This window comes from Dryobates pubescens, chromosome 1 (genome assembly GCF_014839835.1).
Source record: "Dryobates pubescens isolate bDryPub1 chromosome 1, bDryPub1.pri, whole genome shotgun sequence".
Classification (NCBI taxonomy): Eukaryota; Metazoa; Chordata; class Aves; order Piciformes; family Picidae; genus Dryobates; species Dryobates pubescens.
The window spans coordinates 52670550-52958907 of NC_071612.1; the positions used below are offsets into that span (position 1 = coordinate 52670550).

At 38.4% G+C, this 288358-nt stretch overlaps 3 protein-coding genes and 2 long non-coding RNA genes across 6 annotated transcripts in view; 1 reads left to right on the forward strand and 4 right to left on the reverse strand.

Moving 5' to 3' along the window:
* The first annotated feature begins 18260 nt into the window (after positions 1-18260).
* PALLD (palladin, cytoskeletal associated protein) lies at positions 18261-203302 on the forward strand. Its single transcript, XM_054165940.1, is given in 20 exon segments — positions 18261-19294; positions 78905-79083; positions 80692-80758; positions 81362-81467; positions 82356-82430; positions 84465-84606; positions 84920-84943; positions 93584-93703; positions 94532-94865; positions 172302-172997; positions 181960-182095; positions 184205-184306; positions 186384-186605; positions 191336-191485; positions 195497-195591; positions 198917-199049; positions 199985-200192; positions 200882-201047; positions 201386-201519; positions 202500-203302. Coding segments are annotated over 20 exon segments (4296 nt in total). The 3' UTR covers positions 202673-203302.
* On the reverse strand, positions 184168-185091 carry LOC128897622 (uncharacterized). Its single transcript, XR_008462496.1, has 2 exons — positions 184669-185091; positions 184168-184317 (listed from the first exon to the last, which is right to left on the reverse strand). It is a non-coding gene; the product is annotated as an uncharacterized LOC128897622 (long non-coding RNA).
* Positions 194666-202506, reverse strand: LOC128897621 (uncharacterized). The gene is made up of 5 exons (XR_008462495.1): positions 202372-202506; positions 198895-199042; positions 197358-197446; positions 196302-196415; positions 194666-194780 (listed from the first exon to the last, which is right to left on the reverse strand). It is a non-coding gene; the product is annotated as an uncharacterized LOC128897621 (long non-coding RNA).
* Positions 203303-213664: 10362 nt separating the features above from the next.
* Positions 213665-220170, reverse strand: CBR4 (carbonyl reductase 4). Its single transcript, XM_009907722.2, has 6 exons — positions 219925-220170; positions 217417-217558; positions 216823-216943; positions 216216-216352; positions 215490-215624; positions 213665-214078 (listed from the first exon to the last, which is right to left on the reverse strand). Exons 2-6 carry the CDS (start codon positions 217556-217558, stop codon positions 213900-213902), a joined length of 714 nt encoding a protein of 237 aa, XP_009906024.2. The 5' UTR covers positions 219925-220170; the 3' UTR covers positions 213665-213899.
* An 18610-nt stretch (positions 220171-238780) lies between these two features.
* SH3RF1 (SH3 domain containing ring finger 1) overlaps positions 238781-288358 on the reverse strand; it is an 82389-nt gene continuing 32811 nt past the window's right edge. For both annotated transcript variants that reach the window (XM_054165979.1, XM_054165984.1), the window contains exons 3-12: positions 270317-270592; positions 268810-268905; positions 263251-263553; positions 262449-262559; positions 254499-254653; positions 251342-251512; positions 250916-251175; positions 246895-247244; positions 244464-244798; positions 238781-239203 (exon numbers count right to left, since the gene is read on the reverse strand). In XM_054165979.1, the coding sequence (XP_054021954.1) occupies positions 239035-239203; positions 244464-244798; positions 246895-247244; positions 250916-251175; positions 251342-251512; positions 254499-254653; positions 262449-262559; positions 263251-263553; positions 268810-268905; positions 270317-270592 (2226 nt within the window). In that variant the 3' untranslated portion in view covers positions 238781-239034. The remainder of the gene's footprint in view (positions 239204-244463; positions 244799-246894; positions 247245-250915; positions 251176-251341; positions 251513-254498; positions 254654-262448; positions 262560-263250; positions 263554-268809; positions 268906-270316; positions 270593-288358) is intronic.

Below are 288358 nucleotides of genomic sequence, written 5' to 3' on the forward strand. Positions count from 1 at the left end.
TCAGGTCCTTTGAGCTAAAGAACAAGCAGCTTGGCGTAACACTACCCACTCTCTACCAAATCAACTCAGTTCATTTGAATTAGTTTTCTCTAGTTTCCATTCCAGTAATAGCTGCATACAGTGTTTATTTTTTCAGTGTTTGCTGTTGCAAAGTTCATACTATGCCACTGGGTGGGGTGAAGGGAGGGCAGCCCTCATTCCGCTGTCCCTCATCCCCCCGAGTGGGGCCAGTCAGATTAAACCAATACAGTGTGCTACATTACGGTGGTGTACTTAACTTTACAGCTGAATGAAATGTAAGCAATTTATATGCATACTGCTAACCACCTTTTGCGTACCTGCATACATACTTTTTGTCAAGGCAGTCGTAAAACTGAAACTTTTCTCATTTTCCTTATCTAAATGGAAAAAGCTGTATCAAAGGCCTGACAACACCATTTTGAGATGAATCACATTTTTTGCATCCTGAAGCTGTTGCTTCCCTAGAATACGGCCACTACTTCCTCAGTCTCCTAAGAAAGCGTTAGACTCTCCATGACTCTCGTTCCAAGCTCTCAAAGAAAGCAAGACTTTAGCTGTACATACTCACGTATGGACTGCTATACTGCCTTTCAAAACCAAACTACTTTTGTTATATCAGTGCTTTTCTGCAATGCACACAGCAACATCTGTGGTGTGGGCAGAGAACTAGGTATCTCCGGTGCCTCTTCACCCTGGAGGGTGCTCCTTTGCTGCCTGCAAAGTCCCAGATATTCCTCCTGCAAGCTGTCCAGCCACCTCGTTCATTGTAAACAAACTGCAACCCTAATGCAAACCCCAATCACAGCCCCAACACTATGCCTAAACCCGCTACCTGCACCCCAAGAACTAAACCCAACCTTAATCCTAACCCAAATTCCAGCCTCGGCCCAAACTCTGCCCTAACCACAACTTTTAACAAAGCTCCGCTCCACCAGTACCTGCCGCTTGTGCCCGATCCGCTGCCCGATCCACCGCCCGGCCCTCCTCTGCCGCCACCGCGCTTTAAAGGGTGGGGCGGTGGTCGGCGGACCCTGGATAGGGCGCCGTCTCCAGAGCCACACGCTTTCGGTTTCCATTCCCGGTGCGACTCTGCTGCCAGGTTTCAGGTTCGTTTCCGAGGTGCCTGCGTCACTACAAAACAGCCCTGTGGAGAAGGACGTGGAAGTCCTGGTGGATAACAGGTGATCCAAGAGTCAACAATATGCCCTTGTGGTCAAGAAGGCCAATGGTATCCTGGGGTGTATTAAGAGGAGCATGTCCAGCAGGTCGAGGGAGATTCTCCTCCCCTCTACTCTGCCCTGGTGAGACCTCACCTGGAATATTGCATCCAGTTCTGGGCTCCCCAGTTCAAGAGGGACAGAAATCTGCTGGAGAAAGTCCAACAGAGGGTACCAGGATGACTGAGGGACTGGAGCACGTGCCCTCTGAGAGGAGAGGCTGAGAGACCTGGGGCTGTTTAGTCTGGAGAAGACAGGGGGAATTTGATAAATGTTTATAAATATCTGAGGTCTGAGTGTCAAGAGGGAGGGGACAGGCTCTTCTCAGTTGCACTCTGTGATAGGACAAGGGGTAATGGATACGAACTACAGCACAGGAGGTTCCACCTCAACATGAGGAGAAGCTTCTTCACTGTGAGGGTCACAGACTGTTGGAACAGGCTGCCCAGGGAGGTTGTGAAGTCATCTTCTCTGGATACTTTCAAGACCCATCTAGGTGTGTTCCTGTGCAACCTGTGCTAGATTCTATGGCCCTGCTCTAGCAGGGGTGTTGGACTCGATGACCTTCAGAGGTCACTTCCAACCCCAAACATCCTGTGATCCTGTGACCACTATTTCCTTGCTTCTCTGAAATTGTGCTTTTTACATGTGGCAGCTTCAGCTAACTGCCCAAGAGCCATTCAGCCGTAATTGCTTAAGATCAGTGTGCAGGTTGCACACAGGGTGCAGAAAACACCACTTTCTATTTCTGTTCCTTTCATCACACAGTCTCTTTTTCTACCAGCCCACTTTCTTACAGTAGGGAATTTCACATAAAAATATCACACAACCTTTTCACGTTTCCAGCAAATCCTTCAGCAGAAAGAGTGCTGGACCCCTAGCACTTATTTTAAAATAGCAAAACCTCAATTCAGAAGGGAACATGGGTGCCCAAGTACTGTTGAAACAACATTTAGGAAACCAAAGTTTGTGTATTACATTGTCTTGGTGAGAAGTGACAGCATTGCTCTGCTGCAGGATGCAGCACAGAAAACTGCTGGGGTTACATATGTAAATAGTCTCCACATGAATCTGGGTAGGCCTTCAACAGCCTTCCCAGTGGACAGCTGACATATAACACTTGCCATGTAAGCAGATCAGAGGTCTTCTCCACACCCTTCATTTTGTTTAACACCTGTACAAGAACAGCAGAAACTCAGGAGAATGGTATCGATTATAGTCAGCTAACCAAGATAAGCCCCTGCTCCCTTCTCTAAGTACACTTTGGTACGTAACAAGTTGCAAAATAGTTGGAACCTTTTGTTTCCTCAAATTAAATGGAACACAATATTTAGCCTAATGCTTTGACAGATGTTTAATACAACTTTTCCTTAGGACCTGAAGAGGAGCTTTTAGTTTCAGTTCTTTATCTACCTGGCAATGCATTTTAGAGCTGCTATTCATTTGACTAAAAGGAAGATTGGACATTTTACTTGAGGAAACTGGTTTCACCTCCATGAAAACATAAGAAAGAGCTAAAGCAGCACTCTGGCAGAAGCAGGGGTGCTGAGCAGGGTGGTGGGGAGTGTGAAACAACTAGTGCTAACAGGAAGATCAGTTGCCCCTATGGAGGACCCTATGCTGGAGCAGGTGGTATGCCCTGAAAGATCCACAGGCCCATGGAAAGCCCACACTGGAGCAGGTGTATCCTGAAAGACTATAGCTCATGGACAGGACTCACACTGGACAAGGGTTAAAGTATCAAAAAAGCTGTTATGTCCTGAGCAGCCCCTACAACCCTCACTCCCTATGCTGCACTGGAGATGGGGAGGGACAGAGGAGTCAAGAATGAAAATGTGAGGTTGATCTGAGGAAGTGGAAGATGAGGGAAAGGTGTTCTTTAATTTTTTTTATTATTTGTTTGTTAGTTTGTTTTTCACTAACAAAATCTACTTCACTTGGCAATAAATTACATTACTTTTCACCAAGTCAAGTCTAGTTTGCCTGTGATGGTAACTGATAAGTAGTGTCCCTAGCTTTGTGTTGACCCACAAGCTTTTCCATCCTCTTTTCTCCTCCCTCCTCTTGAAGGAGGGGAATGAGAGTAGCTGGGTGACAATATGGTAGTTGGTCAAGGTCAACCTACCACAATCTTTTAAATATCTCTATATCATGAGGCAGAGGGAAGGGGTACGGGTAGATCTTTGAGGTGAGGATCCAAGAAAGCCATTCTTTCAAGCATGAATCAGAGTGCCTAAAATCATCAAGCAGTTGTCAGTAACCATCTACTATAGAATAACAGCTGCAGAAGTTTTAACTTGAGGGAACATTTAAACTGTAACTGCTCAGCAATAGTAATTGGAGTCTGAGAAATTATCTAGTCCTGGCAGAGGGAAAACCAGGTTAACCAGAGACACATTAAAAAATATAAACAGGGATACCAAAGGTGAAACAACTCTCTATGAGACAGAAAAATTCTGTTGTTGATAGAGGAAGAAATGCTACAGTATTGATTCATAACAATATGGCTGGTGCTGGCACAAGCATGTATAAGGAATCTGTTCATGCCACATCTTTGCAGGTTCCCTGTAGAACCACTTAAGGCAGTAGGACTCTGTCCAGTGATTGTCTATTAAATCACTTTATACTGAAGCATGGGTGTGCATTTAATTCATTTCAACACTTCCTTGAAGTTGTCAGGAGCATAAAGTATTGTCAGGAGCATAAGTGCATAAATGCAAATTTTGCGTATTGTGCCCTCAACTGGTTTTAGAATCTGTCCTTAAATTCAATACACATGGTACAAGACTGACACATATCTGAATGGGAGAAATTTTTGACCCAGAGATTAAAATAAATAGATTAACATTTTAATTTATTTGTTAATCTTATTCTACCAATGCACTGTACAGAAAGTAAAGATTATGGCATATTTTCCCTTGAACTTTCTAAACAGTAAAATTCCAGTCATGCTCATCTCTTTCATTTCTTAAGACAAATCACCATATCCAGTATCCAGAATTTCAGCTCCATTTCCTAATCTTCAGATAGATTTTTATACATTTCTGTTCAGCTTATAGGAATAAGGAACAAACCTTTATCAGACTTGAGGGATCTGCATCGACTCATAATGTATACTAGTTTACATGGTACACTGCAAGGTCATGAAGTAGTGGAATTTTACTGGAGGCTTTGGTATTGTTCATGATCAGGTAAAACAAACTAAAGGACATCACCTCATCACAAGCAGCCCAGGCCTGAAAATAAAGAAGTATAAAAGGAACTAGCCAAAATTCATCACTAGTTTCTGTTTGTACTTATTTAGTGCAGTAGCAAAACCCTCTGGGAGATCTTTATTATCTACGGGAAAACAAAATTTACGCTAATGTTTCCAAGCAGGTAGAAGAAAACATGAAATGCTATAATAAAGTTGTGAGAAAGGAGGATATGATTCGTATTAAATATCCTGTGGAGAGAGTAGCTGGTGGGATGAACAGCCACATGTTTGCTTAAAATAAATTAAAACCAGAAGTGTTATGTCACCTGTACCATAATAAGCATGCATTCTGCTTAGAGGGAGACATCCACCTCCATCCGGATGACCAACAGGAGGAGGAGGAGATGACCGTGGGCCCATATGGCACAGCCGCTGGAGACACCACACCTATTCTAAGAACTATTTTACATGTCCACACTTTTTCTAAGAACTGTTTTGAATATTCATATCCCTCCAGCATAAAAGTTTGGCTGTAACTGTTTGGGGTATGTGAGCTGGTAGAGCACAAACTGTCCCCACATCCAGCACTGTTTGCCTTTTATCTTACAACACAAAATTCTCATAAAACTTTAAAATTTATTCTGGAGTGGATGGCTCATTTATAACAAAATCAAACACCAATACACCACGGTATTTGATGAGTGCAGCTTCTGAGGAGCAGGAGGAACAGGGCCAAGATGGCAGTGAAGGGCAGGACAGGTGGCTACAGCACAGGGCAAGTAGCAACTGCATGGAGGGGTGGAGTCTCACCATGCTGGAGACGGGCAAACAAGTTGGGCGGGACTGTGATAGCAAAGCCACAAACTAATAGCCTAGACATTATCAAGCAAAGTAATGAAACAAGGTCAGCCCAGGAACCCCATGCAGTAATTCAGGAACAGCACTAAGACAAAACAATGACAAATAATTCTGACGGAAAAATGTTGTCAAGGAGCTCCTTAGCAGAAATAGACAATTTTGATTAAATTTGATTTTTTTAGTTTTACCCTAAAAAGACTCTCAGAGGAATTAACAATTGCAATTACTACTTCTTTGCTAATATATGAAACTAAATTTTTCAATTAATCTTTAATTTTTTTTTTTCATTGCATCTGTCTTGTTTGCTTATTGGCTTATTTTAAAGCAGTTAAACTCTACAGGATTCAGTTCCTTAAAAATGTGTGGAAAATATGAACATGCAAATCGGCTTACAGAATACCCACTCTAACTTACTGTAGAAATAATAGCTTGGGTTAGTACTCTCCTGCAGTCTTCACACTCACTGTGCAGCCAGACAAGTACCAGAACCAGTGTGAGATGGCTGGGTGATGCAGCTGGGACAGGACAGAGAAAAGAGTGGGGAGAGGGGAAGAAGCAAAACTAGGGTGGCCTTTTTTTCCCCAGAAAATCATGAGAATGGCTTGGCTCAGGGACTCCAATGGTACTCTGCAGAAATCTCCATATGTGCAAAGATACTTACTCTCACCTTTGTATCAATGGTAACTATAGGGAATAAGGATGCAGACAATTATACCATTCAATTCTAAATACAGGACTAAGTGCCTAAACTTAGATGCTTGATTTTTTTAAGTGTAAGTGTATTTTAAACAAGACAAATATTTAAATTGAATATGTTTTAGTTTCCTCTAGTTACCCATTCTAACACTGTATGTGTTATTTAATGTCTTGGTAGTTTTGGTTTTTCCTGTTTTTGGAATCTCAGCAAACTGGAGATTTCTTCTTTCCGATCAGCATGTTGCTAGTATCTATTTACTTTCTGTAACAATCTCACAATACACAGTATATCTTTTCTAGCTATACAAACTTGGCAAATTCTTCCAAACAGCAACCAGAACTAGTGAAGAATCTACTGGTAAAATGTATGTTCTTATGTTACATATTTGTAATTTCCATTTGTCTAACAGCCATTGGGTGGCAGACAATGAACAGTATTGAAAAGACGTGCTATAGGCCTAAGAGGTTTCCTCATAATGGCAGTTTGTGCCTGACCATCCAGAGATTAGGTAGATCATTGGCTTCTTATAAGATACGCAGTTAGCAGCATGGTAGTGTCCAAGAAGCCACTGAACAACTTTATGGGTAGAGCACACAGAGTCAATACCTCATATTTTTTAATATAATCCCAGTACAGATTTGTATTACTTGATACCTACTTTTATTTTTTCTTTTTCTTTGTTTTTTAAATCATGATAGAGAAATTCTGAAAAAGTTCATTCTGGAACAAATCTTACCTGGAAACTAGAAATATGACAGAAAGTAAGCAAACCTCACATGATACTGTAGCTGACTATATGCTTATTCACTTTTTAATACACAGAATTGTTTCACTTTGTGCTTTTCTGTGTGCCTGCATGTATATACATGTATGTGTAGTTATTTGTTCACTTGTGTGTTTGGGTGCTAAAGTTCATGAATGTCAGTACAAGAGGAAGGAAATTACTTGGAGAAAAGCTCCAGATCCTGAACTCCATATGAGAAAAAGGCCAAATAACTTATATCTTTAATTTCTGGGCTGGAATGCTACATCTTCCCAGCTGGTGCTTCAATAAAACAGTACAGTAAGTGTTCAGTCAGTGTATACATGCATTCCTCAGTGAGACAACTGTGATACTAATGAGAGCATGTTTGTTCTACGTTGTGAGGCCGCGCCCAACAGCATTAATTTTTGCATGTCCTTATTTCTTTAGAAAGTTCACAATCAGAAGTAGAACTTTTAAATACTGATATACCCCCAAGTTTGAATAATGACATTTTCAAAAACAATTAAAATAGTATAGCATACCTGAAAGTTGAGAGCATCATGGCAAAACTCCCATCTGAAAACACCACTCACTGCTAAGCCATCTGGAAGTTTCCGAATGTTGCCCACACTTGTCTAACAAGAGCCTGGGTTTTGAGAAAATGCAGTATTTCAGAGATAAGTAAACAAAAGTAAATTATTAAGAAACAAACAAAGATCTAGGCTCATCACAAAACTAGTAGTTTACACCTCATAGAGTCATGCTATGAGGGTGACTGAGCACTGGCACGGGTTGCCCAAGGAGGTTGTGGGAGTCTCCTTCCTTGGAGATGCTCTAGGTGACCCTGCTTTAGCAGGGTGGTTGGACCACATTATCTGCAGAGGTCCCTTCCAACCTGTGATTGTGTGAATACTGAACTACCCGTGTTATACTACTGTAACTACAGCAGCATGTATCTATCCTAAATTCAATTAAAAATACAATTTATACAGACTAAGGATGTGGTATAATAGAAAAGCAACTCAGTATGCTAAGAATATCAGAAAACAATGACTACAGAAGGATTATACTGAATGTAAGAGAGCTTTCAAAGGGTAAGATTAGCCCCATTGTAAAGGTCATTTTTTACTGGTTTTACTGTCAATTTTTTGCTGAGTTTGGTCTTGTCTTTATTTATTATATCCTGAAAATTAAGGATTTAAACTCCAGCTGCTAGATCATCCACCTGCACATCAGCTTCATTTGAAAAAGTCCAATGTAACTACACTACTTCACATGCATCTGTGATAGGGAAGTCTATTATGTACTCGAAACAGGTGACACAGGCTATTATAAACAGCAAATCTCTGAACTTTGCAGTTCTTGATTTTCCAATGTAAGTCTTTATTGGGAGTTTCACCGCTGTTATCATTGTTGCTTTAACTTAGTAATTTGAGAAAACCAGTATCAAATATAAACCACCAAATAGATACAGAAAAAAATAATAATCTTAATTAATTTATAGACATAACCCATGGACAATACAGACTTTGGTTCTCAAATCCAAAATACCTAAGTAATTTGTCAATCCGTTGGTAAACTTTTGTCTCCAGTAAATCATGTTATCTGTCCAGCAGATAATAGTTTCCTCTCTTTGTTTCAACAGCTATTAGATTTTTCACACTTCTGCCTGAGGGAGGAAAAGGAAAAAGTCAGCTCTAATGATTGAGGATGTCAGGAGGGAGGGGACAGACTTTTCTCACTTGCTCCCTGTGATAGGACAAGGAGCAATAGATGTAAGCAGCAGCACAGGAGGTTCCACCTCAACACAAGGGGGAACTTCTTTACTGTAAGGGTCACAGACTAGTGAAACAGGCTCCCCAGAGGGGTTGTGGAGTCCCCTTCTCTGGAGACATTCAAGGCCCATCTGGATGTATTCCTCTGTGACCTTAGCTAGATTGTATGGTCCTGCTCTGGCAGGAGGGTTGGACTGGATGATCTCTTTGGGTCCCTTCCAACCCCTGACATCCTGCGATCCTGTGATTGTCACATCCAATACTTTTGTTTTTAAGAATCTTTCCCTTAGTTGTAGAAAGGTTCATAAATCAGGAACTGGTGATTCTCACAGATATCACAATGTGTAGAGAAATCACCTTACATGATGGGTATATTTGGAAATGGAAATGCATGCATGTTCAGTCTGGAAATGTGTGGTATGCATTTTCTCCTGGTTTCTCATATTATTCCAGACTTCCAGCCCTGTAAACGTCAGAGGCACATGCTGATGCGGACTAGTCACTGATGTCAACGCACCTCTAATTATTGTCACCACTGTATTGCTAGTTGTTAGTCTCCCAGTTATTCTATATTAACTGATGAAATACCAGCCTTTGTTTGTTAGGTAATCCAGCTTCAAATCAAAACAAAAAGAATAGTGTAACAATAAGAAGCTGATATCTGTAAGAATGAAAACTATTATACTGAAAAGGGTCAAACCAAAGGCTACTACAAGCTGTTAATAATTTCCCTTCATTCCTGGAGAATTTATCAGTGAGGTCATCAGTTCCAAACTGAATCGGTTGTGGGTCTGTCCACCCACAAAACTGAGCTCCTGGCTAATACTTCTTATGAAGGTATCAGGCAGAAGAGAGTCCATTATACCCACTGGGTGCATACCTCACTTATGAACATTTTTACGTCCATATGTTCATCATGTGAAGAACATATGTTCGTCATCACTGCTATAAATTTAGTGAAAACAGAAATTAACTACAATACACAAGCCTGACATTATTATAAAAATACTCTCAAAACCACAATATAGGTCTGTTGTGCATCCTAATAGTTTTAACACAGTCTTTCCTCTTCTGGGACATAATCTGCAACTTTCTTATCTGCAAACTCCTTCTAACATAATTCAGGTGATGCCAAAGTGATAAATTATTGTAATGCTTAGAAAACTCCTCATATACAGAATACAGCTCTCTCACAGAGTAATTTCTTTGAAGTGATCTGAACTGCTCTTCTCTGGTCTTCATACAGTTAATTCCTGCCATCCCCTACAAAGAAACCACAAAAATATATTCACTTACCTTTATCTAGGCGTTGTTCTATCCACAGATGAAAAGAGATATTCAAACCAGACATGGCTGCAATACATTTCACAGAATTACTTTGACATGTTTCCAGGAAATCTTTTAACTTATTTATTCCAGACCTAAAATTCTGTTTAATTTGGTTGTCAGTGCAAAGGCTTTTCCAGTGTTTCCAGTCCTTTGATTTTCCTCTTCATCCTTCATTTTTTCTTGGTTTTCTTCAATGATTTGTAAATGTGAGGTACACCTCACTTTTGAAGAAAAATATGTGGGTTTAGTTTTAAGCTATTAAACATTTGCTTAGAATACACCCAAATGGTGAACACAGGTTATATTATTTTTAACTGACATTTTTCCATGCTTTGACCTCTTTTTATTTCACACTAGAAAGAAAGGAATGAATATGTTATACTTTTACATAGTAGAGTTTATCATAAATCAAAAAAGTAAGCTGTTTTATCTCTACATGATATGCACCATGTCTGGAATATTTCAGCCACCACCATTTTCAGCACCTGTCAATCAGAAAAAAAGCAAAAGGCCTGAAGTCTCTCCAACTCTATGGAAACTCTTTCCCAAAATACCCCCAAGCTAAGTGTCTCCCTAATAGAAGCTAGTGACTGACAAATCTCTCAGCAGTTCATTCTAAATAGCCAGCTGTATTTTAGCTGTTTTTTAAATTTAGCCTTACCGAGGTTAATTGCGGAAGTAATCAGCTGTTCAGTGTTCCTCCTTCGGCGTTCATTCCTCTTTCCAGAAGTATGGATGTCACATTCTTGCACATTTGTCTTTGTTTAGCACTATGACTTCTGGTAGAGATACACAGCTGTCTACCCTTATCTTGTACCAGTCAAGTTTTTAGGTGGCAGGCTGAGCATTGCTACAAACCCCAGGAAGACATTTGACATAATCAAAAGACAGCCTGCAATGTCTATTTTTAAAAAAAGCAATGTAAAGCTGTGTTATGATAAAAGAAAAAAAAAAATCCCAGTTTGTTGAAAAACACGTATTTCTTTTTCAAAGTAAATTCCCTTGTGAAGAAAGAAGCTTTAATCTGGTACTGAACTTCAGTGTTGTTTGTGCCTGCTCAGATCAAAAGCATTTCACGGGTTAAGAAGGAATCGGAGTACTTGACTGGCTGTGAATATAAACGTGTAAAATATGCTCTATAGTCTTGCAGTTAAAACTAATGGAAATTGTCTTCCTAAATCTAATAAAGCTGCATTGGCAAAGGTTTAGTACATACAATATAAAAATGTCATGTGATGCTATAAAGCCTTTTTCTCACTGCCCATCTATGAGAGTTGTATGCTATGCATAAGTTCAAACTGTTTTTGTTTTTAAAAAGCCCAGATTTGTTTGAAATGTTTTTCACAGAAGCGTACAAGTAACAGTGAATGTGAGTGGGGCTGAAGCACATACTTAAGCAGAGTTTCATACTACACAGGGCACAGAGGGATGGATAATTTTCAGATATGGCATAGGGAGTGATAGCAAGTGTAATTAAATTTACAAAATAAAAGAAATGGTAAAGCCACATGCATATGACTAATATTTGCAGAATACAAATTCAACTTAAAAAAGAGTAACAGTTGAAGCAGTTAATTTAAATGAAGCTAAGGAAAATTACAGTTAAGACCCTGAATGTAGATTCCTTAAAGTTAAAATTTTTAGAATGAGATTTGTGTTAATTCTGCTTTGCACAGTCTGGACACTTAAATTAACTAACACTTGTTTTACTTTTCCTCTTTCAAACAGTGTATGAGGTATCATTCTGCTTAAGTTAAAATGTGACTTTTGTGACACAGATTTCCCACTAGTGTTTCAGTTGTAATTTATTTCACTTTTTTCTTTAGAAAATTATGTAGGACTGCACTGAGCTAATACATTAAAAAGGGTGCTAAAATTTCTTAAATGTATCATATAATGTGGAATCTTTATGTGTTAGACTATCCAATCTCAATTACGTTGCCATGTGCTACACTGCCAAATTTTATCCTTCCTTTCTCTACCTTTGTGAGATTTTATCAGTCCTTCCTTCTGTAACATTCACTCCTTTCCCACATGTTTCTTAAGTCAACTAAAATGGATTTCTTGATTTTTTTGTGCATCATCTGCATTTTAGGGCTGCTCAAATTCTTAATTTTTAAGTTCTTAATTGCATACATTCCCAAATGCTAAAACCTGGAATGTGCTCTCTAGTTGAACCACAGCAGGCTGGCAATTCCAGTTTGTTTACAGCTTCTTGTCCTTTAATACTGTTGTACAATATATCATAAATACTTCTATGGAATTAGGCAGTGAAAAGGCCTTCTCTGGACCTTCTGCACAGATACTAGCCTAGCCTATATGGATTTTTAAGGGCTTTTATTGCAAAAGTATCTGTTCCTCTAAATCACATTGTGCACATTCTTTGTTCTGAGAAAGAATTTCAATGAGAAATGTTAACAGTGCTGTGCCTAATGTACATGCTGGCATCTGGCTGAAAAGTTTGATTCTACATTCCACAGCAACAGATCCTGATAAACAAGCTCCTACATTGCGCCTCCATCATGCTTCAAAACCCTCCTGGTCACCACAGCCAGGTGAGGTGGCGGGCCCCAGGAGTTGCTCCCTACTTTCTCCCAGCCACACCTTCCTCCTCATCTGGAGAAGTGGCCAGACTCCCTTTCCCGCCTAAAGCAGCCTGGGACATTTTCACCACTTGCCGTGCAGCTCCTCAGATGTTGGTATAAGCCCACCTCAATTCTCCCTCAGCACCCACATCCTTCCCACCTTTTTGCTTCAATGCCTTACCTTGGGCCTCCAAGTACATACATGGGCCTGTGAGTAGAGTAGCTTAAAAAGGCAAAAGAGATGTTCAGAAACAATTGTGTGTCACAGTGCCATGAAAATTGAGGGAGTTTGATAAATGCCAGGGCCTGACAAAAAACATAGAAGATGCCAGTCTCACAGGCTCAAGCTGTTGGCTGACAGTACTGCCAGGCCCAGGCCATTGCCCACTCACAGGTAACTTGGGCTGTGCTATTTTTACCCCAAACACTGTTTGTTGGCAATGATCAACTAGCTTTGCTCCATGTTTTTTCACCTTTGTTCTAAATCCTGTGAGGGTGCAATGTTCTTCACAGCCCCAGATGTAAATGCATTTTAATCACAGTGCAAATTCCTGATAAAATTCCTTTGAGATTTTGAGGGATGTTGAAGACACTCACCAGTGAAATTGCAGTTTCTGCTGAGTTCAGATTTTACCTGCCTGGTTAGTGATGGATTTAAAAAAAAAAAAGCATCTTGAGGAAGAATAGCATTACAAGTGCTCTTGTAGCCTCGAGATAAAAGAACTTCAATTACAAGTTTCTCAGTCTGAGATAGGTTGCTTCAGCAAGACCTTAGATTCCATAGGTCTTGGACTGAGAAGGCCTCATTTCTTCTCCAGTTTAAGAAAGAGTATTCGTTCTTTGCAAGTTGATTATGTGCCTTCCTTTGCATTTTATTGTTTCCTTTCCTACTCCCAGCCATGGTAATTCTGGAAAGTTGTGATATTTTAAAGTTTGTTGATCAAGTATCCTGTAAAAGAAAGGTGTGAGTTATTACTGTTTTAACAGTTTAATATGAACAAATGAAGATGTTTTAGCTCTTCCATTGCACTTCTACAGTTTCCTCCTGGGAAAATGCTCAGAGAAACTCCTACAGAAACATTGCTGTTATTTCTGGATTTATTTTTTTTTCCACTGAGACAAAACTCTCATAAGTGTTCTCAATGAGATGAAAATATTTCCATAGTAAAGACAGTAAGGGAGAGCTGAGTGTGCTATTCATTGCACTCTATAAGGCTATAGAAACCAGAAATGTGTTTTGAGTGTTTCAGTGTTCATTCATGTGCCAGAGTTGTGAGGACTTTTTGAAAAATACAGAGTCTCCAGGGACTGTGCATGTCATTTCTGAGGGAGATACTTCTTTTCCTGTTATAGGGTTACTTCATTTCAGGTGTTCAAGAGGGGATTGGACGTAGCACTTGAAGCTATGGTTTAGTTAGTCATGAGGTGTTGGGTGAGAGGTTGGACTTGATGATCTCTGAGGTCTTTTCCAACCTTATTGATTCTACAATTCCATGAAAACTCAGTAGGTGATTTTTACAGTGTAGTATATTGTTAGAGATTAATAATTAGCTATTATTACAAAAAGAGGTAGCATTTCTGCTGATAACTTAAAGCATTAAGTCTTTTACAATTTAAATGGTGCTATGATTCTGTTTTTTCTTTTCCTGGAAGAATTTAAGGTACACAAAGAAGCTACTTCTAGTAGAAAAAGTCATCTATTTCATTTACTGTCAAATAAATAATTAATGTTGTTTAAAAGTTAAAAATATGTTAAGACAAAATGCTGTAGAAATAAATTACTTTTAAAGAATTAACTTTCACACGCCATGTTTTCTATGACCTGTGGAGGTATGCTATTTAATATCAAACAAAAATAACATCCTAAAATTCCAGACTAATATTTTTAAACAGCCTAAAATACTGATTTAAATACAACAAAACCCACTCATTTAAATGATTAAGTTCTCTGAATTTCTGAGTAGTAAGTGCACAGAATCTCATGCCATTTCCAGACCCAACGTTGCTTCTGCTGGAATTCCAGATAGCAGCAGTCTGCTGAAACATGAGTTCAGTTACCAAATATAGATGAGTGGGGTAAGAATTACATAGTCACAGAGAACAGATGTAACACACAGGTCACAGTCTTCTCGATGCTTACTGAGGACCAAGCAATCTTTAGTGAATAACTGGAACAACATTAAGCCTACTCAGATAAAGAAGGAAAAAAAACAACTTTGCCCGCTAATAATTATACTCGAGACTCTTCATACTGGCCTGTTTGTTGTAAGGTCTGTTATATATTTTCTGGTAAATTTAATTACTGTATTTTGGGGAGTAGTTTTTCAGGATAACAAAATTCAGAGGAAAAATACTTGCCTTTTTTTGTTTGTTTGTTTTAAAAATTCTTGCTAGATACTTTTCATCCATGTGTCCAGGACGCTTATACTTTTCTTGAAATTATTTATTTGATTTTCTATGGTTTTCCATATTTCACTATCCAAATACCTTAATTTGATTAAATATTTAAATCTTTCCTGAGACTATTATAATCCAGTGCACTTACAATTTTACTATTTACCATTTTATTCCTTAAAGCATCTATATTATTTTCTGAATAAATATTTAAATTATGTGATATAAAATGTGTGTTTAATTGTTAGCAATGTTAAAATATATAGAAAATAGGACCCGATAAATAGTTCATCATAATAATTCTGGAAGTATAGCTGAACACTGACGTGTGCAACATCGTATTGTTCATTTGATGTGTGTCTTTAAATAATATAGTATATGGCTTTTCAGGTTACCTAATGAGTAATGATGATGGAAACTGTTATAAATACATTGTAGTCTAACTTGGAGAAGCTAGAAATAGCATTTGAAACTACTGCTTATGATATTATATGCTACTTGATAGGGTTAGTGATACTTCACCTCCAGTTCACTGTGGTTACAAGTTGCTCTAAAAGAATAGTGGTTTTATGTATTATAGTGTGGCTGGGGAAAAAAAAAAGTCTTCATACTGGAAGCTTCCATTCAGCTGTCTAAGCTGGACGTATATATCCATTTTTAGACACCAGACCTTTCTTACCAAGAAAGCTTATCAACTTTAGGAATTGCCAGTAACTATCAGATATTCAAATTCATCAGATTTATCTAAATACCCAGATACAGACTGATTTACCTAAATGTAGAAAGTGTGCTTTGTAAATTAGGACATATGAAGCCATTATATTTTTCTAATTACAGAACTAATACTTAATTCATAATACATTTGTTTTAGTCAGTCTGTCAGTAAACAAAATTGTCCTTTGACCCATAACTCATCGAAAAACCAGAGCAACTTGGTGTTGAAAGTCAGTTTATCTGAGTATGTATTTGTATCACTTTAAGATGTTAGTAAGATAGCAGAAAGTACAATGCAGATTTAAATAAAGATCTCATTTGAAGCATAGGTATTTATGAGCTATCTAAATAGTAAACTGGGACCCTTGGTCATTAGAATACAAAGTTTTTAAAAATAACTAAGATTAAGAAGACAGACACTCTCCAGGTTTAATCCTTATTTCACTGACATTCATCCAGTTTATGCCATAACAGCTGAGCCTCTAGACCATCTGCTTGCTTGGCTTCTCAGATTCATTCTTTAAAGCTGTTGTATGGTAGTTAGTTATACTGTATATACTTTTTTAGATTTTATTGACAAGAAATGGGCATGGTTGCTGAATTTGTTGCCCTGTAAACACAGATAAAAGGAAAGAAGCATAGAGAAGTGTGTTACTCTATGCTATAAAACACATCTTTCCAATCCTAAAATGCTTTTGTTTCTTTATACTTCTCTTTTATGTGTTGAGTTGTAATCTGCTGGCAAGACAAGCAGGAATATCAAGAGATGCATATGCCAAGCCAAGAATTCCAATAATTTATCAGTCAGTTAATGACTACATGCTGGATAAGCTCTGGTGAAGTAACCAAAGTTAATTGGAGCTAGCGCGAGCTGATGTAAAATACATACAAGTGCACCTCATAAATGTCAAGCCACCTATCTATCAGTTGAGAAATACTTCGGAGCACGAAGAGTAAATACTGTATTTCTTAAAATTTTGTGCTTAATTAATCTCATAGAAATCATCACCAGAAAGAGGGAATTTTCTAGGGTAACTAAAAGCACTGATATTCATAAAATCATAGTATCACCTGGGTTGGAAGGGAACTGTAAGGATCATCTAGTCCAACCTCCCTGCAGTGAGCAGGGCCATCCTCTAGTAGATCAGGTCACCCAGAGCCCTGCTGAGTCTCACCTTGAATATCTCCAGGGATGGAGCCTCAACCACCTCTCTGGGCAACCTGTTCCAGTGCTCAGCCACCCTCATGGTAGAGAACTTGTCCCTAACATCCAGTCTAAATCTACTCTTCTCTAATTTCAGATCATTGCCCTTCATCCTATCACTGCAGACCCTCATAAACAGTCCGTCTCCAGCCTTCTTGCAGGCCCCCTTCAGGTGCTGGAAGGTGGCCATTATGTCTCCCTGGAGCCTTTTCTTCTCCAGGCTGAACAACCCCAGCTCCTCAGCCTGTCCTTGTAGCAGAGGTGCTCCATCCCCCTGATTATTTTCATGGCCCTCCTCTGGACCCACTCCACATATGTCCATGTCCTTCCTGTATTGAGGGCTCCAGAGCTGGACTCAGTACTCTAGGTGAGGTCATTCCAGAGCAGAGCAGAGTGGCAGAATCACCTCTCTCAATCTGCTGACCACGCATCTTTTGTTGCAGCCCACGATGGCATTTGCCTTCTGGGCTGCAAATGCAGACTATCTGCTCATGTCCAGCTTCTCATCCACCAGGACCCCTAAGTCCTTTTCCTCAGGGCTGCTTTCTATGACCTTGTCCCCCAGCCTGTATTGATAGTGAGGGTTGTTCCGATCCAGTGATTCAATTTATTTAAATGCTTTGCTGAATCAGCAATTACTTTTAAGAATAGATCACCCACAATCTAGAGACCAGATTTCAATAAGGAGAGTGTCAGGCAGATCCTCTTCCTTGTGAAAAGAGTGGTTTCCCTGTTGTCTTGTTTCTTGCTGGCTTTACAGAGGCAGAGAAAGCTCATTCTCATTCTAAAATCTTGCAGGAAAAGTGGAGATGTAAAGAAGCTTCTGTGCATTGTGAAACTGGTACAGAATATATGTTATACACGTGGTATAGGATGATACATAGGTTTTAAATCTGCTTCTTCAGTCTGCTACTTTTAGCATGTGGCAGTTGAAATTTCACTTATGTTGAGGAGTCTGCTACTAAATTGTATTGAAATGTAGCAATTAAAAACATTAACACAAGAAGTAAAATTATGTTAAACACATCAAAATTAAACAGGAAAGATAACTTGCAATTTCTAATACAAATATCCTTGTGCAGATTCTCATAACAGTTTCAGCCAGAACAAAGTTTTCCTCTCAGAACTGGACAATTTAGTGTCTGGAAGGCACTGATTTAGTAAAAACAGAAGTGTTAATATATTCCCCAAATCATCATATGCCTAAAACCGAGGGGCGGAGGGGAAGAAACAAAGTGAAATAGCATAGATGTGAAATAACAAATCACTTAGACTGCTTAGACTGGTCCAGTGGAATTGAGCTTGTGGTATGCAATGACAGACGAAGGATGTCTTCATAGTTATGAAGGAAGAGGCATAAGAAAAATTGCTCCTAAGTGCTCTTATTTCCACCTAGGTAATTTTCAGTCCTTGCCTATTCTAATAGAAGCTAAGGTTTACAATAACTATTTAATGCACAGTTTTGTGTCTAATAGTTCCCACAGAGTTTCTTTAACTGAAAAGTTTTTTTCATGTGTCTTCCAGTATGCAAGACAGAAGCTGTGGCTAGGCATTGCCTTTTTCTTTGATGCTGAAGGAGGCTTACTGTGCAGAGAGAGGCACCAATAACGGATATCCTGAAAATATGTCAGAAGCTTCATTCTGCCATGACTTCTTCTGTGATTCCCTATCAGACATGCAGAATGGGGAATTTTCAAATGAACTATCTGCTTTTCTTACCCAGGAAGAGATACGTAAGAGCCTTGACATAGCTCAGGAAGCCATTGCCAGTTCCATGAAGGAGGATCAGAATGCAGTGCCGGACAGTACTCATTATTTCAACACCTCTCTTTCTAACATTTCAGAAAATCCTTTCAGCAGCACCAAACTGGATGAGCAAGATGCTTTACAGAGGCCTCAAGCAAGCAGTCTAACTTCATCTGCTGCAAGTCATATTCTCCTAAGGAATCAGAAAGAGCAATTCACCTCACCTCAAGCAGCAGGTAGTTTGACCTCATTTTCCAAGAGGCAATCAAACACCTCACCTTTACTAACCACTAGTCCCAGCTTCATTAGAAGCCTGAAACATTCAGAGAAAGATGGTCCAAATGTACCTAAGACAAACCCAAAGTCTGAATTGGCATTCCAGGGAGAAGTTCCTTTCAGAAACAAGCTGTGTGACAAAGCTGCCACATTCATAGAGGAATTGTCATCTATATTTAGGCAGGCAGCAAAGGCAAGAGGCCAAAGTCCTGATGGGGACACTTCTTCTCCAGACAGTGGGTATCTGTCTCCTAAAAAGAGGCAACCAGATGTAAACACCTCTGTGAACCACGAGTTTAACAAGCCACATCAAGAGACTGAGCCTGAGGGAAAATTATTTGGAGCTCATCTGAATGGAGAACACTATCCTGATAGGGAAAGTAGTAAAACTGTCCTTTGCCACCCCTTCATTAAAAAGGAAGATAATCAATCATCACCACCTCAATTCACTCAGAAGCTCCGGAGCCAGGAAGTTGCTGAAGGAAACAGGGTATTACTGGAGTGCAGAGTTGTTGGCAACCCAGTGCCTGATGTCAGGTAAGTGCATACCTCTTAACTAAAACACCAGATATCATCATCTTCTGATTGGGTAGATACAAAATGACAAATGTCACAGTGTGTTAAGGGCCCTACCACGACACATTGAACCTGCTAAGAGGTAATCATATAAGAGCAGGGGAGCACAAGGTGTTAGTAAGTACATGGAGTAACACATTCTGACCTCTTTTGTTCTCTATAGTGTTTCATTGTTTTGTGCTGGAGAAATGGAATTCTACAGGATTGAAGAGCCACATGGCAAAATTAGAAACAGAATTGGCTCTAACAACATTCTGTGTGACTGTTACCTCATCAATCTAGGTGAAAGAATTCACAGCTTTCCCCTAAAGAGCATGTATCAGGCAGTTAATACAGTTTTTCTGTCAACTAATTAGAATGTCTCCATGCCCCATACCTATGGGGATTGGGGTCTATAGTATGAGATAACCTAAAATTTTCTAAATCCAGCCAAATATCATTTTGTGTAAGACATTTCTGGAAAGCATTAAAATTTCAAACTTCTTTTGATACTTTATAATAAATTTTATATGCATTTTCTTTTCTTTTCCTTTTTTTTTTGTAATGACAGAACATAAAAGTAACTGCTGTGTATGTTTGTTTGGTTTAGGTGGTTTATTTTTATTAAGAATAAGTCTTATTGCTTTCCACTGTCTCCCTTTCCTTCTGAATCTAATAGAAGTTAAGGTCAATCAGCACTGTGCACGCAGCATTTCCCACTTCTCAGGTCTGAATCTTAATACAAATTTGATTGCTTAACACACACAGAGAGGTAGATAATACCTCTAGTTTGTATAGTTCCTCACAACCTATTTTGGTTTAAAGTTAAATTACCATATTTGGTATTCTCAGAGGAAAACACTGTCCAAAAAGTCCTGTTTGAACAGAACAGAATTTGTAGTTTCCCATTCAGAACTTCCTGTAAGGTTATTTAGTTACATCTGAAGACTCCATATATTTTTTAAAGTTCTTAACATTTACTTAAAGCAATGTAGCAATCACTTTCCTGTAACATTTGGTGTGTTTTAAATTTCTTCATAACTTTTACTGTGAAGTCAACAAGATTTTAAAAGTACACTTCGGAAAAGGCATGTGCTTACATACGCTTTCATTTCAATGTGACAAGTTACTTTGGAGAAAATATCTCCATTCTTACTTGTGACTGTTGAAGACAATGGTACTGCTTTTACTGTTATCTGAGTCTTCAGCGAAAATGTATCCCAGGAAAAGCTGAATATTGACACAGTGAGACGTTTATAGGGACATCAAGTGTGTTCAGTTGTTCTTATATACAAAATAGAAAAGGTTGTGCAGCAACACATTGAGTATATTGGTTATTTACTCGAGCTTACACTGTCCTACAAACTGATCTTCTAAACCAAGACAAGCTGTGGATCTAAGTATGCTAAAGAAAGGAACTATATCACGTGCCTTACCAACAGGTCAGGAAACTTACCCAAAAAATATAATTGCAATACCTAAATTGTAATGCCCATCTAGCAATATGACAGCTGTGTTATGGCATTAACACTTCCTTGGTATTCTGTTGTTGTTTTTTTATAATTGTGGGGGGATGGGGGGGGGGGGTGGCGGGGTGCAGGGAAAGGACAGGAATACAGTTATGGTTGCAAAAGCCTTCCATTTGTTTGTTTTCCTTTACTAGAAGAAAACACTGTTTCTATTGTCTTGAATGTTTTTGCTAGCATCACTCTGTTATGCTTTAATGCATATTTCAGTCCCACTGAGTAATAAAATGTATTTTGTGGGGTGAAAATTACTTTAGAATAGGCAGCACATAGGCATGGAAGATCAGTAAATCAGAATTGCTAAACATCCATTACATAGATCCTAGGGTCAACAGGCATTTACTTTCATAATACAGCCAAAAAAAAAGCCACTCACTGGTACCATCTGACCTACATCCTCTGAATTTCCTACTGTTGGCACAAGTACATTTCTCTTCAGAATCCATTAGAAGTCATCGATTTCATCTATGAAATACCACAAAGGCAGTCTAGGTGAGTTTGACAGCAGCATGAGCAAAAATGCACTGCTGCAATGCTTCGTTTTCTTATTGGTCTGATTTTACATGGCAGAACATCAGTCGTTACTTCAGTGATATGACTCCAGAACTGTACCTAAATACCAAGTGAACTAGGAAGTTGTGTGCAGGCTGTGGAGCTTTCTTTGTTCAGGTTCCTTTATATCATTGTTGTATTCATTTCAGACGTTACTAATTTTTACAACAAATCTAGAAAAAAAGTTGTATGATCTTTAAATTTCAACATAAACTCTGTTTTTCTGAATCTTAACTCTTGCAGAATCACTGCTGACATGATATTAGAAGATTTTAAAATCAAGAATGATTTTCAGTAATCTCATCAGTATTTGTTAATTTGTAATTTGTTATTCATTGCCCTTTTTGAAACCCATAATTGTGTTGTGCTAATAGTCTGCAGATACAACCATTGCTGAATTGCAGCAAATATGCTTCATGTAAAATTCTTAGTCTCTTGAAAAGCTCTCTGACACTCAATTTAATACACTTTCATGATCCACTCTTGAATTGGTTTTATTTAATAGTTATTACTTACTCTCCATCTGGTGTAAGAGCACACAAATTTGTGAATACTTAAAGAAAATATATGGCTAGCAAAAAATTACTTTTCTAAAGTTCACACCAAAAATACTTTTATTCTTTAGTCTGCATTGTGGATCTTCAAGTGAGGAAATACATGGCAGCTATACCTGAAAAACTTCATGCTTTAGAAGGCAGCGCATTTCGGCACTTTTCTGTAATGACGGTGCCTTGGCTGAAGAGGGCACTCGAATATTGGACGGGCAGGGGATAGCAGGCTGGATTTCTTCCGAGGGACCGCCGCACCAGGGGGAGGTATAGAGTCCTTTAGCTGTTGGTTGCTCTTGCCATAGAATAAAAACCGAAACTCATTCAGTGGTTAAGTGACTGGCTAACCGTGTAGGGACAGGACAAATACGTGATGTTTGGATGAGTATTGGAAGCCCTATCTCTGAATCTTGGGGAAAAGAGGAGGTACTGTTCATTATAGAAGATAGCAAGCATGCGGAAAAATTTGTAGTGGATTCTAGATTGTAAGTGCCAAGAACTTCTAAACAGCTACATAATATCATCTATGTGCATCACTTCCTCTCTTTCTGGAGCTGAAAGGGAGATTTATGGTATATTCTGAATATCCAGTAAATAGTTAATATGTTGCTGTGCAAAAAGCAAACCTATTTAAAACTACTGACATATTTCAGACTAAGTGAAGAATGCTTGATGCATGTGCAACTTTCAGGAACATTTCTGTACATTTGAGTCTTGTATTTTGGTCATAAAAGGCACCTACTTTTCTAAAGCACTGTACTTTAACAACTGTTTATTAGACAGAATTTGTGATTTGTTGTGCCTTTGAAAAAATCTTTAGAGCGTAATCACATGAATTGGAAACATTTAAACACCTACTTTTTTTTAAAGAAAATGGCTAGAGGGAAAAAGGTACAAAAGCTATTAAATATTTTGTGAAAAGTGCTGGATAGGTAGAAGGTAGAAATAGATATTAATATTATTGTCAAAAGAAGGGCTACAGAACAAGCTGAACAGTTCCCTGGTCTGTGAGGCCTAAGACGCCACTTTGCTCATGCAGAATTGCTTAACAGTGGATGGAGATAGGGACATGAGTCATGATTACCATGCAGTTATTATTTTTTATTACACATAGCAATAAAATCTGCAGAATCCAGGCTTCAGTTGTTCATATTTCTCACAGAAAAGCCAGTTTCAGTAACCTAGACACTGTAAATAATATTTTTGCAACTTTGTGTGGTAAGTATGATAAAAATTAGAGAGCAATGGGGTTTTGGTGGTGCTTTTTCCTTTTCTCAGCTGGAAAGTGAAAAAACCAGAAGGTATAGTTCTCAAAGTGATGATGAAATAACAATACTTCAACGGTGACAAGAAAAGCACTTACAAAACTGGGTTTTTTCCCAGCACCCAAGAAGTTGTCCAGCAGAGCACAGCAGCATCAATCATTAGTGACCATTAGCTCATCCAAGTGATCCATAGCAGAGCAAAAGGCCTTAAAAAAACCCACTTTGGTATTTCTCACCTTTTAGCATATTATTGTTATGCTATGCATCGCATTTTACTCTAGATCTAATAATCTTTATAACTGGCTTTCTTCCTTTTCATAGCTTTTTAGGAACTACACTTTCCAAAGTCCTCAATGTATCCAAGGTCCAGATAGAATCCTGCCTTAACCTGTTACCCTTCTTATAAGGCTAAAGATAACCAGGTTGCAGAATCTCACTATAAGCACATGAACTATCAAATATAGCATAAGGACAAGGTATATATTTGAAGGTTATATGACTAGGAAAGCTCATTAAATTTTAAGTTCCGTGGCTGTTGATAGCTGTATCACACAGAGAGTAGAAACAAAGTCTGAGTGACAAAACTTGTCCAAAGTAGCTACAAAGTCCTACAAGAGTAATGTAAGTACACTTTGACAGAACTTGTAAATAGGATCTTTTGGGTTGAATCCCAAAAGAAAACAATCCATTAAATTTCAAGAACTACTATTACCTAACTTGCTAGTTCTACTAGCAGAAAATTAGATACATAGCAATAAAGGTTTTGTCATTGTCAGAACAATTTTAACATTGCTGAAATATCCGAATGCCAACTTAAGACCTAGAAAAGCACTGGATAATTTGAGAAGTTCTAGGATATGTGTCTTCTGAAGAATGTCTAAAGCATATAAAATATAAGTCAGAGAAGAAATTTGTTCTATTACTCTGAAAGCCATTGTATGAGTCAGAAGCTGTCCTTCAAAGTCCATCAGCAATGCAATACTTAAAATAGTGTTAGCATTGAGCTAGCTAAATTAAATCCCTGCTGGCAGTGACCTCAGCATTTGCCTCACTATCTGAATATTTAGTTACTTCTGAGGTCTGCCCTGATGTGTATGCTATGCTCAAAGTATTTACACATATTCAAGCAGATTCTGTAGCATGCCGGACCTTGAAATATTTTATGCAAAGTATATTTTCTCTTTCTTCAAGAGAAAATTGACAAGACAATAAGGAAAAAATACTAAAAAATAAAGTACTTTCCGTATAGTACATGGCAAGAACAGGGCTTCTTTGCTTTAGGGAATCTCTATTTGCTCTCATTATAAACATTTTCTTCTCATAAGTGTTATCTAAATTTCACTGTAAAACATATCCAGAATCCCCACTTGCAAATACAACTTGCATGTAGTCTGGAATAGTCCATAGAAAATACAGAAATAAATGCAAAGTACAGCACTTAAATTTATAATAAAACCCAGATACCTGATTTTACAACTTCACAAAAGTTATTCTACTTTACAGCCTTTAGAAGCTTTGAAGTCTAGAAATGTGCAATATACTATGTCTCCACCATAGTCTTCTTAATAGGCACAGCTGCAAAGAACATTGGACATCAGATTAAGTAATGTTTAACACAAATCTACACAGCAGGGTGGAAATCCAGGTTTATAGGACAATAGTGTCTGAACTGCCTTGACAGAGTTGGTAGATTTTTAAGTCTTGAGAATGTAAAGGGTGTCACAGATGTAGTTTCTGTGTCTTAACTGGGCTTGATTTCAGGCAGGAAAGAAAACATTTAGTTCAGTGGTAACATTTGGGTTTGTTTCTGAAAGTCTTTCATGTTCATTTTGTAGTTGCAGTGAGTCATCAGTGCCTTGGTGGAAGATATAAGCATTTTATTAGTTCTATAGTGGCAAGGCTTTAATGCTAATTTCTTTTCTTTTCTTTTCTCTTTTCTTTTCTTTTCTTTTCTTTTCTTTCCTTTTCTTCTCTTCTCTTCTCTTTCCTTCTCTTTTATTTTCTTTGAGCCTTGTAATAGTCATCTTCAGAACTGTTGCTTTTCCATTTGTAAAAGCTCAACAATTCAGGTCTGCCTTTAGAACCAGGTGGTTCAGGTCCTGCTTTTCAAATATTTTCATATGCTTCAATATAGACTGACATTATTCAAGATGGAAACTTCAGTGAAGCTATTTTATGGTGAACCTGTTTAAAATATTTGTTAATCCCATTCTTATTTACTATCTCAGCAAAGATGCTAAAAAACTAAAGTTGCTTCTGAACAAAGAAATGCTTAATATGCCTTAACAGACTATACTAGACTAAGCATTATGGTAACTACAGTGACTTGCAGAAATACTTTGTAAAAGATTTAAAGGATTAGTATGTGCAGATTAGTATGTGGCAGAAGAGGGTTCATACGAATTGAAAACCATTAACAACCACATCTTTTATTCTTATATGGCAAAATTCAAATCTTTTATTCAGGATTAATGCAATTCTCTCATGATTCATTTTGAAGCATGGTTTGTATGCTTCACAATGAAGCTTACTAGTCTTTGAGAGTGAAGAGAAATAGGCAACAACTCAGTTGTGGCAACTGAAGTACTGCTTTGTTCCAGAGCAAGTATTAACTATAAGATGGGAGAGTGTTTGAATTATTGTGATTTTTACTATTGAAAATTGTCATTTAAACTTGTCAAAATTCACTACTAATACTGTAGCTATGGCAAAGTACCTCTCCTATGTATTTATTTTTTAACATACCTGTATCTTCACATGTTTCTCTAGGTGATCTAGCAGCCTTACATATTTATCAGAGGCCTGCTTCCTTCAGGGGTGTATAATAGTTTTTATTCAGGTTTTGACAGTTTTAGGAGGAAGTGATATTTTCCATTTTAACTGCAATAAATCCATGTACAAAGTATTTTAATGACCTTTAAGCATAGCTGTCCTATCATGGATCTCTTTTTTCCTTTGGTCAGTTGCTCTACTGGATTTTCTGTGTATTGTGTGCATTTGTAGTGATTTTACTTTAGCTTATTATCAAATGCATTATTTTGCAGTAAGAATTTATCTAAAAATCTTCTGTAACTTACACAACAGATTCTCTTCCATTAATTTGTGGTGTTGTAATAATTGATTATTAATGTTTAAACAGTGGGGCATGGGATAGTGGTTCTCTTTTATTATGCAAGCTTTTGTAAACAAGAAGTGTTTTCAGAATATTTTGTATCTATTTCCTAAGAGACATGAGTTGATAAATTGCTTCCAAATATAAATATTTTCCTTACAGTCTCCCCATAGTCAGACTGGTTTTCTTTATGAAGTTATTTTGCCCAACCAACATGCTTTTGTACAAGAATCTACAACAGTCTTCTACTCATCATTTCAAAGTAGAATCCTGCTCATCTGTCTTCATACTAGTCTTCTGCAAAGAGAGTACTTGCAAGAATCTTCCTTCATTCTTAACGTCTAAGGAATTCCTTGGTTCAAAAGTGTCATCTCTGTAGATTTGTATGTTTTTCTGTATATGGAGCAGTGAGGATAATCTGAAAGTATAAACAGTATGTGTAACATTGCTACATGTAAACAGAAAACTGTTGCTAGGCATTTTAATCTGGTAGTACATTCATTTCAGAAATCTGCTCAGCTGTAATTTGAGGTCATTTAGTATTTTATTTGCATTCAACTTAAGACATAATATCTATAGATATGAAAATTACACATCAACATCCTCAATATTTTTTGGTCACAAGAATACTTGTCTTTATTTCTCCATATGTCAGTAATTTCTACTTTACTTTTGTCTTTTTTCCCCTCTCATTTAGAAGTCAAAATACTAGCTATTTGTAGTCTTGACCTTGTTATTATTTTAGCCCTTTTTCCCTTCTCATATATTTCCCTTTATATTCTTGATTTACTGGACCATGCTATGCCATTATTAAATTTTTGATTGCTTTCACTACTTTGAGATAAGGCCTGTTCATCTCCAGGCATCTCTGGAGTTTCAGTTTCACTCAGAACAGATCTCAAATGTAATGTTGAAAGTCACCTCAGTGATTTGTGAATCTGCTTAGTTCACAGAATCACCAAATCACCAAGGTTGGAAGATACCTCAAAGATCATCAAGTCCAACCTGTCACCACAGACCTCATGACTAAACCATGGCACCAAGTGCCACGTCCAATCCCCTCTTGAAACCTTCCACGGATGGTGACTCTACCACCTCCCTGGGCAGCCCATTCCAATGGTGAACAACTCTCTCAGTGAAGAGCTTTCTCTTCACCTCCAGCCTAAACTTCCCCTAGTGCAGCTTGAGACTGTGTCCTCTTGTTCTGCTGCTGGTTGCCTGGGAGAAGAGACCAACCCCTTCTTGGCTACAACCTCCCTTCAGGTAGTTGTAGACAGCAGTAAGGTCTCCCCTGAGCCTCCTCTTCTCCAGACTAAACAATCCCAGCTCCCTCAGCCTCTCCTAGTAGGATTTTTGCTTGAGGCCTCTCACCAGCCTCGTTGCCTTTCTGTGGACACGTTCAAGTGTCTCGATGTCCGTCTTAAACTGAGGGGCCCAGAACTGGACACAGTACTCAATGAGTGGCCTAAGCAGTACTGAGTACAGGGGCACAATGACTTCCCTGCTTCTGCTGGCCGCATTATTCTTGATGCAGGCCAGGATACCATAGGCTTTCTTGGCCACCTGGGCACACTGGTGGCTCATGTTCAGCCAGCTGTCAGTCAGCACCCCCAGGTCCCTTTCTGTTTGGCAGCTCTCCAGCCACTCTGACCCCAGCCTGTAGCTCTGCATGGGGTTATTGTGGCCAAAGTGCAGCACCAGGCACTTGGATTTGTTGAATGTCATCTTTTTCGACTCTGCCCATCTGTCCAGTCTGTCGAGGTCCCTCTGCAGAGCCCTTCTATCCTCTAACTGATCAACATCTGCTCCCAACGTGGTGTCATCTGCAAATTTGCTGATGACTGACTCAATACCCTCATCCAGATCATCAATGAAGATATTAAAGAGGATGGGGCCCAGCACTGGTCTCTGGGGGACACCACTAGTGACTGTCCACCAGCTGGTTGTGGCACCATTCACCACCACTCTCTGCGCTCGGCCGTCCAGACACAGAGTGTTGCTGCCTAAGCCACAAGCTTGGCTTGTCTTAGAACACTGCTCTGGACTAGTGGGCTTTATTGAGGAAGCAAGGGTGTCTACCCTTGCAGCAGCTGCCTGTACTAACTTGTGGACTACATGTTTTAGGCATGTAACTTGCAACTTTCAAATATTTGCTTTTCTGTTCCCCATTCATACTATGGCAATGAAAGTCCACACTGTCAGTTTTTTCTCCATCTAGTGGAAGGCCTATTTATATCATGTACCTGTGGCAGTTTAAGCTGGGTATCTCATGCTGCTGCCACACAAGCTACACCTCCGATGTCCTGAGTGCTCAGCCCACTGGGTGGGCACAGGAAGCTGTGTATTTCATACCCATAATGTCCTGCACCCTATAAATCTACCTGCAAAGTCTCTCACTTCCTCTTTCTTCCCTCTCCACTCCCAGGAGAGATGCTCCCTATCGGGTAATGGTGGGGGAGTATCTCAAGGCTTCTTAGGCCTGGCCTAATGCCAGGAGGAGAGGGGGGAGGGGCGATCTCAGATCTGGCCAGTCTTGAGACCAGCCTAGCAGTGGTGGGGTTTTTTGGGTATACCCTCAGATGGGGAAAGGGGAAGTGTTGGGAGGCTTTGGGGTATGCTGTAGGGGGACTCTGTATGCTTTGGGTTTCTTTTGTCACTATGCTTGTAGTTTCTGTAAAACACTAATTGCTTTTCCATTTAAACTTTCCATCACTTCTGCAATCCATTTGTGTGTCATTCTTCTGCCCCTCTCAGGGGGCAAGAGAGGATCTGCCTGGCCTCAAACCGGGACAGTACCCTACTTCAAAAAATAATATCTGAGTATATCTGAGAAATGCAAGTAGTGCATCAGTTTTCTTAACTCATGAGGAATATGCCTTTTACCTTAGAATTATAGAGATGTTGGAAAGAGGATTTTTTAATAATTTGTCATCCCGCTATGTAAGAATAGCATTTAATGACTCACATAATACTTGATAAACAAATGTTCTGTGTAGATGGGATTTTCTTTTGTGTTTCTTTATTGCTTAAAAACATAGAGTGGAATATTTGAAAGGAGCATTTGGAGAGGAGGCTCTTTCCTAGTGAAACAATCTTTACAAAGTCTGGATTGTCTTAATTTAGGAAGGCCTTGTAAAATAAACAGGTTGCTAATTCAAGCATAACTGAGAAGTCCAGTGATGTTACAAAATGAATATTCAAAGATCTAGTATCAAGAATGTGTGGGGTGGAGCGGCTGGGGAGCACCTAGTGTTTGCTTGGGGGTTTTTTTTTAAATCCCCAAGGAGGAGCTATAGATCCTGGTCACTGGAGTTATTCATATGTTTCTCTCATTGTATATCTCTGTAGAATGCTTTTGACTACATGATGTAAGCATTTCCTCCTCTTTGTTACACAGGCCATGTGCATCACCAGGCTCACTTTCTTCAGAATTCTAGGTTTACACTATTTCAGGAGCACTGAAATAACTTTTGTAATTTTTGGTTTAGAAAATGGCATACTTTATTTTATCTTTTCCATCCTGAACTATGAAGAATAAAGCCTGTTAGGTGCATGAAGGTGTTACATGAGGCAAATCTAAAACCAAAAGGATAATTGTTGAAACCAGTACTGCTCTTTCCTTTTGACTTAGGAAGAGAATTCTAGCTCAGTTACTTTGTTTTTCTCTATCAGTGGAAACAAATGTGTCTGTTTTGGTGTATTACTGAAAGTTAAAAGAATCACAGTTCACTTCTTTATTCTTTTGTTCTGCTTTATCTGCCCCTCAGTAAGGGAATGCAGATCTAAAGTTCCTTGCTAATACTCTGTAAATAAAGAACATATTAACTAGTATTTATAAAATTACTCAAAGATTAGGTGAAAATACTATCAAAGTACATTTTAAACTGATCCTATGCTTGGTGGCTAGTGCAAAAACCTTAAAAGTAAATTAATAAAAATTACAAGTTAGAATAAGAATGGTGCTTCTACCTGCATACTGAAAAGGAAATATGGAAAGAATATTTGCCTTTTATTTACATAGGAATTGAATGGGACTTGGATGGACTCTGAAATAGCAAGGCACCACATGTCTTCAGAAACATCTCACACTACATTAGTTCTGTCTGTGTTAAGATTTTTAGTTTTAAAACTAAGTTTAATTGAAGTAGGTTTAAAATACAGAAGGTTTTTTTAAAGTGCTGCCACAGCAGGGCCAGACGCTGCTTTTACTTCACATTTCTGCATTTGTTTATATCCATGTTATATAATGTAAATGGGCCTGTTTAGTATTGTGCAAAGCATTAGCAGCAAGAAGAGTGACAGTGAGGAAATAGATTAGCAATCTGCTTGTCATGGACTGATTGAAAGTACCAATCTGTGAGAATTTAAGCTAAATACAGAGGCTAAGTAGAACAGAGGTGGGAATGAACTCAGATGTTTTATGAGCAGACTATTTTGTTTGTACTGAAATATGAAGAGAAATGGAGTGGTGAGGCTTTTTGTAGAGAGAAGTGTTTGGAGTTGGTAGTTCTGGCATCACTACTTATCAATGTTCAAAAGGTATGCAGTGCTATTCCAAATCCCATTTAAAATATTATGTTTAATATTCTTTGACATGTTTGCTCATTTGCCTAAAGGCAATACCATATCTTGGATTGTTTAGTTTTCTTAAAGGTAATTACAGCAGTTTAATAGCATTACTTAAACAGGACATACCTCTGTAAGATACAATATGTTGCTTTATAAATATAAACTAAGTAAATACAATTACCACTTTGAAACTTGATGCTTTAAAAATTCTTTCCTAATAAAAAACTTTGACATGTCTGAAATATGCTCTGAAAGTGCATTCTTGACAGTGTGAAAGCTAACTTTAGAGATCTGGATGATGAATTGAACAAATAGAACTCTTTGCAAATATTCATAGCTGATGACTGAAAATGTTAGACTTTAATTCATGCAATTAGAGTTGACAGGACTGTGAGGGAGATGGAGAAGGCAATAGACTAGAAGTTTATAAAATACCAAACATAGAAGAAGCATTATTGAACAGCAGCGAAAGTTACGCTTTCTTTAGTAAGCCATGGGCTTGCACTTTAAGCTCATGCAAAGGTAAAGAAAGGAATAAAAGAAACTGTCTTGCCCATCTATTGCCCATCATGTGTGAAAATAAGAGTATTTCCTTCCCTAAGCCCAGAGACTTAAAGTGAGTGGAAAAGTTAAGGAATGCTTTGATTTTGTACATTGTACAGTTGTGCTTGCATTATGAGGTGAGTGGTGCAAGAAAAACAGTAAAGACTTCTGATTTCTGTGAACCCTCTGAAAATCTTCCTTTCAGTGACTCCCATCACTGCAGTGATCCAGCAGTTTGGCTGATAGAAATAAATAAATTGACATCCTCAGTTGCTTTTCAGTGCATGTGGGAAAGATTCTCAAGGGATATAATGATGTTCCTGCTTTAGGCAGAGCTTTACAAAACCTCAGAAGATGCATTATATGCTGAACAGCTATTTTGCTTTTATCCAAGGCATTATATTGTTTTCTCACCATGTTCACAAAACATTTTATGTTGTCACAAGTTCTCGCATTCTATACACTTTAGGAAAGAAGTTTAGATTTACTTCTGTAGGCTGAACATGAGCCTGCATGCCAAGGGCAGCCAAGGCAGCCAAGGGGGCCAGTGGCATCCTGGCCTGCATCAGGAACAGTGCAGCCAGCAGGAGCAGGGAGGTCATTGTGCCCCTGTACACTGCACTGGTTAGGCTGCACCTTGAGTACTGTGTCCAGTTCTGGGCCCCTCAGTTTAGGAAGGAGGTTGACTTGCTGGAACAAGTCCAGAGAAGAGCAACGAAGTTGGTGAGGGGTTTGGAACACAAGCCCTATGAGGAGAGGCTGAGGGAGCTGGGGTTGTTTAGCCTGGAGAAGAGGAGACTCGGGGGTGACCTTATTACTCTCTACAACTACCTGAAGGGAGGTTGTAGACAGACGGATGCTGGTCTCTTCTTCCAGGCAGCCAGTACCAGAACAAGAGGACACAGTCTCAGGCTGCGCCAGGGGAGGTTTAGGTTGGATGTTAGGAAAAAGTTCTGTACAGAAACAGTGATTGCACATTGGAATGGGCTGCCTGGGGAGGTGGTGGAGTCGCCATCATTGGAGGTTTTCAGGAGAAGACTTGATGAGGTGCTTGGTGCCATGGTTTAGTTGTTTAGGTGGGTTGGATTGGTTGATGGGTTGGACGTGATGATCTTGAAGGTCTCTTCCAACCTGGTTTATTCTATGTATTCTATGTATTCTATATGTATTTTAAGAGACCTATCCTTTTTTCCCACCTTTGGATATCAAAAAATAATCTACAGTTACATAATGAGGAGATAACATTTCTCTTAAGATAGCAAGACAAACAAGATTTGGAAGTTTAGCTTTGCACAGAATAAACCTTCAGTGAGCTGTTGTCCCTCCAGTTACTTGTGTTCTTTAAATTTGTCTTCTAGAAAATTTGCAATGAATGTAAGAAATTGACTTAACTGCTTTGTGCTCCTGTCAGTTGCCTGTCTGAGGCAAACTAACAAAAGGAGAATTGATAAGTAGGAATAGTGAACAGCTGCAAACAACTAAAAAGACTTGCTTAAGTATTGAAAACTTTAATCAATATCCATATAACGTATTTCTGTAAATCATGAACAGAGCAAAAATTTAAACATATACCCAGATAATCTTGGTAGAGAAGAGATGCTATTTTATGCAATAAATCAGGAGGAATGATTCAACTGAATAATTTCATCTGTATATACAAAGATACCTTGAAGTTGCAGAGGCGGAAAATGCCTGTGTATAAGTACTACATACCAAAGTGCTCATTATAGGCCAGGCACCAAGAGCCTTATTTTCCTTAAGGAATAGTGTCTATAGATGAGTACACAACTCAAGATTAAGAGTAGCGTGAAATCAAATAGGTCAGACTTCCTATGGAAAAGTTAATAACTTAAAATGCTTGGGGGTTGTAGGTAATTAGCAGGTGGAATCACTCCTAAAACTGTTGGGTGTTTTTTCAGCTACCTGCAGGTCAAAGCAAGTAGAGGACTAAAATTTTTGTGCAACAAGTCTGTTATGAAGACAAGTTTCTTTTAGGCTAACACTAGCATGCTGCTTCAAATCAAAGATTCATTGTTCCAACTTACTGTATACTTGCAGTGCACACATGCATTAATGTAATAAAAATAGTTAGAACTTTGCTCTTATGCAGTGACTTTCATCTGAACATTTTAGTACTCTATAAACAATTTGTATATGTGAACAGCTTTTGTTTACCCCTCCTTATATGATAAAGTTATGCTTTTCAGGTAGCCAATGGGAAAGACTAGACAACTGACTGGTATCCATAGCTAACTATGAATGTGATTAATATCACAGAAAATGTGGCTACTAAGATAACACATGGACCAACAGTGCTTATGGGAATACCACTTAAGTATTTGCTTCCTGAATAGCTGACGGAGGTATTTATGAGTTAACATGAACTAAGGACCTCCCACTCCTGTAGACAAGTTTTGACAATTTCAAGTTGCTAACAAGCTTCATAGAAGGCAGTTTACCATTTGGCCACAATATAGCATCTTCAGCATTCTGGTCTTCCACTATCTTTTTTTTTGTTGTTGTTAATTCTATGACATACTTGTAAAATGAACAAAATATTAATACACTAACAATTAGAGGTCAGGTATAGAATCAGATGCTGTCAGAACCTGTCATATTTGGTTCATGCTTTCAATACAGGTGATTCTGAAGGGGACTGTTTGTCTCTTCAGTCAAGTGTGTTCCTGTGTGCTATGACAACTTTACTTTTAAGAGACAGTATAAAAAAGAAAAAAAAAGCCCACACTGTAAAAACCTAAGAGTTGAAACACATTTCTTCATGCAGGAAAACAAGCTATATTCAAATAAACTTTTCCAAGGGCATTGGGTAGAGTACAATACTCACACAATTTCCCCCTGGGAATAAGATAGCAAAGTGGAACTCAGTTAAACAGGAAAAAAAAAATCAAAAAAACCCACAAAACCACCACTCTGTTGATTAGTTTAACAGGTACCTTCACTTTACCAAAATGGGGCTACTTATAATACAATGGCATTCTCTCAAATATCTGCAAAATCAATACAGAAAATTCTTGCTCCTTTTGTATGTAGGCATGTATTCCCGTTCCTTGTCAGGTTAGAGAACACCGCCAAAGTAACTATTGTCTTATCAGTCGGGTAAATGTTTTCAATGTCCAAGACAAGAAATCATCATGTGATGTACAGAAGTGAGATGAGGGGTTTTATTTGTTGGGGTTTTCTTAAGGAAGAATTGCAGTAACTCATTGCTACAGCCAGATATTCTATGTCTGTAGTGGACTGTGTAGGTTGTGGATTGGCACAGAGATATTCTTTGTAATATCATACTTAAGCCCAAGATCAAGCAAGAATGCAGATCTCATAATATCCATAGTTAATGCTTGAGTGTGAACTGACGTAGTTTCCACCTTTTTCCCTCAACAAAATGCAAGGTCTATAAACAAATATAATGTTTAAGTGAATTGACATGCTTCTCTCAAGCTAAAGTATAGTTCTGGATAAAAGGTGTAACACAATACACATAGTTTGAGTTATGTACATTTATAAATTTGAAGTTTGAGGAGCAAATTTTGGTTATTGTCCAGTAGAGGCTGATTCTAAAGTGTGCTGGCTCAGAATTTGTATTCCGCTTAGTTGAATGTGAAGCTCATCAAAACTTTTTCTTATTTTCTCCCTTCTTCCTGGACATGTGTTTCTCTGATAGTTATGAGTGTAAATACTTGCTGAACCAATTCACTGAGAAAATAACGTGAATGGAATTATGTAGGTAATTATATTAACAAAAGTAATGTAAGTTATAAAAGTGTTTTTCCATTTTCACTATTCTTAATATATACAATCACCTCCTTCTGTTAAATACCTATTGGCAAAATTCATTCTTAGTTCCAGTTAGATACCTTCACTCAGATTTTTCTACCTTTTAAACTGCAAAGACTTACATTAAGATAACCGGCATAGCTATTTATTGGGTAGCCTGTTTACAAACAGTGTAAGCCAAATTCTTTTAAAATCTGCAGTGACTAGTCAATATATGCATCAAGCAGTTAAACAGAACTTACTGAGGATATTAGTGTTTTTTCAAAAGGATAAAAAAATCCTTCAGGAAAGTTCTTATGCAGAATTGAAGATATTAAGAAAAAATGGGGAAATACAACCCTTTTTTTCTTTTCTTTTTTCTTTTTAGGGGGATGCCTTAATTCTGAGTGACTAATCCACAGAACATTTAATTTTCACAGCTGCTGCATGGAGAGTCCTCACAAAGTGAATTCCATTGTAATCAATGAATGGGATTTATACTTTTACACTTCAACAGTTTTTCATAATTAAATATGAATTTTAGTATCTCCTAAACTATGATTATACTTAATCAGCTAACCTTCACATCAGTGAAGCAAATTTGGGAAGAAAAACCTCAGAGGGGAAAATAATTATTTCCTCTGTTTCCATAAGAATGCCTGAGAATCACTGCTGCTAAAAGGAATTCTTCTGCAGATGTTAATTTAGGGAAAGCTTGAATCATAGTTAAGAAGCATCATAACATAATCCAAACCACAGTGCAGAACTAAATTTATTTTATGTGTCTTTCCCATACACTGCAGGGACTATTTGTATGTTACAGTTTTTATTATGAATTAATGACAATATCAATTGAATCTAAAGACTTCAATGAAAACAGAGATGAGCAACTATGGCTTGCTTGAGATGTTGCTAGAGTGAGTCTCTTGTCTAGTGAAGAATAAAGGAAAACTCCTGTAGCCTTAAGGAGGCAAATGTCCCTGTATATTTTCTGACTTTTTTCCAAAACAGTACTCCCACTCATGAGGACTTCTAAGTTTCATTAGGGAGGGTTAGGACAGAAGAAGAGTTGATTCTAAATGAGCTTCCTCAAGCTTGCCATATGGCCAGAAGGAATCTGTAAAAGACCATTTCCCACAAAACCCAGGAGAGAGAATTTTAGGGGACTTCACCTGTAAAGGAAGTAAGTGGAGATGGTGATTTGCATTTAACTGGGGAATTGTTACAGATGCCAGACACTGCAGTTCTGGAACATGCTACCAACTGCAAATTCAGAGGCTGTGATTCAGAGTTTCAGCCTGGAATATTTTAAAATTAAAAAAAAAAAAATAATCAAAACCAGCAAAACCTAAAACACAGCCTAAATGGGATTAACTCAATCTCTTGTTGGGCATTAAAAACACCACTGCTGCTGTAATCCATGTAAATGGCAACTTGAAAATTGGATGCATGTGACTTTACATAGTGTGATATTACAAGCAAAGTCACTCCAGTACCCAGGTCTGGCATAAGTGCCATGGCAAATTTCTATATACTGATGCAGAAAGTGGCTTTCAATTAAGACCTTCCTTAATTTAATAGTTATAGCAGGCCCACTATATTATGTTCCTTCATGTCTTTCATCCTCAGAAGGACTATTCTTCAGATGTATGACATGAGGATAGAAATTGCATTGAGGAAGATCACAGAATCATAGAATGGTAGGGGTTGGAAGAGATATCTGAAGATCATTTAGTCCAACATCCCTGATAAAGCAGGATCACCTAGAGCAGGTCACACAGAAACTAGTCCAGGTTGGTTTTGAAAGTCTCCAGAGTAGTCTCCACAACCTCTCTGGGCAGCCTGTTCCAGTGCTCCATCACACACACAGTAAAGTTTTTCCTCATGTTGAGGTGGAACTTCCTGTGTTTCAGTTTGAGGCAATTGCCCATCATCCTACCACAGGGCACCACTGAAAATAGACTCCCCCTTTCTTCTTGACACCAACCCTTCAGATACATTAATAAGACTTCCTCTCAGTCTCAGGCCTCTCAGTCTTTCTTATAAAGACAGATGTTCTTGTCCCTTAATTATCTTCTTGTCCTTCATTGAACTCTCTCTAGTATTTCCCTGTCCCTCTCGACCTGGGGAGCCTATAACTGTACACAATACTCCAGATTTCATCTCACCAGAGCAGAGCAGAGGGTGAAGAGAGCCTCCCCATATCTGCTGGCTACAGTCCTCTTAATTCATCCAGAATACAGGGGCATATTGCTGTCCCATGAGTAACTTGCACCAGCACTCCCAGGTGCTGAAGAGTTCATCTCCACAGAGCAGTTCTCCAGCAGGTCAACCCCTAATCTGTACTGGTGCATGGTCTTATTCCTTCCAAATGCAGGACTCTACCCTTATCATTGTTGAACTTCATTAGGTTCCCCTTTGCCTAGCTCTCCAGTCTATTCAGTATTAAAATTTCCCTACCTGGATGATGTTGGCTAGGTAACCTCTAACTGCCTTCTGCCTATGTGAAAGATGGCTCTACTACATCAAACTTCAGCCCTAGCACTAGTGCAGGTTTTTGTAGGCAGCCTCTATTATAGGTGTGGATATTTTGCTTAAAGTGATATATTTTAAGTCTGCTACATTACAGAAAATCTAGATAGTTCAAACTGCTACAAAAATGTGGTGTGTATCTCTATGGGCACGTTGGTCCCAAGGCTGATTCTGATTTGCCACACTGTTATTTATTCATAGTAACACAACTGTTCACTTTTCTCTTGTTCTAGCTTGCTCAAAGATTAACTTGCTTACCTATAACTTAAATACTGCTTTCTAAATAGGGAACAGTAAAGTATTAACATGTTGTCCCAACAAACGATTCTAGACTAACTGTATGTAATGCTTTCTTCAGTAGCTTGGAAATTTCCTACTTAAGTCCAGTTCTCTTTGTTGTACAACTGTGTTAATACATCTCAAGCTAGAAGACTAATTTCAAAAGTTTGACAGATTAATGTACTTTTCCACTTATTTCTCAAGTATTGAAACACGGATGACATAAAAGAGCTCAGTCTTCTGTCTTATCTAACCAGGTTACAGAATTAAAGAAATATGTAGCATACCAGGCCTCATGAGATCCTTTGGTGGCTCACTCTCTTCATACAGCACAAAGATGTCTCAAGATGCACACAAAACAAGTTATCAGTCATGAGTGTCAGCATAAGGGGCATAGTTGAATGGGTAGAGCTTGGTGCAGTCTATAAATATAATTGTTGTTATTTCCTCTGCTCTTGAGGTAGTTTTTTCAGTTTTCACTGGATTTGAGTTATACTGTGATGTTGTAGTTCCACTGCACACCAAATATAACCACTTTTTATCTGTGTTAAATAATTTCATTAAGTCATTCAGTTGAAGAAAATGACTGACACAAGTCTGTACTTAGCTGTGAGAATTATAACCAGAACAGGATGTCCCATTCCAAAGCTAACATTAGAGTCCAGAACTCATGACTTCTTTATTCTGCTCCTTTTTAGCAAATACTTATGTACCTGCTGACATCTCTTCCATACATAAAAACAGATATTGATTCTGAAGAGATGATTGTCTACCATGGTTTCACAGCACACTGTATCTCATGCAAACCATTCTATTGTCTACATGATGATCAAAAGCCCAATTTCTTCCAGGCAGACAAATTACGCATGCACTATGTATCTTCAGGAAGACCAGCAAGTCTTGTAGAGGTTCTTTTACCTTGCTTTGATGATAGAACTCTAGGGGTTTTTTTGTTCTTTTCCACAGAAATCAGGAGAGGAATTTCCAGTGAGAAAAATAAATGCTAAATGATTGTTGCAAGTTTTTAAAATATTCAGATCGGGTTTCTTAATTTTTATGTGATTATTTCTATAAATAGCTCTTATGATATGTCTGGTTTGGGCTGAGGAGAATAAACCTATCCTTTCACCTAATATTTGAATCCTTTTCCCTTTTCTAATTTTATACCTCATGAAACCTTAGAGCCTGAGAACCCTTTGAGGGTAGTCATCATAGATCTAACAGAGTATTTTTTATTTTTATCACAGTGTGAAGGCAAAATGAAGAAATGCTGAGATTCAGTGATGTTTTTCTTCAGAGTAGCTATTTAAAAATAGCAATGGAAAAAATCTTGATCTGTGTTACACTATTGGCTAGAAAGGAAGTATTTTGATTACATTGTAATAGTATGAAATATAGCTTAGATAATGAAAGGCAAAAGGATATGGCCTCTTACTATATAATCTCTTTGGCCATCAGCCAGAGCAGGAAATTTTCTCTGGGAGAGTGAAGGTATAGAGTAACTTGAAAAGCAATATATTTTCAGAGACATTATCTTCATTTCACACTGCTTTCTGGAATTAGATTGTCACCTTAGAGAGCAGACTTCTTGTTTGAAAAGCAGTCTGCAGTCTAACTCTTTCTGTGTATTTATTTGAAATAATCTTAACTGGACAGGGGGGAAACTACAGAATACTGTTGTTTGGGGAAGGACCTTTATTGCTGGTGAGCAATAGTGTACTGTGATATAGACTAGAGAAGAGTATACACTGTTCACGGCTCTATAGTACAAATGTGTCACCACAAAGGCAAACACCAAAATAACGTATTTGCAGTATTTCACTTAGCAGAACTGACTCTTGGCACAGTCAATGTCTTTAATAAATCCTGAGAAACACAGTCACAGATGCTGTAATTATCTTCTAGTTCTTCTGTTTGCTGTACCAAGTGGGTTTGCTAATTTCGTTAAAGTTTTTGTAGAGACCATTGTATGCATCTATGCAGCACCAGGGTCACAGCAGGGAGTGAAGGGAAAGCTCTAGATCATTGGAAGGATTTCAGATTCATCCAACCTTGAAAGGATTCTGGTTCCTTACAGACCTTTAAAAGAATTCTTATTTATTGCACAGAAAAAGATATACTGCTGAAATGAGAGCAGTGAAATATCGTTTTGCTCAAACGATTGCAAATTGTTGACCACCATTCTATTTATGGGGACAACGCTATCACAATGTTTTATTGTGTACTAAATAACTTCTCTTTCAGAAAGTACACTTTGGTTTATAATGTTTCTGATCTGTAAGTACCTGTACTATATTCACTTATAAACTGTGATAGTGATACTTCTTGTCTAAGTGAATGATTCAACAATTGCAATATTCATGTAACTTAAAAAGGCACCAATAAGATCTGGTGGGGTGGAGGTAATTAAAGCTCAGATTCACAACCACTGTATTCTATCAAAGCAATATGATCCCATCGAGTAGTATGATTGCTGGAACAGAAGGTATCATTGGAAAGAATATGAGATTTCTTTTTGCCAGTCCCATGCAGAAATTCTACCGTGGACAGCATAGGAGAATCGCTATCAGTCATGTTAGTACTGTGTGCATTTTGATTCATGATGCCAGATATGGTAATGACATCATGTCATAAATAATTTCTTTGGGGGCATCCACACCTCCCTTAATTGTTTCTATCCTTTGAAGACCTGCTGACTATAGCTGTATTATCCTTTAACTTCAAAAGTCTGTACCAATTAAAAGGTTCTGGGAAGGATTTTGTGACAGCTGAGGGTGTGGGATTTTTATATTTTTTTTAATATATATATAATTTTAAGAGTAGAATGATCAGAAAATTAGGTGTTTAGCTTGCCAGAATTGTAAGAAAATGCTACTCAGTAATATATATATATATATATTATATTATCCTGCCAGTTCTTTAGGGCATATTTTGGAATGTGATATAGGACAACCTTTGTGCTAGAGATGTGTCTTTTGCCACTCCTATGAAAATCCACCCAGAAGTGGCCAAGTTGTAACCTGTAGTTCTTCCTCAGTTTATATGTGGTTCCATGGTTGAGGAATGTTGCCCTAAAGCAAAGATTATGTTTGCACTGGCTATGGTAATCCATGAAACACAGTCCAAGCAGCCTAAAGCCTTTATGGGCAGGCAAATGTCTACACTCTCCAATAAGCTAAAGAGGCAGAGGCAGCATGAAGAGAAGCTTTGGGCAGGAGTGTAGGGTGCACTTAGGGTTGGCAGTGATCGGCAAGAGGGGCCACTCCTGGGAGATGTGAACACACTGGGAGCTTATTGGATTAAAGCCCTTGAAAACCAGGACAGGAGGGAAGTATACAGTTCTGGAATATGGAGACTGGAACTCCAATCCAGTAGAGGCTAGATGAAGGAGGTGGAATACAAAGAAATCTAAGTGAGAGGTCAGGATAAGACTGGGCCCTTGGTAAGAAATCTGAATAACATAGATCAGGGCTGTCTAGACAAAAAAAACCCAAACCTACACATATAAAAAGAGTGGGACCAGGATGGGTGAGGACAACAGTGTTCAACTGTGTTCCTGGATATTTGGTAAGTCAGAAGCTCTCATGTTGGCCTAAAAGATTCTGATGAAATTCTGGTACCTTTCTGTGATGATGTGTGATAGAATTTACCTTGTAAGTTTGTGCTAAGAACATAAAAATACTTTCAATTGAAAAGAATTACTAAAGTTATAAAGTCAAGGACTCAAAATGTAGAAAACACAGTTGCACTTAAACACTACACTACAGTACATAATGATGTAAACATAATTCCCTTTCCCATGTTATTCATGAGATGAGGATTATAATCAAGAAAGAATTTTTGCAGGATTCTTATCTTATTTTTGCTGAAGCTGGAAAAAATCATACTGAATGAATGCTGAAAATTAAGCCTGTTACCTAAGGTATTCAATTCAGCATTTCTAGCTGCAAGTGAAAGTAATAGAAATATTGCTTTATATATGACCAGCATTGTATATACTCTGAAAAAAATATAAATAAATACTTCAAATAGTATTTGCAAGTCCATTTGAAAAGCAATGATAACATCTTTCATTTCACAGTGATAATTCTGAAAAGTATTTGCTTGTGAAAGGCCATAAACTATTAATAGTTGTCTTTAAAATAATTACGCATTTTGTAGTAAAGAAGTACAAATGTTGTAGGGTGAAGACAAGGTTATGGAAGAGATGGAACAGGAATGGACATGGATATATCAAGTTGAGGACAAACACAGGGAGAAATGGTCTCTTTCAGAATCTCAGATCTTTACACTTGCCCTTACCAAATGTTAGTGAAACAAACAGTCCCATCCTTTCTTCTCCTAAACATCTCTTCTTCAGTGATTTCTCTTAAAAGTAGATGCTTGTTATCTGGCATTTCCTAACATCTGAGTGCTTAACTTCTTAGCAATGGTTTTTATTGCACTGTGATTTTTTTATGTAATGTCTTTTCTTTCCAAATATAGTAGTGAGAGTTCAGCATCCCTCCATTGCTGTTCATGAGATGCATAAAGTCAGTTTTTCAGATATGCAGCTACTCCAGCTAACATTCAAAACCAATATGTCATGAATTTATGTAGTTATTTGAGAATTATTAATTTGTGCACTTAAATGATTAATATACTCAATAAATTCTTTGTAGCCTTTGAAAAAATGATGAATTATTCCAGATCTGCCAAAAAGCAGGACTAGCAAAGATGATATGCAGATAAAATGTTCTATTAAATGAGTAGTTGCAAGGCCTGAGTTAGACATTCTTCAAGCATGTAAAAACGATACATTTTACCTGTGAGCATTTTATCAGCACATTTTATTCAAACAATAAACAATAACTATTCTTATCAACCAGAGCCAGGTTCAACCTTGTTAATGGGATGAATTGGCAATGACTTCTGGCTACATAGCAACCAGTAAATATTGTTCCAGTGGTCTGGAGTGGCCAATGAGAAGCAGGACCCATTGAGGCAGCTTTACTCACACCAATAGCACTATACTATAATTCCTCATCCTGACAACCCCCTCCCCATCTCACTGACGTGAACATTTTTAGAGTATTATCTCATCTGCAAACTGTAAATATTTGGCATTTTTATGATGGGAAAGTATTACAAAATGCTGAGGCTTGCTTCATAAAGAATTTAGGCAGGAAACATTTTTAATTTTCTGTTGTTAATGACATACACATATTTGCAAAAAAAAAAATACTGTTAATTACACTAACGTAATCATCATTTCAGGAAGAATTAATGCAGGCAGTATTTAGTGTTTTATTGAAAGTCCTCACTGTCTTCTGGGCCTCTTAGTGGAACTGTATTCAGCTGCCTTTTTATTGTTCATAAACAAGAGACAAACAAATCCTCTTTATAAGCTTTTAACATCTGCCACCTAATAACTCATCTTTTAAGTCTTCACTTTGTTGCTAAAGTGTCTTTACTTCTCTCTGGATGGAAGAATAAATTGGGACATACTGTATAGCCTGGTTTTCCTTCTACATTTTCTTAATGTAGAATGTACTTCTTAATAGAAAATATACTTAAAGCATCCAAAGACTTGAACTGTAATAATACAAATCAGGAATGTTAAATGTGTCTGGGATGTTTTATAGGTGTCTTTATTGCTTAAAGGTGGGATTTTATGTAAATACAATTTCTACTATGGAGACTCCCTTCTTCATTTCAGTTTATATCCAGCATAATACATTTTGAGTAAATGTTGTAGTATTACACTAGTGAATATAATAAAGAAGAATATCTTATAATTTTTGCTTATATATATAGGAATCTAGGTTTTAACTGGTCATTTATCCTGAATATTACATGAGAATACTTGTACAGCAATGCAAAGAAAAAAACCAGATGGTTTTGAGGCCCTTAATAGGGAAAATGCTATATTTTCATTTAAATTTGTGTTTAGGAATAATTTACCTTATGTTTTAAAGCTAGTGTTTCTGACTTGCAGAGATAGGTGAGATGGCAATATAGGTGTCAATAGTAGTAATAAATGTCAAGAAAATTCTTCCTACACCTAAGCTCAAATGTTAAGTAGAGTTATTTTGCAGTTAAAGAGCTAATTAAAGTTTACATTTTTTAGCATTCAGTAACTTTCAGCATTCATCTGACTTTAAACTCATGATACCAAAGATTCTGATTTTCATACATAAATTAAAACAAGTAGGGCATTCTTTTCAAAAGTTGGATACTGCAGACCACTTTGAAACAATATTGTGGAGGTATATTTTATCAGATCTGCTATCTTGAAGTTAGAACAGTTGCTTAAATGTGCAGTGTTCATACGGATGTTTTTGTTTATACAATTTGTTGATATAAAAAATTCTTGCTGCACTGTATATAGAGAATGTTCTTGTTCTGATTCCTGATGAGTGCACAGATTTCATAATGATTTCAGTAGATCCTTTAATCTGCCAACTTCAACTGAAGACAGGAAAGGTCAGTGATAGAATGGTTTCAGCACACAATCTGTAAGGATGAGCTGCAAAGTATAATTTTTAATTGAAAAAGGTCTAAAAGTCTAAAACTGTAATGCCAATGCTGTCCTTCTGACAAAGACTATTAAACAGCTTTTTCAGTATAACTTAAATGTTTGTAAGTGTGGGAATATATGCACTGATTTTCTTGCCACATGGATACTTCCCTGAAGTTTCATCTTTGCATTGCAATTTTCCTTCTGTTTGTTCTAATCCTGAATTTAAAGTGAAGCCCTTTTGTTTCAGGGCTTGCCAACGTTACTGCATGCTCCCCATGTAGAAAAAGTTACATAGATTGAAGCATTTTTGGATTTTGGAGAATACAAGTGTGCCATAAAATTTAGTGTTTTAAGTTCTAACATGCATGCTTAGTGTTTATGACAATTTGATCATTAGACATCATTTCTGTTTCATAAGTTTCCCCGTAATTATCTTAGCCATGTGGAGACAAATGACTGAGATAAGTGTTTAAAGACAAGGAAAACTAGAATATATAGAATATTAGTTGGTAAGCTTCCTTGCAGGAGAAGCAAAAGCACAAAGCACCGTTGTCTCATTCTTTCCTGGAGTGCCCATATGAGGATAATTGGGCTGCAGGTTATTTGTACCATCATTGCACAAACACAGTCCCTGTAAGAGGGATCTTTGAAACTGCTCAAGTTTAAGTGACAAACTAGGGTTAATCTATGTAGCACAAAGATATCGAGTGCTTCCTCTCATGCTAAGTGTGTGTCATCTTGCAGTGGTAACTCACCGCTTCACTATGGCTACAAAAAAATGACATAATTGTATATTGCATTTATACATGTTTGATCTTGAGCTTTCCATAGAACACTTTAGAAATTCAACCCCTGAACATCGTGGCTTCCTTTGGATCCAAACTGAATTGTATCATTTTAATTAACATTTGTAGTCTCTGATTTCCACATCTTGATGACAGATTAGCATACCAGCACAGTGATAAAATGAGATTAAAAGGTAGACAAAGTTCTGGTTTTATTAAGTCTGGATGTTACTGAAGAATAAAAGAATTTGATCATAAAATGCTCAAGGACCTTAATTAAGGACCTTAATAACAAACTTTCAGGCTATGTCTTTTAAGTTATTGTTTAGCTCTGCATTTAGACGTACTAGGAACTTAAACTGTTGACTTGTTATGAACCATTGTAGCTTTATAGCTATGGAAGAATACAGTGCCACTAAAACAAAACAAACAAAAAAGAAGGTTTTTTTAGTGAAAACATTCTTGTTTGCTATTTTTTGTGCTCCAAAGGCATAAACAGAGCCTGAAGGACAGCATCGTTAAAATAAATGGGCAGTTATCTATCGTAAATTAACATCTGCCCTAGGCTAACAACTTCAGGTGTACAAAAGGGAAATTTCATAGTGGGTTGTTCGGTCTCTGGCGTAATGCTATTTGTATTACATGCAATAACATCTCAGATTAAATGTTTATAATCGTACAAACTTATTCATCCAAACTAATTGCAGTGAATAAACTCTGCATAGCTGAAGTAAATATGTCTCTTGGAATTGTGGGCATTTTGATGATTTTAGTATGCACCACACTGCGATATTTGAAAAAACAGGTGAAGCAGTGTTTGAGCTTGAAAGACAATTGGCAGATAGCTGGTTATGAATATCTACTCTAAGGAAAAGTAGTAGCATGTACTAGTGACCTCCAATGATCTTATTCCTAGAAGGGCCTACAGTCACTGGGAAGAGCTGAAATACAGTCTTTGTGCTTTTGTTAGGGAGAAGCAACCTAACATCATTGTTTAATAATGTGATCTAGGTATTTCTTGCCTCAAAATCAACAACAAAGCAAACATGGGGAGAAGTACAATTTATAATCTGAAATACAGTGGAATGATAGCTATTACGTGGAATAGCCATTGAATGCTGTGAAAATTTTCAATACTTTGAATTAATTTTTATTTGCAACTAGAATTAGGAACCTTTTTTTTTTTTGTTCTGTTGAAGGGAGAGCAACAGAAATTCTACTGTCCACTTTATAGGGTGAAGTCCATGACTCATGAGGGGCCTTAAGATCTCACCTGGAATGAGACCACTGAGCCTTCTCTGTGTGTATGAATAAGTGAGAATTATCTATTACCTAGTTAGCGTTTTCAAAGTATTCATATGCACTACATAAATGCATCCCTCTTTTTTCCAAAGTGAATTGGAAGTCTCACTGCCTAAGGTGGTCATGAGGGGCTGTTTAAACTCCTGCCTCCACAGAGCCATCGAGGAGGAAAGGCCAGGTTAGATTCTGTGGGAGTGCAGGGAGTAAAGGGTATAGAAAGTAAGCAGGTAGCAGCCATGAGTTACTTACTTTGCCAATCTGTAAACCGGATGCTCCACTTTTATGGATGTATGTGTAGTTTTGTCTGGAGAATACTTTTACAGTATGGTGAATTGTTTGTCAGGTTGAATGGCTGCTATATTCCTGGTCTTGACCTGATAACATAGGGTGAAAGTTTTTTAAAGCATATATGACTCTCTTCCTGGTGATGGATAAACCTAGAGAAAACAGAAGTACTTAATAGCCACCATTCCTTTTTTCCATCTGTGCAAGTTATCCTGGCCAAACCATTAAACACACATCTTTGTGTTTGTAAATAGGTGGGTGTGAGAGTGTGTGTTAAAATCAAGAGTGTATGAAATCTACATAGGAATGATAGAGTAAGTAAAATCAAATTACCTAAAGAAACCATAAACTTTTTTCATCATTTTACACCAATTTCTTAGACACCTTAAAATTATGAGGGAAGCAGTCAACTTTTAAGCATGCACAGCTGAGAAAAACATACTGACATTTAATCTCAAGAACAAATAGACAAAAATAAAAGATACTGAGTTGATGAAATTCTTTCTGCAGGCATGATCGTGCAGTAAATATGTAAATAAATAAATTATACCATTCCACATTGCACACCTAAAGCACTGCAGCCAGGGAGAGTAAACACTATTCAGTTTGTAGAATGATCCTTTTTCCAAACTGTTCAGGTTTTTTAAAAATACAGTTAATGTCAAAAATCCCAACTGAGCAAATCTTGTGATCATACAACAGGATACATGACCTTGTCTCTCACCCAGCTTTTTCATTATGGCTACATACACGATAATTCCTTGAAACATCTCACAGGCTACAGCAAGTCACTGCAGGAGTAAACTAACTTGCATATTCTATGAATTAGTGAAGAATGCCTTACACTGATAACATAGAATAGGAAAGAAAATAAATAGATGAGAATGTAAACTAAACCTCTGCTGGGCAAACTGTAGAAAAAGCTACACTGATGTAGCTGACCAGTCCAGGACAGGCAAAGTGCATTTGAAATACTGGTTTGTATTTGATTTGACTGCTTTCTTGATTGTCACTTCTGACAGTTCTCATGTGAGTATTTAAAGGTATAGCTAAATCCTTCACATTTTCTTTTGCATAGGAATGTTTGAAGTTTAATGACTTAAGGTGGCATTTTGCTCTAGAGAATTTAAGGATTCTTTTCCTTCCATCCTCGAGTGAGCCAGGAAATTACGTGTTTTGAATATTTGCAGTTAAACATTGAAAAAACTTACAGGTCAAAACTTATCAAGCAGATACATATTTGTGAATAACTTTTGTTGTCAAACTCTCCACTTAGTCTGCTGAAAGAAGAAAATAAACCTTTTAACAACTGTTGTTATTGAAGTTAAATATAGGGTGCTCATTGCATCTTCATGCACAATTTACTTTGTTCTCAAGATAAACAAGAGCATCTATCCAAAGTGACACGAGCAGAAACTAAATGCAATTTGATTATACTGTAAGAACTGCTTAATAACTGTGGAGTGAGTTACTGTGAATATCCTGGCCTGGCTTAACTGCTGAGATTACAATTTTGTAACTATTACTTAGCCTCTTGTTACCTAGAACTGCCACATGCACACATTGTTCAAGCAAAATGAGCGTGGTTCCTTTGTGGGAGCAGTAAACAGAGTTGCCATTTTCTTGGAGAAATAGATTACAGCTGGAGAAGGTTCCATTAGTTCTTCATCATCTGTCTATTTCCCAAGGGTTTAGATTTATTGTGGGTTTTTTCTTCCTTGCAGGTATCTTTTGTACTTGAAGGTGATGACTTAGAATCTCATTTTACATTAGGGACAAATCAGCTTGCAGTAGAGTTAGCATTTATGGCATAAGAACAGCAAACAACTCATACAACATTCTGATTTAATGCCATTCTGATTTTTCATCCGTGTGTTTCTTAGCAGTGACACCTTTGCTTGTTTGCATCTTAACATTACCAAGCCACAACTGCTACTGATTCCTGAACATGAGAGCACCCATTTGAAGGAGTACTTCAAGGATGATAAATGAAACTGCCAATGTTTAGTCCACATGTGAAAATGACAATTATATAATATATTAATTAATATATGTACATTCTAGCACCTTACATTAGAAAATATAGTAATTATTTATTGTCACATTTCATGTGGTTATCCTTCTATCTCATGTGCTGGCTGCTAGTTTCCTCTATGGTGATGAGTGGAAAAAAACAGTCCAGTCTCTAGAATTATCACTGCTCATATTATGAGAAATACACATAGACATCTTAGGAAGAAAAGCTACAAGCAGCTATGCTGAGTTTCATTCAATCTTTAGGTTTTTATTCAGGATTAAGTTGTGTGGACAAAAATTAAAAAAAAAAAAAGAAAATGGGAAATGTCAGACAAGATTCTTTTGATCAGTTGTAAGAAGTCTTGTCTTATATGCTTATAAAAAAATATCTTCAGCAGAAAGGGTCTCAGCCCTTTGTCATTCACTTGTGCTCCTTATAGACTTCATGTTGTGTTCTCTATGATATATCCATAGACATACTAATACTTATAACTAGCCTCTTATTCACTTGACTTTCAGTGCCAGGCTGAAGGACCTGAGGCCCAGCACTTTCATATTGTACTGTTCTTGTTCAGCAGCAGGACTGACTCTACCTCAGACACGCCTGTACTGCACTCTAGTGAATGGTCTTAATATTTCCCCCACCCTACTCTGAAGTCCTTCTAAAATTCTGATGACTTTTGGATGCCTTCAGTCTTTTCTTTCTCTCCTTCATTTTTGATACAAAATGACAAATAGTAAAGCTAAAAGTAATATTCTGTGTTTTGTTTCCCTCTTTGAGAGTCATCTTATATTGAAAGGAGGGTTTAGTGACTTTATGTTAATAAGAGGAACTTCATACTGCTTGTTTTCAGTTGTGTGCTGATGCTTTCTTTAAATCAGCCATTCAGAATTACGCACTGGAAGAAGTGTTCTATATTTACTTGCTTAGCTTTAATCTGATGTTTTCCTGTACTTAAGTGCTTAGAAGGATATGATATTTGGGTACCTTATCTTTGCATTTCTTCAACTAGGTGTCATGGTTTAGAACCAGCCAGCAGCTGAGCCACACGCAGTTGTTCATGTAAGCTCTAAGCAGGTAGTTACTATGCAAGCCCTCCTTCAGACAATTTATAAAGATACACAGGCAATGTCTGCAAAATGCTGCCCTTGAAACAAGAAGCTGTTGATGGAACCATGGTAGCACAGAGAGACTTAGCTTATGTGTACTTTTAGCTGTTTAACAAAGTTGGTGAATGGCCTATAGAAAACGGAGCACTATTAGCTAAAAAGCTTCAATTTCTTTGTGTGGCTAGAGCATAAAATATCTTTTTGCCTCCATCAAATCAAGGGCCCTGGTGTTTGGATGGTATAAATATATAATAAGCAAGTAAATGTAAATTTATTCTATATGCATGAGTTGCTGGAACAAGTAGTTATAATAAATAATATTAGTAATATTAAAGGAAAGGGAAAAAATATATTTTGCATCAGTTTACCAGATGCTTAAAATACAGCATCATTCATTGTAAGCAAGGAGTTGGCATTTTCAGTGGATTCAAAGTGGAGTCTGGGAATAAACTTTTGCAAACACATATGCTTTGTCTGTGTTCTGAGAATTCTGAGTGGCATGAGGCAATGGGATGTTACTTCTGGCACTGTGTGATCTTGATGATCTGCTGAGTCCCTGGCATACTGATCTGTGTAGCAAAGATCTGTGAAGACATCAAGGACTTGGCATCACTGAATGTAGCACAACAAGCCTTGATTTGCCAACAGGTATTGCTGCATGAGTTCATTTACTGAATGCAGAAACAAAAGCCAACTTTTCAGTGAGTGAGAGGGGAAAGAGAGCTTCTTGCCAGCTGCATTAGTCATTAGTTCTCTAAACTTAGCTTAACCCTTTTGTGCACAGTGAAGCTGTGAGGGAGCAAGGAGTGTTCAAATGCTTTGTGGATGTTTTCTGCATTTGTTCATCAGCTGCTACAGAGCAGCTGGACATGCTGTAGGACCGAAACTTTAAGAATGTGTTTAGAGATCTGCTTGGACAGTTTGCCCTGCATTTTGTGAGGTTGTTGTTGGAGGTATGCTGGAGAACAGCAGGATGTCTGCTTAAGACATTTGGGATAGTGTATGCGTGGAGTATCCATTTTTCACCAGAAATCTTGTTTGCCATGCAATTAACTCAGAGGTTGCATTGCAGAATAATGTGAAATGTGGTAAGATTCTACCATGAAGTACTCATGCAGAGTCTCTGCTTTTATTTTTGTATACTAGTTACGGGTGCTCATACTGTTTTTGTGTACAGATTTGGTGCAACTACCATGTTAAATAATATTGGGCTGAAGGAAGACAAAATGTTTCATCTCCAAAGACAATCTGAAGTGGTACTAAGTATGTAGGATAGACAGTTAAAGAACAGACTGCAGCCTCCAGGAGAATGCCTCCATTCTTCCTGCACAGGCCTGATTTTAAAGCACCATACTCTCTCTTATGAAGAGGGCATGAGGGGATGAGTTGGTGCAAGATGTATGCTTCAGGCAAAGCCCACTAGAGGAAAGGCATCTCAGCTTCTCCCATCTAATAATTATTGCTTAGCCCTTGCTGTGTATATGTCTGTAACAAGTGGCCTTCTACAGAGAAGACTATTCTCATTTAAAAGCTCCCCTGATGTATTGCTTATCTTAATTGCCCAGTTGTATGCACATTACAATTTCACCTAACCTTTTCTAGTTATTCCAAAACTTCCTTCTGTATAAAACTTCACAAATTCAGCTTTGTAATAGAGATACTTTACATGGAATGGAAAGAGAAATGTTTATATCTTTAAAATTTAAAGCCTTCATCAGAGGTGTGGCACTGTTCCTGTTTCACTCATTTTGTTGTTTGTTCTTTCATCTTGCCATTACTAAAAACAAACACAAAACTCAAGTAATAAGCCTCAGATTAAAGAGCATGGGATTTCAAAGGATTGGTATCAAAAGACATCCATGGGTATGCTAGCTTACCACAAGAAAATCACTGGAAGTGTGTCAGCATCAGAGGGTTAGGCAGCTGGTTTGCTGTAGATGCCATGATCCTGGAGAATCCAAACTGTTCATGAAAGCTCGCCTTCTGTATGTAGCTCCACAGCATTTGAAAAGGATTGTCCACGAGGTCCTGCTTGCCCTTCAGGTGAATATTTTTGGCTCTTTCTGGAATAAAACATGCTGAATTGGAGTCTGATTTCAAATAGAATGTATCATAAGCAGAGATTTCAAAGCTAACTACTTGAAGGTTCCATTAAAATAAGAAAGCAAGCTTAATAATAAGGCTACTGAGCTTAAGGCTTCTTTGTTGGTGCAAATTGTTATGCAAAAATATTATTGTTTTTGACCAGCTGCTTGTTCAGTCAGCTTGTAAATACCATAGCAGAAGTATCAATGTCAGCACAGCATGTAATTTTTGGTAGCTAGGGGGCATAGACAGGATTGCAGGATGCATATTTGGGAGCTGACACTGATGCTCTTAGGAGGAGGAGAAGGTGATTTGTGTAACACAACTTAGTAACACATTAAGGTGGAAGAAACATAAATTGTGCATATCTGTGAGAAATCATCCATGAAAAATAACTTGAGTTTTATTGCTTGTAAAATTAAAAAGTTGTATGTACTAAGTTGATTGGAAGCGGTAAGAAATCACTCCTTGAATTGGCCCAAGCTGGTAATGCTTGGAGAACATGTATAAAATAATTCTCTGTGATGCTGCAAGCAAAATGAGCCTGAGAATTATATCCAGAATTTTGGATAATTTAGCTTTGCAAAGGAGCATAAACTTCATATGTGGGAGGTCAGGGAAAAAAAAAATCTCCATCCATTAGAGCCTCAGAGATGGAGGTAATATTTTATATGCATAAATGTGGTTACAATTACTGCTAACTGTATGCTGATGTTCCTTGGAAATGGCAAAATGCACTTGAAGAATGGCCACTTCAGATGCATGTGTCTTAAACTGCAAATTAGTGATTGAGATAGTGGATTGGAAACCAGGTATAATTTTTAAATTACAAAAATTATCTTCTGTAAACACAGCTGGTTTGGAAGTTATACATATGAAGTAGTTAGGTTTCCTAACACTCTCAGCTAAGGCTGGGAAGACCAGTAATTAAAGGGGAAAAGTTGGAGCATGAGTACAAATACATACATACTGATTGACAGATGCCTAAATATGAGCCAGCAGTGTGCCCAGGTGGCCAAGAGGGCAAATGACATCCTGGCCTGCACTAGGAATAGTGTGGCCAGCAGGAGCAGGGAGGTCATTGTGCCCCTGTACTCTGCATTGGTTAGGCCACACCTTGAGTACTGTGTCCAGTTCTGGGCCCCTCAGTTTAAGAAGGACATCGAGACACCTGAACATGTCCAGAGAAGGGCAACAAGGCTGGTGAGAGGCCTTGAGCACAAGCCCTATGAGGAGAGGCTGAGGGAGCTGGGATTGTTTAGCCTGGAGAAGAGAAGGCTCAGGGGTGACCTCATTGCCCTCTACAACTACCTGAAAGGTGGTTGTAGCCAGGAAGGGGTTGGTCTCTTCTCCCAGGCAACCAGCACCAGAACAAGGGGACACAGTCTCAAGCTGTGCCAGGGGAGGTTTAGACTCAAAGTGAGGAGAAAGTTTTTCACTGAGCGAGTTGTTCGTCACTGGAATGGGCTGCCCAAGGAGGTGGTGGAGTCACCGTCCCTGGAGGTGTTCGAGAGGAGATTGGATGTGGCACTTGGTGCCATGGTCTAGTCATGAGGTCTGTGGAGACAGGTTGGACTCGATGATCCTTGAGGTCTCTTCCAACCTTAGTTATACTGTGATACTGTGATACATTGTACACTGTACTTTGGGTTTTGTGTTTGTTTTTTTTTAAACCAACAAACAACAAACAAGAAAAACCAAACAAAAAACAAACACACACAAACACACACACACATCAACCCACAAACATAAGAATACTGAATATTACTGCTGAAATTATTTGTCACCTGTTTTAACAAAGAACATAAAATTTAATAAATAACCTGATTTTTCAAAATGGCTGAATATCCTAAAGAGTTCTACAATTCTATTTTGATGAAGCAGAACCTGCTGGATACTTGGTAACATAAAAAACATGAGGGTCTACAGAAAAAGGTTAATTTTAAAATCCCAACAAAGACAGCAAAAAAATAATTTTTGAGTACAGCTTTGGTTAGTGTTGGCTAAAAACACTACCAAATCCATGTATCAGCATTCAAATATACCCCGCTTTCGTCAAGGTTTCAGCAATGCATTAGAAGCAGAATAGCATTGTGTGTTAAGCATTACTTTTTCTGGGGGGTTATTTTATTTTATTTTATTTTATTTTATTTTATTTTATAATCTATCTATGAGCTCATTTCCTGAAATGATTTTTCCTCCATACTTGGGAACAGAAATATGTGGTTTACCTCAAGTTACTCTTGAAGAATTACTGCTACACAGTTAATCCTCCTGAATAGCATTTTTAAGATTTTTTCAAATCATGAAAGGGGATTTATCCCAGAAGTAGGTGAAGCAGGCAGCCTGGTAAAACTCAGACTTCACTCCACAGCTATCCAAACAGCCAGTGCAAACTATTCTATATAAAAAGCACTGATTGATGTTCAAGGGAGGCCTGTTCCAGGCGATGCATGAGCTAGGACCGCCTCATAGTCCAGTTAGCAGTCTCTGCTAGGTGATCTATTGGGAAGTTTTCCCCCACTTGACCTAATCCTGTGTTTGTGCCAAAGTCATTTTTTCTGGAAATCATTCTTAGAGACATAGTTTACTTTACAAAATTTTCTCTGTTGACTCTAAAGTGGAAGAATGCCTAGAGAATATATAAATTAATAAGATCTAATTTTTTAAAAAATCAAGAATTATAAATACTTTTGATAGTTTATTTAACTATACATGTAATTTCATTTTGTGCTGGTAACAATACTTTCTCTATGGCAAATGTTAATTCCTAAGTTATTTCTAGTCTATCCAAATGTAATATCTTTTTTCTGTCTCATTGATAAAGAAAATCTAATATCACTCAAAATTTAATGTCACAAAAGTTTGAGAAGAAAAGATTGTGACCACATTTGTGACTCGTTTATAACAAAAAACACCAATAGTGATAGAAAGACAAGATCTCTTTTTAAATAAATGGACATATATATTATGTCATCATGGAAGGACATAATTTTTTGGCATATTTATATATCTAACATAAAGCATTTGTTCTGGCAACATACATTTTCTGTTAGTAGTAAATCAAAGAATCATAGGTGTAATTTTTAAAGCAAAGTCTCAGTGTCATACAAAGGTTTGTTTGTTCAAATTAGCTGCTTTATGAGAATTTATAAATACTGGCTACTGTCAGCTCCTCTGAGTGTTTGTACTGCTTAGTAAATATATCTAAAAAAAATGCAGCCTTTTTCACTTGGCTTAAGCTAATCAGTGTGCTTCGTTAAAAGGGGGCTGGTCCCATTTTAAAGCTTTGTGGTTGTTGGTTCTCAACCTGCTGTTTGCTGAGTAGAAGGATTTACTGTACGGTAAGAAGGGAGATTGGCTATAGTTTTGCACGATTTTCTTGCAAACATGCAACCTTTTTTGTAGTAACTCTTGTATAATCTTAGGATGTACCCGTTGCTTTGCTGTTAGTTAAAAACTTGATCATACTTCCAAGAACTGAACTTTTAGGACATGGGAAAACCTAGCAGCTTTCCTTCCTGCCTTAGCAACACATTAATTCTATCTTTGGCAAAATACTTGTTTCAATCGTAAAATATTCTTTTCTTTAAATAGAATGTGGAGATAGCTGGATTGCTTCATTTTATAATCCTTTCACTGATAGAGGCTGAGAAATATGTTCTTAAAAGCTCAATTAGAATGGGATAAGGTGATGACTGTGCTTTTTAAAAGCACTCTGATTTTGAAAGCAAACAAAAAGCTCCACCTTCAGAATATCTATATGAGATATGTGGTGAGTGGAAGGGTTTGGACCCCACAGATCTCTTGTTGTATTACTATGTTCTATTATTAAGCTTCAGATAGTTATTAGATCATAACATAGGGACTTTGGTGTTGTTCATTTGAAAAAAAAATATGCAAACTAAGCTAAAAACTAACATCAACAGTAGTCCTTTGCAGACTATTTTCTTCACAGCATAGAATTGCAAATAATTTTTTTGTTAAAGTGTACTGTGCAGGATTTAGTGATTATTTTGTTATTTTATGTAAACCACCTTCTCTAAGATAAAACCAGAAGAAAACTCTTTATGGTCTTCTTCTACTACTCTTTTGCTTACTGTTTCTTAACTAAAATGGATTTGGTGGTCAGGTGGTAGCAGCATTATGTGCTGGTATCCTGGACATCAATTTGCATGAAGAAGAATGGTACAGGTAATTCTGAAAGCTCCTTATTAAGAGATATTAGCAGGTGCTTTGCTATTTCAGAACATTAGATCCGTATGAGTACTGGAGTCTGGTCAGCTGTCCTGAAGTTTTGCTTTCATTGCTTGGGAAGAAAGGCTGCCAAACACCTGTGACTCCAGTTTCTTTAGCAATCTTACTGCGGAATTTTTATGCTATGTTCAAGCTATATTTGTTTCTGGTATTCCTCATAGATTTCCTGTTATAAATATTATCAGATAACAGCATGAAATAAAATCAAGAAATTATAAAAATAAATTAAAGGGGGGCAGGGGGCTGGGGGGGGGGGGTGGGGGGAGTGTAATTTTCTTTAAGAGTTGGCAAAGCAGACTGATTTGTGAAAACTTACTTGTTTGCAAAGTTATTTGTGGAAATCTTCAATTCTAACTGAGTATACATGCACTATCCAGAAAGAAGTACTTGAGTTTTTACTTTATGGTGCAATGTAATGAAGATTCATATACTACCTGTTTCTACACTCTAGGTACAGAGAAACAGTTTGGAGAAGCCATGAGATTCTCAGACTCGTTGGCAATTAAGAAGAATATTGCCATGACCTATAGAGTCAAGCAGAATATCCCTGCTGTATGAATCATATGGATAGTGCATGAATTGAACAAGTGGCTGAGCTGAGTTTTAGAAACGTTTGGTTGCCCTCATATCCACCCTACCATTATCCTCCTCCATGCATCTTTTAAGGTGCTTTTACATTTAATCACTCAGCATTTTGAATGGAATTTATTTCAGGGAGATTATTATATACTTATCGCGAGATTAAAATGTATTCCGTAAACAAACAAAAGACGCTGATGGTTCTTTAACTCAGTGAACAAATACTTCAGCCATTTGACTTGTTTGGGCTTGGGATGCCTGCATGTATCCCCTGTAAAAGTAAACAAATTTTCATTGAGATAAGATGTAGTAACTGATTTGGAAAGTGATAGTTATTTAAATTATTGTTGGGCTTTTCAGTCTTTGGAGAATTCATGTTGGCATTAAAATGAAAGACGTATACTCTGCAAGATTCCTGCATTCTTCTAGTGCTCTGGAATATCATTCATGTGGTTTGACTGACTGTTTTAAGAGCAGATGCTCTGGATTTTTATTTGTGTATTTCTATCAGTTTATGCTTTTATGAAGCTATAAAATATTTGGAAACCAAACTTATCTGAACACATGGTCAGTATGATACTATGATACTAATCTTGAGGGCATTCTGCTTGTAGGCACCATTTATTTTAATAGATATTGGATTTGAAAAACTTGTCATTGCATTGAAACTTCAGTTTAAGTGTGATATTAATTCTGACCTTAGGTTCTGGAGGTGATTGATTAATATCTGAATACATCACTTTCAAGATGTCTAAATGCTCTTTAGGTCCTTCTGAGAACGAACTTTTGATATTACATAAATTCAGCATATGCAAAATACTTTACACATTATGTTTGCAGAGAAAAAGCTTCCATCTAAACCTACGCTATTGTCTGTAGGGGCAGTGGAGAGGGCAAAAGAAATCAGAAAAGAGCATGATTTGGGTCAGTAGTCACAGAAACCATCAACAGCTAGTTAGATAGAAAAAGCAAAAACTTTTAAATGTTTTCCTAATCAAAGATAAAGGCAGTATTGCTTGTCATTTGAACACGTGGACACTAAAAGGAAAATATTTGAATTAGGAAAATACAAACTGCCTGACATCACTGTTTTACCTTTTTTCACCCATCTTATTTCTTTTATTAGATTTTAGTCCTTGGCTTGCATCTTGCAAGCGCTTCTTACGTCCAAACACAGTATAACCTTTACTGCTGAGTGCCAAATTTACACATGCCACGTTGAAACACATTTGTGTGCAGAGAGTAAAAAACACTGAAGTTGTTATACATAGCTTGTGTCTATTAAATGCTCAAAAGAAGAAAGTATTTTGTTTTCTTTTTGATACATAGCTGCTATTGTATTGTACCAGTTTTCCTGGGGAAAAAAAAAAAAGAAAAAAAAAAAGAAATACAATGGCTATGTGCAAACAGTCCAGGAGGGTCTACCTCTGAATGAGGCTCTACCATACAGTAATATTAGAAAATCTTGCTCTTTGGAAGCTACTACCAGTAGTCATCTCTGACATTACTTAGAACCTTTTAATCACCCTTACAGAGTCTTTTTAATGTATTTTTTTTTCTGCTTCTGATTTCTGATACGTTTATGTACGACTTCAGAAATTACTGTAGTCATCTGGCCTGAGGAGCAACCATTTTATGACAGCTATATCTTACCAGGATTACTCCCACAAAGTGCCTAATTTTTATGTGTAATGAGAATGAACTTTCAGTGAAAGAAGATGTAATACATACCTTTTCCTTCTTTACTTAACAAGAAATGAAACAGTTGGAAAACAGTTATGACAAATATTTGTCAGAATATGAAACTTGCAGCTGAAATGTTTGTAGGCAGAAAACAAGTCATTACTTGGAGCAGATCAGCTGCAAATTATCAAAGGTAAAGCTGTCTTAAGTTTCCTAGATGCAATAAGGTTACATTACATCTGAGTACATCAGTATTAGTGTAGTAATCATTTATGCAACTGAGAAGACCCTGAAAAACTCAATCTTTTAGTTACCTCATTATACAAATAATTCCAGGTATTTTTTTGTGCCATGTCTTTGTCATCTGTGTATACAGAGAATCTAAAATCTCTGTTAGTAATGATTAATTTGATGGATAAATGTCATGGAATACCAGCTACTACTCAAACTTTGTTTATCACATCCTACCTGAGTTTTTGTTTGTCTAGGTTTAAAATTCTCCAGAAAGCAGCATCATGGTTTTGGGTCTGGTTATGACAGCAGAGGAGAGCAGGTGATTGCTCCCCATTGCTTTTTTGTTAGCTTGTTTCTGTTGTGTTTAAGTGGGAATTTAATACTTTTGCTGAATTTGTGTTCTTTCAAGCCTGTCCTTTTCCATAACAGCAACTCAAATTCAAATGTCTGGTCTATGACTGGGTTATGGATGAACTCTTTTGTCTGGAGACTCAATTGCAAATGAAACTGTATGTGGCCTTATTGTTGTCCACTTGAATCGTATGTTTTTCAAGTCAGTACTGTAATTAGCCAATTCAGAAAACTCAATGCAGCTTATGTTCAAGATGGGATGAGGTGTGGACTAAAAGCCCTCAGGTAATCTTAGCTGTTCTTGATCTTTCTTGCATGTGAAATTTGTTAGGTTGAATTTGGACTGGCAAACCACAAGACAGCAAAAGAAGCCAAGCTCTGTAATGCTACCGGGGAGTAAAGTACCAACAGAAAACTACATTACTGTTGGGCTCGATGAACTTCCTGATACAGAACTTGAATTTACTGCAACTTTTATGGCCTTACAATATATTGAAATTCAGTCTCTAGTGAATATGCAGGAAGTCAAACTTAAATCATCATAACTTCCTTTTACTCCAGATGGTTTCTATAGGTTTCTGAGATTTACCTTCAATGCAGGGTATGTTTGTAGTTTTAAATTTTATCATAACAATTCTTTTTGCTACTACCTTTGAAAAAACACTGAAATTTCTCCTCATGTGAATGTAGGGAAGTGTATAATATCAGTTCTATAAAACCTAAATTCCTATGCAAAGCTCCCTTAACCTTACGAAAGGACAAAATAAGTGTAGGTCCAGAATAAGTATCAAGTATGGACATGAAAAATCACTAGGTCTGATCTACACTGACTCCCATACAGAGGAACAAAATCTTGTGTAAACAAATCGCTAGTTTATGCTATCATTGCACACTGGCACACTGGAACCTAATTTCTTTTTTTCTCCCTTCTTTCCCCTTTTTATTTCCATTGGGAGAACTGGTATTTCATTGTGGAAATTTACTAGTTCTGCTTTTCTTAAAAATGCAGTACCAGGTCAGATACCTCAAAATCTTGATCTATTATGTATGAGATGAAATGAAATTCAGCATTGTTTTGACTTTTCCTTATACTGTCAGATTTTAATTAAACCTTCTAAAAACTTACAGGACTCTCTGCAAAGTATTATTCTCTGCAAAGTATTGTTCTTTGCAGAGAGTAGCATGATAACAATATAAATTGTGTTGTGTTAGCATGTAATATTTTGAGAGCACTTGTTTGAGTTTGAAGCCTTACTGGATGCAATAAAGATTTTCCAGAAATATTAACTAATTACAGAGTCTGCTTCTGGGTGCATAGGCAATTTTAGTGGTCCTCAAATTTATTTTACAAAGTCCAGATTAAATGCAAGTAATAAAAACAAACAAAAATTCAGGCTATCACTAATGATTTGTTATTTTTCCTTAAATTTGTTGGTTACTTATTAAAGCCCACAATTATTGAGCTTTTACCAAAAGAGTGACAATACTTATAGCTTTCTGAGCTTTCTGATTATCCAGGGATAATCATGTGTTGTCTTGTAGGTGTTGATTTTTCTCTTGAATAGAGAGAACTGCCCTGAAAAAGTAGGACAAATTAAAACTATGCTGAGATTTTCGTATCCCTATATCTGTATTATACTGTAAACTTGCAACATTTGCTATTTTGAAAATCAACATTAAGATCTATCTAGAAATACCTAGGACTGGAATTTAGGAACTTCTGGATAGGCAAATATGATGGTATTTTTTTCTGCCATGTAGTAAACTTCAATGGTAATTTCTGTTTCTTCTCTCCAGTTTGCAAAGCATTGGGCATAGTGTGACATGCACTTTGGCTTCAGTATTACCAAGTAGATTGCTACTAAATCATGCATTTTGTGACGTGTTCTCGTAAGTGTAGAGCTCCTTAGCTAAGTTTAATAGCTTATTCAGATGAGCTGTAAGTCACATTGGAATTTTTTTCTCTACCTACTCTTGAGATCAGAAGCTTATAGCCCCTCTCAGTACAAGCGATAAGAGGAGAGAATGAGGGAGAATGGATCACTACATTACTTCCTTAGTGTTATTTTTGGATATGACTAGCATTCCTCCCCATTACACACACCCTCTCTTTTCCCCAGCCCCCAGCCCTTCCATGCATTACAAGCTCATACAAACACTCTCACGTACTCTGAAGCAAAAGCAAGAGCAACAGCTGGACTGAAGCCAGAGGACTTAAACTCTGCTTCCTCATTGCCAGCAGGCTTTGTTCTTTGGAATCAGTCAGAACTAGGGAGATCGTCTCATTGCCGATCGTGAGTGGCTGGAATCTGGCAGCTCGGCTGTGTCTGTCTATTCATTTTTTCTATGCCCTTCTGCAAACTAGGCTGAATTTAGAGCAGCAAAGCTAAGAGACGGGGATAGTCAAGAAATAAAGGATCCACAGACCATCAGCTATCAGCTTCTCTGGGGGGTGGGGGTCGATCTGTTCCACAACGGTAAGTGCCAGTATTAAATATATGTAAAGATGCAAGAAACAAAAGGTGCTTTAGCTGTTTTACTACAATAGCGGGGAGGGGTGGAGGGGGGAAGCATGTGAGTGAATCATACAATGTGTGCTCAGTTATAGTGGTCTCGGAACAGTACCTAGCAGTAAAATGTTCCTTGTTTCTCCCTTTCCAAAAAGCAGTGTAAGAATGTGTATGTTTTAGCAAAATTCCTAAGTACCTGTACAATTCCAGAAAGCTTTCCAAATTCCAAGCTTCATCAATGGGCTTTCTGCATTATTTCTTTTCAGTTTTGAAATATGTACAGAGTAACTTTAGCAGAGTAACTCTTTCAAGTGCAAGAACTGAACCTGGGAAGTAAAGCTCTTCCATCACAGGGAATACAAGCAGAACTAAAGTTCAGAAGGATAGAGAAGGTAAAAGGGATGAGATGCTTCCTAAGATTTAGATTACAGGAACCCAAAATAAAATTATTCTTTTTTAAATGATTGGCATTCATTCAGAGCACACACACACTCCCAGTAAACAAAATTATTCTTGCTATATGAAACATTAGCAGTTCTGCCTTTAAGTTTACTAGCAGAATGGATTGTATTATTACAAGGACTTTTGTTTTTCATCCCCCTGTCTTCTTATGTAATTTTTTATAATGATCAGCACTATGGCAGGTTAATCCAAATATCATGCTTTCAGAAATACTATCTAGCTGTCAAAGGAAATACACTGTAGGGACACATTTATTTAAAAACTACTTATAAGCACTGTTATCAGCATGCTGTTGTGTCTTGCTACATGAAGTGATAAATATGAAACTCTTGAAATCCAAAAATTCAACTGTGTAATAAATTTGGTCAAGAGGAAAGGAACAGGTGATTGAATGTACTTCAAGAAAACCCCAAAAGATACTTGGATAATAGACCCCAAATAGGAAAGCTTTTCTTTCTCTTAACTCTGTCTCATCAGCTACTGGAATTAGTTCTTTCACTTATTTTGTCCTGGCAAGGTGAGTGGTCCCTTCCCCATACCCTCTTATTAACTCCTGGTTATCAGGCATTTGTGAAGATGAATCTAGTCACATGAAAAGTGTCGACTGTTTGGTTGAGGTCTGTAAGTTTGGTTTTTCTAATTTAGTAACTCATAACCAAAGCTATCCCATTATTTAACCCTTCAGTTGGAATAATACTCTGCTTGGTGTGGTAATTGATAAAAACAATCATCTAAATTTCTGTTAGCATGGAATGACTGCAAAACAGAGCTCATCAGGATAGTATGCAAGACATTATTACACATGGGATGTTTACTACATGTTTTGTTTGTCATGTACTAAGGCACTTCTTTCTCTAGCAGTTACTAGCTCTATTTGTGGCAAGTTATTCACTGAACTGGAATCACATAGTAGAACTAGCAAAGATTCTTTTTCAGCTCTAAAAATGGAATAGTGTTTCCCTGAGTTGGACCCCCCCTGCTGATGGCACCATGTCAGGTTGCCTCAGCAGCTGCTTTCAGTTTCATAATTTACACGGGTGCTATGATGACATTTTTTTCTCATTGATGTGGTGAAAAAAATCTGACATCTTTATGCTGTTTTTCCTGTTCTGATACGTTAAAGCATATTTTCTTCTGACTGAGACTTGGCAATGAGTGTTGAATTCAGAGATGGGCCTGTACCAAAACTCTAGAATTCCGTCATCCATGGAGTACTACAAGGTTAACTGGATCTAAACAGCTTGGCTCTTGGCTGTTTTAAATGCATATCACTTTAGCCACATGTTTAAATTGGTTTTGAGGTGATTAAAACTGAAACAAAACTTCCAGGCTGTAGATAGACTTTTAAAGAGGAAGGGGCACTTGAGAATCTTGCAGTAAGTTAAGGAAACCTTGCTCATTTGCTGGTTAAACTTGACTTTTAGGAACCCCCAAGGAATTACATTCCCTTTCTTCTGTAACAACTTTATATGTAAGCAATATTTTGGAGCTTCTTTTGAGATGTCCTGAGAAATCTGAGGTGCTTTCCGTCTGTTGTTCCTACTTGCTTGAGTAGAGCAGTGGTGAAGTTTGGCAGCACTCATCCAGGTAATGCAAAGGGGGTTTTTTTGATCCTAAGTGACTTGCCTTTAAGTTTTTAACAATGTGCCATACACATACTCAGCTGTGTAAAAAATGTTGGTACCCCACAGTAAGAAATACTGTAATACAGTGTAAGGTGATTCAGAGATTGTTACTGAAATCATGATTATTCTGGGTTTTTTTAAATTGATTGCCTTTTGTGAGTCTGCCTGGATTAATGGAGTCAGTGGCTCTCTGTGAATGCAATTGCACATACATCTGCCAGCTGCTTGCGGTATCTCTGTTTCAGCAAGGAAAGCTGTTCATTGGCTGCATTGGGTCACTGTGGTTTGTGGCACACAGTACTGATTTATTAGGCAGTAGTTGTATTTTTTCCCTTTTTTCCCTTGAATGATTGAACTGTGATGTCACTTTTTTGTCTTGGCTTTAACCTTTTCAAGATTTTTTTTTTTTCACTGCAGACTATTCTCTTAACACTAGAGAAGTGGGAAATGTCCCAGTGTTCATTGCAGAGAAACTCTGTCTACCCCAGCACATTCCAGGGCCACAGAATCATTTGTGGTGAGAGTGATTCAGATCTGGTTAAGATGATTTAAAAGAGAGGTTATGGGCATACTGCAGTTGCGCATTTAAGAAAATACAGGGAGTTTTTTACTGCCTGATTGAGACCACATGGCTCCAGCATAGACTTTTTTTAAATGGAAATTGTTGGCTGGATGTACTCAAAAGATTTTTTATTATTATTTTCTTAATTGCTTAGTGGCTGAGAGTTGAGATCGTAGCACTTAATGGCAAGGTAAGGATAAAAACAAACAGTTTTTAATGTTCCTTTGAACAAAAGAAAACAATTAGAATGAAAAATTAGGTTTTTTGTGTAGAGTACAAACATGCCTTTCTTAGAGAGCAAATAGATCTCAGGAATTCTTTTAGACATTGCAGGATAATTTGTGACCTGATTTGAAAGGGAGTAAGAAGGACAGAGATAAAGGAAGATCTTCTTGTCACAAATCAGGGTAAATATGTTCCATTCTAAATACATTATGGAAAGTATCAAAAGAAATAAAAGGAAGGGCAATGACCTTTTAGATTGTACACAATTTAATTGCTTGTCCTCAGAGTTATCATTCTGGGCTGGTCTTAAAGGAGTGAAAAGTTTATATTGTTTATATTATAAAGTTTATATTATTTATATTATAAAGTTTATATTCTTTATATTATAAAGTTTATGTTGTTTATATTACTAAGCTGTTATAATTATCTAGAACAAAGTATATCCCTAATCTGAAGGACAAGATTTTAACTATATTGTGGGTGGTTTGTATTTTTGTATTCTTTTTATGCATGTTGTTTATTATTTTTATGCATGTTGTTAATCAAACTTTGTTCATTCTTCAGTACCCTCATAGTCTTTCTTCTCAATTATATTCCTTCTCCTGAAAACTCATGCATAGCACTTGATATATGGCTTTCATCCAAATTTCCTTCAGATGTACTTTATGGTGAGTGTTTTTCATGCAGACACCTTCTAAATAGGAAAACAAGTCCATGGAGTTTCAAATTTAGAAACTGGATCAAAAGTTATAGCATTGAAAACCACTGTTTATTCTTGCCTCCAGTTGGAAGATGAAGTTCCAATGAACAACTGCTGCAGTAGTTCTGAATGCACAGTAGTTAATCTAGAAATCATACATAGCTACTATTATTCTACAATGGCAAATCAAGTAAAGAAAGATGTTAAGATTTTTGCTATCTTTAAGTACTGGAGTAGTAAAGTTAGCTGGCTGAAACTAGGAAAAGTAGAAGAATAATAAGTTCAATAACTGTGTATGTCCTTTTGAACTAGTTTTTGCTTATCATTACTTTTTTCTCCAATTTCTAGGACACATACAAACTTTGTTATAAAGTTAGAAAAATGATAAAATAAATAATAAAAAAAAAACTTTAATCAGAGTCCACAAATCACTGTTAATTTCTGCCTCATACACTATAATGGAAATTTATAACAGTTATTTGCAGGTTTTTGTAACTTTGGAGTGCACAATGCAGAGAGGAAAGTTGTTAGTACTTCTGAATAACTGCTGTGAAAATTAATCAGATGAGAAAATGCATACTACAGCACCCTGACAATCCTGCCTTTGATATGTTAATGTGTTGCATCAATGTTCATTTTACCATGTTAATATATATGCAACATACAAAACTGTCCTGAGTTGGTTTGATACCCGATAATCTTAGCTGTAGTGTGGCAATCAGTACAGTTTTACTACTTATAAAAAAGAAAAAGGAAAGAAAGAAAAAGAAAAGAAAAAAAAAAGGAAACAAAGCTTTTATGGTGCCAGATTTAAAAGGCACATCTTGTGCCAGAAATCCTTCATGAATTCCAGAGACAGTGCATTACATATCAAGTGGAGCAGAGTTGGTAAGATTCTGCTGCATAGCATACGTGGGAGTATCTCTGTGTCTTCATATAAAGACCAGAATATTCTGTTCTTTGAGACATCTTTGGTACACCTTTGATAGACCTACTGGGGGTATACAGGTATTAATTTGTAACCAGATTGATATTTGTCATTCTTCCCAAATTTAATGACTACTTACATGGCTTTTCTGACTCTAATGCTGATGCAATCTGCATTACACTGCTCATATGAAAATAGATCCCCTCTTCCCATTCTGTCTGGAAAAGGGATAGAAACATAAGGTTCAAGGAATTCCAGGATTTATATGGGCCACAGCAAGCCTATATAAATTCTAGTAATTGAAAGGAGGAGTATCTCTTAAAGCAGTCTTGAGCTTTGACTCTCAACCTGATGGATGCGTATGAATCCTTGATGTTCCAGTAACACCTGCTTTTGGTAATGTTTAGTATTTCAGTTTTCATACTGGTAGTGAAAAATACACATGGCATGTTTTGAGGCATGGCTGGCTAGGCCAGGTAGGACGAACCTTTGGAAGTGATGATTGTTTGCAGCAAGCAGGCACTGGCCATAGCTGTACAGATAATGACCAAAGCACATACCAAGTGTATTTGTGTGCTTGTGGATCGTACCATATTGATGGCTGGCAACCATGGACATAAGCTTGTCTGATAAGGCTGAAAATGAAGTCTCTAGTTGGAGCTGTGCTACATCTTGCTGCTAGTGAGATCTTTTAAAGATGCTTTTTCTGATAGCTGAGCAGATAGCAACAGTTAATCATTATTTATTAGACAAAGATGATGCCTAGTCCTCAGGCCTGACTGAGGTGAGGAATGTAGTCCTCTGCTAAAGAGAGTCCTTGTGAGTTTTGAAATGGACTGTAATGCAGCAGTTAAACCTGCCAACAGGTATCTATTTCAATAACCCAAGTAAGTGTCAGATTTTGCTTATGCTATGTAATTTCTGTAAAGGGATGCTGTGTATAACGGTGCTGAGGAAATTATTGCAGAAGTTTTGATGTCTTAGGACAACTTAGGCTCCAAAGAAAGGCAGCTTTCCTTTCTCACCTTTTGCTTCCATTTATCTGCTGTTTCAACTAGAATCTTCCACAGATTATCTGACCTAAGATACCACAGGTGCTATCTGTGAGTCCATAATCTTGAATCTTAAATTAGCTCTTTTAATGGGTAGCTTTTTGCAAATTAGCTGCATTATTGCTAGAACTTGATTGTTTGACTCCTATTGGCTTCTGGGATGTTAAGCAAATGTGAAAAATAAATTTAAAAAATCAAAATAAATAAAGCTAAAATAAAAGATAGAGATATAAATATTTAAATTAAGATTGAAAAGGAATTCAATCAGAATTTACTCTGGAATCAGAATTTCTGCTTTGGCTCACTGTTTCAGGCACTTACAAAGAAAATCATTAAAACCACAAAATTGTCAAGACCCCAAAACAGCAAAATAGCCTCCATTTACAAAATTCTGATTTTATTTATGAGCACAGAAATGTTAGATAATTGTCAATGGGAAAAAAACCAAGCAAACAAAACCCCAAGAACCAGGGTATAAGTGTTTTTTGTTTTGTTTTGTCTTGTCTTTTCTTGTCTTGTCTTGTCTTGTCGTGTTTTGTTTTGTTTTAAAACATGTGGGGTTTTTTTTTCAGGGATTTTGTTTTGTCAAGTACCTCATACAAACACACTCCCAGTAGTCCTTAGGGCACTTGCATGAGGACTTAGATTTGGAAATTAAAATTATGATCACTAATAGAAATGGTTACACAGACCTTTAAGCCATATGCCACCACCTTTGGCCAATCTCATCTAACTTTACAATTGCACATTTTGCTCTCTGTAAATACATGAGACAGACTCAATTGTGGCAGTGTTGTCTGAATACACATCATCCTAATCTTGAACTCATCCCAGCCATTTAAGACCACCTGCTACTGTTGCAAACCACAGAAAGTGCAGCGCTGAGGTGCTTGTTCTGTACATCCTGTGACACTCTGCAGAATTATGCCAATCTCCACACGCTGAGCCTCACTGAATAAAATTTGACTGCTGTCATACTTAATGCAAGGCACTGACAAAACTGCTGACAGCTTTCTTCCTTTGTCCTCAGCCACTCAGCTGCTTACCTGATCTGCAAGTGTTTTATTTTATGGTCAGCAAAGTTATATTTACCGATGCTAGCCTTGAGGTAACTAGGAAGTAGGGAAAAGGGATGTGAAAGCAGGAACAGAAAGCAGGAACAGCATCTGTATAAGAATAAAACAGATTTGTATTGGATGTATAGAGTGTTTTGGGTTTTTTATTTGATCTAATCTGGTTTAGCTAATGCTGTAGATGCAAGTAAAAGGGTTTATCTATTCCACTACAATCATGTAGATAGCTATCTTATATTGGGATCATTAAACTGTAACTATAAAAAGCACAGTGATTGCAATATGTCACAAGTGATTTAACAATGTTCTACCTTTTATTACTCCAGCAAGATGTCTGCCACTTCTAACATTCCACTGTTGCCACTTCTGTGTATTCAGTATACATTAGGCTACACACCCTGGATGGAGGTTTCTTTTCACTTATTGTTACTTAGCAAGTCATTAAGGTTTCACAATTGAAAGACCTGGGGGTTTTCTGCTAAATAGAGTGATTGGTCAAAAGTACTTCTCAGATTCTTCTCCTATTTTAAGTATTATGGTTCTAAGAAGTATTACTGCTTCATCTGACATGGACTTGCCACTAACTCACCACATTCGTATTAAATATAATCTACTTCATGTATAGAATTTAAGCTATGCAAATGCAATTTTATCCTTATAACTTTCCATTTTTTTCTTTACTCTTAACACTTCACAGTGGAATATTATACCTGGCAGTTCTGTAAAGGCTCCTCTCCCCATGCAGGAAAGCAATGACAGCATTCTAGTTCAAAATCCATTCCTGGCCAGAAGAGTATACAGTTATAATGGACAGCTCAGAGAGGCATTTCTGTTACAGACAATATGCATCCTATTTCATCTAGGCAAGCAACTGTGTTAATCCTAGAAGCCTCAACAGTTCTTTGGGTCTGAAAAATGTTCAACAGTTTACATGTGATTATTAAATACTGATTTATTTATTTATTTTTTTAACCTGCTTGTAGCTATCTTCACAGCTTTTCTTCACTTCCAAGATCATGTTACTTTCCTATCAAGTATCAGAAGTGGTATCTTGATGTAAGCCTAGGTCTGCTAAGTCAAGGAATGGTATCTGCAATTTAAGTGAACATAGTTAGAGTTATTTACTGTGCACACTGGAGTCCTGAGTGCATAACTGCCCTCCATGTTAGTAGAAGGTGGCCACATAAAATCCTTCTGCCTCAACAGGCAAACAGATACCTAAAAATGAAACTCCAGTACTACATTACCATGCAGTGCTGTATAATAACTTACATCTGTCTGTTCATTCCAGTCTGCTAGCTTTTTTAAAGACTGAATAATAATTTTATGGCTAACAGTACATCTGGTGATGCAAGGTCAGAATCTGGTCCTATTTTAGAGAGATGGTGAATGCATGGAAAGTGATCTTTCAGTTAAGGCAGTGGAAGCCAAGTTCTGATTTGGCTCTTACCTTTCTTGGGCGACAGTGGACAAAGTGCTTAACCTCTGTTTCTTGATAATAAAATATATCTCATTATCTCTTGTTGAATTACTGTTTCAGTGCTCAAAGTCCTATTCAGTGAGGTTTTCTTTAGAGAAACATTTTTATTCATCTATCTAAGACACAAGAACATTCATTGTGTAAGTGTTGACATTCAGTGTGGATGAGTGGAAACTGTTGTTCTGAACCATTAGATTCTGTCTAGACTGATATTACCAGGTAGTCCAATGCTTACACTTGGTAAGATAGAGTCCATGTGATAGACATCAAAGAAAGTAATGGTGAATGTTCTTACTCAGAATGCATATGAGGATATACCTAACAGAATGAGGAAAAGGGATGAGGGGAGGGAATGGTGGAATAAAATGAAATAGATGTAGTTTGTTGCTCTCGTTGGCTCTTCCAGCATGCTCTGAGGCTGAGAACAGACTATGCGAAACCAGGAATGTTATCTCTAATACTGCATGTGCTTCTTCCAAAGCACTAAACTGTAACTCACAGCAGCATATAAGACTCTTAGTACAGAGCTGCTTGCATACTTTTTAAAACTTAGGAGATATCTTTCTACAACTTTGTTTAAGCAAATATTTGGGGATGCCCCATTGAAATTAAAATAGGCAGTTTCCTGGATTGTCTTTGGAATTCATTTTCCTATGTATGTATTTCTATGTGTGGCAAAGGATTACTTTAGTCATGGTGAAAAATACAGAGCAGTGTCTCTGCTTTGGAAATCTACTATTCTGATTTTTTGGGGAAGAGATTACAATCTTTGCATGAAATGAAACAGCAAATAAATCAATTTCTGCTGGCACTACTACAGACACAAGCAGAAAGGGTCTGCTTGACTTACTGACAAATGAATTAGTGGAACAATCTGAAATGCAGATAATGTCTACCACACTTTGACTTCAGGGTAAGATGTTCCAGGCCCAAAAGGGAAGTTGTACAAAACCAGTCAATTTAATTACCTGTCAGAAAGAAATAAGTTATTGCTCACTGTCTGGCATTTCATGCCCTAAAACTAAAGGGGCTCCTAAGTAGTAAGTCATGAAATGCAAAAAGTGCATGTTTTAGATGCTGGTTTTCTTTTCTTTCTGTGCTGAATCCAATATAAAGTGTTTCGCGATTCTGTGACAATCCTCTGAGAGTGAAAACCATAAGTATGGAAAATGAAGGGTTCTATGTGGTAATCATTTAAACCTGAATTACATTAAGAAATTAATGAAAGCAAATGCAATAATATTGGGGAAAGAACTGGAGTCAGCTATTGACAAGCTTTTTATGACTGCAGTTCCTTATTCACATCTATAAATTCTTCTGTCTTTGTACTTTGACAAACCTGCTTCCAGGTTTATTGGCACTGGAGGCACACTATTGCTTACATTGCAGTGGAGATTGAAATGTGTGAGATAGTTCAAAAGAAGAAAAATCTTCCAGTGAAACACGAAACCTGAGAAGACAAAATGAGGAAGTTGCATGGCATGTTAAGGAATGAAATGAATGTACATCAGGTGTATGTACTCTCTCTGTTTTAATTAGAACTTGTACTTGGCTTCATTGTTTCTCTCACTACTTATAGCACTTTGTGATTTTAGCATAAAACCTGAAATAAAAGTACATGTATCACAAAATGACAGCAGGATCATTCTATTTCTGTATCTGCTGTCCTGCTTGTTGGCTTTTATCTTGCTTTTGCTAACCCATTATATAAAATTGCATCTGTAGATATGTCAGAGGCCAGAGGACTTTTCTTTTTCGTGTATTTTCAATAATTTTGCCAATTGCAGGCCAGTTTATGATCCATTAGTATTCACAGTTTTTTTCTCTGTGACTGAGAGGTCACTGAGAGGTCTCTGAGAGGTTACAACTGGTTTTACTGTGGTATTTATGAAACAAACAACCATTTTCTACACCTAAGTGGTATGATCTGAGGACTAAGAACAAGTGTGACTTTGCAGCAACTCAATTATTTTGCTATATCTCACATTTAATGATGAGAATAAGCATATATATATAATGTATATAAAAATATATATAAATAAATTTTGGGTTATTTCAGCTTGCTATTTCCAGTCTGATCCCTCCTTTTCTTTCCCCTGATATATGCAATCTTTTATAGCTAAATTTTGGATTCTTATATCTGAGGAAAATCATTACAGGTGAAGCTTATCCTCCTGAAGTTGAAGGTATTTTATTGAGCATCAGTATGGGCTTTGTTCTGAAGGAAATTTGTTTCAATTTCAACATGTAATGAGAGCTTGAGAAAATTATCAATCACAGCCATCCAAGTTGTTGGGTGATTGCCTTAATTACTGAAATACATAACTGTAGTTTTAGTGGAGCAGAGTCCTTTTGACTCTTCAGTTGTGCCAAGCAGTGTCTGCCCTGGCTTTTGAGGAGATCAGTTCTTTTCCCTTTGATTATTCCAACCTATTCTTCCTCAATCTGACTACCTTGTCTGTGAGGCAGCACCAGCATTATTGCTTAGGTACCTGCAAAGAAACTCTAGCCAACTTTGCACAGACTGCACTTAATCTCAAAAGCTGCTTGAGGAGATATATCTCAGATATATTGTCGAGTTGTAAGTGGTGGTGGTACCCATACATGTGCTAAGAACTCAAGGTTAGTCAAATAGAAGGCTATGTAAAATCTCATAGACTTCCAAGATGTCAGGTACAGAATAAAATAATGCACCAGAGAATAGAATAGAATAGAATAGAATAGAATAGAACAGAATAGACCAGGTTGGAAGAGACCTTCAAGATCATCGCATCCAACCTATCAACCAATCCAACCCACCTAATCAACTAAGCCATGGCACCAAGCACCCCATCAAGTCTCCTACTGAACACCATTTATGGCAAAAGGTGGTTTGTAGTTTGCACGAGATAAATCGCACAGCATTTTTCTTTCTTGATCTGAAATTTAGAATGAAATTAGTGATCCATCCATTAGATGGATCTACTTTAGGTGATCTTGCTCTGGCAGGGGAGTTGGACTTGATGATTTTCAGAGGTCCCTTCCCTACCATTCTGTGTTTCTGTGATTCTGTGATCCACACATTTGTCAGTTAAATTTCTGCTTCTGAAAGTGACACATTGATTGCATAGGCTTGTGCCCAAGCAGGTAAAAGAAAGTTCTGTGTAAGGTTTCTGAAACTGTGAAATCAATGGGTTACACCTGATCAATGATGATTTTGTCTTCTGAAAATATGTAGTTAGAATCAAAAGTAATAATTATGGTGCTTTGTGTTTTGGTGATGGACAAAGGTAAAGAAAAAAGATAATATTTCGGGGCAAAAGACAAAGATAAATCAAAATGGGATATGAGATATGATTTAAACCTTGGCATTCAGAAATGGAAAATAAGTTGTTCAGCAGTCTGTTATTTCATTTGTGGAGGACTGCCAAATAAGCTATGTTTTTGTAGAAGAAATTACTGTATAAACATGATATATTTGTTCATTCTAGTTAGAGAGGAAAGCATACCAATTTTTACTTTAATACTGACTGGTTTTTGGCCAGTTAAAGAAATTATCTCAAATCTGTTCTTACTGAATACATACAGCTCCACAGATGCCTTTGTTCAGAATGATTAAACAGGATTACCTGAAATGTGACATGTCATTTGTGAAATATCATTTGTCCCAAAACCAAAGTGCTGTCAACAGTAAGAGTGACTTATCCGGTTTCTTCGCCATATGTCATGAATGTACCTGTAAGGCTTTGAAGATAGTTCAACAAGGAAGTTGCTAGATGCCAAGTTATTCCTGCATGAAGTGAGTAGCCAGTATTGAGCATCACCTTCTGCACAGCCTGTTATGACAGAGATGTTCATGAATCATAAACAAATAGCTATGGATTACATATCCAAATAAGTCATACAGCAAGTACCCCTTTTCTGTATGACAAACTCTTTCTAGTTTGTGTAAAGAAAAAATCAGCATTAAACTTCTTGATTATAGGCATGGAACTCTGTTACGAATCACCTATAACAAATTATGAAATTTTATGTAAGGCATCAAAATACTGCATTGCAAGTTGCATAAAAACTAAGCGCTGTGCAAACAAGCATCTGAATAATCTGATTACTCCTGTGTACTTTAAATCTTGTATGGCAGAATTGATTTCTTTTAAAAATCAAGTTAAATTCTTTAAGTAATGATATTTTACAGCGTGGAAGCAGCTAGACTGCTTAACTTGAATGGAGAAAAAAAAGAAATTAAGTTATACACACTATTCTGATAGAAATGCTGACTCTGCCAGAGCAGGAATGCCAGAGTATTTAATTTAAACTTTTTGTGCTGAACATACTTAACACAACTAAGGATAAAATTACTTTTTAATTTACAACTTATCTCTCTGCACTTTTTGTAGTGGTCAGAGTTCCCTATTATAATTCTTCCCCAAGGCTATATCTTAAAGTTTCACTTCAGCTGCCATTTTAAATTAACTTTTAAGAGTGTGCAGAAAGGAAAACCTCTCTATTCCTCAGTGACTCTCAAAAAACACAAGTTCCAGCAGGATTATGCATTAGAGAGAACCTTGTACTGTTTTTCTTAAGGCCCCGGTGCTCACTCAGTCAGTGTACTGTTCAACTCTGTTTATGTTTTGTTCACAGTCATTAAAATCCCAGATGCACGTGTTCATATATAGTTCCATGCATGTAAAGCTGAGAAAGCGTAAAGAAGAGTGAAATAGAAAGCCGTACTGTATTAATTGCTACTTGATGTCAATGTGCATACACTGCTGCTCACCTGGTATCTGACTGCCCTTTTTTGTTTGTTTGTTCTTCTAGTTTTGCCATCACACAATAATATAGCCAGTGGAACAGCAAAGTAGGCTTTGAAGCATGAAAAGCTAGTATCTTAGTCATTGTTCCTCTGCTACCAAAATACTTCTGGTTTGCTTCCTTGGAGTATTGCCTTTCCAGTCTAGTGATTGTGTTTCAGTGTCTACATTAAATACCTAAAGTTTTAGCGTACTATAAATACAACATAGGTGAAAACTAAGCATAGTTAGGGAAAAGGAGAGGCAAAGAGTGGTATATTGGAAGTGCAGAGAGGAAGATAAATGGAAGAAAAAGAATGAAGAAAGCACAAAAGAACAGAGACATTCAGTGTTATTTGAAATTTGGCAAGATACTTACAAAATTAATTCCTGTTACATAAAATGAATATGCCTTTATTTGACCCTTTTTGGCAGCCTTCATGTGACATCTTACAGTAGTTTCTGTTCTCATTCAAGGGGACAGTTATTTAAAAGTTTCTGGAATGCTAGTACGGTCTGCAGGAGCACACCTAGGATACAAGCTTGACTTATCCTGTGAACTGATAATATATATACGTATATGCAAAACATTTATTCTTCTGGTTGTTTCTGTCTGCACACTTTATACAATATTGAGAACCTACAATAAAGGGATAGGGAAATTAGTAGATAATTTTTGTACTTGTCATCCAGAATCTGTGAAATAGATCATAGAATCAGAGAACGGTCAGGGTTGGAAGGAACCTCTGGAGATTAAGCCCAATCCCCCTGCCGAAGCAGGAGTCTTTTTATAGATGTCTTTTTATATCAGTGTTCCCTATACGGGGAAATCTCTTTTTCTGCAAAGCAGCTGCAATGCATTTTTTCCATTGTGTTGTTCTCAGTGTCTTTTGATTTTGGTTTGGTTTGGGTATTTTGCCTCTCCAGAAGCTTTATTGCCTTCTCATAGATATATAGTAATTCTTTTATCCCCAAGGGAATCAGTAGGCTGGAATAGATTGAACACGAGCTAATGGTTGCCCTAGTAAGCAAAAAGCTTACTTTGTGGATCTTTTTCTGTCTAGCAATGAGTCTTCCTGGTTTCTTTGGCTCAATATCTCTTTGATAGTGATTTGTTGCTTGCTTTGGTGATCCTTCTGCAGAAAGAGAGAATGCTTCAAAGGACTGTCTTTGAATATTTTTCAGTCCTTAGGAACAGAAAATCCTCTTACCATGACTATTTCAAGTATAATGGCATGAAGGCATTTTGTGCTCTATAATATCCCATATCATATAAAAGATGGAAAACTAAAATCCATTTTGTATTTGGGCAAAAGTTACTTCATTTATTTTTATTAGCTGCCCCTTGTTTGCCATTCACAAACTCTTTTGAACTGAACTGGCACCCAGTAAGTTATTGCAGAATAAATATTCCAACTATTTTTGCATTCACTTAATTTTGCTGTAACCTCCAAAAGAAATTCACATTAATAAATCCTCTCCTTATATCAACATGTAGATGGGAGGAGAGAGGGAGGGAAATCACAATTAGAAAAGGAAAGAGACTATAGCTAAGTCTGTTCCACTGTTCCTGATTTCAAGTAACTCTGCTCTTAATTATTGTGAATAGTTCTGTCAGCATTACACAGTGCAGTCCCAAACCAAGCCTGTTTCCTATTCATCAAACATCATCTTAATGATGGCTGAGGTAATTTCATATTGAACTGCTTACTTAACATGTTTTCTTCTGTGGTAGACAGAGTCTGATGTAGCAAGTCAGGACTCATTTTCAGTGATACGTCACTGATGTGGTGCAATGAGTCTCAGTCCAAACCAGTACTGAGGAATAGCTCCCACTATTTGAGACTATGTCTATGCATGAATCAAGGGGCGTTGTAGAACCTGTGGTCCTAAGAAAACAGTTTGCTTGTTAAACATCCTCTCACACAAAAAAATAAGTAAATTTTGGGTTTTCTGTCTTATGTTCATATGCTTATCACAGTTTCTTAAACATTTTCTGAGCATGGAATTCGGTAGATAGTAGAAAGCTATACAATTTGCATGAAACTAAAATGGGACATATCTGAGAAAATAATTAGGCTTAGAGGAAAGGTTTTCTTTTGCAGGATGTTTCTGGAAAGGAAAGAAAAATAGAACTAATGGTTAAGTAGAGTGTCATATTACAGACTTTTGTCTGTGATTGTCTAGAAATTGAATTAACCTCTCTCTTGTGCATATCACTTAAAATGTAACATATGAAAGACTGCACAGAGGTTAGGGCTCTGAAGGTCTAATAAGCAGAAATAGTAGCAGAGGTCCTCACACAGGGAGAAGGGAGGACTTGTGACAAGAGGGGAAAGGAGGGGAAGAGGGGGAAGAGAAATGTTAATTTTGGCAGTCAAGCTGACAGAATAGATTTATCTCCAAGCCCAGTAGTTTTAAAAGTAGGCCAAAGGGGTCTACTGAGTAAACGAATGGAAGTTTGTTAGTTCATTCCAAAAATGATACTTTCTGTGTGCTCTCTCTGGGCACAACAGAAGACAGAGCAGAGACTTGTTAAGTTTTTAATTATAGAAGAAAATTACATATGGTTTTAATGCTACTATCAACATTTTTTTCCCTTCAGGAATAAAAGATCTATTGTTCAAATGGACTGCCCACAGATCTGGATTTTATTAAGGGGTATTGTCTTATTCAGAGGGCTTGCCCACAGTTCTCGGTGTTATTAAGGGGAATTGTCTTATGTGTAAATCTGTTAGGTGACTTAAGTCTGCATTCTGAAATAAGCATGAAATCTCAAGTATTACAGCCCTCATTGATTGTTATTGTGTGGGTATCTATCATCCTGTAGTGTTGCAGAGTTTTCCTAAATAGGTAGAGAGGTTCTGTAACTCTTTGGAGAGTTACTTTGTTTTGGAGAGCAGGGGAAAGTCAACTGATGGAGGGAGGGGGTGATGTTTTATTCTGAAGCATTACTGAAATGTAACTGTAAAAATTCTCTCATAAACATAGAATTATAGAACGGTTTAGGCTGGAAGGAATCTTAAAGATCATCTAGTTTAAAGGCCCCCACACACACACTATGGGCAGGGATGCTTTCCACTAGATAAGGTTGCTGAAAGCCCCATCCATCCTGGACTTGAGCACTTCAAGGGATGGGGCATCCACAGCTTCTCTGGGGAACTTGTTCAATTGTCCCACCACCCTCACAGTGAATAATTTCTTCCTTGTATCTAATCTAAATCTACTGTCTTTGTTTGAAACCATTAATCCTCGTCTTACTACTAAACTCTCTGGTAGAGTTCCTCTTCTTCTTTTTTTTCAGGCCCCCTTTAAAGTCCTGGAAGGCTGCTAAAACATCTTCCTGGAGCCTTCTTTTATCAAGATCAAGCAACCCCAGCTCTCTTAGCCTACCCTCATATGAGAGGTGCTCCAGCCCACTCATCATTTTCATGGCCCGCCTCTGTGCTTGCTCTAACAGCTCCATGTTCCTTCTATGCTGGAGGCCTCAAATTAAAGGAAAAATATTTTTTTTTTTTAAAAAAAAAGTGGCAATTTTAAGTCTTTAAACATCATTTTTGAAAATACTGTAATCTTTAAATTTTAATTGACTTTCAAATTCCCATGGTTACATTTATTTATGTATTTTAAATGAAAAATGTATGGGGGAAAGAAAATGACTGATCACTTTTGAAGCTTGCTGTCAAGAATTACTCAGTTTGTCTTTATCCTCAGAACAACAAGGTTTGAATTTTAAGGTGGCACAGGAAGAAGGAAAGGAGGGCAGAGAGAACATGCAAAAATGTAGATTAGGATTATGGGGTAAAAGGAAGGGAAGGAAGAGTGATTAAGATCAGACAGCATTTATATGGCTGCAGTTTAGAAATAGTTGGCCAAATTGTTTTTCAGGATATAGTGCAAATTTGAGAACAGAAGGCTGTTCCTTTAGTGACTCACCAATTTACCATGCCTTGCAAAAATGCGTAGCAGCCCCTTTATAAAAACAGTCATCCACTTCTTGCACACAATGGACTGTCAGAGATATGGATAAATCAGGGAAATACAAAAAGTATTCATTCTCCCAAAACACAGCAGAGAATAGTTGTAGATGTGTACAATTTTCTTAGCATTCAGAAATGTCTCCTTAGCTTTCAAACAAAGTCTATTCCAGCAAATGATTTCTTTGTGAATGCCTTTAAACACTTCAAAGCACCATGCGCTCATTTCAGTAGCAATTTAGATTTTTGCAGCAGGGTGTAATGCCTTCTTGTGTGAGATGAGCTTGAACAAATCTTTCATGTTCTTTTATTTGTCTTTCCAAATACGTGTGGGCTGCAGATGGTTCTGTGAAGGAAAAGAACTCCAGGATACCCCTGACATTCAGATCCATTCTGGAAGTGAAGGACTTCATTCACTAATTATAGCAGAAGCCTTTGAAGACGACACTGGACGCTATACTTGTCTGGCTACAAATTCCATTGGCTCAGATAGTACGTCAGCTGAAATATTCATTGAAGGTAGGAGGGGAAATAACAAGGTACTTGACACATACGGGAAAAGATAACTAAGATGAAGTTTACTTTTGGTTCTGTATGTTAAGACTACATTTGTCTTGATGGTATTTTTATGATGCTCCTCTGCTTCCCTTTAATGTGACACATTCTGAACATCACAGGAACATCCCAGAATGGGTACAAATAGGACAAAGAATAGAAAAGGAGGAACAAGCAGAGCTTTTGACATATGGTTAGCTTTTAAGTAGTACCTTCTGCAAATCAAAGTACCAATAATTACTTTCATGATAGCAGTAATCCTTGTCTTAGTTCTCAATTTCTTTCCACTGCAATTAAATGTGATTGCCTCAAATGTGTCTTCTTCAGTCATGGGTAAATGTATTACAACTCTTCAAATTTAGCACACCAACTTTAAGTCAGGTTAAAAGTTAGTCATACTGGTTTTGTCCAGAATCTGGTGTTCATTTTGATATTTACTGTTAAATAATTTAATATTTTCATGTTTTTCTTATCTGTCTTTTAATTCATATGTCTTTCAAACATTTTTATAATAAATGTTTTTTAGCAGTTTTGTCACTCATTAAGTGGTTCATTTGAAACACAAAAAATTCATATAAAAAATTCTGATAACTCTGAATTCAGTAGCTTTTGGTTAACAAAACAATAAGCTTTTCGCTATAAACTAGCTAAATCATGTCAGAGGTGACTTTATAGTTTTGGTTTTTTTATTGAGTTTTATGTTATCAGAACTTTTAATAGCAAAATCGCCAAGATTTTTGTGAATCTTGGGGATTCTAGTAAGAATTTTCTTCACAAAAGTTAGCATGACTTCAGAAATAATCAGTCTACACTGTAATATGTGTATTGATTATGAATTGCTTATGATTTGTAATTGCAAATACAGCTATCAATATATATACTCAAATCCTTTGAGGAATAGTAACTACTGCATAAATGTCTAGAATAAACATTGTGTAAAGTACCATTTGTTAAGAAAAATTAGGACACCAAGAATAAATGATTTTACACTTGTTTGAGTTCAGGATATTGCCAAACACAAACATTTCATCAAGACTTCCACTGTCAAGAAGTGCCAGTACATAAATGTTATGTATAGGTTAATACAAATAATCTGAACTGTGGAGATCATGGGTAGCAAGTTTAGTGTGAAAACATCTTCCTATATTGAGTTGCTCGTACTCAAGTTCAAAGATTTGCTGTTTGTGTATAAACCACAAATGTTTGTCAGACTCTAAGTTTTAACATTCAAGTAAATACAATTATATATTTCCAGCAGAGAATTAGTAGTGAGCTTTTCCCCACCCCACCCCCCTCTTTTTTTGGCCTTTTTTGCTTCAATATGAAGGAAGACATCTAAAAGCTTAAGGAAAAGAGTTTGCAATTGAATTGCCATGTTTTCTGTAATGGTCTGAAGTACATGATTACACTCTTTCATCAGACAAGACAATAGGCAGCAGTTTATTACAGAGTGTTCACAACTCTTGAAGTGAATGGCAAAGGTGGCACAACTTGGTTGGGGGGGAGTTTAATGTCAGTATTAAATAAATCAGTAAAAGGGTATGAGATTATCAAAAATATTTTCTTTTCCAGGTGCCAGTTCCACAGATTCAGAGACTGAAAGTTTAAGTTTCAAATCAAAATCTGGAGCTATGCCACAGTAAGTATGCAAAGTCAAACCAATGCTGTGTAAATGTTCTTAATAAGGGGCACTGGAAAATCTTCAATGGTTTTAGGTATGAATAAGCACCTGGAGCATATTCATGCATGTTTTCTCATTTCTCCTGCTGTCATGTGATATAAATGTGTAGTAATATAATTCTAGTTTGTATTAATATGCTTGTTCTGTCAAAGAAGTCTTACCCTGCCAACTCTTTTTGGCATCATCTTTTCACATTCAGAAGTAGTTTTAGGTTAACCAAGACTTCATTTGTAATCACACAGACTTGTGCCTCCAAAAAAGCATGCAGAGGCCTACAATTAAAGAAATAAAATACACTTAGTTTGTATCTTAAGTCAAGACTTTTTTTAGGGGATGTTGTGGTAGTTTTAGGCTATGCCTTCAAAATTTTTCAAAGATGTGAAAGAGTAAATTAGCCAAAGATTATGTTCTACCCAAGTTTCCTCCAAAGTTGATTTCTTTCAGCTTGATAATGACATATTTAAAGTTACAGAAAATACATAATGTCTTATCAGTTACAGATTAGCAGTTACTGATTTCAGATCTTATCAACTGCTTGCTATTTTTCTGGTTTTTTTTCAGGGCCCAAAAGAAAACCACATCTGTTTCCTTAACAATAGGATCTTCAACCCCAAAATCTGGAGTCACTACAGCTGTAATTCAACCTATCTCTGTGCCCAGTCAGCAGGTATTCTTATGTATTAATTTTTGAATTAGTAAAAACATTATTTAAAAAAATTCAGAATATGCAAGTCTTGAAAAAGTCTGTCATTTTGAGGTATTATATTCCTGAAGCATAAAATTATGATACATTAAGAATTATTTTTTTCCAAATATTAAGTATATATCTAGTGAATAGGATATAAAAGCAGTAGATTCTTAGACAGTGTATACCAGTGCAGTACCTATGTGAGATCTGGTGATATTGAAAATTACTGAGTATATCACTTAAGAGTGACTTGGCCCAATTCCAGAAGAATATAATACAAGCTGATGCCTACAATGTTTTTTTAGGAAAAGGTTTAGATTTTATTATGAAATTAATTAATTATTTTAGAGAAAATTAAATTTTACTGTTCATTAGTTTATGCTGTTTTAAAACCACTGTGGGTGATTTAGACTTTGCACATAGATCCTCAATTGTAAATTAAAATCTTTGTTAAACTGTTCATGGTAAATTCCTTTCCTTTCCTTTGGCTCACTCTCATAAGACTTTAGATAACTGCATTTATTCATTACTACATAAATTAAGGGATGTAATAACAGGGGAGGCAAAAATGCTTCAGTGCAAATGACTTACTTGAATGACGTTAATAGGAGTCAAGCCCTCAAAATACTTCAAGGAAAAGACTGGATACAACATTCACATGAGAAGTACAGAAACTCTAGAGCTTGCATTTTTATCTCACAAACATTACAGACGTCAAACAATGATGTCACTCAAAAAGCTTGCTAGAAGAGGCATAAAATAATCGGTCTGTACATTTGAGAGCTCCACTATTGCATAGATGTATTTGGGCCGTATTATTGAAACCAATATTCTTTCTATTTATGGCATTGTTGCATTGCTTTGCAGGTTCAAAGCCCTACTTCATACCTGCACCGTGTCGATGGACCTAAGCCTGCATATTCTGCACCCATTTTCACAAAGGTATAGTGTATACATCATGATTTTTATATTATACTTCTACTGTCCAGTAGGAAATATCAAAATTCTATACCTTAATGCAGGAATGTTAAACTTCTACAGTTTTTATAATCCTTGTCAGTATTAGGGACTTCCTAAGAAAATACTTCTTCATTGCAACAAAGAAGTTCTTATGCCGTTTACCCTATTAAAATCACCAGTGGAATCGTGTGAGTATCCTGCATGTGTCTTATGTTGTCCTTCATTGAGAAATCTTTGTAAAGCAAAGCAAGGCATGTGAAACTTACACACCATAATCACCACAAAGCCTCATTCACGATAATTTGTCTACTGACAAGAACAAATAACACTTTGCTTTGCTTTAGAAAAAAATCCATGCTTTGACTTTGCTTTAGAAAAAAATCCATGTAGCTGTGTTAGTTGAAAAAGCAGTTCAGATCTTCTTCATTGGAATATCTTGTAAAATGTAAGGCATGGATTTGATAGAAGTTAAACTTTGATTCAGTTATTCTAAAGTAGTTTTTAAGCTAGTGTCTATTTTCACACTCATCCCAAATGAAAGTTTAGAACTGGGAATTAGGTAACAGCAAAAAGAACAGTATATTTCCCAAATCTCTAAACCACAACTTTAACAGAAAATAGGATTTTTGTTTTGCCTTCAAAACAGAATTTCTACACAAGTGACTATTATTTAGTCACCATTAGCTGAAGTCAAAATGAAGAAGGTATTTCTGGTTATTGCTTTAGAAAAACAGTTGACTCAGATGATATGGAACAGCAAGTAGTTTTGCTGAGAGATTCATAAGACTAAGCCCTGTTGTTCACAACTGTCTAGCCTGGCCCCATCATATTCCTTTCTCACATCAGAAAAGCTCTGATTCTGTCTCTCATATTACAGGTATCATAGGAGAGTGAATAGTTGAGGTGTAGTAGTTGAGGGGTAGACAGTGGGGTTTCTGCAAGGTAGGGAGACAGTCATCTTCCCAGTAAGAGTGGGAAACAGGAGAAATCCAGTCATTATTCAGAAATGACCAAAGCAATCAAAACTGCTCTAATCCTTCCCAGTCTTCATATCTTTTGTCCCTGAAATCCAATATTAACTGGCTTAAGCTATCTGGCATTTACCAAACTAGAACAACATTAATTACTGAAGAAATAAACCACATACGAACAACAACAAATACACTTACTCAGATTCCTGGCACAAATTTCTTTCTATACAAACTTCAGGGAACAACCTAAAATTTTTTAGGTTTCCATGTGACAGAATTCTTATGGTTTTGATTAACTAGAGAGCTATTAATAGTAACAAGGGGTAATTTTGATCTTAGACCTGGCTTCAAGTGCCTAAAATTTTATTAATAAACTAAAAAGTGAATGAGACAGCTAGTACAGTTAAAAAGACTCTTTGATTTATAATCTTAAGATGGATAACAAAGGCAAAAAGAGTGGCTGTCTTCTGTCCATTCTGTTATGTAAAGTACTGTGATCATCCTCTTTCACCCCTTATTCATCAAAAGTTTAGACTCTTCCTGAATTTTTCAGATGTCTATACAAATTTATTACAGCAGTAACACTGTCTCAGAAGTTATCCATGCACAATCTGATATAGCCTAATCATATTTGTGCCATCTAATTTTGCCTGATTGGTTTTGAATGGCAACTCCACATGCTAGAGGTTGACCAGAAAACAGCACAGGACCAAATCAATCAACATGTAGCTACCTATAGAATTTTACACTGTGAGGAAGGACAGGAAAATGAAAGGTCAGACTGCACCCATCTGTTTGGGATGGTCTGAAGAATTACGTACTTTTACACCTTTTCCATTTTCAGTCATATTTAAATTGCATTTGAAAATAACCTATTCAATCATTTTTAACTGTGTAGCTGATATAACAGCTCACAGAAAATGTCTATTGAAAAAAAATGTTACGACACAATAAAATAAAGTTAAAATACAAAAGGAAGAAAATGTTGGGTTTTTTTCAAGAACATAAAATGCTTCTTTTTAATTTACATTGTGATTGTTTTTAGGATCTACAAAACTCCATGGCATCTGAGGGACAAGTTGTGGTACTGGAATGCAGGGTCAGAGGATCCCCTCCTATTCATGTTAAGTGGTTTCGACAGGGTGTTGAAATACAAGATTCTCCAGACTTCAGAATTCTCCAGAAAAGTAAGGCAATAATCTGAAGTGGCTACTTTTGATACAAGACAGGGAAAGATCATTAAATTAGTCTGTCAGTATAGAGTTTTTGATGGAGTCCTCTCTTCCTCACATTTCAGTGTTTAGAATAGCTAGAAGTAATGACTGAAGTACTACCAACAGAAAATTTAATCTTTGTTATTTTGCAGTGTGTCTGCACAGAGTCTGTGCTTGTCTACAGTATTTCGGTATAATATGTTAATTTGATATACTGCTGTTTATTACTGTCATCTCTAATACCATCTTTCTTGTTTATTTCTCCTCCTTATGATGTGATATGCAGAGCCACGGTCTGCAACTGAACCTGGTAAGAATCGTATGTAAAAATAATCTCGTGATTCACTGGCTCTTTGAGTTTGTACTGACTCCATAAATAGAAATGTGTTTCTGCTGAGCGCTGGTAATATGAAACCCCCTTAAAGACAATGTTACTTTATTACACCTTTCGTACTCTACACTGTCCTTTACATCAATTGCTTTATTAGTTAAACAGTAAATTCCATTTAGACCAGCAAGGAGAGTCTCACAGATTAAACTCTCAAGAAAACTTCATTCACAGAAGAGAAGTAATTTGCTTGTTACTGAGGAAAAAACAAATCCCACAAAATTCCATTACCCAAACTGTACTCGTAAGAGTTTCATAACACCCAACCACTAAATGCTAGTTTTGCCAGTCTAACTTGGCAGTTGTGAAGTATCTTGAAAGAAAAAGCTGATCTTAAAAAACAAGGGCACATTGAATTTTTCTAGCCTATTTATAAAATAAAAGTCCTGGATTTCGGAAAGCAAAAACCGCTCTTCCAACTACAGGTTTTCTTGGTTTGTTTCGTCTTCCCATTGTACATGATTATATTCTGGGGTAGTTTTGTGCATAGTAAGTGGATGCAAACATTTGTTCTTTAATTAGAGGACACAGTCTCAGGCTGCGCCAGGGCAGGTTTAGGTTGGATGTTAGGAAAAAGTTCGAGAGAGAGAGAGTGATTGCCCATTGGAATGGGCTGCCTGGGGAGGTGGTGGAGTCGCTGTCATTGGAGGTTTTCAGGAGAAGACTTGATGGGGTGCTTGGTGCCATGGGTTAGTTGTTTAGGTGGGTTGGATTGGTTGATGGGTTGGACGCGATGATCTTGAAGGTCTCTTCCAACCTGGTTTATTCTATGTATATGTATTCTATGTATTCTATGTTTCTAAGTCAAACATATAGTAGAGAAGACAGTGATACTGCCTGAGCCTTGCTTTAAGAGAGTGCTTGTGTTTGAATACACCTGAATTTGGAGGCAGTTTTAATTATGGAGTAGAACAATGAAACAGAAAAAATTTCTCTCCAAGGCCTGGGTATCCTCAAAGAGTGCTTCTGAAATAAGGACCTTAGCAGTTGTAGCAGGGGGGTGCATTTTAAACTTGTAGTGGTCAAATTGGTAGTCTTTGTCTGCAGGAAGAAAAGACTTGGCAGCTGAGTGATGTTTATAAAGTAACAGTGTGGCTATGAGGATACAGACTAGGAAAAAGTAGTCAAGGATTAATCCTAAGAGAAATGCAGCTTTCTCTGACTTCGCATGGAATGGAGAAAGGGAAAAGCTTCATCTTGGCAGGTTTTGTTGTTGTTGTTGGTTGTTTTTTGTTGTGGATTTTTTGGTCAGTTATTCACTAATTTTCTTACTGCTTCACAAAATTACTAGATACCTATTTTACTTCATTATCATAATACATATACATATTGCACACACACCTGCATGCTCTGACAGTTTATGTTATTAATTGTAGTGTACAGCATCATCACATCTAGTAACAGCTAATACGTAATACATGTGACTGAATTATTTGCTTTATGGAGGCTTGAAATGTGAGCCACATGAAAGAAAGGCGAGCACAGGGAAATCAAATTAACCTCTAATGAGAAGCTAAAACACGTCCAAGTGCTCCTTATTAGCACTTGGACGTAAACTTGGATTGCAGTAAACTACTTGGGCAGTTTATAATCACAATCCGAACTTTAGGGTTTAAAAATTGTAACTTTCAATTCAAAACTGTTTGAAGATAGTTCTAATATCCTTATAAACCCTTTGGAACATTCTTGGAACATTCCCCTGTAATATATATTACAAAATAAGTCTTTTGATTTAGCTGGTTTCTTGATATCTTTAAAAAAGAAATCAGAATGGATCCTCACATTGTTGGTGCATTTCACAGTTTTCACAGGTACAGCAAAGGTATTTAAGATCAAGTTATCTCATACCACTCTCAAGGTAGTGGGCACGGCAAGAGTATGAAGGCATCTCAAAATGCTATTGGAGTATCTGCATTGTTGCAGTTTAATAGGCATAATGGTAGTGAATGCCTGACATCAATCTCCTTTTTTTTATTTTGGAGTCTTTTTTTCTGTGCTTGTAATTTCATCCTAATATATATAAGCATGTCCCTGCTACCCAGAACTATGACAGAGTTGTGCTTTGGTGTTTTGTTCTCCCTGGATTCATTGAGATAAATACTTTCCCTATAAGATTTGAGCATGTATTATTTCCCACTAAGCCCTATTAAATAATGTGCAGTGTCTTATTCTCCAGTAGAATTAATGACAGTATGCTTATTGGCTCATTTCTGTAGGAACTAACTCTGTGTATGGAAAGGGAGTGTAAGTAAGTTTGGGTAAAATGTAATTATTTCCTTTTGGCATAAATGATAAGCAGCAGGGGGTTTATTAATAGTAATATTGGTAACAAGTAACTCTGTTTTTTTGGATGTAATGAAGGCTGTTGTTTTTTTCTACAAGAAGAAGCCAGGTGCATACCAGAAATGTAATAATTACAGCATGGGTATGTTATGTAATTCATACACTAAAAAGCCAGACAAAACAATGCCTGCAGAGGAAATTGTTCATAGGCAAGCATGCAACTGCTATTCAGTGTTGATGCTGAATATCTGTGCAAGATGGCAGGGAAACCAACATGCCTGTGCTGCATGAGTATTCAGAATTTTGAAAGATGGTGATGATTTCTAAAATTTTTTTCAAGTCTGTAACTGCCATGGAATTTTGCATAAATTACAACAAATTTAGTCTGATTTTAATTGCTGGCTGCCAAAGTCCAAATGTCAATAAACACTTTATAGTGCTCAAAAACATTTGTTATCCCTTGCTAGGTCATTACTCACACAGATGAAATATTAAGATGCAGGGAGCCAGGGCTTGGGGGGATTGGGTCACTACTTTTTGGGGGTACATTCTATCTACCCTAATGTGTTTTGCACTCCTTTTACTGTCTAGACAGAAATCAGTTTGCATCACAAATCTCTCCAGACTGCTTTGTGAATTAATAGGTAGTCAGATTACTTAAAGCCAACATCACAGTTTGTCAAATTACCTGCTCTGTATTTCTTTCTTGGACGTTTTGGCTATATATACTCATTGAATCTTTCAAAGAACAGGCTGCCTGAGGATGAAAAATCCCATGGAGTCATTTGCCAGCTGTTGATATTTTGACCATTACTCAGCTGTCTGGAGGCAGCCACAAACTGTATTGAATTACATTAAACCAATTGTCTAATGGCATGGAAGAAGAAAACTATATGAAGTAATTTTTCTTAAATTGCCAGGAAATTGCCACATGTACATGCTTTTTTTCCTGAGCACAATACTGTGTATGCTCACCAAAACCATCTCAAAAGATAGTCATCACTTGTCTTGGATTGTGTTTTCTTGTTCCGTTTGCCTGCAGTGTTCCAGTTGCAACTCCGTAAGTAATTCCCTTGGAAAACTACCCCTTGTTTTGACATAATGTTTGAAACTGGAAATACAGGGTAAATGTTACAGAAATCCTTACTGCCTCCTCACCAAAAAAAAACCCAAAACCAAACCACCAAACAGCTTTCTGACAGCTGATGAAGTTCAAAACACAGAAACTTCAGCATGCATGTTGAATCCTTGCATTTTTCAGTGAAAACAAGAATTCTGACTGAGAGTCTGACTCCTTCTCACTGCTGAGCAGCAAAGAAGGACTTGAAGAGAGCAATTTCCAATGAGCCAAATGAAGATTAAAAAAATGAAAATACGCTAAAATTATTCTTCTCTCAAGGTGATCTGATCAACATATGCTCCATTACTTGTCAATTACATTTTTCAGTTGTACTCTGCCTCCCAGGGTACCTACAGAATTCTTGTCCTGTTGGTCACCCCATGTTGTTGCTGGGTGCCATTAAAAAACATGGAGTGAAAGACCTCCAGGAGGTCCAGAAGGGCTCAGGGATGGACTGGAAATGGCAAATTGTTTATTCTATCCCATAATTCTGCTATCTCTTTATAAGCAAACTGTACTGTTAACTCACTTTCTTTTCTCTCTCCTCTCTCCTCCTGGGTTCTTATCAGACATGGGGGATATTTTGGGTCTCACTGCGGCCTTCGGAGGCCTGGGTTATTTTTGTGTGCAATTGTGGCCTAATGTAGGGGACATATGTCAGGGGCGAAAAGTACTAAGGCCTATGTCTTGAGGCATGGATGATCGGGGAAATTTTTCTTGGGATATAGAAGATAGTGTGTATTTCTGTATTATGTATTATGGATTGAAGTATTCTGTATTCTGTATTTACTTTTAGATTCAATGCTGTGTTTTTCTCCAATTCTGTGAGAGAGGTTTATTTTGTCCTCCTTAGGGGAGTGAAATAAGATTCTCACTCTTTAAACCAAGATACCCCATCTTAAGTCTGACTGCTACATGTGGTCTTGTTGATACTTCCAAATTCAAAGTAAACTTCTGATCTTTTATTTATTATGTGATTTTTACTCTTTTATTTTATATTGGTGATGTTCCTCTTCAGTTGTACACATTAAAGCTTATTGGAGTTCATTAATCGTCACAGTTAACATTCCAGATTTTGTTGATTTGAGCTTCAATGTATACACTTGACTCAACATCAGACTAGCCATCTTAGGCATCTGCAGCTTCATAGCTGCCTTACTGTAAGCTTTAGCACAAACTTTTCCTTGACCTCTTCTCAAAACTGAGCACTGCTTTAGGGACCAGAGCCCATGTTGCCATAGCAGTATTCCTGTTTATTATGCCTGAACTGGTTAGATAGCAGCTGTCCCAGGCATTGATTACATATAATACAACCTAGGTTCTGTACCCTAAAACTGCATTGTACAGACCACAACCACATTTGCTGTTCTTTAGTTTTCTTCTCAGTATTTTGCAAGTGTTGTTTGAGATACCTTCAAGCACAGTCAGTTCTGTATATCTTAAAAACTTGTCAATTCATTTCTTGAATGGCATAAAGCCTATTTAAATGAGACAGAACTGCTGCCTGACTGGCTAAGGGTATACACAATAGTGATCATCAGAAACAAGTAAATTGACTACCTTTCTTTTTACTCTTGTTATTGCAGGTTAAGGCATCTATTGGTCTACAATAGTATAACTTATTATGCTCCTCTGCATATTCAGTTGTTCTCTATTTTCACGCTTTTTCCTTTCTCTTTATATAAAAGATGCACAGATACCTAAATGAGGCCTATTGCTTTGTTATTAAACTGTAGTTAAACTTCTGATGGTGAGGAGAACAAGAGGGAGAATGAGAGACAACTTGTCTTGGCAGGGTTGTGTTTGATTGGATTTTTACCAGGAAACCACCACTGTGAGTGCTTGCTGTCTGTGGAGCCAAAAAGTTGGAACTTTAAACCTGCATATACAGGAATAGCTCTCTTCATTGCTTTATAATGAATAACTAGTAATAACAGACCTTACTTATTTCCCAGGACTGTTTGTGCATTACAGTGGAGGAAAATAATGGTCATGTTTGGAGATGAAGGTGCAGATACAAGAACTACTCTGTCTTTAATGTAATACATTGAAACACTCTGAAGTAAACACATTGACAATGATTAAATTTGTCAAAATGCAACAGTTTTCTATCTTACCAGAGATTATACTTCCTAATGGACTCAGGAACAATAAAGGGGAAATATTACTTTGTCAAATGTAATCTTTCTCTCTAAATAACTGACAAAATGGTCAAGTACTTGCATGCCTAAGCATTTTACATGTTTCAGTGAACAGAATGCTTTTGTATTTATTTAGTCAAGTGTTAAATATGTTTTAAGGCCCTGAGAACAGCATTTCAGAGCTGCTTTCTGGAACACATTTTTGTGATGAAATTATTTGCCGGCTGATGATTGCTGAGAAGTAGAACAGACATTATTTATTTCAAATCATCAGATTCTACTAAGCACAGTAACAAAAAGAAATAATTAAGTCAGGATATAAAGCCTGATAAATACTCATACTCGGCACACTATGTATCTGCAGGCCTCTAAAGAATGTTTCTTTTGTCAAAATATCTTATTTCTATGCTTTCCACAGGAGTAAGACTTTTAGCAAGGAGGTAGATGTCAGTGATTCTTGGTTGGGGGGGCACAAAATTAACAATGACAATGCACTGCTTGCATGTGCTTTTTTCCCAAGCTGCCTTTTGATTAGCTCTTGAGAATTTTAATGTTTTCCTTTTAGGCAGTATGCTCATGATTGATCACAGACATATTTTAGTGCATTCATCTGGCTGAGAAGGCTATTTTGAACTCTGATTGTTTTCATCACTAATTTACTTTTTCTTTCAGTGACAAGGATTACTGCAATTTAACATGTATAATTTTCAAGTGTACCACTTCAGTGAACAAACCACATCATGATAAAATCCATGAGAATTCTTTTATCACTGAAAAGCGAAGATCGGCCCTTCTCATGTGATCATTTTAAATACTTTAAAAATGGAAAGAACATTCATTATTCATTAGTTAGATCTGCTGTTTGAAAAGTAGGAATTCTCCTGGTTGTTATACTTTGGAGTACCTTTGCCCTCATTCAAACAGCAGTTCTTGGCATGCTGGGAGTGATTTTCTTCTGCAGTTCTAAAATCTCCAGCTTTCAGAGTTCTGCTGTTAAATGAACAGGAAACTATTGTGCTGTATGTATCATATTTCATCCCCAGAGTCAGTTCAATCCAGGAGTATGCACGTGTGGTTAACAATATAGCTTCAACTGCTTACGACACACCAAGACTCTAAAAAACCCCAATCTCAGTAGTTCAAAACCTAGCTTGTGTTACCCATTACTTTCCTGATAAGACCTTTCATGAGTCATTAATCTTCATCTGGGTCAGATAAGATCCAATGTGCTACAGTATTACTAGACATGCCTCTTGCAGCTACACAGAATGACTGGTTTGTGTTGCCAAGAGAAAAAAAAAAATCATGTTCTGCTGTCTGAAACACAACTCTGTGCCAAATATTTAGTTAGTCATTCATTTTTAGCCCATTTCCAGTACAGGAAATTTTTTGATACATTGTCAATTAAAACTGGATAAATTGCATAACTTTTCTTGTCTGCTGTCTAGAGACAGTAGTCTGCCATTCCACAGTGAAAATTAAGAAAGAAAACAGAGAAGTCTTAGAAAATGTTTTCCTTCTTTAAACTAAAAGAAGTGAATCTCTTCTACTGAATAATTTTCATGTGAAAATGAAGTTTTAAATATTTTTTCCTCAATTTTCAGATTGTTTTTATTAGCTATATTCCATTGATTTTGTGATAATATGTGGGATTCCAAATAAATGTCCAAAATGTAAAATTGTTTGGTTTATAATGAAACTCAATTCTATAAAACTCCCCCACTTTCATTTTGAGAGTAGAAAATGAGTACAAGCAAAAGAAACTCCTAACTTACAATGTGATATTATTCAAATCTAAAATTTTCTAGGGATGTTGAGTAAATACTAGGATTATTTAGCTAAAGTATACTGTCAACTTTTAAAAATGTTAGAATACCACTAAAAGTAGAGATAAAATAAAGTGACTTTTTCTGAAGATTCTGGGAAAAAATAGGTTGTAGACAGGCGGATGTTGGTCTCTTCTCCCAGGCAGCCAGTACCAGAATAAGAGGACACAGTCTCAGGCTGCGCCAGGAGAGGTTTAGGTTGGATGTTAGGAAGAAGTTCTATACAGAGAGAGTGATTGCCCATTGGAATGGGCTGCCTGGGGAGGTGGTGGAGTCACCATCATTGGAGGTGTTCAGGAGGAGACTTGATGGGGTGCTTGGTGCCATGGTGTTGTTGTTTAGGTGGGTTGGATTGGTTGATGGGTTGGACGCGATGATCTTGAAGGTCTCTTCCAACCTGGTTACTTCTATTATATTCTATGCCTAAATAATTTAATATATCCATTATAAATTGATTTAGTTTATTTAGAAAACATTACTGTAAGACCTGACCTGAAAAGTGAATGGTCCAGTCATACAAATTTTCTGACTGAGGCCCTGTTGTAATCAAAGCATGTATCGTAGCATATTGAAGTAAAATGAACAGATTTCAAACAGCCACAGAATATATCTGTATCACAGCACTTGTCAGAGTTGCTGGGAATGATCTTTTGTCCTGTTTTCAATTTATCCATTCTCACTGTTGTTCAGACAGACATTATCTTCCCAAACTCTGCATAAGGGAAATATTTACGGATGCAGAGTTTTTCATTCTGATCAGTTTGAACAAAAAAAAAAAAAAATTCAGAGTGATGACAAAATATTTTCTGATTTTACTGGGAATAGGATTTCATCTGAACTATTGGAAAGGAGGAATGATGTGACATTCATTTAGCTTGCAATTTTTAATTGTGATGTCTCATCGAGTTGTACGAATTAGTACTTTCCTGTGTGCATAAAATGACTGCACAGACTTGAGACTGCAAAATTACTGTTCAAGAGTGGTCTCTTCTGAAAAATTAACTTGATGGATTTATTCATTTTAGATACAAAGTTATTTTCATTAATACCATTTATTATGGAAGCTTTTCTGTAATTCTCACAAGATTTCTTTTCATGAGCACATTCTACCATTCTTCTAACATAAAGTGCAAAAATATTACATGGCACTTAAATAGTTTATAATGCAACCTATTTTTCTGTTTATTTCCAGAAGAGATATGCACTCTTGTAATTGCAGAAACTTTTCCTGAAGATTCAGGACTTTTCACATGCACAGCAACAAATGAACATGGCTCAGTAACAAGCAGTGCCCAACTAATTGTCTGTTCAGGTATGTGACAAAGGGAAAGAGGGATTCTTTTATCGTTGTTCTTAGATACTTTACATGTAAAGTTATCAGTCTGCTTCCTTGTAAAAATGGGCTGCTGTCAGACAGGGGTTTTGTCAGCTTCAGAGCATTCATATAAAGCAAACTGAATATTTTTATTGGCTTGTTTCCTAGTTTAATATTTTTGTTTGTGTAAAATGCATGTGTAAAGTGTCTGCCACAAGCCTGGCAGATTTGTAAACATTAGGGTTCTGAGACTAGATGGCAGCAGAGGCAAAATGAAAGTAGATGAAATTAATGCTCCCACAGGTAGCATATGCCATTTGTAAAAAAAAAAAAAAAAGAAAAAAGAAAAAAAGACCTGCCACAACTGCCACATGCTATGTTCAGTTTTGTAATATATTTGCATGCATACTGTTGCAGAATGCACTAGCATAGCTGCCATTGCAAACATGCCATACATCCTTCAGCACTTTTAAATGAGTTGTTCTCAAATGATGTTGAGACTTCAGGAAGAGGAAATACTGTTTCAGGTGTTGTTTGCCAATCTCAGTTAGTGGCTGGATCCCTGAAAAAGATTTGGAGGGAACCATAAGGTTCATTATTCCATAAGGTCCATTATGGTGGTTGCATGGGGCAGAGTCAGAAAATGAATAGTCAAAGAGGTATCTAATTCACCATAAATTATCAGCAAGAGGTCTAGAAAAATATCTGCACAGACCCAAAGAGATCTCACCTTTAATGAACTGAAAATACAGCATGTATGTACCATGTACTTTGTCAATGGTTTATTGGAGAGATATTCTTTTTGATTTCTTTTATCCAACTCAGAAAGCTTTGGTCAGGAATCACTGACAAGAGAATCGAACAGTGATGATTTCCATCATTTCCCACCACTTCCTCCAGCTGAACATAGCTCTTTGGAGCATCCTCCTAAGAAACACACAGAGACCCACCAAGCAAACAGCACTGAGCTGAAATCTGATGTGGCAGCCCTTCAACTGCAGCTCAATTCAGCTGAGGAAAAAACAAATGGCATCCACCTCATTCATGGAGTTAATGGAATGATTAACAGCAAGCCAAATAGTGATAAATCCGTCCCACCTTCAGCTGTTGTGCTTTCACCCACAAAGGAGCCACCACCTGTGCTTGCCAAACCAAAGCTGTGAGTATTTTTTTGTTTGCTGTTGGGTTTTTTTCCTACAAACTTAATATTGGTTGAAAGCACATTTTTGCCTAGAGCAGTTTAGAGTTAGACAAATAATAGACAATGAATGGTTCCTCCCACTGTGTTTCAGTAATAGCCACTATATCATAGTCTTCCAGCAGCATGGTAGCTTCCAATTCCTCCTGTTTGTTGCCCATGCTGTGTTCATTTGCGTAGAAGCACTTCATCAGGACTGTCAGACATGTCCCCTTTCAATAGAAACACCCCTTAATTCCCTTAATGTCTTTCCTTGATGTTTCCCTGTTGGCTGTTATTACCCTAGTCACTGTACCTGAATTTCAGAGTGGCCTGAGATTCCTTCTTAGTGTTCCTGTTTTGACACTGATTACCCATCTTTATTCTGAATGTTCTTGGGTTTATGTGGTCAACAGATATTCAGATGTATAGTGTATGTATATTTCTTCCATTATGGTTATATATAGCATGTAACTCATTCTGCTGTCAGAGAGATTACAGTGGCTCTGGCTCTTGCCTAACTAAAAATCTTAAAATTAAAAGGTCAAGGAGAGGAGAAATATGTGGAAGAAAATTACCTTATATTAGTGATGATACTTTACTTGTGCAAGAGTGATGCTGTTAACTTATAGCTTGATTTTAGCATTGTGCAAACTCTTTTCCACCTCCTTTGTGAATATTTGTAGTGTAACAAAGGAACTAAAATGCTATTTTATTTGGTTTACAGCAGTAATGAGAACAAATTATTAACGATAAAAATGTGTTTAAGGAAGTATGAAATATGGTCTTCAAGTTTATCAAGGTCATTTGCTTAATTACATATTTTCACAGGATAATTTGCAAAATATAGAAATGCTGGGGTTTAGCAACCATGTCCTGATTGCACAAAAACACCTGCTTGAGGCAGCAAGCCAGGGCTGCCATTCTGCACTCACCACTTTTTACCTTCTGTTGCGCTTTGTCATTCTAAGCAGTCTCTGACAACTGTAGAAGAGAGGAAGGAGTGAAAGTAGAAGACAGTGGTAGAATAACAGTACATATGATGGTGATTGCATGTATGGAAGGGAGGTTGCTGAGAATGTCAACTTATAGATGATATGTAATGTGTAGTAAGCCAGGTGATCTTGTACTCAGCTCATCTGTTGCAAGACCCTTTTGTGAAGAAAAGGACCTATCTGCTCCAGCAGAGGTATAAAAAGTCCTTTTCACTCCATGCTTTCCTTCCCAGAAGTGGCTGCCCTAGATAAATGAAAGAATGCTGAGTAATAGACTTCCCACTGCATAATGATCACTGCTACCTGGGCAAAATTTGTTCTGTTTTCAAATGTAGAGTCAACGTATAAACAGAGGTTAACATTGTATGCAATGATGTGAGTGGGATGCTATTACGTGAATCCTTCTGTTTGCTGATGTCCAAATTGATGACCTTGGAATCCCTAGTGCAATTGTTCTTAAGTCCTGTATTGTACTTGGTGTACAATATAAACCTAGTGCTTGGCCAAAGCCAGCATAAGTCATAAGTGGAAATCTTGCCTTCCCTTCAGACAAGTGTTTTGCTCCCAAGTATAGTGATAGCGTAAAAAAGGGAAGGAGGAGGAAAAGGAAAGTCTGGCTGCACAGACTTGAAATCAGCTTTCAGCACTTGGGAAATTGCATCCTAAGTCAAAGCTAAAAAAAAATTTACATAAAATTGGTTGAGTGGTAAAGTAGCTATCTTAACCATGAGAGTGATCCCTCTTGAAAAGAACTTATCTGTGAAGTTACATCTGTCTATAGAGTACTAGTATTTATACTGGATCTTAGGAACAAGTTCTTCAGTACAAGGGTGGCGGGACTCTGAAATGGGCTGCCCAGGGAGGTTGTGGATGCCTCCTCCCTGGGGGTGTTCAAGGCCATGTGGGATGAGGCCTTGAGCAGTCAAGTCTAGTTGAGAGATGTCCCTGCCCATGGTAGGGAGATTGGAGTAAGGGAAGGTCCCTTCCAAAGTAAGCCATTCTATGACTGTAATGAAGCAGCATATATTAACAATGACATAACAGCAAGTGTGTTTATTATAACTTTTGTTTTAATTGTTTAAACACCTAAACTGCTAATATATTTGTAGAAATCTTGAGCCTTCTGAATATCATCAGTGAGTTATATTATTGATGAAGTCTGAATTTAAATTGCCTAAAGGGCTTTTCTTTTCAAGTTTATTATAACTCAGGAACTACTTAGAGAGTTCACAGATACACCTATTGAAAGTAGATTATTCAGCTGACACTGAAAGTAATCTCAAAGCATTCAGGAATGATGGACTGGTTTTGGTTTGGTGGGGGGTTTTTTAATTGTTGTTGTTATTGTTGTTGTTTTTAGTTCAACAAGGAGAGACTGAGCACATTCTTGAAGTATGACATACATCTGCACCTTGGCAATGCAGCTGTAGTCAACACCTATAAATAATGATTTACCACAATTCACTCCAATGCAAGAGTTGGCGTGCTCCTGAGAGTTACTGTGGTTGTTTTCAGGCTTGACAAGTGCTTTTAAAGTCCTACAAAACGCTTCATATGCGGTTACAGACACTTAAGTAATCCTTAAGCCATAGTATTAGTTGTTGCCTCATTCTGATGCTATGAATATTTAAAACAAGAGTTTAATGTGATAATACACAGAATTTTCTGGGAAAAGTATATATAGAACTAACCAGGAAAGCTGTCAATATCAGGTATTTTGCTAATATGGATTTTAGAAGACAATAAAGGTACAAAATTAGAAGACAATACTTCATCATGACTTGTTGCTACATGGGTTTTTGTACACAAGAGAGAAAGAGCTGTTGAACTGAGACCAAAAAACTCCACATTTTTGCAATTCTGATCTCTGCTGCTGTAACCTGTTTGAGGTACTGGTGCATGCTGGACTTTTCCAGGGAACACTGGTGTGATGAACAGATGAGCTTTCAGAAATGCCCCATCTGATATTTTCAGATACTTTGCATCTCTCAATATTAGACAAATAAATGTTAGCATCTGGTTTAGTATGTAGCCCATGTGTGGAACTGATGCCTTAAAACCATCATAATTTTCAGTCTGAACGTCTGCAAAAAATGCAGAACACTGTTCTGGAACTGCACATAACATGAATCAAAGTTCTTAATTTGAAACCATGGACAAGTGGCTTAGGACTACTATTATTGTTTCACATATCTGTTAAAGCAGTAACAGAAAAGGTAGTGTTCCTATGGTTGCTGGGTGTACCTACCTGAGTGATGTTAGCTGGCTTTGTGACGAGCCGTAAGTTCATGGGTCATAAACTTGGTGCCAGAATTTCCTGACCAGAGAGCTTCAGATGGGTACTGTTTTATCCTCTTTGTGCTGGAGTGTTCTTCCTGACTTTCATACTCATCAGGAAAAGCATTAACTCAGTAAGAGCAGTTCTCTTCCATGCTTTTCACTTGCAGATGGAGAAAGCAACTATAGGTACTGGTAGCCTTCTTTCTGTAGTTAATTCATTAATATAAGCAATATAAAGCAGACAGTTGGAAGTGATATGTTTGCCACTTTAAATTAGCATGGAAGTATTCTGCATGGGCATGCATCACACACAGTGAGGATGAACAGACAGAATTCCTAAATTCCATCTCACCTGTTTCTCTTTGATGATATTTCTTTGCAGGTATTCATTTTGTAAAAAGAATGCCCATTGAAAATTAAAAGGAGTAAGATACAATATCTTGCAGTTTATGAATTCATTTGTAATCTGTATTTCCTTCACCTGTCCATAGCTATATTGTTTCTTCTTTTTTTCTGAGATTTTGGATTTTTTAAATGCTTTCAAAAGTCTTAGGTTTGGGTTTTTTAATAGTTAATCATAAACATACTAAAAATATATCAAGCAGTGTATAGATAACATCAGTAAGGAACAGATAAGATTATCATTAAAATAATTTCTTAGAGATAAGCAGTTAATCTGCTTGCTGTGCATCAAAGGCAATGCTGTGAGAGTTGATAGAACTTTCTTAACTAACAACACTTGTGTTCATACTAGTTGTGAAAGGTGTATTATTTCTTGAATGGAATTGTTTGTCACTTCAGTGTCCACTCCTTAGCACCTGAGTTCTCTTTCACAATTCCTTCCAGTTTGCAAGCAATGCCTCAGATTTTTTTGCAAAGATTCTAGTTCAGTCGTTTCTAAAATGTCACTTATGCTTTTTATTCTTATGCTATTCATTTCACTACTTTTCACTCATCACTGAAATTATTCTTAACATGATCTTCCTGCTAGTGATTCGCTTCATTAAACAATTAACTTAATACTTGGAGTCATGCACACGCTATGATGTTGGTAATGTCTGTCCTGCCAGGGACTGGATTTTAATGATACTGCAAGAAATTATTACTTCCATAACAATTGTGTTAGATATATATACACAAGTAGCAAATCACTGTTTCAACTATATTAGGAAGAGATGGATAGAAAAAGGACATGTGAGAATTACCAACAACCCAATGATTAATGCCTTAGAATATATAGAAATCAAATGTAGGTACTTAGTATCCCTGACACCTAAGGCTGCTGAAGCCCAGAGAACACCCTTGTGTGGGGCACTATGAAGGCTTCATATTTTTTCTTATGCAGAGCAACAACATGTTGGAAATGGTGAGAACACATGATGTAGGAAACATTTTTCTACTCAGTGCTACTAACGTACATGAGTGTTATTTGCTTTAGCATCGTAATTTAGAAGAGGCTGACCACAGAAATGTTCAAACTGAAAGTTAAATGGATTTATGTAAGTTTTTGTTTGAAGTCATTGCATCTTCTGATAAAAACTTGGATAGAAAACCATTCTTGCTGAGTTTGAATGACATATGGAGCAGATTTCTGCTGCCATTATTTATATGAAACAAAAAGTAACAGAGCCTTTCCCAACTATGGGAAAGATATCCCCCACCTTTTAAATGTGATTCAGCAATAAGTTATGTCCTAGTAGGTTTTCCATATTTCTTCAAAAGTTGTTAAAAAATAAAAGCAGGTATTACTAATTACTAATTAATTAGAACTGTCAATTAGAAATATGTGCAGTATATATTCAAGATTTATTTTCTACAGCAAAAATGAGGGAATTGAAAGCTTTGTTATTACAGAAATGCAAAGGTAAAAAAGGAAAACATTGAAAAAAAAGGTATACAAAAATTATTTAAATAAAAGAGCAATAATTTTAAATTCCATGGAGTCTGAAAATGCACATTACAAATATGTACTCTTGTAAAGAACAAGACACTAGTTAGCATCCCCTGTAGTACTTTCTGATAGAAAAAAGACAAAGTAATGTAAAACTGAGGTTTCCATATTCCATAAGGCTAAAACAAATTCAATGGTATAAAGATTCTTACATTCTACTTGGAAATTAACAAGACAATCTTCATCTATATAAGAAACAGTTGTGTTATCTAAGAATTAGTGATCACAGTAAACATGTAACTGGATTCGTGAACAAAGTTCCATATAGATTCACTCTTCAGTTTCACTACTGTGCTCTTTCAAGGTTAATAAGGACCTTTAGATTCTTATCTTGTTCATAAAGTCTACCCACAATAAAACTTTGATCTGCATGTGCTTTCTGCTGTAGTAGAAATAATGAGTGCTAGCAATTTGCTAACAGGTTGATCCAAGTACCTGCCCACAGAGTTATTTTAGTACAAGTTCTTAGCATTTTCTTCACCTGTTTTCACAATTAGTATAGGAATGGTTCATCTGTAGTGCTCTTGTTTCTGTTGTGCTTCAGGCCCACATTTTTTAACAGGGTTAGAGATAAATCAAGGAAAACTTTTGTGAGGAATTTCATTTCAGTGGCTAGTAATGAACAGGCAGTTGTCTTAGGAGTAGGGTTTATAATTTGCTAATAACAAATAATAGGTACAAATAAAGAAGGCTTTATGAGAGAATATACTAAAGGATTTGTCTCCATTTTATCAGGCTCTTTTCTTGCACAAAACTTGCAAATCCTAGGAAAGAATAAAAGGTGTTATAATGCCTCATGGCACAGCTGCAAACTGAATGCACTTAATTTAGTTTGAACCACATTTTTAGTTGACTTACATGGTGATCTGAGATAGTGGAAAACTCTGAGGTTGCTGGGAGTTGAAGGAGGAAATAGGAAGTGTTATGAAATATGGGTAGAAAGTCACTTTTATTTGTCATGCTCTTATCTCACTGTTTTAAGGAATGATAGGAATGTTGTTTAGGTTTTGCCAAAAAATATATGGATCAGTGAAACAATGTTTCTAAGCATTTTGTGGTATACTGGATTGATGTTTGCAGATTGGAGAGACGAAAAATTATAGATGATAGGATATTGCAGCAGCAGAGGCAGCTACCTGTTAAAAATGTATGCAAGGAGATCCAATCACTTTCATCATTCCTCATTTGTACACCCTAAGTCACATGTAAATGTGTCAATAATTTCTTTCCTATTTCTCAAAATAGTCACAAATAACTTGAATGTTGAGATATTCGGTCTTCTCTTAAAGGCAGCGGGCTCAGGCAGTTGAATGTGACTTTTTTTCAGTTCCCAAGGTGACTTTAATAAAAACCTAAGAACAGATAGTAACTTGAAATTGTAAATAAAAATGATTAATCAAGTTACTGTGCATATTCTGCTCTCAGTGACTTTATTTGCCTATTTCAGACCAAGGAATAGCATGTGGCAAAATCAGTGGCAGTTACTGCTGAGAAATTTCCTTTTTACTGATGCCTGTGTTAACATGGTGTTAAAGCGTAATCAAAAATGAACTTTAAACCTTTTAAAATCTGCAGCAATAGAAGTCTGAATCTCTTTGTAACAATAGATATCAGCCAAACAATAGGTTAAAGGTAGATGAGAAATTAATTTTTTACATTTTTTTCTGTCTTCTTTTGGCACTGATGTTTTCTGACCTTTAGTAGGTGGAGACAACTGTACATCCTGCTTACATAAAAGCTAATCAGTATTTTATCAGAAAAAGTCAAACATCCTTGAATCAGTTATAAAATGTGTAGCACTTATGCTCTGAGCATTGTATGCACACAGGCCTTCTCTGATTTTTCACGTTATTCACACTGAAAGTAGTCCAGGTTATAGGATAAGTGGGGAAATGGATGAAAACAGTTCAACCACTTATTTAAGTCAGGGCATGCTAAGATTTTAGTTAAACACATGCTGTAAGCTTGAAAAAACCTTTAGTGCCTCCAAGAGTGCTCTCCTTTTCTGCTTGTTTCCCCTGTTTCTTCATAGCTGTTGCCTCTCTTGTTCCTTTATTTCCAGCTGTTCTTCTCCAAGGTGCCAAGGGTAGGCCTTTTTCTAAAAACCAGATAGAAACTAGAAGCTCAGCCGAAGTGCTAAGAACCTTCTTCATTTTCTGGAAGCGCATCAGATATGCCCAGGGAGGTGGTGGAGTCACTGTCTATGGAAGTGTTCAAGAAATGTGTGGACATGGCACTTTGGGACATGTTTTCACGGTCATAGTGGTCTTGGGTTGACAGTTGGATTCAATGATCTTAGAAGTCTTCTCCAACCAAAACAATTCAATGATTTTATATGGAATCACATGGACAGTGCTACAGAATAAAGATAGCAAAGGCTGGGGAAGTGTGAGGCAGATTGTGCATTTGGGTGGTTTGTTTTTTTTCTCTAACAAAGGGGAGCAGATCAGTATGCCAACAGTTTATGAAGCACCTTTGAACCATAAAATGCAGGAGGAAATGTACCATCCATCTGCAAACAGCTTGTGGTGGTAGTCTTATGAAAATTGTGAACTGAAAGCATTCAGATGAAACATTTTGTCTTTTGAAAGGTTTGTGTCATTTCTTGTTTATTTCCTTCTTTCTGAAATAACTGAATGGATTTAATACAGCAAAACAAATCCAGTTGTTCAGTTCTTCTAATAGGCCACATTTTCCAAGAGGTTGTTAATGTGGTTTTCTTTAGAAAAGTTTAAGGATTCTCTTACTATCACAAGGCAAAGTTCTCAAATCAACTGATTAAATGTTTCCCTATATGCTAATCCTTGCAGACTAATCATCATATGTACTTACTCCATATTACATAGCTGTGAAAATGGCATGCAGCCACTCACTCCTGGTTATGTAATCTCCACGTGATTTTGAAAATGTAAAAATTACATATTTTTTGCTGGGTAGAATGTAGAAGGGAGGTGAGAAAGGATATAGTTTTTGGGTTGCATTTCCTTTGTTTTCCTGTTTTCAGGCAAATCCTTTTTTCGGGACTGCTCACTTTGGCTGTAGCAGGTAGACACTGAAGCTTCAAAACTGAGATAGGTGGTGGTCATCATTTTGAGGAAAAGAGGATCACTACATTTTTAAGTACCAGCAAGAGTATGCCTGTTGTAGTTTGAGCTGGGTGCCCCCCTGGTGCATTCACTTCCTGTGTCCAGAAGTCCAGCCCAGAGGGATGGACACAGGAAATTGTGTATTTCCTACCATAATTCTTTGCACCACTATAAGATCCAGTGCGGAGTCTGGCACTGCCTCTTTCCTTCCCTCTCCGAGACTTGGTAACTGGGGGAGAGATCTCCCGGCCATGGGCCTGATTGGGCCCAAGGCCACAGGGGGATGGGCAGTCTCAGGCCTGGCCAGCTGAGACTAGCCCAGCAGAGGGAGGGGGAAGAAGGAGCCCTGGGGGTTTTGGATGCACCCTCAGGTGGGGATGGGATCTTTCTTTGTCACTGCGCTTTGGGTTTTCTGTAACATTCACTGCTTTCTATTTAAACTTTCATCACTTTTGCAATCCGTTTGCCTGAGTCGTTATTTCTGCCTGTGGTGGGGAGGGGACCTGCCCCAACCCATTACAATGCCTGTCATCATTGTCTTCTAAGTGGCTTCCTACAGAAGAGTCCCTTCTGGTTCAGGCTAAGAGCTTTGAACTAATAAGACAGCAGATTGCACTAGCTCCTTCTTTGGCAGTCAGGTCTGTCAAAAAACAAACAAAAAAAATCCCAACCAACATACAATGCATTGTAATACAAAACGAGGAGGTGGAAATCCTTACTCAACAAAGAGATGTCATGTAAGTTGATTAATATTAGAAAACACAATTTTCCTTTTTAAATATTTGCTTGTACATGTTTATACAGTACTTTTTATCATGTTCCTTGAGTATAAAATTGATCAAGAAATTGAATTTAAAGATGAACCAATGTTCAAGACCAAGAGTCTGAAAGAGGTATTGGCAAAGCTAGTTGTGCCAATACTCATTTTGTTTGGAAAATACATTCAGTAGAATCAGAGTAGCAAAATATGCAGGAATAAAGTTCCTGCTGACAGCATGAGCTTTGAACACCCTTGTAGTCCATGATAGGCATAAACATAACTACTTGAATGGTAACTGGAGTAAACAGCAGGTATTCTGTTTGAATGGCATTTGGAAGCTACATGACTTTGGCTTCAAATCTGCAACCATCTGAGGCCTGAGTAGTTCTTTAATTAAAAAAATACAAGAAAGGAGGTAATTTGAGTATGCATTTAACAAGAATAATTTCCAAATAGCTAATTTACTTCATAATTGTTTGCATATGCAAACAGACAAAACAAAAACAACATAACTAAATGAACTACAAATTCAAGTGCTAGGTACTTTTAGACTCCCAGTACCTGCTGTTAGAGTGTCCTGTTGATTAATAAACTTGTTGCTGGAACCTAACTTACCTTATCACAGAAACACCTAACCACCTGCAATTAGAACTGCCATTGGTGATACCACGCCTTATAGAATGCTCTGCAGAAGTAGGAACTCTTGCATGGGTAAGGAGAATTGTTGGACAGGGTGCTACAGCTTATGAAGTTTAATCATAAACTCGCGTAGTTACAGACCTACTTGGTTTTATTACTCTTCTGTTCCCTCCTGGCATATCACAGGGTTTTTTCGTTGAAGTGATATAACCATCTCATGGTTTCAATTCTTCCAACTGTGATTACATTACCAAACTTTCTTTGTATGTAATTTCAAGTTTTCTTTTTAACCTCAGCTTTTTCTTCCACTATCTTTTGCATTTACTTGGATTAACTGCATTTATTTTCTGACCCATGTTAAGAAATGTTTTCCGGTGACAAAAATAGGAGATTGGAGCTCAGTGGCATTCATTTCTGTCTGGTTTATTGTGTGTGCTATAAAACTTTGAACAAATAATTTCCATGTGCTAATTTTTTTTGTTGTCTGAAAAATCAGTAGATATGCCAGGGTTTAAAGATACTAATATATCAGTTAATTAAAACTACATTCCCACTTTATGTACTCAAGCAGATGTCCAAAGTAAATAGATTGAAGACCTAAGAACCAGTGAAGTTCTGCAGCTCCTCTTCTGTCAACCTTATTAGTGCTGTCAAATAGAGAAGAGTAGATTTATATTGGACAATAGGAAGAAGTTCTTAACTATGAGGATGGTGGAACACTGGAATAGGTTGCTCAGGGAGGTGGTGGAAGCCCCATTCCTGGAGATATTCAAGGTCAGGCTTAATGGGACACTGAGCAATCCAGCCAGCATGAATTTAGGAAGGGCAGGTCCTGCCTGACCAACCTGATCTCCTTCTATGGTCAGATGACCCACCTGGTGGATGTGGGAAGGTTGTGGATGTAGTCTACCTGGACTTCAGCAAGGCTTTTGATACCATCCCCCATAGCAAACTCCTGTCCAAGCTGTCAGCTCATGGCTTGGACAGCAGAACTCTGTGCTGGGTTAGGAACTGGCTGGAGGGCTGAGCCCAGGGCGTGGTGGTGAATGGTGCCACATCCAGCTGGCAGCCAGTCACTAGTGGTGTCCCCCAGGGATCAGTGCTGGGCCCCATCCTGTTCAATGTCTTTATTGATGATCTGGATGAGGGGATTGAGTCTATCATCAGTAAGTTTGCAGACGACACCAAGCTGGGGGCAGGAGTTGGTCTGTTAGAGGGTAGAAGGGCTCTGCAGAGGGACCTTGACAGGCTGGACAGATGGGCAGAGTCCAACGGCATGAGATTTAACACATCCAAGTGCCGGGTTCTGCACATTGGCCACAGCAATCCCATGCAGAGCTACAGGCTGGGGTCAGAGTGGCTCGAGAGCAGCCAGGCAGAGAGGGACCTGGGGGTACTGATTGACAGCTGGCTGAACATGAGCCAGCAGTGTGCCCAGGCAGCCAAGAAGGCCAATGGCATCCTGGTCTGTATCAGGAATACTGTGGCCAGCAGGAGCAGGGAGGTCATTCTGCCCCTGTACTCAGCACTGATTAAGCCACACCTTGAGTCCTGTGTCCAGTTCTGGACCCCTCAGTTTAGGAAAGATGTTGAGTTGCTGGAATGTGTCCAGAGAAGGGCAACCAAGCTGGTGAGGGTTTTGGAGCACAAGCCCTATGAGGAGAGGCTGAGGGAGCTGCGGTTGCTTAGCCTGGAGAAGAGAAGGCTCAGGGGAGACAGCTTATTGCTGTCTACAAGTACCTGAGGGGAGGTTGTAGCCAGGTCGGGGTTGGTCTCTTCTCCTGGGCAACCAGCACCAGAACAAGAGGACACAGTTTCAAGCTGCACCAGGGGAGGTTTAGGCTGGATGTTAGGAAGAAGTTCCTCACAGAAAGAGTGATTGTCCATTGGAATGGGCTGCCCAGGGAGGTGGTGGAGTCGCCATCACTGGAGGTGTTTAGGAAGAAACTGGATGAGGCACTTGGTGCTATAGTTTAGTTGATTAGATAGTGTTGGATGATAGGTTGGACTCGATAATCTCTAAGGTCTTTTCCAACCTGGTTACTTCTATTCTATTCTATTCTATTCTAGTTGGGGATGTCCCTCCTTACTGCAAGGGAGTTGGACTAGATGACCTCTAGAGGTCTCTTCCAACCCAGTGCATGTTGTGACTCTGATTCTAAACAGAAGTATAAAAATGTTAGAATGTTCAAGTGACCTGTGCAGTGTTTCAAGCTTCTCACTGATTGCAGAAGGGTATTTTCTCATTATGTAATTTTATATGTATTCTGTGTGCTAAAGACTGGCCTGGAATCTGGAAGAAAATTATCTTTTATAATCTCATATATGAGCAGCATGCATGCTGAATGTTAAGGGATAGTGATCTTGTGGTAATCTATCTGAGTTGGTCTCATGCACTTTCATAAAGTACCTTACCAGTGAATGAATTGTGCAAGTCCTTTGTTATTTTTTCCCCTTCCCTATCTGCACTTGTTTCCTTTTTGTATTTCCACCTGTAGCTGATTTCTTAAATGAAGGATTTAGTTGGGGTTTATTTGTCTTGGCAACTACAGTCCAATGATTGTGGGTTTATGTTGTGAGTTGTTTTGGTTTGTTTTTTAATTTGGAAAAGAGTGAGAGGAGCAAACTTTGCTAAGCTTAAAACATCTGGGGTTCTAATGAGGATCTGCATTCAGAGTACTTGAATGCAACCCCCTTCTAGTTAAGCATTAATAATACAAATTGGGTAAGGAAGTCTGCAGAATCTTCTCCGATATTCAAGAGCAACGATAGCTATGTGAGTGATGATCTAGCCAAAGAATGCAACTCTGAGGTTCAGTAGCAGTGTTTCTCCCTGGTAGCTGAATAAATTAGAGCATCAACAGCATATATGCAGTTCCAAAAGGCAAAGTGGAATGTCATGGACTGCCGCTGTTGTAGTTCAGGGAAAGCTTAACAAATGTCAGGTAACACTTTGAGAGAGTTACTGAAATACTGACACAGAGAAAGCTCAACAAGTGGCAGCACTAGTTTGTTTCTGGTTTTACCTGTGGGATGGAGGTATTTTTGTGTTTCACCTTTCTGAATTCAGTAGTAACAATTTCTTTTGTGGTACTTTTCAGAAACATATTCTTTAATCAAGTATTGCGTATTCAAAACCAAAATACTGAAATGATTGGAAAAGTCTGGGTTTCTTTTCTGACAACTAATTGCTCCAAACATGTGTGTTAATTACATCCTTAAAATTCAGTACATTTTCCTAACTGCTTACAGGATATAATTGTCATTGGAGATTACATGGAAGTGAGAAATCCTCTGAAGTGGACTCAATTTATCTTCTTTTATTATTATTAGTTTCTGTGGTATTGCAAATACTTAGGGAAATAGTTGTCATACTGGCTTAGACATTCTTGGGTTGATGAAATTGCTTAGAATTTTGAGTTGGATACACTTCAACTTCAGTTTACTTTTATAATCCTCACTGGGAATTAAACTCTTCGTCCCTAGAGTGAAATAGGATAAAGAGTGTTTTCTGTCAGAAACAGAAATTTACAACTACCCTTTTGGCCTTCTTACTAATCGAGTTTACTAAACTTTCAACACAGTCTAAAAAGAACATTAGTGACATTTGCAGACTGTTATCTAGTAAATGCTTGTCTGAGTGGAACTGCCCACTCACTCCCTGAAGTCAAAACTGTGTGCCTTCAACTACCACTAAAACACATAAACAGAGTGCTGGTTATCAGCAAAACCTTTTAAATGTGTAGTATAAAATACTCAATAAGTATAAATATCATATCAGCCTCCACAGCCATTGGGATCATGTAATAAGCTTCATGTAATAAGGGCAACAAGGCTAGTGAGAGACCTTGAGCACAAGCCCTATGAGGAGAGGCTGAGGGAGCTGGGATTGTTTAGCCTGGAGAAGAGAAGGATCAGGGGTGACCTCATTGCCCTCTACAACTACCTGAAAGGTGGTTGTAGCCAGGAAGGGGTTGGTCTCTTCTCCCAGGCAACCAGCACCAGAACAAGGGGACACAGTCTCAAGCTGCACCAGGGGAGGTTTAGACTCGAAGTGAGGAGAAAGTTCTTCACTGAGCGAGTCGTTCGTCATTGGAATGGGCTGCCCAGGGAGGTGGTGGAGTCACCGTCCCTGGAGGTGTTCAAGAGGAGATTGGACGTGGCACTTGGTGCCATGGTGTAGTCGTGAGGTCTACCGAGACAGGTTGGACTCGATGATCCTTGAGGTCTCTTCCAACCTTAGTTATACTGTGATACTGTGATCTTGGTTTTATTAGTCAACCACAAGATTTTGACAGTGTGCCACAGCAGAGGACTATGTTCTGCATGCAAAACACTTGCCTCAAAACAAAATATTCACAAGGGAAATTAAAAAAAAACCTTACAGATTTCCAGAACTGCAGAGGTTCATCCTGACTCTTGCTATAGTATAGGTAAATAATAACTTCTTTTGTTTTTTCTTTTTTAATCCCAGTGCATATGTTTGTGTGGATGAGAGACTTAAGAACTGCTAACTTAAAAGACAGCAGAGATGTTAAAATCAATTAGCTAGGACTCTGGAGTTCTGACACTCATATGTGTACTTTTTGCTCTGTTTAATTTAGTTTTCCTTCATGAATATTTGTCCCTGATATTAGAAACACAGAAGACATGGGAACTTGACTTTTTCTGTCATTAATTCACAAGATTTCATAATTGACTGTTGTTGTAGTAATGTGTTTTATTGGAGAAAGCTACGGCCATGATATTTTTAATTTTATACATCACAAACTGCTAAATACACTTCTGACAATATTACCAGGATTAGGAAAATCTGAGGTAAAAAGCCCTTCTTTTCTTGGTAAGTCTATAAGCTGATATAACAGCTTATTAGAGATACTGGTAAATTATCAGTTAATTAAGGTGTCCCACAGTATTATCATGTCTAAGGTAAATGTTTAAATTCTAATGATTCCATGTTTCATTAAGGAAAAAATTGTAAAGCGATAGATATTCCAGACTCTTGCAGGGCTATCTACCATGTTGCATATTCAAGTTTCCATGTTGTTTGCTATCAGCAGAATCTGGCAGCAGATTCCATGTTTTCTAAGAATCCTCTTACAATGGGGCTATTGACATGTCATTTAAGGTTCTCTGCCATAAGCTGTGGAGAATAGACAGTTGTTAAGAAATTTGGGACCATTGTAAATGAGGTTTATCCTTAAAGCAACCTAATTTCTAATATATTGGCATACAAATGGTTCTACACCAGAATGAGTTCATGAGAAAAACTCATCTGTGGATTTCAGAAGAGCATTTCAGTTTAACCTGAGCAGGGGATAGAAGTTACTCAACACAGGGTAATTTCCTGTGCTGACTGGTTAAAAAAAAGTATTTTAAATAAACTTACCCATTCTCTATTAGTATTAAAAAGACAATATTGAAGAAGGTTCCAAATTGCTTTGCCATGTACTGTGGTACTGCCAGAAAGTGCATTAATACTAGCAAGTTAGTTACACAAAAGTATGAAAGGCAGAATTAAACCATCTTCATTTGAGGTATCTAGATGCTTTTCATAAATTTGCTGAACTGGAATTCAGAAGAATTGAAATTTTGGAATTAAGAAATCCTTTTGAAAATGAGAACAGGAACTTAAAACACCTACATGTCAGTATTTTCTTTACTTGGTTACTGCCTTTAAAATCTCCCATAAATGTTTTGGGACATGAAGTATAGTCCACCAAAATTAGCCAAAGGACAAAGAAAAGGTGGTTTGGTCGGTTTGGGGTTTGGTTTTGTTTTAATGTTTTAAAACATTAAGCTAAATATATGAGTGGATGCTCTTCCCAGGCTTTGATGTAGCCAGCTTTTTATATGAGGTTTGTTCTGCCAGTTCTGAGCAGGAAAGAGTATGCACGTCAAATCCTTTTCCAAACAAGCCTCTCTGATTTCTGCCAGAGCACCAGCCTTACTAAAGCAAGGCAGAGTTAACCCTTGCTTAAGAAGAAAAAAAAATAGCACTATATAACTTCAAATAAAGATATTGTAGCTCACTGGAACAATGCTTCTAACAGTAGAAACACATTAAGGCAATTAAACGATGCCATTGCTTCCAAAATGAGATAGGGCTATTTTGGAACAAACTTAAAAGTTACTCAAAAAGAAAAAAAAAAGTTGTCAATTTCATGAAACATCATCTAAATTTTCTGAATAAAACATTGAAAAAGTCAGTTAACAATGACATTTCATAGCTGACAAAACCTCAAACTTCTTGGTAAAATATGAGGTAGGCAAATGTGTTTCTTTGTATTCTTTTACTGCTACCATACACTTAATACTGGTATAAGTAATGGAATAAGCAGTAAAACTGCTTATTTAGCTCTCCATAATAAATTTTAATATAGTATGCTATATGTCCTATTTTTGCAGCAAACACAATTCAAAACAAAATAACACCTTTGAAAAATAAAATCTGATCCTCCTAAAAAGGCATGTACATACTGAGAACCATGGGTGAATCACACAGAATCACAGAATGCTAGGGGCTGGAAGGGACCTCAAAAGGTCATCTAGTAGAGTAGGTCACTCAGGAACACATCCAGGCAGGTTTTGAGTGTCTCCAGAGAAGGATACTCCATAACCTCTCTGAGCAGCCTGTTCCAGTGCTCTCTCACTCTCACAGTGAAAAAGTTTTTCCTTATGTTTACATGGAACCTCCTATTCTCCAGCTTGCACCCATCGCCCCTTGACCTATCATTAGACATCACTGAGAAAAGCCTGGCTCCATCCTCCTGACACTTGTCCTTTACTTATTTATAAACATTAATGAGGTCACCCCTCTGTCTCCTTCTGGCTAAAGAGACCCAGCTCCCTCAGTCTTTCCCCATAAGGGAGATTTTCCACTTCCTTAATCATCTTTTTGGCCACATCTAAATCCCAGTTTATACTCAAACAATGAAAAAGCAAGCTCTGGACTGCCAGACTAGTTCAGGCAGTATTCAGAATGAGACAGATAGAATCAATGCTTGTGACAAAAATATTCTGCAAAGCTTTACAGACAGAAGTTAAAAAAACCTAATAGTTAAGTGCTAGTAAGATCTTAGTCTCTTATGAAACCAACAACTGGAGTTTTGAACAATATAAACGTAACTTGCTAAAGGAAGTATTAAGGATGGGACATGGCTGTTTGTATTCAAATTGTTGTGTACCACTTGTACATTCCATGGAATGTTTCAGAAAAACATTAGGGAACTACATCAACTTTTTGCCAATGGAAAACGCAGTACAGCGGTATTTAAGGACAAATCAACATTCTGAGTCCATATTTCAGACAGTAAATTTATCAGCTTTTTATGCTGGCTGTTGGTTGCTGACCTTGCTAAAAGTACGTAGGAAATTTGTTGAGTTTTCTATACCCATTTGTTCTTGCTTGTATGCAAATATACTTTTAAGCATTGTAACAGGTTTGAATTATTGCCTATATACCCCCTCATATACTATGTGAAGCAGGATCTACTTTTAGATATGGTCATAAGCTGTCAGAAACCAGCTGGTTTATAGCCCAAGAATTTTACTTTTAAAATTTGTTTTAGAAAGGAGATTATTCACCTAAACTTCAGGAAAAGTGAGTGAGAGAGAAATATTCTCTAGGCTTTGATGTCCAAGCGCTGTATTTACAACTACCTTATCAATTTACAGTCTTCCAGAAGCAAACCTGACTAATTCTCTCTCTCTCCACTAGGGTACACACAGTGTCAATTTGGCTATGCAGTCGATGGATCAGGAGACCTATTAAGCTAAAGCTCAGCCAGAATTTTTCCATTAAGACACCAAAAATGGCTATATATGTTTTCCTCTACTGCTATGCAGGAAAACAGATTGAGAGACACTTAGTTGCCAGATTAACTGCATCAGTTAGTTCCATCCTGTATGTAGGAAGAAACTCAAACATCATTCAGAAGTCTGACACTTCTTTTGACACTTTACACGAGGTTTTTGCAGCTCACTTCATCTGACCAATTAAACTTTGTCATTTGTTTATCTTTAGCATGTCTTGAGTGTAAGTCTCACTTATAAGGCTGGTTTCACACGGTCATTTAGAGGTCAGTCTGCAGTCTTCACACAATCTGTTAGAAGTCAGTTTGTAGTCATCTAATCTAAGCTTGCTGAACTGGAGTCAACTTTTTCTAAAAAAATAAACATCATTTATGACAAAATAAGGCTGCGAAAGCAGCACAGAAATTCTAAGACTGTGGTAGTTCATTTGCAGTTTCTGCAGTGAATCTACATTATGTTGAGGGCTCTGGTGGTGCACAGCTGCAAGATCACTCTTATGTGATAATATTGTTAAATAAAAAAATCTGTAACTCTAGATGAAAATTATGTTTGATACACTCTGGTTTTACTGAACTGCCAAAAGATATTTTAGGTAAAGAAAAGCTGTCTGGTTTCTTCAGCTTGGTCAGTTTGAGATACCCTGCCAAAGCAAGGCAGCTTACTGCAAATCACTGCAAATAGGCTCTGGAAAGGAAAGAAAACAGTAGTTGTTTCTTGACCAATTAATTATACACTTGCAGTTACTATTTTTAGTGGGCGGTTGTAATAACCCAATGACCCACAAATACCCCATGGAAAGCTTAGAATTGCGTTCTGTTTCAAGAATGTTTTTACTGCAAACTGTACCGCTTTGTTCTTTCATATAATTGTTAATGCTAAGAACAATTTCGGAGCCAGATATCCTTATCATAGAAAGGAGGTGCTTTTAAATTGGTTGTAGTAACCCCCCTTTTTTTAGACAATTGAGAGCCTGAGAGGTTTCCACCCTTCTGTAGCTTATATTGCTTTTTTTTTCCCACAGGCTTTTTGTGAATTCGCAGTAGTAGATAATATTTGTGATACACACTTCAGGAGACCTTGTGCTTTGGCCTACTTTCAACACATAAGTACTGAAAGATGTGAGAGGATTAGTTTAGGCTGTGGTTTCATGTATGCACTCTCAAAAAATGTAAGTCAAAGCTGCTGTCACCCTGTTCTGGTCTCCCCTTGGACAGCCTAGCTCCATGGCACTTCTCTTGGAGCAGATGAAGAATCAGCTCAGGATGCCATGCCAGATGAATGGCAGTAAATGCAATAGATGCCTGTATAAGTGCTTGTGTTGGCACTAGCTGGGGAACAATAGGCAATATGATATGAAGCTATGGCTTCAGAACTCCTGCTCTCTTGGTGATTGTGACCTCCTGCTCAATAACTCTACTACGAGAAAGGTTTTGTTGCTCTTCATGTTTTGGTTTGGGTGTTTGGGGGTTTTTGGTTGGTTGGTTTTGTTTTTTTCTTCACAACAGCACAGTATAAACAGGTTTTAATTTAACAGAAAGGACTTTTGGCACAGGATCTTTATCCATGAGTGTATTTGCTTCTTCTATTGTTTTTTTTTCTCATTATGTATTTACAGTCCCTTGAGGTCTGGTAACTAAAAATACAAAGCTGCTATAATGAGTATCCTAGAAAAATCAGACTCCAAGGAAACACCTGCAATTGATTTATCCTTCTAGTGAGTTTCACCCATGCTTCAGAAAAATATGAGGGAATGTTCAGCCATTTGGAAAGGAGAGATGTACAAACTTCCATAGGGACTGAGTTGTGTAACAGCACTGCTCCTTCCCATTTATATTGTGGTCCTGTGTTGTTCCATTTCCTGTCCATCCCCAGGTCCTGTCCCACTCCCCTCCATTCTTATCCTTCCAAACACAGCAACCTCTCTCCAAATTCCTTCAATTTTCCACTGTTAACTCAAAGCCAGAGAAACACCCTCACTACAAAAATTGGCAAATGCAGGCCTTGTTCAGGATTAGTTCCTTTCCTTCTGTTGTACAGTGATAATGCTATTGGGAATCTTGCCTTGTGTACTTTAAGTACCAAAATTTCTCTAATGCAGCTGTGAATTTTGCTTCACAAGTCAACTAGTAAGTGATCTGCAAAAGAAGAAGAAATAAATTGTGTCTCTGAGGTGATAAATAAATACTTATATTTGTTTTATGCCACCTGAGAGTCTAATTCCACAATTGTATTAGCAGAAAAGAGGTGGAAAACTGTAGCAATAGTGACTAAAGGGATGAAGGAGTGACTGAATAGGAGGGAGGGAAAACAAATTCATAAAGTTACTGATCAAAAAATGTTTCTGTTCAACTTAAAGTTTCCATTCTGTGTTCCCAGCTGCATGTCCAAATCTCTCACGTTGTGCCAAGACCAATTAAGTGTGTCTGACACACAAAACCTCTTTACAATGTAATGAAAATGTTATCAACAATGAACATGATGCATAATAATATTTCATGTAGAATTATGATGATTTTAGGGCCATAGAAATACTTCACAAAATTTGTCACTGTTTTCAATTAAGGCAAATCAATCTTTTATAAGGCATAAGACTGCAAGGCAAAAATGACACCTAACAGTACAAACTGAGGTAAAATAGTGCAAGTAGTTAAAAAATGGCAAAGGTTACTTTCTCCAGAAGCTGATCATTTGTATTTTACAAACAGATACAGATTATTTTTTTCCTACAACTTGTGTTTGAAGTTCAGTATTTTCACAGAATTAGAGAAAAGTAAACTAAATCAGATAAAAATAAGAATGCAGTCATCCCAGCTCTTGATCAAAAGCCTGGTACCTGTGCAAAAATTACTGGACTTTTTGGTTTGGGTCATTTTATTTTGGTTAGGGGGGGGTGGGGGGGTGGTGTTTGTTTGCTTTTGTTAGTTGTCAAAAATCCACCACTAAGAGATTTTCTGATTTTAATGTCAGAAACCAGTATGCAATAACCTGAGCTTTTGAGGCTAGTGTCTGAAAATGGATCCCTGTCTACTTTTTTTTTGTGGTCATAGCTCTGGTTTGGGAAATAAAGTACCAATTAAAACAAATAAATTATATCTACAACTGCATGTAGTGTTTATATTTGCACTTAGTCTAAACATAAACATCCATAAAAGTGGTTGTGGGGTATCTATATATATCTATATCTGTATATTTGTGGGTGGCTGCAGCATGGACCCCTGTGCATGGATACAAATTGTATACTGCAGCTGGGTTTTCTCATTTTAAAGATCTGAGCATAAAATTGTTTGTTTACACAAAGTGAAAAAGGACAACTCTAAATATGCTTCCACAATGGCTTTCTCTTACTGAAGTGGCAATGTGGAAAAGGCTTTTCCTGGGCAGATGAAAAACACTGGGTGCTCCAAACAGAACAATTGAGTATTTCAAAATGAATTATACTAACTTGCTGAACCAGACTCTTCTCCCTGTGGGTATGTGTCTGTTTGCATATATTTATCAGTCTGCTTGGAAACAAAATGAGGAACAGTCATGCATTGCCTTTTAAAGAAGAGTCTGAATGGACTTTTTTTTTTTAATTGTCTTAGGAAAAAAAAGCATCCTAGGGAAGATTACAGCCTCTTGCTGTAAACTAGAATGAGGCTCTAAAGTCTCTCTTTCCCATGATTTTCACACAACATCAGCTCTTACTTCATCTTTCCTTTAGATAATTCTAAGTTCTGGTTTAACAGTGAAGCATGCTATAATTCCCTCTCTCCTAGTTTAACCTCCCTAAGGGAGGTAATTCAGGAAGCCCATACTTGTAATTTCTTGATTGTCAGACTGTTTTACTTTTATTCTTATTCATGACCACCCATGAAGAACTTTAAGCTTCATCTTATTGCTATGATTTTAACAAGTTCAGTTGCTTTCAGAATTAAAACATTCTTAAAATAATGGATCACTCACTACATGTAATATTTTAATATCTGAGTTTCACAAAAAAAAATTACTGGTTTGTTAAAGTTATGACCTCCTGGCATCAACATTAGGTTACGTCTATTTTTAACAGTGGTGCTTTGCAGAGTGCAGGTCCATCTAGCAAGCACCACACAGAGCAATTACAACTATTGACATACTGGAATTCTTTTCCTCTGTGAAAAGCTCTTTGTCCAGCAAATTTTGTTCCAGCAACTGACATAAAGCAAAAGCTAACCAGTCACAGTGAAAGAGGCACCTTGCAAAGACGTATGAGATATTCACACTACTTAATGTCCACAAAGGGAACTATATTAAGAGGCCAGTTGTGCATCATCTCCTATGTGGTTTTTAAGAGGAAGAGCTCTTAGAAGGGTTGTTAAAGATTATTGGTCTGCAGAACTCAGAAGCTTCATCAAACCACATTATGATTTTAGCTAATCAGAAGAATCAGGATGCACTATCCACTCTTCTCAAATTTTATTTCCACATCGCAGAAGCCTGACTTCCATGGGATTTCATGTTGGGTTTTATTTTGTTTTGCTTTTATGTCCTTCCAAAGTCAATGATATTGGTAATTTGCTGATTTCTAAGCTAGGTTGCTTATAGCTCCCACTCTTAGAACTCTGAACTGAAACCCTAAATAGCTTAGCATATCTTACATCTCTCCTTCAAATAGCAATCATGTCAAAAGCCAAAAATATTGCTAAAAATAATTAAATTGTTGTCCACATTTTCCATAAAGTGAAAATGTCATACTGTTCTTTCAAGAGAATATTCATGATCTAGGAATAGACCCTCTTCATTTGAACCTCCTTTTCTTTTTGTGAAATGTGTGTTAGGCAACTAGAATATCAGTTCCACTGGTTTTGCTTGTTTGTGCTTCCTTTCTAATTAATCTGACATAACCCACATGTTCACAGGATCACAGGATGTTGGGGGTTGGAAAGGACCTCTGGAGATCTTCAGGTCCAGCTCCTTCCAGAGCAGAACCATATAATCTAGTTCAGGTCACACAGGAATGCATCCAGATGGGGCTTGGAAGTCTCCAGAGAAGGAGACTCCACAACCTCTCTGGGGGAGCCTGTTCCAGTGCTCTGTCACTCTTACAGTAAAGATCTTCCTCATGTTGAGGTGGAACTTCCTGTGCTATAGTTTACTCCCTTACCCCTTGTCCTATCACAGAGCACAAGTGAGAAGAGGCTGTCCCATCATCAATGCCATTGATAAAGATATTGAACAGGACTGGACACAGCAGTGATCCCTGGGGGACTCCACTATGTACAGGTCTCCAGCTGCACTTGGCAACACTGATCACCACTCTTTGCACTCTGTTGTGTAACCAGTTCCTCACCCATCTCACTGACTGTTCTTCTATTCCACACTTCCCGAGCTTACTCACAAGGATGTTATGGGAGACCAGCTTCAAAATGAAGCTGGTGCTCATCTAGATTTATTGTGAGTGTCTGTTTGTATTTTTCAAAGCATAAAGGTTTAAAGCAAGGCTGCTTGCTTTCTGTGGCTATTAAAATATATTGGCAGAACTTTGCAAGTCTTGGGAAGAATCTGACCAATCTGTACCAACTTCTTTTCAGTGAAAGCACTTCCACCCACTGTCTAGATTATAAAAGCTGGTCAAAAATTTTAGTAAGGAACAATGCCAAACTACTAATTGCCAAAATTGGGTAACTGGGGAATAACACAGCTTTTAAAGCCTTCACAGTTAGTTTGCAAAGTGTTACTAAAACAAATCTGAGAATTTATTTTACACAGAAATTGTAGATTTTTATTACAAGTGGCAGTTGTAACTATAACATTCCATTCGTCTCTGTGCTTTGGCCATTCATTTACAGGGCCACAGCAATCTCACCACCACAATCTGTGTAGCATTTGATTTATTTTCATATACTTCCCTTGTGTTACATCACATCAATCTGTGTTCTGGACCAAGTATGAAGCAATATCCCTGAAATTCATTTGTGGTCAGAATTACTCTCATGAACTGGCCCAGCATCATAGTTTAGTCTTAGTATATCCTGAAGGGTTCTTCGCCAAGTACTTGGTAACGCTTGGGAAAGATCTTGAAAGCCTTTCAAGATAACTTCCCTTCCCCTCCTCCCTTGCAGTGAGACACAACCCATGTCAAGGAGGTTTAGCCAGACAGACTGCCTCACAGATCTCTTGGTCCTGTGACTCGAAGGTGAGATAATTGTGATTTAAATTTAAGGCTGTTGCACACAAAGGAGCTTAGTTGCATGGTTGAGTGGCATTTTTTGAGTTGAGATGAGCACTTTCAAACACAACTGTATTTTTTAATTCATTACTGTGTTCAGTAAGGGTGGATTATAGACACAAGAGGCTCAATAGTGACAGTTTCCAGATGGAGCCTCCTGTTGCCTTATGCAGCTGACATTTCCAGACATCACAACAGGACTGCAGGACAGAGCTGCTGGTGGTAGGCAGGTGGAATGGCAAGTATGTATGTTGGGATGTTTCTCTGCCAGTATTAGCGATGCACTCCCAAAGTGAAGGTCATTGCCAGTGAGTAAAGTTTCTTCAAGTAAGTGGAGCAGTGCAAATTACCACTCCCTTCAGCACCAGAAATGCAGAAACCAAGCTCTTATCTACTTCTGATCCCTGGACTGTTAGTGAGGGGATCAAAGAGGCAATGAGACTTTAGTGCTGCTCTCATTCCTAAATTCCACCAATGTCTTGTAGAGACAAAACCCAAAAAAGTAATTATTTGATAGTCTCATAGCCCTTTTAATGGTATTGATACAGAGAAGAATTTGAAAATTAGTGCTTATTGTTGTTGAGGGATGGCAGTTATCCATATCAATTCATGTGAGAAACAGTTTGTAGAAAATAGTATTCCTTAAATTCATATCTGTCTTCAAATGCTATTCATATGTCTCACAAACATTATATATGAGCCATTGTAATCTTGATGTGCTCTGTTTTCACAAGTTCCAAATTCTCACCAACAGCAACATTCATGTAAGTATCTGAAAAAGGTTATTGACCTCTCTGATTTCGATTTATGAATTCAATATGTGATTAGTAAATTCTAGTAAACCATTCTACACCTTTAATAAAAGACTTCTAAATGATACTCTTTGTGCAGGGTATTTTAGAAAATGAGTTGTTGAAATATAAACTTATATGAGATCTTCCTGACTGTCCTGTGCAGTGATACAGAATGAAGCTTTCTTGTAAGAATGGCTCACTAGCAATACTTCCTGGTAACATTTATTGTGTTGACTCTGACATGACTCCCTATGGAATGAAAATGTTGACATGGATTATGGTGGGTTGAAATTCCCACCCCACCACCACCAACAGTAATGAATGTCTCAAAAGGTTTCCAGGAATTCTTTAAAACTTTGCACAGTACAAGAAATTGTACCTGAAAATTTAACCAAAATACATTTTAGAAGAAAAGCAATGAGGAAAGAAGTAGCTTAGGATTTCTTTTTGTTTGGGGCAGTTGTTGTCTGCCTGATGCATGGATGTTATGCACATGTTACATTATTATGCGAAGAATTTCTTGATAGGTAACTTTATTTGCTTGATCAGAAATATTATGTCAGACTTTCAGAGTAGCATAATCTATTTTCTGTAGTATGGTTTTGTCTAACTTCACTTCTTAAACTTGTTTGTTTTGTAAAGCAATTTCATGCTTTGAGAATATTTTTCCTCAAGTTGCACCATCACTACAGGTCAGCAGAATTCTTTCTTTGCATTTCCAGATGCTCTGTAATGAAATCCATCTGTATTTTATCTATATTTGTATTGATTTTTTCAGCTCTGCTAGCTTATGTCTGTCCTTTGCCTTACTAACCCTGAAGTCAACCAAAGTGGTGGGCATACAGCCAATTTCAGATGGCATTTTGTTAGTCTACTCCCTTTTAAAGTAGTTTAGGAAATGTAGGTCAAATATTTCTGTTATTTGACAAGCCTGTTTAACATTTCCAATTTCACCCCCTTTACTCTTCAAGATGTTTCAGTTCTAGAGAAAGGGAGCTGAAATGTAGCTCCCCTTTAGTTACCTCATTGTGGTTTGTTTTTTTCCAAAATGTCTCATTTTGTTTGTCCAGATACAGATGTATTTATTTTTCCTAAACCTGGGTTTATATATTTTTTTTAAATTTGTACTACTGGGCATTTGTCTTTTAAGACATAGTTATATAACTCTGGCACACAGACTAAACTCATAATTACTTTAAAGGGAATTAGGGTGTGCAAGAAATGCAAGATCAGCTGTTTGGAAAATGGTCCAGTGGAGCTGCTGCTTCCCTGCACCCCCACACACCCCCACAATGAATATTGATCTTAAACCATTTCCATGGCTTTTGGAAACTTGTTTCACTTCTCAGATAACATGTGTTCCATCAACACTTTTTTGCCTGAAGCCAGTTGGTTCCTTAAGGCTTTGTTGAAGTGTAGGTTGCTTTTTTAATATTGTTTGCTTGGGTTTGTGTTTTGGGGGGTTTGTTTGGGGTTTTGGTTTGGTTTGTGGATTGTTGTTGTGGTGGTGGTGGTGTTGTGTTGTGTTGTTTTTTTGGGGGGGTTGGGGGAGTATTTGTGTTTTGGTTTGCTTTGCTTTGCATTGCTTTGTTTTCTTTTGCCAGTTCTCTCTCTGAAATGATTCAGCTTTGATTTTGTGGCTATTGTGATATTGGGTTTTGGTAGCTTTTAGTCTCTCATATCAGTGACTAGAATCCAGCTCTTTATTTCCAAAGTCCAGACCTGTATTTATATACTGGTTTATTGCAGACTATATGGGATGCTGTCCAGGCAATAGGATAAGAAAGTACCTTCAGTGATCAGACTTATCAGGCTTTTTTTTTTTTTTTTTGAGAATCACATCCCAGATCATGTATCAAACCATACTATCAATAATACCAATTTTGTGGCAGTATTATCTAAGCATGTTTTTTTTTCATAGTTTACTGTGACATTAGAAAACCAACACTGTATTACTTTTTACATATAGGTGAGATTGTTTCCTCACTTCTCTTTGTGCTGTGTGCTCTGGAACATGAACTTCAGTAAAGGAAGGTATCCAGTATTTCTTAGAAGAACAAGCCAGGAAATAGGGATGGAAATAAATCAGTCCAATGGACACAGTTTTTGAAGGTGTCATTACCTAGTTGATTGTATCCAAAGAATTGTATCTTCTTCTCTAGGGTGAGCTGAGGGTGACAAAAGACAGAAGATTTCAGGAAAAGAAAGTAAATTAGGATAATAGTGAGGCACTGACTTGTGTGTGTACCAGTGCGGTAACAGGAGGTTTCATGTGGCAAATAGTCCAGAGGCTGGTAATCATGCTTTTTTTTTTCATTGAAAAAATAAGACTCATTGTGCTGTGGTTTGTTTTCTGTTTCTGGAGTTGTTTAATCAGGTCTCTTACATGTTTACAAGTATCATACTCTTTTAGTGTGACATAAATCACATTTTACTTTGAAGCAGCACATGCATATTGGGACAAACTTTTAAATTAGTCACAGGTGGCACCTGTTGTAATCTGAGTAGCAGAAATTTCCTTTGCTAGTTCTACTACCTCTCTACATGTTAAAGGCCTCAGGAGCTCCTCCCTTGGGGATATGCCTTATGGGATCCTGAGAGAAGACATTGGTACAGCTAGTCAAGTGGCCATGGTAGAGACATCTCCTGGTAGAAATCTGTCAATGTTTGAGTATAGCTTATTTTAAATTGATTACAGTTGTCTCATTATTTTTTGAGATACTGACTTGTTCAATTGACATCATTTTACCAGTCAAAATAAATTTTTCACATTCTTTGTATGACTGATATAATTTTTATCTTTAGTACTTTCCTGGGTAACCTTTCCCTTCTGATTTAGTAATACTGATGTATTCACCTTCTCTTCATACATAGATTAGATTCCAAATGTGGCATTGTTGCTCCTTGAAATCTAGGAGCTAGCTGGGCCAAACCTGAATATCAGTTGTGTCTTGCTGGAGAGTGGTGAACAATTCCTGGGACTCAAATATGAGCTTTTTCATATTCTTCACAACCAGGAGCACTTCCATGCAGCTCCTGGCTAGGTGCAGATTGATGAAGTGAAACCTGCTGCCACCGTAATTTTTCTTCTTTGAATATTCTGGCATATCCATCTTTTTGAATGGGTTTTGGAAAGTTGACATAGCAACCACACATCAGCTGGGAGCTCTTCTTCTATGGGTCTAGAAGAGAGAAGAGCACAGGGGGGCTGTCATGAATAGATTAAGCCATCCTTCAAAGTATTATCCCATCTACATATTAACTACCTGAAGGGTGGTTGTAGCCAGGAAGGGGTTGGTCTCTTCTCCCAGGCAACCAGCACCAGAACAAGGGGACACAGTCTCAAGCTGTGCCAGGGGAGGTTTAGACTCGAAGTGAGGAGAAAGTCCTTCACTGAGCGAGCTGTTCGTCATTGGAATGGGCTGCCCAGGGAGGTGGTGGAGTCACCGTCCCTGGAGGTGTTCAAGAGGAGATTGGACATGGCACTTGGTGCCATGGTCTAGTCATGAGGTCTTGGGTAACAGGTTGGACTTGATGATCTTTGAGGTCTTTTCAAACCTTGTTGATTGAATGATTCTATGATTCTATTCTATGAATATGGCTAAGCATTTTTCCAAGAACATCCTCTTTTCCTCCCAGTGTTACTTATGTGAATTCTGCAGAGGGTAATTATTTCACAACCATTGGATGACTCAGCAAAGGATTTTAGTTGTTTTATTTTTAAAGTACAAAACATTTGTAAAATATTTCTGCAATTAACTAGTTTAATTTTTTTTATAATAGGAATTGCAGCTACATACAGCTTTTTATATAATAAGTCAATAAACATTCAGTGAGAGATACTTAAGTTTGTTACTTGGATCAAGTTGTCATAATGAGAGTTTGGTTGAGAAACTTCTGTACAAGAAAGATCAATTCAGTCTAGAGCCAGTGTTATTTTCCTGGGCTCAGATAATCCCAGATACTGGTCTTGACAGCAGATTTATCATGTTATAAAGTAGTTTCAGTTAGCACTGATTTCAATAATTTAAACAACTTATTTTCCAAAGGTATTCTAGCATAAACAGCCTATAGCAAAATTTTGTAAACATCATACAGTCTCTAAATACTAAACCATTTAAACTAATACAGTGGAACCTCTTAGAGAGAATTAAATACCGCTCCTTTCCTCATATGAAGCTGAAGAAAGGATAGGTTTTACAAAATGGCAGAGTGTAAAGCTGTATAAGGGACACAGTAGTTCTTTCAGAACAGCCTCTCCATAAACTGAACAGATCCTGCAGCAAAATAAACAGTGTTCCATTATACAAGAGACCTACAGGGAGTTCTCATTATGCCAAACACAGAAAAAGATTTACTTTGGGTTTGGCAAAGAAGTAATCTAAGAATATGTTTGGCAACGAGTATATAGGGGAACTGTCATATTCTAGCACCGCTCCACCATTCTTATTGAATTCCTAGTGTTTTGGGGTGTTTTTTTCCCAAAAAAGATTCTGCAAGTTCTGTAAGTTCAAGATAACAGTAATGAAATGTTGTAAGTCAGCATATGTGGTAGTAATTGTAAGGGCTGTGTTTTAACAAAAACTGTTCTGTTTCGCCAAATATGAACCAGACGTGTTATATAGCATTGTAGCAAAAGCCTTGCTGCAGCTATATCATTCTTTTAGTTTAATCAAAACAGTAGAATTCTGAGGGAAAATACATAATCACCAGTCTTTCCTTATTGGCACCCGCCCATTGCTGGGAAAAAGAAGGCCCAATTTGTTCTGAAAAGTCCAGGCTTGGTCAGTGAGTATCAGTTTCTTGAAAGGAACTGCTTGTCTGCAATGCAGTCCTGTTCCATCTGGGAATATACTGTTGTGGTATGGAAAAATCCTCCTTTGCTGTGGGTTTAGGAACTTTTCTGTTTGTTTTAGTGATTGTTTGCTGGTTTTGTTGTGGGTTTTGGTTTGGTTTTGTTTGGGGGTTTTGATCCTGCTATGTATAATAAATGATGCTGAACCACTTTTAAAATAAGTCCTATGGATAAATTCAGTTGTGGACTAGGAAAAAAGTTTTCAAGAAATTCCAGTAAGTTTTCTTCAAGAAATTCCAATTATCCTTCCTAATCAAAATAGACAACCTCCACTGATGGTAGAATTAGTGCATAAGCAAATGATCAGTCACAACAGAGCTGGCGATACCATGAATTAAAATGCATGCCCAAGTAGCACTGTCTGTTGCTGTTACACTTACTCTCACAGATTGCTGCCTAGGCACTGGGCTGCAGTCCTGCTCCTTTGGCTCATCCTCTCAAAGGAATTTTTACCTTTAAAAGTTTTGGTTGAAGCACAGCACCCCTGACCATGAAGCACTCCTCAAGCGAAACATCACATAAGAGTTTTTATCATGCTTCTGGAATACAAATCTGTGTTGTTTGGCTTTGCCAAATAAAGACCTTCTCATGACCTAAGAAGAACTGTAAAAGGGAAAGTAGCAAAGGTTGTTGGCACCTATGTGCCATTAGTTAGCAGATGTTATGTCTCCTCTGTCCACATTCTTTTAGTCCATTACAATTTTAAAGCTTACTTACAAATTCAAGTAGGATCTTAAACATCATCAACCAAATGAAAGCAAAATGTCATTCATGAGAATGCGTATGAGACAACAACAAAATCAAAATGATCACTTTTATAAAGCATGGTCTTTTTAAACTGCATACTTACAAAGTTGTACCTAATGAAAACCTACCTGTACTGACAAATAGATTTGCAAAGTGTTGAAGCAAGTTTATATATATACATCTCCATTGACATTTCAGACTATTTTATCACTGGCCACTTCATGATACCTTTTGAATTTTAGTTTTAAAGAGACTTTCAGTTTCCTTTTTATTTAATTTTCATTTGTAATGATTCAAAATCTTTTAGAGAAGAAAAGGAACTGGAGAACACCAGAATCTTCTGGATATCTGTGGACTGGTATTTCTGTCCTACAAAGGAAAGGTGGACATTTTAATGTGTACTTTAGCTGAGTTTAAAGTGAAAACCACTATATTTTTAATAGAATTGCATAGATAGAGGGGTAAAGTTGTAACCAAAACTGAAGATAAAACAGCAGACATTTTGTTTTAATGTAATAATAGATGCAAAGTAAGTTGGAGTTAGAGGCCATCTTAAGGACACATCAAAACATGCAGTCTTATATTCAGAATAATACCACCATATAAACTGGGGTTTTTTTAAAACATACTTTCTTCCTTGAAATGAACTTTTATGACATCATACTCATTTTGCAGTTTATTTTCATCTCAGTTGAGTAATTGATGCATGCAAAACTCAATGCTCCCCCAAAAATACTATTAAGAAGCCCAGAAGAGATGTGTGGTACAAACTTCCTTAAAGAATTTCTGTGGAAGTCAAGCATGTAAGACTGGATGAAAATTGACATTAAAACTAATTTGAACAAGTTTGTTCACCATTTCTACCCATACCTATAAAAAAATTCCCATGAAAATAAGTTTATAAGGTCAAGTACAAGAATTTAGTTTTATAGTCTCCTGTGATTCCCTCCAACCTCTTTCACGTTCATACTTGCCCTTGCTCATCATCTTGAGCAAACACTGGTAATGCAGGCAAGACAAATTCTGAGCTTTCAGTTCTCATACCTACTATCTGTGATTCAGAACAGGATTTCTAGGAAAGCCCTGCTAAGCCAGTAATAGTCCACAGATCTAGTGCAGACCATCCTACATGTATGATCCATGGATTTCTGACCTACTGGAAAAAATCTGGCTGGAAATTCTGATGTCATACTGTGTAAAGCTGATGTTTTGGTAGGAAAGGGGTTTGTTTATTTATTTTTAAATCTAGAAGTTCATGATCTAGCCAAATATGGGCATAGTTCAGTGAAGAGGGAGGAAAAAAAAAAAAAAAAGTCTTATTTCTAGTACTGTTAAGATTCTCTGCCAAATCAACTAATTCTCTACAGAAGCACTCACATGCTAGAACATCCTTAAGATGTACATACACATTCCCCTTTTATTAATTTTAACCACAAAACTTCAATTTCAAAGTATCTGAAAATTATTTGTATAAAACCTAAAAAGAAAACAACAAAAACATTGTGATCAGATGTTTGGCTTGGATTTTTTCAGTGCAAATCTGTAAGCAGCTGATTGCAGGTTCTTCTAGTAATAATCTATGGACTTGTTTAAGAAAACATGGTGCTATGCTTTGAAGAACATATTATTACTTACCTATAAACAGAACACTTTCTACTGTAGTCATGGAAAATGCCCTGGTGGGATTCACACCAACACCGTTGGCATGGGTAATGGTTGTGCTGGTTCAGTGTCTCTTATGTTGCCATACAGAGAGAGAACTTGCTGATGCAAGAAGTTTTGGTCTGTAAACAAATTACCATATAATGGTGAAGAAAAGTATCTTAAAAAGCATTTTGATACACTGTACAATATTGGAGTAGTTCATGTTCCACTAAGTAAAGAAAAGCAACACTCAACAGCTTTTCTGTGCATTTTAGAATAATTGCATTCCTTTTTCTAAGCCAAAACACAGCCACCACCATTACATAAATGTAAATCTTTCTTGAGAAGTCTAGTTCTCTTCCTTCATTTCCTGTAGCTTATTAGCTGCAGCTTATTTCAGACTGTTTTCTCATAAGCTCCCAGAAAATGTAAACAAAGCATAAAAATCTCATCCACAGATCTTCACACAAAGTAATTCTGAACTCCCACTAGGAGTACATTGCCCATAAGATCAGTCATTGCAAATTACTGTTGAAGTTTCTTTTTTCTTTTGCGTCTTTTTTTTCTTTAAATATGTTGTAATGTCTAGAAAGAAGAAATCTGGTTTCTGCAAGACAAAGTTATGTCTGTAGCATGTTGTGCTTTGACAATCCCAGACTTCACAATGTGGATCTTTTTGCTGTACATAATAGTGGGGTTTTATTGCCCAAAAGTTCTGTTCTTCTCCTGAGCATCCCAATAAACTGAATTCCTACAAAGGAAATAGGTCACAGAATCAGAATTGTTTAGGCTGGAAAAGACCCTTTACACATCCAGTCCAACCCTCAACTCAACATTGCCAAGGCCTCTGTCAAACCATGCCCCTCAGCACCACATCCATGTGGCCTCTGACTACCTCCAGGGATGGGGACTCTACCACTGCCCTGGGCAGCCTGTTCCAGGGGCCTGCCAAACCCTTCAGGGAAGAAACTTCCTCACATCCAACCTAAACCTTCCCTAGCACAACCTGAGTCCATCTCCTCTTGTGCTATAGCTTATCTGTTGGGAGAATGATCCCCCAACCTCCAGTACAATCTGCCAAGAGAGCTAACACAAAAATTACTTCATGTTGTTGAGTTAATTTTATTACAGTGCTGTGATATCTGATCTACGGATCTTCTGTTTTGCCCAACAAACTCAGATGAACTGAACTATGGAATAATGCTGCCAAGCTTTCTGTTACAGTCAGCTTCAATTTGTCATTTCTTCATTTTATTCTGCCATTTCTCACTGTAGTCTATGCTTATTTACTGTTTGCCACTTGCAGTTATAACTAGTTATCATTTAGTGGTATCATGCAGACTATATTTCTCTCTAAAACCAAACTGGAAAGCAGTCCTCTACTTTTAACTGACAGTGATTTCTGTTGCCATCCTGTGTATTATCTCCATTTTTATGATAACATGTTGGCAAAAGTTTTCCAGATCTAAATGCAATACAATGGCTTATGTCAGCTATGCATATGAAGAATAGTACTTGTGATTTCCATGAATTTCTGGCCAACCCTCATGTGTAAGCATAGCATTGTCCTTGGCTGCTCCTGTAAATACAAGCCAAATGCATGACGTTTTACTGCTCATAACTGCATTGTATTTCAGAATAGCTTTCATCCAGGTTTCCCCCAGGATGTTTTAGTACTTCTGCACTGAAAGTTCTGGCAATAGTATTTTGATATGAAAGCACATGGTTTTCATTCATATATATATCTATATATATCTATATATATAGATAGATAGATAGATAGATAGATATATTTAATAGAATAGAATAGAACAAACCAGGTTGGAAGAGACCTTCAAGATCATCGTGTCCAACCTATCATCCAACACCACCTAATCAACTAAACCATGGATGTTGCTCACATGGGTTTGTAATCAGAAAAGCAGGAATTGAGATTAAATAAGAATTCAATTTAAAAAATATATTTATGTGTAGTAATTAAATATTCTTGACCAAAGTCTTGATATTAAGCAAATGGGTTTCATTTAAATTAAAAATAAAAGGGGGACACACATTTATTTTAAAGTCCCACTTATACTGACAAAAATCTATGATAATTGGACAAAATATGGTTTTTTTACATATAATAGTTACAGCATTGTGAAAACCCTTTTCACACAGTTTTATATTTATGTATTTAATGCTATGCTGTAAGTTTCAGGCATGTAATGCATGATGCAGAGGACTTCTTTGCATTAGCTGTTGTTTTTTATCATGGCGGAAATGCCAAGGTAGAAATGTCTTTTCTTTATCTTTCTTGTGATTCCATGAAAGCATATTTTAATAAGCAGCTAAACTGGGGAATAAGCATTCTCTGCCTGTGTTTGGGTGGCTGCCAGTGGGTACCTACATACTGGGATGTGTTCATTCCCTATCTTCCCCTGAAAATTCTGAGAGAAATTTGCAGCAAGTAGTACTATCTTGGTTTCAATGTGAGCATGTGTTTCATTCAAGAATTTAGAAAAAGAAAAATGTATTAACCATACAGATTGTGTATTGGACAAAACTATTTAGGATGATACTTTGAAAAGTTATATTTTAGTAAATTAACTAAATGTAGCAAACATTAACAGACAATTTTCAGGGAGTTTCAGATGACTTGACTCATGAGCATGACATTTGAGAAAGTAGTAGATCATATAAAAATAATAGTGTGATCTAAAGAAATTAATAAGATCACTAACATTTGGATGAAAAAAATATAAATTTTGCAAATATAAGTAGCACGTCACAAATCTGCTCAAACTCCGTGAAAGAATCTATATGAATCATGTGGATGAGTGAAGTCTGGTTGACAGAGTCTGCTTTATTTCCAAGGGTTTTCAACACTGTTTTGAAAGCCTTCTGAAGAAACTAAGTAGTCAAGGGATGAAGGCTTGACAAAATGTATCATCTTGCCCAAATTAAATCTTTAAAGGAATATAACCTTTATAGAATTATAGAATGGTTTAGATTGGAAGGGACCTCTAAAGGTCATTTAGTCTAATGCTCCCTGCAGTAAGCAGAGGCATGCTCAACTAGATCAGGTTGCCCAGAGCCTTGTTGAGCCTCACCTTGCATATCTCCAGGGATGAGACCTCAACTGCTTTCCTGGGCAACCTGTTCCAGTGTTCCACTACTGTCGTGGTAAAGAACTTGTTCCTAACATCCAGTCTAAATCTACTCTTCTCTGGTTAGAAGCCATTGCCCCTCATCCTATCATTACAGGCCTTTGTAAACAGTCTCTCTCTTAATTCTCAAAAAAACCTGAACTCCACATGGAACTGTGTTGAGTCTGGCACTGTTAATCATATATGCCTTTTTTCCCCAGATCACTTATGTTTTAGAAAACAAAACAAAAACCTCTTCTTCGGACCAAACAAACCACAAAACAAACCCCAAAACACCACATCTGGTTTTCAGGTTTCAGGTGTTTAGGTACAACAGATCTATAAAAAATTCTTTTAATCAGATAAATCAGTGTATATTCTCATACTTTGGCAGGAGATTTGTTGAAGCTCTGTATCAAAACATATTATTATTGATCTATGTCTGTTTACATCCAGAATTAGGTAAAGATATTAAGTCTGAGAAATATGATTATGTGTTCTAAACATGAGCCAGCGCTAAACATGAGCCAGAAGTGTCTAAACATGAGCCAACAGTGCCCAGGTGGCAAGGAAGGCCAATGGCATCCTGGCTTGCATTAGGAATAGTGTGGCCAGCAGGAGCAGGGAGGTCATTCTGCCCCTGCACTCTGCACTGATTAAGCCACACCTTGAGTACTGTGTCCAGTTCTGGGCCCCTCAATTTAAGAAGGACATCGAGACACTTGAACGTGTCCAGAGAAGGGCAACAAGGCTGGGGAGAGGCCTTGAGCACAAGCCCTATGAGGAGAGGCTGAGGGAGCTGGGATTGTTTAGCCTGGAGAAGAGAAGGATCAGGGGTGACCTCATTGCCCTCTACAACTACCTGAGAGATGGTTGTAGCCAGGAAGGGGTTGGTCTCTTCTCCCAGGCAACCAGCACCAGAACAAGGGGACACAGTCTCAAGCTGCGCCAGGGGAGGTTTAGGCTTGAGGTGAGGAGAAAGTTCTTCACTGAGAGTCATTAGTCATTGGAATGGGCTGCCCAGGGAGGTGGTGCAGTCACCATCCCTGGAGGTGTTCAAGAGGAGATTGGACATGGCACTTGGTGCCATGGTCTAATCATGAGGTTTGTGGTGACAGGTTGGACTCAATGATCCTCGAGGTCTCTTCCAACCTTGGCGATACTGTGATACTGTGTTACTAAATATGCTTTACAATATTACTATATTACTTGTGTTTCTTCCATAACATTGACCTGGGGCTGGACAGCACCAGTACTCTCTGGCAGAAAAGCAGGTGGGACAGCATAGTGTGGCTCTCTGAGGGTAGTATGACTCATCGTAGTTGAAACTCTTGATTTACTATATACAGTGAAGTCGTTTCAGTGAGTGGCCTCACCACGAGGAGGAGAAGGAAGGATTCAGTTATGCAAGCACAAACTGACAGCTACCAAAATGAGAAGATGGCATAGAGAACACATATGCTTGACTTGCTGAAAGATGCCAATGGTAGCACTTTAACTACGTGGAATATTTTGAGAATGAAGAGCAAACATAGAACAGCACCTCCAAGGTTGAAGGATAATGCCCTTCTACTCTGAACAGATCTGTTACGGTGTCATTCATACTGTTCAGAACTGATGTCAGATGACCAGGCCTGGGCAGAAAATTGTTAGCAGAATCAGCAGTGAGTTATTTGTCAGTAGCATGAACACCTGCTGGAGATGATGGAGTTGTTCTGAAATAAACTGGTACTGTTGCAGCCTTTGGCAACTGAGAGGATGGGCTCCATGAGCTATCCCATTTTAATTTTAAATCACATTTGACAATCATATGTCTTTATGACTTTATTCTTAAAGCATTTCTATACTTTGGATTTTAATATTGCCATTTTCTTTGACAGTTATGAATGTTGTAATTACATTCACCTCAAAGCAGATAATTTGAAATTAGGAAATTTTTCTGCACATAAATTCTACTACTATTTCTTGTTTTGGCATAAGTTGTTTGGTTGTTTAGTTTTTTTCTGAGGTGAATTTTAGCATGGTAGTTTATGTAGTGTAAATACAATGTTATTAATATATTTATTCTAATATTCTTATTAAGCCATTTCCCTAACTTTTTCTAGTTTAAGAGTGTCTCACTAGTAAACAAACTTGTTCAGGCTTCTATTGAGGGCAAGAATGTAATATACAAATACCAGAGCTGGTTTCCTGTTAAGAATACTGCTGGATTAATGTGGTTGGTGCAGTCAAAGGACTATTGTAAGAAGGTGGTTATAAATGCACTTTTGTATTCTATTCTTTTTTCCCATGCAATTGTGCCCAGGCACATTCACAATTGCCCTGTATACCAGTGACTGCTACTTGTTTACGGCTTCACCCAAATATTAATGGACAAACTTTTTAACATTGAGGACTTCTTTTCACAACTTAGTACTAAGGACCCATATTGAGAAATACAGGAATATTTCCAGGCTTTCAAACAGAATTAGAAAGTTAGAAGTTTAGCTGTTAATTCTTCTTTAGTTTGTTGCAAAACACTTGTCATGCTGCATTAGAGAACACTGTCTCACAGGACTTTTGAATCATTACTTCATGAGTATTCCTTTAAAGGAGTCACAGCTCTCTAATTTCCTTAGTCAGACAAAGGTGTATTTGCATATTGACTTTATTTGTTTCAGTTGTCATTCTTGACATATTCAGTATCTATTTCTCTGAACTGTTATAATTTTTGCATTTAAATTTAAAGAAAGAAATCACTTCCTGGAGGATTCTTTGATACTTCTTTAAAAGACTGTTATCACATAAATGCCTGTGATATTCCACTTCAAAAAGACAATGTCTAAAAGATGGGGGGAGGGGAGGTGGTGGTGGGGAACTGGCTAGCAGGACTGTTTCTTCTATTTAAGCGTTCTTCCTTCCCTGCTGTTGGTCAAAGTATCAACCAGCACAAGTAACAGCAGGGAGCGTTCTGCTAGTGAATTTACACTGACTTTCAACAGGTAAGCTGCTTTTTATATTAGTTATGAAAACAGTTTAGGGATACTTTTAGAGTAAAACTAGTGACCTCTCTTGCCTTATGTAATAGAATAGCCACCAGGTTTAAAAAAAAAAAAAAAAAAAAAAGTTCGACTGTTGAGGGATTCCTTGTTCTCTGCAGAAGGCACCAGCTGAATCTCCAAAGGACAGGCTACAACCTGTTCTAGAGAACAATGGAAAACATGAGAAGAATCTCAGAGTTTTTACATGGAACTTTATAACTTCTTTTGTCTTGCTGCCAGTGCTTTGCATACACTGCTCCGGCAGTAGCTCACACGGCGGTACTGCCCAGGAACCCCCTCGCGGCTGGCGCTTAAAGGTAAAGCTGCAGCAGGGGACGGAAGCGGGAACCAGAGGTAGCTGCCTGTGGCTGTCGAGAGGATCCCACTGCCCGCTCTGGAGTTCTTAAGGCCCGCTGCCCGAGAGCCGCCGTGTAAGGGATCGGCTCTGCTCCGCTTTACCCGCCCCAGCCGCTCTGCTCCGCCCCAGCCCGGGGAAGGTGCTCCTTACATGGGCATGGCCGCGGCCGGAGGCTCCGCTGCTCGCCCGGGGCCCGGGCGGGGTGGCCCGCTGGAGCCGGGCCGCAGCCGAGCTGGGGGCGGCGCGGCCTGGGGGGGTTCAGCCAGACAAAGAACAGTCCCGGCAACCAAATAAGGAAGTTGGAGCTGGAGGATTTCAGAATACGAGCAGGAGGGGAGATGGGGAAGCAGTCTTTCTCGAGGAAGCCGCTTTCTGTTTTTAAAAGCGAAGTGGTAAATACTGGGAATCGAGGCTCACGAACTTGTTATCCTTCTGTAATCTTTTGACAGCAAAGCTGAAGAACTCAAGCTGTGTTTGTCATATTTTCTCGTGTTTATGAAGGCTCTTTATAGATTGTTGTTTATAAAGGAGGGGTCTTTGGCAGCCCCCGTGGGTTAGCAACCTGAAGATAATAAATGAGTCTTCCTCTGCCAGGGAATCACGTTGTAGAAAATCTCAAGCATTTTCAAAACAATGTAATGAGTTTTTATTTACTGCAGTGTTCTAATGAAAACTTAGGAATTCATCCAGAAGGGTATGTATGCACTCCCGACAGAATGAGGTGTCTTTGCAGCTGAGAATAGTAATAGAGAAAAGGAGAGGGGGGAAAAAACAGTGCTACACCCCCATCCTGACAGTTCTGATAGAAAGGTATTACATAACATATCAGAAACGTAAGCAAGGTGCTGTTTTAAACATAGGTATGGAATTCTTACTCTGTGATCCTAATCCCTAGTGTCTTGGGACCTTTTTCCCCTCTACTTTATATGGGCTGAATTTAAAAGGTCTTATTCCTGGTAGGGAACAGAACATAACACCATTCACGTTTTCACTTCAGATTTAGTCCAAGCAGAAAGAATTAGCACAACAGAAACATTCAGTAGATGGAGAAGCTGTAATGTCTTCTAACTGTATGAAAGATAGAAGAGAGAAAACTAAATACGTGTGGGCATAAACTTCAGCAATAGTGTTTAACATACTAGCCTTGTTGGCTCTTGTTTCAAAGCACTAGCCCACAGAGTGTATCCTAAATTCACAGCCTTTACAGCAAACAATTGCACACACTATGAGCTTGACATCTGATGAAGAGAAGTAAGTTACACCTTGATCTTAAAATTGTGACCAGATCAGATCATAAACTGCTACTGAAAAACTGAGGAAGCCTAACTCAAAAGAAACATCTTTCCTGACAGGCCTCCTAATGACAGTAGCCGCAAGATACTAAAGTGTAGCTAACTGAAAGATAAATCTCATTCACTCTATCATGAGCATTAAAGAAGAGAACGTAGTCTTGAGATGTAAGTTGGGAACTGGGAAGGGCTTGAATTGCTGTAACTTTATATAAGCCTCCTAACAATTTAAGCATCTGAAGTGTAGGTAGACCTCTCATAGATCTATAATGATGCTTGGAAATGTGATTTCAGTGTCATAGCTGAAGAGTGTTAGGCCAATTGTGTCATGAAGTACAGGAGAAACCATAGATACAATACTAACAAAATCACAAAGAGGAAGCCTGAGACAAGGTTATTTTGCTCTTGATTCCAGTATTTGATATGTTGAAGAATATTACAGATGTCTTTGTAATGTATTTCATTAATAAAATCAACAGTGTGAGAAGAGTAGTAAAGTGAGAGAATGAAAGCACAAAGAACAGCTGCAGGAGCTGGGAAATTAATACAGAACAAGTTGTACAGCTTGGGAGAGAAAAGAAATCAGACAAAAGCTTACAAAATAGGTCTCCTCTGTGGTGTTGGCAAAACCGACAGCTTAACACAGGTCAAATTGGAATGGATATTGAAATGTGTTGCCCAGGGAAGTGGTTGAGTCACCAATCCTGGATGTGTTTAAAGGTTGTTTGGTTGTGGTGCTTGGGGATACGGTTTAGGGGATGAACTTTGTAGAGCAGGGTTATTGGTTGGACTTGGTGATCCTGAGGGTGTTTTCTGACTCAAATGGCTTTGTGATTCTGTGAAATGTGAGGAGTAAATAGTTTTCCAGGTTATATTTTGTTATATTTTGTGTCACTATCTCCAACGGCCATATGCATCGCTATACCAGTACTTGTGCAGACCAGGAAATCCTTATGGATTACACATGGTCAAAACAGACTAAAAATGTGTGTGCTGAAGCCTCTAGGTAATTTAAGGAAGGCATTGACATTCTTGACTTCTCTATATGCTTGTTTAACTGCACAGATCTATTTCCTTGTTAGAAAGGGCCTGTATAGCAGACCCCTGTTTTTCCTCCATGCTGTCCTAGGGGTTGCACAGTAAGTCTAATCAATATTATTTAAACAATTTTGTACCCTGAGACCTTTTGCTATTTTAGTCCAAAAGCTGAAGTAATTAGTATTGCAATAAAGAAGACCTAAGCATGAGTCACTTCATCACCATGTATGAACTCATCCTTGTGTGTGCACATGTATGTCCGTTAAAATAGTAATTGCCTTCTTATCACAATTGTCTTAGCAATAGAAACTTCTAATTTTTGTTTTACTCTATGTATAATTAGAGTTTGGAAAAGATACTTTTGTTGTTGAAACATGTTTTAATAGATCAGAGTCTTTGAAGTATGATTTGCTTTCAAATGTTGGCTCTAGCTATGATTTCCTCTCTGCAAACACATAACATTGATGGTGTGTATTGGCAGAACTGAAAGTGATGGCAAATGTCTGCTTAAATACTCTTTCTTGTAATAAACGTGTGACCTTTATTTTGCGGAAGTGCTAACTAAAACAAAAGGCACAAACTTGTTGCTCCTAGTTCACAATGTCTGAATTTAACCAATAGGAAATAATACCAAACTAAGCGATTTACAGTTACAACCTCTGTATCTGCCAGTACCAGCAAAGCTAGGTAGTACAGGATGCTTACAACATAGGATTCAAGAGACCTCTGAAATAGTGCTAAATGCTTTAGACTGGTACATGTTTGGCACTTGGAATTTCAGAGGTATGGTTAGTCCCTTTTGCTTTTATGAAAATCTAACTTTGCAATCTGGCCTTCTAAAAATTAAAAAATAAATTTAAAAAAATGTCAGTCTCCTGTGCATTTCAAGAAAATCAGTGTCCTGTTCCTGGTTTAGTAATCCCCATTCAATGTTTTTAATTGTTGTCAAGTACGGTATGGGAAAGAGATGCAATATTATGGAGATTGTTTGGTTTTGGTTTGAATAGAATTTTGAAAATCCACAGTGATTGACATGCCAGAGCTTATTTTGCATGACTAGTGTAAATGGGATGCATTTCCTTTTAATGAGAAAAAGAGGGAGACTCCTGAACAGGGCTCCATAAAGCACTGAGTTCAATCAACTATATATGAATCAGTTTGAAAGCTTGTAAACTCTTTCAGTTCCTTCTTCCTATCCTCCACATCTATGTTGCTGCCATTTACATCTGATCTTAATGATGTTTGAACTGTAATATGATGCAAAGCTCCACTGTGGCCAGCTGAATACTGTTTGGGTTGATTTGCAGGCATGCCTACATTCTCAAATTAATTTCTGTTTTTTAAGACCAAAAGAATATTGTGTCACCTGTCTCCCCAATGTAGAAAACACCATTTGAATGTCAATCACAACTTCTTCCTAGATAACAGATTACTTTTTTTTTTTTTAGGGCTGGTTGTTTATTTTCCTTTTGAAAACCATCCTGTTTTGATTTAAAGAATTTGAGAGATCTGGTTTTAACTAGCATGATCAAAATTGCACACGTCAGTGTAGCTTTTAATATCTCTGTTATTCCCCAGCTAGCATGCCAACATTTTGTGTATCATAATGAAGAAAAAAAACAAACAAGTAGGCAAGTAAAAGAAATGAAATTGCATGGTTATTTGTAGTAGAGTAGCACCTGGAAACTAGCTGTTGTGGGTAACTGTGTATACTCTGTTAAAACACACTTCATTCACTAAAGATGCACTGCAAGCCAAAAAGTTGTATTGAAATACTACAAATTATTCTGTAGTAAAAAACATGACAGATGCTTTTAAGAAGTATATTGAGTTGTTTTATCTTTGTTTTCTGTCAGATTGCTGAGGATGTAAGGTTTAGTCCACAGGAATTAATTGTTGGATGCTATAATTGTAATTTAATTGTAAATATTTCATTTAAATATTAGGAATTCATTGGAATCATATGCAATTGTCTTTTTACATGAAAACCAGTTTCCTTCAGTTTAGTTTGCCAGTCTTGCTGTGTGTGTAGTTGGAAACTCCTTAAAGTAGAAACAAATGTTCCTAGAGCTGGGATAATAGGCAAAGTTGTTTACAAGAACAAATCACAGATCATATTAAGTTTTAAACTAAGCATCTGGTTTTGTTTCCTTTTTCTTTGGATCTTTATCTCACATTGTGCCTCATGTTTGGTTCCCAGTAAGTTGAGCTTCTTTTTCACTTTCCATGACCAGGCATGCTTGTGGAGTGACAGTGGAGAAAATGTCTTGAACTAAACTGATGTGCACAAGCTGTCTTTTGCCTTTCTCTTCCATCTCCATGAAGTGAATGCAGGCATACATACACATATATAAAATTTTCCTCCAAAATTCTTGAACATATGTGCAAAACGTGCAAAATACATGCAACGTAAGACGGGTGACACAAGAAAATGTCAGAGAACTGAGCTCTTCACTGCAATATTAACTTTGTTGCAGTCAAATACAGAAGAGAAGGTGCCATTAAGTAACACAAAGTCTAGGTCTTGTTTTTCTCCGTCTTTTTCTACTGTAGATCAGTATATTCTTTGTTGCATGTGTAGATTATGGGTAGCTATTGCTGACTGAACTGTGTTCTGCTTGTTACATAAAGCACTATTCTGAAACAGCATACTTATCACAATCATACAGAGACCTGATTAGCAATGACTGGTACTCTTTCTGTCTTTGTACTATCTTAATACTATGTGTATGAGTTACTGTGCTTCTTCCCCACAGTCATGTACCAGAATTGGAAACAGAGTGCTAGTGCAGTGCCAGTCTTCTCAGTGCCAGGATCTGACCTGTCACTCTCTATTCTAGCAATAAGATGCTTTATTTTCCCTCCCCTTTTTCCTAGTTGGCTGCATTCATCTGTTCTCCTTGTTACGTTCTCATGTGATCAAGTGGTATGGAATGAGTTCTGAGATATAAAGAGGGCTGAGTGGTGAAAAGGAGTGAAAGGGTTAAGTAAACAGGGTAAGTTTCAGTGCTGTCTTGTTCTGAACTATCCACCTTGGAATTAAATTTCTGAAGTACAGGTCTTGCTCATCTTGGGGTTTCTACCAGTTGAAGGAAAAAGTTTTAACATGCTCCTGTGTAAACCCAGCAGATTACAGGCATGCAGAGCTGGACTATAATACACATTGACTGAAAAAAATGGAGCTAAAAGAAGAAAGAGGAGCACCCTTACTTTGACCTGCCCTAAAATCTCTTAACCATTGTCCAGGACATTCAATAGCAGTGAGATAAAAGGTGTCATGTTCATATACTTCTTTTGGTTGTCCATGTTGTTGAAAATTCAAGTCATACCACTGTGGACTAAGCATGGATTTGAGAATAGAGGTTTTACAGATGTTTGGTCAAAACAACCCCATGCAGTGCTACAGGATGGGGTCGGAGTGGCTGGAGAGCAGCCAGACAGAAAGGGACCTGGGGATACTGATTGACAGCTGCCTAAACATGAGCCAGCAGTGTGCCCAGGCAGCCAAGAAAGCCAATGGCATCCTGGCCTGAATCAGAAATAGTGTGGCCAGCAGGAGCAGGGAAGTCATTGTGCCCCTGTACTCAGTACTGGTTAGGCCACACCTTGAGTCCTGTGTCCAGTTCTGGGCCCCTCAATTTAAGAAGGACATTGAGACACTTGAATGTGTCCAGAGAAGGGCAACAAGGCTGGGGAGAGGCCTCGAGCACAAGCCCTATGAAGAGAGGCTGAGGGAGCTGGGATTGTTTAGCCTGGAGAAGAGGAGGCTCAGGGGAGACCTTATTGCTCTCTACAACTACCTGAAGGGAGATCATAGCCAGGAGGGGCTTGGTCTCTTCTCCCAGGCAACCAGCACCAGAACAAGAGAACACAGTCTCAGTCTCAAGTTTAGGCTTGAGGTGAGGAGAAAGTTCTTCACAGATATTTGTTAGCCATTGGAATGGGCTGCTCAGGGAGGTGGGTGGAGTCACCATCCCTGGAGGTATTCAAAAAGGGATTGGACATGGAACTTAAAGCCATGGTTTAGTAGTCATGAGGTTTTGGGTAACAGGTTTGACTTGATGATCTTTGAGGTCTTTTCCCGACCTTATTGATTCTGTGATTCTATGATACTGTATGTCTTGATTTAAGCCAACTGTTTAGTACATGTTATTGATGATTTTATGATTGCTAATGATTATATGATAAAAATAATGTTGGTGTGTAATCTGTAAGAAAGATCCTCGAGGTCTCTTCCAACCTTGGTGATACTGTGATACTGTGAAAGCACTGGATCCAGACAAAGTTGATTCTGGTAGGAAGGGTATGAACCAAGAGTACAAATCTAGTTTTCAGTCTTTATCTCCTTGTAGAGAAAAAAACCCAAACAACAAAACCCCCAAAACTATTTCCAAATGACGCCTTAGTGGCACATACAGTAGTAACTAGTGTATTTACAGTACATGTTTGAGTTGTTTTGCATAATTAGACTGTAAAATAGTATATGTTACAAAAATAATGCTAAATGCTCTCTGAACTCTGCTGCTGTTCTTTGACAGGCGAAGATGATGCAGATGATTGTTTATAAAACACATAAGTAAAGCATGCAGTAGAGTGGTACAGTTTTTCAGAGTAGGAAAAAAAAAAGTTTGAATTCAATTTAACCTGAAGTGGCCCTAGTGGTATTCTAAAAGAACAGAGAGGAATCTAAAAACTTAGAAGAATAACTTGAGACATTGTTTTCGCTGTTCTGCATTAAATTGTGTGGCCATCCCACCCTTTCTGTCAGACAAAAATTATGTGGAAGTCATGGAAACTTTTCCTAGGCAGAAAGCTAATGTAAACTCTTGCGGCAAGGCTTTGTGCAGCTGTATGGCAATATGGAAGGGTCTGGGATGTTTCCTCCTGTCTGCAGGCAGCTGCAGTGCCTGCTTAGCTGTAGCTGAAATGTCCCAAGCTTTTCTGTGGGCTATTAATGCCGAGTTCCAGAGGAAAGAAAGTGAACTTCCACCACGGGACCCGTGCAAAAAAATGTATCAGAAAGTCCCAGTCCTTGCAGCTCTGAGGGAGAGTGGTTAAAACTTAAGACTATGGGAAGAGGGAAAGACGATCCTGACGGCGACTTGCCGCGGGAAACCCCTATTTCCCTGCCTTTCCCAGCAGCCTGGTAACGCGCACTGGGGAGCCCAGAGCGACCGCGGGACTCTTAACGTGAAGCCGCCAGAGTAGGACGCGCCGGCGGAGGCTCCTGAGTCACGGCGCGGTGCCCGCGCCCTCGGGCCTGCCCTATAAAACGCCGGGTACCTGCGGGCGCCGCCTGCTCGCGCCGCCCGCTCCCGCCGCCGCGCTCTCTCCTCCCGGAACGCTTGCGCTCGGGTATGTGATAAATGCCCGCCTAAACGTGGTCGAGGTAAGATGGCTGGGTGCTTTCGTGTGCTAGTACGGGACGGGCTTTCTTTCGATGAGGCGAACGCACCCCGAAAGTGGTGGCGGCAGGCGAGAGGTCAAGGCAAATGAAATTGTACCGTGATCAGATCGAGCTGACCTTGTTTCTTGGGAGTATTTCATTTTTACACTACTCTTCCTTGCCCTTTTCGTTTGCCACATCGTCTGCAGTTGCATTCGAGTTTAGTTGATGCACTTTACTTGCTGGCCTCGGCCGTTCCCTTGGCGTTTCCAAATACGGAAAGGATGCTGCTGTGGCGGCAGCGCCTGTGTGCAGCTCAAGACTTGCTAAATCAGTTGTGAGTTGGTTAATAGATATGACAGAATAGTAAAATAGGAGGGCTTGCGCAGCCTTCTTTGTAGGAGACTTTTGCAGGAACCCAGTGATACTCCTGAGTGGTAAGGGGCAGGAGACTTTGTTTTAGAAAACTTACTATGGCTTCTTACCAAAAGTAAACTAAAATCAAGTGAAATGTTGTGGTTTGTTTTGGGGGTTTGAGGTTGGTTGGTTTTGGTTTTGGTTGTTTTGGGCTTGTTGGTTGGTTGTTGTGGTGTTGGGTTTTTTGTGGGTTTTGTTTGGGGTTTTTTGTTTTGTTTGGGTGGGGTTTTTTGTTTGGTTGGTTGGGTTTTTTTGTTGGTTTTGGTTGGTTGGTTGGGTTTTTGTTTTGGTGGTTTTGGGGCTTGTTTTGCCCTCTGGAATTCATTAGTCTGTAAGGAAGACATATTTGGAGACCTAGCAATGATGTACTCTTGCAACTAATATTTTGGTTCAAATGTTTATCACTGAGCATTGAAAGGAATTTGGTGTTACTTGGTAACTTTGGAACTTCTAACAGTAAGGGCTTTGGAGATTATTTTTTTTTCTCCTTCTTTTCCAAGTCTGTAGCAGACATTTGTTTAAGTTTTAGTAGAGAAGGGAAAAGGAAAAAAGAAAAGAAAAAGGAAAAAAAAAAAGGCAAAAGTTTCCTGGCAGCAGGCACATAATTAGAAAGAAGGCTAGGAAAAGTAAGACTGGCCTTCCTTATAATGATGTGTTTACAGAAACTTGGAAAGCAGATATATGCATTGGCTATCAAAGAGAAACCAGCGTCTGCTGTTGGAACATTTGGGTCAGCCTTATATTAAGGAATATGGCACTGCAGAGCATACATCTAAAAATAGGAATGGACACATTTGATGTTTTATGAGGGTTTCAGGTCAAAGAAACTTTTTTTTCCTGCAGTATTCTGTGGCTGTGCTGAACTAAAACCATGATTCCTGGGACCAGACTTTATATTTCTGAGATTAAATATTACATATTCTATGGAAAACTTTCTGTCCACTTACAGGTCTGTGTGCACCAAAACCCACTAGACTTCTGGGGTGGGAAAAATTATGATGATGTTCTTAAAGCCCAACAATTTCCAGGCATTCAGAGCTGGTCTGTGATTCACAAGGCATACCAGACATAGAAGGATTAAGATACAGAACTGATAACAAGAGTGATGGTAAACCATATAAAAAGTTAAATGTCTTTCAACCCATGTCTGTTGACTGTATCTAAACAGCATGAAAAAGGGGGTGACATAGTAGAAAACTGACAATAACAAAGTTGGGATTTACCAAGTTACCAATCTGACACAGAAGTTTTCCTGAAATCAGAATGGTGTATATGTGGTAAAGGTTTGTTAGCCATTGGCAGATAGTGTGTCACACACCTTTTCTTTTAGCTTTATGTGACCCAAGCAAATATTTATTTAGTTTTAAGTGAAAAACTGATCTAAAACGTTTGTGTGATTTAAGTAACAGTAAACAGCCTGATGTCCCAGGATTCCATTAAAGAGCATGGTTGTAAAAGGCATTTTTATGTTCTCATACTTAGTGAAGTCCTAGAAAATTCTCTATTATCTTCAAAATTTTCAGGGTGGGTGTGTTTTGGTTGGTGGGTTTTTTGGTGTGGTTTTTTTTTTTGGTGGGTTGGGTTTGGTTTGTAAGAGCAGAAGAGTTATATACACATTGACTTGGCCATGGTCATCTTGCTGGACACTCATCCACTTACAATAGCAGGCCTATTATTTTTGACTAGGCTTTCTCTTCCCAGAGACTGTTGTTATTGCAACATACAAAACTTTGCAGAGCTAGTCTACAATAGTGATTGCTCTTGTACAATTACAGTTATTGTGAAGTAATTCTTTAGATCTTCTCTTCCAGGCAAAAGAAAGCAACTTGCTATTCTCTGCTCTTCACTGAAGACTTTTTTGACTTTACACAATAATTGTGGAGGTTGTGATAGCTGCTCCAAAAACAGGAGCAGAGTTGGAGTTTTGTCATCCAGTTTGTGGTCTGTGTGACTGCAGCAACCATTTCTAATAGCTATGTTAGCTATGTTAGCACAGCATGCCTCCGTTTCTGTAAGGACATAGTGGTAAATCTGATGAGTAATGTTCAGCTGTTGGGCTTTGAGCAATGGAAGACAAAGGGAGCGGTCTGGCTGGCAGTGGCCTGCAGGGTGCTGGTCAGCCCACTTACATGAAAAGTTTCTTCTTTCTCTCCTCTACAGAATTTCTTTTGATTATTTTGCTTCAAAATGATCCATGAGAGACTTACTTTATTAAACTTGCCTAGTTCTCACCTGGGCAAAGTAAACTGATCGTACATGTAAAGTAATGTATTTGATGGTAAATTGTTGTATTCTTCAAATAGCAAATGAGTTTTTCAATCAGCTCTGCCTAAAGTAGCTCAAATCATTAATGTGGACCCATGTGCCTGGGGAGCAGAGTAGAGCATCAATCAGTGTGACATCATGTATATATGTTTTCTCTGTCTATAGGATAATTTCTTGTAGATCATGAGACTTGGTAGGCACTAAATCTAACGTACATGAAGATAAAACTCTTTGGTTAGTAAGCTACATTTCTAAGGTGTAGATAAAGGAAGTGCATGGGGTACAGTGACAAGAAACTCTGAAAGATGAAGATAAGTATGTGCACTGATAGTAATGTAATTTCCATGTGGTTTAGGTTATTGTCATATGCCTTTCCATTTGCTGTTTACTTTCCAAGAAAGGAGTCTTCAAGATTTTGGGGGTCTGTTGTAACTTTACTTGAGAAGAGTTAGTGGCCCCATTATTTTATTTTCCCAATAAAAATTTCAGGGTCATGCAGAATGCATTAATTAACTGGCAATCCCCTATATTATTGCAAGCATAATCACTGACTGAATCGTTCATCCTGCAAATATTCTTTAATCTAAATATGCCTATGGAATTTTGTATTCATGAATCATCTTCTATCTTGGAAATATTCCTGTTTTCTTAACAGATACATTTCAGTTCTAGGTTAAGTAATACAGTTCCCTTTGGAGGAAAGCTCCCACTCAACAATACTGAGCAATGATTTCATACTGATAATTCATCCATTTCAAAGAATTAGGAAGAATACATACAAAATAATTGCTAAGCAAGTTGTAGTATGCCCTGAGGATTCATTTTTACTTCTTAATCTGCAGAAAGAAGAGTAGAGTCTTCTGTGACCACAAATGGCAGAACTTCCTGGATCATTACAGATCATTTAACATTGTGGTATCATAGAATTTTTAAAAATGCTTACTGTGCCATCATAATTATCATAGAAGGAAAACAAATAATTAAGGCAGGGTTTGTTTTTTCACGTGTGAAGTAAACTTTTTGGATTAGCTTACAAATAGAAAACTTGGACTATTTTTCTTCCACATTGCTGTCTAGACACTTAATATGGCCCTTCTCCCACCTGTTTGAGACATTCTAGCCCTTGCCAAGACAGGAAGCTTGTGTTTCCTTTATTGAAGCAGAAAGTGATTGTAATTAATGTATTGTGTATGACACTCCCTAGTGCTTTCCCTTTTCACAAAGGGAAGTAGCTTAGGATAAATAGCATCTATTTTCTAAATAGCTAAATAATACAGTGGCCTCAATTGCTGGGCCTTTTTCTGCCTAGTGCACCTGCACGAGATGAACCAAGAAACACCTGAATCTGCTTTCCCTAGTTTGAATTGTGTGTGTATGTCTCTGCCCAGACAGTCTGAGTAAGAAATCTTTGATTAACTTTAGATTATCATAAAACTTCCTTTGGTAGCAGTTATTCAGAACTCATTCCAGTCTTTCCCAGGACATTCTTTTGCGACTGGGGAATTTTATTCTCTCACATCACCAAAAAAGGTTTCTCTTGAAATTCCTTTTTGAAATGGGCTCCAGGTTCTGTTACCAGTTTCAGAAGATGCTCTACATTTTATGTACTGGTCTAAGATATAGGAGAAGAAATAAAAATAATTTCTTTTAATTATTTTTGAAGAAATTTTATGTCATGGTTTGCTATGGAGTATTTCAAACAAAATGACAATGTGGGCTTGAGTTAATAACTCAGCCTTAAAAATGCTTGAAGAGTTGAGTCTGTGTCGTGAGCTGCCCAAGAATTCAAGTTTTGGTAAATGTTCATAGGATGGCAGACACCTCATTTGTCCTTTTGGATTTCTGTAAAATGAAGGCTTTCTAGAGAGAGATGATTATTTGCAGACATGATGTGTCAGCCAGCAGAAATGTACAGGAAAAGATTATTTGGTTTTCACTGGCAACATACTTGTATTTTACATTTTTTTTTTCCAGGCTAAAATGTGAAAACAGATTAATACACAAAATTCTGGTGTAGTGGTGTTAAAGTTTTATAGCAACAAACTAACCACACCAAATTCAGAGCAAAGAGTGATTTTCCTATCTTGTATGCCGTAGCACCCATTAAGGTATCACAGTACTTGACGTATGCCTGTGAATAATGGGAAAATGTAGGGAATTAGGACATCAGTATTTAACTCTGCTTTAAAGAAATTGAGTTTAGATGAAGATTCAGTCAGATATAACTATTAAATTGTAATTTTAAAATAATTCTGCTCTTCAGATGAAGAAGAGCAAGAAATGCATGCATTTGGTGGGCTGGGGAAACTTCATTAGGAGTTCCTGCCTGGGCTCCAGTGAACACAAAGAGTATGAAATATTTTGATTATTCTCTTTGTGTGCTGTTTCTGCTACAGAATCACTCAGAAAGTATGACTGTGGTTCTACAGCCACACTGAAAGCAGAAATCTGGTTTAAATCAAAACCTGCATGTGTTAGAGCAGCTTTTCTCAGGAGGGGCAACCTGCTGGTCAAGCTTTAAGCTGGTCATGCTCCTACCCATTTTTGCACTTTACTCACAACTTGGAAGATTTATACAACTTACTCAACTTCATTATGTTCAAGTTGAATTTTGTAATCTTTTAAAATTTTAAAATTTAAAATAGGTGAATTCATTCTTCTGAGTGGGCTGAATCACAGTGTGAAAGTAATCACTAGAAACAGAATTATTTCTTTCAGTTCCGTTGCAAACACCATGTGCATATGTACATGTGGATGTGTGTAACATGCATGTTTGTGACTTCAAAGGGTAGGTTATGTAGATAGTTTGTGGTTTTTTTAATGACAGGAGATAACACAAGTCTGTTTCTGTATACATATGACTCTAATGTTGTGTATGTGTGTCCTCACAGAGCATAAGTAAAAATCTGTATTAGACTCATGGGGATGATTTGTTTAAAGCAGCTATTAAAGTGAAAAGCAATTTTAATCGCTAGCTTTGCCTAGTGGAGCAGATTCTCTGAGGTGACATAGAAGGTTTTGCACAAATGAGTTTTCCTTCACAGAAACCCAGTGGTGCTGTATTTCTTCCAGCCCACCTCACTGTAATTATTTTAGCTCTGAAATATAAACCCTTTCTTTTCTGTGCTTGAAGGTTTCAGGAGGGCACCCTGATTTATGACTGTATTTTACATTGACCAAATATCTAGTGATTTATTTTTTTTTTTAGTGTGAGTGAGGCTTTGGAAAACCCAGAGGTGGTGATAATATTTTGTGGATGGGCTATTTTTGAGCATTCTGTATTTGTGTATGATTGGTGGTTCCTGTCAAAATTGTAGGAACTTAAAATAAGCAGGAGTTACTTGGGATTGTGTTACTGATGGTGAGTCTGTTGCAAAATGATGCCATGTACTTCTGTGTCAATCTAAGATTCCTACAACCAACATTATGTAAAGAAAATTCAAAGGGATTAGTAATATCCACACTGACAGAGGTGTTGATGAGCATGTATAAATGACTTTCAGATATTTTCATGAAAAGAATGCCTGGGCTTCAGAAGTGTTCATCAGTATTAGTCAAGTCACCAGGCTCTCTATTTTGCTCTATAAAATCCAGATAATTTTGGTGAAGAGTTAGACTTTGGTGTTTTCTTTTTTCACAACAGGACTGTTTTTCCATCTGACACAAATAAAGTCTATTGTTTTTCTGTTTCTAAAGCTATCTGATAATTTTAATATATCCCTGATTATTCTCACACATCTGGGTTCAATGTCCTCACCAAATAACATGTTTATTCTTTTACATATTCCCTTCGTAGCTTCTTTTCTTTCAGACAGTAAATAGTATGCCATACTGCTTGGTGATGTTCTAATGGACAAAGTCTTGATTTATTACAAATATTCAGATTATTACAGATGTAGAAAAAACTATGGAGATCTGTATGTAATGTAAGAAAGAGAGACACCTCTTCTATCTGTTTCTGCAGATACATGAAATCCAATTTATAAAGTGAGACTATCAAAGTTCAAACTGTACTGAAAGGACATTATGTTGTCTTATGAGTGTCTAGGATGTTACATGTGGTTTCCATTTTTTTTTAATCTTTAGTGGCTTTTAGAGTTTCTGCTAGACATTTTGAGGTTAACTGTTTAACATTTTCTAAGTTGTTCATCATGAATTTCTGGAAAATGATTGCATTAACTTTCTGCTTTGTATTAAAATGCCCTCTAAACTGCTTCTTTCCTTTTTAAAAGAAGTTGTAGTTGAGGAACATTTGTGTTTATAGTACACAGACCTCCAAGGGATAAAAAGCCAAGGTTGTAAGCTGCTTCCATATGTATGCAACTGAATTAGATGTGCTGCATGCGTATTTGTCTCCATAGATGGAGGGGGGAAGGGGGGAAAGGCGTGCCTTTTAATTTAACCAAAATGATATGTCAACATTTTCTCAAACAAAGATTAAGCTTTCAGCTGCTGACTCTTAGGTTAGTTCTGTGGTTCTCTATGGCTCATGAAAAACAGCTTCTTAAAGTGTTTCTGAGATTTTTAGAAATAAAAAACATACACTGCATATGAAAAGAGTATAAAGAGAGAAATAATATGAATAATGACATTTATCTGAAATGTTGGACTTGATGATCTCTGGAGGTCCCTCCCAGCCCCTAAGATTCTGTGAAATATGCTGGAAAACGAGCAGAAGGCTCGTTTCAAAGTTCAAATCTCTTTGCCATGTTTCTCTTCTTTCCCACCAATTGTATGGCTGCCAGGAACAAGCAACGTATGAGCCTTCTCTGCAGCCCTAACTGGAACATACTGCAGTAATCCAGTCTTGACATCAAAGATGCATTGTGTGGTATTTAGACCAGTGTGTGGTGGAACCATTCCCAGTATGTAAAATTCAGCACTGACCACATGCATCACAGTTAGCCCAAGATCATGGACCCAATTTCAACTCTGAGAAATCTGTTAAGGAGGGAAGCAATGCTTTCTGGACCATGAGCTGACATTTTAAAGGAGCAGGGTGTTTTGATTGCCAGTCTAAGCTCCAGTGTATCCAGCTGGTCTTTGATACCTTGCTGGAAGTTTTCTTACCATGAATTATCAGAGGGATTCTGCAGGTTCACAGAAATATCAAGAAATGGATTTAAATTGAAGGAGAATAGGTTTAGATTGGATTTTAGGAAGAAATTCTTCACTGGGAGAGTGGCGAGACTCTGGAATAGATTGCCCAGAGAGGCTGCGGATCCCAGCTCCCTGGAGATGTTCAAGACCAGGTTGAATGGGGCATTGAGTAGCGTGGTATAGTTGAGAGGCATCCCTGCCTCTGGCAGGGAGGTCTAAGGTCTCTTCCAGCCTAGGCCATTCCATGATTCTATGGAATGTAGACTCCAGAAACACACACTCAAGCAGTGGATATTCTATTTGGCAGAACTGCAGTGGTAAATTAGGGCATTAATATGTGAGCACAAATTACACAATTATAAATTAGTTTCAGGTTCTTTTACTGTGTATGTCATGAGATGAAGCAAGCTATTCTTACACTTCTTACAAGGATTTGATTGTTATCTATGGGCATGGCTCTTTGTGTAGTGAAATGTTTAGTTCAGAAAAAATATTGACGTTTTAATGTTAGATTTAAGATGTTGTTTTACTGAAAGGCAAAAAAAACCACTTCTGGTTTTATCCTCTTCTGACTGCAGTCTGCTCCTCCTACAAACTGCCAAGCACAACTGTTCCATCCTCACTTTGAAGATTACAAAGTTACAGACGTACTAGAAACTACAGTTAATGTACCTGGGTACAAACTTTGGACTTTATTGGTGGTAGATTTTAACTAGAAAAGAGGAGTGGCCTAGGGATAGTTAATTATAATGAATTACAGAAGAACTTCATTGGCCACTGAGGGTAATGATCAGTTTGCAACTAAACCACAGCACTCCCATTATGTCCTGTTTTGGATTAGGAGGATAGATGTTTGTGCATTAATGCCTATAAATGCAAAAGACAGGTCCTGTTTACTGAGTCTATTCTTGTGAATTAGGGGAACTGTTTGCAGTGCTAATATTTGAAGTAATGTGTTCATGGATAAAGAGCAGAGCAGAATAGAATCGGAATGCATTTAAGCAGGAAGCAGATCTGTAGCAGGTAAAGGTTTAGTGGAGGTTGAGTGAATTTGTATGAATACAAAGCTTTGAAGTGCCTAATATTTCTACTAAATCTTCTCCCTTTTTCCAAAAAGGTTTAGTATGCCAGAATTTCCAGTACTGAAAAAGCTGGTTGTGCAGAACAATAGAGGATTTGCTAAACTGGAGTGAAACTAGCATGTTTGGGAGACATTTGTAAAACATGTGAACAGTACCTTTTTAATTAATGGCAATGTTTTTAAAATGTCAAAGCCTCATATAAAGAGTGATACAAGACAGAAGCAGTTTATCCAAGGAATTCAATTCTTCACAAAGCCATAATTAAATAATAGTTAATATGCTTTTGAGTTAAGGGAATTGTCTGTCTGTCATCATTTATGGTCTTTATGACAGAGGAAAAATCACAGAAATCTGCTCTCAAGCTTCCTGAGTTACTGATGTTAATCTTTCTGGTTGGCTGTTGAGATTATTCTCAAATGCTTCCTCTATTTAATCACCTCAGATTCCTCAAGAGTTGTTACAGGCTGTTCACTGTTTGCATGGAATTGAAAATGGCTTTGTCAAGAGTCACTGGAAAAGGAAGAAAGGTACAAATATGATTAGTTCCTTGATTAATTGCTCTTCATTTGGAAAACTTGGGGTTTCCTAAAAGCAAACTGACCGTTGGCGAAGTTTGTAGAATGATTTCAGCTCTCATAGTTGGTAGAGGTAACTGCAGCATGAAAGGCAGAGGTAACTGCAGTTGTGAAAGGGCTTTTTGGAAGATGTGGGACATATGAATAGGGTACAGTTTAGGAGGCGATCTGCTAGAGAGCAGCCCTGTGGAGGAGGACGCTGGTGGACAAGAAGTTGTCCATGGGACAGCAATGTGCCCTTGTGGCCAAGTAGGTCAATGGTATCCTGGGGTGCATCAAGAAGAGTGTGTCCAGCAGGTCGAGGGAGGTTCTTCTCCCACTCTGCTTTGCCCTGGTGAGGCCTCACCTGGAATATTGCATCCAGTTCTGGGCTTCCCAGTTCAAGAGGGACAGGGATCTCCTTGAAAAAGCCCAATGGAGGGCTACAAGGATGGTTAAGGGACTGGAGAACTGCCTTATGAAGAAAGGCTGAGAGACCTTTGGCTTTTTAGTCTGGAGAGGAGAAGACTGAGAGGGGATCTAATAAATCCATATAAAATATATTGAGGGTTGGGTGTCAGCAAGGAATGCACAGCCTCTTCTCACTTGTGCAAGGGGCAATGGATGTAAACTACGACACTGGAAATTCCACCTCAACATGAGGAAGGGTGTGAGGGTGACAGAACACTGGAACAGGCTCCCCAGAGAGGTTGTGGAGTCTCCTTCTCTGGAGTTTTTCAAAACCCATCTGGATGTGTTCCTGTGCTAGATTATGTGGTCCTGCTCTGGCAGGGGTTTGAACCCAGAGATCTCCAGAAGTCCCTTACAACCCCTAACATCCTGTGTTCCCTGTGATACTGTGATTACCCTAATTGGTCTGAGTTGTTCTGTGTTTCAGAGTGTTTGTTAAAGCTCTTGGATGTGTATGTTCAAGTCTAAGTTAATTGATTGTCCTGTAAATTGATGACTGTGCCTAATACTCTTGTTATCTGTTATCAGATCTTGCATTATGCAGACTCCTGTCATATGAATATTGCACACTGATGTGCAGAATGGCATGTTTTGGGGGCAAAACCATGCATTTAAACCAAACTCATGCTTTTGGTTTAATGGAACCATTCCAGTGCCTTCCATTCTGAAAATACTAGTTGTTTTGCTGTGATAATAGTATACATTATTCAGTAGTTTTGAACAGTTGCTTTTCTAATGAAGTTCTCATTGAGGTGCTAACTGTTGAGATTTATCTGTGGCATGCTTGGATTTTTTTGTTCCCCAGTGAAATTAGGATTATATTTGCTGTTGTCAATGAATTTACTCCCTGGCCTAAAAACTGAAGGACATGTAAGCAACCAAAAATAATTGTGTTGTAGGTCATGTTCAGGCTATGTCAAGTCATGCTATGGCTGTCAGTTACACAAAGTTGTAAGAGTCTCTAGGAAGCGTCAAGTTTAGTACTACCTCGTTAGCTCTCCGCTTGCCTGTTTCTGTTCCAGGAAAAGAGTGTACACATAAGTAGTTTGGAGTACCTTTCGAGGCAGGAGTATCTGTCTGTTCTGGTGTAATTCTGCCTACTGGCCAGCCCAGCTTACTCCTTCATCTTTTGTTTCCAAGTCCAAAACACAAGCAACATTTCTAAGCTGTAAGTTAAAAATAGAATAGAATAAACCAGGTTGGAAGAGACCTTCAAGATCATGGTGCCCAACCCATCATCCAACACCATCTAATCAACTAAACCATGGCACCAAGCACCCCATCAAGTCTGCTCCTAAACACCCCCAGTGATGGTGACTCCACCACCTACCCGGGCAGCCCCTTCCAATGGCCAATCACACTTTCTGTGAAGAATTTCTTCCTAACATCCAGCCTAAACCTCTCCTGGCACAGCTTGAGACTGTGTCCTCTTGTTCTCGTGCTGTTTGCCTGGGAGAGGAGACCAGCCCCTGCCTGTCTACAACCTCCCTTCAGGTAGTTGTAGACAGCAATAAGGTCTCCCCAGAGCCTCCTCTTCTCCAGGCTAAGCAACCCCAGCTCCCTCAGCCTCTCCTCATAGGGCTTGTGTTCCAAACCCCTCCCCAGCTTTGTTGCCCTTCTCTGAACACATTCCAGCCACTCAACATCTTTCCTAAACTGAGGCTTTCAGAACTGGACACAGTACTCAAGGTGTGGCCTAACCAGTGTGGTATACAGGGGGAGAATGACCTCCCTGCTCCTGCTGGCCACACTGTCCCTGATACAGGCCGGGATGCCACTGGCCTTCCAAAGGAGATTAGTAGAAGTTCTTGTTAAGTTGCAGGTAACTAAGTGGTAGTTAGCTGTGTTGACAGAGATACTTTCTGATTTATGTATTTCTAGATGTTTTAAACTGATACTCACCTGATGATTGTACAGTTTCTTCTAAGTTTCATTGTGAGCATTCTCAAGAATTATTTTCACTTGTAGTTGTCTTATATTAGTTTTGCAGTGCAGAATTTGCATTTCAATTTAAAATTATTAATTGTTCTCTATACTGGGAAGCTACTTTTGTAGCTGTTCTGCAATTCAGGCAGTCAAATCATCAACTACCAGCAACAAAGCTATTTTAGACAGTGTAAACCATAAAAGATGCTAAAATATATCAATAGTACTTGAAATGTGAATTACTATAAACATGTGGATCTTTGAAAGTTGCATATTGCTGTCTTTTCCATGATTATTTAGCAAGTTCTCCTGAGCTCCTCAGAAATTCCACTGTGTCCTTTAATAGGAAGGTTTTTCTATTCCAATTTTTGAAGCAGATGATATCACTGTTATTTAAATTGCCTGGTTTTGAATGCCATGATAAGTGTTCCCTGTGATCTGAATATTTGATTAAAACTCACAAAAGACTCCAGTGTGACACCAGGGACACAATAAGTTAAAATCCACAAAGAATTTCCCACACTTCTGTGTGTATAGGGGCATCTTCCAGGCACAAGAGAGAAATTTGTTTTCTCTGCTAATGAGGGTTGACACGAAAGGTAGCATATTTTGACTTTGTGACCTTTACTGAGAAGAGAGTGGAGTTGACTCGGTTCAGTCACTCAGAAATTCTTTTCACATGTTTTCCATTTCTGTCAGTGCTGGTTGGACCTAACGAGTATCTGGTTATGAAACATTTGCATCTCCAAATATTTCTGTGCCATTTAAGTAAAGGCATTTTCTAATGGAGATAATGAATCTTTAGAAGTTACTTCCAAAACGCAGGCTAAAATGGAAACAAATTACTGTAACGCAGGGATGAATTTTTAAATGTAAATTTTCATATTTGTTTGAATGGTGTTAAGTTTGTACAAAAGTGGCCTGATCTTCAGAGCTACTGATTACCATTGCTCCCTTTAGTTTCAACATGCCTGAAAACACTGGTTTGAATTCCTGAATTCATTTACACAAGCTTGGAAAGCTGTTGCAGCTTGTTTTTCCTGTGATAAAACGAAAAGACGATATATTTGACAATGTACATGCCCAGCTAACATATCAGTTCCTCTTGTGCCTGCTATATATAGTAGGCTAACTTGCATAATAATAGCAGTAGGATGGATGAGTGAGAGAATTGCAGTTGAGTTTTTTCCATTACAGCTCATTTTAGCAGATGTTTTTTCTGTTTCCAAAATGACAAAGCATCACAGTACAATAGCTGAAACATAACAGAGAATTCTGATAACTTTTTAGCAAGAACTGTGTTGTCCAGTCAGCAAGTTTTGCTGAAGTTTTATCACAGCTAAGAATTTATTAAAGCTGGATAAATATAGCTGCCATGTGTTTTAAAATTGTATTTTAAGTCTAATTCCTTTGCTTTTCTGACCTTTTCTGACAACTAGGCATTAACTGAAACCACTGCTAAAATGGTATTTTAGAAAATGAGCATTGGCTGATGCTAATAATGTTGCATATGATCTTAAAATAACAAAAACCTAATTATTTAGTTCAAGTACCTAATTCACAGATCAACAACAGTACAGAAAGATGAAACTGGTCAAGCGAGTATTGTTACTTATTCCTTTGGTATTCAGGTAATCAAGTCTTAAACTACATATAATCTTTTTTTAGTGAAATGATAGCCTGTACACTATGTACTTAGTAAGAGTGTGTTACTGTTGCAAAAATTCCCTCTGTACGAAATATTCAGATAGTTCCAGAAACACAGGTGACATTTACTCCAGTCATTCACTGTGCATGCTAGTCAGCCTAAAAATCACTTTTCTCTGTTGTAACCGAAACTTCAGCTTTAGTTCCGTTAAAGATTTCCTTACATTTAAACCATCAGCCTTAAAATTATGTATGAATTAACACAAAGATCTTGTTTGGATGCTGCCATTCAGAAGTGGTGTGGGTATTGAAGTTCTTCCTTAGCTTTCTTGGTTACAAGCTAAAGTATGGCTTCACAAGCCCTGCCTTGGAAGGGACTGCCTCACTGGCAGTGTGAGCCTGGGGAGGTCCAGCTTTCAGGTGCCTCTTCCTGGATAAACACCACCTTTCTGTTGCCCCAGCAGAATCCTTTCAACTTTTAATTCAGTATCCCTTCTGCTGTAAGTGTCCTAAACTGTTGAGCCACCACAACTGGATGTGAAAAACAAGAAAGGGGACACAGAATTATCTGGGGACATTTTATTAAGTGGGACAGAGAATCCATACAATCTTAAGCCTGCGTGATTTCTAAATGAGAGCATTCGCAGTAGTATTCGGTGTACTCCATCTTGCCCTTGTTTACTGCGTATCTTTACTTGATTAGCATTTTCTTTCCTGAGAGTTGCTGATTTCAACATTTGCTGTGAATTTTCAAAGATTGCAAGCTCTACTGCTGCAACTGAAAGCCACATGAGCCAGTCAGTGAACTCTTCTCAAACTCTTCTGGAAAAAGCAGAGTACAAATGACCTACCCTGACTTTTTGTACTGTGGTAAATGCATTATTGTGTTTGTGTGTATGACGGTGCCTAAATAAATTATGCTCTCGATAAAATTCCATGCCAGCAAATACTGCATGCAGACTTGAAGTAGGAGTTGGATTATTGCTCAGCAATTGTGCATTAGAAATGCAGTATCTGGAATTTATATTTACATTCATTACAGCATGAACATAAATTTCTCTGGGCACTTTAATTCTTCATAGACTATGTTTATTGCTGTCTGTCTCTCAGTATATGGCATGAACAATAAAGTCTAGTAACTTCACTAATGAGCGCAAAAAATTGAGTGCAAGGACTCTCTATCTCAGAAAAACCTTGTTGGTCCACTGGGTTTTTTAGGCACATTTAATTTATTTTTACTGCATACAATCAAGGAGTCCTATTGTTTGTGGTGAAAAGCTCAACACATATGAACGGCAACATCTGCCTCGTAGTAAATGAATATTGTAGAATATTTTACAGTAATTAAATGATTTCTGAAAAATAATGACTCACTAGAAATGAGGGACAGTACTGATGGTATAAAACAGAGGGCTTGTCTCAGCATCACAAAGAGTGGGCAGCAAATGGATACAAGTGGATGCCTGTATCTCTCTCCTGCTTTTCAGCAGTGGATTAGGCCACTATTTTAAGTCATTGCTTTCTAAGGTTTCTAGATGAAATCCTGAATCTTCTGAAGTAAAGTCACAGAAATTAGAAATTAATTCTTTGCTTTTTACTGGAATTCTGTACATTGGACAGAGATTGTGCAGCTCCTTTGCTATGCAGTTGGTGATAATTTAAAAGATGATTTTCATTAGAGGTTCTTTCCTCAGCAGTGTACTGGGAGCTCCAGCTCTATGTTCTCATCCTTTGCAGCTATCCACTGGCCTTATATGATGCTCCTCACTGACGACTTCTGGACACTTCTGAGCGTTTAAAGCAAGATGTGGAGTTGCAGAGAGGTTTCCTATTAAGGAAAAGTGATGTAATGTCAGTGGAACACTGCCAACTCCTCTCCACTTATTTTATTTATATTAGCTGCATACCAAAGAAAATGCCCCATAAAACATGAGTGCTCTTTGCTATATTTAACCAAGCTAATTTACTAATGCTGGGAGATTATGTTTATATGCAATGGAAATAATTACAAAAATATATGGGAGCATCTTATTGAAATAAAACAGGTTGAACTTGAGAAGGGCATATACCAGATTTGCTCCTGGTGCATAGAAAGACTCTAGAGAATCTTTTAGCAACATATGTATTTCTGTGCTGAAAAGTATTGTTTAACATTTTAATTGAACTGTTTTGCTGATTGTTTAGAACATAATTAACCAGGTTGGGAAAGATCTTAGAGATCCTGGAGTCCGTTCTATCACGCAACACCATCTAATCAACTAAACCATAGCACTAAGTGCCTCATCCAGTCTCTTCTTAAACACCTCCAGTGATGGTGACACCACAACCTCCCTGGGCAGCCCATTCCAATGGCCAATCACACTTTCTGTGAAGAATTTCTTCCTAACATCCAGCCTAAACCTCTCCTGGCACAGCTTGAGACTGTGTCCTCTTGCTCGGGTGCTGGTTGCCTCGGAGAAGAGACTAACCCCCACCTTCAGGTACTTGTAGACAGCAATAAGCTGTCTCCCCTGAGCCTCCTCTTCTCCAGGCTAAGCAACCCCAGCTCCCTCAGCCTCTCCTCATAGGGCTTGTGCTCCAAACCCCTCACCAGTTTTGTTGCCCTTCTCTGGACACATTCCAGCAAATCAGCATCTTTCTTAAACTGAGGGGCCCAGAGCTGGACACAGGACTCAAGGTGTGGCCTAACCAGTGCTGAGTACAGGGGCACAGTGACCTCCCTGCTCCTGCTGGCCACACTGTTCCTGATGCAGGCCAGGATGTCATTGGCCTTCTTGGCCACCTGGGCACACTGCTGGCTCAGCCAGCTGTCAGTCAGTACCCCCAGGTCCCTCTCTGCCTGGCTTCTCTCCAGCCACTCTGACCCCAGCCTGTAGCACTGCATGGGGTTGTTGTGGCCAATGTGTAGAACCCGGCACTTAGATGTGTTAAATCTCATACCCTTGGACTCTGTCCATCTGTCCAGTCTGTTGAGGTCCTTCTGCAGAGCTCTCCTACCCTCTAATAGATCAACACCTGCCCCCAGCTTGGTGTCATCTGCAAACTTACTGATGATAGACTCAATCCCCTCATCCAGATCATCAATAAAGACATTGAACAGGATGGGGCCCAGCACTGATCCCTGGGGGACACCACTAGTGACTGGCTGCCAGCTGGATGTGGCACCATTCACCACCACTCTCTGGGCTCAGCCCTCCAGCCAGTTCCTAACCCAGTGCAGAGTGCTGCTGTCCAACCCATGAGCTGACAGCTTGGCCAGGAGTTTGCTGTGGGGGATAGTATCAAAGGCCAGGTAGACTACATCCACAGCCTTCCCCACATCCACCAGGTGGTCACCTAATCATAGAAGGAGATGAGGTTGGTGAGGCAGGACCTGCCCTTCCTAAATCCATGCTGGCTGGGCCTGATGCCTTGGCTATCCTGTAAGTGCTGTATGATTGCACTCAAGATGACCTGTTCCATAATCTTGCCTGGCACTGAGGTCAGGCTGACAGGCCTATAATTCCCTGGTTCCTCCTTCTGGCCCTTCTTGTGGATGGGCATCACATTGGCTAGTTTCCAGTCATCTGGGACCTCTGCAGTGAGCCAGGACTGTTGAAAAATGATGAAGAGCAGCTTGGTGAGCTCATCTGCCAGCTCTCTCAGCACCCTAGGATCGATCCCATCTGGTCCCATGGACTTGTGGGGATCCAAGTGGCTGAGCAGCTCTCTAACACAAAGTACAAAGAAGGTGATTTACATTGATTTGAATCTTTTTCATTTTGTCAATGCAGATGCTCTCACATTTAACCTGTGTAACTAAAATCAATATTGTCATATCTTATCTTCTAGTCTGAAATACTTGCATTCATCTTCACAGAGAATGCAGTATGATACTGTGAGCTTTTGGTGATACTTAAAATCAGTCTAGCCTATCTTTTGTTGATTTCCCTTTCTGACTTTCCTTTTTCCTTTTTCTGACTACTTTTTAAATGATTAAACAAGTCTCCTTTTTAATGAGTAAACTTGTGCTTGGTTTTTGTTCAACTCTTTGTTCTACAGCTGATGGTGTTGATAAATAATCACAAGATTTCTTCCTGATTCTAACAATGTTACTTCATAACACTGTTAAACAATTTGACCTTTTCCATTAATTCTACTCCTACATGGTGACCCTAGAGGGGTGTGGTAGTGTTGGGACTGTGGATCCTCCCTGATATTAAGTCTGCCTAAAAGAATATTCCTCGTCAAGAGTAGCTGAGTACATTTGTTAGTTGCTGATAAATAGGAGCTGTCATGCTACTTAACTACATCATGCACATGGGAAAAAAAATGGTACTTTTAAATGAATAAATAGTAAGCCTAGTGTGATTGCAAAACAATGTGATATAATATGAGACCTGCAGCTGACTCATGAGCTATGAAGCTGTGGGCAGGGGAATGAATTTTTGGTGGTGTTATTTTTATCTGCATTACTTAGGATGTGTTGAATGTTTTAAGTGTTTTCTGCTCAAACCCAAGTCACCTGTCTTTACCTTAAAACTTGTGCTTTATTGGGATGACTTCTAAAGATGCTTTCATAGGAGTATCTTCATACATTCTGACATTTAGCCATCTAATTTACACACTCTGAACTGCACTCTGGAGGTTTCACTGACTATCTAGGAGACTATTCGTGTAAGTGAGATGCCAAAGACAAGATGATGAGAACATTTCCCTATGCATCTCCTTTCAACTAGAAGGATTAGGGCAACATGACAGCAAACTGAAGTGCAGCAAGGCCAGAATAAAAAGGCAGATTATTATCACAAATCCAGTACTGGTTTACTGGAACTTGTTTTGAAAATATAAGGCCATTTAAAATATGTTTTAAATTCTGTTGCTGTTTCCAAGTGTGCAGATCTTTTCTCATTCATTCTGAATGATTCATTAGGGAAGTCGATTATGATGCTAAAAAATCATGAGAAAAAATTTTGAGTCAACTAAGGGTCAAAAAACATTTCCTGCAATTATGAAGTATGTTCATCAAGTTGGGCCTGTTGCCTTACAGATTCCTCTCAATTTCAAATATCAGATTTTAAACATAAGACACATTTAAACAATACAAAACCTCTTGGATCATGAGATACAATTTCCAGTATTAGGCTCTTGAGGACAATAGTTCTCCCTAGCGTAGAGGATCAGACATAACTAATCTGTGAAGTATTGCCTGGACAGGGTACAGCAAGAATTATGTGCTATCAGTTCTTGCTTAGCAAAGTTTATTTCCCCATTTTAAAACTAAGGTCTGGTGGATTAGTTATTATTTAAGTAACTTTAATATCACAGTCTTGAAATCCATTTGGAAAACCTCAGTCTCTGAAGGTTTATGAAATGACCAAAAAAATGAACAGCTTCAGACAACATTGCCTTTAGGGCGTGAGAATGTAATTAGTGTGGTAAGTCGAAGTGTATGGGCTCATTAGAATCTTGGCTTGCAAAAGAGGATGATTCTAGGGGAATAAATTTAGTTTCTTTCAAACAAAAATGCTAAGCAGCTCAGTCTGCAAATCTGGGTGCTCACTTTCCCTGATACATGGCACAGCTAGTTGGAGAACTTACATGTCTTTGCCTTATTTTGCCCTCTATGAAGAAAACTGTAATATTTTTTAATGCTCTAGATTTTTGACTTTTGTATTATTTTTTTTCAGAATGAGGAATGATTTAAAAAATTATTGTATTTTATACACATTGTCTGATGGATTAGCTGACCTCAAATAACCCAACCACTTTGGTCGTTGTGTAACACTTGTATTCAGTGCGGTGTTTGAGGTTTCTCCCTGCAACAGAAAAAGAACAGAGGGATACTTCAACTGGGAAACGGGATCAATGTACTTACCGTGAATGTTTTTTGTGTGACTACCAACTAGCTTTAGTGAAGTGTCCCAGACATATGAAGGTCATGTGGGTTCTGACGCCCAATAGTACACTTTAGTTCACAGTAGAAAACTGTGGTAGACAAGGGTATTTTAGGCCAGTGTTTTCCAAAGAGTGAAGCATGCTTTTTTAGAGAAGCTAGCATGTCAACTGAGGTAGAAGGTAAAGCCATGAATTTTGATATTACTTACTTCTGGAGCTCGCAAGGGGTAGTGAAAACAAGACAGTAGTTCCAAAGACGGTCAGTGAGAAATAAAATTGAAGGCAGAACAGAATTATACAGTGATCTGAATATGACTGAGAGGAACAGAGGATCACCTGGAACCACTTTGTTCATACTGGAAGAACCTTAGGACCCACACTCCTGTGGACTGTAGAGCTACCAATTTTAGTATTGTCAAAATCCGTCTTTAACCTAAAAATACAAAATTACATTTTCCATATGGAGCTATAGGTTGTTTATTAAACCACAGCCATAGCAGACTTTTTTTCAGTCTCAGTTACTTGTGAGGTAGAGGATGGCCTGGAGTCCAAGTTGTTATGATACTTTAAGAGAAGGTTTTTACATACAGGTGGTGTTGACTTTAATGTGAAAGAAATTATTGCTACTTTTACATGTTATGTAAAATAATGGAAACAAAGCATGGAATTTTTGTTTTGTTTTAAAAATATACTGATCTGCTAGTAGCTTCTAAATGGAATCTAAGTACCTGGGAGATTGTAGCCAGGTAGGGTTGGTCTCTTCCCCCAGGCAAGCAGCACCAGAACAAGAGGACACAGTCTGAAGCTGTGCCAAAGGTGGTTTAGGCTTGATGTTAGGAAGAAGTTCTTCACAGAAAGAGTGATTTGCCATGGGAATGGGCTGCCCAGGGAGGTGGTGGTGTCACCATCACTGGAGGTGTTTAGGATGAGACTAGATGGGGTGCTTGGTGCCATGGTTTAGTTGATTAGATAGTGACTCGATCTCAAATGTCTCTTCCAACCTGGTTAATTCTATTCTATACTCCAGTTATAATAAGGAAACAGTTTATATATACTGTGTAACTATTCAATGTTAAAAAAAAATCATAAAATCAGTATGGACAAAACATAAACTGGTGTTGATCCTCTTCATTCTGGAAAGTTTTAACACAATGTAATCTTAATAGATAAATATGGGAAAATACAGCTTGGGACCTTCAAATCAGACAAGTGCTGTCTCTTAGCTAATACTCTTTCTCAGAGTGTCCATCTTCAGGCTAAGAAGGTGCCTGAGTCATCAAAATAATGAGTCCATAAATTGAGACTTTTCTTTCACAGTTCTCAGACAAAAGGGGTTTAAATCTTGAGGAATACACTTTTCTTTATAACAGCCTATCCTGTGATCAAACTGAAGACAAACAAGACATGCTGGTTTTGTCTGGAGGGTTTTTACTGGGTGGCAGAATGAAGGAGTGGGGTTAATTGAACTCTGATGGTCAGCTTCAGGCAATCAAATAGTGAACTCTGTACTACAGCATACAAAATAGTAAAACTGTTGTCTAGGATGGGACCATACATTGTTTCCAGATTTGTAAATGTTGAATAATGTGCATGATATGTTGATACCTTATTTTTTACTATATTATACATCAATATGCTGTATGCTTAAACTATTTCAAGAAACCTATAAATAAATAGGGATTAATTTTTTTGCACATTTGTTTAGTAAGCTATATGTTTAACTTCCCAGAACTTGAGACTTTTGCACACACTTATTTTTAAAAGACTTCTAGATTGTATGGTTTGCCTAGACACAACATGCTTGTTTGGACATCTGCTCGGTACTCTACATTAATCAAGTAGTACTACCAAAACAAGGATAGATCTAGAGTGAAAAAAACATTCTGTGAGGGCATGGTATCTACCCTACAAATTTCAGAGTCACTGAGTTTTAGGGTTTGGGTTTTACACATTGCACTAGCTCTAGTCTGCTCCTGTGGACTGAAGCTCATTAGTTGCTGGAGTTTGTTAACATTTGTCTCTGACAGGGAATCAGTTCTTGAGAGGTTTCTCCAAGACACAAACTGGAGAACAAACAAATGGGAACAGTTGGAGATTTGCTGATCCAGGCTGAAGCACAAATTCAGATGTGTCTTTACTGTCCTTTCAGGAGTAGTGCTGATCTATTTGGTGAGCGGCTTGGAACTCAAGCCCTATGAGGAGAGACTGAGGGAGCTGGGGTTGCTTAGCCTGGAGAAGAGGAGACTCAGGGGTGACCTTATTGCTCTCTACAACTACCTGAAGGGGGGTTGTAGTCAGACAGAGGTTAGTCTCTTCTCCCAGGCAACCAGTACCAGAACAAGAGGACACAGTCTCAGGCTGCACCAGGGGAGGTTTAGGCTGGAGGTTAGGAGGAAGTTTTACACAGAGAGAGTGATTGCCCATTGGAATGGGCTGCCCGAGGAGGTGGTGGACTCACCATTACTGGAGTGTTCAGGAGGAGTCTTGATAGGGTGCTTGGTTGCATGGTTTAGTTGATTAGGTGGTGTTGCATGATAGGTTGGATGCGATGATCTTGAAGGTCTCTTCCAACCTGGTTTATTCTATTCTATTCTATGTAGTTCTTTGTTTTGTGCCAGTCACTACACTGGCTACTACTTTATTTGGGAAAGATGAAGCTCGGTCCATTCTCTTGTTTTTCCCTGGCTAAGAAGGCTGCCTTCTTGTACTGGGAGCTAAGCAAGATGCAAAACAGTTTTAGAGAAGGGACTAGCCATTCAGAATCACTGGCACAGTATTTGACCGTAACAAGTGACAATTTACCTGTACAATCCCTTCTTTTTTATGTCATTGAATGTCACTCAAGGCACAGCTTAATTCAGGGAACAAGTCCTTACTGTGTAAGTCTCTTCATATATGAAGTCACTTCATATATTAAGAAATAGACCGTACCTGAAGGGATTCATCCTTATGGGATGTATTTTCACTCAAAAGTCCAAAAGCAATTATTTGCTCTGTTGTTCATATGTAATGTATAATGGTATTTCATTGAAGCTTTTCAGAATAATGCACTGAAAGCTGAATTAACAGCAGTTTAAAAAAATGTTAAATTCTCACCATAAAATCACTTCATCTGTTTGCCAAGGAAATGCTATTTCAAATTATGTGTTGCCATAGCAAAAAGTTAATTTGAGTGTCTGTTTCAGAAGTGTGCAATTTCAGGATGTTTCTCTTGGTGATGGATAGGGAATGTGATTAGTTCTGGCCATATCTGTTCTGTCTGTTTGGGAGCAGAATATATTCTGCATATTTAAAAGTATATTTTGACTGCAGTGACATCTGTGCACTACAAGTGGATGTTGGTTTTGCTCAGTAATTCTGCTAACAGATACTATTTTTTTGATTTATAGAAAGCAAAGGGGAAATTACAGTGTGGTGTAGGATTCAGTCATGGAGAAGGGCTGCAAGCTTGCTTACTCCTTACAATTTGCCCTAGATGTCTTTGTTATAATTGTGTTTATCATGCAGTTGTAAAAAGCAGTAGCTCTATATATCTAAAGGTGTTTTAGTAGCATTTTGGGTATCATAAATGTCCTTGTCTCTCTTATGCTTTGGGAGGTGCTTTTTAAAAACAAAAGTACATGTCTAGCTACATAAAAAGTGTTAATGCCTTACAAACTCAATTTTATTTTCAAAAATAGTCCAACAAAATGAATGGAGATCCACACCTTGATTGTTCCCAATACAAAATAGGTCACAAAAGTGTTCGTCAGGCAGGTATCACTGAAACTGATGCAAGTTGCTGACAGGAAAAAGTGTGATAAACCAGAAATATGTTAGTATACATGAGTCTACACAAGCAGATAAAGTTCTATCTCCTGTTACAGCCAAGGCTACAAAGAGCTCTTATTGGTCTTTTAAATGCAGTGGCTGACCTATACTGTATCTGCTGCACTCCGAAGTGTTTTTGTTTTACTAAGATACTCCATTGTGGCTGTTCTGTCCACACGTGCTGGAGTTTTCCCTCTGCTCTGTGACAAGTGTAGCCCACAGAGATTCTGCTGGGCATGAACAGACTGAGCATTTGACAGCTCTTTGCAGAAATGTTTCTACAGAACAATTGTCATTGTGTGTAAACCAAAGAGCAGATGCTTGATAAATATTGGAATAGTAATATTGAAAGCATGGAAGTCCAGTTTTAGGTCCACTGTAACTGTTGGGAGGTAGGCATATCATAAGCACATTTCATAACTCTGGCAGCCAGTGGTAGATGAAATGTGATGATTTATAGAGCATCTTGGAACTTGCATTTAAAATGAAATTTCAAGACAAGTAGGCATGTGCTGTTCCAGTGAGAAAATGTATCATACTACATCTAGAAGAGGAGTGGCTGTTCATCTTCTCTTCTGTTTACCTTTAGGTTTAGACTAGTACAGTTTTTCAAACTTTTATACATACTTTTTTCTCTACATGTTTTCTTTGCAATCACAACAGAATATAACCTTCTACATGATATAGCACTGGAGGCAGAAGACCTACTTGTCTATTTGCAGGCCAGTTCATTCCTGCATTCCAGGTCATGAGTTCATAGAATGGTTTGTGTTGCAAGAAACCTTAAAGTTCCATCCCCCTGCCATGGGAATGGTCACCTTTCACTAGACCAGGTTGCTGAAAGTCCTATCCAGCCTGGTCTTGAATACTTCTGGGGAAGGTGTGTCTGCAGTTTCTATGGTGTTCCAGACCCTCACCATAAAGAATTTCTTCCTTTAATCTAAATGTACTCTGTTTCAGCTAGGAACACCTCATCTCTAAATTTTCTGATAAAAAGTCCTTCTTTATCTTTTCTGAAGACCACCTTTAAATACTGGAAGGCTATTATAAGGTCTTGTCAGAGCCTCCACTTCTCCGGGATGAGCAACCCCAACTCTCAGCCTGCCTTCATAGGGGACATGCTCCAGCACCACGATCATCTTTGTGGCCCTCCTCTGTGTCCAGCAAGTCTGTTCCTTTATGCTCGAGGCCCCAGAGATGAACACAGTTCTCCAGGTGAGGTGTTACCAGAGCAGAGTGGCAGAATCACATCCCTCAACCTGATGGCCACATTTCTCTTGATGCAGACCAGTCTGATTGGTTTTCTGGGCTGAGAGCTCATATTGCTGGCTCATAGTATTTAATCCTTCAGCACACCTACATCCTTCTCCACAGGGATGCTCTCAATGCCTTCACTCCCCAGTCTGTATTGACAGCAGAGATTGTCCCAACCCAGATACAGGACCTTGTACCTGGCTTTCTTGAACCTTATGAAGTTCACACAGGCTCATTTCTCAAGTTTGTCTAAGTGCATCTGGAGAGCATCCTGTCCCTCAGGTATGTCAACTGTACCAAACAGCTTGATGTCATCTGCAAACTTGATGAGGATAGACTCAATTCTACTGTCTTGGGACCCGTATTGCTATTAATGCCTTGTTACAATTTGCCTCTTAATAGCAACACACATTTTTTCTTTATCAGTAAAACTTGTATAATTTTCTGACTTACTACATCCATCACTGGATATTCTGTGCACCAGTTATGTAACACTGTTGAAGCCAGACAGATTTTTTCACTACCAGACTTACGCTATGATTTAACCCTACCAGTGATACAAAGTTTAGCTGTATTGTGTCTTTATGACTGTTGGTAACAATGGACATGCACAAGAGCACAATTTCCTCCCTTTCTGTACCCAAGCTAAACGTGTTATCTCAGTGGTGCACCTTTTGCAAAATGTCCCTGCTGTGGTGTAAAGAGATGAAAAATGGTTCCTGTCTCTAAAGAATTGCTTGTGCTCACTGAATATTGGCACTATCGCTACTGCTGGTTTCCTTAATCCAAAAATCACCTTGATGCCTTTGACAGATAATCAAATCATAATGGAAAGCGGGCACAGGTACAACCGCCACTTCTTAGGATAGACAGAATGGCTTTTAACAGCCAAATTACGGCAGGATTTCCTTACAAGAGAGTTCACAAACAATGCAGATGGTTTATGCTTCTCTGTGTGTGAAGTTTCTCAGGGCAAAAGTCAAGCTAAGTTTCATAGCACCCTTATCATAGAGTACTTGTGTTAGCTCTTGCACCATACTGATTTTCATGAGAGTCTGTTAGGTTGCAATGAAATAAATCATAAACACTCCTGTATGTTAACATGAAATATGGAAAATGTTATTTGTTATTCACCTGCATTTTCAAGTTGTTAAACTTTGATGGACAAGTAATAAAAGCATGTAAAGGTTGCAGCTGTTGGAGATGGTACCTAGTTACAGCTTTCTGGTTATTCACCACAGGGACTAAATTGTGTTGATAACTTGCTCTCCCTGAAATCTCATTGTGCAGACAACAAAATATCTCTGAATATTTGCAGGGTAGAACCCAAAGTGATGTGGTTTTGGTCCTTTCTGCACTGGCCCCACCATGTTCACCCCCCTGCCATTTTTATTTTAAGTGATAATTCCAGTCTTCCATAAATGTGAACTTTTGCAGGATTTAAAATAGTCTACATTTCTTTCTCATGATATAAGGGATTGTTTAACATTAGGAAACTTGATGCTTGAGTAAATGTGTTGTATTAACACAGTCCAAAGGCTGTCTGCGTGTTGAATGCTTTGCAGTTTTTGTAAAAAGGAGCATCTGCTCTCCCTTCACCTTCTTTCCTTGTCATACATGTGCATTTTTAACAGTTCTACAAATGAGTAAATATTCCTTCAGTGGATAGATTAATTGGAATTACTTTTGTATTCTGAGTACTTATTTTCAGCACAGCTATTAATTAATTTGCTGCCATCTTAAGTTGTTGTTGTAGATACTTGCTGACGTGGAAATCAGCGTTACCTGAGAAAGCTCTTGCTTTTTAACACAGTGTGATGATGATTGTTTCACTTCTGGTAGAGCTCTGGCATGATTCTGAAACAGTAGTATTGAGTTAGAAGCTAGGTCTTCACTGGCAGGTAGATTTCCTGGGCTTGAATAGTCATTACTCCCAAAATACAAACTTGTCAGTGGTTTCAAATATTAATTTACCAAACTAGTTTAGGCTTTTCATGTTGTGGTTAAATGTTAGTATTTTCATTCAAAATATTCCTGTCCTTTCAGAGGTATGTTTTGCATGTTGCTGTAGAACTGCACTGCCCATTTCTCAAAGGGCAGATGGCTGGTGGGACTGTGAGGGGGCCAGCTAGCTTTCCCTCAGGAATGACTTGAGGCAGAAGTGAGCCCATTATTCTTCCATACATGAGAGATAGGAGCATTTATTTCAAACAGAGAAAAGCTTTTCTTTGTCTGCTTTTTGTTGGTTTTGTTAAGGAGGGCCAAGATCAGGATTTTTTTTTAAATGTAATATAAAAACTTAAATTCTATCTTGGTTCTTTAGCTGTGGTGACTTATTTCACCTGCCTTTGGAGAACATTCCTCTCCAACACAGATAGCCTGGATAGAACAACTTCCATGCAAACTTCTGCATTTGAAAGGTACACAAAGCAGGTTATACTGAGGAGTTGATTAAAATGCAAATAGGATGATGCTTCCCAGAAGACAGGCATTGTTCCTCTGGATAACTTTTTGTATATACTCTTCACAAACTCAGATATGTCAGCTAAAAATAAAGCTGGTACATATTCTAGTGTTGGGAACCTGTGAATGAGCCTGACAGAGAACTTTTAAGTACGAAGGATTTAAAACATCCCTGAAAATGCCATCTGCTGTAATGTCCTCTGTAATCCAGTAGCCAGTTCCTGTTGAGACTTTCACAGATGTACAACCATCTACCCATCTCCTTTCCTCCATAGCAATGTGTTCACGCACTTGGAGTTATGGTTTCTGATGGTGGTTCTCAACAGTTCAGTTCTCAAAGATGATGACTGCTTTATTAATTTTCAAAATAATGTGATGCAAAGAAGGTATCAGGAAGAAAAATCATTATGAAACTGAGATGTGCAGGCTGTTATAGTCTAATTCTAAAAGCATGAATTCTTGAGTAGCTATTAAAATAGGTACTGGCATCTTTAGGGAAGATTCTGATCATCTCTGTCCACAATTTTCTCAGAGTGTTCTTCTTTTAGAAAGATAGTATACTGCAGCTGCCTTCCAAGAAACCTTGTCTTGCCTTTGAGTATTTGTATTCAAATGTCTCTCACTGTCATGTAGTGCTGAAAGTTGCCACCTTACCGAGCAGGTTTCAAGTGCCCAGAACCAAACCTGTGCATGCAATTGTATTTAGGCAATGCAAGGCCAGAAGCCTCACCTCTGTTGCAACTAGTGTGTGTTTTCGATAAAATGTTGCTCCTTTACTGTTTGTATTTCTTTAACACTTTTAACATGCCTTTTAGAACATCTGAAAATGTATACAGGCCACACATCGAGTACTGTGTCCAGTTCTGGGCCCCTCAGTTTAGGAAGGATGTTGACTTGCTGGAGCGTGTCCAGAGAAGGGCAACAAAGTTGGTGAGGGGTTTGGAACACAAGCCCTACGAGGAGAAACTGAGGGAGCTGGGGTTGCTTAGCCTGGAGAAGAGGAGACTCAGGGGTGACCTTATTGCTCTCTACAACTACCTGAAGGGAGGTTGTAGACAGGCAGAGGTTGGTCTCTTCTCCCAGGCAAACAGCACCAGAACAAGAGGACACAGTCTCAGGCTGCGCCAGGGGAGGTTTAGACTGGAGGTTAGGAGGAAGTTTTACACAGAGAGAGTGATTGCCTGTTGGAATGGGCTGCCCAAGGAGATGGTGGCGTCACCATTACTGGAGTGTTCAGGAGGAGTCTTGATAGGGTGCTTGGTTGCATGGTTTAGTTGATTAGGTGGTGGTGGATGATAGGTTGGATGCGATGATCTTGAAGGTCTCTTCCAACCTGGTCTGGTCTGGTCTATTCTGTTCTGTTCTATACACATATCTTGGTTAAGCATACATGATATTGAAAAATGTTTATAAATATCTAAAGGGTGGTTGTCAAGGGGATGGGACCAGAGTCTTTTCAGTGGTGCCCAGCAACAGGACAAGGGGCAGTGGGCATAAATTGTAACACAGGAAGTTCCATCTGAACACAGGTTAAAAATTCTTTACTTTGAGGTCGATGGAGTGCTGGAACAGCCTGCCCAGTCTCCTCGTCTGGAAATACTAAAATCCTGCCATGGTGAGATCCTATGCAACCTGCTCTAGGTGCCCCTGCTTTAGCAGGGGGGTTAGACTAGATAATCTCTGGATGATTCTTCCAGCCCTTACTATTCTGTGATTCAGGGTTGGGGGTGGGGGCAGGAGGAAGCCAACAAAACCAACAAACACTCAAGCAGACCTTTTGGAAATATTTATGTATCACTAGGCCTGTTTTTCAGTGAGTTGCTAAAACTGCTCAATATTTGCTTTACCCTAGGTGTGATGTGTGTGTTTGCTTACTTTTGCCACTTACTGCTTGAATTTTAGTAAAAACTTACTTTTAAAGGTTCATCCTTCCATTATTACATGAATTATTGGGTGAAACTAAAAACTCTGCCTGAGAAAAGAAGTTTTTTTTCTCTATTGTTTAAACAAGTTCAATGCATTCCCTGAAAGCATGTGTGCCCTTTAAAACACTGGGATTACAAAACATATTTCAGCTAATTGAAAATAGGGTATAATTACAATTAAACTAATTTTTCCGGTAATCTCATCCAAAAACTGAGCTCTTTTTAATTACCTTCTTTGTTCCCCTACTGATGAGGTCAACATAACAAGCGAATTCCCTTGCATAATTTTGACTGCTAGGCTCTCTGAGTGGCACACCAGTGTTGTCCTTCAGGGACCTACCTGTGTAGAGCTTCCACTGCTGTCAGTGTCATTGCAAAGGAATGCTTGTGAATTGATTGTTCTTTTCTTTTTTTTTTCCTTCTTAATGTCACATCACTAGGATACATCTGCTCAAGAAATTAATACGTAGAGTACAATATCTGCTGCTAAAAGAGTAGCTCTGAAGTGAAGAACATTTGTTTGCAGACAAGGATTGTGCATTTCTGCCACTGGAACGAAAATTTGCTCTAAGGTCTTTAAGGCTTTTCCTACATGGACTGATGTGATAATTATGTCTGCATGTTGTTTTTCAAGCGGACATGCACTTGCTTTATCTCAACCCTAAACTGATCAAAAGCTTTGCAAATGGAATTAGTGCTGTCTTGGGCTAATAAACTTTGACTTACAGGCATGTATATTCCTATGGCCTTGAGTCAAGCTTAGTGTTAAAGCAGAGCAACCACATATTTTTCTGCCAAACTTTCATAGACCTAGGCTGAATCTGGCCTTTACTCCTGCCTGGACTGGTGCAGCAGCAGCTCAGTAGCAGGCACTGTAGTAATATCCTTACCATTGACAGCGCCATAGATGGTCATTTGTGTTACACTGTTGGCCGGGCACATTTCCATGCGACCTGACAATGGAAATAAATAAGTCCCAAGACAAGACACTCTGACTTGCTTTCAGCACATGTTGGGTAAACATAGGAGTGTTGGAGACAGCTAAGTTTCTTCTATATTCAACATGCTATTTACAACACTATATTTCTCCTCTTTTTTTTTCTTCAGTACATTAATAAAAAATATTGGAGGTGATTATAATGGAAAACAAGTATTATTTGTACATAATTTTAGAGACAGTAGGTCTACAAATAGTCAGCTGAAGACACAGAAATAAGCTAAAAGTAGTCATCTTACAGGACTTTGTCTTCCCAGTAAGACGTGACCTGAAATATTTCTGTCATGAGAGAAGAAAGCCAAATGATGATGGAAACTAAAATTGTGTTGCTTTAGCCCATTTAGGGAAAAGAGATTTATGTTGAAGAATGGCAACATTACACTGTTCTTGTTACTGATGTCATTTAAAAGGAAATTGCAATCTCCTTTTAAGCACTAAAATATGTATTGTTGGTGAGATGACTGATGTTGCTGGAGTCGAACCATCTTTGTGACCCAAAAGAAAAAAAAGCACAGTTTTCTGCCCTAAACAAGCTTACTCCTCTTTTTCTTATCTACACAATGACCTTTGGCCTAAGTGGCATTATTGTCAAAAAAAACCCACCACATTTTCTGGGCAATGTGGATGGACAGAGCATTAAAATTAATCTTAGAGTGGAAAATGTGATGATACTAACATTTCTAATTTTGTTGCTATCAACAAAAACATTATTGTGCCAGAATCATGCATTCATATGCCCTACATTAAGCAAACCACTTCTAAAATTCTGTGCTCAAATGACCTAAATTTGTATGTATAAACAATGACATACTTGTATGCAGTAAAGTATTTATATATTAAATATACAGAAAAGGTATATGTGCAAGTGCTGAAACTTTCTCTCAATACCCCAGATGTCCACACAGTTATGATTTCCAGCTGGAGCATAACCATTTTTAAGCGAGTCAATCTGATACATTCTAAGATGACAGACCACACGGTTAATTTTGATCTCAATGTCATTCTCTGATACATCCACTGATACATGTCCTGGGACCTACATGTAAGAATAAAGTCAAGAAAAATAAAAGTCAGACTAAAACCACGGAAACTCGGTTCACCATTTCCTTAGGTTACAAAGGTTTCTTGGAAGTCTTCTGTGCTCATTTACAGATACATGAATGCTTCTGATGCAGAAGTTGGTCTGTTGTCTACCTCGTTAAAAGTATGGTAGTAATTAGGTCTGTCCACAAAGGCTACAACAGAAATCAAGGCTGAAGTTATTGCTGTGTAAATACCTGAGGCTTATTATTGAAACAGCTGTTGAATGAAAAAGGCAAGAAATGAAAAGAAGAAATTTTACCATTACTTATATTATCTGGATTACTCCTTTAAAATATCCTAAGTGTCTTCAAAGTGTCTTATAATTTACTTTTCTGAACAAGTGGAGGTTCTGTCAGCTTCTCTTATACACATACAGACCTCACACTCTTGAGCTCAAAACCGAGACTTTCGTAGCAATGTTTTAGCTCAGAACAAATAGCAGAATTCAAGATATGCAAATGCTTTGAATTTTTCCTTCCTTTGGATTTTCCTAGTTCAAAGATCAGTAGAACATTTACCTCCCCAAACAGCACTGCATGTCTGATCATCTTTTTGTCTTTTCTTCCTTCCCACAGGGACCCTATAAAAATACAGCAGCTGCAAAACCAAATTCGTCTGGAGCAAGAAAGTGGCCAGTGGTATCATCACCAAAAGCAACCTGATCAGCATCATCACTCTCCATCTTCTCCTTCCTTCCCTCCTCCCCCCTCCTTCCAAGAGCTGGAGTCTAGCCAGTCTGTCACCTCTCCTGTACCAATGAGTATTCTTAACTCTCATACTTCCCCAACCATGCAGTCTTCTGGCTCCTTCAACTATGCTCGGCCTAAGCAGTTCATTGCTGCTCAAAACATTAGCCCTGCTTCAGGTTATGTGACTCCATCTTCAGGATCATCTACATCCAGCCTTCCTTCCCCGATGTCTCCAACTGCTTCTCAAAAACAGTTTGGGAGAGTGCCTGTTCCCCCTTTCTCTCAGCAGTTTGCTCCAGAAGGGGAGTACACCTGGTCTCCTTCTTCTCCATCCCCTCCGCCCCCTCCTCCACCTGTCTTTAGTCCAACCACAACATATCCAGTGTGTGATTCCTTTCCACTTCCACCTCCTCCACCCCCTCCTCTTCCTTCACTTTCTTCACCTTCCCACAGCCTGTCTCCGACTCCCAGATTTTCTAATTCTGGCCAGTCTCCAGCAGCTTTTCTCAGCTCCATGCTGCCATCCCAGCCACCACCCATCTCTGTCAACGCATTAGGCCTCCCAAAAGGAGTGACACCTCCGTAAGTATCAGCTAATGAGCTCTTTGAGTTTGACTATACTGAACATTACTGTACTTGCTTCATCTTATACTTTTCTAGTCTCCTCTGATGTTGTTACCTGCTACCTGAGAGGGAGAATTGCATGAATTGAAAATGCCTCTGGCTAGAGGTGGGATATAGTTTTATAATCCTTACAGAGGTTCTTAAAATGTCACACACTAAGAACACAAAATAGAAGAAGCTAGAGAAGCTAGAGCTTTAAATGGAGTTTATGAAAACATGAAAGCAGCAACAAAAGCCTCTGTATGTCCAGGACAATGAAAAGACATCCAAGAAAACCTTTCTCATGGCCCAGTTCTCTTGAAGTCAGGTGTTCCTATTATATCTTCAGGTAGAGAAATATCAAGTGAAGAGACAATTGTTCAGAAGTCCCTATAGCTTTCCCTATAGCTTTGTGATACTTAAAGTGTAAAGTGTTAAAATACACATCTGACAACAGAGCAGTCATAACAATATACTGACTTTTGGCTAGAGATTTTGTTCTGAGAAAGTTTTGAAAAGGGTTTAGGAGGAGATTTAGAAAGACAGTGCGTAAAAACAAACAGAATCCCTTTCCCTAACAACTCTGCATGCTTGTTTTCTGCTTTTCTCTTCTGTAAAGGCCAGAATAGTATTTTGGAGCATGTCAGCTCCCATCATAGATCAGTTTGTCTTTCCACTGGCACTTGACTCTCATTCCATTCTTAGAGAACAAAGAGACATGCTGAAGAACAAAAATGAGAATAGCTGTATCCAAGGCTTATTTATAGCTTTGTCTAGAAGTTTGTCCAAACATATCTACAGTATCTAGGTGACTTACTCAGCTACATACCGTTGCAGTGGGAACTTCTGTTATTTCAGTCCAAAGATATAAAAAGGAAGAGAAGTAAGAAAGCAGACAAATATCAAAGTAATAAATCATGTATATTCTTTAAGAGGTATTGCATTATCTTGATTTCTGTCATATAACTTGTTATGGAGCCTGGCCATAAAAGAGATTTAGGAGAAAGACTAATAAATAGTGCAGTTTTCCCTTGCACTCAGAATAGTGGTGATTTTCTATCTTCTTGTGCTCTTTGCACTGGCTGAGTTTCTCTATTGATCCTGATGGTTGAAAATTGTGTCAATAATTTACTGACAGCTGGACAGGTAAGCAGAGCCTTCAAAAGGCTGCAGTTACCCCTGGTTTTCCAGAAAAGGCTCTCGTACAGCTTTATAGCTCTGGATAGTAACTGGGTTCTGCTTCAACTTTCCTTCTGTATGCGGCAGCTCAAGTCTCTCCTATGTCACGCTTTCTCTGTTATGCTATGTTCATGCTCACTTGAGGCATTAGCTGTGTTTTTTCTCAATCCCTTCAATCTTTGGATAGAGACAAAATTCTGCAAGGATGCTTGCCCCTTTCTCATGCTCCTCACTTACCCAAATCCAGCACCTAGTCTGAGTATGCACATGGTGATGTGTCTATCCCTCCCGAGGACAAGGCAGCAGCCTCAGGCTTTGAGCTGAGGATAAGGGTTGACTGTTTGACCTGCATTCCCTCAGGAAATGTAGTCCAGATGGGAGCTGGATCATGTTAACTGTACCGAATGTGCGTGTGTATAGTTTATGTATATACACATATGTGTGTGTGTATATATATACACACACAGCATTTGTCATCTGAATTATAACATTAAAACATGGTAAAAGATGTACTGTGTGATGCAAAAAGAAAAAAAATATATTACTAATCTAATGTTATGGATGTTTGATGCCAATTTTTCCCTGGCCTCTCCTTTTTTATTTTACTGTGTAGGTTATAAATCTCTGATGTGCCTTGCTGAGTTAATTGTTCTGTTTTCCATCATTATCATACTACTCCTGAGCAATTCTTCCCTGTGCCTGCCTTCCTCCCACCGCTTTTTGTCTGTTCTGCTTTGTGCTTTTCTTCCCAACACCTTTATTTTCTCCTTCTTTTCACTTGTTTGCTTCATCCTCAAAAATCCTCTTTTCTGGAACATATTTGACATTCTGAGATATTGTAGTTTTTGAGCTGCTCACAGTACCCCATAGCCTCAGCCCGTAGTCTCACCATGTATTCCAGGATCCATTGATAGTAAAGGATGATACTTTTTCCTGACAGTGTGCTCTGCAGGGAATGAATTGGAGGATTCAAAGTTATTCAGCCAGTTAGTTTTGTCTCTGCTTCTTGATCAGACATATAGCGGTGATATTGAGAATAGAATAGTGAACTAGGCAGAGTTCAAAATGCCCTTCATGGATAGAAGGCATACTTTTTACTAGAGATTCCAAATACACTGCTTGAAGTGGTAGTACTTCATCTTTAGACAATAACTTCATGATTTTAACATCAGTGGAATTTGACTTGTACCTGCTACTGTGTTTAGATACTTCAATATTTTTGTATCAAGTGCTTTTACTGAGTAAAATGTTCTTAAAATGGTTTTCCCCATCTTCTCTCAGAGCTTTCATGGTCCCTTTCCCCTTAGCCTGCATTTTCGTGTGTGTGTGCATTTCAGGGTGGATAATTCGCTGTTCTGATTTTGATTTGATAGTCTTTTCGTGGTGGTTGTTTACTCTCTTCTCTCCCAGGTAGGGGTACTGATAGCCAAATACCTGAGAGAAAACAAGTATTTAGCCTTGTAGGAGTCTCCCATAATTTCAAAACCCCATATTTTGGCAGAGTGAGAAATTCTGCAGAATATTTTTATAGGTGTAGTTAGGCATCTTGATATGCTGTGGAATTTGTTGAATAATAGTTTGATTTTTCATACATTTGAATATTTTTTTCATTACTATTAGCACAACTGCAGATCTGCTCCTCATTATTCAACCATTCTTATTCAGATTGGTTTTGTGGTAGGAGCAGAGTAAAGGTAAAATAATAAACATTGCAATTGGAGGATGTGGGGAAAATATATCTGAACGTGAGTATTTCTATACTAGGAAAAATTCCAGCAAATATTAGGGTTTGCATTCATTCCCAACCCCCAATTTTTGTTCCTGTCCATTAGATAACTTTTATTCAGATTTTCTTGATTTCTTTTGTTGTACTTTCTTTTCCTATAGCTTGGGTACCACTTAGTGGCTGTTAGACCAACACCTCAGTGGCTTATCTGTGACATCAGATCACTACTTCTTGATTGTCCTTAGGAACTGCTTATACTGGGGGCTTTGTTTGTGTACCATGCAATATGTGCACAGGATTATCATAAAATACATGCCATATAAGGCTTTTTTGAAATATGATGAATGCTGGTTGTTCTACTTGAGCTTTGAAATCCAGGCTGTATCCCAGATCTAATCAGTTAAAGTTGCTCAGACGTAGAGATTGGGCTTTTAACGTGGAAACAAAGACAGTAGCCAAAATAACAGAGCTCCAGTATCCTGACAATCATTGCATCTGAAAGTCTTAGTTTTCAAGATGATCTTAAGTGGTTCTTTTTCTAAATGGTATTTCCAGATGCTTAATAATGTTGTAAGATGACAAGTGAACTTAATTGTGAGAATTAGTACATGTATCCCTGTTGAAAAGAGAGAGAAACTGTTTGAACCATTGTTCTGCAGCTTTGGTCTGCAAATTTTTTTCTTCAGGGGATTTAATTTTATAACTTCCTTATTTTAAGCAGATCTGAATGCCACAGAAACATCTGTGAATTTAAAAGCCAGGTATAGTGCTTGATAGTTGTGAAGACCTTAATGAGTAGCATTTCATCAACTAGAGTAAAGGATATGTTACCTTTTCTCAGACCTGCGTAGGTTTTGTCTTCATATGCTTCTGGCAGTTACTCAGGATTTCAGGACTATGGGGACTGGAGCCTTTTCTACATTCAGGAACAGTCAGTACTTTAGTGATTTCTTCTTGACCATCAGCTCCAGCATAACACTGCTAACAATCAGGAATGCAGCTAAGATTAATAGCTACAAAATAGATAACATTTTAAAAATTGATATCAAATATATGGGCATCTCTTGATGTCTTTGAAAACAAACAGCACTTTTCTGTCTATGGTTAGCAGTGCAGCATAAGGTAGAGGTGTAACTTGCTGAGGTGGGAAGGAACTGAACAGGAGAATGAAAAACAATAGAGTCTTCTTTTCATGAGTAAAAATGAATTTGTAAAGATAAGCCTAAGAAAAGCAAGGTTTTGATGGTAGGTATGCAGTCTGTAGGTGAGTAGTGTCTGTGTTATGTAATCATTAAGAAGGATCAAACTTGCTTAAAAATATGTCTCCTTCATTCCAGCCTTGATCCTATCCAATTCTGAGGCATGATTATTTTTAATCTTTTTCCAGCTACAGTTTCATAACTTATTCTTGGGTGGTAGAAATAATTGAACTTTTACCTTTGTTTTATTTAGCATAAGTCATCCTTAGTCAGGCCTGTGCCTCAAGCATTCCCTTAATTCAAATGCATATGATGTCATATTACTGAACAGATCTGACTCTGGTCTTCACAGCATCTATGCAAGATCAGACTAAAACAATTTCAGTATGCAGCTCCAGCTTCAAAATTTGTGTCCTGTTACAGTGCTTGTAGTAACTTTGTTCTTACAGTAAGTGAAAAATGTGTTAAGGGGGCAGGAATTAGCTGTATTTTTGGAAGGCTTTAGTTTTAAAGGAAAAATCAAGTTACTGTTCATTACCTCAGCACCAGAGAATGGATTTGGATTTCTGTGAAACTGAGCCATACTGGCTGCAAACAGGAATTTGTTCTTGGAAGGATAATAACAGCCAGCTTGTTACTCTTGTTTACACTGTGAAAGGTGCACAGGAAAAGAAGGAGTCGTATCCAGTGTGTACTCTGTGTAATTAAAGCATGAAAAATACTGCTGGTTTGGCCTTCTTTCTATATAAACATATTCAAAAATATTCAAAACTAAGGAGAGCCAAGACAAGGTTGCAAAAATCTTTGCTCTGCAGAATCTGCGTGAATTAAGATGACTGAGTTTTGGCAATTTCATAGCGCCCTTTCCGACCGAAAGAATTCAGACTTCTGTGCTTCTACCTATGTTTGTATTCAGGCCCTCAGTGACTTATGTGGTGGTCAGATCCTTAAAACCTGTGAATTGGAGCCTGATTCTGAATGGCTGATAGTTTCTTTGCATATTCATGGTGATGGTGGTGTGCTTGAGACTAATGGTGTGAATATTTTGAAACATGCCTTCCTCAGCTATGTCCTTCTACCTTAATACTCAAAACATACTCCGAAAATTGCAACAGGAACAGAATGAACATAAAAATACATAAACAAATTAGCAGAACTGTGTTCGATATTATCCCTGAGAAAAGATGGAAAGTGAGTCACTAAGGAAAACACAAATCTTAGGAACTTAATGCATCCAGATAAGGGCATGTAAGGATGGTAAAAAATGTCTGCAAAAGCAGTTGAAGAAAGTTTGCTGCCAGGCTGTCTTGATCTGTAAAGCTTAATGGATCTGTGCTTCAGACAATAGATTTGCCAAAGGCCTATAGCCATTTGGAAATTTCGTCGCAAGAATGTATGTCTCAAGAGCTAACTGGGTATGGGGCTCTGTATGTATATATACACATTTTACATACATACACGTTACATTACATACACATTTTAAAGTGTGTAAATGTAGAGAAAGAAAACCCAAAGAGGGTGGAAATAGAGCATCTGCAGGGAGAATTACATTTCCTAGTGCACCTCTGTCTTTTTTTCCCCCAATTCAAAACAGTTCTGAAAGAGAGGTTTTCAAAAAGACATTTGAGGAAATTTCGACTGAAACATTTGTATACTTCTATTGCTTAACTGACCACTTCCTTGCTTAAATACTTGTTTGTAAATGCAAGTGAGAAGAATCTTTTTTTTTGGGCAAGTTGCTTTGACCAGGTCTTGGATGACACTTCTGCACCAACTGTGCAAAGTGCAGGACGTTGTGGTACATAATGACACATCTGTGAAGTTGTTGGGGCATCTGCTTCTCCTGTTAAAAGCTACCAGGGATCCCCAGGACATTTCTGAAATATTTGCATGCCTTTTTCTTAAATAAAATTCTTCAGCTTCCCTACATGACTTGTTCCAGTGTCACTGTTGGAGGGTGAAGAGAGGAGTGTTTTACATGGTTTCTGTCTAAGCTAGGGCTGTTGTTTTTCAGGTTCTTGGCTATGTATCATACTTCATGGACATGAAGAATCATTGAATGCCAGCTATTTTTCATGACTTCTGTTTGGTTCACCTCTCTATTTTCATTCTCATTCCCTGACTAAATAAACAAGATATTTGTGTGTGTGTGTGAGACATAGCTTGTCACAAAAGCTACGCTTTTAAAACCCCCTGGCAGTTTTTGTGTTTTAAAACTTCCTACCATGCTGTATTTTTCTTGAGGTGTCATAATAAAACTGGAGTTGTGCCCAACATCAAGGGATAAAGGAAAACAATGGTGTTGCATGTTTTATACTAATGTGCCCCAGAACTATATTTCTTTTCCTTTTGAAATAATAGTGTTATTGTCCAAGTTTCAATCTCACAAGTTCTTGAGAGATGCTTAATGTGTTCTATCTAATTTTCCATTTGTATTGCTGTCATACTTTGAACACTTTTCCTAAGTTTCATCATCGTTACATTGGCTCTAGACTAATTATGATGATTATTGTAAATGACAGTTGTTATCTGCACATTCCATTTTGAGAAATGTGCTTTTATATTTCACTATTCCAGTTGTTAAGCTTGCAATACTTAGTATTGACTTTGATATACACAGGCCTTTCAAGAGTACTCATTGTTCTATATTCTCCCAGGCTGACAGAAAAACAAAGTAAAAATAATTGCTACCCTCTGAATAGCTTTTTCAGTTATGCAGCCCTGTAACAGAAATTTCAGACTGAAGCTGTTTCCCTGATTTAATAGGGAATTTACTGCAGCTTCTGAAGGCTTACTCAGAAGCCATAAGGTGAGGTGTATCAATGTTACTTCTTTTTGTCTATCTGCATAACCTGACAGAAGGAGATACGAAGTTCGATACAATTGAATTTTCATTTCCTTGTTATCCTTCGTTGTTTCGAAGTAGACTGTAATGTTGTTTCTTACATTTGGTGTGGACATTGATCTTACTAACCTGTAGTTCTTTTGGTAGTCTTTTGCCTTTTATAAATGAGTGTCTTTGCTTTGGGGTTTTTGTTTTCAGAAGAAACTGATAGTGCTTCATAAAATGCTTTCATGTGTTACTTGAGTTCCACTCCAGAGCACCTAGCCCACCTCCCTCTTTTCATTACTGTCCCCAAATTTCTTGAGTTACTGAAGCATCTCTTTTGAAGAGAGCTTACCTCCTCCACATGGCATTCTCCTGTCTCCCTGTAGATGGAATAGTTTTCCTCACTTCTTCCTCAAAAGAGAGTGGAGGAAACTTTATTACTTGTGACTGAGAAGACCCCCAGCTATAACTGCTGAATATTTCTTGGGTGATGCGTATTGTTCTCAGGTTCTTTGCTACATTAGGCAAATGTCTACTTTAATTCTGCTGTCATTTAATGTGAAAATGCAACTCTCTTTACAAGAACTTGACAGTTTTCCCATTTTAAATTTACTTCTGGTAACACAATATGAAATTGTTTTAGGAATTTAGACAGAAATGTTTCCAATTATTGTTTCTCCATCTAGCCACTTAATTTCTTTTTCATTGTTGTCAGCATATGTAATTGTTTCATTTTAACTAATACTGAGAAATTACCACTGAAAACATTTGCTGAAGAATGAAGTTTCTCTAACCATGTTATAGAAACAGAATACTACACAATATCCAACAGAACTTGTTATGTCCATACCATTCTTGTTTGACATTCTGGTAGCTAAATTACTAAGTTATGTATTGGAAAGAAGTTTACCCCTTACATGCCAGTCTGATATATTTATTTTGTCTTATTTTGTCTTTGTCATCTGTGAGTTCGTCAATTTATCTGCTCTGATTCCATATTTTGCATAATTCATTCCCATGTAATGGGTTGAGCCCTAGTTAGTCAGTGAAGTTTAAAAAAACCCCACCAACACACAAATATTAAACCAGTATTAGTGTGACTTACTTCATGGAGAACTGCGTGTTCAAAATGCAGCACTATTGCTTTCTTCACAGCTGTGTGAGATAATTGATGACCAGTAGCAGTCACCATTGCTGGGCATTTTTGGCAAAAGAGCTTTTATAACATTACTGAAAAGTGTTAAATATTAGCCAGAAAGGGGAAAAAATTCCTGTGCTATTCTGGAAAATGGGAATGAGACATCCTGAAGTGCAATCATAACTCATAGCTTGGTATGAAGAATAGCTTAATGTGAATGCAAACTGCTACACGTTTGTTATTCCGCTGTGAAACCACCTTGCTGCTGAAAACTACTTTACAGGGATGATTTCTCTTTTGCTAGTGTAACCTAGATTCTGTGAATGGCTCCTTTTTCAGAAACAACATTTACATGTTGCCTTCAGGTATGTGTTCACAGAGATACGAAGAATGAACATGAAGTTATGCATTGTGTATTGCAGAGCCGTAACAAGGAATTAGTTAATAAATAATAAAGGAAATGAATAATTAACTGCCATGTCTGGCATCTTTCTGATCTTTTTTCCTCTTATGCTTCATGGGAACCTAGTTTATCTTCCATCCTCACTTATCTAGTCATGCTTTCTCTTTCATGTTTTCTCTTTGCTTTATTGTGATTGCTCTTTGTGTTTCCTCTTTGAGTGTACAGTATCTACAGCCACCATCCTGAGCCCTATTTTAACAAATACACAAATAAAGCATAGTTTCAGCTTTGTTCTTAAACTAACCATTTAAACAATGATGTGAGTTAGAAGGGATAGCATACTAAGAAAGATACTTGACCTCTAATTTCAAAGACATTTTCCTCACTAATAACAGTGATTCCAGCTAAATTTCTAAATAGCAGTGATTTCGGGGAAGTTCATGGCTATTCCTGTACTGTTTTGCAGGGGATTTCCCAAGAAAACAGGCAGAACTGCTAGAATAGCATCAGATGAAGAGATCCAAGGGTCAAAAGATGCTGTAATTCAGGATCTGGAAAGAAAACTTCGCTTCAAGGAAGATCTTTTGAACAACGGGCAACCGGTACAAAACCATAAATACTCTGGGGAATGGGAGTGGGCATCAGAGGAAGTTTCTCATATATACAGCATATAGAAAAAAATTGCATAGACTATTTTCACATCTTATGTATTTGATATTTTTAAATGTATGTCTAAAGCTACATTTCCATAAGGGATGATAGTGAACATTTTGGCCTATCACTCCTTCTCCTTTGGGGCAGATTTACTTGGACTTAACCAAGTGATGGAGGTCTTGATGAAAAGTTGTCATAAGAAGCCTACACATCCTGTACTTTGAGTGCTTTTGTAACCTCAGAGCCCATTTGCTTTTGACTGTACATCACAGGGTGGCTGGCCAGTAAGCATATGCATAATGCTTGATCAGTCCAGATTCATTCTTCCTTATGCCCAGGAATGAGGTAGGAAAAATGTTCAGAATGAGTTAGTTCTTCTGTACTTGCCTTTCTCTGTTGACTGCATAGGGTTAGGCAGTTTTCTCTAGTAGTTAAGCAGAATCACTCTCAAAGTGTGTAAGTTCCCATTTCTTCAAAGAAGGTGGGCTAAGCATGACTGTCAATGCCTGTTTTGGAAAGTGAGTGAGATGTTTGGCCTGGACATATGACTGGAATGTCCTGATAAAGACCACATGGCCTGAAGGTGGGAAAAACAAACAAACAAACAAACAAAACCCACACAATAACCACCACGATCATATGATGTATAAGCTTGAACCAAGTAAATTCAGGTTTTGCACCTGCCTTGGGGCTTTTGCCTTTGCAGATTCTTGTCTTGGGTGATTCTGTTTGTGTAATCATGGCTTTGGGCACTTGGAGTGATCACAAAAGAAATTAAAGTGAATAGAAGCTCATGACTTGCTTAGATGTTTGTAACCATGCCACTATTGGTATTGGTGCCAGTTTAGCTACAATATGACATCTTTTACAGATCAAACTAGATTTTAAAAAAATGGTTTGTAAACTAATTTCCTTTTTTTTTTTCCTTTTTTTTCTTTTCCCTTCATGTTTCTGGTAAATGAGGCATTTCACCATTGTGGTGGTTTAGACCCAGCTGGCAGCTGAGCCTCACACAGCCAATTGCAGACAGCCCCCCCTCCCCCCGTAGGTAGGAAGGAAGGAAGATTGAGAGAGAAAGGGCAAAAGCCAGTGAGTTGAAAATAAGGAGAGTTTAACAGAGTAACACCGATTGGAAACAAGGATAACAGTAACACCAATGAAGAGTATCTAAAGCACTGACCACCAATGGCCGCAATGTGCTGCAGCCACCTGCTCAAAACCCCTCCTTGCCCCAGTCCTCCCCTTACCAAGTGGGCAGTCAGCATGGTAGCCAATACCCTGCGGACTACTGCAGCTGCCTCTGCTGGGTGTGGTCCCTCCCAGCTTCCTCTGAAAAAGACAACTCTCCTAGCCCACCCAGGATAACCCATAACCATGTAATGAGTCTGCTTTGCATTCGAGAGCATTATTTTTCAGTCTTGATTTGTAAGAAAGTGTTTAAGTGCCTGAAATGTGGTATTGACTGTAGAAGAAGAAAACAAAACAAAACTTCCTTCACTTCCTTTACCTTCTGAGTATCAATTGTCCTTTTTAAGTTGTCTCCTTAATTTCTGAAAGAGTAGGAAGTAATATAAATAAGCACCCTTAAAGAATATATATATTTCTATAAAGCTGTCATATTTCTCACAAAATCATCAAGTAGTGTGGCATCTCCTTACCGTTTTTGGCAGAATTTCCTGCTGTGTGGTTCTAATGTAAAAATGGAGCAGAACCTGAAGTAAGATTTGGGACGATTTGACATGCACTTTTTTTGATGGCCACGCTGATTTAAGCAGTTCCTATTGCTCATTGCAGCCCAAGTTCCTGGCATGAGGATGGAAACAAATGGCAAAGTCGGGGCAAGAGTTGCTTAAGCCAGAAAAAGCCACTTGTAATGCCAAAAAAATGCATTACAAACTGCAGTAGAAACTTCTTGTTAGAAACATATTACTGCTCTCTCCTATTAGTATTGCTTACAGTGTTGATTATTGAGTGCTTTGTACTTCTTAATGAGAAATAAGAACTTTTCTTACTTCTTTCCCCTCCCTCCTCACCCTCCTTTCATTGTCTTTGTTCAGAGATTAACATATGAGGAGAAAATGGCTCGTCGATTGCTGGGAGCAGACAGTGCTGCAACAGTCTTCAATATACAGGAACCAGAAGAAGAGTCTGCTGTACAGGTACCACATAACTACAATTTCATAGGGAAAAAAAAGAATTCTTTCAATTTTTCTTTTATACAGGCTGTGATTCTCTTAAAAGAAGTCCTACATAAGACAGTAAATATAGACAAGATAGGACAGTTTTTATTACAGAAGCCATATGCTGCATATCAGTGAAGTACACTGGAGGATTAGATGCCTGTTGCTCAGTTTTTCCATACTGAGCAAGGCTTAGAGTTCTCAAACGTCTGTTCTCTGCTTTAAACTCTATTTATCCTATTCTATCCTGAATATCCTTTCTCTCAAGGAAAAAATATGTCTACTGTCTTGAAACTATCTTCTCTGTATGTTTGTAATCTCTGGTTTTTTTGGATACTGACCAAAAATGCAACAGAAAGTCTGCTTGAAAGGCCAGGTACACGCTCTCCATTGTTCACGTGCCAGAGTTGCTGTTCGGAACTGGAGAGCATTCATTTGCTACTGTTCCCAATGGAGTATGTTCCCCGATAAACACTGAGAAACTGTCATGGATGGCTCTCAGTCTCCTTTCTGCCTCTTGATCTTTTCTTCTGCCCTTGCAGGAAGCTCGTTCTGTTGGTGCTTCTGTAGTGAGTCCTGTGGATATTCAAAAGGTTAACATTTTCACCCTTTTCTGTCTTGCTTTTTTGTCCCTTTTTAAAAAAATTTTTTCCCCCTCTTACCATCTTTGCCCTTTCCCTTCTACTTCTTGGTTAATAACAAGAGGTCACCTAGCATTAATAACTGGGGAGATTTGGGCTGCACTCTCCTCAAGGCATTGAAGTTGTTCTGTCAGTCTCTTTCTGCCCTGAGTTAACATCCACCGATACTAACTGCCTTGCATCCAAAGCAGCTGCGTTTTATACATACCGCATGTGCTTCAAGATAGACTCTTGTGATAAACTTTTAAGGAGAAAAGATGTTTTTAAAATGTCTGCAGTTTGCAAAGGTATTTCTCTGTCCGTGTTTTACCATTATTGAGGGTTATGATTAGTTCTGTAACCAGTGACCTGCATGTCATTGCCAGACCAGAGATGGTGATAGAGGATGGGCATGTGATAGGAGGCTTCATGAGACACGTTCTGTCTTAAATAAAATATGGGTCAGAGACAATGACCAAAGGTCACTTGAAGGAGTGCCTGAATTTCTGCTGGATGAGAAGAGCATTAGCTAATAAAGATTACTTTTTTCCCTTTTTTTTCCCCCCTGCTTCTGAGCTTTCTTATATTCTGGCACTACCTTTGTTATCACTAGATTCAAAGGAGGATTTTTGCTCTGCAAAGTAGATAGAACATGTCAAGAAAGTACCTAACTATGTCACAGTAACGCTGCCCAGTGTTGGAACAGCGAATGTAAACAAGCAGCAATGCTTTACACTGGATGAAACTTTCCACTCTTCTTTCTACATCTTGAATACTCTTATGACAAATTTGCTTTTTAAGGGAGAAGTGATATTTTTGGCCAGACAAAGGGGACCATGGCAACAGGAGTATAGGGAGGCAACTGTCATAGACTAGTTACTATCATAGACAAAGTGCCTTTTTCATTTCTTTTTCTTCCTCATTTCTACAAGCAACTGTAAACAAAATCATTCTAGCCTTCTGGTGCACCCTCCAGTACAGTTCTATGCAAATAGCAGATGTGAACCATATGTTCTTCTGGCCATCTGGAAAAAAACCCCACAACACTCTCAATCTGCCTGTACCCTCAAGGATATATTAGTGTTTCTTTTGTCTTTATGAACTGCTTCAGATACTTTTATTCTTATAGGTGCCTTTTTTTCGCCCATCTTTTAGTGGAAAGAAATGACTTTCCTTCCCCTTATAAATTAGACTTTAAGATAACATGAAATACAATTTTTGCCTCATACCAGATGTCTTCATTGTTTCATAGAGAAGCTATTGGAGGCACGGATTATAGTGTTTTTCTTCAACATGATACAGTTTCCTTTTGCATGTAAAAACTTAATGGATTGTCAAAAAAATCAGTGGAATAAGAAAGCCCCAACATTAGAAACACATTTTGCTGAGCAGTGTGTTGAAGCTGGACACTAATATGTACCTTTCTTGTTTGACAGGAGTATAAAGTCTCTAGCTTTGAGCAAAGATTGATCAGTGAAATTGAATACAGGCTGGAGAGATCTCCTGTGGAAGAATCGGATGATGAGGTGCAACATGGAGATGAACCTATTGATAACAGTATGTCACCATATTTTGAGATAAAGCTGAAGCATTACAAAATCTTTGAGGGAATGCCAGTCACATTTACATGCAAAGTGGCAGGAAATCCAAAGCCAAAGGTAAGAAAAGAGAGTGAATGTTTCTAGAAACACTCTTCAGAGTTTTAGATTGCTACCTTACAGTGAGCCCTTGGGCCCTATGGGCTGTATCTTACAGGAACATTCTCTCTCGACGAGACAGATTCCTAGCTAGCATAAACTGCCAAATTTATTTTGATGTGACTGGAATTATTTACATTTCTACTGGGCAAAAATCCTACTACAAGGCTTTAGTTCTTAGTTACTTCCTTGTGAGACTTCATCTCAGTTATGTTACCTAAAAGTAATAGTTCTGCCATTTTCAGAGTTAGGATGCAGAGCAATGCTAGAAAACCCTGTGTGAACAGGAACAACCTCATCAGGTTAACATGGGTACTTGGCTCAGGCACAGCAAGTGCCTAATGTAAAAATATGTTGCCTCTGGTTCAGAAGCCAGCATGGTATTTCTGCATTCTTCAGCATTCTACACACCTTAGCAAGATTGTATTTTATTGAAAGTTAGAGGAAGGCACAATAAAATTCCATAAACTCATAAATATTGCACCAGCGAGATGAGACATGATGGTGCCTCTGATGGAGGGCTGGGCTTACACAGTATTTCCTTTTAGCAAATGTGGAAGTACCAGTTGCCTGATGTTAGTAGTCTGGAAGATTATCTTCCTTTGGTAGGCTGTGTTTAACCATTTCAAAAATTGCTTGGCAATCAACTGACTCATTTGGCAGCAAGCAAACTGCAATAGCTTTTTCAATGTCCTTGCCAAAGACAGTATCTTCCCAGTGAGGTCCCTGCAGCTCTTACAGTGACCCCTTGTGGATAGGGTCTCTTTTCTTACCAAAATCAAAGATGCCTTATCTCTTAGATATAAGAGCAGCCACAACAGCAGCCACATCCAAATCTTTTATCTAGTGTACATTTAGGATTTTGAACAGAGAAAAAGGCAAATGATGTTACATGTCCAATGATACTGCACAAACTGTAGAAGAAAAATGGACAGTATCAGGTAGCAGACAAGGAACAACATAGAACTAGCTCTATAGTAGTGCAGACCAGAACAAGCCAATCTGTAGAATGAGAGATCCATCCCTGCATGCATTTCAGGAGGTTTTACTTCAGGCTAACTCTAATCTCATCCCACTGAAGCAGATGCAGCACATTAGATGTGTTCTTGAAGCACATTTTCTGGCTTAGTTTCATCTGTAAGGAATCCAATTCTGTGCTCCAAGACCACAACATGATGTGAACCACTGCAACGTAAGTGGAGCTGATCAGTATACTCATATCAAAAAAGCACTCCTGCTCCAAACCGAAGACACACACTGAGAACATTAGCCCAATCTGACTGAAACCAAAGCCTTGATGTCCAGCATTACTTTTGAGTTGACTATACAGAAGACCCTGTTGGGCTGTGTAAGGTGGGAAGACAAATGGGTTTGTTGATGTTAGAGGTGCAGTGTGCTGGAAAGGTACTCTTTGCCTGAGGCTTATGACTAAATTGCTGGATTACCTATTATGAGTCAGCCTCAATCAATTTAGCCATTCCCTAATTTTCACAGTTTTCAATTAAGGTGTAGTTTCATAGTCATCTTAATCTGATTTAAGACAGATGAAAGAGGATATCCCCTTTCCCTCGCTCGCCTTGTTTTGGCAATAGGGATTGCACAGCCAAGCAACCACATTGTTAGTGCTTCTCCTAAAGCACAGCACTTGAATCCAGGTATGATGTTCTGTAATTCTGCAGTGTCAAAGCATGCACATTAAAAAGTGCTTTGCTCTTGCACCTGGGACTATGACCCTTTATTCCATTCACTTGCAGATGCTTTATGCAATTTATTAAATTGCTTGGGATGGAACCAATTTCAGTCCTATTGGATGCTACTCGTTAGCTGGGCGTTGCAAATGTCAAAGGCTGTAGCTTTCCCTCATCTGCTGAAGGATGCCAAGATAGCAATTTTGAAATGCTAAGGACTGCCCTTCTGCTGTCATTTGTTGAAGCTGGAAGTGATGCCCCTGAATAAATTCTTTACTTTAGCAAATGAAAAGCTGGAAATAATTTACTAACTTGAAGCTCCTCCCTTCTAAGTATTCTGTCAGCTCTGCCAAGGAATGGCTTTGGGAAAGACTGTAGTGTTTCTAAAATCTGGCATTCATTACAAGGGATTTTTCTAAGCAGGGTTATTGGCTTGATTATTTTTCTCCCTGAACATGCCATGTAAATTGAATAGCGATGTGCAAATTCTCTCTTCATAAATATGACTTTTTAAATGAGTCTATTTTTGTTATAACATTCAGTGTAATGTGAAACTATTTCCTTGTTAGAATGAGCATGAGTGCAGATGTAGGAGGGAGTGTGGAACACATCTTTTGAAGAGAGATTTCTCTTCAGAATTAGGACAATGCCATCAAAAAGTTAATTGAGATGTGGATGTTGCACAAAGGTCATACTACTTGCTCTTCACATGGGCAAATGTAATTCTTCGTGATTAAAAATGCCTGTGCTGCCCAAGCTCAACACCCCCTTTTGTACCATGTATTCCACTGGTTTATGAAAGTCTGGTGCAAATGAAAGCAATCCAGATGTAGCGTTCACTGCTTACATAGTGTAACGGTACACTTATTTAAAGGTATCCTAGAAAGAAAATACTTCACTGTCTCCAGCAGCGAGAGTGTTCTACTCAATAACTCCACGGTAGATAAAGGCAGTATTAAGAATTTACTGCTCGAAAGTCAAAGCCAGCGATGCCAGTGCTTTTAAACTTAGTGGAAATAAGTATAGGACAATACATGCATCATATCTGGATAGCTGATTCAGTTCATTTTTGCATGTATTTCCATGTAATAATGCCTGGCATGTCTCCAATAAGTACATGGTTATTAAATAATTACTACTTAATGCAGCAGATTTCCAAGCAACGTTATGACACATGTAAAGCACACAAGTTAGAACTCGTTTTTTGCAGCCACGTTGTTAGTAGCAGCCATTAGCACGTGTGCGTAAGTGATCAAATATCTTTTGCATCTCCAGCGAGTGCTCTGTCAGCAGATGAGGAGACATGACTAAATCTCATGTTAGCATCACAGAGTCTCTGCAAGGCTGCTGACAGACAAAATGGGAAACAAGTATAACCAGCTATTGAGGAAATGAAATCATTTGTAGTTACGCATAATGCTTCTTAATGTAAAATCCATACATGGTAATTAATCTTTAAGGCAAATTTCCACTTACTCCTTCTGAACAAGTGTTATTTGTGAGTTTTAAAATACAGCCGTAACTTTTTCCCCAGGTGAATGAATTTAGAACTTTAAATGTTGGCACATAAGAAGAACAGGGCATCTGAAACTCTATCAGCAATTGTGTTTGGTCACTTCCATTTTTACTGGAAAGATGGCATTCTTTCTTTCCTTGCTCCAAGATCTCAATTCCCACTTCATGAACTAGGCTTAGGAAACCGTGCATGTTTTTTTCATGCTAAGTAGTCCTGCGAGCAGGACAAACACAGTTGTACTTTGTACAAGCTGAGCTCCTAAAGACTGTTTAGGTATCTGCACAAATGCCTTAAGAAATACTGAACCGCCGATGTTATGGCGTAATGCACACTTCAGAAGGGACGAGTAAATAATGTTCAGCTTAAATATAGGTTTGAGGAGCTGACTACCACCTCCCTAGTACAAAATGTTTCACATATTCCTCTGTGTGTTTTCATGCATACACCATGATTTCCCTTTAATCCCAGCAGAATTCACTTGGGGATTTTACATTATTTTTTAAATACTGCCAAAAAAAGTCTCAAGGCTAGGTAAAAAGATTTGGTTTTGGTTTTTCACCTCAAGTTTAAGGCATTAAAAACACATACATATTCTTGTGTAATTCATGGACTATTACAGGATAATATTCTGCATACATCTTTTTTTGGCTCACTGAAAGTGGTTTTTGGGTCAGCCAGAGAATAAAATTATACATCAAAAGCAATGGAAAAGATCTCTGTTTGATAGATAATGTAACTGCTCTGTACAACTTGGAATTCTAGTGGTGTTGGCATACAGAAAGCTCTCCACGTGCTGACTTTCTTTGAAGTATTTCTTATTACTTTGTAAAGGTGTCCATTTCTGTAGCTGCTGTCTCAGTGGGGTGACATTGTTGGTTTCAATCACATAATTATATGGAGCTGGCCAGTCTGTGCACTGAACAGTTCAGTGCCAGCATGAGTGGCTGAATCCCCTTCTGGCTTTTTAGTCCAGTCCAGTCATCATAATGGGTATGTGAAAGAAACTGGTGTTTGAACAGTGTAATCATCACACTTTTTTATTCACCATCAAACTAATTATTCCAATAATTACCTCGGTTTATGGTTTTCTTTTCTGAAAGGAGATCAGCAGCATTCTGAAGTTCTTTCTGCAACTTCTTCAGATTTCAGTGAAATAAGAATTAGTAATCTCCTCTGAAACTGAACTTTCCCTCGTAGTGCCATTTCTTTTCAGTTCTTGGTATGTTCAGCTGCTGTTCTGTCCTTGGGATGGGCACAGCCCTTCTGCATTCCTTTGGTAAAGGTTCATGCTGCCATCTTTTTCTTTGAACAATTGCTGATCTGTAACTTGTCTTAACTGTTTGTAGAGTGGGGTTCTGCACTTTCACTAGGTGATCAAACCAGTTTTCTTTTAATGCTTACCCATGAGGTTTGCAGCAGTTAAGGTTCATTAGTGCTATTAATTGATAAATGATGACAGTGAGTCATGCCTCCTTTATTTCCTGCAGATTTATTGGTTTAAAGATGGGAAGCAAATTTCTAAACGAAGTGATCACTACCAAATTCAAAGAGAACCTGATGGAACTTGCTTGCTGCATACTGCAGCCTCCACCCTGGATGATGATGGGAACTACACTATAATGGCTGCTAACCCACAGGTAAATGAAGGTTTGGCTCCAGAGCAAACACGCTTCTGGACACGAATCTTTAGAAAACTATCTCATCTTACGTTTGCATGATTTAATTAAACAATGAAGTCATCATAAAGTATTTAAATTAGATTTCTGTTTTCATCTTGCATCAGTAGGGTGGGACCTTTCTATCTCCAAGAGATTAGCAACTCAACAGCAGGTTTTTTAACTATGGTTTGAGGGTTCAGAGAGGAGGGGGTGTTGTTTTAAAATTATTCTTCCGCCATTTCTTTCAGCTGATAACATCTCAGTATTCTAACATAGCATGGATACCATCCATACTATAAAGGGAGAAAAAAATGCAGTTTGCAGGCAGAAGTAACCCAATCTAGTGATTTCATTGTTCTTCTGTTGACACTGCTCTCTGAGGCCAACTTTTTGCAATGAATGGGAGTATATCACACATCAACATGTTTACGTTAGGCAGCAGTTGGAATTCTGTAAGGCAAAAAATTCTCACACTTGCTGTGTAGTAGGAAGGACTCCTGTGTTATCTCAAACTCTTTATAAAATGGGGTTTTTTTGAAACAGTGTTACTGATTTTGTAGTATTATTTGTTCTTAACAAACTCAGTACAAGAGCTGAGGTATCCAGCAGAAACCCACTTAACTTATTGGACATAGCTAAACTTGCAACTCACACACGCTATGGAAGTTAACTTTTTCAATCCACTTTTCCTACAGCACAATAAATTGAGGGGAAAGAGTTGCACATGAGAAACCAAGGCAATAACATAGGGATGTAGTGAATTATTTTCTTCTGTAGCACCAAATATTTTGCCAAGACCAGGCCTGCAAGTAGAATCTTACTGTGTAAAAGTACAAACTGTATCACTGAGACAGTTTGATCTAAACAGGAGTGTTGTGCTCTGTTATGGGCGTTGCTAGGTTACTTAGCATGACACTGCCATTTTTGCCTTGCTCTTTAGCTGTCAATCCTGCTCGTATTGCAGCATGCTTGTGAATGTGTGGGATTGTGCACACAGACACAGGAGTTTGGGGCTAGATTCCACAAACTGCAGTGCATTAGGTAGTTGAAACATTATTTCTACACAGACAGATAAAGAAATAGCTTAAGGCCAAGGGAATTCAAGCTGGGAGCTTTTACGCATAGATGACGATTGTGTTATAACACTTGGTTTGATTTAAATTGTGGCAACTCACAGTGGGTTTAAAAATGATACATAGATATATACATGCTCAAAGCAGGAAGTGGTTCCTGTTCATCTTCCTGTAAATGTTTTGTTATTGCACAGAGTACACAGTGCACAGTGCATTCAACGACAAGCAGTGACACAGTTTGTTAGCGAATTGTTAGAGGTACTGCAATGAGTTGGGTTTGTAGTCTTCCTAGCTTGGGGATTGAAAAAGTGGTTTTATTAAGTGATAAAATGCCATATCTGTGCTTTCTTCCCCTCTTTGGAGAAGAACCAGAAGCATCCTCTTCTGGCTCCCCTAAATAAAACCTCTGTTTCACCAAGCCCATTCTGTTCCCTCCTTACAGTGTAATTCCCAAGCAAACATACTTATCTCTTCCGCTGTTTGCTTGCTTTTACTGTGCATTTAACAGTACAATGGAGGCAAAGAAGGTCTATGTGTTAATCTACTAGCCTTTCACACTCAAAGATCTGGATTCCAATTCTTATAAGTCATCCTGAGTGGAAATAATTTTGGCATAGCTTTCTTAGTTCTAGTGGAAAGTTGTCCACATCTCAAAGCTATCACAAAGTTAGGCAAATTTGGCAAGCTTTCCTTAAGAAAAGCAAAATACCTAAATATAAGGGAGCCTACATCAGAACTTTGATGGACTGGTAGATATTTGCTGTGGTTTCTCCATTCCTATTGGAACAACCACTAAACTACAAAGCAAAAAGGCTTATTCTCAGCTGACAGAAATTGATTTTACTAAAGCAAAGTCTATTAACTCTTTGCCAGTTTATGCCCTCTTGTGATCTGGACTAATATTGCAGGATATATGTAAGTAAAATGAGGTGTTGACACACCTTGGAAATCATCTGTGGTTGTTAACAGCACAGGCACCACTGCCTGTGATGTCAAGCACAGCAATCTGGAATTAAGACTCTAAAACACCTCTGGGGTTTGCAGTAAAACCTGCCATATAACTTAATCCAGAGCAAACTGACCCTGGGCCTAGACAAACATAAAACCTTGCCTGTTTTAGGCCTTTAGTTGTAGGTTACATCCCTTAACTGAGCTCCTTCCATGAGCCAGCTGCATGGGCTTGAAGTCAGTCAAGCCCTTATTTTCACCCTTTTCCCCCTTTTCATCCCATTCTATTCAGTTTCTGCACTATGCACTCACAGTCCTCAGTCTGGAATTCCCTTAATTGCTAATAGAATGTTTTCTCATTTATTACTTTCCACTCATCACATCCTTTTCACTCATCCCTTGACTATTCCAAATTTTTGGCTTCCTGCTTGTTTCTAGTTACCCAAATTCTTTACTGTCCTTTTGCATTTCCATGTGTGATGCCTTCATGTATTGAGATATGCAGAAATTATCCCAGAATGTGTGAACTGACCAACACCTGCCAGAAAAAGATTAATATGCAATGGTGCACAAAACAGAAATACATTTGCCCCAGATGTGTTTAATGGTCCTACAACACACACAAGAAAACCCCTCTTGCTTAAGAAATTGCTGCAGGTCATGCACAAGGGCTTATTTTAACACAAATATTTTTCTTGTGGACTAAATGGGTCATGGAAATAAAAAGGGGCACGGAGACCTCATTTTTAACTGGCTATTGCCATTTGAAGGCTGTTTGTGACCCCAGTGAAATCATTTTCTTTTGATGAGCATTGACCAGTTGTTAATGAACAGCTATTTGCAACCCCTGAATTACAGTTACAAAAATATTTGTCACTTTCGTGATCACAGATTTCAGTGTGGAGCTTGCAGCTTGGAACTGCAATACGCTGCAAAGCTGATGTGGATATTGCTTTACTGATACCTGCTGCATCAAAGAAGCTATTTAAAGCTATAAGTTTTGAAAAGTTCTAAAATTAGAATACATACATAGAATAAACCAGGTTGGAAGAGACCTTCAAGATCATCGCAAGTGTACAAACTTTATACTACACTTTTGCTTTTCCATACAGCTTTTTTATTTGTGCCTGTTGTGTATATCTGTATTAATACCACCAGATGCTTTTACCCCTTATATGGTGAATTCTGCAGAGCCCTGTCTGGCAGCAGTTCTGTCTGCAGGCAGTCCATCCCAAATTTGCTACCTCTAGTGCCTGTGGTGGACAATTCATTATTTAAAAGTTCCTTTTGACATGAGAAACAAAGCAAAGCAAAAAACCCCAGGGGATTAAATACAACAGAGCCCATGTGTTATTTAAAGCTTTATCATTCACTGAAAATGTAAGGTGTCTGAACCATCTCCCACGCCAACCTGTGCAGTTGTCTGCCTCAGTGTGATTCCTACCCCCCAAACAAGCTTACTCTTCAGATAGGACCCTTTAAATGCAATTCTTTTGGCTTTTACATTCATGGGGCTGGAGGTTGAGCTATGGCCTTGCCGGATCAAGTGGACTGATCTATTTTAGAGGTAGCAGTTAACTACAGACACTTAACCATGTGCCATTTTCAAGATCTTCAACTAGTTGTTGTCTTTTGTTCACTTGTATACACAAAGAAACCTCCCACCCACACCGATAACCAGTACTGGCCAAAGGGCATAATGGCCAGTGGTACTCATAATTAATTTTTTTTAAGACAAAGTTCCAGCTGGAACATTTTAACTTATTCCGGTCTGTTCTGTGTTACATTGGAAGCTGATAAAATAGTTTAGTATCAGAAGGTATCCTAACAAATGTTTTCCAATGACTGTGCAAAAAGAGATTGTATTAGACAGATTGCAATAGGTGGGCAAAAAAAAAAGAAGAGATCACTACGAACATTTATTATGATTTAAGTTTTTTAACATTCCTCTTCTTCATCACCATAACAGGGCAGAATAAGTTGCACAGGCAGGCTGATGGTTCAAGCTGTAAATCAAAGAGGCCGCAGTCCTTGGTCACCTTCTGGTCAGCCTCATATAAGAAGGTACCCACTTCTGGTTTGGTTTCTTGTTTTGTTTGGGTTTATTTGTTTGTTTTTTTCTTCTTTTAAAAGTATGTGCTTTGCAAAATTATGGTAACACAAAGAATGTGAAGAGGACACGTTAAAAGTATGATATTCAGGAAATGTGACCCCTGCTGTCTGAAAATTCCTGCAAAGCTTGCACACCTCTTGAAGTATAAAGCAAATTCTGAAATGACATGACTTTTGAGTGTCCGCAGTTATGCCTTTCTCCTCCTTTCTTTGTGATGTTCACTAATTAGTCCTTATCTCAAATTACACTATCAAGTGCTGGAAGGGACCTTGCTACTTAGTTTTTTGGGGTTTTTTACAACATCTCACCTGACTTAAGAGCCTGTACATAATGAAGCTTCTAGTAAGCACTGATTTAAAGAAACAGCAGTAATAACTGCATGCCAAAGAAGTTTCAGAGTTACATTAGAAATATTTTAGTACTTCAGTAACTTGAGGTTCTTATAAGGAATTAGAGTCAGAAATAAAGTATGAAATGTATCTTTGTGAAATCAGTTACTCACATATGAAGCTTTGGTTTGTGTTTTTGGACCATATAAGGGAATTTTCCCTTCATATGCTTTTTTTCTTTTTTTTTTCATTACCATAAAGCATTTATGAAGCTCTTTAGCACAGCTTAGGCATCTTTAGACAACACCAAAAAAATCTTGAATTTTGCTTACCCAAACCGAACTGGTTTCAAGGGAGTATGAACACTCTGGGTCTGGATCTGACTGTGATGAGGCACCTGTTCTGCTTTGTAGTCACAAAAGCCACAGAATCTCAACACTGTCCAACTGTAACAGGCAGAATAGATGTGATTACACAGTCAATGTTCAATAACCAAGTGACTCCTGTAGCAATTAGTAGCAGTACCTGTATGTGCTGTAGAACGGCTGCATGCAAAACAGGCTCTCTTTCTCCTTTTGATAACTGGAACGTATTAGTAAGTGAGAATGGGTGTTTCAAAGATTCTGTACAAAGCTTAGCATTGAGACACCAAGGCATCTTGAAGCGCACTGCAGCCAAGAGCTTCAATAAATCATCTTAAAATGCATGAGACTTAAGGAAGATTTTAAAAATAAGTATTCCTATTGTCTCTGCTCTCACTTAGAGGATTAATTGGAACTTAATCTCCTTTACCCCAAATCAGTAATCGTTACCATACAGTCAGTCATACAGTATTCCCCAGCTTCTTGCTCACTTAAATTGCACCACAGGAACCCATGGAGGACCCTGGACACGTTTAGCACACGGATGTTAGAGTGCCTGAAACTAATCTTTGCAATTTGATGCCCACATCACAACTCTAAAGAACCCACAACTAATCCAAGGGTATTCTAGTCTGTTGCAATTTTTCATTCCTAGACAGCTAAAGTAGTTGTCTCCAGTCATTTCATTGTTTCTTTAAAACCGCAAAATGGTTTAGAATTAAAATAACTCTGTTTCAACTCTCAAGGTAAAGGCCTGAAAGCAGCCTGAAATTTTAGCAGTAAATTTACAAAGGGATAAAAAGAAAAGCATTAATTATTTCTGACTCTAGACTAAACGGCATGTCATTTAGGCTTCCTTTCAAATCTGCAATCTGAAAACTTGCTTTCACAATTCAAGACCATACTATCAGAAAAAAAGACATCTTTGGTCACAAAACTTTTAGCCTCTTTGTTTTCCACTTAATTTGGAGTAAATTCCACCCCCCCATCTTCCCACCCTTCTACCTCAGTTCTGACCAATGATACCTTTTTATGCAACTGCAGCAGTGAGCTCTGGTGGCTTTCAAAAGGACTTTCATATTCCTGTGGTGCTAGTTAACCTCTTTGGCCCAGACCTGCAAGACACAAAGAAGCACTAGTTAGTTGTGCTTTCTGGTATCTTATCAACAGGATCTGAACAGGTTGGATATAGAAAGAAGGGCAACAGCAAAGAAGGACAAAGCAAACTAAATGCAAGCAACTCTTAAGTGTGTAAACAGCGCTTATCTTCCATACAGAATTTCAGCATCTTGTTTCCCAAATGTAGTAGCTGGGGGCTTAAGCTTTTTTTTGGGGGGGTGGGGGTGTATGTGTTACAAATTATTTTAGCCTAAAGAAACCATGGGCAGTGGAAAATGCAGTACAGCCACATACACTGCTGCAGGTATACTGCAGATACTGGCCAAAACAGGACCACTGGCAAAAGTTAAGAGGAAATGGAATTCAGAAAAGAGAATTGTACTGTAAAGTGTTATTCATAAAAGTTAGCTTGGAGGATGTTTGAATAGCTCATCTTCACTACAACAGGATGTTACTACAGGTAACAGTTCAGTCTAGCATGAAAACCTTTGGAGCTGATCAAGGCAAGGGCCTTGTTCCAATTACAAGTTTCTTTGATTCCTAAATCATGTAACTAGAATAATGCTAGTTCTATTTAGAAAAAAATCCAGTTAAACAAGGGGTCACCTGGAAAAAATATTTGACAGATCAAAGCAACAGGCAAGAATAGCTAATGCTGAAAATAGATTTAATGACATTGTGAAAGCTTGAGGTGAATGATACTGGGGCCAGGAGCTGTTTATTTCTTTTATTTTATTTATTCAACTTCTTACATTGCTTTCATTAAGAACAATTTAATTACTTATTAAACTCTTATTGTGTACAACTGAACTTTTGTTGTTTCAACATCACACTTTGGTGACTGTAAATGTTCAAGAGTATCTCAAACAAAAACCTTACATGAAGAGTAAATATCCACAGCACTTCAATCCACAGACAATGGTGAAGATGAAAAGTAAGTCTGATGTGAAAAAAGTCTCTTCTCAGCGGAGATGATTTAGCTTTTATCTGTTGTTTTCTGAAAGGCAAACAACTGAGGAACATGAACTGCACCCTCTGGTGTAATCAGCAACAGTTAAGGGATTAAATATACATGGGACACTAGAAATGAGGGGAACCGAAGCTATATGCTAAGGCCTACCGACTTATTGTATTAGTATTACTTTTTAGAGTTAGTCTTTAAATCACTGAACTACAATCATGTATGAATAAGTTATAAAATAATTACTTGTAATAATATCTGTATTTTCCAGATCATATTTTGCCATTAATTAATGGCAAAATTGAATGAATGAATGAATGATGTACCGTGTCATAATTACCTCAGTCTGAGCCATGTGCTGCCAGTGTATGTGTGTAAATACAAACTGATCACAGTATAGGTCAAATAAATTATTTACAATTCAAAGCAGTCTAATAAATTGTTTTGGTTCATCTGATTTAGCAGAGAAAAAAAATAATTTACCTTTATTTCATGTTATTTTAAGACCACGATCTCGATCAAGGGACAGTGGTGATGAAAATGAACCAATTCAGGAACGATTCTTCCGGCCTCATTTTCTGCAGGCTCCTGGAGACCTGACTGTTCAAGAAGGAAAGCTATGCAGAATGGACTGCAAGGCAAGTATCACACAAAGGTTAGCAGCAACCTTTTGAGAACATTAGCTGACTCAAAACCCAAGTTTGTTTCTTTGTAAAGCTATTTTACCTATTGACAGTTCCAGTGACTATCAATAGTTAATCTCACTTCTTAAGAGGAGGCAGACAATAAAAGTTTGTCTCCTCTCCAATGAAAGTGCTTCAGGCAAATCTTACAGCTCACAGTAAACTGCTTTTTAGAATTCAGCTATGCTGGGGTGTGGAGGGAAGCAGCACACAACTGTAAAGACAATGTGCTTCTCCCTTGTTTTAAAGTCCTTTTATTACTTGAGGTTCAGTCTTCCATTAGAGTTGGAAACAATATAATCTTGATTTATGACTTTGCCTAAGAGAATTAATAAAGCCTGAGATGACTTCTGTTTACTTTATTTAGGAGAAGCTATTTGTTTCCAAGCAAATGGCACAGCTTTCATGAGTACAAGACTTGTTCACACAGACCCAGCATTACCTAGTGCAGGCAGTGCTGTCACTAGGTAACACCTAGCTGGAATGGAACTAGTAATTAGTCAGCTACCATCATTTGTCTGCAAGATTTTCTGAGGAAGTTAATCTAGAAAAGAGTAACTTCTCAGTGCACCTGAAGAGCAAATAAAAAAAGACAAAAGGTGTCACCCTGTGTTTTGTTTTGCAAGGTATTATTATCTAGCCTCTAGCATATCTAAATACCAATCTTTCTTAAGTTGCACTCATAACAAATCATGGAATTCAGGGAGTTGGCCTGAAAATGTATGAACAGAACTGAGCCAGTGTGTAATTCAGGACAGATTTAGATCTTTAAATCTTCTTGTACACCTGCAGTAGCAAACAAAACCAAACTTCCCCAAAGTAACAAGCCAGGACTCCTCCAGTGTTGTGTATGGCTAAAACCAATTCCCAGTGTTCTGTTTACACTTAAGGTTAGTGGATTACCAACTCCAGATTTAAGCTGGCAACTTAATGGAAGACCCATTCGCCCTGATAGTTCCCACAAAATGCTGGTGCGTGAGAACGGTGTGCACTCCTTGATCATAGAGCCCGTCACAGCCAGAGATGCTGGAATCTACACATGCATTGCCAGCAATAGAGCTGGTGAAAACACATTCAGCCTGGAGCTCATTGTTGCAGGTAATGTCTTTGTGCTAGGCTGCAAGGGTAAGAGGAAGTGGGAGACCATAGTGCTGTCACGTTATGTGGTTAAAGGGTAGAGGGGGCAAACAAAGAAACCCCAGCAGTAACAGACCTACAGTATAGTTACAGGTGATATATTTATGTCATGTGGTGGCATAAGGTGACTGGCAGGTAACCTCTGTGCACACAGTTAGGGAAAGAGGGCTGTTGCCAGAGCTGAGGCCATAAATCAGACTCCTTACTTGAATGGGGGTTTTGGTGGCAATTTGTGCAGACTTGTACCTGCCAATGGGTAGCCAGTAGGCCATGGGCTGTGTGTTTCGCAGCATGTTAGACTAAGGCCACACTGGCCTTCTGGTAGAGCAGTTCTTCTGTAATTAAAAGCCCATCCTCTTATGGAATATGAAAGGGCACTGTTTATGTATCCAGTCTTCATACTCCACATTTCAATTAATTGAGAGATGGAGGAGAAACCCCTCGGCTCTGTCAGTGCTCACTTCTCCTCTACTAAAACACTGATACGACAGTTTTCTTATGAACCAGGACTGAACTTTGTGATTAACGAAGACAACATTGAAGCCTTCTGCCACTTAGATTTCTCATTGCTGATTTTTAGCATGTTGCTGAAAGAAAGGCTACCTTTTCGCAGACTAGTGTCGACATGACTGCCATCTTTATTTTCACAGCTAAGGAAGTACACAAAGCACCTGTGTTTATAGAGAAGCTACAAAACACAGGTGTGACTGAGGGATTCCCAGTGCGACTGGAGTGTCGAATCTCGGGGGAGCCATCTCCTCAGATATTCTGGAAGAAGGAGAACGAGTCACTCACATACAACACTGACCGAGTGAGGTTAGACTGATTAGAATAATCTCCCCCAGTATAACTTCAGTGACAATTTATCCTGTAACAGCAATTAAAACCTAGAAGGTCATAAGAATGCTTTGTATGAACAGCTCATAAATATTGAGTAGTTCTTGTAAGAGTTTATTACATTTACTCAAACATGGGGACAGCCTGGTGCCTGACTCAAAATAAAAATCTTAGTTTTGTTTTCCATCCCTAGACTTAAACAAATGTCTTGGCACTTCAAGCAAGTGGAGAAGGAAATTTCTCTTCTAGGACTTAGACTTACAGAAATATACCCAGGCTTCCAAGTAAAGCTATTTTTCTTCTTTTCTCTTATTCAGCATGCACCAGGATAACCACGGCTACATTTGCCTGCTGATTCAGGGAGCTACAAAGGAGGATGCTGGCTGGTACACTGTGTCAGCCAAGAATGAGGCTGGGATTGTATCTTGCACTGCCAGGTTGGATGTTTATAGTAAGTGACTTCAAATTTCATGATCACATCAATCCCCTCAAAAGCAACAGTTCTGTAAGTTTCAGTTTGATTACAGAATGGTTTACATTGGTCTCTTTTTCTTTTGTTTATAGTTTCTCCTCAATAGTAAGATCCACATCAAGACAACAAATGCTCTGTCAAAGTATATTCACCATCTTTCAGATACCTAGATAAAAACAAGCATGCAAGCTGGTTTTGCTTAGTATATTAAATATAGCTAATTAACAACAGATAACGGCATGATTACATTACTTTTGTGGATCATCATTACTATTGCTCTGCTAGCACTTCCCTAACCTTTTGTATTCTTCTGTACTTTAGTCTGTAATACACCTGTGACAGCTACCAGAAGCGTTGTAGATGTTTTATGGCTTTGTGCTTAATTATTGTTTGTTTCAAAGCAGCTACTTACATTGTAAATATTTTCTTAAACCAAAATCTCTTACCACTCTTCTCATAAGTACAAACTGCCAGGTGGGGGATGGAGAGAAACTTGAATGATCAGTGATGGTGTCTGTGGTGGTACTGGGACTTGTGAATTAGAGACTTGACTCAGCATTCTTCAGCATACAGGGGAGGGGAGCAATGGCAATCAGATGATTTCCTTCCATATACAACAACTAACCTTGGAACAGTTGCTTGTTGCTGTAATGTTAGTGCACAGAAACAACTCCCCCTACTGTTACCCTTCCCAGTGATACAAGGAAAAGTAGAAAGGAATGCCAAAAAGGCAAAGTAGCAAACACAGACACTATTGTTTCTGCTTACCACATCTGAAGGTGAAACTAGATGCTGAGAAAAAGAAACCACCAAGATATGAAACAAACTTACCTTTGATATAATGGTGTTCTTGGGTTCAGAAATTAGCGTCTCTTTTACAAAGGGTTGCCTGTGCATCTGGCATGCTTTGTCGCTCAGCACAGATGGCTAACATTTTTTCTTTCCTTTTTAATCTATAGCTCAGTGGCAACAACCACCTCAGACAACCAAGCCAAAGAAGGTGCGGCCCTCAGCCAGTCGGTATGCTGCGCTTTGTGACCAAGGACTAGACATCAAAGCAGCTTTCCAGCCTGAAGCAAATCCTGTCCATCTGACAATGCCATCTGGCTTGGTAGAGAGCGATGATCTGTAGATCCAGCTGCCAGTTCCATCATTTTCTTTCAAAGCAGAAACACTGAAAGCCATTGCCTTGACCAATGATACTTCTATGTCACTTTATGCAAAGGCAGACACCTTCAAGTACAAAAGATAAACAACAAACACAATAACCATGTATTCCTTATTCATTATACCAAATTAGAAGAATAGATAGATTATTAATAGAAATGTACACATTGCACAACAAATCACATTCACCAGTTCCTTACACCTAAGTTGCTTCAGCTCTTACGAATAACCCATTTCACAACGACCAAAATACATCAGAGAAACAGATGTTTCAGAAGAGAACTCTATTTATCACTACGTGCCTTCAGCAGCAGTAAGCAGATGCTACAAAATCTTAATGGAGCAAGATGTTTTATTTGAGTCCATTAGAACACAAACAAAATTAGAATGTGTGGTTATCTATAGTCCTAAAGTGGCAATGCATACTGAGAGCTACAACCAACAAGTGCAATATTGTAAGAATAGCACAGGAAGGGACAAAGAAGAGACACGGGACAAAACGCTGTATCTTTGCAAACTGCCTTCCATTCTACAATAAAAACAGTATCTTGCCTTAAATACTGTTGTTAAGTGTGGACAAGCAACATCAACACCATCAATTATTTTGTATTTTTTCCTTTTTGCTATCTAGGAGGAGGCTTACTTAAAAACACACAGCAAAGACAGTTCAAGAGTAAGTAATTTAACCTCTTCAAGATAAAGAAGAAAAAGAGCTGACATGCAATAACAAGTCTACTCCAGACTATAAATACTAGTAACTAGACAGGGGAAAATGGGGGGAGTACAAACCACTGCAGTACGTTACTGCAGGGGGTGGGAGCAGGACAGGGCAAGAGGGTGCAGCTCTCTAATGATTTCCTGAAGACAGTCTGTAACCTTGTGATACCCCCTTCCAGAATCTGAAATTCTAGGGCGAGTGGAAAACTAGCAAGCGCACGTATGGGACAGGCGACCGGTTAGAGCTGGTGTAGCGTGTATGAGGATTGTAGAAGTGTACGGCAAGTGAAAAAAGGCTGAGACTGCAACCTGCATTTGAATGACAGCGTCACACCAAAAGTGCCAAGCTTGCAGATCTGAGGAAGTAGCAAATGAAGACGGACAAAACTAACTTTGAATCTGTGTCTTTCTTGTTTTCTTATTGTGACACATCTCTGGTAGATATTATTTTTTCTTCTGATTGTAGACAAGTGACAGCTCTTCTAATGGGCAGAGTCTGTGTGCTGTAGAGGGAAAGTATGAAGGCTGCTTTCAGAATGCAAGACTCTGTCAAGCTGGAGCCCCACTGAAGTCAGACCTGACTAGGTAGTTTTAAATTAGAACCAAATGAATTTCAGACGAAGGGGAGGGAGGGATGGAGGAATTACTAGGCCTGACAAGAAAAAAAGAGCATTTGATGGTACGAGCTATGAAAGGAAAACACTGTATTCCTTGTATGAAGCACACATACGGTATCTTTCGTTATTTATAATAAAAGTGTTGAGATTCTTTATCTCAGTTCAGTTACTCAGAAGTCCTGTACTTAGGGTTGTTCTTTTTAATTTTGTAATTGTGTACACCATATACTGCATTAGTGCTATGTGTGTATTGCTTTGTAAGTACACAGAGTTTGTTTTGTGTTTTAGTGACTAATAAACTTTAGCACCTATGGTAGTGCTGTTCTGGTGCAGGATGTGACCCGCCTTAGGCTGTCATCTGGGAGTGATTTGATTCTGTTTTAGGGAAAGTATGTCATATCATTTGCCAAATTCTTGACTGTGACATGCTAATTTTACTTTTTGTTTTGTTTAGCTTCACTAGCATTATTTTGCCACCCTTTATTTGTATTTATAAAAAATTGTATTATCATTACTTTGGATTGTTGTGCTGATATAATGTGGGTTGAACATCAATAAATACTACACAACTAGAAAGTTTTCCTTCTGGTAAAGACTATTAACTGTTCCATCACAAGCGAGCAGGTATAAAAGTTAGAAATCGTAAATGTTGTGAGTGCAGACAAAATGAGAGCTAAGCCCAGCATCTCAAAACTCAGATTTATCACAATTCTCTGCATGTGACCTGGAATCTTGTTTAAGCACACCAGAGGACCAAGATTCTCAGAAATGTTTGCCAAACGGAAGTACTTGAAGATGCTTTTTAGTAGGTTTGAAAATGTGCATCTAGTAATTCAGCATGACATCACTTATAACTGATTTAAAGTAGAGAGCATGACCCAAGCACTGCTAAATTCATTTCAGAACAGCCTTCTAACGAGGCACTATCCACATTAAACAAAAAAAGTTCAGATTTACTTTTAAACCCCTGAATATTAACTAATAACTTCTTTTCTGTGCAAAGACACCAGGAAAGATGCAAGACAGCAATATATTTTCTTTCAGGTTTACATTACAAGGATTAATCACCACAAACAATTATCTCAGCAATTAAGTGAGTACTGACACTAATAGTGATGCTGGAACTGAAATCAATGGATTTTTGTCTGCTTACAGTAAATTCGTCTTTGCCTTAGAGACTGAAAAACTGAGGCTGCTCTTGTGAGCTGGTTTAAGATGAGGTCATCATCACTTTTTGCCTCTGTATGTATGTACAGACACACACTTAAGTAGTAAATCACATCTCCAAGCAGCAAAGATGTTTTTATGAAAACATTGAGCTGTGCTGTTACTTAGTTACTGGGACTGTTTGGGTTTACAAATTCAGAGACAAGCGTGGCACAAGAAAACTACATACTTTTCAAGCCAAAAATCTGAAATTTTTGGAAGCATCAAAGTAACTTTCAGAAGCTTACTCTCCTTCCACAAACTCCATCGATATACTATGACCTGAAAGTGTACTTTTATAATTTTGTAGGGCTTAAAAAAAGAAGTCCTCACTTTTTGTAAAACTTCATGTTTAGCTATGGGAAGCCTTTTAAGTTATTTAGGAAGCTGCTCAGTCTGAGTGTGTTCAAATTGACTCAATGTAACTACATTCAGAATGATGACTGAAAACTGTCAAGAGCACTAACAAATAGTGAGGTGCAGAATTTCACTTAGGTGAAGGTTTTTTCCTCAGCTGGTGATGGACTTTAGCACACAGTGCCTTTATCCTGCAACTTCATGATGACAGCAACCATTAGTTAACATGTACAGTTTTTTTCCATTTTAGCCAGCAGGGGAATGGGGATCAACCCCAAGCTATAGTTCAATTTGAAACCCTATCATAGTCTCTTTCTACGTTATCACTTTCAAAGACCATTTTAATTCTGTTTGGGTGTATGCCAGTAACTGCCTTGATTCCCCCACCCCACCACCCCTGGCCCCAGACACCTCTATCCTTATCTCTGCCAGGAGCCCAAATGGATTTAATATGCAGCACTTCATGTCATGACACTGAGGACCAGCTGCATGCTCTGGCTGTAGCACCCAATGCCTGCTCAGATTATGCACATCGACAACAGACGTGATTTGCTGCCTCACAATTCAGCTGTACATGCAAGGAGCAGAATCTGCTGACATTTAGTTAATTCCCCTGAGCCAGCTGAAATAAAGCCCTCCCTTCCCTCTGCAGAGTTTTTCTGTTTGAGCAGAATCATGAACACAGACACATCAGTCAGATGAAAACACAGCTCCTGCCCTAAAATTTACAATTTGTTCCAGGCAACACATAGTACTCTTTAATGCGTCTTAAAACTTACACCTCTCATACAGAATCAAACCACCGCTTGCATTCTCTTACAGAAGTGACATATGTAAAACAATCTTACACTGCACTGGCTCTCTAACAAAAATGTAAGTGTTTGGAATATAATGCTAAGCTCACGCTTAGAGCAACCATACCTGTAGAGCAGTGAATTCAGGAGCTGTACAGAGAATGGTGAATGTCAGTCCAGCATCACCAGGAAGGATTACATTTTTTTGCCTTAGAGAACAAATGCAGCACAGCACATGAAGTCTCTCAACTGCTGTCACTTTCTAGTTTTGCAGTAGCATAAAAGGTCCAGAAACAGCTGCAGAACAAGAAAGGAGTATAAAACAACAGTACATGGCCAAAGGTGACATCACTTACAGCAGGAGCTCTACAAATCTCATCACACTGATTGAATTAGGTTGTTTGGGTTTTCTTCCCCTGAAATTGTTCTGTTAAAACACAACTGAGCATACTTTTGGATTGACTCTTGGCCCAGACATTGCAGAGTATTTCCACAAAGAATTGAGGGTACAAATCTGCATTGTCAAGGATGGGACCTCCCAAAGATACTGCAAAAGGTGTTGAAAATACCTCACAAGACTTGCCATACAATAGGCAACATACCTCTATTCCAGATTAAGAACTAGTGGATTTTGGAGATGGCTTCTATCTGCAGCATTTGTCTGAGTCACTGCTGAAGTAATCTGTAGGAAAGGGCCTGCATTAGAGGAACCTGTCTTACCACACTGCTCTACAGGTTAATGCACAATTCTGTTTATTAACATATTAACTCACTTCCTCCTACAGTATTTCAGAATCAGATTCATTAAACATTTTTGTAACATACTGTAACTCTACAACAGTTTCATATTTCTTAAATTCACTATTCACTTCAGCTGTACTGCCTCTGATCACTTACTAATTTATGTGTAATAATGTAAAGTAAATGAAACCTACAATAAAAATCTAATTTTTCCATCGGTACAACTGTTATTAAATCACAAGATCTTGAACTGTACGTGAACGATGCCTTTTCAGGTAAAGAACAACAGCAGCTTTCCAAAATTTCAGTTTGCACAGTTCCAGATCCACTTTCCACTAGGAAAAAAGTGTAACTACATAATGCACATCTCCAAATCAAAACCAGGCTCTGTTAGTTGTTTCCCCTCAATGTTCTTTTTACAAAAAGTGTAACAGCTGCAGCATACAGAAACAGTTGTGAGAAAAGGCCCAGCTACTGCTAGTAACTGTTTCTTTTGAATTTCAGGTCAGCCTTTACATCCTAAAAGAGATGGAATGTCACTAATTTTAAGGACTAAGACATCAGTGATCTGTTTTTGCCCAGGACAAGTGTCACTGAAGCCCAAGGTGGAGCAAAAAGGACACAAGCATCAACAAACACAATAGCAAAAAGTGTTGATGATCAGTGCAACTCCACTGCCCTCAGGTCAGAGCTCAGATGTGTCCTGGCTGCTTTGGCAGTTATCGAATCAGGATTCAGGACTGAACTCCCACTAAGCATGGCCAAACTCGATGCGGAAGGCAGAGGAAGCAGCAGTTAGTACAGCAGAAATACAGTTCCTATTTGCAACAGAGTAAGGGAAGGCTCAAATAATTTGTCCATTTCATAGGCAGTATTAAATTATTACCATGTCAATGCAAACACCTCTTCATGAATACCTTTAGCTAAAAATACCTGAAAACAGACCTCACATTAATGTAGCATACTGGGATCTCCCCCAGTGGAAAGACACCATTCTAATTAATCAGAAAATTTAGCAGCTTTGCAAAACCATGTCATAAATTAAGCTGGCTAATCTAACATTTCCAAAGTGACTGAATACAGCTCCACTGCATAGCAGAAAGCTTAGCACGACCTCCACTCTGGTGCTCTGACAATCAGAGTGAACTACAAACTACAGGTGCTCTCTGTTCTATATGCCATCCAACATAAGAGCTGCAAGAACATGCAGAGAATGGATGCAGTTCCATTGCCTGCTCTGCTGCTGGCAGAACAACCTCACCATATAAATCATGCATGCACACTAAAAGGCATTGATACATGACACACACAATAACAATGAAACTTCTTTTCTTCAGGGTTGCAGGGAGTTTTCTGTAGAAATCTTCCAACTACCTGAAAAAATGGGATGAAAATCCAGACTGACAGCAGCAGGAAGTAAAACGCTGGAACTGAGAGTTTTTAACAGGTCTTCAGCATACAAGTGGAGATCTGTTTACAATGCAGCCTCCAACACATAGGCGTAACACATACAGTGCATTCAGCATTAGAAGTGCAGAGCTGGGAGATCTGTAGGTCAGAATTCACAAAACATCTAACTGCTTCACAAACATGCTTCAGCTATCCCTGCACAAATTGTTCAAAATAACACAGGAGCTTCAAACGTGGCAACACGATGTACGTGCAAGGCCACTTCAACAGTGACAGCCAGCAGTTGGGGAAACACGAGTAACACCCAGGCAGCTCCATGTGCTCAGATGGTGTTAGCTCGGTGACGTCTGCCCCTCATGCTCTCACGTGCATGTAACGACATCAAGAAAGATTTGGCAGGTTTCACTTGTATGCTGTCTTGGCATCTTTGACATCATCATACCCAAACTGGCTACTCCAAGCAGTCAAAGCAATTTTAGTGTTAACAACTGAGATGGGAAGATTAATTTTCATTTCAGAACACGACACTGTAAATGCTGATGAACAAAAGGAAGAAAATGAAAAATGATGTCTTACTTTGTTCTATGGAATGAAAAAAAAATAACCCAGACCTTGACAGGTATGAGCTGATAATAACTGGAAAAAATAAAGCATAAAATACTGAAACAGTTGTGATCAGAGTCACACTACCTAAGGACATCTGGCAACATACAGGTAATATGTGTTACTAACTCAGCAGACATATCTACAGCAAGGAGGAGTCTGAAACTCAGCAGAGCATGTGGGTGAAAATAAAATGTAATCTGGGACATTAGGGGAGTTTTTAAAGAGCCAGTGGTCTTGAAGACTTCACTACAACATCTGTCCTGCCTTTTCAAACAAGGATGGATTACCTGAATTAAGTGGGTGTGCTGGTCTTGGAAAGTTCAGTGTTCACTTTCAGCTCTACTTAAATAACTACACTATGCTTTTGAAAAAAACCAAACACAAATTGTCTCATAATTGCAGGAGGCACTGCACATTTTGGTTTCAGGCAATGCAATCTCTCACACTACACAGCACATCAAAGGAAGAAAATTTGTCCAACAGCAATAGATAAAAATTATATTGTTTATTGTAACTGTAAATAATGTAATAGAGATTTTGAAGTCTGTAGATATCCCCTTTCTATTCAAATTTCACTGAACTCAGTACCAAAATCTTCACCATCTTTAAAAAACACACCTTATATCCTCACATAGTTCAGCATATATGGATTTGGGTTTCACAAAACTGGCAACAATGCCAGCTATCAACTTCATATCTACACAGGCAACTCCACCTCCCTACTACGTACATGTACTAACCCAGTACTGCCAATACAATAATGCCTTAGGATAGACTGCCCCCAGGAGGCCAAAAGGAAAGCTCTTCAGTGGAATCTGGCACACTCACGATACCTCGGCACATCTGTTACCACAAAGGAGAGTCTGCACAAGCTGTTCTTCCAGCAGCTCCTGCTTACAGCTGCAATTCTGAAAAGAAATCCCATCTCACCAACCTTTTGTGTCTCCTGATAGAAACTTCTGATGATTAATCAATTGCAATAGGTGCCTCAAAAGCTGAAGACTCAACATAGGAATTCACTACAGCAAGTTCTAAGTTACAAATCCATTTCTTAAGGGACAAGCAGAAGCAAAGCTCTAATGGTACTTAAGCAAAAAATTATAGGAGAGTTTTAAGCAACACAGAAGAAACAGATGAATAAAAAAAGCACATGCTCTCACTTCCACTAGGTATGGAATCACAGAAACTTTGTATGGCAATACAAGAGTGAATTTTTCAAAATTCCAATGAAAAATCATGCTAAGTTAGTCAAGCACACAGTCCTGCTAAAGAACATCTACATGCAAAAATACCAACATATTTATATGTAGCTTGGCATAAATGCTAGCGGTACAAGAGGCAAAAACCTAAATGTCAAGTTTTAATCAAGGGCAGTGACATGACAGGTACACCAGAAATATCACAGAAGCAAGACAAATAAGCAAGATATTAATACAAAATAGATAGGAAAAACGTGTAGCTAGGTATCAAAATATTAACTCACCTACTCAAATAAGGATTGAATTTCAAGACCTAGTATCTAAACTTTGAGTAAACTTGATTCTATTTCCAATATAATTAAGATGATGGCAGTAGCTGTGACACCCAAGGATGGTAAGGCCAGCAATGTAACTGTCATGAAAGACAACAATTAGCAGCAGACTCAATAAGTGTCCAGTCAGGGACACCCAGCTTTGGCTGTAGTCTCCAGGAGTGTACAAGACCTAAGTCAAAACGTTGTTTTCAAGACTGGCTTTGTGATGGTAACATTTATTTCTGCACGAATATTGACCAAGTTTATTAATAAAGACACCAGTCCTCTGTCACAGACTTACATGAAGAAAGAGCAACATAAAATAGGGAAATATGCCAAAGTGAAACCAAAAAGACAAGTCAAAAAAATGCTGACATCACTAAGACTGTATATGGTGAACTTAAGTATGGCAACTTTAAATACACTTGCCAAATTATATTTTTTTTTGTGGAGAGAGGGAAGTCAACATGAACTAAAAGCTACTAGAATTCAGGTCAACCTTTGTAAAACCAGCAGTCTACCTGTAGCAGTCAAATGGAACCTGCCACTGGATGCAGTAATTACAGACAGATCAGAGAGTAAAGGAACAATTTACAAAAGTGCAAACAAACTGAACAGCACCTTAAGAACAGGAGCCCTTCCTGAATAAGGCAAGTAAAATAAAAAGCAAAGTTCTCAGTGGAGGCAATGCCACAGAGGGGGAAAAAAAAAATCCCAATCCCCAAACAAAATCCTAAATCAATTTTTGGTATGATGCAGGAACTTGACCAAAACCTCCACAGACAATTCAATGAAGGTAGAGGACAACAAAGACAATGTAGGGTAAAAAAAAGAGCTTTCCAGCAACATGAAACTAAATGAAATATGACTCTTCATTCTGAAACAGAAACAACTAAAGCAGGCAGGATAGGACAGAAGTCTAAACTTGAGACTGACCCAGAGTGAGCACAAGAGTCTCATGAAATCTAAGAACTCACAGGCCTCAAATAGAGCAATCAATTTGGCAGATTTGAACTTATCAATGGCAAACTGCTGGAAGGACAAGAGTCTTCTAAGGAGGTATCACCACACACTTATCTGTTACCTACTCTACGCATTCACAATTCCACTGTTTGAGACGTCACACCAAGCCAGACAGAAACTTAGTCTGACAAACAGGTATTACTTCTTAGAATAGCTGTACACAGGAAGCACTGGGATAGTTCTAATTTACCAGTTTGAAGAGAAGGGGAAAAAGGTCTTCTATAAAACTATAAGGCTACCAATGCTTCAATCTAGTCCTGTAGCAACAGCAGTAATAAAAACATGGTATGTATTGCATTATTTGAAAAAAACCCAACAACTTAGTTAATAACATCAAACAGTTTCCTTACCCAAACAAAACAAAAGAAAATAATAATTAGTGTCTGAACTCACTAAAAAGACTATTTTTATTTTTTTTTCAGTCTCTATTTTCACTTCTGGTCAAGATAGTCACAAAAGCTTTGCCTCTGAAGCAGCAAGGACAGGTAGAGGCAGCAGCCAAGGTACTGACATACTACTACTTGACTAGCAAAACTGGGAGTACCAGCTGTCCTTCTTTGCCTTCGGCACCCTCAGAAATATTCATCTATTCTCTGGCCAATTCCTTTTATCAAAGGGAAACATATCAGCAATTGTATTTTTGGTACAAAGACATATATGACACACAACTTTTCACAGCAAATAACATCATCTCTCTACAAAGAGATAACAGCAAGATAAGCACCCCTGAAGGAATTGCCTTTAGTGGTATTTTATATTCCAACACAACCAACAGTAAACCCCCTGAACATACAATCACGCCTTATATTATTTCTCAATACGTACCTGTGAGAAGCTTGAACATGCATTGCTTTCTGGCACAAAGACAAACTTTCTCAGCTGTACAAATGAAGAAAATCTGACTTACAAAACTCAAAGTTATCATCAGTGAGATCTCTTCTTTCTGTACTTTGGTTTGTGCCAAGATGGAAAGTAATTTCAAAAGCTGAATCAACATCTGGATCATGATGCAATGAACACAGGAGCTAAGAAGTGAAGGTCCTAAACCACATTCATAGTCTTCAGAGATGATAAAAACATCAATTGCCAAAACTTACTTGATCTCAGTGGAAAAGCCTGAGGTCAAAATGTTGGTAGTTTTTCCAACAAAAGAAGAATGCTCAGGATCATTTAAGAGTGAAGTTATTACTCTGCTTCAAATGCTGCTTTGAATAAAATTAATGGCTATTTTATTGACTATACATGCATATTAAAGAGCATCAACATACCACAGTTGAGCTGATTATTCAAGAAGCTATACAATAATACACCCTGACTTCACACTCTGGAAATGAGATGCATTTTCTAAACATCTACTGAGTCAGTGAAAAGTCTTTTATGTGGCAGCTGCACTGTTCACCAGTGTACGTGCAGCTCAGACTCCGAATATTACCGAATTAGCAACTTCAATGGCCAACCAAGTCCTTCCATATACATGCATAAGTGCTACCTGATTAAATAAGTGTTGTATATACATTCAAGAATGGAACTGAGCAAGTTTTGTCTTTATAAAAACACACTGCATGTAATTCAATCTCCTGAAGGCAGTTCAGGTATGCTGAAGATATACAGGCTCCTAGCTTTGTAGTGTCAAGCGAAAAACAGCCAAAAGAAATTCCTTGCCACTTTGAAGAGGCTAACTGATAAGAATAAAAAATTTTAGAGTTTGCAGTCTTCACCCTACATGAAGACCTTGATGTAATCTTACCTGCCACCCAATAAAGATGCCTCCACACTTTATTAACCTTTGTGCAACATGACAACTCAAGTAAAATATTCACTCTATTCCAAACCAGAAAACACGACTTTATCAAAATAGAGTACTTTAAAAAAGTTTCAGTATGTTATTTAAAAATACCATGGTAACAAACCATTGTTACATACAGGCTTCACAGTACCAAATCACAGTGGTGGAGTCACCACCCCCAGAAGTGTTTAAAAAGCACATGGACCTGGCCAAGAGTTGGACTGGATGACTTTTGAGGTCCCTTTCAACCAGATGTATTCTGTGATTCTATGGAACAGATTCACTGCTGATGAATTTCTCCTCTGAATGAAGAATTTCAAATCAATTACATGCATCAATCTTCAACTAATTTCAACCTGCCCCCTTTAATTTTTATATATTATCACAATCACATTTACACAGATTCTTACTCAGAGTAGTACTTAAGTCATAAGGTGCAAGCCTCCATCTACAATTAGAGTACTCCCTGTAACATAAGAGGCCTCTAGAAGAAAGACAACAGCATGTGCAACTTCATGAGGCTCTCCAAATCTTCCAAGGAGAATTGCTTTCTTCAGCTGATCCTCTTCCAAATGAGCAGTCATCTCCGTGTGAATAAAGCCTGTGAGACAAGAGAGAACTGAAGTTACCCAACATCCAGCTAAATTCCTCTATGGGATTTTCCCTGGAATCCTCCGAAGTGAAATCCACTGCTAGGACTCAGAAGCAGCTATCATTCTTCAACGACTCAGATGTCAGGCCACATAATTTTGTAACTAAGAACGTTTTGTCTCATCAATAAAATACCTTCTATTTTGGGAAGCAGGATGTAATCATAAAACCAGAGACCTGTGGAAGTCTAAAAGTGGGTCCCCAAGCCATGTGTGCTATCACTTTTCCGAAAGACAACATACGATCGTGTCACCAGAACACTCTCAATAAAAATGAGTATAAAAGCTCTGCCAGGAAACACCTACAGGTGGCAAGTCTTTCCATTATATTCTTTAAAACTTGGGACAGCACTTATAAAATTTCTACTACAGCACTCATTTGAAGACTACTCTTTGAAAATTTTAAGGATATTTCTTTCATATTCCCACTGCTTCACTTCTCTCCCCATAAGCTGCAGCTTCACAAAGAGCTGACCTTTTCTGCTTTCTAGCTGCCACCAAGAAGGGAAAGTCTCAGCTTTCCTTTCTACTGTACAACTGCGCCCCTTTATGATGGCATTGGACCCTCCAGTGAGCTGCTCAACTCATTAAACAATAAAAAGTATTTTTTTACACAGTTCAGAAGCTGAACTTTTTCACATAGAGGTCTGAAAGGCATTTGAGCTAGCACCATGTGAGTGGCAGAGCACACAGCTGTAAGTGGGAAGTCAGAAGAGACAGATTTTTTTCTTTAAGGGTGGGGCTTTGCTTGGACTAGATCATCTTGTGGTCACAGCCTGGTCCTTACAGAACTTTCTTTCTAGACTCTCCTTTTACTACAGGGATAGATAGGGACAATTTCATGCCAGCTTTTTGTGGTCTTTCCTGTTTCTCTAATAACAAATAAGCACTCTCTGGGAGGAGAAAAGGGTAGCTGTCTGCATATAATTACTTCTAATCCTTCCATCTGCAAGGAGGTTGGGTCTTGAAGGAGAAAAAAAGGAGAGTGGGGAAGACATTTAGTACATAATAATGGACAAACAAACAGGTAAACACATTGTCAAATTTCTCAGTGTTCCCTTAAAAAGACTGAAGGTTTTGTACAAGAATGTCATATACTGTAACCTGAAAAAAGAGATTAAAAACATTTACTTACAAAAGCTGGAGAAGATAAAAGCCATTTGCCTAAAGTTACTTTCACAGTACAGCAAGTATCTACTCTTGATGACGAGGCTCTAAATAACCTGATCTAGCAGGAAACGTCCCTGCTCACTGCAGGCAGCTTGGACAAGATGACCTTCAAGGGTCTCTTCCAACCCGATGTCTTCTATGATTCTATAAGCCCCAAAACTAAATTGAAACTTTAAACTCCCCAAAACTAACCTGGGACAACCACATTCACTCGAATTTGCTTTTTTGCCACTTCTTTAGCAAGAGAGCGTGAAAATCCAACTAATCCTGCTTTGGTAGCGCTGTACACACTTTGACCAGAGTTACCTTTAAGTCCTACAACACTTCCTAAAAGAAAGAAACATCAAAGAGAAGAAAAGATTAAACGATTAAGTCAGAACTTTGTACTAGCTTTATCAAGGTTCTAAATTTGGAATGGAATATGAGATTACAAGAAAAGGAATTAAAAGTATATTACTAAGTGTACTTCATAGCTACTGTTGGGAAAAGCAAATCCCTCAATTATCTGCAATTTTTCTGGAATTCATTTATTTGTTGACCAACAGGCACCTTAAGAGTAAAATAAAGAGCTTTCCTTAAAAAATAAAATCTTTTCACAAAACCAAAACAAACAAAACCCAACCAACTAAACCTGCTTACCTAATGACTAGCAGCTGGAAAACTCAATAAAGAATGGTAAAATTCTTTATTCTATATAATACAAACTCTGAGGTGTTTGTTACTGAAACAAACTGGTTTAACACTTAGAAGTTGCTGAAATCACACAAAGGATAAGCATTCATAAAAATATGCTACACACAGAATGTCTGAATATAAAGCAACTCAATAGTAATTAGGGGCAATTCTACATATTACACCTGCTAATGCTTTCCAGAAAGGTAGTACATAGAACACCAGTGGATGAGACAAGCAACTTACCTATGTTGACAATAGCACCTCCCCGTTGTTGCATCATGGCTTTTACAGCAGCTTTGCATGTCAACATTGTTCCCAAAAGGTTAGTGTGAATCTGGGCTATCATATCTTCAGTTTTGGTTCTCAGTAACAAACCATCCCTGATAAACAGAACAAAAACCCCAAAAGAACTCACTGAGTAAGATCAATGGTTACATTTACTCATAACAAAACATGGTCGATAAGTGAAACATTAAAGGGCATTTATAAGGTTCTATAAATTCTAGCATTCAAAATTATGACATTGCAAGAATAACACACAGCGAGAAAAAAAAGTTAGCTATGCTTCTGGCAACAAAGCCTCCTTTGCAGAGAAGTATTCAACATTTTGTTGGACCATTTCAGGGGGAAGAAAGTCAAAGGAAAGAGGAGTAGAGTAGGAACTCATAAACTGAAAACACAAAAACTACAGTGAAAGCTCTGTCACGTCAGAATTTTACCATCATCAGGAACAAAGTATCAGGGAGCACTATTTTCAGAGGTATCCATTAACAACACTCTCATTAATTACCAAGGTCCTTAGCACCTTACAGTTAGATGCTGTCATCCAGAATTTTAATGAAAAACCAACCTGTTGATCCCAGCTGCATTAACCAAGTAGTTAAGAGGACCTAAATTCTTCTTCATCTGCTCAAAAGCATTTTGGACTTCTTGTTCACTGGATACATCACAGCTAATTGCCAGATGTCCTGCTGTATTGAAATAAAGGCACATCATAACTGTGAAGGTGGTATACCATTCAAAAATCAACTTAATTTGAAAAACAGATGCTGAACTAGTTAGAACTTGAGGAACCCTTTAATCTCCAAAGAATTAAATAAGGACAGTTTTCAAGTACTGCACTGATTAGTTATGTGACAATTTCTTGGTTTGTGGTTTTGGCCACTGGAAATCAGAAGTTCCACATGAGCAGTGGTCTCATGAGAACTGGTCTCAGTTCTGGCTTGGTCAGCAGCCATGGATGACTCAATTCATATCACCTCCCTGTTGTGACCTTGAACAATGCCTTTCATCTTACAATTCACATCTTGCAGACATAACTTTCACAAAGAACATTGTGAAACCAAAATTGTACTGATACAGCTCTTCTTTCATATTTCTCAGGCTTTTACGAGTTACCTAAGCATTGGACTGTGAAGAAATAATTGCAAAGCAGCATACGTACCACCAAGACTGAGGGCTGTGGTTTGGGCTACTTCCAGATTCCTAGAAATGATTGCCAGGCGGCAGCCCTTCTGTGCCAGCAGTTCTGCAACAGCTTTTCCTATTCCTCGGGATCCCCCAAAAATGGCACAGACCTTGCCCATCTTCAAAAATAATTCACAAATTGCAAATAAGCCATGAATTTCAGGTGCAGTATAGCAAGAGAATAACCACTGTTCTTGTTAACATCATGGCCCTTACAAATTCATACATGACAAATTCATAGCATTTTATAATACCAGCTTGCAGAATTAGCAGTTTGTTAATTTTTTATTCACCACAATAGTAACACTTCAACTAAATTAGAAACCATTTCTACAAAAGCAAGTTATTTAGTAATGATTTCTGAACTAGTTAGAATAATATAATCTACGATTTCAGTAATACTATTATGCTAAGTCTGAGTTGATGAAGTACACGATTAATATATCCAAAGGCCAAAGCTTACTCAAGACAACATAGTAGTTGTGAATACATTGTTCTTGCAAGCACTTTTCCTGCACCAGTCATTTAGCCTCAAGGTCAAACTATATCCTAAGTACCTGTATGGGACCTCCACATCACAAACATTAATGAGCATGATTTGATACTACAGTATTTACAATAGTTTAATACTAAGTTATACTACATAATACTATGTTTTTACCACTAGCCTTAGTTTATGTTTCTGCTTCTGGAGAAATGCTTTTTGAAATGTGATACACTTTTGAAGTAGCTCTATCTTAGATGTTTAAAGACTGTAAGAAAAAAAGTACGTTTGTAGAATGATCTTTTTTTCTGCATTATCTAGAAATGAGTCAGCTGTTTGGGGATTTCTTGAGGAGACAGAGGCAGAATCTGAGTAATAGCAAATCCCTTTTCCATACATTTAAATAAATCCTTTTTGAACTCAATTATCCTTTGTCTCCATAACATCCCGAGGCAGTGAGTTTCATTATTTGTGGAGAAGTACTTCCTTTTGTTCTTAGTTTGCTTTCTGATTAGGTAATACTTTGCATTTCTCCTATCTTCCTCTTACTATTCATAATTTTGGAGGCTACTCTTCCTACACACGTGGAAGCCACTCTGTATCTTACTAAAGACTGTTCAACCTCTTAATCCCACTGCCCTACCCTTTTTGATGTGCAATAACCAGAAGGGTACACAGTGTAAAGCATACAAGGACACCATCAACTGATACAAAGGCATAATGATTTCAGTTGTGACAGGGCCTTTAGGATCATGAAATCAACCCATATGCCTGCTTCCACTGGCAAGTTGAAATAGCTTCCCAGGACAGGAAGAGGACTAAATACTTGTATCTCATGTTCTGCATGAAGACAATTCCTTACTGATAAAAATGGCACCACAGCCCCATCAGGAATAACTAACTTTCATCTTCACCAGGTATATAGGCTGCAAGAGACAAATTATGGGATCTTGCACCCCAGAAACTACAGCAGACATGACCAACTGGCTCATATTTTGTTACTAGGGTTTTTTTGTTAGAAACAAGGTCTGCCTTCTCCTTCATGACCGATGTCTTCATTTATAGAACCGCCACAGTGACTCTTGGAATTACTTGCCTACTTGTTGCAACAATGCTGTACTAGAATTTTTTCCTTCATATTTTCTTCTTGCCAGCACAGCGCATACCCACTCTTTTTTATTTTTTAAACATGGAATAATACACATTAGGAGGAATCCCTGGAAGTATCTTGCCTGACTCCTCCACCCCTAAGCAATGTCAAATGAACCTTATACTAATAAATCCTGTCAGGCCAAATGCATTTTCAAAATAATTCTGAACATGCTTAGCTGCACATAGCCCAAAAACCTAGCTGTGGGGAGAGTACATCTGTAAAATCTATCATTCTACCCTTCTTGGTGCCTTGGGAAAGAATCGCAGCGATTCTGCCCAGAGCAGTCAAGAGTTCCCCGTGCGTTACCCGGGTATTTAAGGGGGGGGGTGGGGGTTGGGGGGTGGAAACATGAGGCCTAGCTCCAACCCAGCAACACACGATTCGACTTAGCACAAAGAGCCATACAGACCGTCTGCGGCTATGACACGGGAGAAAATGTCAGCAGCACCAATCGCCTTATGTTTCCTGATCAAATAAAGGCAGGGGAAACAGACTCTTCTAGATCGCCACACAGCACAAGCACCTGTACGACCTTTGTCCCCTATAGCCCTTCTCTTCGCTCAGAACCTCAGCGCCACCCGCGCCGCCCCCGACTCTCGAGGAAAACCTTTTCTCCTTTACAGCGGACTTGTTTTATTTTCCAGTCCCTCCTGGATTTAGGGCTCCCACCAACCTCCTTCCACCGGGACTGCCCCTCCCAACCGAAGCCACGCACCAACGAGGGTGAGCGGCCGCCCCCTGCCCCAGTCGGCTCCGCCCAGAGTCAGCGGCGCAGAGGCAGCCGCGGGGAAGTCCGAGAGCTGTGGGCCGCGCGGTAGCCACAGGGAGTCGAGCAGTTTTGTGCTCACCACAAGTCTCCTCCTCGGGGGCGGTACGGTGCAGACCGACGCAGCGGGAGGGAGGGAGGCGAGAAGGCAGGCAAGAAAGGCACGTAGGCAGAGGTTTGGCAGGGCGTCGCCAAGGTGCACCTCAGCACAGTTCCTGCTCTCAGCCAGGCCGTCAGGCTCAAGGTGGAGCCCGCGGTGCGGACACCGGGGTGTAGCGCCGCCTGGGAGCCCGCCCAGGCGCCGCGGGGCACGCCGGGAAGCGTAGTCCCCGCCCGGCGCCGCTGCTTGGCCGTCGGTGTTCCGTCCTTTCGATAACACCCCTGTTCAGTCCCTTGCGGGCTGCACTCCCGCCGTCTCCAAAACGCGCAAGGTGGTGCGCCACAGGGGAGCGATGGAAAACGGCTTTTATGTGTATATCAATTTACCTTCTGATTTCTGAGCTGCTTTTTGCATGCTTACAGAGGCTTTTTTCCTCTCTAACACGACGACACTGCAGCTCTGAACTGAACAGAGGTGCCAGCGATGACAAAATTACACAAGCCACCTGTTTGAAGAAGTCCTTACTGCTGATAACAGCTGGAAAGGCAGCCGGGTGAGCCAGTCGTAGCTTGGGCAAGAGGAAGCTTCCCGTGGGTCATTGGTCAGTTGTGCAGTGAGGAGAAGGAAACCTGTCAAGGCAGGGCCACCACCCTGGCCCCCATGTGCAGAATGACTTTGGCATTGTGTGCACCTCCATCCTCTTCAGAGCTCATGAATGGACAAGACCTTCTGCTTTTATTTTGCGATTTCTGTTTTTAAACTACATTTCACATCTAGCTGTCAAGACAATATCCATCTTGGCCACCCGTAGTACACTGAATGGCGAGCCCCAGTATTCTTGCCAGAATTAAGAGGGCATGAAGTAGGTGTCTTACTCCCACCTGAAGCTCTGTCCTGGCCTTGGTTCTTGCTTATGCACAAGACATTTTTCATATATTGACATGTACAAACAGCCAAATAAGGATTTTGTCTCTCTTCACACTTTGTAGCTCCAAAATCCCTAGGGTCTTGGGTGAGGCATCACTGTAACAGCAGAGTTAAGTTGGAAAACACTTAAAAGATAGGTAAGACCTGAAATACAGGAACACCTGTGAGAGTTCCAGTTCAGTAACCAAAATAAGCTTCATGGTAGGCAATAAAATTAATATAAGACCTGCTATGTTTCAACAGTGATGTTAACATTTAGGTCTGATGATACGCTGGGGAGATTTCTGTGAACTCATACTGTATAAGTCCATTTTTTCACCTGAGAAATAAGAATAAACTGATAACAATTGTATACAAAAGTACACCTTTGAATTAGTTTCTTTTTTTAGAAAAATTGCTATTAAATAGCTCCACAAAATAACACGTTAACATCACACCAGAGTTTCTAAGAGCTCGGTGGGAGTGCAACTTAGTACAGCTGTTGCTTTTGACTTGCAGGTTGTCATTCAGGATTTCAGGTTGTAAGTTTTCAGGGGAGCTGTAGAGAGTTTAATATCATTACCTGTATTCACAGATTCATAGAATGGTTTGCATTGGGAGGGACCTTACAAATCATCTAGTTCCAACTCCCCTGCCATGGGCCTGGGCACCTTCCACTTATACCAGCTTGCTCAGGGTCTCATCCAACTTGGCCTTAAACACCTCCAAAGAGGGGACATCTATGACGTCCCTGGGCAACCTGTTCCCAGAGACTTGCTACCATCACTGCAAAGAATTTCTTCCTAACATCCATCTATCTATCTAAATTTATTTTCCTCAAGCTTAAATCCATTCCCTCTCATCCTATCACCACAATCCCTTGTAAAAAGTCCCTTCTCAGCTTTCTTGTAAGCCCCTGGAAGGCTGCTAAAAGGTTTCCCCAGAGCCTTCTTTACTTCAGGCTGAACAGCCTCAACTCTCTCAGCCTGTCCTCATAGGGGAGGTGCTCCATCATGAGATCATACCCCGTCTCTGAACCCACTCTAGCAGCTGGATGTCTCTCTTATGTTAGGGGGCACCAAAGTGGATGCAGTACTCCAGGTGGCATCTCAGAAGAGCAGGTGGGGAGTATCACCTCCCTCATCCTGCTGGTCACACTTCTTCTGACACAGCCCAGATTACAGTTGGCCCTCTGGGCTGAAAGTGCAGAGGTTCATGTTGAGGTTTTTGTCAAGTGACCCCCCCCCCCCCAAGTCCTTCTCTTCAAGACTGCGCTTGAGCCATTCCTCACCCAGCCTATATTTGTGCTTTGGATTGCCCTGACCCAGGTGTAGGACCTTGCATGTGGCCTTGTTGAACTTCATGAGGTTTACTTGGGCCTGCCTCTAAGCCTGTCCAAGTCCCTTCCCTCCAGCATGCCAACCAGACCACACAGCTTGGTGTCACCCACAAACATAGAGAGTGCACTTAATTCCACTCAGTTCTTGTAGGATTCTTTTTCCATGGATCATTCTTTACATATCGTAGGAAAAGCATTGCTAAACAGGTAAAAACCTGTAGGAAAAAACCCTTTAAGAAAGGCTGATATGCAAAATTAGTTCCTTTTAGCAAGTGTATTTCTATTGCAAGCTGGTCCTGTTTTTAAAAGAGTAAATAAGATGTTGTGATCTAAGGAGATTTCATAATAGGCCTTACTCTGACAAGCTGGAGGTCCAAGTAATAAATAAGAACAGGAGTAGAGAGCTGAGACTCAGGATAGTCTTACATGAAATGGTTTTGTACAATGTAGATGTACTCTTTCAACAGCTATGTGAGCAAACATTTTCCTCTGATGTATTCCTCATACCCCCTGTGAAAAGTCTTTCCTTTAAACCCCCTCAAAAGACAGAACAGAACAAAGCCATCAGAGGCTTTGGCGAATCACCTAATTCTTTCATATCCTCTTGGCTAAACAAGGTTTCCCCATTATTTGTAGTATTATTTCATGTGAGGCCCATGCCATGTCATCGGCTGCCTCTCTATTCCCTGTTCCCTTTCTTAAAGAGGGCCGGAGGGCGCGGACTACATTTCCCGCCACCGCCTGGCCCCCGCGCAGGCGCCCTGGGCACGCCGGAACCGCTATAAGGGTTGTTTGGGTATGAGCCCCCTGAGTAGAGAAGCCGCAGGAGATGTAGTCGCCGGGTGGAGGTGAGCGGGAGTTGCCCCGCCTGTTACTGGGTGAGTGTTGTGATGTGGACAGGAAGCGAGCCTTTGTGTGGGCGAGGGGTCTGCTAGGCGGCTGGGGAAACGGCTTGGCTCCCCCGTTCCTCTGAGGATGCCAGTCAAACGCTATTCCCCTCTTTCACCGCCCCCCCCAGTGACTCGCTCGCTCGCCCTTCCCGTGTGCTTTTCTCCCTTCCCTCCGCCCCCACGTTGCTCGGGGGGTGTCAGAGCGGGGTAAGCTGTTTTGCCTCCCCACTGCTGGAGTGGTGGAGAGCCAAGAGGGCGCAGCAGCCCCGGGACCCGCTGCCGTTCTGCAGCATCCTGGCGCGGCGCTGAGCTGAGTGGGGCGGCGGGTGACCGGGACCGGCTGCTGGAAGGCAGCTGGGAGGCTGCGCTGGAGGGGACTTGTGCTGGCGGAGGCAGGGGAGGGGGTTTCTGCAGCCGCGGAGAGGAGGCAGTCCGGAGCACCGAGCCACACCTGCCCATGCAGACTCTTAAGTAATGTCACTTGATTGGGCTTCTGCCATCGTCTTAGGTTAAGGCAAATGGCGGAACGCAATAAAGCGGTTACAAAACAAAGTCTTGCATTGAGAAGTACTTTTTCCTTCTTCCCCCCCACCCCCGTTGGGTCTGTTTCTCCTTTTGACCTTACAGTGCAGTTTGATAATTGAGAGAGAACCTGCAGCGCTGAAGATGTGACTCCTGTGCAAGTTCCCACTCAGTAGGCTCAAGCCGATGGAGTAAGTGAATAGTGCTGTAGGGAAGGAAGATGTTTTTGCCTAGAGCATGTGTGGAATGGCTAATTTTATTATGTGATATCTCTGGAGAAATCGGTTTTGCCAAACTTTTTACTGGTAAATTGCTGAATATGTTCAGACACTACCAAAAGATTTCATCTTCCAAGTTAAGTTTCGCAACGTTTCAAATAAACACTGTAGTTACTACTTTAATCTGTCAGATTGCATAATTATATATTTCAGAATTCTAATGGAGGAAGTATGATGGTCCTCCAATGCATGGAAAACCACTGTACTAGGTCTTGAAACAAACACTAACTTAGAGCTTTCATGTTACTGTTCTCAGCTTCTGATTTCCAGAGGCTGTGCTCACTGAAAAGCGTGTGCACCAAGTGCTGTACGGCAAAAAATGTTTGGAGAAATGGGGTACTCTCAGGCTTCCCTTGGACCTTTCCAGCCTGGCATGGCAATGACTGGAGGAGCCTTAGGACTGATGAGCCCTAGTTCATGAAGAACACTGGAAGGAGATGGTGGTGAATCCAGGGGGGTAGAGCTAGTTGGTATGAGAGTAAAGTGAACTGGACCAGGTGTGTGACCAAGGAGAGGTCAGCAAGGCTAGGACTGGGAGCTGGTGGAGGTGTGCAAGGTAGAAATGAGGTTAAAATGGTGCAAAATAACAAAAGCTTACTCCAATCCATAATCCCAATTGGTAAAAATAGCCATGTGGTTGGTGTCTACTACAGGCCACCTGATCAAGGGGAGCCCACTGATGAAGCACTCCTACTCCAGCTAGATGAGGCTTTGTGCTTGCAGGCTCTTGTCCTGCTGGGGGACTTCAACTACTCCAGCTTCTGCTGGAAAACTAGCACAGCAAGCTGTAGGCAATTGAGATTCCTGCAGTGCCTCGATGACAACTTCCTGAGTCAGGTAATAGGCAGCCCTACCTGAAGGAATGCAACACTGGACCTGGTAGTCACAAATGTAAGTGAAGAACTCATCATTGATGTCAAGACTGGGGGCAGCCTGGGCTGCAGTGATCATGCACTGGTGGAGTGCAGTCCTATGGGATACAGGACAGACAGGGAGTATAGGCAGGACTCTGAATTTCAGGAAGGCAAGCTTCCCACTCCTTAGAGAGTTAGTCTAGTAGGACTCCCTGGGAAAGGATCATCAGGAACAGGACAGCAGAGCTGGCAGATCTTTAAGGGCATTATCCTTAGAGTGCAAGAGCTCTTGATCCCTGTGCGTAAGAAACTGGGTATGGAAGGGATAGGGCCAGCATGGCTGAATAACCTGCTGGTGAAAGTAAAGAGTGAGAGGGAACTGCACACACAGTGGAAGCAGGGACAGGTAACCTGGGAGGAGTATAGGAACACTTGGTTGTGTAGAGATGAGGTTATGGAAGCTAAGGCACACCTAGAGTTGAACCTGGCAAGGGATGCTAAGAGGAGGGCTTCCATTAGTGGAAATGGAGAGCTGGTGTCAATAGGTGAGAAGGTTGAGGTACTTAAAAACACTTTTGCCTCAAGCTGCCTGCTCCATCCCTGTCCCAAACTGATGGACCATTAGGTCCCACTGTAAGGGAAGATCAAGTTCAGGATCACCTGTGGAACCTCAACATACATAAATCTGTGGGACCTGATGAAATACATCCCAGAGATCTGAAGGAATTGGCTGATGTAGTTGCAGAGCCACTCTCCATAATATTTAAAAAGTCCTGGCAGTCAGGTAAAGACCTTGGAGACAGGAAGAAGGGAAACATTGGACCCAGTTTTAAAAAGGGTAGAAAAGAGGAACCTGGAAATTACTGACCTGTCAGCCTTACCTGTGCCTGGGAAGATCATGGAACAGAACCTCTTGGAAGCTACACTAAAGCAGGTAGAGGACAGGGAGGGTGATTTGAGACAGCCAGCATAGCTTCATCAAGGGCATGTCCTGTGTGACCAACTAGTAGCTTTCTACAATGGAGTGACTACATCAGTGGACAAGGGATGACCTATGGATGTCATCTATCTGGACTTTAAAGCCTTTGACTCTGTCCCCCACAACATCCTTCTACACTTCAGAGATACAGACTTGATCGGTGACCTGTCCAGGGGATAAGGAATTGTCTGGATGATCACATACAAAGGGGTAGTGTCCAGATGGAGACAGGTGGCAAGTGATGTCCCTCAAGGGCCTAGGTAAATTTAGGTTGGACATTAGGAGGAAATTCTTTACAGTTAGAGTGGTAAAATCCTGGAAGAGGGTGCCCAGGGGTGTGGTTGAGGCCCTGTCCCTGGAGACATTCAAGACTGCACTTGATGTGGCTCTGGGCAGCCTGATATAGTTGGTCGCCCTGTCCACTGCAGGGAGGGGGTTGAATAAGATGACCTTTGAGAGTCCCTTCCAGCCCAGTGCAATCTGTGAACAGTGTTTCAGTCATTTCTGAGTTTGTGTGACTGCTGTAATTTCTAGGAAGAACAAGTCAATGTGGGCACATAATGCCATCCTGTGGTTTTAAAACCATCATCCTAGTACAAAATATGTCAGGCACATAATGGATGGATCTCCTTTAGCATTCTCTTAGATCTCTGTATCTTTCAGAACAGAGCTTGGTGTTTTTGTCTGCTTTCTAGGTGAGTGCCATTGATGTTCTTGTAGCACAAAATACGTGACAGGGTTTGGACAGACTTTTTCAAACACAAGTGTTTGTGTGCCATAAAGCAAAGGAATTTTGCTTTATGAAGGAGGATACAAGAAGAAGGAGGATACAGGTCATATTTATGCAATGAAGATACGAAGAAAAGCAGATATGCTAGAGAAAGTGCAGGTTTGCGCTTGTCTAAGTCCCCAAGATTTCAAACGTACGCTGTCCAGAAGATTGCCATAGATATTACTTGGTCATTTTCTCCCCTTTGGAAGTCCCAGTCTAGCAGTTCAGAGCATCCACTCTGATTTGTAATTATTTTAGGCAACCTACCCAAGTGGGCAGCACTTCTGCAGTGTGCTGTTTACATAGCAAAATTTATTTCTGTGTACTTCATCAAATCATTGTTGAATTTGAGGATGCCTTTCATAAATAATTACTCCGCTTTAATAGTAACAAGTAACACATTTGCTTTACAGACACCTCAGTGAAGCACTCCTGTCAGCATGAATTGTCTGTCATGTGCTATAAAATGTTTTTTTAAAAAACATGGTATGCCATCTGGCTCCCAAAGGCTCATTAAATCCATTGGAATATGAGTGTTAAGGAAGCTAACATCACATGATGCCCACCACTTCAAAAAAAGGGAAAAATAATTGTATTTATAGATGATAAAAACAAACAAAAAAAGGGGAAGTGGTTCAATTTTGTTTATAACTTAATTTCCTACAACTAAGAACATGCCAGCCATTTCAGAGAATAAAGACAGATGACAGCTCCTGTTCCCAGGAGCTTGTGGTCCAAGTTTATTTTCCGAGTGACATGAAGATGAGGAAAAAAAAATCTGGCAGGGAAATGGAATCCTAAAGCCACAGACTGTTTAGATTTCTCAGGAGAAGGATGTCTCTATGAATTGGGATTCAGAGGGCATGCTCCAAGCTGCTTTTAAGACTTGCCAAGTCACTTGTGTTTTCCTTTCCAAATGTCAGTTCACCCATCTTTAATTGAGACTAATGTCTGTCAACTTCCTGTATTGACACAGCCCTAGGGAAAGGTTTCCTACTCTATAGTTCCTGTCTTTTCCTGTGGAAGTGCTTTTAGGCCTTAATGTAGAAAGTGGACTGCACCTGCAAAAAACAAATTACCAGATACAGGCCTTAAACTCAATTTGGAAAGGCAGTGCCTTTTGTTAGAGGAGTCACTTGATTCACTTTTTATGAGAAATGGAAAAATAAATTGATTAGGGAGGGTTGAGGGAGTTTTAAAAGAAAGCCCCAAGTATTTAATTTAAAAGAAACAGGTTTGATGTTAACTCTGTATTTTCTATATTATTCAAATAAGGTTTATCCTGTCTACTAAAAACTGCTACTTTCATTTGCTGGAATAAGGCAAGTGCTTTACAAAAAACAGAGGGGAGCTTGTGGTAACGTGCATTTAGATTCAGAGCTGTCAAACATACCCAAATAAGCAATCTGATAAATATGTTTAGTAATTCTACTTAGGACACATTGGCCCATTGCCTGATGAAAATGATTCAAGAGAAAGGAGCAAGCTGCAATCTCACAGAAAAGAGCCCAGGGAGTCAAGGGAAGAACAAGAGATAACCAAATGGGGTAAGAAAGGGGGGGAAAAAAAAAATCAGTAAGGTCTCATACAGTAGACAGGACACCATCTCCTGAATAACAGGTGGACTAATGGTGAGTTAGTCCCTGCTTGGTGGGTTTTTCCATTGTAAGAACTGCGTAATGTTGTGGTGACTGACCTTATCCAGCCTCTCTGCATTTTCTCAACTCGATGCATAACTATTCTTAGCAGCAGAACTCTGCAAAATGTTTTGTAACTCATTTTGGCTGTAATGCTGCATCCAGTTGCAACATCCTTCATAATTTTAATTAATCTAGGCTTGCTATTTTGTTAAGCATTTGATGAGGAAAAAAAAAAACACACCACAACAAACAAATGGGAAGTAAAGCCCTGAACTCTACTATTTGGATGTAAATGGCATTCTTTTGCAGTCTTCTCTACCTGCTGTACTTGGAAACTAAAAAGGCAAAGACAAGTCCAGCAAGGAAGAGTAGAGGGGGAGAGGCCGTAAACAAATACACTTGCTGCCATGTTCTTGTGTTTTGCCATCTGGAACTTTGTAACACAGCAGGAGGTTTCAAAACAGGATTCCTGTAAGTTAATAAATCTGTTATGCTGACAAGAGGGTCATTCTGGTTTTGATAAGACAGACTACCCCCTGAGGGATGAGAAAACTCATGTTTGTGGAATTAGTGTGCCTGTCTGTACTGCCAAATTTATGTGAATGCAAGACAAGCCATTGCAGGGTAGAAGTTCCTAATAAGCCTCATTTGGCATGTACAGGGCAGTCATGCAGAGATTCATTTGATGATAAAATGGATATGCTCTAAAGGACAGGATACAATAGGTATTCCACTTCTGTTAACTCAAAAAGCAGTAACACATTTGAAGATCTTTATTCTTTAGCTAAGAATTCACATCTGTCATTAATACTAACCATTTCTTGTATTTATCAGCCTAGCAAGTAAAGCAGCAGTTCATTTCTTTGTCAAAAGTAAAACCCATACAGGACAGCATACTACCTAATGGTATCAGCATTCCAAGTATTTCTGAACTTGGCAGAGCTATACCTGTGTGTAAATGAAAAACGCAATACAAAGCCCAGTTCTACCATCTGACTAAAGCTTTCTCACAGTAACATTGTTTGCACTTCTACCATCTCTAGCTATAATTGTTTCATAAGAAAGAATTTTCTGGGTTTATTTGTAGCATATGTACACCTTATTCAAAGCACACGCATGCTGATAGAAGAATTTCTAGGTAAAACAAAGATACCAGCAGCCTGGATCACAGTTCCAACTATAGCTCTGTATTCCAGAATAAAGTCCATTTATTCTGGTACAGCATGTTTCAGTTCTTTCAGAAGAACACCCACATTAACACATAAATGGCAACTACAGCCATACAAATATTAATGGCATAGTATCTTCCCATGGAGGACAAAGCATTGCAATAATACCGGTCCTGATTTCTTTTTACAGCACCATTTGTAAGGCACGTCTTTTTTTGCAGATACAGCAAAATTAACATGGAACCTGCATTCTTCTATTTTAACCACACCCTGTTACCATAAATCTTTTAGCTAATAGTGTGCAGCCATTCAATTCCTAGGCACAGATTATTTCAGCCCTTCCTGCAGCCGATACCTAGTGCTCACCCTCACTGACGCATTGCCTGTTCCCATTTGCCTGAAAGGCAAGGAGTCAGTTATCTTACTCTTTCCTTTCCTCAAAGCAAATGCTTTCCTTTTATAAAAGATCAAACCCTTTAGACTTACTACGCTGGAGTAAAGAGCTTCCCACATCTGTTTCAGAAAGAGATCTCTCTCTCCCAACTCCCATTTTGAAAGTTCATTATTCAAACTGTCAGCACATATAATTTACTTTTCCCTCCCAGGTATCAGAGATACTGCTTCCTGCCACCAACCCCAAACTTATGTGCCTATACTACAGAGATCTGGTTCAACATTGATCTTGCATCTTTCCTGAAAGAGAAAGCATTTGCTCTCTTAATTTCTAGCTTCACATCTATCAATTTCTCATTGTAGACTGCAGCAGTAGTGAGAGGAGAGTACATGACTAACACTGGACATGGATAAGCAGATCAGCATTGCCAGGATTTCTTGGAAAAAGACTAAATGCATATGCTGAGCTGCATGATTACACCAACTGAAGGCCTTTGCTCTATACTTGCTGTAGGAGGAGACAAGCGCTGCTTTCAGCATCTGTGTCAGCAGATCTGTTTAAAATATCCAGCTGGTGAAATCTCTGGGATTATTTGCTTAAGCATGGTCCAAGGAATAATTTAAGTCCCTGATTAAGCAAAACTCACAAACACCTGGAACTCCCACTGAAGTCATATAGCTGTAGTGCATATATGAAAAGACTACAACAAATCATAGCCATGGTGACTATGAATAATGTGGAAGGGAGAGAGTATTCTAGGCTGATTTAGTGAGCCATGATTACTAAATCTCAAACTAAAAATAGAAAACCTTACTCAAGCTCTCCAAAGTGCTGTACTTGCTCCTCATAGCTAAGTGTTACAACATCCAGGGAATCAATTTCAGGTTGGAAACATCAATTTATTTTTGCTGAATTAGAAAAGTAAAAGTAACTTCTATTTGTCAGTAACATTGTTGTGTTTTATTTGGTTGGTATTGTTTGGTTTTCTTGTGTTCTTTGGTTTTGTCTGATATTGTGGTTTGGCTTTGTTTCTTTTCCCCCTAGAAACATGCCAGGATGGTCCAGAGGGTAAAAACCCCTATGAGTCAGCAAAAGACCTCATCACACATTCAGCTTTTAAGATCCATATCTAAACCCATACTTGTTCTGTGAAGTGCTAAACAACACTTTATTGCTCACTTTTTTTTTTTAAACTATGAGTCCACTGCACTTAATCCTTTAAGGAATTAAGGCCTAGGAGGTTAAGTGGTTCATGTGAGAAAGAGGAAGTGGTGGTTAGGCAAAACATCAGGCTACGTTATAATTAGCCACTAAACATACTAGTTCTAGCTATAAAAAAGTAATTTAAAGTTACAAGCAAGACATTAGATCCATGCCTTAGGGACCTCTTTTATATTTGGAATCATTACTTCAGCAACTAATCTTTCTTCCAAAAGCATTCTATCATGTTATTAAATACAGCAAAAAGATAACATAAGCCAGGTATTAAGCTAGTGTAGATTTGTCAGTAGTGCCTTTTAGTGAAAGAACATGGGCTTTCTATTCTGTCTTTTCCAATGCCAGACAAACAAGCTTTTAATAAAAACATTAACCAGAACTTGACCAGAATCCAGCATTTGTCCTTGAAAAAAAAATACTATTTCCTTAAAATGTTGCTTTTGGTAGGACTGTAATAGACAAAACATGCAGACAGATATATGCAGACAGATCTTCAGACACGCACAAATGACAGGAAAGCATTCCAGCCCCTGACAGCATTATTTAACAATAAAGTCCAAAAAGCTCAAACATACAGGTTTGCTAATTTTTCTCCAGACTAGTTCCTACTTGACAGAAGATACTTCTTGCACTGGTAGATTTAGCCATGACTCAATAAAACCATGGATGCAGGCTGACTAACTCACAGCTGTCTGGGTACACTTTAATACTGTCAGCTTTACAGTCACAACCCAACCTGTTACACCTATCAGCAGAAGCACCGAGGGAGCAGATGGAGAAATTCCCACATAACCTTGTTACACACTTATGCAGAGTCCACACAACAAAGGTTTAGATCACCATGCAAAGACAGACACATCCTAGTGATTGATTCTTTTCACCAGTATGATCTCTGGAGAGACGCAACTGCTCTGGGAGCTGACAGTTTTCACAGCTGGGTTTAGCTGTCTGAAGCTATTGTATAGCTCTGAAAGTAGTTCCTGCCATCAGCCTGCACCTGGGACCTCTGGCAACGTAGCTGTCACCACAGGGATCTGAGAGACATGTGACTAGCTATGTCCTGTAGTGGTCTTCATCCTCCAGACATACAAACAGTTGGCCACATCCGGTAACAACCCCACTGACCTACTGTGGGAGAGGAACATTAGCAACATTTACTATGGGATAGTTTAGCATCGAAAAAAGAAACAGCTGTGGTTGGAGCAGACAATGTTTCACTGATCTCTTTAATTACAGGGCTGTTTCTACTCCCACCCATTCCCCACTGGCACATTTATTGCTGACATGTCAATCTTTACTAAGCGACTTTCCCAGACTCAGAAACTGACATTCAAGCCAGGCTGATTCTGTACTGTGGAGAACAGTTGAGAAATGTTATCCAAAGGATTTTATATTTCAGTATTTAGTTTTTCTTGGTTCATCTTAAGTGTTCACTAAGTGCCAAATCAGACAATCCAAATTATAAGAACACTGCTGTAATCTGCAGTTATGGCCAAATTTTAGCTGTGTTTGATACCAGGTTAATGTGGATTTCCTTATCAGAGTAAGTGAGAAATATTGTCTGCCATTTTCTGGAGGGTAGCTGTAGCAAACTCCCAAGCAGCAGAAGAGTTGTACCATATACAACTGGACCACTAGAAACAACAGAGAGAATTCAGCAGTGAGCTGATCCTCGCTTTCTGCTGTTTACTGGGGACGTTCTCAACAGAAATGCTCCAGCTTTCTGAGAACTTTATCTAGCAGTCTGTGGCAGAGAATGCCAATTCAGTATTAAGGAATGTGCATTAGGTGCAAGTAATCAAAATACTGTATGCCTCGGCAGGGCAAGTACCCATTTTCTTAGGTTTGAAAACATGTACGTCTCTGCATGTGTTCCTATCCTCCACAGAAAGGCTGATCTTTACAAAGCCCAGCACTATTTTATTTTAAAAAGCTGTTCAATTTAATCCTTGTAAAAAAGCTGTATTGTGTATTGGAGAACTTCAAATTATTGACTCCAAAGAATTTCTGTGCTATGCAGGGGAAGACAGTTACTTGTGTACAACTGGACAGAGGTATAAAATAAACCTTTGATAAGGAGCAATAAATAAGCAGATTTTCCTGATATGTGTATATTCAAAAGACACATGGAAATTGCCTACCAGAGGAGTGGTGAAAAATTCATTGAACTATAAACTTTTTAGAGCTAGCATTCTTCAGCTTATTGAGAAGTTCAACCAGCTGAAATAAGAAATTTGACCTAGGGCACGTCCCTTGTGGTGGAGAACAAAGTCAGTGACCACTTTAAAGTTATTTTGCTGCTCACTCATTTTTGTTCCCAAACATCCACAGATATACCATGAGAAAATGCAACAGCAACTAACCACAAAAGATTCTGGGGCTAGCAGCTGTTACCAAACCAAAGCCTAGTCTGCAATTGTGGATCTGAAAATTTGTAGGTTTGACTGAAAAGTGAACATGTCTTCTGTGCTTCACAGTACTGCTAAACGTCATTGCCTTTGATCTAGTGCCTTAGCTATACCAGTGGGACAAACATTTTTTGAGATGGTAACAGAGGCTGAATAGCTTTGAGGTTTCCAAGTATGAAAATCATCCAGCTCAGTTTCTTTCAGACATACTCATTCCTCTAGGGCAGATGAGATATTTTCTTTCACTGTTTAACAGCAGGGGCATATTCAATGTATGCCAGCAAAGTTTAATGAAATCAATGAAGTAGCACTGATTTGCGGTAATTGTGAGTCCAACCATGTGTTCTAATGCCAAAGAATCTGGATATTTTAAGGGCTTATACTGCTTTCCTTTCTGGGAAGGGTGTGTGTGTGTGGAATCCAAGTCCATTTGCTTTGTGAAATAGGGCTCCATCTAAGATACCAGAGGCAAGAAAACACCTGCCATTTTTATTTCTGCCTTTGAAATTTAAGTGTATCTCTTCCTGCTGCACCAGCCAAGTTTCCACTCTCTATCCTCCTGTACTAGTTGTTCCCACCAAGCAAAAATTAGAACGTAGCTAGCTTTGGATACATCTTGTGAATTCCTTTTGATTTAAATAACCATATATACAACCATCAGAAAGCCTTTGGGTTCTGCATGCCACATAAACTGAACCATAAGATGGGCACTAGATTTGGCTGCAGACTGCAGCTGGTTGCTGTTCATTGACACTTGCTAAGAAGAATTTTTACAAGCTAATTATAAAACTCTGCATAACTGAAAACTAGGGCTAACATTACTGTGTTTAAATTGTCTTTTCTCCACTGAGCAGGAAAGAGAGAACTGATTTCTCCACTTTTTTTCAGCATAATAATACAGCTGACAGGAAGGAATAGTAGAAGGAACAGACAAATAGTAATTTCTGACATCTACCAATATTACATTCGGTGTAACTGCCACAATTTGATAGGCATGCACGAACTGCTCATTATGTTACATTCTGAATGGCTTTTGCACACTGCAGATTTGATAGAGCTAATTCATTTTTGTTTTGTTCCTTGTATGAGCTTGATCAAAGTGATCTTCAATTGTTAAAATGGATCAGCTAAGTCTCTCATCCAGTTATCACTCTTTAGGAGACTTCTCTAGGGAGAGAGTTTACATGTACCAGCTGTTGATTGTATTTGGAGGCAGGTATAATCCATCATAATCTATTTACAAATTCAGGAAAACCAGTCAGCCTTTGCTTTCAGAAAGGTTTTACATCACGTACCTCACAAGAACTGGAATCACTGGTTTAGCAAATGAGGAAACGGGCTCAAAAAGGCTCAGGTTTTCAACAGCAACTGCTAACTTCAAGGCTCTCAACAAGTTCATCTTCTAAAAAGCAAGAATAATTTGGATGATGCTGTGGAAGGAGAATGTACTGCATTCATACCATTTCACAAAAAGGGCCCTCTGATGCTAGTTTTATGGTACAGACTACGTGGAAAGTGCACCTCCAGGTACAGACTGGAGGCTGCATTTTCAGCCTTAGACCTCCAATTTCCTCTTGGGTCCCTTCACAGAACTGGACTCTGGAAACCAAGTAAGATCACAAATAAGTTAGCTAAGATTTGGGCCCCATACACACATCTTCCAAATCCTTTTGTCTTTCTCATTTTTTCCCCCACATTTAATGTTCATGTCCTCACCATCCACCATCTTCTGCTTTTTTGTTTCTATATAGAAATATTTTGAGGATCCCATCTTAAGAATGATTAAGTCAATCAAAAGAATTATGACACTGGTTTTATTCAAATAATACTTCAAATCTACTTATGATTTACTATTAACTATTTATCAAAGTGCAGGGAAAGGGCACCTGAAAGGGATTTGAGAAGTACACATATTGCAGATTCATGATATGAATCCAAAGAAGATGGGTGTGTTGGCACATCCTACAGAAATCAGTAACACCGCTATTCATTGTGCATGCCTATGAAAGCCTATACTGCAGGAGTTTTAGTAATGCCTGACACTCATTCTTTTAAACTAAACAGGTGGATTCTTGTTTTTCATCAAGGTCAATATTAACACATTTTCTTAAAGGTACTGGAAAGAACAAGCCAGGCAGAAACATTTTGCCAGCCACATGAAAAAAAGCCAGAATGCTCAGAAGCCATGTTTTTAGGCCTATGCAAACCTATAATTGTCATTACTGCTAGAAGGGCAGGGGTAATGAAGTGAGGATGAACAGGGCTCGGGCACCTTTGGCAAGCCAAATCTTTAACACTTTAGAATTGCTCAGTAATTCCAGTACCAAAAACCCCCAAAGCCAAAACCCAGCCTTACTTCTATTTTGCAGCCATGATGCTTGTGTGTACTTTTCTCCTACAGACACACTGATGTCAGGTCACAATTCTGAAAAACAAATAAAGCTGTCTTCTTATATTCTCTCTTCTGCATTTCTACAAATCATGTTGCCTCTCCACCCCAATTAAGGAAATTTAGGCTAGAGTTGCTCCTTCTTTACAGAGAGGACTTGATACTGCGCCACTCAGAATCTAAGACCTTGTCAGTCTTACTACAAGGAGTCTATTGCAGTATTGAAACATTTACAGAGTCTAAACATTTTTGCAAACACTTTTAGGATTAACTTCCCACTATTTTCCCAGAACTCACATGTATATAGTAGACATGTAATGACATTCAAATCAAGATCTCCTAGTTAGGCAGCTGCTGTCTGACTGCTGTGCCCAGCAAATTTCTTCAGGGCAAATGAGTCTCTTACCACCAAATACTTTTGCCTTCACTGAAAGTTCAGGTAGATGTTTCACCCTGAGGGCTGGGGACCGTTTCTCAGTGTTACACAGCAGATGCACTACACCAGACACTTCTCCCTCCAGGGAAAGTACTTTATTACACACCTGATAAGCTGTGGCAAGATGAAACTAGTCACTCATAATGAGACTGAAATGGAAGCTACTTACCTCTTCTGAAGTTACTTGCAAAACTAAGGAGATGTAAGAGATCAGCCAGATCTTCAGTCCTCTCTACAATTTTTAGCATACATTCACCATTAGAACATTGTCAAATCTGAAGAGTTTTTTTTCTCTATGAACAGAATTATCCTATGAATTCTGAAATTAAGTTTTGGTCATTTTATTGTCAAATTCCTTACAAGTAATTTATGTTTAATGTTTGCATACACATTTTGATTTAGCTGTTTGCTAAGAAAATATTTATTAGGATTGGAAGTTTAACATAGTAAATCAATCACGTAACATTCACTGGACTTCAAACATAGATAAAAAATACCTTACAAAATTTTTCATGGAATTACACAAAGCAAATGCACAGGGTCTGTCTGTTTCTACGCTGAATTAATCCCAAGCCAAAACCAAAAAATAACCCCTAAAAATCACCCCCCAAAAAGGCATGACAAACAGCATTTTTGTTATCGTTGTACTGCTATGTAATAAGCCCTTTTTACAAACATTTACTAAATGTTAAAAAAAATTTAATCAATTAAAAATTGATTCCATCTAAAAGAACTATTGGATTAACAGCTGATTTTTAACTGACCTTACGCCATGAAATTCTATTAATAGAGGTACTTTAGTCACTTAGTTTAAAATATGGAGAGAGTAGAGATAGAAAAAAATTAACCTTTAGTAGTCTTTAATATAAAATGCACTAAATTTTCCAAAATAAGAATATTATGACACACTGGTGCCAATTTATGCTGACAAAAGCTGGTATCAGCTTCTTTCTAACTAAAATTCATTTCACAAAACCTTTATATATTACATGAATATTCAAGTAAACTATTTAAAAATATTTAGGAACGTAAAAATGGAATTATACAGTGTTTCAGAGAGATGGTTAATTTGGGAATATTGTCAGGTCTAACTAAATATATTTATAGATTTCTGGTTTTTTTTTAATTATTTTTAAGATCATCATGATATTACCTGATATTGCAAGAAATCCTTATCGTTAACATTTGATATTTTTCAATGCATAACTTAAAACATAATGATTTTACACATCGATGTGTACCTTTTTATCACTGTTTCTCTGTACTGTGTGACACTGAATCACACTACTGGCTTCCCTTTGTAAAGTGCTGAGTAACAGCCAAATTACATCAGATTTAACTGGAGATGATGGTGCTCAGTGTCTTGCAAAAAAATCACCATTAAAATGCTGTAATCAAACAATACAATTAAAAAACCAAACAAGTTCAGCTGAGTAGTGTGTTCACCAGTGTCAAATCTCTAACAAAACCCTGAAAGACTAACAACATTTTCTTGCAGGCTGCATTCTCTGTGTGCGTCAGCTGCAAGAACATTAAAATAGTTTATTAATGCATTATTCAAACACTGGACACCTTCTCTGGTTAAAGGCTCACTAGTTTTGGTCAACTGGCTTTTGGGAAACTTTCAGAGCAAAATAACCCATCAACAGAAATTTGGAATGGAAAATGCCAACCATGCACAGTTATATTACTGCAAGAACTGAGTAACACATGCAAGCCAAAGGAAATGTCAGGACATACCGAAGTAGCAATGGCTATGAAGTTAGTAAAGTTTTCACAGTGTTTCATACAGTCTTTAACACAAGTGCATCACTTACCACCACTTTTGCTCAGACATTTTAAAACATCTCTTGGCCATGCAGATCATTTTAAGAGAACAGCAAATTACACTTCTTAGGCATTTTTAGACATTAAGTACACCTTATTGTTTTATTTTCGTATTCAGTCTTATTAAACAGATGCTTTCAAGATATAATCATTGTGAGTGTTGGGCTTTAGCATTCCTTCCAATTTTGTGGAATCCTGAGCACTAAATGCCCAAGGAACTGGTGACATACACAAAGCTAAGCTGTGTTCAAATAGCCCAAGATATTACACAACAGAAGGTACAGGGAATTTCTTATTTGCACTCCTAAAGGTCTTTCCTCCTAACCTTGAGATGATCCTAACCTTGAGATGGTTGAATTTTACTCAGTTGTTCACACCTATCTTTGCCTCCTGGAAACATTACTCTAGTTGGGTGATTAATGAAAAAGTAGTACTAGACTCAAAAACACCAACAACTTTTTTTTTTCTCTGCCCAAAGAACAAAATACACATTTTCTTCCCCACTTGGCAAATTCTATTTGACGCCACATCACCACCACTCAACATTACTTCATAAAACAGAGACTTACTCCACTGTTGGACACAGCAGGGGAAAAATGTTCAGAGGATAAATGGGAGGCTCTTTATCAGATATAATTGCTTGCTCATAAGGAGAGAATCCAGCTTCCCCTCAATTAATTCTTTCATAAATTAATAATTTGTTAAAATCATAGTCACAAGAATTTTAGCTATTACACAAAATTCAAGTTTAAAAACACAAGAATAAATTAGTTACAGCCTTGTAAACAATTTTCATTTACGTAACATACTTGGGGGGGGAAAAAAGTTCCTCTATATAATAAATCAGACAGTACAAGGCACACATCACACTTAAGAATCCAAAGTGATAAAACCAGCAGATGTCTCCATCTTCTTTGTTCGCTGGTGTAATTGTGCTATAAACACTGTAAAAATACGTAGATTTGTTTACCTTACAGTCATTTGGGAATATTAATGACTGTGCTTTTTCTGGTAAAATATTTGTGCTATTTTACAATACAGTATGATTTGAAGCTCTTGGAATGGATCTTCTCAAATGTTCTCTACAAAGCTGCCGGGGAAAAGGCCGGTTTTTCCATTCCGTTGCAGAGTGCCTTTGAACCAGCCATCCTCACGTTTTTTGTGTACAAAAACAATGTCACCTTCCTTAAGTTCAAGTTCTGCTTCACTCTGAGGAGGATAGGATACCACAACCCTGTACCTGTGTAATGAGAAGAGAACAGCTTTATTTAGGTTATTTTTCCCTTTTTCCACCCTGCCTAAAAAATACTCCTGTGCATGTTAAGACTTTGGAAAACAAGAAACTGCCTAGAACTGTTTGCTGAGTACATAACAACTTAAAAGATAAGTACATATTTAATAGAAAATAACAATTAGCAATGTAATGAATTTCAGTCAAATGTATACATCCTCTACCAAGCCTTTTTTTTCACTAAGGCTCCTATAAAAATACGTGGTTACTTAGATAACAGGAAAAAAATAGTAAACAAATTTTTGGATATAAATTTGCAGACTATTCCAGGCAGCGTAACTCAGCAATAATCAAAGCATTCACAGCAGTAACTGGACATAACTTTTAACTGTATATTTAATATGGTATTACCCCTGGGAAGACTCTGAAGGAAAGGCATTGAACAGAAAGAAGCCGCAAAACATATTCATTTGCATTATTGTTTTAAATTCTTTTCATTTTTCTTCACAACTTTTCAGGACAGAACATGTAGCATCTTATTTGGACACATCTGCACAATTTGTGTACATTTTTTTTTTAAGTGTCTCAACAATTTTCCTAAGCATTGATTAAAACCAAACAAAAAACCCACAAAAAACCCAAACCACAATCTTTTCTTTTTCAATTTTCCACAGCAAAAACCACTTTTCAAAGATGAGTGCACTAAAAACAGGCTATGCTGTTTCATCCCTGTTTTGAAACATGCATAACACCACTCAGTTTCTTCTACCATGGTTTCACTTCACATCTACCTAAAATTTAAGTTACATCTCTGTAGACAATTGTGTCAACTTCTTAATCAATTTCTCTGATAGACACTGCAACTCACTCTCTAGTTAACACAACCAATAATGTCCGTATATTGAAATCAAGTAGAATCCATGATTGACTGTAGAACTGAAAAAAAGCTTTTAAGTTTAAAAGCCTTAAACTAGGAGAGCAACTAGGAGAGCCTTAAACTAGTGAGCAACTTGCGTTTTAATGTTGACTTAGGACATAAGAAGCAAATATTTTTAATAGATTCTAATTAAGACTGTAAACTACTCAGGCAGGACAAGATAGTGAAGGATGAAGAACTACAATGGAGCTACAAAGAAATTCTACCGATGTAACAAACCGGTTGCTTTCAAGCTGAAAATCAACCCTCGCACACATAGCACTAGTTTTATCCAAAACCCCTCTTAAAACATGGTTTTCAATGCTTACACTGCATTCTGTCTTGTAAACAGTCCAACCTGAAACACACTGGCTTCTGTTTCTAATGCCATCTATTAGTAACCTGTGTGCTCTCCTAAGTAACAGACTAGTCTATTCTATCCCTGGCTCCCGTCTCAGTGTTCAAAACCAACAGCTTTGCAAAACCCAATCTTCTCTTTGCCTTTCCTAGAGGATTACCAGGTTGCACAGAAACTCTGTTCTCCTGAGCTTTCCACACGGTTTTGAACTCCTTCAGCCCTGCAGAAATGTATACTACTTCTCATTAACTTTTAGCTTCTTGACTACTTTGATACCCATCTTGTAATCTAATGCCTAAACCAAGGCACAGTATGGCTGGTGTTAAAATATTACTTTTCTATATTTTTCAGTGTTTCGTGAGAGAAAACCTACCAGCCTTTGCACCTTTAAATCACATCTCATTCTTTTCTTACACAAATGATCAAATTTTATGCCACATTTTACAAATTCTGTTTGTCCAAATTGAGATGATCAGGTCCAGACTCATCACACATTCAAACAGCTGTCTGTTCAGATCACCTTTGATCAGCTATGGAATAAACCTTCCTTTTCTATTACCTGTTTCACAGTCTACAACATACTGCCAAAACTACCAATTTCATGCAGAGTGAACAGCTTATGCTTCACCTCAAAAGTTCATTGCCAGGTCCCTGGAGAAAAATAATCACGTTAACTAAGCGTGACCTGTGTTTTGGAAAAGCATGTTCAATCCCACGCTTCAACCTGCCTTGCTTCTCGCTCCATTCAGTATCTTGCAATGTTTTGAATGTCTGAAGGTCAAATTTGCAGATCTTTTGTGGTCACCTAAGCTTTAGTATTTTACATTCACCTAAGCTGCACAGTATGTGTTTTTCTGTTTTCTTTGTCTTTTTTCCTTAAATTTTCCTTTTTCCTCAGTCTTCAAAATATTATCCTAATTACTTTTAACCAGGTAGTGATACCATATTATTTTTTTTAAAAAGCACTTCAGCCTCCCAGAAGCAGGCAGTGTATTTGCCATCAGTTCATTCCTGATTTTCCTAATGCATCTGGCTGTATCCCATAGTGTTCTTGCACACTGTGAATTGTATTTTTTGAGGTGGGAGGTGGTGGTGGTCCATCTTCACAATTTTCCATTCTACTTACAATTTCTAATATTGGCATTTCTCACACTTTTCAGCAACATGAAGAAGATTGTATCTTTCATGTATTTCTCCCTTTCTTCACTGCTTCTGTTTCACTAGACACAAAACACTGCTTTTCTTTCCATCTATTTCTAGTTGATTTTTGGACAATTACTTGTGGTTTTCCTGATCACCACATGGATAAAATATTTTCTCACATGCAGAAAATTTTAGCTGAGGAAAACACAGAAAGCTGGAATTACTATTATTACAAGTATTATGTAACTTCTGGCTTTAGCTGCTTTCTCATGCACTTTAAAATTTTACTTTTCAAATCACTTATGCCCTGCTGTTGTGCAGCTTTCCCGTCTGCTGAGTAGGTGCCTTGACTCCCACAGATAATCAACACTCATCTAGGGCAGACCGAAATGCATACAGCATTTAATTAATGGCATTAAATACTGCCAGATGTGATAAAACCTGATGCTCTGTAAAGCCACTAGCCAGCTCACTAGAAACAGATGTTACACCAGTCATTTTGTGGTGGATAAAATGATTTTCCAGAGTTGAACCAGCTATGTTGCTCTTAATTCATGCAGAATAACCAGCAGAACTCAACTCCTACATCCTCTAGTCACCTTTGAAAATAAAACTTGAACACTAATAATTACACTGCAAAGCCAGAGTCAGAATAGAAAGAGTACTATTTCTTTTTCCAATTACATTGTGGTCTGTGATTGGAATTGTGAAGAGAAGAATCTTAGCAGGAGCCCTCTCTGTTCTTCAGCTTTCCATCAGCTTATCCTCATGACTATTCTCCTCCTCAACACCAAAGATACTATTTCATCATCAGTATCTTTCTTAGGCATTCCTTCTTCCAGACTAATGAAGATTAGTCAATCCTTATCGATTATTTTGAAGCTACCGTGTACAATGTAAGTAGTAGGTATGATTAAGCAACATATTTTAAGCAATTCCACGTAAGGAAATAGAAACATGACAAGAGCACCTCAGCAGTATAAACATTAACCCTGCCATGGAAAGGACAAAAGGAACCCAGATGAAATCCCATTCAAATACACTGACCAAAATGTCACAGTTCTGAATGACCACCAGGGAGAATGACCTTGTGATGGCACTTGTCTGGAAGCAATAATCACTTAACTAATAGTTAATAAGGATACAGAGATAGAATAAAAAGAATGTTTGAGTGAATATTATTACTAGATCAATTTAAAAAACACAACATAATTTTCTGTAAGGAGTTCTGAGGGAAAAAAATTTAAAAATCAATCATGGAAGTGAAAAAAAATTCTTTTTGTGAGGATGAAAATAACTTTACACAAATGTCCACTGGTCATGTCAGATGAAACTGATATTCTTTTCATTCAAAGCATAAAAACATGACTTTGCCAAGCAGACTTAGGATAATGTGAAAACAAATGTTAACCTTAAAGAAGAGTCATGTTTTATTTTCCATCTGTAAGTCTACATCTAAATTCAGAAGTTTAGTATGATTGAAATTTCCAGCAAGAAAATTGCATAGAAACAGTGATAACCTCTTAAAAAACGTTAAAAGGTATGACAGAAGTGAGATAGAAGTAGAAACTTACATACTCTCTAGCTTTTAACACATGAATACAGCTTAAGATCAAGGGACCTCTGAAAATACAATGGTATGCCCACACACCAGGAGCTAATAATATGAGAACAAAGTCTACTACAGTAGTTCTAACTCAGTTCAGCCTGAGAGCTGTTACCATTGCAACTCCATTATCTTTTTCAGTATCATAGAATCATAGAATCAACAAGGAGACCTCAAAGATCATCAAGTCAAACCTGTCACCACAGACCTCATGACTACAAGACTATGGCACCAAGTGCCACGTCCAGTCCCCTTTTGAACACCTCAAGGGACGGTGACTCCACCACCTCCCTGGGCAGCCCATTCCAATGGCTAACAACTCTCTCTGTGAAGAACTTTCTCCTCACCTCGAGCCTAAACTTCCCCTGGCACAGCTTGAGACTGTGTCCTCTTGTTCTGGTGCTGGTTGCCTGGGAGAAGAGACCAACCCCCTCCCGGCTACAACCCCCCTTCAGGTAGTTGTAGACAGCAATAAGGTCTCCCCTGAGCCTTCTCTTCTCCAGGCTAAGCAACCCCAGCTCCCTCAGCCTCTCCTCACAGGGCTTGTGCTCAAGGCCTCTCACCAGCCTCATTGCCCTTCTCTGGACACGTTCAAGTGTCTTAATGTCCTTCTTAAATTGAGGGGACACAATATGTCACACATACTGTAGCTATAGCAAAAGGAATCCTATAACCGTTTTCATATTGCTTGTGTACTATCAGGAATAATGAAAAGAGACGGTTAGAAAACAGCCACTTCCTTCCCAGTCTGTGTGGTCTACTGAAAGCCTGGAAATTTGAAAATCTAAGTGGATACAAAAGAAAAGTGACAGAACTTAAAAGAAACTTCCTGGCAGTTTCAGAGTCCAGACAACTGTGAGCTTTTCAGGCTCACTAGCCAGGACTGAGTAGTTGCCCTAGAGCTTGCTATGTGGAGTGCACAGTAATGGTGCATTTGGACAGTAAAAGTATCTTTGCAACAGCTGAAGAAATCATATATTAAACTCACTCATAGATAATTTCTCATATCAAACCTGCAATCACCTTATTTGAGTGTCTATTCCTTCAAAAACCTCAATATAACACAAAGAATAAAGAAATATCAACAAGAGTTTTGGTTGGTATGTATATAAAGCATTGTTAAAAAGTGAGTTTCATCTTGCTATAAGATCTCAGCATTTTTAAGCAGTTCTAACGTACACTGCAAGTGTCAGAGAGTGGATTTTTTAGTTCATTTGCCTGCGTCTAACTGCACAGGATAATTTACCTTTCACAGACAAGAGGCCTGGATTCATTCAGGACTGGACCCAGGGATGAGCAAGGCTGCCGAGGTGGTGGTGCTACTGGAATAGAGGAATCCAGGGAACTTGTTTTCCAATGCAATGTCTCCTGTGCCAGCCCAGAGACCTCGCCGTCGGTAGGACAAGACCCAGCTTTGCTGTGACCTCCAGCTGATGGAAGCTCTGGCCCGACTGCACCTTGAAGGGCTAACTCTGCAGCTGCTTGCTCAGTCTCCAGCGTTGGTGATGCTGGAGGTGACAATCGGGGCTTGCGTTTAGTAGATGCTCCAGAAAGCAGTTTCAGCAAACCTTTCTTTTCTTTCTGTAAAGCAAAAGCAGTGTCTCATTTTAGAACAAAAGCCTCCCATGAGGAGCCAAACACATCCTTCTGGTAGATGCCATCATGATCAGAGAGGACCCACGTGGTAAATTATGAGGAGATACTAGAGACTGTACAAATTACCGAAGATAATTATGCAAATTGTAACAGAGAAAGATAATTACTAAAATTCTACTGAGAAAAACAGTAAGGTGTTTAGACAATAAATCAGCTAAGTCCTTAACTAAGTTAGTTAAGGTTTGTTATAAAAGCCAAGGGCACTAGCCCAAAGGCTGTCTAGAAAAAAGAATGAGGAGTTGGATTGCCACAAGAGAAATCTATGAAATAAAGTTTTTTGTTAACACAGAAGTTTCTAGGAAGGCAAGAAGAGTAATTTTAAACCAAGCAGGGAGAAAAGTCTGCCCCGGAGGCTGCTGTTTAGATAAGTGTCTTTTACTTATCCTCCCTCAGTAAGGGGAGACCTTCATGATTTAACAGAAAATTGCCAGAAGAGGAATGCATTGTGTTTTGCTGCTCCGCTAGAGGAGAGGATTGTAAACATTCTTTTTGCTTGTCCAGACAGGAATCCCTGAAGACTATTACTTACCCTGAAGAGAATTATTTAAGTAGCTTTTGTGTTTCTTGTCTTTTGGGTTGTTTTTTTTTTTTTAAAGGGTGTTGCACTCTGAGTGAATTTAGTGCTTATGAGAGGTGCCAGATTGTAAGCCCTGGAGACAAAAATAAGCTTTTTAACCAAAGGAAGAAAAAAAAATTTAAAAAGCATGAGGAATGTGAGATATTTATTATAGTTTGCGATGCAGTGGAATCGGTGAACTATGAATGAAAAAAATCCTCTGTCCTTCCTCAATATCTCAAAAAACCTAAAGCTATTTCAGCAAAAAACTGCTGTCTAGCAAATGGGAAAGAAGAGAAACTCAAAGAAATTAACATAGTCCAAGTAAAGTTACCATAAATAAGTTTGTTTATGCTTTAAAACATAAATAAGTTTTCTAAAGCTCTGCCTAAGGGCACCTCAGTCTGACTTCAGTGGCTATGGCTAAAGTAATTTTAAAATTAAATCTAGGCACCTTCATTCAGCAATAAAAAACATACATTAAAAATTAAGTGGATGAGATTAGTGTACAGCCTGTGAGCGAAACCTTCATAAGCTTCATTAAGGAGTGCATGTGAACGAAGTAGTAAGGTAAAGCCTAAAACATTTGATAAGAAAAGAAAGTTGTAAAAAGAAGAAAAATTTGTAACTACAACACAACTGTAAAACAAAAAGCAGTTAGAAAGCTGGAGGAACGCTTCTGCCTACAGAGGAACAATCACATGACTTGTTGGATGGTGAGAATGAGTTTACAGAGCAGGATGCTTCAAATAGAAGGAAAGCAGAATCACTACAGACTCCACTGATCCACCTTTAGAAGTGACAGTTACATGCTTTCTTCCTTTGTCCAGTAAACATTGCTGGTGACACGTTTGTTATAATCTCTAGAGGTGTCTGTTTAATAAAGAAGGCAACCTAAAAAAATACTGATTTTGTCAGACAATTTTGTATGTTCCTGCAACATAATGTGTTTTGGGCTTGCTGGGTTTTGTTTGTTTGGAGTTGTTTTTCTTTGTTTTAATTTGGCTTGGCTTTGGTTTGGGGTTTTTGGGGGGGTTTGTTTTGGTTGTTGTTTTTTTCATTATAGTCTTATTAGTTTATAAGTACTTACTGATAACATTTGCTAACCTTACAACTTTCTGAAGTATTCAGGAAATTGACTGCAGGTTTAAGAAAAACAAAATACTTAAAATTCCAACAGTCAATCTAATCCTTCATCTGAACTTTACCCATTCATTTTTTGTTTTTCCTGCTTAAAGCATGAAGTTGCTCCCCTATTTTAACCCTTCTCTAAGGTCTGTTCTGTATTTTATACATCCTAAATTATTCTTGTATGGCAAATAATAAATATGCCCATAGCTGACAAAATGGCTGCCTGAGTTTCAGACTCAGTCTTAAAAACCTTACAATGCTGCTATTCAGCAAATGGATCTCTTGCACGAAGAAAGTGAGAGAAATCAAGGGAATTGTGTTATTCTCTACACACCTTGACATCCTTGTCTGCTTTACTGATGGCAGCATTTCCACCAGCACTCTCTGGAGATGCAGGAGCTCCAGGGTGAGTGTTTACAGTTCTCCCACTAAGATCTCCCTCCAAGGACACAGCAGCAATGTTGGGAGAATTCAAAGAAGCTGCTGCACATGGCAGTGGCACGGTTGAGCGGTTCACATTCACAGCTGTGACGTAAGAAGCTGTATTTGGAAGCTGGGGCTGGAGCTGCTGGGAGGCAACGGAGTGGTGTGGAATGATCACAGCTGCAGGAATAAGGCATGTTGAACTCTGTGCTTGTATGGGTGTGACTGCTGCCGTAGGTCTTTCCTGACTGTGTGCAGCAACTAGAACAAAAGAATGAAACATAAAGAGTTCATTTTTTCACAAGGCAGAGGTAGAGTCACTGTGCGGTGGCTAATCAGCTCCAAGAAGCTTCCTTCCTACCTTCGGAACTTCCATTTATATTACTATAATTATGTCTCACACAGCATCAAATTTATCTCACCAGAATAAAGAAGTAAGCTACGCTACCCACTATGCAATCAAAGCATAACAGCACTCCAACTACTGTGGGGAAATCCAAACTGCCAAGTAAAATGCTTTACATGCAGATGGAGATGGAAAGTGAAGACTGCATTTCAATTCACAGGAGTTAGCTAAATACTGACTAGAACTTGTTTGTTCCTTTTAACATGCTGTGTAGTTGTCAGGGCACATAAGATAAAGTAAGAAGAAACACTCCTTATAAAGCTGCTAAAAATATAATTGGATTGCTTTCCCTCAACAAGTCACAAAATCCACAACAGATTCAGTGGGTCTTTCAAACAGTAATTACAGTGACAATTACTTCTATGAGTGGTTTCTCTGAAAATGTAAGCTGGTGTCTCTTGGGATGATTAAATATAGAAGTGGATTTACTCATACCCCTGTGAAATAAAAAGAACATCTAGACTAGGAGTTGTAGAGTAGTGCAGGGTTGACTATAATAACCTGTGCCACAGCCTAGCTGCAAAGCACAGAGCTCTGCATGAACTAATTTGTCCTATCTTAAGAAACAACATTGCTATCATGTGTCAACCACAACCAAGTTGTTGAGGTGACCCAAAAGCACTGAGCGGTATGAAGTGCAGGCAACTTAGCCAAATAATACAAGGCAAAATACATCATCCCAATGCTTAGTGGGGTCATCCCTCGAGCTTGATGCATGCACATCTCATGTGTCAATTCATTCTGACTTTTCAGATACTATTTAGAGTTTTGGGCTTGCTGTAAGTGGTATCTTTGAATTAAGCCTCTAGCACTTACTCTCTATATTTTTCTCTCTAAAGATTCCCCTGATAATTTAGTTAGATTGCATCAGCAGTATCATAGAATTGTCAGGGTTGGAAGAGACCTCAAGGATCATCTAGTTCCAACCCCATGGCAGGGACACCTCACACTAGACCAGGTTGCTCAGAGCCACTTAAAGCCTGGCTTTAAAAATCTCCAGGGATGGGGCTTCTACCACTTCCCTGGGCCACCTGTTCCAGTGTCTCACCACCCTCATGGTGAAGAACTTCTTCCTAACATCCAATATGAATCTACCCACTTCTATTTTTGTTCCATTCCCCCTGGTCCTACCATTACCTGACTCCCTAAAACATCCCTTGCCAGCTTTCTTGTATGCCCCTTTCAGATACTGGAAGGCCACAATAGGGTGTCCTCAGAGCCTTCTCTTCTCCCGACTGAATAGTCCCAGCTCTCTCAATCTGTCTCCATAGGAGAGGTGCTCCAACCCTCTGATCATCCTCATGGCCCTTCTCTGGATACATTCTACCATGTCCATATCCTTCTTGGTATAGGGGCTCCAGAACTGGATGCATTACTCCAGGTGGGGTCTCATCAGAGTGGAATAGAGGGGCAGAATCACCTCTTTCAACATGCTGGCCACACTTTTCTTGATGTAACCCATGATACAATTGGATTTCTGGGCTGCAAGTGCACACTAGTGGCTCATGTTGAGCTTCTCCTCCACCAGCACCCCCAAGTCCTTTTCTTCAGGGCTGCTCTCAAGCCACTCACTGCCCAGCCTGTATCAGTGCTTGGGATTGCCCTGACCCAGATGCAAGGTCTAGGTATAATAGAGAAGGCTGTCAAAGTTCGCACATTTAACAGTCCTACAGTATTATTCCCAATTACAGTATCTACAGTAATAACCACCAATTCTTTCTTAAAAACAAAGCACCACTAAATGCTATTTTCTGATACATAACCTCATCCTCTGTAGCAGACCCTTCCTCATCTGAGTACTATGAACACTTCAAAAATGAAGAGAGTACTGGAAGATTTTCTGCAAAAACCAATTATTACTGCTGCCTTCTGTTCATTAGACAAAGGCAAGTTTTCTTACAAGTAGCTGCTATTCTTCAAGATATGTCTATGCTCACATGCAATCAATGGAGTACTGCTATAAAGTCATCCTATTTCCTACGGTTAATCCTTTAATGAAACCGGCAGAACATACCTTTTTTTTCCTCATTCTTTTCAAATAAAGAAAGCATACCCTGCCTCAGCAAAGGGGATACCAAGCAACGTCTCACTAAGGTCATTTTTAGAAAGATCCTTGAAGTCCTGAGCTAAACTGAAACTGATGAACAGCCCTGCAAAACTCAACAATGATCTGAGAAGCATCATCAATATAGTAACACTCAGCCAAAGGCGCAAGGGAAACTCAAGGTGATCATATTTCATACGATGACTACAAGGTTCTCTGTAACTTTTGAACATTAAGCAGTCATTATTGTTTGAGTTCTGAACTCCTATAAGGGCCAGGTCTGTATTTGTGATTCAACAGTACACCTTTACACCACAACACAATGTCAAGTGCTCTCTGAAGAGAGTGCAGTCCCTTTGATTTTTCCATTTTGGACCTGAAAAGTTGATGGGAAGTGTACTGTCATGTTTTCCAGCTGGATGGAACTGTACACTAATTCACCTCGACAGCAGTGCAGAGATAGAAATGCTTTTGAAGGCCACAGAAGCTTTACAGATAATACCATTTGCATCTTTTGCTTTCTCTTCTGCTTTGCCAATCAGAATCTCATGATTAAATAAACCCTTTGTCACAATTCAGTCAAGAAACCTCAGGCACCAAACTCAAGGCTGAAAGAGAGAACACTGGGAGAGGTTGAAATGAAATATTTACTTTTGTCTTTTCTTTTGAGGCCCTAGGAGCAACTGGAATAGATTAGGCTCCAGTTGTGTGGTATGTTTCTAGCCTGGCAAATCCACAGAGGAGTGCATGGATTTGGTAAACAAAAGCTCCACTATCGGTCTTTTTGGATCTGGGTTTAAATAACAAGAAGGCATGTTTAACTATGATGTGGCCTGCCCCAGAGAATAAAGGCAGAGTTATACCTGTCAGAAATAGAGAATTTTTTGACACAGATCACATGGATCTTGAAACCAGTGTAGCCTTAATGTTTCAGAGTCAAAGCTGCAAGAGGTTGCAATCAACATTAGAGAAAAAAAATGGAATGCCTAAGGACCAACCCTGAGCCAGAGACCTGAAAATGAAGAAGGAATGAATGCTGATGGTCATCAAAGATGTTAGGATGTAATTGAAAAGTGAATGCTGAACTAGAGCAATTTCTAGCTGTTATGCAGGTAACAAGTAAAAAACAAAGGCATGACTCGGATGCTCTTTATCACTTTTAGTACTATATGAATTGCATATGACTGGGGAAACTCAAAGGATGTCCCCATACTAGATACTCCTGGAATGACAAACAAAACTGAACACTGGAGTATGTATATACACATAGTTGCTTAGAGAAGAGTAATACAAGATTCAACCATTCAGAGATAGATTGTCATTTCAGAAAGCATTTGACTTTCAAAAAGACCTGAAAAGTGTCTTATAATAATATCCCAGCACATATTTACATGTATCTTAACTCCAGCCATTTGCCCAGACAGCTTGTCTACAGTTTATCTACCACACCAAACCCCTACTTTATTCTGTTTCATTTTTTACCTGTTCGAACTGCATTGCGAGCCTGGTTGACAGTCATCTGTCCTGTCACATGCATAATGACCTTGGTTTGTGGACTAGTTTGGATATGTGCTGCTGAAACCACAGCTGTGGGTACTGTGCTGGAGCTCACTGCCACACCATTCCCCTGGAGCTTCTGCGATGTTCCACCAGCAGTGGAAGGGCTGACCATAGTTACCACTCGTCCCGTTTGGCCAGCAGTAGACATGGGAACTTTTGTTTGCGATGCACTTGTCCCTGTCCTGCCAAAATTAAAAGCAAAACACTAAAACGCAACTGAAAAATGAGCTAGTTGCTAAAACCTACAGCTCTTCTACTAGCCAAATTTAGCATTAAAGACAAAACCAGAATAATTCTGGACTTGAAACTAGATAAACTATTTATTTAGACACTTGTATAAAAATATACCTTGTAACTGGAGCCACATAATTTCCAGGAAAAACACCAATCTTGCTCGTGTGCATGGAAGTTCCCTTGAACCAGCCATCTTGACAGCGCTCAAACACTAGGAACATTTCCCCCTTTCGCAGCTCCAGTTCATCTTCTTTTCGAGGAGTGTAAGGGTATATAGCAATATACCTAAAAGACAGGAAAGTAGGTGCAGTTGATAAACCTAAACCAGTTTAAAACATCGCTTGTGTTCTCTGGCAGAGAGTTAAGTCAGAGATGAGAAGGCATGGCAGAAAGGGTTATGTGTTAGTTGATCCAACATACTGTTAAATTCAAACAGAAGTTACAGCAATATTAAGGGAAATGACCACTAAGAATGTTCTCCTAACTATACTTGAATGTAATGTACAGTAGTTCTCATAAGACTCTCCGTTTTCTTAATTTAGTAGAGTCAATTAAATAGGTGTTTTAACAGCTACATATCCCAGCATATTCCACTTCTCTCCCCCTATACCTGCTTCCAGTATCTCTTACACCTTGTGCCAAGTTGGGTTTTTTGTGGGTTGTTTTCTTTTTTTTGAGGGGTGGGGAGCACAGAGAACTTCTGTTACTTGGGAGTGATAGATCACTATCTGAAGGAGTTTTCAAATTGCAAAACTGGAATCTCCCTGTGGAACTGCAGTGCCAAAAAAATACGAAAAAGGTATGTTTCTAGAACTTGAAATCAACAGGTAAGGTAGCTATCAGCTCTTCCCTTGTAAAGTTTATCTCCTTTCTTTCCTTCCAAACAGCATTAATGCATCATTCAGTACATCTGTAATCATAGTGAATTACCATTCTAATATACCACATTTTGTCAAAAAGAGTATGTTTTCCACAAGGCAGCCAGTTAATGTAGAGGGGTATCATACCCCCTTTCTTGAAAATGGACCCACAATTACTTGCAAAGCCAGTCCTTCCCACTCCCCCTTGTAATACTGAAGGTGAAAAAGTGGCTTTACAAAAACTTTACTTTGTCCAAATTCTCTCTTGCACACAGCAGCAATAGCATTAACTGCATACTTCTCCTGTTAGCATTACATTTTTGTTCCTTGGTGTCCAGACAGGAAACTTTGCATTACCTACAGAAATGCTTTGAAAGTAATATAGGTACCTGACAAAGCAAGTCCAAAATATGCATTAAAGGCAACATATGACGCACTAGCAACAAAAGGCTTCACTGGTACATGATTTAGGGGTGATCTACAAAGTCGCATACTGAAGCTCTATGGGAAAGCAACTGATGTTTAATTGGCGTTCATTAACTTCCCTTTTAGTCACATCATTCTAAATTTCATTAGCATCCTCATACAGAGCAACCCTTTGAAGGTGGAGGATAGGAATAAATGAGATGGGAACCTGATTAACTACACTAAGCACAATAATCTGTAAGAAGCAGTGCTAAAATGCTTGACACCAAAGAAACAGTCCAAATCCACATGCACCTGCTACACAAGAAGGGTGCTCTTTTGGAGTCGGAGGAAACCTGGGGGGAAGATAAAAATAAAGACACAGAGCAAAAGTACTGATTCAAACATGTCTTATTAGACGGTTCAGCCACTCCAAGCTGCACACAGAGAAGTTTCCAAACAAAAAGATATGCTAAGGGAAGAGACCTTTGGAGATCATTTAGTCCAACTCCCCTGCTAATGCAGGTGTGCCTAGGTCAGGTTGCAGAGAATCGCATCCAGGGGGATTTTGAAAATCTCCACAGGATGAGATTCTACCACCTCTCTGGATAAGGACTGGTAGGATCAGTCCTCTCCAGGCTAAGGAGCATTTGGTCTCTCAGCCTCTCCTCATAATCATGCTCCTTCACTGGACTCTATTCAGTAAATCCCTGAACTGTGGAGTCCAGAACTGGACACAATACTCCAGAGGTGTGGCCTCACAAGGGCACAGTAGAGGGGGAAGAGAACCTCCCTCATCCTGCTGGCCACACTCTTCATAATGCACCCCAAAATACTGTTGATCTTCTTGGCCAAAAGGGCACATTGCTAGGTCATGGTGAACTTGTAGCAGAACATGTTAATACACACAATATTTTCAGCCAGAAGGGTTACACACATGCGCTTGCGTTACGAGTGTGAAGACACAATGTTAATTAGCAGCTTTCTGCCTTCATTCCAAATTGACATTTAATTAAGTGAACCACAGTCTCTTCAGTCACATTTCAATTGCAACTTAGACAAGCAATCTGACAATGACACGATAGTAAAACAGTCTAAATGAAATACTGCACTTCCTGTGTTTTGGTGCAAGAATACCCTTTTCACACCATATATAACTATTATATGTGTATATAATCTATCTAACTATATATCACTCCACTATTTGGTACTTGTAAGTTACACAGTATTCATCACTAACTCAAGGGTTCATTCATCTTCATAGATTCATAGCATAGGTTGGGTTGGAAGCGACCTTAAAGATGATCTAGTTACAACTCCCCTGCCATGGGCAGGGACACATTCCACTAGACCAGGTTGCTCAAGGGCCTTGAATACCTCCATACAGGGGGCATCCAGAATCTCCTTGGGCAACCTCTTCCAGTGTCTCACTACCCTCACTGTAAAGAATTTCTTTCTAATACCTAGTTTAAATCTACCCTCCCTCAAGCTTAAATCCATTTCCTCCCAAACTACCTCTACAAGCCCTTGTAAAAAGTCCCTTATTGGCTTTCTTGTAGGCCTCCTTCAGGTACTGGAAAGTTGCTACAAGGTTTCCTCAGAGCCACATTTTCTCCAGGCTGAACAACCCCAGCTTTCACAGCCTGTCCCCACAAGGGAGATGCTCCAGACCCCTGATCATCTTCGTGACTCTTCTCTGGACCTGCTTCAGCAGTTTGATGTCCTTATGCTGGGGGCCACCTTCTGCATAAGTGTATTTTTGAAGCGAGTCCTTTATACACACAGCAGAAGCTGACTGTATTTCCCAAGACATAAAATAACTCTCAATATGAAGGCTATTTGGGGGTATCACCTGTAAGTGTGGTTTTGCTGGTTTTGTTCTGAGTTGCACCCTCGGCCTTCTGGGAATTCTAGGACAACACAGCCAGCTGGCGTGATGCAAGTACATACGGAGCTACCAATCCCATTTCTGCTTCTGACTGGTGAAAAATTTCAATTTTACTTACACACTTGGACGTGTTTGTGGTCGTAAATGTGCCATTTGTTCAGCTGATCCTGATGTAGGCCTTTGCATTACACCTGCAGACTGAGGTCCAGAAGATGCTGAGGCAATGATTGCAGCAGACAAGAGAGGCGGTGGTGGAAGTGGGGGATTCATATTCTGATTTTATAACCAAAAAGAAAAAAGGGCAACAGATGGTAAATATTGTTTGATGAGCTGAATCCGCTGCAAAAAGAAGTACGACATTATAGGGAATTGGGAAAACCAGCTTAGTTCAGTATTACTTTACCTACTGGTATGATATAACTGGAGAGTTATATTTTTCCATTTTAAAACCTTGAAGTCTCAGCAGCTAATTAAGCAAACGATAAGCAATTTCTCAGTACAAGAAAAAGGGAAACCATTGTTCCTAATTACAGCATCTTTAGGTTAGGACTCAACACAAATTTAGAAGCCTTCCAGGAGGTACATTTTGCACCCTACTGCTGACTGTACTTCAAAACATGATTGTTTTTGTAATCTAGAGCTGAAACATAATACACAACTCAGCAGCACTGCACCCAAAATCACCCCTTCTGGGGGAAATTTCCTTTTGATGTATGGGTTACAAAAGCAAGCACAATGTGAGACCATAGTCATTGAGCTATTGTTACCCCTTTCTCCTATTCTTCTAGTTCAGAAAGTTAGCTTTTGAAATTCAGTATTATCAAGATGGGTAATCTTTAACAAACACCCCACTAAAAAGGCACAGCTCCTTTATAGGCAGATCGGAATGGACGTCCTGCCTACAGGCTTCTATGCCTTTTCATAATCAATGGAGCAATTGTTACCTTCTGTGCTGTAAAGCTCAGACAATTCTTTAGGGCCTCGTGTACTGACACTCCTGGGAAAAGTCTCTCACAAAAAGAGAACTTTTCCTTCCCCTTTTCCAAAAATAATTATTTGTGTTACAACACACTCAAAAAGAGTAATAAAAAACCTCCGACCTTTTACATGAAAGAGTGAATTCATTTCAACACGATCTTCAATTTAACACAACCCTTTAATGTTGAAACAAAACTCTAAATCACCGCCACTTGAGGTTGAAAAACCACCTAATGAAAATATAAATCAACACAATGTCCTGAAGTACTGCCTGGCTCTTCCATTATGCCAGTTTATAAATGCACAGCATTACATTATCAATTTGGAAATGATGTAATTGAAAGTCATTTTAATTCCCCTCAAACAGCCTACTTCTCAAGGTGGAAAATAAGTTACACTGCATGATTATTACCTTGCTGCATTTGCTGAAAGTATTTATAAAAGGACAGCACTCTGAAACAGTCCTGTGTTGTCAAAACACTGCAAAGAACTGCATGATGAAAAGCTTTCAAATCCAGAGAAAACTGATTAACTCTTCCAGTTTTTCAGTCAAAATTATTATTCTTGAGCATGATACAAATTGCATGGTTTATTGTGAAATTTTTCTGATTGGACATTAACAATCTCTTAAGACCAAATAGGCTTTCTGTATCTTAACACAAAGCAGATATGACATGCTGGAGAAACATCATTGTGAGCTCTGGTTGAGGTATTTGCAAGAACATCAGCTGCATTTTCTTCTGATTCTACCTCATCATCCATCCAATATTTTTTTTTTAATACCAACATTTCTCTTCCAGCTGCTTTACAGCAGATGTTATTTCCCCCTCCAAGTCAGCTTCAACAAATGTCTCAGCTGAATCCAAGTTGAACATGAGAATCTAAGTTTTACGCAACCTGCCTAAAGAACATAAGTTCAAATCTTTCTTTAGGCATCTAGATTTCTTTATACATGGTAGAAACTGTAACTCCACATTAGGAGACGATTAGCTGTAAATCTTTATAATTAAACCTATTCATGCTCAACATCATGGTTGTCATGATTCCACACTTCCTGCACCTCTAAAGATATAAATGCTGGGCATTGTATTTTATTCATTTCAATACACAATATACACAGAATTTTTAGCTGCAAGAAAAGCACCTTCACAGCTCTATTTTATTCTGCTTTATTCAGGTTCTGCTCCCCTCCCTGTGTCTATTAGTATGGTAATGAAACCTGCAGTGAGCCACAGCCCAATTAAACTCCTAAGCACTTGGCAAGTTCTTCGAAATCTAAATAAACTACCCGATAGGCTTTAGAGGACTAATGCTCCTCAGCTTGCACTGCTACAACTTGATAAAATAAATCCAAATGCTCTAGCCAAGTTTTCACCAGTTTTCTGGCATGTAACCATTATTCTAGCTATTGCAAAAAAACACCTGCCTCCAGACCACAAGATAGTTTTGATGGTTTCCATAGTTAATATTGTGAAAGAATATATGCAAACCTCACGATTTACTAAAATATGCTTATACAATTAATTATTTTTATTTCATATAGTTCAGGCATAAAACCCAAATGTTTCTGCAACTGCTTTTCAGGTAAGTATGGTTTTCAAGCATGTAAAACCGCAAATAAGTGATTTATTATTTTTTTTAAACTGAAAGATGAAACAATTTGTCATTTGATAATTTATGTAAAATCTTCAAATAGTACCTATATTCATGCTCTAGAAACACATACATGTTGCTGAGTTTAATTAGGCTGCATTCCCATACCAGTCAACTGAAGATCAATAATTGGCTCACCCTAAGGGTTACAAAAGGCACAGCAATGGGGAAAAACAAAGAGTTCATTCTGTCTTTGCTCCCACAAGACGTAGGGAAAAAAACTCTATGACTTGCAAAATCCTGAGGACTAACAGATTAAAGCTCATGTTTAACAAAATTCCTAAACTACAAATAAATGTTATAAAGAACAGGTCTCTCATACAAACCCTTATCATTTCTCTCAGCTGCTTCCTCTTCCCAGCAGAAGTTGAACATTTGTTAGAACTCCAACAGTACTTTTTTAAATGTCCTCCTTACTGAATTAGCAGGAACTACATGAAGGGCAGCTAAATGCCATCATGACACTAACAACCTCACAGCTTTGGCCTCATTAATAATTCAGACTACCCTTTATACTGTAACATAGAGGGTCTCCTTTTTTTTTTTTTTTAATGTGTGGACCAGAAAATAGAAGTAGGGAAAAAAATGGGAATTGTAATAATCCAAATATAGCCCATGTATTTCTGCTAGTTAAATGCACATATCAAGACACCGTTACATTTCAAAGTCAACATATCCAACCTGCAGAAGTAGCATTACGGATAACTAGGTTGAGTGCAGTCCAAAATACTTTTAACTTCTCAAGAGACCATAAAGGCAGAATGAAAGGAAGGTAAGTTTTATGTTGCTATTATACTCTGTTTTCTTTCTGCTGCTTTGGAATGTTCCCTTAACTTTGCTGTGGTGTATTTTATCTGTTTTTTCCATATCATGGTTCAAATCACATACTTACTTAAGAGCCTTTTTCAGTAAAGTCTATGGTAACTAGATCGTCTCCATTAGATAATTACCTTACAAATTACATCCAAGAATTTCCTCCCAAGCAAATGAGTCTTACATAATTTTAAGCACATATTTTCACCCAACAACTACGGAACTTGACATCAGCTATCTATATTTTATAAAGAACTTCAAGTAACACAAACCACCTACAAGGTTCAAAAATGCCAGTGGCCAAGAAGAGCAAACCAACTAATTCCCCCACGAAGGGCAAAGTTTGCAGTTCGAAGTTTCAGAGAACAATGTAAGCGATAATATCATAGTCAAGAGAAGTTTGTCCCAGTTCACAGATTCTTCAATTTCAAAGAATCAGACTTTAAAATAAGAATTAATGCTGCTAGTTAATGAACTAGCCTAAAGAACTGCTGCTGTAAAATAAAACCTTTAAATAAATTATCAGATTTTCTGAACACAAATTAGTATTTTCTTGAGTGATACAAGCAGCAGATAGAGTATTTGGTCACTTGGCAAAAGTGCTTCCATTCCCAGGTCTTATTTGCATCAGTGTTGACCACCAGTTTGCAAATTACTTGCTTCATACAATGGCTGGTGATACACTGCCTCTACAAAACATGATTATGGACAATACAAATTAACACAACTGACATTTTTTGAACTACAGGAACGCTTCCCAAAATAACATGGCAAACTAAAATGTGATCCTATACATGCATCAGATAAAAGACTCACAGGCTCCTTTGGGCTGGGAATTAATCTCAACTGTTTTAAAGAAACTTGCTACCCAGGACAGCTCAAAATACCTCCTCTTAACACAAAAAGCACATACTAGCTTTTCTTTGCTCAGAATCAGGACAGATATATGTAACAAAGATGAACAAATTCAGGATTGTAATAAAGGAATATATACTTCTCTTCACTGATTGGGTATTACACTCATTCTCTGATTTCTTCTTTTACCCTTAATCTGAGCTTGGCATGAAGTAAAACTGCATAAAGAGCTTGATCTCAATGAACAGTCAATTACTTTAAATAGTGTTGTCAGTTACTTTAAGTAGTGCTATAAACACCAAAATGATTGACAGGAAGAAGATTCAATTAAACTATCTTGATGCTAAAGAGAAATTCTCCCTCCTTCAATCTAACTTCCTTGTCATTTGCTTAGTGTTCAAAAATGAAGAAAAAGCTAGAGGGAGAAACAGGTGTTTATACTTACAAAGACAAAAAAATACAAAAGGACTCAAGCTAACTGTTTTGATATATGACACAGTACAATTAAAATGAATGCTCAGAATGTCAGGCAGGTATTTCCAAGAAGGGAAACATCCTGAGAGAGAAGAACATCACTTTCTGCCTTGGCCTGTCAGAAGCATTATTTTTTAAACTAAACCAAGAGTTTATCAAACAAAGGAAAGTGGACACAAAAGACACACTTTGCAGTCTGTGACTATAAGCTGCATCATCATCTAGTATCATCTATAATAAAAGAACAGATGAGCAACCTGACTGTAGCCTGAGCTACAGCTTGTATTTTAGTCATGCTAAAAAAATTGTCAGGAAGAAGCAGAAAATTATGTACAGGTTACTGACTTTAGAAGAAGGTGGCAGACAATAATTCAGATTCTTAATGGAAATTATATGCCTAATTGGAAACATAATCAAGAACATGGTTACCACAAAGAGAAGGTAGCACTCCAGGATACAAGACAATCATGTGGCAGGAGTTTCACTCCATGCTGCATTTAGCACTGTAATTTAATTCCTGTGGGTACCAATGGTGAGACTGGCTTTTGAAGAAGCTTATGCAACTAAAGCACCCAAGGTAGCTTAATGACTTTGCATGAGCACCAAAATAGAGAATTTTTCCATGCTGGCATCAAAAAAAGAACTACTAACAAACAAAAGTGTTTGTTACTGAGAGGGGAAAATAAAAGGTAGCCAAATTCTGACAGGACTTCTGAAATTATGCTTTGAGTTCTGCCCACCCCATCCTCTGTAAAACACACCTCGGCCACAAATCAAATCAATTATTCAGTGTTTGCAGAATGTATTTTAGCTACACTTGTGTTACGCCGAACAGCACAAATGATACCAAACCCTATTTTGTTTGCTCAGTTCTCTTTCATCCTGAAGGATGGAAGAATTATAAAAGATAACCTGGATTAATACATAAGCAGCTAATTATTTTTACTGTTAGATCTATACCTCGTGAGTCAACAATGTGCCCTTGTGACAAAGAAGGATAATGGTATCCTGGGCTTCATTAGGAGCAGTCTTCCTAGCAGACTGAGGCAGGTGATCCTTCCCCTCTCCTCAGCACTGATAAGGCCAAACCTTGAGTACAGTGTCCAGTTGAGGGCTCCCCAGTGCAAAAGAGTTATAGACATACTGAAGATTCCAGCAAAGGGCCATGAAGATAATAAAGGGAATAGAGCATCTCTCCTAAGGAAAGACCGAGATAATTGGGACTGTTCAGCCTGCAGAAGGCTCAGGGGATCTCATCAATGTACATGAATACATCAAGGGAATGTACAAAGATGATGGAACCAAGCTCTTTTCAGTGGTGCTCCATGAAACACAAACTGAAACACAGGGCTGTCATTCTGAAAATTTGGAACAGTTTTTTGCTGTGAGGGCAACTGAGCACTGGCACAAGTTTCCCAGAGTTGTGAGAGCTCACATGATACCATTCTGGCAACTGGCTCTAGGTGGCCCTGGGTGAGCAGGGAGGTTAGACTAGACGACCTCCAGAGATCCACTCCAACCTCAACCACTCTATGACATTAGGGATTGGAAGGGACCTCTGGGATCATCTAGTCCAACCTCCCTGCCAAAGCAGGTTCACCTAGAGAAGGTTGCCCAGGATTGTTTCTAGGCAAGTTTTGAAGGTCTCCAGAGAAGGAGACTCCACAACCTCTCTGGGCAGTCATTTTCAGTTCTCCATCACCCTCAAAGGAAAGTTATTCCTTATGTTTAAGCAGAACTTTCTGTGTTCTAGTTTGTGCCTGTTGCTCCTTGTCCTATCACTAGGCACACCACTGAAAAGAGGAAATCCCCATCCTCTTCACATTGACATTTAAGTATCTGTAAGCATTGAGAAGATTGCCTCTCAGTCTTCTCTTCTCCTGGATAAATGGCCCCAGGTCTCTCAACTTGTCCTTGTAAGAGTGATGCTTCAGTGCCCTCATCATCTTTGCAGCCCTCTCTTGGACTCTCTCCAGTAGTTCCCTGTCCACAACTGGACACAGTACTCTAGATGTGGCCTCACTGGGGCAGAGTAGGAGAAGCTCACTTGATCTGATGGCCATACTTTTCTTAATGCACTCCAGAACACCACTGGCCTTCTTGGCCATGAGGTCACACTGCTGGCTCATGGTTAACACGATCACCAGGACTCCCAGGTCTGCTCAGTGGAACTGCTTTCCAGGAGGTTAGCTCGTAACCTGTAATGGTATATGGGGTTATTCCTTCCCACGTGCTTGACTCCACACCTGCTCTGGATAAATTGCATTGGGTTCCTCTCCACCAACTCTCCAGGTCTTCCTGAATGGGAGCATAGCCTTCTGGTGCGCAGCAGATAATTCACAAAATGACAGCACCATAATTTTAAGGACTAAAGAATATTAAGAGTCCCAATGAAAGCTGTCAAAATGCAACCTCTCATCTGCAACAAAACCAAATCTAAACATTTACTTAGCAGATAAGTTGGTAATAAAAGACAGACAAGTCTGCCTTCAATTTTACAGACAAATATTCAAAATGATCCAAGTGCCAAAAGTTCAAAGCAAACCCAGGTAAATTTAGCAGCAAGGCTGTTCACTGTCTTTTACTTGCTTTAAAGACTTGCAAGGATAATTAGGCACCTAAATGAGATAAAACCTTGGGGGATTTTTTTTCAGGTTGTTTTGTTCTGTAACTAAGCAGATATTTAATATTGAACTGTGCCCCCCCCAAAGGTGCCCCAAAGGGGCACAACTTTTGGACTTGATACAAGAATTAAAATTTTTAGAATTTCTATGATAAGTTCCCTCAAAGATCTCTGAATTGCTATCTACAATTTTTACTGCAGTCAGGCTCTGATGAGCACAGTATGATATAGGACATTCCAAAGCTTCTCCAATACAAGCATGGCAAAAGAAAGATTTTCAGTTGCTCTTGTAATGAAACCCTGGTCTTTCTGTAGACAATGTAATTTTCCTTGTCCAAAGGAAACAGCAGTGAAACAGATTCCTTCCTTTTAAAGATGGCCATCTACAACAGTTTTTCATACTGATCTCCAAGAATCTAACTCAGATATGCTAGGTATGTTCTTTATCTGTCAGTTATAGACACAATTTAATCTTACTAGGAGAAAGCAGGGGTTGGAAAATTATTCCAAAGCACCTTTCTAACCTCAAGTAAGACAGAACTATCTGCCAGTTGTAGATATAAATTGACATCATAAACCCCTTTCACATCAGTGTGTAGGAACTTGGGAGGAAAAAAGACCATACAGAGCAAAGATAAATGGGAAGGCTGAGTGTTTTTAAACAGTACTTACACCAAGAGCAGCTTGGTAGTTAACTTCTGATGGGAAGGTAAATGAAGGTCCTGTTGTGACTGGGCTGCTAGGGGGTGGAGTCACTATCAGCCCTGTAGTACCAATATGAACCTGTCCAAGTAAAAAACAAAACCAGAGGGTCACTTCTGAGTAGTTTAATAAGAGCTGGTTTCAACAGAGCTGTAAGCATCATGGTCAAATTCACCGGTACTAGCTCATGTAAAGTGACACCAACATTTCTTAGTCTCCATTACTATGTCTTGTCCCAAAACTTAATCTGTATGTGAAACAGACAAGTGTTCACAAACTACTGCAGCTTGCAACTAAAATCTTTGAAGAAACAGGAGATTAACAAATAAATAAAGCCAAATAAATGTTTGTACTTATCACAACCAAATCAGTATCATAGATTTCTGAAATGCACTTAATTTTCAAGTTGCATTCAACTTTATTTGCATGTGCTTTATTATATTATACTCCACTTAGGGAGGAAAAAACCCCAATACATTAAATCACTTCATTTTCTGGTTTCCACAGTTTAACAAAAATCTTTGAGTCACTTAAAAAAGTAACAGCTGTGAAAAAATAAAATTAGCTTACAATACCAAAAATATTTGCTATCATTGCATAGAATGTTTTCATTAAATGTTCTCATCTTGGAAAATAAACACTATGGAAGTGTTATGTTAATATTAGTTACATATAATTAATAATTTGAGGTAAGTAATCTGACAAGATCAGAGGCCTTTATCATTATTTTAAAAATTGCACACAGGATTTAGATTCTATTTCACATAAATACCTGAGAAGGAGCACTACAGGATAGTCCTGTCAGCTCGCTTATGCGGGCTGCTGCGGTTGGGTTGCTGGAGCTGATGAGGACAGGAGGACTAATTTCCATTGAATGGCGATTCTGAGAAGACTGTGAAGACTTGTTGGACATAGTGAGGGAGGTAAAGGAGTGCCTTTTTTTGGTGTTTTTCTTAGTGTCAGTGTGCTTCTGGGTTGAATTGTTGTGGGCTGCCCCAGAGGTGCCTTCTCCAGAGTCAGCAGCAGAACCTGAGGCCTTATCCAATTCTATCAGCTGTTTGGCCGCTGTGTTAAACTACAAAAGATAGTCACACATTAGTATTTATTTATTCATAAAAATCACCTGAATATAACAACAAAAAAAGAATCTATTTTTCCTGTTATTCATAATAGAAGTTAAACCACGCAATTTAAAACTGCAATATACTGACCTACTCTACAAATTAGTCATTACACAGTGACAAGTTTTTCACGGAAAACTCAACACTTATTGTTGGGGTGGCATGGGCTATGCATCAGAAGTAAAATTTCAATCAAGAAAGCACATTGTGCTCTTGCCCAGGCATAGATGAACTCAGCAATATCTGCTGCCTATGTTATCTAGAAGTCAAACTAAATCAAGAGTGGTCTTTGACCTTGTCATCTAAAAATACCTGTATTACAAAATTTCTTGAATGTTCATTTCATTTGAAGCCTTGTTTTGTTGGCATGACATAAGCCTACACCTTTGCACGTGGGCTCTTGAAGACATTCCTTCTGGCATCCCTCGGTATTTTATTGAATGAGAGCAATTACTGAACTTACAGTAATTTAATTTTCCTTCCTGATCATATTGGGCATGGATCATATGGACAAAATAATTTTGTACCCCTTTTATAGTACAGAAAACATAGCCATACAGCTTTTCCCAATTAACTTGCAAGTTCATTATTCAGATAAGTTTTAAATATATTTCTTACATTTTAAATTTAGAGAGAACATAGTTTTAACAGAACAGTGAAAACAAGGTTATTTTATCACGGAACACAGATGTGAAGTTGCATGCCTTCACCAGTGAAACTGCTAGCAACCATTCAAGGTCACCATGGGAATGCTGTGAGGTGTTTCAATACAGCATTCCTTTCTGCAACAAATGCCCCTTTATCTATTCCCACATTTTCTATGCCGGTTGTTTTTCTGAACAGATGTATTTGGGAAAAAAAGCTTTATTACCTCACTCTTACATTCACACTTACTTGTTTTTCCCATTTGACAAAATCTTTGCTGTAAGAGGCAGCCTGAAATCCAATTCTGCTTTGCACCAAACCTCAGGGAACAGAACAACCTCCCAAAAGGGGCAAGACAGAAGCGTCCATTTGCATCCCATCTCAGCACTGCAGCAGGAGGGTAGCAGATACGTTTCCTCCTGCTTGCAGCTGTCTGCAGACATTATCAAGCAGACTATCATGCAAGACCTGTTTCAAGGTATCTTGTAGTGGTGCACTTATTACACAAATTAATTCAGGCATTCCTTCTCACAGATAGGTAATTAAAATTTAAATATAACTTTCTGAAATTAAGTGAAAACACCATCTTCTTCCTGAAGCAATCTTGCTAGTCACACTCAGCCAAAACTTATTCACGTAATTTTACTACATCCCCATACATCATGGAGTTATTTTTCCATACTACCGACACTAGTTGGTAGTCTAATTTCTAGACAATATTTCACTTTCACATATAATGGAATCTGGGGAGCACAGTGTAAGTGAAACTGAAGCAAACAAAAACTGTCCCTATCTGACATCTCTGCTTTTGCTAAACATCATCCTGGAAGATAGGTAATAGCTTAGAGACCTAAACTCAGCTTTGCAATTAAGGTTTCAGAATAAGTATCTTTTGTCCAGACCAGCTGAAGAATCATTTCACAAATCTTGACTAGATCACAATTATGAGCAAAGCTGCATTCATATTAATTTCTGAAACAAATGAAATAGGTCTGTACTGCAGTTTTTCAAACCATATTTTTTTACTCAAAATCAACAATCCTACTCAATGTGGCTCAATAAATAACATTGAGTCAGGAAAAACAGTCAAAAAATAGAGGAATGTTTCCATGAAAGATTTCATCTTATTCTTCTGAATATTATTGCAAAGGTCAGAATTTTTTTTTCCTAAGCATGTTAAATCAAATCACATCACCTAACAGTGGCAGACAAAGAACAGTGAAGATAGTACAGTGTTAAAAATATCATTCTAGAAATTCACCCTAAAGTGTAATCCAAAATGCAAACACTCTTGTTTGGTACAAGAGGAGATGCTAAAAAGAACCCCAACCTGCCACATTGGGTACACAAAATCTTATGATACCCTTGATTAAACTGTCCTGTTAACTGATGGATGCAGTCATATAAAAAGAGAATTTAAAATTCTATTACAGCAAATGTTTTCCGCAGCAACATGGGGTGGTTGTTCGATCACCCTAGAGTCACTATAAGCACAGCTTCCAGGCCAAGATGTTACCAGGCGAAGAACTTTATTACATTATACAGCAAAGTTATATACTCTTCTAGAAAGCATGTGTGTCACATCTTAATTAGTTCTTTTCTATTGGCATGTGCGTAATTAAGGCATACAATAGGTTAAAGTAACAAAAAAATATTTCAACACATCCAATCAAATTCTGCCAAGTCTTTCTCCTCAGTTACAAGATGCTTACATTGTTTTCTAAGTCAAAGATTAAACATGGCCTTCTCTAACTCAAGTAAGGGCAAATCTTCCCCTACATTTCCTTTTTTCTTTCTCACAATTACTGATAAGGTTTGCATTTCTATCTCAAGGGCAAAACATAGGTGTTCCAAAGCTATCCTACAGTTTTCAATCTACATTTCTGTAGACTGTTCATAAAGAAACCTAGAGGAGCTGAATTATCACAAAGGTGTCTCCCAATTCTGCTTGTTAACTTGGGCAAGAAATGAGAGAGAGCGAGAGAGAAAGCAAGAAGGAAAGAAAGAAAGAGAGAGGGAAGGAGGGAAGGGAGGAAGGAGGGAAGGGAGGGGAGGGAGGGAAGGGAGGGAAGGGAGGGAAGGGAGGGAAGGGAGGAAGAAAGAGAAAGGAAGGAAGAAAGAGAAAGGAAGGAAGAAAGAGAAAGGAAGGAAGAAAGAGAAAGGAAGGAAGAAAGAGAAAGGAAGGAAGAAAGAGAAAGGAAGGAAGAAAGAGAAAGGAAGGAAGAAAGAAAGAAAGGAGGCTGACATGATTTTCTACTGACATTTTGATTAAAATCTGATTATTTTCTCTATTTTTTTCCTTTTTGCATGTTCATATTTTTTCAGTTGTTCTGTACAAATACTGAATAACCTGTAAAAATGTAAATACTTTGTGCATTTGGGGTATGTTTACAAAGTGTTAAACCACACCAAAACGTCAAATTTGAGGTCCTTCTAAGAAATGTGTATTTTACCCCAAACTGTATTGTACATCAAAGAATTTTAAGAACATCTCTTTAGTTCTGATTAATCTTTCATTTTTTGGAACAGAGATAAACATAAGTGCCATGAACTTAAATACACAATTTCTAGACTAGCTACATTTTATCACTGTACAAGAACCCGGTTGACCTGCTTTTAAAGCAATTCCATCTGTGCAAAGTCTAGTAATTTAGATGTATTAAGCAGGACTTACTGTAGCTAAACTAGAGGGTTGGTTTGGTTTTAGTATGGTTTAGGAAATGAAATTCTAGTTTTTACAATATTTGCATTATTTATTTTTCATTTAAAGACAGAAATAATTATTTCACAGTGCTGTGTATATAGATAAAGAGTTAATGTTTTCTTAGCCAGTTAACTATAAAACTATAGTTTAAAACCAACAGGTATTAAAATGCAGCTCCAAATATTTTGTCTTAGGTTTTATTATTACCACAAATTTAGTAAGTGAAAGCCATACGTAAGAATAGAGCAGACTAGCGAACATATAATCATAAAATGTTCCTCCAGGTTAGAAGTTGTCCTCAAATATAATCAGTTTTTCATGGCCTTCAATATATGTAAAGTTTTATCCTTTATTGTCATTGTACAAGAAATATAGCTAGTACCAGAACTATACTAAAGAATAAACATCACAGCAGGCTACACGAATTCTATGTTAATGACTTCCATAAAATCTCCAGCAAATGCAGCTACTAATGCACAATTTAAATGCATGTGGATTAATACACACAAGGCAAAGATATTTCTGTCATTATGACAAAAATGATTACAGGATTGGGAAGTAACTAAAAATGTCATATATGAAATACATTAAAAATAGTAATTACTTCTCACCTTTGATGTCTTTAATAATACCATAGGTAAGAGTGGTTTGATATATAATTGTATCAACTGTCTGTATATTTTTCAGAACAATATAGATATGGTTATCTCAGGAAAGAGGTGTTTTAAAATTCAAGTTGATAATTTTCTGCACCTCTCACTGCTCTTCACCACAGCATGTTTCAGCATAGTATATAGTGAGAAAAACCCCCACATCTATCTGAGCTGAAGTATCTCTTTGGGTATTATTTCTTGTTCCAGATTTCCCATATCATTTTAGTGGGGATTTTTCCATCTACACATAGAAATCAGCATATACATATTTTCCCTTTAAAAATAATAAATGCTGTGTTGGTTGGACAGTCATTAGAAAAGCCATCTCATCAGGGCATTCATGACCTGAACTAATAAAACCTCATTTGATCCTTAGCACGGTTATGCTTTTCCTCTAGGTCTTGAGGTACATACTTCTCATTCCATAGGTATGTGAAAATACTTTTCATCATTTTGAGTCATTCAAACAAAATTTTGTCAGTGTAAGAAGTGTTGTCTTACCAAGTATCCATAGCATCTGTACCTTTCTGCAAAGCAAATGTGAACACTGTTGCAGCTGCACACGCTGTTCTGTATCACCTAGGTCTTTCTATAGAGAAGATAGAGCGTTCAACCCAAACTTCAATAAAAACACTGAGGAAAGTTTCTCAACTGCTACTTCCCACTGTAAATTGTCATATCATATATGTGAAATGCAAAAGAGATACAGAAGATTTCTATATAAGGGTCTTCTGGATGCAAAAGTCAATGCTTTAGCTGCTTAATAACAGCCTGTGTTCTTTGACTTTCTAATTGTGCTAATTTGGTTTTGAGAGCCAGATATCAGAGCCGGTGCAAAGCTAACTATTTCTTTGATTTACTGACTGCTTTCATTCTGTGGTCATGCGGTTTGTGATTGATTGTGTGACTCTAGTATTAACAGAAAAACACAGTGAATGCCTCCAAGTACTATCATTCCAGCTCCATTCATTGAAAATAGGTATTAAATAGCTGAATAAAAATCACTGGTTAAGCTGCTCAGGGCATTAACATTTCCAAACTAAGCACACAGATCTTATATTATTTTATGTCTAAGACTGTTTCTACCTCTGCTTATTTTAGGTCCACGATTATTTATATCCCAGTTTATCATCACTACTATTATTTCTTCTTTTAGAAAATTCAATACACAGTAGGCACAGCCTCATGGATGGTCAAAATGTACTCACCTCAACATAAGAAATTGGAAAAATTCCTATCTTGTCAGCCAGCATTCCTTCTGCCCAGTTTTCATCCACACGGCGAATTACAGTCAGAACATCATCCTGTGTGAACACGCAGCAATTATGTCTCCCAGCCCTAATTAAACTTCTAATTTAATTTCCCTCCATAAGACATAGGCAATAAGAAAAGGCAGTATATGGACAAGAACTGCAGTGAAGGCCCTCTGTAACATGAACATGCTACTTCAGAGGTTGTAGTTGCTTCAAGCTATTCCTTTTCCTATTCAGTCAGAATCCAGCTAACAGCCCACAACTAATCTCAGCTATCTGACTTTGTCCCCAGTGCCAGACATCTTACCATAGTATTCATCAGCCCACCCTTTAAGTTCTTGGCATTAATCACCAGAACTGCAACTCTTCTCCTTCTCAACTGACCCACTACCTAATTTTCCCTAGATGCTGCTTTTCTACTTTAATACTCAAGAACACTGGTAACTGATATGATTTCTTTTACATGCACATGGAGTATTTGGATAAGAGATGGTTTTGAGAATGCTACCTAGAAAAAGACTTACGTACACATTAAACATTGTTCTCAGATACGTAATTGTTTCATATGAAGGTTAAAATACTTGGAAACATACATCTACTCAAGCAGGATTAAAGATTAAAAAAAACCAAAAAACCAAACCAAGCAAAAAATTCAACCAAACTAGAAATTAAAAAACCCCACCAATCCCCCACCTAGTTTGCCAACAAGTTAATGAAAAGATGCAAGCAAAGGCAAATGATCCTTAACAGTATCGCTGTTCTGCATTGTAATAACCATTGTCCATCCAAACATTAATATCCTACCCTTTCTAGAATTTTAGCCATCCTTTTTAATAGGTAAGAGCAGAAAAGTGATTAGCTTACATTTGAACTTGCAACATTATTGTGCAATTTGATAAACTGAAGAATCAGAAACTGAGAAAAAGGAATAGCTGTAATTCCAGATGAACCTCTGTATCATTATGTGCATTGCAAGACAGAAAATTAATTACAGTAGAAATAATACAAGAACAATGGTCATGCTTTCTGAAGGGCAATTAGTAATACTATAGAATTATGAAGTTGAGCAGTACTTTGTGTCTTGCATCGAGTATCCTAAAAGTGCTACTTATGAAATACAAAGCTGAAAGTAGTACCAACTTCAACCATTTAAAATTAGTGTTTCTTGAGAAGGGAGCACTTTTATTTTGTAGCATCAGTTATTTCTCATAAATGATGAGCATTACCACTTGCAATTATGAAAAATTGCATTCCAAAAATAAAACCTCAGAGAAATCATATGCAATTTAGGAAGAGAAGGAAGACAAAACTAATCAACACAGGGGAAACACCTGCAGAATAATTCGCCCTTATCATATTTGTGCAGCTTCATTAAAAAAATGCAAATTACTATGGAACATTATTAATTTTTTTTTTACCCAAGTGAATGAAACTGATACAAGAAAATAGTAATTTTATTCACCTTTGAGAATGGTAAACAGTCTTTATCTGCTTCCTTGTCTTTTACTTCAAAGTCATAAAGTGCTTTGCACTGAGGTGGAGGCTGAGGTAAAGGTTTAATAATCTGAACAAAATTGGTTGGAAAAAAGCCATGGATGCCATTGACTTCTCCATGATACCAATTTTCATCCACCTGTCGACGCAAAATGATGATGTCTCCTTTACTGAATTTAAGATCTCCAGGTTCTTTTCCCTCGTAGTTATACAATGCTTTGGCACATGGTAACTGAGGTACACCCTAAAGGAGAAAAGAAGGGGGAGGGGGAAAAAAAGGCACCAGAATTAGATGAGTATTGTTAAACACAATTTATATTATATCTTTTGGGAGACATTAAGAATAAAAATGCACAAAATTGCAAAGTAAAATTATACACATTTAAATTAATTTATTGCAGTGATTCTACTGATTTTACCCAAACATGTATGAAGTTCTAGAGAGTCTTAACATTCCCCTACATCTCATTACGATTTTTGGTAATGCTAAAATTTTGCTAGACAAAAGAGAGGCAAAAAAATGTAAAACATTATCCCTCATGTACTAATTCACTAAGCTTAAACATTAAAAAAAAAAAGATGAACTGGGAAGTATCCTGACCACTTGAGAGATCTACCAGGAAATTCTGCAAGAAAATAAAAGAACTAGAATAACAGATTTCCTACAAGACCTTTAATTGAAGGCACAATGTCTGCCTGTCTTATTTTGTCACTTCATTTTACAGGTACATAATGCTAAGGAAGAGGACATAAGAGAGCTGCTTTGCAGCTTGAAAAACAAATCTCACTTTATTAAAGGTGAGATATTAAATCCTCTTAACTAATTTATTTAAAAACACACCTAAAAACTTTCTGGTAAAAAACTGTTGAAGGTGAGTATCCTTGAGCTTTCTTCACGTGATTCCTCCACAATGTTTGAAAACCATAGGTGCTGCCCTAAAATGCACGTCAGAAGGATTACAATGTAACGCCATGTCACCCTCCCTTACATGAGCTGCAGGTGCATTATTTCAAGAGGTACACAGACAATGCAAAGGAATTTGCAAAAGGAATACAGGAACATCACAGTTATTTCTATTAAATTTGGGGTAAGTCTTAAAATAATTACATTAGCAGGATCCATGCAATCATTCACAAAACCTGGTGATCTTCAGACTGAAGCGAACATTTTTTCTTTATGATCACATTTAACTGCAACAGTGCAGAATGTAAACATCACTAGCATACCCTGCACAAACCTGGATAGGGAAAAAGACATCATCTGGAGAATCTGTGGGTCACAGCTGACTGAGGGGGGAATTCATGACCACAATAAAAAGTATTGTATGTATTTTTTAGTCCTATGTGCTGTCTGCAAAGTAAACAGACACAATAAAGGAAGCAGTGTACATGTCAGTAAGGACAAGCGCAGAGACAGAACTTGTGGGGAGAGTGGGCACGCTGAAAGCAGTAAGAAACACATCAACACAACAGAGGAAACACTGCTTGTTTGCCTGTTTCCATCCCAGTAACAAAGAAATCAACCAAAAAAATTACAGCCATGCAGTGATTATGAGCCAAAGAATTACTCAGCAGAAGAATGCCCCCAAGCAATTAGAGCTCCTGGACAACATATGCATCTCTCTTGCACTGACAGGAATAGCTGGAGTTCTCCCAGGAATCATCCTGTTGTCTCAGAAGAAAGCTTTCTATGTCCTTACACTGAGAAATGACATTAATAGAAGCTGCATGTATAAAATACAGTTGGGAAAAAAATACTTTAAAAACAAACAAAATCAAAACAAACCAGGAGTGACAGTGCGGCAGATCATGTCAAAGTGATCAGCCTTATCAATTAGCCATCATTTAATTTTTAAAACTCAATACCACATTCATGCATTTATCACAAACCCTCCCATTTACTCCAAACAAACATCTGTTTATATTTTATAGGAAGTTGAATTTCTGCAAAGCTTGTTTCCTACATTGAAAAAAAACGGTTCAAATCCATAATTTCAAACAGAACAAAGTTCAACAAAACACACATTTAATTCTCAGTCAGATTGCCAGGGATTAAGGAGAAATTGTTAAATGACTTGGAAGAGAAGTTTAAGTGAATGTCTTTTCCTTCTGCCTCATGGGGAGGATGATGTGAGAAAGAGCAAGTGCAACGGGGAGCACAGTTCTCAGGAGTATTGTATGAAGGGACCTTGAGCACCATCTTCACATTTCTCCTCCTCTTACCAAACTGGGAACCACAGCTCGTGGATGGTGTCTTCCAGGCTGTTATGTTTAGCAGCCTTGGGTGGCTTTAACCCCTCTGGCTGTTTACCAGGAGAGGCCATAAGGATATGCTGAGCAGGAGTTTACATTTTCTCTGTGTCTTTCACTTGGCTAAACATGAAAGGAAGGCTTTGGAAGAAAAACTACCCTTAGGTTTATAGCTGCCATTTACCCTGCCAGCTATTTGAGAAAGCAACACACAAAAAATACTCAGACAAAAACCAATTTAGGAAATTAAAATATAAAACTCAGAAAGACTGCACATGAAATAGATTTCTTAGAATTTTATGCTACAATATTTGACCTTCTAATGCTACTGCTGACATTCAAATACTTTACATTAACTTTTAGCTAAAGCTAAAAATTTACACACATTTCACACGCCATATTCCTTTAAAAAAAAACTAAAATTAGCAATATATGATGATATAAACCCAAACATCTTAACAAGAATATGAAAAAATGCCCATGCATACACATGAATTCATATGTATGATGTTCAAGTCCCTCAGATTTCTTCTCCCAGCAAAGATATTTAAGATATTTTGTCTTTAGAAACTTACATCACTCATTCTCAAACTTTCTCCTGGGATTTATACTTTGTCTTCAGTCACATTATATCAAACCTTTTTTTTTTAATGGACAATATGCAATTGTCTGTATTTTTCATGAGTTTAAGCCAAGAGAAACTTATGCCTGCACAGAAACATGAGATCTGATTTCCTTTTAAACAGGACTTTCTGTGTCAGAATCCCAAATGTATTTATATGCTTACACTGGCATTAACCAGTGCTCACTGTATAACTTAACTGCACTTGGAGAACCAGCATAAGCTAAAGCGGCAAAAATAAATCCCTTCCAAATAAATGAATGGAAAAGGTACTAGGTCTTCTGTATCTCTGTTTTTTTCCCAAGCCTCTCCAGCTGCAGTGCTGCTGGTTCTCACTTTCCCAAGTGAGGCATTCCCTGTTCTCCAGCTGTGAAACTGTGGTGTATCTAATGTTTCCTGTGAACCAGTTCAATCTACCCAGAATATCTATGCCTTTTTTTCACCTGTTGAAGCTTCTCAGACACTGAACGTCTTCAAGAGGTCAGGAAGTCATCTTCTTACAGAATTACTGTTTATGGTAGCAGTAGGACAGGTGGAATGATTTCTGAAACTGTCTACATGTACAACCAAGTGCTATCATCCCCCAGAAAAGCTGGCCTCTTTGGACACCTCAAGTAGCAGTTCTCATGCCTCGCTTTCAAACCCCACTTCTTTCTCTACATAAAATTGTAAAACTAGAAGTTACTATCATGTTGATGCATAAGAGGATCTTTAATGACCAACAGTTATTTGCAATTTTCTTATTTCCCTTCACCTATCTTTTTATTTTCTTTCCATGCAGCTCCTAACTCAAACCAAAAGTCAAACTTAATAACCAGGACAAACTGTAAAACTACTATGAAAAATTCCCAATTACACAGCAACTCTTAAGTACAGTGAGTCTAGTGCTACAAAGGTGCTTTTATCAGTCTAACCTTTTTTTTTTTATTCACCCAAAAGGAGGCCAGTCTTGTAAGACATACTTGGTCATCAGTAGAAGTTGTCTTTACATAAGGAAAGGAGCTGCAGCCAACTTGTTTGCAAGGCAGATGTGAGTTGAGCTATTTGTGTGTGCATTCTCTGGTAGGTACAAGGTATACCTGAGGTTTCTTCTACAGACTCAAATGTTTTGAATGACAATATTGATACTTTTAATCTTTTAGTCCATTCTATTTGATATTGCTGCCTTAACTCAAAATCTTTCAAATGCATCCTTTTTATTTATTTTTTTTAATGTGGATTTTTGCTTTCTTGCTTTCTTTGGCCTTTACCAAAGCTGTCTTGTCCTACATGCAAGAATATCCCATTTCACACCTAGATTTTTTTCATGTCTCTTTTATCTTGCTGACTCCAATATCTGTTTTGAAGTCTTCATTTAAATGTACCCAATATGTCTAGCTCCATTTTCTTGGTTTTAGTCTCCTTTGTTCCTTCTGTACTGCATTTAAATTTTTGCATAAATTTTTTGAGACACAGCTTAAGCACATTAATTTCTACTAGTTTCTAATGATATACTAAATCTCATTTTCTCAGCACATAGACAAACATTTCACTTAAAACAGTGAAAAAATTGTAGCTGTTTTGAAATGCCATATTGAAGTATGGCTAGTCATAGCTTGGTACAGAGCAGAGCTGTGCATTGAGAGGAAACTATCTGGCCAGGCTACTGACCTGACTAAAAAGACCAGGTTTTAAACACATTTCTTTGTTAACTTAACCATGATATGAACCTGTTGAAGAAGGGCCACAAAAATTATCTACTATGAGAAAAGACTGAGAGAGTTAGGGTTTAGCCTGGAGAAGAGAAGGCTCTGGGTAGACCTTACAGTAGCCTTTCAGTACTTAAAGGGGGCCTACAGGAAAGATGGGAACAGTTTTTTCAGCAGGCCCTGTTGCAACAGGACAAGGGCTAATGGTTTCAGACTAAAAGAGTAAAGATTTAACTTAGATATCGGGAAGAGTTTTTTCTACGAGGGTGGGGAAACACTGAAGCAGGTTGCCCAGAGAGGTGGTAAATGCCCCATCCCTGAAAACATTCAGGGTCAAGCTGGACCGGGTTCTGAGCAACCTGATCTAGTTAAAGATGTTGCTGCTTATTGCAGGGGGAGTGCACTACACAACCTTTAAAGGTACCCTCCAACCCAAAGCATTCTATGATTTTATAAACTTTGCTCTTGGTAACTTGAAGAAGAACTTCACAGCACAGGCTCGGATAGACCCTGTATTTTGTAATGAGGGCTGCTCCTCTCCTCACGTAAACAGTTTTCACATGTTCTTTTGAGGTAAACTATTAAGGTTCTACTTAAGTAGCCAGTTTATGAAAGCTCTTTTTGCATCCCCTGTCTTAACAGCTTTTAGTAGAAACCATTTAGGCATTTTTTCTTCACTGATGTCAAGAAATAAATACAAAGTTGTTTAACATGAGTAACTCTCTCCCACAAAGCTGTTTTGAAATTAAAAGCTGGAATACAGGAGAATGAAAGGAATTTAAAAACACTGCCTTAAGGCCCAAGCAACCAGACTAATAATATGGAAGGTTAGAAAGGGACATTTACAAACAAAGCTTTTTAGAGGCAGTTACCCCAGCCCCCTTCTGTGCAGTACCTGTGTTTTTGAAAACTTTTTTGCTGTCATCTTTCCTTGGCTATCTGAAAGGCAAAGTTCTCAGCTACTTCGCTTTCCAAAGTTTGTTAAGTAAAGACATTTTGAACACTTTCCACTAAGCTAAGGCCTTAAAATAACCAAACAAGTAAGTAAAAACTAGGAAAAAGTAAAAAGGAGAAAATAATTCCATCCTGCACACTGCATGTCTCCAAACATTTTTACTGTATGCATTTGACCAGCTAAAAATTGCTTCTTTCCATGAGGGGGAGGGTGGGGAGGTGGGGGAGGAAAGGCATGAGGAAACTGCTCTGGCACAAGAAAACCTTAGAATGTAACTTTCAAGATGCAGAAGAAAATTTGGTTTTGTACACCCACTGATTGTGAAAAGGAAAGTCAATGCATAGAAGACAATTTCATTCCATTTCAATCCAAGTCTTTAAAAGCCTTCTGATTGCTTACTACAAAATTATTTTGCTTTGAAAAAACTAGATAATTGCAAGAATCTAAGTAAAACTTTGAAGTGTGCCCTGTGTAGAGCTAAGTTTACATAAAGTAGTTCTTTTCAAGAGTAACCATTTGCTTTAAAGATCTACTCTTAATAAGCTGTTACAACAACCTCACCGGTCAGTCTGACAATGATATTATCCTCTTTGTTTTTATTTTGGTATGTTGCAACTCGCTGGCATTTGAAGTCTCCATCAAATTTGATTTTTCTTGTCCCAGTGCCATTGCACAGCAGTGTGGATCTCCTAATCTCTTTAAGCATGACAAGTCGCAGTACAATTTCATTCTGTTCCACTTAAACTCTACTACCATTGCATTCTGTTTTCGTGTACCATCACCTACTGCTTCTAAGACCAAAATGCTGCATAATCCAAGAGGGAAAACACCTAACCATATAGGCAAGCATACATCTAGAGGAGCAGTAAAATTGTGAGACTGGGTAGTAGCACTTGCTAGTCCTACTCCAAACTGTCGCTAACCCAACCGTATATCCCTGAAGAATTCTGGGATCAAGTTGGGTAGGAAAGGAAGAGAAGAAGAAAAGTTAATTGCAAAAATGTAGTGAGAAAAGAAGTGAAAAACCAAACCAAACCAAACACCATATAGGTTAAAGCATATGACGGTCAAGAGCCTGTCAAAGACCAGATAAAATACATAAATATAATATGTCTTAAGGAGTTTTCTAAGCTATCTATTTCACTGAAGCTCAGAATAGAATACAGAACTATTTGACTGTTCAAAATACCTACTGGCTAGATAGTACTGCTGTGTTTAGCAAGAAGCTTCCTTTTGCCCATTTAGTAAGTGCTTTTAGCAACTATTTGCTTCTCATCCAAAATCTGTTACAGGAACTGTAACAACTTTCTTGTTCTAACACAGAGTCCTAAATATCACTTACTTTCCTTGTCTGTTATACGAACATAAAAAGTACAAAATAGTAACTACTGAAGAGAAAATGAAAACAATCACCAAAACCTTTCAAAAACTATCAAAACACAAATCACATCTGAGCTAAATTATTCCTCTAAATTCATTCTTACCCAGCTGTTGTACAGCCTTCCCTTTTTACTCTTCATTTTACTTTCCACAAACTGGAAACATACCACTTTTTTGGTACTTTGGTGCCTGAAATCATCCTTATCCTCCTAATACAGTTATCTGACATCTACTCTGCCTGTCAAAAGTCATATAAGCAATTGCTTAAACATCCAAACAATTAATTCCCAAGCAAGATGTGTGCTATTCTGAGCTTCAAGTCCAGATTAAACAGAATTTTTATAAATGCAGAATACTCTTCTTTCCTATTAGCTTAATGAAGGCAGCCTGAGATGCCACAGACCTTTTTATATCCTTCTATGAACAAATAAAACTTCAATAACTGCATCTGTTATCATTCAAAGTCTGCCCTACTAACTGAACCACTGTCTACCCTTATAACAATGCTTATAAGTCATCAGAAAGAGCAGAAAAAAATTTATTAATTCCAGAAAACGTTCAGAAAACATCTTGCTGTAATCTTTATAATCACAGTATGGCAGCATACTGCACATGACAGCTGGTGGGAATTTCTGCAGCATGTGCAGTCACTAACGAAGATATTGGGACACAGCAGCTATCTTGGAGAATGGAACCAAGTTGCAATGCTACAAAACATCTTTTGTTTGTTTTTAAATACATTAACACAAAACCTCACTGCATTATAAAGAAATAAAAGGGAAATCTACATAACCCCATACAGTACTGCTAACACCTAGAAAAGACTCCATTATTAGTGTGGTACCACTGGGTTGTGCTGTGCTGGAGTAGTGGTAAGACAGAAGTAGAAATATCTATGCTTGCCAAATTTAACATGGCTAATCATAACAGGTACCTTTTTCTTCCTTTTTGCATTAATCTTAAGCCACCAATATTGGAAAAATAGTTCTATTTTACTGGCCATATTTAAAATTCTCTCACAAAGCTGCCCTTTTTAATGCCACTTTATAAATCAATTCACGAAAGTGTACGCTTGCTTCAAAAACAAAAGTTAATTGACTTACAGTAGAAGATTAGAGCATTTGGTTTATCAAAGTGCTGAAACACAAGAGGCCTTGTCCTGACTTCAGGGAACTATATTTGTAATACAAGTATCAAAAGCTCCAGAGGGAAAAATGTAAAAAAAAAATAATTAAATAATTAAAATGTAAAAAATTAATCGCAGTGCTTTGTATTGTTCTAAATGCTTTTACACTTTGAAAATGAATGTAAACAAGCTTCCCTGACTGTGTTGTGAAAATGACTATGTTTACTTGTTGCACCAAGAAAAAATGAGGAAATTCCAGGTGAGAAGACAGATTGAAAAAAATTGAAAAGAATAAATGAGAACTGAGATTGCCAAGAGCAAACTTACTCTGCTTTGAAGGTAAGGAGTTTGAACATGACATAGGAGAAATGCCAACAAATAACTCTGAACAAGGGAGTGAGTTGGTAAGATTACTCTTTGTGAGATCAGCATGAAAAAAGGTTCCTTTAATCTCTCGAATACTTTGCTGCCAAAATTTGGGGAAAGGAAAACACAGAGGTGCAAATGAGGAGGCCTGCTGCATTTTTTGATGAAAACCTATAAAGGTTGACAGGCATGACTTTTTATCTGAGCATGCTTTCCTTTCCATTATGATCAAGTGTTAATGTATTCCCTGCCAAAACAGTGCAAGGTCTAAAACTGAAACAACCCTGTCAATGACATTTTAAAAAGAGAGCAACCACACAGCTCTCCTTCTGAATTGGATTTTAAAAGTCTAAGAGGGCATTGAACATTCCACTACCTGCTGAGAAAGTGGGTTTAGATTTATTTGCCATCACTTCCACTATTTTGTAAATACATACATAGAATAAACCAGGTTGGAAGAGACCTTCAAGATCATCGCATCCAACCCATCAACCAATCCAACACCACCTAAACAACTAACCCATGGCACCAAGCACCCCATCAAGTCTTCTCCTGAAAACCTCCAATGATGGCGACTCCACCACCTCCCCAGGCAGCCCATTCCAATGGGCAATCACTCTTTCTGTACAGAACTTTTTCCTAACATCTAGCATGAACCTCCCCTGGCGCAGCCTGAGACTGTGTCCTCTTGTCCTGGTACTGGCTGCCTGGGAGAAGAGACCAACATCCGTCTGTCTACAACCTCCCTTCAGGTAGTTGTAGAGAGTAATAAGGTCACCCCTGAGTCTCCTCTTCTCCAGGCTAAGCAACCCCAGCTCCCTCAGCCTCTCCTCGTAGGGCTTGTGTTCCAAACCCCTCATCAACTTTGTTGCTCTTCTCTGGACTCGTTCCAGCAAGTCAACCTCCTTCCTAAACTGAGGGGCCCAGAACTGGACACAGTACTCAAGGTGTGGCCTAACCAGTGCAGTGTACAGATGTTCAGATGCTTATCCAACCTTCTGGGTGAACGCAACATCGTTATCACACATCCTTCTCAGGTACTCCCTACAAACTCTTGTTGCCAGGCTCTGAAGGAACTTTTACAAAGCTTGATTCAGAACTAAGTACCATGTCCTCCTTCTCCTGAAACACCCTCACTTGACATTCTTTTGGAATCAACTTAATTCATTTAATACCCTGACTTCAAATAACCCATTGGCTATTGTGGAAAAGATGCTAATTTTAGCTCTCACTGTAGCACACACAAATATATGTCTGTTGCATCTGCTGCATGCACAGAGGATGCCAAGAGGATGGAGTCAGGCTCTACTCAGCAATGCCCAATGACAAGACAAGGGGCAATAGTGGAAGTTGAGGCATAGGAAGTTCCATGGAAACAGGAGAAAGAATTATTTCACTGTGAGTGTGACAGAACACTGCAACAGGCTGCCCAGGGGGGTTGTGGAGTCTCTCTCTATATATATATTCATGACCCACCTGGATGAGTTCCTGTGTGATCTGGTATAGGGGATCCTGCTCTGGCATGAACTCCACTACTTTTTGATGAAACTAAAATGGAAGACATTCTCCAACAGTGATTTACTGTTCCAACACTCCCTGGAATCAGAGTAGTCTCACCGAAGTATTACCTCTGAAAAAATACAGGCTGTGGTCATCACATCCTCCACACCCACTGTTCTACTTTCATGAATCCATTCCCACTGCAGATTACTTGCTAATACAGATATAATAGTTGAAATTTTCACAATCCCAAAAAGTTTTCAGTCCTCTGGTTGTAAAATGCAATACATGCCATGATCTCATTGTTTTTTTTGAAATAATTAAAACAGTCCTCACTCCAGCCATGTTAATCTCACTAGAAGTTTATTCCATGAAAGCTAATTCCGTGACGTCCAGACACATTTTTGCCAAAACCTGCCTCCCAAGCACAGTTAAACTGCTAAGATAAAATCACTGACAACAAGAATGGACTACATATCAGAAACTCTTCTGCAGGGCTGAAACCATGCACTTCTTGCATAAGCAATTTAACTTCTAAAACTTTAAAGAAGCTGTAAGTTCCTACTGCATAAGGACCTCCTGCCTTTGAGAGTCCACAGTGAATTACTAAGCATCTACTTACATTAACTGGGAATGAACAGAATAATTATGTTCCACAAAGCCTCAAGAACAAGTCACAAGAAGTACAACTTTCTCATTTAGACAAGAAGTATTTTAATTATGTGGTTCAATTGTAATGCATTATTATGGGAAAGCACTACTTTGGAGCCAAGAGTTAAGAGTACGATAGGATAATGAAAGGCTGACGGGTCTTTAATTCTGTCTTAACTATTCATGATACTAAACTGGTTGAGATATATTTGGAATGCAGAATTCAGTTGTGCTGCTTCAGAGTTCTCTAAGTTAGAATCCATGAAAGTCTGGTGAAAGACAACTCCTCAACTGGGATACTCAATCTGAAACACCACCACTTTTTGTCACCTTGGTAGAACAGCCTGTGCCTTAGGCCTACTGCTGACAGAACTAGTATTTCTGAGCTCTTGTATGAGATTATACTTTATATAAAATTAAACTGATCAACTACTCTTACAAGAGAAACAATCACTAACAGTAAACCCTCTGTCGATCACAACTGCATTAACAGGTCTCTCAGCTTTGTAATTGTTCCACTCAGCACACTTGTGTGAATTGGTGCTGACACAGAAACACTGTACTGAATAAAAAGCCCTGAATGTATATTCATGTAGGTACAAAACCTGCGTAAAACCTGCGTGTGGTGTGACAACTTTGGTATTATGCCAATATACATGCCATCATCACACACATTCAACTTTACTGCAAGTTAAACACTCTTCAACCCACTGACTTGACCTCAAAGCTCCAAACAAATTATCTTGTGAGAAACAAAACCATCATGTTTCTCCTAACTGTACCAATTATTAAGTTTTGTAAACATTTCAATTTTTCCTCTTCATTCAGACAACTCTGTTCTGTCTTTGTAGGACAGTTGAGGTTTAGGATTTTATGTGACCCTAAATAACATTTTGGGAAGTATAGCACAGAAATACTGATGTATACCATGACACATTCTGTCCAGAATTGGCTGCCTTCAACAGAGCTGGCTTGTAAAGTCTCTCCCTGCACTGCCTGAAAGCCTGCATTTAAGGCTGTTTCTAAAGAGCCCATTAAACCTGTGATGCAGAAAATCACTTTTTCCAGAGAGCCACTAAGTCTTAAACTGAAATCATAGACAGATGAACAATTTATCCCTTCCATTAGGAGGTTTCCACTGGCTTACCATGCTTCTTATAAGTACTCATGTAGCTCCCAGTAGCTCTAGCCTATTATTTATCATAACTCTTCTAGTACATGAAGCTGTAATTTGTATTAATTGCGATTCTTTCTTTCTGCTACTTGTTGTATGAAGCTATTTTTGCTGTATTTGGTGGGCTTGGGTTTGCATTTTTCTCCGCTTTGGGAAAGCAGCCCTTTTGAATCACAAAAGATATGCAAAGGTTGCTTATACTGAACAATTTGGTAAGCAAACAGTAGTTTGCCTTGAACTTCATTATGATAGCCCCAGATTCCTGGACTAAGAAATTACAATTCAATCATATTTTATATGTTTCAGTACATTCGGTGAAGTAAAATAATTATCTATATTTTTAGAAACTAACATTATGTTAACATAAGCTGTAAAAGACCTTCAGAATAAGACTACTGTACTGAAAAAATCACAGTTTGAGACACTTCTTCCTTTATACTACATTGAGTGCTTAAGCAGTAAGGAATTATTTTCTCTTTTAAAGTTTTTTTTTAAAAAAACTGACAGCTAATTAAGCATAATTTCTTTGCTCTTTCCTTCCTTCCTTCCTTTATTATTTAGGTTCTTCTCCCATTTCCCAATAGATTAGCATTCCCAAGTAGAAAGCTAATCATCTGTATCAGTTATGAATTCTGGAAGAGACATAAGCCAGACTGTAAGAATAAATACAGGAAGCCTGCAGGTCTATTCCTAAATGCATTAAAAATCCTTCCAATACAACAAGCTGCTGTTTACAGCTATCTGCAGGTAACCCATTGAAGAAATACACTTCTAGTATTCTCTATATTGGAAGCCAACTGTGAGAAGTTACTTTGAAATCTGTGACTTAGCCATTAGAATGGCTTCATTAATGTTACTGCTAACATCACTGCACGAATCAGGCGAGTGCACATTCTGCAGTATTTCGACAGAACTGGCATATGAATCATTACACCTGTGCCCATCTTTATGTGCTTCCATAATTCAGTCACACCATTTCAGCTTCTGTGACTTTTATTCTTCCAATCTTAGTACTTAGGGTACTAGTATTTGTTAATACCAGTACTTAGGGTACACGGGTATTAATAAATACTAGGGTATTTTAAAACAATAAAATTTCAAACTCTTCCAGCCACAAAACAAATAAAGGAACAAACAAAAAGAAACAAAGGCCAAAAAAGGTAATGCTGCAATTTCAAAATCTGAAAGTTAAAGTTACCTCCAAAATTTACTTTTTTCTTTCAATTACATGTGAGTCAGGAAGGCCTCTCCACCACCCTGAACATTTAAAGTTGCTAGTAACAAAACCCAAGTAGTCTGTAACATTATTTACAAGACCTTGAGTACAAGAAAGTAGTAAGTAAAACACATACTGCCATGCGCCTCTCAAAGTAGGCTTTGTCTCTTCTACAGGCAACTGAAATCATCCCTATTAACAGACTTAACTGAAGTTTTCTCTGGATCCCTTAACAGCCTTCATGTAGTTTAAGAATGGAAGGCCAAAGGAATAACTTGCTGTGATAATGATTGTGACCAAGAATCCTTATTTACTAAAATTGTAAGACTTTCCACATGAAGCTACTTTTTAACAGTTCCCTGCAAAAACTTCAACTTGCAGATTCAACCTGCAGACGCTGTGGGCTGAGGAAGGGGGAAAAAAAAGTAAAGCACAATTTTCTACTTAAAACATTTAAAGTTCTGTATAGAAAAATGGAAATTCAAAGCATGTGTTCTTTTTATGTTTACATTTTTGGGGGAACTACAAGAAAAGTATCTCCTGGTACAGATGAGGGCACCTTCCTTGTAATATGTCTCTGTTTTGGTTAGGCATTAGCAGGATCATCCTTTAGTACAAACAAAATTCTGATCCTCAGAAAGACACCATAGTGCTTCTATGTGTTCTGCTGTGTTGAGTGCACACATACTTTTGTGGACTTCACTTATCATCCATACATCAGACAAAATGCATTGCAAATTTATTACATTGCCTAAAGGAAATCAAACCTATTATCTCATTACTCAAGTGCTAAAATTGTATTTCCTTACAGTTTCTATGTCTACATTAGCAGCTTATATTTAGTTTACACTTTCAGATGAACAGTAAATAATTAGTTTTATACAGAAATGGCTAGTCTTGGCAAGATGATGTTTCCAGTGCTCCCTGCACCACATATTTTCGTGTTTCCCCAGTGCTAAATATATGTTGCTGTTACAGAATCACAGAATCACCAAGGTTGGAAGAGACCTCAAAGATAATCAAGTCCAACCTGTCACCACAGACCTCATGACTAGACCATGGCACCAAGTGCCACGTCCAATCCCCTCTTGAACACCTCCAGGGATGGTTACTCCACCACCTCCCTGGGCAGCCCATTCCAATGGCAAATGACTCTCTCAGCGAAGAACTTTCTCCTCACTTTGAGCCTAAACTTCTCCTGGCACAGCTTGAGACTGTGTCCTCTTGTTCTGGTGCTGGTTGCTTAAGAGAAGAGACCAACCCCCTCCTAGCTGCATCCACCCTTCAGGTAGTTGTGGACAGCAATAAGGTCTCCCCTGAGCCTCCTCTTCTCCACACTAAACAATCCCAGCTCCCTCAGCCTCTCCTCATAGGGCTTGTGCTCAAGGCCTCTCACCAGCCTCATTGCCCTTCTCTGGACACGTTCAAGTGTCTCAGTGTCCTTAAACTGAGGGGCCCAGAACTGGACACAGTACTCAAGGTGTGGCCTAACCAGTGCAGAGTACAGGGGCACAATGACTTCCCTGCTCCTGCTGTTTCCTCTTGCAGTCCTATACTGCTCAATAGTTTAGTACATAAGTTTTGATAGCTGGCATTTCAAGGAAATTAAATTATTTAGACATCATAGCAGGTCAGATAGCGCCTCTTCTCTCCCTTGCTAAAAATAAAACAACAACAAAACAAACAAACAAACAAGTCAGCATTTCTAGGAATGTACTTAAATTGTTTTGTGTGGGTAAACACAGTGCTGGTTTACATGACCACTGCAAATATGCCACCAACTAGTTACAAGCAAAAGCTTCACAAATACATAAAATATAGTACAGTTTGATTTCCTAACTTCTCTGTGCAGCTGACAAAAGCGTCTGTGTGAAATGCAAGAAACAATTAAAAACATTCCTTAGCAATTCGATTACATCTGTAACATCACCCCTAAAATTAACTATACACAAAAGTCTTCTGTTTAAATTCAGTGACTCTTTGAACATTGTGCAGAGGAACTTAACATAAAAACATATCAGAAAGAACTGTATTTTACAAATCAACATTGGCATCATTATAAATCAGCATATCTTTCAAAGGCATGTCAATTTTCTTCTACAATATTAAACACAACAATAGTAAAAGCCACACATACTTTGGAAACTTGTTCCAAACAATAGTTGTTATTGGTAACATATGCTCTAAACATGATGTAGAATATAAACCTTAACAACATGGATGAAAATTCCAAGATTTGATCGTGACCTGACCCAAAAAAAAAAAAAAATCCAGTTTGTATGAAACATTCCATGTAGGCTATGGAGCCAAAGGCAATTTTTAGCTTGGTTACATTTGAAAAGGGATCCCTGTGGTCTTGGCCAGCTCCGTTCCCCTCTCTATCAAGCTGCATTATAACAAGCAGACACACAAAAGGCAGAGTGCCATGTAAGTGCCATCCTCTGCTTGGTTCTCCGTGGCTGTTGGCTGCTCACTGAGGACATGTACAATTTGACATCAGCTACAGACATCTCTTTTCTTGCTGGCTGGTAGGGGACACAAGAGCAATAAAGGACACCAGGAAACCCCAAATACTATGGGAGCAGTTAACACAGAGGACATGAAGAGGTATCACAGGTCACTGCAAAACTGCCACAGGCCTAAATCTTAGTCTAATGAAAATAAAGGAACAGAGCCAGTTCTTCCTTTTGCTTGGGTTCAGCAGTTTGATTGTTGCAGCTTATCATCAGCAAATATTCAACAAAATGAACAAAGACCATTCAGCCAGTAAAAGGAAAATTGCTAGAAAGCAAACATTCACGTGGGGTACCAAACTAATAACTACAGCACAAGTACAGCTTTAGAAAGGCATAAACAGAGGTAATGGGACTCACCTGGTTTCTCTAGGGAAATAAAGGCATGGTTATTTACCTTACAGATTAAGTTAAGAGCTTTTTTACTTCTCCAGTCTTCAGTTTTATCTACCCTCCATAAAACTAGTAACTCTTTCCAAAGTCTTCAAGAATAACTTCTCTTTATACTCCATCCAGATAATTTAAAAAAATGCAATTTATTAAAAAAAAGAAACTGTCACATTTTTAAAACTTTATCTTAACCCTCTATATTTTACGGATTTCTGTTGTGTTTTTCTTAGCATTTGCCCAATATATGTGTAAAGTGATGTCGTGGGGAATCTTTTACTATCTCCAACATTTAGTTCATTCTAGCACAGATGATAATTCCACATCATTAACTCTTCAAACACTAGCTGATCCCTATTTTCTTGCATTTATTACTACCCATTAACTATTATTTAGCTTAATCCCTTGAAACCTCCTTGGTTTCCATGTACTCAGGTAGATAAAACTAAGTGGAGTGAGGAAGGTTTTGAACAATGTCATCCATCTGAAACCAGAAAAAGAGGTCTCTGAAGAGGCTTCCGTAACACAAGCACTCCACACCCAGACCTCCATCTCCCACATCAACTGTGCAAAAACTCATCTCCTCAGGGAGCTTAACAAATCCTCTGATAAAGTAAGTGACAGGTATTTGTCTGCTCAACTGGTCCTATCCAGAAGCATCAAAAGCCCAATACTGTTGTTTGTGCACAGCCATGATGCCACAGAAACCTGCACTATGAACAATTAAAGTTTCGTGCCAAATAACATTTTCATTTATTTTATTAAAGTATTTATCAAATAAGGAACTTAATCAGTCACTTGAGTAAAGATATGAAGGATGGAAAATGTGAGGATGAAGACAAGAAAGCCATACTCTGTGCAAATTAGGAGATCCCTTCCCAAATTAATACACTGCTATTGTATTTGAGAGGAAGGGTATTAGTAAAACACTGCCACACAAATTAGGATTAGACAACCTGTCTCATGAACTTCAGAAAGTGTTAGTTGTTTGCCCAAGTTACAAACTGAAATACAAATCATGCAAAAATTTAGTAATTTTCATAAAGTGGATGGATAATATCTCAGACTTCTGACAGCCCACTGATTAAACATATGCCATCTTATGGAATATCTCCGTAGCTTTCCTCCTCTATCTGCTTTTTACCAAAGTGACAAAAAAAACCCCAAGAGAAATCTGTAGAATACCATGCTTAACTTTGTCCATCTAGGCAACAGTGTCAAACTACTACCACACAAAAAAAACCGCCCTCTCTGGAGGCAGAGAAAAATCAGATAGTACAGAGATGGTGCTTTACCTGCTGGTATCATACTTGGATCTGAAAGACACTTAGATAAAACAACAAAGTAACCCCTCCAACAATACAGAAAAGCTAATCTCATTAGTTCATTACTCAAACCAACTTACACTCAGACACAGCACAGGTCTTTCCCCATCTCTCCCTTTCAAATACAACTTTTAACATAAGCCAGTAACATTAGAATCTCAAGTTTTTCAAGTGGATAAATGCTGAGACAAGACTTCCTTCAGAACTTTGTATTATTTCCCTATATAGGCACTAAAATGCAGTCTCTGATGGTATGATGACGTTCTAACTTTCTAGGGACGAGATTATGTTAAGTAATTTTCTTATCAGTGATCAGTCTCCATGTCCTATTCATTTGACCAACTTGGAATACTAAATTTTCAGTTTCCTTCACTAAGACTTCAATTATGTTAAGCACAATAAAGGTATTCATAAATATTCACAATTACTTCAGTGTGATGAGGAAGTGCTGTAACTTCATTTTACAGATAGAAACAAAAAGTTAACCCAACATGCTCTATCCCTTCAGATTATTCATTTTGTTCCCTTTTCTCTAGCTCTTTCCAGAATACAGGACACTTAATTTTATACTTCAGGGATTCATAAAATAGTTGTCAGCCATGGCAGATCAATTACCAATGTGTAAAAGATACACATCTTTTTCCTCCTGCATATTCACGAATGGGTACCATGCTATGTGTTACTATTGAAATTTGTTTCATTACAAAGTCTTGGGGAAAGACAGACATCAGGCAACCACTATTTTAGATCAAATACTCCTAAGTTCCCAGCTGGCCACCAAGGGACCAAATGATGTTATATCCAGAGGTGGACAGAAGGAACACTTTTCCTTTACAAATATTCAAGAGCAACAAAAA

Bases quoted from the DNA above. Each gene is read 5' to 3' on its own strand.
- CBR4 (XM_009907722.2), bottom strand. From the start codon at position 217,558: ATGGGCAAGGTCTGTGCCATTTTTGGGGGATCCCGAGGAATAGGAAAA. The intron at 216,944-217,416 runs GTACGTATGCTG...ATTTCAATACAG, and splicing joins CACAGCCCTCAGTCTTGGTG to CAGGACATCTGGCAATTAGC. The intron at 216,353-216,822 runs GTTGGTTTTTCA...TCTGTTTATCAG, and splicing joins AATGCAGCTGGGATCAACAG to GGATGGTTTGTTACTGAGAA.